General features: G+C 38.6%; 4 protein-coding genes across 7 annotated transcripts; 1 reads left to right on the forward strand and 3 right to left on the reverse strand.

The window, feature by feature from the left end:
• Positions 1-23,529: 23,529 nt before the first annotated feature.
• Positions 23,530-148,004, reverse strand: rngtt (RNA guanylyltransferase and 5'-phosphatase). The gene is made up of 16 exons (XM_047388514.1): positions 147,586-148,004; positions 141,812-141,921; positions 141,636-141,739; positions 141,441-141,529; positions 138,852-138,927; positions 136,315-136,564; positions 134,156-134,265; positions 131,861-131,962; positions 114,407-114,542; positions 109,917-109,988; positions 93,707-93,871; positions 71,119-71,187; positions 55,777-55,877; positions 45,682-45,748; positions 26,507-26,630; positions 23,530-24,103 (listed from the first exon to the last, which is right to left on the reverse strand). Exons 1-16 carry the CDS (start codon positions 147,647-147,649, stop codon positions 23,937-23,939), a joined length of 1,806 nt encoding a protein of 601 aa, XP_047244470.1. The 5' UTR covers positions 147,650-148,004; the 3' UTR covers positions 23,530-23,936.
• Positions 148,005-150,512: 2,508 nt separating this feature from the next.
• LOC124882574 (interleukin-31 receptor subunit alpha-like) lies at positions 150,513-177,492 on the reverse strand. 4 transcript variants are annotated; one of them, XM_047389049.1, is made up of 17 exons: positions 177,252-177,489; positions 173,566-173,661; positions 173,392-173,477; positions 173,184-173,301; positions 172,930-173,102; positions 172,707-172,822; positions 171,788-171,817; positions 163,082-163,229; positions 160,540-160,622; positions 160,226-160,442; positions 159,965-160,132; positions 159,393-159,494; positions 157,484-157,624; positions 157,259-157,399; positions 155,972-156,056; positions 155,758-155,839; positions 150,513-152,558 (listed from the first exon to the last, which is right to left on the reverse strand). In XM_047389049.1, the coding sequence occupies exons 4-17, from the start codon at positions 173,219-173,221 to the stop codon at positions 152,160-152,162; spliced, it is 1,923 nt and encodes a 640-aa protein (XP_047245005.1). In that variant the 5' UTR covers positions 173,222-173,301; positions 173,392-173,477; positions 173,566-173,661; positions 177,252-177,489; the 3' UTR covers positions 150,513-152,159. The 4 variants fall into 4 exon arrangements, with proteins under 4 accessions (XP_047245005.1, XP_047245003.1, XP_047245002.1 ...); XM_047389047.1 differs by having other exon boundaries at positions 159,965-160,129; positions 173,392-173,661; positions 177,252-177,492; XM_047389046.1 differs by having other exon boundaries at positions 173,392-173,661; positions 177,252-177,491.
• Positions 177,493-179,536: 2,044 nt separating this feature from the next.
• On the forward strand, positions 179,537-184,934 carry rdh14b (retinol dehydrogenase 14b). Its single transcript, XM_047387090.1, has 2 exons — positions 179,537-179,964; positions 182,820-184,934. The coding sequence occupies exons 1-2, from the start codon at positions 179,611-179,613 to the stop codon at positions 183,435-183,437; spliced, it is 972 nt and encodes a 323-aa protein (XP_047243046.1). The 5' UTR covers positions 179,537-179,610; the 3' UTR covers positions 183,438-184,934.
• Positions 184,935-186,459: 1,525 nt separating this feature from the next.
• Positions 186,460-231,872, reverse strand: LOC124882466 (brain-enriched guanylate kinase-associated protein-like). Its single transcript, XM_047388878.1, is given in 8 exon segments — positions 186,460-188,718; positions 195,718-195,798; positions 198,176-198,283; positions 202,444-202,510; positions 205,306-205,467; positions 224,223-224,260; positions 230,955-231,478; positions 231,481-231,872. Coding segments are annotated over 8 exon segments (2,742 nt in total). The 5' UTR covers positions 231,842-231,872; the 3' UTR covers positions 186,460-187,317.
• Positions 231,873-246,255: the final 14,383 nt, after the last annotated feature.

A 246,255-nucleotide genomic window follows, 5' to 3' on the forward strand; every position in this document is an offset into this window, starting at 1 on the left:
ATTTTTTTAGACAGCAGTGGTTTTGGCATTGGAAGTCTCCCATGGATGCCATTTTTGTTCAGTCTCTTTCTTATTGTTGAATCCTGGGGCAAGCAATGTCTGTAGTGTTTTAGGTATTTTTAGTGGTTTTGTGACTGCTGAGTAAGTCATTTATGAGTTCTTGGAATGTTGTTGGTAAACCAACCATTCTTAGGTTCCCCACTGTTCCATGTTTTCCTTATTTGTATTAAATGGCTCTCACTGTGGCTCACTGGAGTCCCAAAACATGTCTGCGTATCCCTTTCAAGACTGATAGATGACAGTGACTTTCTTAGTCGTCTGTGCTTAAATTTCATAAGACTGTGGCATGATGTGTTGCTTTTTTGTGGTATTCTAGCCTACTTCCTGTCATCAGGCAGGTTCTACTGAAGTGATCTTTTTATCCTACATGTCTGGCATTAATCAGGCATGGGTATGGTTACTGAAACTGAACCCAGCTTTTTAAAAAAATAAAATAAAACATCAAGAAACATTTTAATCATATGTGTGAAATTTCTTGAACTTATTTTACTTTAGATAGAAGCAGACTTTTCAGTCCCCATATCAAACATGGAGTCTCAAACACCAGCATTCTGGGAGCCAGCAGCAAAAACAAGGAAAAGATGTAATTTAGAAAAAAGATCATCAGTGCAAAGGCAATGAGGGGCACAATGACACTGGCACATGGTGACAGATAATTTAGTCTTGCATGCAGGAGAAATGTTTGCTGCAGGGCATCAATGCTGATCTGGTCATCATTACTGTTCGCAATATCAATCCCTCCAAAGCAGAGGGGTGTTATGTTGCCTTCAGCTGAGGTGGAATCTCCGGAGAGAATTGCATCCGTCAGCAGTCATCTGAAAGTGAAAACTTTAATAAAATGACAGTTCCTTTACTTGCTCCATGAAGCAGAAACATGCCCAACCTGAATGAGACACCCAATTTAAAGCCATTATCAGTCCCATTATCTGCTCATAGGGAGTTTTCTTATATAAGTATCATTTTGGGAGTCTACATTTGAACATTTACAAGCCATTTTCATTTTGACTTTTGATTCAAATTCACAAGATCACATATTTCTTATATATCTTTGTAGCTATTTTGCATGTAAATATGAGCTTTTCGTGTTTTATGTTTTTTTCCGCATTTTGGTCAAATAGAAATTTAAAAACACTGGTTGCAGTCAGCTTTTGATCTGATCTGATACCCTTACATAAAATCCAGGGTAACCAATTGCCTTCAGAACTCACCAATGAATAAATTAGTCCATCAATGTGTAGAACATATGTAGAAGGCGCCCTGATCAAATGGTTTTCCAGGCAAAATGCTATGTGTGAAGGAAAACAAAATCTGCACATCCCCCAGAAAACACCATCCCCATGGTGACACATGATGCTGGCAGCATCATGCTGTGGGGATTTCCTCATCTGGCACATGGAAAGTTATGTGGGAAGTTATGGAAATAGATGGAGCTAAACACAGCCCGATGCTGGAAGAAAACCTGTTAGTGGCCACAAAAGACTTGAGACTGGGGCAGAGATTCACCTTCCAGAGGGAAACCAACCTTAAACATACAGCCATAACTACAATGGGATGATTTTAATCAATGCATATCCATGTCAGAATGGTCCAGTCAAAGTCCAGTCCTAAATCTATTTGAGAATCTGTGGCAAGATGATGTTCACAAACAGTATTGAACCAATCAGACTGAGCTTGATCTATACTGCAAAAAAGAATCGGCAACAATTTCACTTTCTAAATGTCCAAAGTTCATACAGACATACCTCAAAAAGAGTTGCAGCTGTAATTGCATTCAAATGTGGTTCTAGAAAGTAATAACCCAGTAGGATTGGGTGCCTATGCATGACACATCTTTTTAGATTTTTATTTTTAAAAACAAATTGGAATAAAAATGAATCTACTTCACAAGAAGAGAAGTTTGATGTTCAAATGTGAACAAGTTCAAGGACGTGAGCCTCTTCAGTAGTTTGTCCACATCTATGAATCACCATTTTTGAACAGCTTCCAACCACTAAGCATAAATTGTGACAGTGAATTACTGATGAGATGGAGGAGTCCATCAAGATCCTACTTTTGCTGCTGTTAAGCACCATCACAGGTAAAATGTAATCACCTCTTATCCTTGAAACAAAGGTAATGCCTTGTTTAAGCTTGCAGAAACATGGGGGCATAGTTTCACTTTCTGCAAAACTTTCATCTCTGGATATCAGAAGAGCCCTCCACCTCTTTGCCTCTTCATGTTCACAAGCCCACAGGCTAAAAAAGAAAGGTCAGAAAAGGCTGATTTTCCATAACTTTAGTGTAAATTTCTGGGTCAGAAATATTCTGAATGTGGCATTGCACATAATAGTCAAATGTGCCTCTGCTTTTTTAGAAGTCCAATACTTTTACATTGTTTTTGTTTTATGTATTTAAAGTGAGATTTCCAATTAAGTTTATAATCAATAACAACACCTGAAATTTTATTTCATTTACTCATTCCACTAGATACAGGGGTTGGACAATAAAACTGAAACACCTGTCATTTTAGTATGGGAGGTTCCATGGCTAAATTGGACCAGCCTGGTAGCCAGTCTTCATTGATTGCACATTGCACCAGTAAGAGCTGAGTGTGAAGGTTCAATTAGCAGGGTAAGAGCACAGTTTTGCTCAAAATATTGAAATGCACACAACATTATGGGTGACATACCAGATTACAAAAGAGGACAAATTGTTGGTGCACGTCTTGCTGGCGCATCTGTGACCAAAACAGCAAGTCTTTATGATGTATCAAGAGCCACGGTATCCAGGGTAATGTCAGCATACCACCAAGAAGGACGAACCACATCCAACAGGATTAACTGTGGACGCAAGAGGAAGCTGTCTGAAAGGGATGTTCGGGTTCTAACCCGGATTGTATCCAAAAAACATAAAACCACGGCTGCCCAAATCATGGCGGAATTAAATGCGCACCTCAACTCTCCTGTTTCCACCAGAACTGTCCGTCGGGAGCTCAACAGGGTCAATCTACACGGCCGAGCTGCTATAGGCAAACCTTTGGTCACTCATGCCAATGCCAAACGTCGGTTTCAATGGTGCAAGGAGCGCAAATCTTGGGCTGTGGACAATGTGAAGCATGTATTGTTCTCTGATGAGTCCACTTTACTGTTTTCCCCACATCCAGGAGGGTTACGGTGTGGAGAAGCCCCAAAGAAGCGTACCACCCAGACTGTTGCATGCCCAGAGTGAAGCATGGGGGTGGATCAGTGATGGTTTGGGCTGCCATATCATGGCATTCCCTTGGCCCAATACTTGTGCTAGATGGGCGCGTCACTGCCAAGGACTACCGTACCATTCTTGAGGACCATGTGCATCCAATGGTTCAAACATTGTATCCTGAAGGCGATGCCGTGTATCAGGATGACAATGCACCAATACACACAGCAAGACTGGTGAAAGATTGGTTTGATGAACATGAAAGTGAAGTTGAACATCTCCCATGGCCTGCACAGTCACCAGATCTAAATATTATTGAGCCACTATGGGGTGTTTTGGAGGAGCGAGTCAGGAAACATTTCCCTCCACCAGTATCACGTAGTGACCTGGCCACTATCCTGCAAGAAGAATGGCTTAAAATCCCTCTGACCACTGTGCAGGACTTGTATATGACATTCCCAAGACGAATTGACGCTGTATTGGCCGCAAAAGGAGGCCCTACACCATACAAATAAATTATTGTGTTCTAAAACCAGGTGTTTCAGTTTCATTGTCCAACCCCTGTAGTCATCTATGGTCACTGCAATAGATTCATCGATTTTTCTGTTACCAAAAATAAGGAATTTTGTTTTATTCTAGTTTATCAATAATTTATTGTAATTAAACCATTCATTAAGTTTAGACATCTCACAAGCCATTTGTTCTATGATGTTTTTTAAATCATTCCCAGAACAAAATAAATTTGTCATCTGCAAACAGGATGAATTGTAACATTTTAGACACCTCACAAATGTCATTAATATACAAAATAAAAAAGCTTTGATCCTAGCACTGAGCCTTGGGGGACTCCACATTTTATTTTTTGAAGATCTGATTTTTCGTTTCCTAGCTGAACAATTTGTTTCCAGTTAGTCAAATAACTACTCAGCCAGTTATAACCTGTTCCTCTTATCCCATAATCCTGTAATTTGGAAAGTAATAATGTGTGGTCGATGGTATCAAATGCTTTTCTTAAATCGATAAACATCCCCAATGTATATTGCTTCCTTTCTATTGCTGCTGTCATTTCTTCATTCAATTCTAGTAATGCAAGGGATTGATTTATTTGACCTGAACCCATACTGATTCTCACTCAGCAAGTTATTATTTTCAATATAGTTATCTAATTTCTGAACAAACCGTTTTTTAAGCACTTTGGAAAATTGGGGGAGCATTGAGATTGGTCTATAATTGTCAAAGCCATGTTTATCACAGTTTGTAAATATTGGACTTACTTTTGCTAATTTCATTTTCTCCTGAAATTTGCCACTTTGGACAGACAAGTACAAATATAAGTAAATGGTTTAATAATACATTCAATAGTTTTTTTATATATATATATCATCATGTCAATCCCATCACTATCAACAGATGTTTTAGTTTTGCCTTTTCTCACTATAGTTTGAATTTCATTTTCATCTCTATCTCCTAGAAACATTGACTGTAAAATTCTACTGGCACACTGCACATTTCCACCTCTTTAATCATTTGTCTTAATGGAAGAAGCCAGGTCTGGTTCTATATTTACAAAAAAGGAATTAAATTCATTTGCCACTTATTTTTTCAGTCAATGTTGTTTCTCCCTTAAACATTTTTTTTTTCAGGACAATGATTATAGCTAGGTCTTACAATACTATTCCATATTTTCCATGTTTTTTTGTATCACAAGTATTCTCTCTCAACTTTAAGTTGTAGTAATCTTTCTTGGCTTGTCGTATTAACATTGTTAATCTGCTTTTATATATCTTGTATTTCATTTCTTTTGATTTAATTGGAAATCTAACAAAATCTCTATATAACTTATTTTTCTTCCTCCAAGATTTTAGCATTCCCTTGGTCACCTGGTGTTTTACAATGCCATTTTTATTCTTGCGACACACTAATATCGGGCAGTTCTTATCATATAATGATTTATATACTTGTAATAATGTTTCACATCCTTCACATATACCCCACTCCAGTTTCCCTTTAACAGTTCATTACGGAAATTCATTATTGTTTCTTCTGATTTTATTCGAATATGCTTTATTTCCTCAACTTTCTTTGTTTTTTTTATTTTACTGTGATGTATTATGAATAAAGGTAAATGATCACTTATTAAGACCCCACTGTAAACAACCTTTCCAATTTCATTAGTAAAAATATTAACAATTATAGTAGCACTAGTGCTAGTGATTCTGGTTGGTTGAGTAATCACTGGATATAAGCTTCTACTGGACATTGCATCTACAAAATCTGTAGTTATTTTGTGCTGTCCTTGTTTTAACAAATCAATATTGAAATCTCCACATACAAACCAGGTTCTCCTATTATTTAATCCAGCTAAGATATTTTCACATGTTTCTCTAAACTATTCATATTAGAGCCTGGTGTTCTATATATACACAAGGTACAATAATGTGGCTTGTTTTTTCCATCCCAGTTTCAACATTAACACATTCCATCACGTCATCCAAGGTTATTGACATGCTGTCTAGACTTTCTACATCTCAGGGAACTTTTGACATAAATTTCAACACCTCCACCTTTGTTCTTTATTCGATTAGTATAAAACAGACTATACCCTTTGTCAGGTTTAAACAACCTACAATACTTATAACAACACAAAAAGAAAAGAGAGACAAAGTATTAGTTATTTTACTCGCTGCGAGGAGAAACGGTCAAGATGTGCTCAGTTACAGATCTCGCACCGCTCTGAACAGCATCTATCCGCACCTCTCTTTTTATTATCTTTCGGGGGTCCCTATTTACAAAGAACGTTGCTCTCTAAGGATGGGAAAACAACAGCTGCATCGTAAACAAGTCATAAACAACTTTATCCTTTAACAACACATTTCCAACAGTCCTCTTTCAGCTTCCAGGGTCAATCGTGCCTTTTGTTCAGTGTAATTAGCCTTCATCTTTATGACCTCCTCAACTGGACTGCTTCCTTTCCCGCAAGCTCAGCTCCATTTATGACCTTTGCCTGCAGACAAAATTACTCACACACATCTTGAATGATTATAAGATCAAATAGTTAACTTAAAAAATAGGAGAAACTATAAGACAAATCTTTATTCAATTATTCCAACACCCTTCCATATCAAAATGTATAGATTTGTCATTTAACCAAGTTTCAGACAATGCTATTACTTGAAAGTGGCTTCTAAATGTTTTCAGATATTCACTAATCTTGTCAAAATTTGCATGAAGACTTCTACAATTAACATGAATGAGTGAAAAATTATCCAAGTCCACAGAGTAATTCAGTTGTTCATCTGTATAATATTTGCAATTACTAGTTTCATCTAATAAACTACTATCTGGGTCAATATTGTTTTCATGGTCATGCATTTTATATTCTAAGACCACACCTTTTCAAAATTAGATCACTTGCTGATTTTATCATAAACTATTTTCCAGAACAGACTTAGTGAGAAGAAATTGAGAAAAAGGAAAGAAAGGAAAACCAAAAAAAAAAAATCCTCCATTTATGTATTTTTCTTTTTCAAAGGAACTCTATTCAGTTGTGTTTTTCAAGAAGGGATTTAACTCCGTCCATGATTTCACGCCCTGAAGCTCTCCTTCTTTGGGTACGGGCCGACTTCCATCCTGCAATCTGCAGTGTTAACTCCAGATCCATTTATTTCTCTGGAATGTCCATGTTGACTCCAAGCTCATGTAATCCCATTGTAGTGGCTTGGGGGTCATTATCCACCTGCATTCAAGTTGTTCCCTTTCAGTCGATTCACTCAGTACAACACATGAGGATGGGATATCAGGCCCTGCGTGTCCTGGCTGAAGCCACCTCTAATCACGCCTTCTAGGCAAATGATGTGATGACGACAGGTGACAGGCTCCGCCTCCACTAAATACCTGTCCGTCATCGTCGTCATTACTCAGTTCTTACGCTCTTCACCTCGTTAATAACACCTCTTTGAGTCAGGCTAGCTAGCTGCTGCTGGTTAGTTCTGTGTCTCTTTTCGAAAGGCTACTTGGAATTATTTCAACTGCTTTTGTTGGACTTAGTCACTCCTTCCCGCTGGTAAGCGTGTCTGCCCGCGAAGAGCTAATTTCAAGCAGTTCGGTCTGACTTTCGTGGTTCGGGATGAGTACAAAGCTAATGCCAGTGAAGCAGAAGTCATCTATTTGTCCCTGTCCTCAGGGGTGCGGCTTCTCGCTTCATGAGAAGGACCAGCATGAGGCTTGTCCTGTCTGTCTCGGGATCATTCCCGCTCACAGAGCGTTGGCGGAGCCAGAAGGATGTGCGTTCTGTCGCCAGCTTCGTCGCTCGACCCTGGAGAGGTGGGTTAAATTCCTTGAGAAGGTGCTGGGAGGGGCTGCTGTCTCACGGCGAGACCCACTGCTCTCCGAGGTGGGAAACCCAGTTTCGTCCAATTCTGACGAGGACTGCTTTTCGGTCGAAGTCCCCACTTCCAGCTGGGCAGACCATATGGAGTATGTTGATGGGTTAGCCAATAATGAAGGTGCTCGGTCTCAGCTTCTACTAGAACCCCTTCAGGGAGAGCAGGACGTACTGGACATCGGTTTGGATGTTCATGGTCTGTCCGATGATGAGGATGAGTCTCTGCCGAGTCAGGCTGCCGCTGCTGTGCCAGCAGACCCGGGCGACACATCTTTTTTCTCTCTTTGCCGTCGTGCAGCTGATACCCTGGATGTGGAATGGCCCTCCCCACCCTCTGGGGCACCCCCTCAGACGGCACAGCCACAGAACCATGGCCAAGCTCCCCAAAAGACGGCCTGGAACAGGGGTCCTCCTCTGGGGCTCCAGAGGGACTCGACATCCCAGAAGAAGAAGACACAGTCCTCCTAGCTGTGGGACTCGAGATTCAGGGGTTTCAGGAGCAGGGAGAAATGTTTGTCAGTTTTTGGCGGCTGTTGTCCAAAATATGTTTTGCTGGTGTTGTACAATTTCCCCACAAATGTATTTGCACTAAAAGCCCCCAGTTTGGTTGCGTTGAATGTGTTTCTGAGCACTACAGTTGTTCCAAATGTTTGTATGTATGCTCCAAACGTTTCAATAAAGACAGCTTTTTCTATAGAAAAAAGTCAAAATCAAATGGTTACAGGCGACAGCCAAATGAGACTGCACCTCTCTCGCACGTTGGGAGAGGGCAGCATCGTTCCGCCAACAGTGCCGCAGGCCAGTCTCCTAGCTGCACGTCTCCATATGTGGCGCGCATGTGCACTCCAAGCTTGGGTGGAGAGGACCGTTGCTATGGGTTACCATTTACAGTTTTGCCAGAGACCACCCCGCTTTCTTGGTGTGGTAAATATGGCGGTAATGGCCCAAGCAGCAAAGGTTCTGAGAGAGGAAATAAATACACTGTTGGCAAAAGGAGCTATCTGTGCGGTTCCCAAGTTGGAGAAGAACAGAGGTTGGTACAGCCATTATTTTGTTGTCCCGAAAAAAGGGGGCAGGCTTCGTCCAATCCTGGACCTGAGAGTTCTGAACAAATACCTTCGAACATACAAGTTCAAAATGTTAACACTCAAGCAGCTTCTGAGTGCTAACAGCCCGGGCGATTGGTTCGCCACGATCGACCTGACAGGCGCTTACTTTCACGTAGCGATACACCCGGACCACAGACAGTTTCTGAGTTTTGCCTTCGAGGGCAAGGCTTACGAGTACCTCGTACTGCCTTTGGGTCTGTCTCTAGCACCTCGCACCTTTACAAAATGTGTAGAGGCAGCGCTAGCATCTCTCAGAGAAACAGCCGTCCGCATTTTAACTTATCTGGATGACTGGGCTTTAATAGCCAGTTCCAGAGAGCAGGCGACAGTGCAGGTGTCTCGGGTTCTGTCACACATTCAGGCCCTAGGATTTTTGGTAAACTCTCAGAAAAGCTCGCTGATCCCAAGTCAGCAATTTTCATTTCTCGATCTGGAAATATGCTCCCTTACAAGCAGGGCACGTCTTTCCGACGACAGATTGGCCACGTTTCACTGCTGCCTCGATCAGTTTCAGTTGGGACACAAACTGCGTTTCCAGACTATCTTACAACTGATGGGTATGATGGCATCTATGATTGCAGTAGTACCACTCGGTCTACTGAAGATGCACCCGTTCCAGCGGTGGACCCGTTCTCACCGGTTGTGTGCATTGCGTCACCGCACCAGAAAGCTAACGATATAACCACTGCCTGTAAGTCGGCTCTCAGTCCTTGGCGGAAACCAGGACTGTTGTGCCGAGGTTCGCCAATAGGGAGAGTAACCTTTCAGAAGGTGGTATCCACTGATGTCTCCCTGAGGTGGTGGGGGGCGTTGTGCAATGGCGTGGCGATGATGAGGGTTTGGACACCAGTACAATCCAAACTCCACATAAAGTACCTGGAGCTCTTAGCGGTTCTGCTGGCTCTGCAACATTTCTGCCAGGTTCTGTTAAACCAACATGTTCTGGTCAAGACAGACAACACCACTGTGATTTCATACATAAACAGACAGAGAGGGACTCGTTCACTTCCTCTCCTGAAGCTATCACATACCCTCTTGCAGTGGTGCAGCATACACTTTCTGTCTATCAGAGCTACTCACGTCCCGGGACGACTGAATCTGGGTGCAGATTTGCTCTCCAGAGGTGGACCTCGGGTGAGAGAGTGGAGGCTTCACCCCTATGTGTTGGCACAAATATGGTGTCTGTTTAGGACAGCAGCAGTAGATCTTTTTGCCACCAGAGCCAACACCCACTGTCCTCTGTTCTTTTCCATAACAGATCAGGATGCTCCACTGGGAGTGGATGCCCTGGCCCAGCCAAGGCCCAATGTACTCCTGTATGCATTCCCCTCAGTGGAAATGATACTACCTGTACTAGAGAGAGTACGCAAACAGGGTCTGTCCCTAACTTTGGTAGCACCCCATTGGTCTGCAAAGTCATGGTATTCCGAGATAATCAGCCTGCTGGCAGCAGAGCCGTGGCAGCTCCCCGTTCGCTGGGATCTCCTCACTCAGGCAGGGGGGGGGAGATATTTCATCCACACCCAGAGCTGTGGAAGCTGCATGCCTACCTGCTGAGAGGTCCAGCTTATTAGCCAAAGGCCTCCCCCCTGATGTGGTGGCAACAATCCAGAATGCAAGAGCATCCTCCACTAGAGGCTTATACACTTATAAATGGCAGGCTTTTGAGCAGTGGTGTGAGGACAAGCACATTGTTCCATTTCAGTGCTCAATGGTAGAAGTTTTAACGTTTTAGCAGGAACTGCAATTAAGGCCTACTTACCTGCCATTTCTGCCTGCCATATTGGTTTTAATGGAGTCACACCAGGTGCTCATCCTCTGGCTGTACGCTTCTTAAATGGGGTTCGTAGACTCAGACCTGTGATTAAACCCAGTTTTCCTTCCTGGGATCTCACATTGGTACTAGAAGCTCTTTGTGACCCTCCATTTGAACCTTTGGAGTCAGTAGATGTGAAGTTCCTTTCATATAAGGTTGCTCTGCTTCTTGCCCTGACAACTGCAAAGCGAGTTGGAGACCTCCATGCTTTATTGGTAAATCCTACCTGCATACACTTTTCGCCTGATGGTTCCAAGGTCACTTGCGACCTAATGCAGCTTATCTTCCTAATGCTATACCTTCGGACTACAGCTCCATGACAATGGAGCTTTCTAGTTTTTGTCCACCTCCTTTTGCATCTGAAGAACAAAGGAGGTTACACTTCCTGTGCCCTTTATGTGCACTGCGTAGTTACATTGACCGTACTCAGACTGTGAGGTTGTGTGATCAACTGTTTGTGTGTATTGCTAACCCAGCATGGGGGAAAGCTCTGTCCAGACAAAGACTCTCCCACTGGATTGTGGAGGCTATTTCTCTAGCTTACAGCAACAGGGGTCTCCCAATGCCACGTGGTGTGAGGGCTCACTCCACCAGGGGCATAGCGACCTCCTGGGCCCTATTTAGAGGGGTGCCCATGAGTGACATTTGTGCTGCAGCCAGCTGGTCTTCATCGCACGCATTTGTCAAGTTTTACCGTTTGGATGTGACAACCCCTTCTGTGGCTCACTCTGTTCTTTCTGCTGGGTCTGAAGTGCTGCACTAGTATGCAGTGTGTGATCCAAGTTTGATGGCTGTTCTGCGGGGCGTTTATATATGTCCCATACTCATGTGTTGTACTGAGTAAATCATCTGAAAGGGAACGTAAAATTATGCATTTAACTACTGTTCCCTGAAGGACAGTAACGAAGTACAACACATGGCTGCCCCGCTGCTCAGCTGGGCTCGGTGAATAGCGGCTATGGAACTGAGTGATGATGACGATGATGAAGAGGTATATTGTGCAGGTGGAGCCTGTCACCTGTCATCATCGCATCATTTGCCAAGGAGGCGTGATTAGAGGTGGCTTCAGCCAGGACACTTGGGGTGTGATATCCCATACTCATGTGTTGTACTTCGTTACTCTCCTTCAGGGAACAGTAGTTATATGCATAACTTTACGTGTTTGCATTTGAATGGCTGGAGGAGCACTTTAGAGGTTTTCATTTCATAATCTTCACACTGAGCAATTTGCTGTTCAGCTGAGGATTTACCCGATTTAACTCTGTTGTCTCCTCTTGATTGTTTTCCATTTGTTTTAGTGTACATACCTCCGTTTGCTTGGAAGATCCCTTTTGTTTTTGCTTGGACATTTCTCACTGTCCTTCTTCTCCACTGCATTTCTAGTATTTTTCCATCTTCAAAACTGATTAATCCACGGTTACAATCACTTTTCAGTTAATTGTTTGCAGCAACTCTCACAAACACACATGCCCCAGCAGCCCTCTTAGATCTCCTTGAGACCCAAGATGGCAGAAATAGCTACTTTAGCTGTTTCTGGTCATAATGTTGAAAGTGGTAGGCTATGCTTTTGTAACAATAATAACCAAAATTGTAGAAGAAAACAGGTGTTTATTGCTGCTTTTTAGAGGCAACATGGACCCTAAAGTTTGTAATTATATTCAAGTTATAAAATGAAGTCGAAAGCATTTTCTCTAGTATGTGACTTTCTTTGTGTACTTTCAGATACTCAGGTTCTTGTTTGATTTTTGAGTTTAGTTGTACATTTGTACATTTAGAGATTAAAAAGGACAACCTTCTCAGCACTCCCCATGCAAATGAAAAATTTAATAGCTTTTTTATTGCAGTTCCATGTTCTTACATTGAAAAAATAATAAAAATGTAAACGTATATTTAAGAATTGAGGAAAATGGAATCTTACAAAATACTACTTTTTTCTCTCTTTTTTTCTAAAACAAAACTATAGGTGACACCTATGAACCAGCTTTCCTGGTGTACAAACAAAGCTTGCTTTCTTAGATAATTGTTTTTAAATGGGAAAGACAAAAAAACATGTTATCCAAGTAACACTGATGTATGTTGATAAAAATAGCCACTAGCAAATACTTACTTAACGTGTTTTTGGGTGAGATGAGTTTTAGGCTGAGCTTTTTACTAACAGTCTGGGTGTGTTTGAACTGAAAAAAAGAATGAATACCTGGAAAAGCAGCTGGTTTCAAGCGTTTAGTACAGGGTAGGATTTGTGATATTGTGGACCTGTATCCATTTAAAAGGCCCTGCAAACTTTATATCATCATGAACCTTATATTACAATGTTTATGGAATCTGGTGAATTAATAGCTATAATGTTAGCTTCATACCAGATAACACAACAAAACGACTTAAAAAGTTAGCTGCTTTTGAGCTACAGCCTTTTAATCTTCGAGGTCAGTGTAGGCAGTTTGTGACTCAAAAATCCCAGCAACGTATGCGTTCGCCTTCTTTCCTAATAGCGTTGGCCTTCTCACATGAATCTAAATTAATGCTGAATAAAGATAGTAGAAGTTTAACTTTCTGGGTTTTTACTCAGCCATAGATAGTAGGAAGGAAAAGCTATTCGCTTTACATTCTTGGCAGATCAACTGAAAACATACTGCTAGAATGATTTGATGTTGATTACAGTAAGATGTTTGTGTTCTGATTGGGTTTTGCTGTGAAAAAGAAGTTCCAGGAGATTTCATAAGTTGTGCAAAATGGCAAACTCAATCTAGTAAAAACAAAAACAGGCCTGACATTCGTTGATGGTAATGCCGCCATGTGGGCAGTCGAGGCTTTTAAGTTTTTCTGCCACTTTATGTTGTTTCTTTGGTTTCAAAGGGAAGGTTAAAAACCCACAAATTAAACATTTAGTTCTTCTCCACCCTGCAGGGCTACTAAGCCATTTAAATTGTCTTGGTGTGGAATTTTCCAAGCATTAACCAAGGAGAGATTTTCCCTTTCAAAGATGCAATGAAATTTGAAGGTCTGTACGGTAATGCCTGTTGATTTGACAGTCATTTTAATGGCCAGAAAGACCTACAATTATTTTTTCTAATTCAACCTTCTCTAAAGCAGTATTTGATTTAAAAAAATGCAGTTGTAAAATGCAGAAACACATCTCTGCACATTTAGCTTTTATGTGTATTCCTTTGTGAAATGGATCACTGGGTTCATTGAAATGACCCCAGCCGCTGGCTTGTGAATGCTTTTGCCAACAATCCCAGCTGAATGATGGTCCACAAACAGCCCCCTAACTGCTGGCCCCGATGGAGGCGGAGGATGATTCCTCCGAAATGGGAGCCATTCTTTGCCACGTGGCATCATTCCGGAGAGGAGCTTATGAGAGGGAAAATTTGTGGGTAATAGATTTGTGCCACCATGCCACCATGACTCCAGCAGGTGACAAATTTATGCAATTAAATTTCAGCAGGATAATCGGGTCAGGACAGTCTGACTTCATTATGAACGGCAAAGCTTGTTATTAAAATCAGTCAGATGAAGCTTTGACTCACAATCGTGAGTTTGGGGTTCATTGGAGTTCACATTAATTTTTCTAGAGATTAGAGCAGGACCTTGAGATGAATGTGTCTTAATAGCTCCAGAGGGCACGGCCTATGTATAGAGAGGCTTCATTCCTCAACGCAGCTGTCTCCAGGTTCAACTCCTGGCCACAGCGACCTTTGCTGCATGTCTTCCTCACTCTTCAACCCATTTCCTGTCTGCCTACTTTAAAAAAAAAAATGACTAAATAAAGGCCTCCTTCATGTGCACAACTACAGGCAAGTCTGGTATCAATCCTAATAGGCTCCCTCGCTGTTGATTGCTAAGGTCACCAAACCAAATATGTTATCGTACAGAAGTTGGTCTTTTAATATTACACTTGATATGGCTAGACCATACAGAAAGGGGAATCTTTGACAATTCCTCTTTGCAAAAACGCCTTTAAAAGTCTCGTATCTTATTTAGGATTTAGGTCAAGGAAGTAATTAGGTTTGTTCACGTTTTGTATGACTATCCTGGTACAACTCCTGATGACGACTCTTTCTCAGGTTCCTGGTGAATATACCACATTTTTATTTAAAATTTCCAGGCATTTCAAAGTGTTCATGATGCCATACACTCCAGAAAGGTTCCCAAGAACTTTTGAAGGAAAACAAGTTTACAGCATCACAGATATTCCACCATACATGCGATGCAATTCATACAAATGGGCATGAGCTGCGTTTCTACATATTCATAATTTGCTTTATGCCAAATGATGAATATGTGAATATATGTTTGTTGCCAAAAGGCTCAATTTTTGGCACACGGTTCAAGTACTTTTCAGCAAACTCCACGTGTTTACATTTGTGATGGTGGGACAGAGGATATCTTGCCAAGTGGTTGGTAAAGCAAGATGGCACGGTTGTTACAGAAGCATGGTGACCCCAAAATCCTTCTGTTCTCACCATAATAGTGCATTTTTATTTATTTATTTTTTACCAACACTCAAATGTGTTTGCTGCAATTCAATTGTTTAAAACCTTTAATTGCTATCTGACTTTACATTAAGAAATCAGATATTTTCCTGAATCCATTTTCTGTACTTATATCGACATCTGTTCAACCTGATTGACATGTTCTATCTTTCCCATTTTAAAGAGTGGATTAAGTAAATTGGCCTCACCTCATACAGGTTCTTCTCAAAATATTAGCATATTGTGATAAAGTTAATTATTTTCCATAATGTAATGATGAAAATTTAACATTCATATATTTTAGAGTCATTGCACACTAACTGAAATATTTCAGGTCTTTTATTGTCTTAATAAGGGTGATTTTGGCATACAGCTCATAAAAACCCAAAATTCCTATCTCACAAAATTAGCATATTTCATTCGACCATTAAAAGAAAAGTGTTTTTAATACAAAAAACGTCAACCTTCAAATAATCATGTACAGTTATGCACTCAATACTTGGTCGGGAATCCTTTTGCAGAAATGACTGCTTCAATGTGTTGTGGCATGGAGGCAATCAGCCTGTGGCACTGCTGAGGTCTTATGGAGGCCCAGGATGCTTCGATAGCGGCCTTTAGCTCATCCAGAGTGTTGGGTCTTGAGTCTCTCAACGTTCTCTTCACAATATCCCACAGATTCTCTATGGGGTTCAGGTCAGGAGAGTTGGCAGGCCAATTGAGCACAGTGATACCATGGTCAGTAAACCATTTACCAGTGGTTTTGGCACTGTGAGCAGGTGCCAGGTCGTGCTGAAAAATGAAATCTTCATCTCCATAAAGCTTTTCAGCAGATGGAAGCATGAAGTGCTCCAAAATCTCCTGATAGCTAGCTGCATTGACCCTGCCCTTGATAAAACACAGTGGACCAACACCAGCAGCTGACACGGCACCCCAGACCATCACTGACTGTGGGTACTTGACACTGGACTTCTGGCATTTTGGCATTTCCTTCTCCCCAGTCTTCCTCCAGACTCTGGCATCTTGATTTCCGAATGACATGCAGAATTTGCTTTCATCCGAAAAAAGTACTTTGGACCACTGAGCAACAGTCCAGTGCTGCTTCTCTGTAGCCCAGGTCAGGCGCTTCTGCTGTTGTTTCTGGTTCAAAAGTGGCTTGACCTGGGGAATGCGGCACCTGTAGCCCTGTGCACGCCTGTGCACGGTGGCTCTGGATGTTTCTACTCCAGACTCAGTCCACTGCTTTTGCAGGTCCCCCAAGGTCTGGAATCGGCCCTTCTCCACAATCTTCCTCAGGGTCCGGTCACCTCTTCTCGTTGTGCAGCGTTTTCTGCCACACTTTTTCCTTCCCACAGACTTCCCACTGAGGTGCCTTGATACAGCACTCTGGGAACAGCCTATTCGTTCAGAAATTTCTTTCTGTGTCTTACCCTCTTGCTTGAGGGTGTCAATAGTGGCCTTCTGGACAGCAGTCAGGTCAGCAGTCTTACCCATGATTGGGGTTTTGAGTGATGAACCAGGCTGGGAGTTTTAAAGGCCTCAGGAATCTTTTGCAGGTGTTTAAAGTTAACTCGTTGATTCAGATGATTAGGTTCATAGCTCGTTTAGAGACCCTTTTAATGATATGCTAATTTTGTGAGATAGGAATTTTGGGTTTTTATGAGCTGTATGCCAAAATCATCCGTATTAAGACAATAAAAGACCTGAAATATTTCAGTTAGTGTGCAATGAATCTAAAATATATGAATGTTAAATTTTCATCATTACATTATGGAAAATAATGAACTTTATCACAATATGCTAATATTTTGAGAAGGACCTGTATTAACACCCAAAGGAAACAGGAGGTGATGGACTACCAGAATGTATAATTTAAAATAGATGCTTCAGTTACATTAGTTTTATTGGAACTGTTAGGGGACAAATACTTCTAGCTCCATTGAATATAAAACTATAATCTCCCAATTATGGTTAATTACATAAAAGGTTGGATTGTTATACACTTTTAGTATAATACCAAGCTGCTGAAATACATTATTTTCACAATTTGTCCATGGATCTTTACTAGGGGTGCCAAGAATTGGAGGGGTTGATGTGAAAATGCAAATTACGAACCTGTTGGGCAAACAGAACAGATCTATAGACACTTCATTCTTTGGACAGAAAGAATCTGGTGTGTTTAAACCATTTCAACAAACTTCAAATAAATTGTTTTCAACATGAAAATACTGAAGTAGTAAGAAAAGGAAGAAAAATGGCTGGACTGTTTACACAGTTTGTAAAATCGGATCATTTGTCTCAATAGAATCAAAAAGCGGTTTGAGTTTATTACATTTTTCATTATATTGTTTTCAAGACCAAAATAAAAGGCTGATTATGTGTTTGGTCAAGGTCAAGAAAAACAAACAAAAAAATAGGCTCTTCAAACTGAACAGAGTTACAGCACAAGCCCCCATTTGCCCCTCTGATCAAATAGCGAGAGCCACATAACTGCATTACTCAAAACTGCAGGTAATATTAATACCACGATGGGCCCGGAGTCGTCTCGGCTGATTTAATATTAGTTTGAAACATGGCTGCTTCCACCTGAGCCTAGAATATAAGCCTCATAATCTTCCCAGGGCCACCTGTGCTTGGGCGGGGACACAGTCTGTTTTCGTTTCGTTTCCATACAACCTCCTGCTCTCTGGGGTTTAAAGGTTCCCAGTGGAAACATTATTGATGTGCCTGAATCTGCCTTTTTAGACACTTAGCGTGTTTGTTTGAGCTGTCATCTTGGCCGTATTATCCATAGGAAAATGATTCAGGTAGCATTGCACAGAAGCATGTGAATGAAAAAGGGTTTTGGTTCCTCAGGTGCAAAAAAAAATATCCTTATTTGAGCATGAATCTGAGTGAATGTAATGGAAGGGACAAAATAAGCATAAAATGGTCTCTGTTGGTGTGAATCCTGCACCTGCCCTATGAGAGGGGTGATGTTTTACTGGCAGGATACTCACAACAGATAGGTGAGTGTGGCTTTCATGAGAATCACCCAGCTTTCATGTGCCACCAGAGGGGAAAAGAGCCCTGGGAGTGCAGCTCATCCATCTCTGTTATAAGAAGAGCAGTCGCCTCAGGCACCAACATACAGGAAGATAAAACTCTCACACATAGAGACTCATTCAAGCATCTTTTTTTACCTCTCTGGTGTTATACTTCCTCACTTACATTCATCTCTGACTCCTGATCTAAATTTTCCATGCTGCATGACGAAATATTTATCGTCATCTCAATCTTTAAATAACCTCAAATTCTGACTTTCGAGTCCAAAATAAGCCCAAGCTCCTTACTTTGGAGCAGAGATACGTTTCTAAACATAACACTACAACAAACGGTGCCTGGAAAAATATTTCACATTTGCTCACATTACAACTGAGGACTTCAATGTATTTTATAGAGGTTTTATGTCACCGAACAACACGAGGTGGTGCAAATCTGTGAAGCAGAAGGAAGATGATGCATGAACTTCTAAATTATTTACAAATAATTTGAAAAGTTTGTATATTTGTATTCAGCCCCTATTTCTCTGACACTCCTAAATAAACTTCAGTGCAACCAATCACATTTAGATTACATCTAACTGTTAAATACAGGATTTGCCCACTTTTTCTACAGCAAAATTCAAGCACTTTCAAGCATATTCAAGGTAAATTATCAAACTTTTCCAGCACCAAACCAGCATTTTTTTTTTTCTCTGTGTTAGTTTTTTTCATTGAGCTTTATAACCACAGCACACACAGCTTTCCCTATGTGAAGGGAGCCTATCAACAAACTAAAAGTGTGCAACTGATTAAATTTAAAAAGGACCTGTACGAACCCTGTAAATGTCAAATATCTATAATCTAAGTATGAATGCAGCTGTTCTGTCAAGGCCTCAACAGTTTGTTTGGGAACAGCAGTGGAGAAACAGCATCATGAAGGGAAGGATCATACCAGAAAGGGCAGGGATACAGTCATGGAGATGTTTAAGCAGGGTTTGTATTTAAAACAGTGCTGCAGGTGGGGCAATCTGCTGACAGAATATCTATTAGCCGCACACTTCACAAATCTGGCCTTTCTGGACAAGTGGCAAGAAGAAAGCCATTGAAGCCACAGGGAGTCTCATTTGCAGTTGCCACAAGCCATGTAGGTGACAGACATGGCCTGGTGTAAATACGGCCTGTGGTGGAAAACTAACACCGACCTGAACACACCATCACCATGATAAAACAAGATGGTGAACTACAGCAGACTGCTAAATATCAATGTGTACTCATGTTAGAGTACAATAAAGAAATTGGTGGCAAGGCTTAAAAAACCGATGTCCATGCATGCTCTTCCATTAATCAGTTATTTTGCAAGGAAGGATGGGCAAAATGTCAGTCTCTAGATATACAAACCTCAAACATAGACATACCTCAAAGTCTTGCCGCTGTAAATGCAGCAAAAGGTGGTTCTTTCAAAGCAAATGAATACAAATGCATGCCGCAATGTTGGTCTGTCTCACAAAATCACAATATAACACTTTGAAGCTTATGGTTGTAATGTGGCAAGATATAAAAAAGTTCAAAGAGCATGAAAACATTTGCAAGGCACTGTAACTCGTCTCAGACTGTTAGAAGGACAATCCCTTTCGGTATCATCTTTGTTCGGACTGTTCTTATAAAGTCACAATCAAATTAATAATAAAAATAAAAAAACACTGAGCCATTTCAGTTCCCTTTTACCAACTGCCATTTCAATCTCTATAAAAACTGCAGTGGACAAAAATGCTGCCAAAGGGTAACACTGCCAGCAACAATGTGAGCAGAAGGTGAAAATTAGACATCAAAAATGTTTCCTGGCAACAAGGTTTTTTCATTTGGACCAAAAGGAAAGAAGCGATTGTGATCACATTTAATGTCGTAGGGGGAATTACCCTAATCTGCCTGTCCCTCATGAGAGAAGAGGTCAAGCACAAAGCATTAGGGAAGCAGGTGGAAACTGCTGCTGAAGGACCCTTGAGTGGCTGCAGAGGACAATCAATGTACATCTCAATTTTTAATCAGCACCAACTTTAAAACGTGTTCTCCTCATAGTGCTGCGAGTACAGATTTTTCTTGTGTTTACATGGAAGAGCAAGCAAGTATTGCCCAAACACAGACACTATTAGCGACACATTCCACAAACCTGGCCTTTCAGGCAATAAGCCATTTGTGAAAGAAACCAATAAGAAGTCCTGTTTGCTTTTTGCCACAAGCCATGTAGGAAGAACGTTGACAAGGAAAACAGTGTGTATGGCGAAGGAACATGCAAATGTTTCTACTACATTTTTTCCTTCCATTAAACTTGACATCAATATTAGACACAGGATTCTGTGAACATCTTCTTTAACAATGACCTTTTGTGGCCTCCATTCTTAGGTAGGGTTATCAGTGGGACCTTTATATGAATTACTTCTATTAAAGGACTTTTAACTTTCTGAGAAACTGAATTGTGTTTTATGCTGCTGTAAATCATCAAAATAAACATATATCAACTATTAAAATTCATCACACTGTGTGTGCAATCTATATTTCAGTTTCATTTTTGAGTTGAGTTACAGAAATACACAGCTGGCCAGCTTGCATAAATCTGGTCAAATTATGTGGTTTTCCATAAAATATATCATATTGTCAATGTAAAAAAGAAAAAGTAAAACCGAATGTTCTTAGACCGTGCAATATGGCCAGCAGTGGGTTTTAGGCAATGGAAACACAGTAGAGATGGAGCCAGATGGCTGTTTCTGTTCTTTGCTTTGACAGTGAGTGTCATCAGTGACAACCACCCAGGCGTACAAGCATCCTGATGAGTACGAGAGCAAACACTAAACAGGCTCTGCCATTTGTGTTACTAATCGTGGAATGTATGCATGAAACGTTTGATGGGAGGACAATTGTCTGCAAGATTTGGACTTTTCAGTCACAATTCTTCCTGGTCATATCTTAAGAGTTATTCTTTTATCCACTTGAATCTCAACATTATTTACAAAATAAACATTTGTGTTACTGAATAAAAAAAAAAAACCTATTATACACAATCTGACTTGCTATTGTGTAGATATTAACTGGCAACTGAACTAATGAAAATTAAGTAACAGAAGCCAGATCTGAAATGGCTACTCTCTTAATTTCAGACCATTTACTGTACTTGCCTAGATTTACAACAATATATCTTCAGCCATCAACTCCTGAGGTGACACTCTGCCAGCTCCAACTCAATTTGCTCTTTTGCTGATTCATACGCCTGGTTTGTACCCATGCTAATCTGCTCCAACCCTATTTTCATTTAATACCCATAAATAAAGTATTTAAATAAACTTTGTGATAAATAATCACAGAAAATGCTCAAATCTCATGTATAATTGAATTACTGGAAATTTGATAAGAGAAATTAATGGAAATGTGATATAATGATAATAATAATCTTTATTCTACATTCCCATTAATTGTGATACTTAAAACAGGTTCCCTGTTTAAACCAGCCAAGTTTTATAAAATATGACATTATAACCCCGGACCAAACCATAATAACTATGAGCTACCTACCTTCTTGTAAATATTGATTACTGGAGTAGCAATCACAGTTTCTTATAGTAGGAATGACTAGATTACATAAAAAAAAAAAAAAAAACCCAAAAAAACCCCCAACTTTTAATCATTTGTTGAAATAGGTTCCAAATATCACCCAGGAGTTTGTGAAGATCCATTGTAGCGGACTGATCCTTTTTAAAATCAAGTCAGGCACAAAAAGAACTTGCCAAAGAACAACAGTGGAGATAAATGCACCACACACTGACAAAATAATGTTTACTGGTAACAGATGATGAATCTACCACTAGTTTCACTCAAAATCAGTTATAACCCCAACAGATTTAGCTTTAAAGACATCTTTTGATTTGACATCTTTCTAATGACTGGAAATAATTAATATTTCAGAGCAGTAGAGAATCTGTGGAGAAAGCTAAAGATTAGGATGATGCGAAAAAAAGGCCTTCCAATCTAAAGAATCAGAGCTGCAATAGACAAGAGCTGCATGGTGGAACAGTTGGTAGCACTGTTGCTTTGCAGCAAGAAGGTCCTGGGCTCTTTTTGCATGGAGCTTGCATGTTCTCCACCTGCATGTGTGGGTTATCTCCAGGTACTCTGGCTTCCTCCCACAGTCTAACAACATATCAGTTAGGTTAGCTTGTGTTTCTAAATTACCCTTCGGTCTGAGTGTGTGCATGGTTGTTTGTCCAGTATGCCTCTGTGGACCTGTCCAGGGAATACCTCTTGCTCAATCACCGCTGGAGAAAGGCAACAACCCATACAAGTATAAACGGGTGTAGACAATGGGTGGATGCAGTAAAGGCTCAAAACCCATTGGAGATATGAAAAAAGCTTTTCAGCAGTTAGAAGTGTTTGACTGCCATGATGACAATAAGGCTTTGCCACTGATTGAGATGAGTATAAACATTTTCATCATGCCTCTTTCTGTTTTAAAGTAAATAAAACCAGAAATTATTTTTCCCCACAATGAAACCCCTCGAACATCACAGAAAAAAAAACTTTAAACCTAAATCTGGGAAGGACAAACTTGAGCCTAACTAAATGCGTAATTTCTCCTCCTTGCATCAGGATTTTCTACTGTTATTTAGACAACCAATAAAAAGGAGAAATACTTTTTTGACATATGCACAGTAATTTATGGGAATAACGGCAGGGAAGTTGTATCTTAATATATACACAGCTTCATACTTGCAAAAATATTACCAAGGATCAGATGATCATTATGGGGATGCATCTGCAAATGCACTGTATATTAGGCTGAAAGATGTTTTATACACCAGGGTTTAGTTATTTTTTACCATTACAAAGAAGAGAAAGGTAGTGTTGCCTTCAAATGGATACCTCTGATTCAAGCTTTTGGAAAAAAACATTAATACTACTAAAATATATTCACACAGCTCATAAAAAAACATTGTGGCCATCTGTCAGACCTTAGGTGACAGATTTTCTGCAGCAAAAGAAGCTCTAACTAATCACAGCATGAACAAATAATATCTGAGAATTTCCTGGACCTTATTATAAGAACCTTTGGTTCTTGCACATTGTGGGTTTCGGGTCTCTGTGGACCAGGCTAGCACCCCACAGATAGGATTAGAGCCACTCTATGCACTCTGATAACTCTTTGTACACCTGAGGCTCTCTGTTGTGTTATTTGTGCAGTTTGTTCAAGGTACATTGCAATCCTGCTGAGCAGCAAGTTGTTTCTTCAGTGAGTTGTTGAAAATGAAATTGTTCAGTAAAAAAACTGCAAAAATGTGTTTGTTTACTTGTTGCCTCTGAAGCAAAAAACCCCCTTAAAGATAAACGCGATTATGCACCAAAAACATCTAGATATCTCCCCACTGAATGCTTACTCTGTTCATTTTAATTCCTAAATTGAAAAACGCCGAGATCTTTGTTGATAGGAAACTAAATGCATCAACACACATTAAGCTTTTACTATGTTTACTCGTCTTTCAAATGAAAACAAGGAAATGGTCGACACAAAGTAAACAATGTTCATCAGGTGTTAATTGTAGCCATAACACAGTCTATCTTGATTGTTTATCTCAGGATAAAAAATAAATAAATAGAAAAACAGTCCAAAAATAATCTAAGCATTATGTTCAGTGTTTTAATAAGAACACAAGCAATTAAAACTACAAAGAGGTCTACAAGGTGAATTAATGAATCACATTGAGGCAGTCACATCTCTGAGGTCCTTACATGTACAAGCTGGGGGAGCAAATGCTATGCAGCAAAAAGGCTTGAAATGTTTCCTGTAGGGGGTTTCTAGCTGCTGATGTGGATGTTTGCTGTGACTGTAAGTGGGAGTCCTGAGGGCCGAGCCGGGGGCTACGGCGCGGCCCAGTTGGGTCTTTTCGGAGGAGGAGGAGGCATTAGCTCAGAGTCCGGGTCAGACGGGTTTTTCCGGGACTGTGTGTTGACTCCCTGGACGCAGCGGTCCAGATACTCCAAAAGGATTTGCTTAGTGACGGGTTCCTGGATGCTTTTACAGACAGCTGGGGAGAGAAAAACAAACATGCACAGCAGGAGGGAAGTTATCACAGAGACACTGACAAGCTTTTCCACCCATTTATAATGCACCCTTTGAACTTTTTCAATTTTTGTCATGTTGTAAGCAGAAGGCAACGAATAAATGTTAAGTGGCTGGAAAATTATGCATTGTTTTGAAAATATTTCACTCATTAAAAAAAAGAAAAATGCAGCATGCATTTGTTTTAAGCACCCTTATTTTTGCTCATTGCTCTTTGCAAAATAGCTCGAGCTCAGTAAGACTGAATGGAGAGCACGTGTGAAATTCAATTTTCAGGTTTTGCCACAGAATCTCATGCTTCCATCACTTTCCCATGAACTCTGACCAACATCACTATTCCTTCTAAAGCATCCCCACAGCATCATGCTGCCACCACCATTTTTCATTGTGCTCTGTGTTGGTTTTCTGCTAAAAACAGTTTTACAAGTTGGCCTAAAAGTTCAGTCTGGTCAGATCTGACCAGAGCACCTTCCTCTGCAGTGCCCCCTACAGCTTTCTTCTTGCCACTCTTTCATCAGAGCAAAATAATTCTCATGACTGAATCAACAATTTCTTCTCCTTGAGCCGTTTACTGAGCTGTAGCTACGTCTGCATTTTATATGGGAAAATGGTTTTCTGGCACAAAAGGTAACTAATTTAGCCTGTGGTACTTCATACCAAACCTCATCTCGAATAAGAAATCATACTTTAAGTCATCTTTGCATCAAGTTTAGAAAAAATGACTTGGATCATTATCCCTGAGTTTATGCACAGAAATAGCTCAACCCACTTCACAGCTCCCTTGGCACGTTCATGACCAAGTCATGGTACCAAAAACACATTAATGATTATTTGCAGTTGCTAAATGGAACAAAGTGTTATTAGTCTGGAGAGTACATGTTTAGTAAACATGTTAGGTGCCAAATTATTTAATAACCAAGTCATATCAAAACAGAGGAAACAAGCTTCAACAAGCGAGTGTTCATACTTTAATCACTTAATTCACAAAAAGACTGTTTTTAATCTCATCCGAAACATAAATTGAGGTACTTTAAATGACTAACTGGATTTTCAAGCTTTAACAAAAATATTTAAAATTCTGATGTACTATAACACATTTAGCTGCTTTTATTGAGACATATATATTTATTAAATGTGGGAGTTTTTGCTATCTAATCACTAAATGTGATTAGATACTTTTCAGGTGGCAAAAATAGGTACATTCTAAAACCTGCAATTTCCAAAAATGTAAACAGGTAAAATTTACTTTAGACCGCAAAAACCCACGATGATGACACCTACATTTTGAGCTCAAGGCTTAAGGACAACCCTAAATGGTTACCCACAAACCAATGGGTGATAACACCCACACACACCATCAACAACAGCAGCTGATTCTTTACTCCACCTTCCAGAAGCCAAATTTGAGTTTTTGACAAATAAGGTCCGACAGCATGTCTGAAGATATAACTCTGACAGACTGAACCTCGGGCTGGATTAATGATTATCTAAAGCTCTCAACTCGGTTTGTGTCATCACTCATCTTCCTCGTGTCTTCATCTTTCTGTAGCTGCTGCTCCAAGGGGGCTCACTATTCAGCAGGAGGTAGGAGCTGACTGGTCTGCACATCAAAGTTTAACTCACTTGAAACGAGTTTAATGTACTTCACAACATATCATATATAACATAGAACTACAGTAAAAAAATATGAATGTAATGTATGAGGAGTTGCAGAGTAGGTTGAGTTCAGAGATCAGAATAGTTGTTGCACCATTTGTGCAGAGTATTGGATCAAGGATTACCAGTTGACATCTGCAACTTAACTGCAGCATTTACATACTTTGCTTTGCTTTGTGCAAGAACTACAGCCCCACCCTTATGCAGTTAGCATCACAAATAGCAGCACGTCAGAGAGGCAGACATCATTAATAACTTGCCGTTGAGTGCATCCGTGCAGTCATCCGAACCTGCTTTATGGAAACATTTACTTTAATTTCATTTGCTTGTTTTTGAGCCACTAATATATCCTGGATACCTGTTTACAGGAGCAGTATTTCCTTAAAAAGGAGAAAATACTTTTGAAGCAAAATGTCAGCTTCTCTGCTCAAAGAAAGGACACGGATGAAAACAATTTGTCCTGGGCACATAGTCTGAGGCCAGACTGTGCACTCTTACACAACAGAACATGTGCCACAACTACACACATTCACACACTTGCAATCTCATAACAGTGTAATCTAACTGAGAGCAAAGCCTGATGTAAAATAGAGATAAAATAAGGCATTAATCGCAAACTGACTGCTCGTTTTTCACTTTGATACCAGTGCAGATAAAGGAGAAGGTGAGGTATTAATAAATAACTACAGACGAGCGAGGAGCAGAGGCTCACCCATGGCTGTGTCGTAGGAGTTGGGGAAGCTTTTGTCCACCCTCTGCCTCATGAACACCCAGCTGTTGTCAGCAAAGGTGCACTCGATGATCTTGTTGTCGTACTGCTTCAGCTCTTTGGTTGCCTGTGCAGACAGAAAAGGGGAAAACTGGGATTGAAGGAACGTATTGTTTTCTTTCTTCCATATGCTTGCTGCAAAAATAAAAAGTATTCTGTCAGATAATCTGGTTTAATGGTGACCATTATGACAGCTGTCATTAACACAATGAATATGCTTTGAGATGAGAAATTACACAATAACTGGAAGAGTATTAAGTAGCAACAAATGAGAAATTCATGACTTTCAAGATAAAATAAATGTAAAAAAAAAAAACAAAAGTAAATTTGCAGTAAATATTATTTTTGGAAAATATACAAATTCACTTTTTAGTTATACAACTAATGTGATGGTAAATGATACAGATATGTTAAAACTACAACAATAAAGCCATTTGTTTATTGTTGACTTCTTTTACAAGTACAAGTATTAGTCAGCACTGTACCTTGTTTAGCTAATTATTTCAGTAGAAGGTAATTCACTGTTCCGTTCATGTGCCAAAATTAAAATTCAGCATAATAGTTTTTTTTTTAATAAGTTGTTTTTTGGTGAAAATCTGAGAAGTTCACATGAAATTAATCATAGCATCAACCCATGTTTAGGTTCAGAATGAACATCTTTCCTCACTGTATTGACTCTCCTTCTATACATTAAATAACATTTGCAATTATTGATGCGATAAGTTTTCTGCTCTCTGGTGTTTCTACCATAGATGATACAATAAAATGAAAAACTCGGACACCCTATGAAGCCCTGTGTGTTTCTTTAACACAATAAGATTTAATAATAAATAAATAAAAAATGAGAAATTAAAAAAATATAACCTGATGTATTTTATAAAAGTTTTTTTTTAGAAAATATCATAAACAAGCCAATTTCTTGTAAAGAATGAATGAGAAAAAATACTCATCAGGTGTACAAGATGAAAACATACAGGGGTTGGACAATGAAACTCAAATACCTGGTTTTAGACCACAATAATTTATTAGTATCCTTTTGCGGCCAATACAGCGTCAATTTGTCTTGGGAATGACATATACAAGTCCTGCACATTGGTCAGAGGGATTTTAAGCCATTCTTCTTGCAGGATAGTGGCCAGGTCACTACGTGATACTGGTGGAGGAAAACGTTTCCTGACTCGCTCCTCCAAAACACCCCAAAGTGGCTCAATAATATTTAAATCTGGTGACTGTGCAGGCCATGGGAGATGTTCAACTTCACTTTCATGTTCATCAAACCAATCTTTCACCAGTCTTGCTGTGTGTATTGGTGCATTGTCATCCTGATACACGTCACCACCTTCAGGATACAATGTTTGAACCATTGGATGCACATGGTCCTCAAGAATGGTTCGGTAGTCCTTGGCAGTGACACGCCCATCTAGCACAAGTATTGGGCCAAGGGAATGCCATGATATGGCAGCCCAAACCATCACTGATCCACCCCCATGCTTCACTCTGGGCATGCAACAGTCTTTGTGGTACGCTTCTTTGGGGCTTCTCCACACCGTAACTCTCCTGGATGTGGGGAAAACAGTAAAGGTGGATTCATCAGAGAACAATACATGTTTCACATTGTCCACAGCCCAAGATTTGCGCTCCTTGCACCATTGAAACCGACATTTGGCATTGGCATGAGTGACCAAAGGTTTGGCTATAGTAGCCCGGCCGTGTATATTGACCCTGTGGAGCTCCCGACAGACAGTTCTAGTGGAAACAGGAGAGCTGAAGTGCACATTTAATTCTGCCGTGATTTGGGCAGCCGTGGTTTTATGTGTTTTGGGGACAGCTTCTTCTTGTGTCCACAGTTAATCCTGTTGGATGTGGTTCGTCCTTCTTGGTGGTATGCTGACATTACCCTGGATACCGTGGCTCTTGATACATCACAAAGACTTGCTGTCTTGGTCACAGACGCGCACCAACAATTTGTCCTCTTTTGAACTGTGGTATGTCACCCATAATGTTGTGTGCATTTCAATATTTTGAGCAAAACTGTGCTCTTACCCTGCTAATTGAACCTTCACACTCTGCTCTTACTGGTGCAATGTGCAATCAATGAAGACTGGCTACCAGGCATGTCCAATTCAGCCATGAAACCTCCCACACTAAAATGACAGGTGTTTCAGTTTCATTGTCCAACCCCTGTACATTTTTAAGATATCGTATCACCTGAAAACCACTATAGTCAAAACACACATAAATACATGTTTAGACATCTGTTGAGAATAACCACAAAGTCATTAAAATATAAATACTGCAAGGTAAAATATGTTACTTAGCATTTTGAAGGTGGTTTGTTCTGTTTAGACATCAGGCATTTAATTGGGTATGCTCCTGACTATTGAAGAGACAGATAGTGGGTCAGAACAGTTCTAAGGAGTTGCCTCCTCCCCAGGAAGAAATGTTTGATTTTATGTTAAGAAAATATGGGTCAAAAAGCATCAAGTGCATTCATTAATTTTAATCTGTAGTCTAACTTTTCTTCACTTTCCTGTATAATGGCACTGGACTTTTTTTTTAACCCTTTTTATCACAATGTCAAGCACTTTGTCTTGTTGCTGAAATGTGCTATACAGATAAACTTGCTTTGCCTTGCATAAGGTCGAAAGGGTCTGGTGGCGCCAATTGTATGGCAGACTCTCTTCTGTCAGTCTGCCCCAGGGAAGCTGTGTCTATAATGTAGGTTACCACTGTCAATGTGTGAATGTGTGTATGGATGGGTGGATGACTGATTGTAGTGTAAAGAACTTTGGGGTCCTCGGACTTGATAAAGTGCTATACAAGTGCAGGCCATTTACCATTTAATTGATGAAAGGCAGGAGAGGGGCGAAGTTTCTGCAGACCAAAGTAAGAGACTGATAAATGGCTGCAGGAAGAGTCTCACTGAAGTTTTTTTTTTAAGGTGTCCCAACTTTTTCCTCAGCTAGAAAATGCATTTTGATTCATATAGTTTGTTTAATGAGTAAATCATGGTTCATTTTTGGTGTTTTACTGTAATTAATCCACGTTCTTTTTCACAGATAGATACAAATATTAGACATCGATGTGTAAGCATTTCTTTTAAATAAGGTAAATATGAAATCTGTTATGGACTGGCAACCTGTCCAGGGTGAAGCCCGCCTTTTGCCCAATGACCTTTGGAGACAGGCTGTGTCAATGAATGTCCGGAAATGAGACACACCTCAACAGTCCCCCCTGGACAAGTGTTTCTGTTTTTTTTTCTTCCTGTATCTCCTTCTTCGTCCTCTACCAGCAGACCATAGCAAACAGTTGCTCATAATGAACCAGCTTGAAGTTTTTTCCTCGTAAAACGGAGTGCTTACACCCTACTGTCACCACATGCTTGATCAAGATGACTTATTGCGAAATTAATCACTCAGATAACATATGAAAAACAGTCATTGGAACTGAATTTGGACTGAATTGGACCTGTTTGTCTTGTAAAGTGCTTTGAAATCCCATTTGTTCTGAATTAGTGTCGTATGAATGAACTGAATAAAATACATTGTTTAGTCACTTTGTGAAGGTCTCAATTGATTATGTAGAGTAACAGAGAAACCACATAATCCTTTTTAATGATCAAAATATCTGATCATTAGTGCATACAGACACTGACACATTTTTAATTGCTTTGATGCAGCTCTCAACAAAGCCGTGCAACAGTTCCCAGTCCACCTACTGAGCTGCAAAGGATCACTGACTTATTACATCATACCATGCTTTGAAAAACAAAAAAATACAAAAAAACAAACAGTTACGCATACTGTAACAGTATGCGTAACTGAAGTGTGTGAAACTCAAGTGTATGAAAGTGGCACATGATACTGAAGGTCAAGTATGAGTCAAAGAAGACATTTGAGCATCTGTTGTTTATTTGTCGAGGGACTGTGTCTCACTGAGAGGATTCTTAAAACTCAGAAAATGTAAATCCCTGAGCAGCAGGGAACAAGGAGGGCACCCAAAAATGTGCAGCAATAATGAGCTTTTAAGATAAACAATAATGGAGACTCAAGATTTAGTCAAATTCTCCTCGTTGAAGTCAGACCCACGCAGGGTAAAAAATGACAAAGACATTGACCTTCAGGGTTCAAATCCAACCCTTGACCTTCCAGTCAAAGACTGACAGTGGCCGTTGCCAGGAAAGCCCCGACATTTGGCAAGTCACTACAAAGTAAGAGCTTATGTGATCCTAGAGTGCCGGGCATCTGGGCTCGCAGTGGGTGTCAAATTCGCACAGGAAGGAAGAAAAGGGTGTGAGGAAGGAAGGGAGAAACCGAGAGAATGAATCCACAGAGAGAGTGTGTAGATATGTTTAAACCTTCAGAAATCACATTTTACTGTGTAATTATTTTTAAATTTCAATTCGTTTACGTCAGCATTGAGACAGGGACTGTGAGTCAAACATATCTTTCAGTGGCAGATGATCTAAAGCAACGACAGAATCTCTGAGCTCTCCTAAAGCTCGCTGCAGCAAACTGCCAGAAAACTGAAGGGCAGCGCAGGACGAGCATCTACAGGCTGGATCTCTCCCTGCTGCTGAGGGGTGACATGTTGGCTGCTATTTTTCATCGCCACTTGGTGCCTAATCCATCCAAATCTGTCTCATTATGGTGGCACACGTGTGCCACCAGTTATCAGGGACATTCAAACTCCTTACAAGTCTGTGCTACACTAGGTGTAGCGAAGGTTTAAAAAAAGCTGAATTATTACACCAACAAAGTGAATCTGATGCTGTAATCAGGACTGCAACACATTTTACATAAAAAATATCTAAATATTGCCAAAGACAGATGATAGTCAGGTCTTAAATTATTTGTCCTTCAATAACCCACTAATGGAGACGGATGGATAAATGGGTGGATGGACGAAGGGAAAAAAGGACAAAACGGTAGATGAACAGAAGGATCGATGATGGATGGAAAAAAGGCTAGATGGAAGGATGCATGGATGGCTGGGTGTATGAACAGTCAGAAGGATGGACGCATGAATGGATGGACATAAGGATGAATTGGCATATGTACGAATGATAGATAAATAGATGGATGCATAGATGGACATTTAAAAAAAGCACTGACACGGATGAAAAGATGGATAGACAGATGATACACAGATGGATGGATGGATAGTTTTAGGTGGATGGATCAGCAGGATGGACGGGTGAATGGTTTAACTAACCGATGGACAAAGATGCATGGTTAGACAGACAAATGGATGGTTTGGTACTTTAAGACAATAGAAAATGGCATAAACTCTGGAAATAAAAATGTATGACATGCTCTAATTCCTTAATACAGACCTGGATAATTTTTAGCTCCAATTTTGTCTTTTTCCAGACTTCAAAGGAACTTTGTGTATAACTCTTAAAGCTTTTTCTTGATGAAACAACATTTTTTTTCTTGCTGTCAAACAACTGAAGTACAAGTCTTTTAATGCATATTCCCTCAGTACTGCCATTTAGCTGTAGTTTGTCTATTATAGGTTTATTCAGACAGGGACAGGATCGTAGAATCTGTAGCTAGCCTAAAATAAATTGTGCTTGAGAATTGCAGCCCATACTCCAGCTCACAGATATGAAAGCATTAGTCATTCCTGACTAGAAAATGTCTTACTAGTCTCAGTTCTGCCACATTAATAGCACCTCAGTGCCAGTGTGTCATCAAATAGTTTAAATAAAGTTTTCATTTAAATGTAAGATGTTAAACTCCAAGAAACATATCACTCTTACCCAGAGACTGAAAGTATTTCATCATTGCAATAATTTTATCACAACGTTAGATATTACATTTCTAAAAAAGCAGTACATGTCATAGGTTCTATAATATATTCTGTTTTTTGGAGCTGTTCAGTAGCAGCATAATTTCCTTCCTCAGGTTGTGTAAGGCTAATGCCGCAGTGCAGGGAATGTTTTATCCAATCCTGCCATAAATTGTCAAAATGTCTTCTATAATTAGGCCCATTAGCTTTTTTGTGGTTTTAGAAAAACAAAACAAAAATATACATTTTCAATGACTTAAGGACACACTGACATATTTTACCTTGCGGTGTTTATAGTTTAATGACTTTGTGGTTATTCTCAACAGATGTCTAAACATGTATTTATGTGTGTTTTGACTATAGTGGTTTTAAGGTGATACGATATCTTAAAAATGTACAGGGGTTCGACAATGAAACTGAAACACCTGTCATTTTAGTGTGGGAGGTTTCATGGCTAAATTGGACCAGCCTGGTAGCCAGTCTTCATTGATTGCACATTGCACCAGTAAGAGCAGAGTGTTAAGGTTCAATTAGCAGGGTAAGAGCACAGTTTTGCTCAAAATATTGAAATGCACACAACATTATGGGTGACATACCAGAGTTCAAAAAAGGACAAATTGTTGGTGCACGTCTTGCTGGCGCATCTGTGACCATGACAGCAAGTCTTTGTGATATATCAAGAGCCACGGTATCCAGGGTAATGTCAGCATACCACCAAATCATGCCAATGCCAAACGTCGGTTTCAATGGTGCAAGGAGTGCAAATCTTGGGCTGTGGACAATGTGAAACATGTATTGTTCTCTGATGAGTCCACCTTTACTGTTTTCCCCACATCCGGGAGAGTTACGGTGTGGAGAAGCCCCAAAGAAGCGTACCACCCAGACTGTTGCATGCCCAGAGTGAAGCATGGGGGTGGATCAGTGATGGTTTGGGCTGCCATATCATAGCATTCCCTTGGCCCAATACTTGTGCTAGATGGGCGTGTCACTGCCAAGGACTACCGAACCATTCTTGAGGACCATGTGCATCCAGTGAGACAGGGACTGCACAGTCACCAGATCTAAATATTATTGAGCCACTTTGGGGTGTTTTGGAGGAGCGAGTCAGGAAACGTTTTCCTCCACCAGTATCACGTAATGACCTGGCCACTATCCTGCAAGAAGAATGGCTTAAAATCCCTCTAACCACTGTGCAGGACTTGTGTATGTCATTCCCAAGACGAATTGACGCTGTATTGGCTGCAAAAGGAGGCCCTACACCATACTAATAAATTATTGTGGTCTAAAACCAGGTGTTTCAGTTTCATTGTCCAACCCCTGTAATTTCCTGGTATAGCTAGATAAATAAACGTTTGATTGAGAAATGACTGCAAGTTTCTGAGCATTTCTTAATAAAACTGAGTTTTAACAGAATCCATTTACCCTAACAACTCATTGTACAGATACAAATCCTCTTTAATCATTTAATATATTTCTGACAGTAACAAAAATAAACATCTATATTTCGGTGCATTCCACAATTGGTATCTGACCGCAATTTAATCAATCTGTTACTTTATCAGTCCATGACGAAAGCCACTTGAACTCTTGGGTATCCAGTATATTACTCTGAATAGAGAGCAGCACAGAAAAATCAACACTAAGAGTTAGCAGTTTTCTTGAAAATGTCTTGTTTTCTGTAATTGACCCTGGTTTTGTTTCATTCTGAAGTTACATCAGGGTAAACTCGCAGGTCTGCGGCACTCGGGTCCATTTTAATAAAAGAACACTAAATGAGATGATGTATAAGTGTGTAGGGGATATAAGATGCAGAAGCATGAATATGAATAGGCTTCAAGGCAATAACTTTACTGATGAACAGCATGAAAACCAACGTTCAAACTTTAATATATCTTCTCAGACTGAATATGGGGTTAGGGTTAGTCCTCTGAACATTAATATCTTATCCAGTGAAAATATTGAAAATTTAACCCAGACATTCAGCAGACAGAGTGAATTAACTTCAGCACAACTACTTGGACCAAGAAGACCCAGACATGGCATTAATCAGCAGTATCAGAAAACAAATAGGACTCTCAATTAACCAATTAAATGATGTCGAACTTAGAGCCTTTAGAGAGTGTGTGTAATGCTGATCATTATCTCTCACATTCAGGTTGACTGTTGAATCAGAGACAAATAGGAGAAAAACAAGGTAATAATGTGTAAGTGAGAAGGAGTTAAGCTTGTTCTCAAGTCTGTCAGGTAAACAAGGGACTCTGCTCTAGGCAAGACCATCTCTACAAACCCTTGACAATGTGCTTTAAACTTTATAAACTAAATGGGCATGTTGCTTTGAAGTGCAGCTTGATTAGAGTGTTTTCTATGGGCATCACTTTCCCTTTTAAGAGATTTTCCATGGTTTTTAATCCCATAGCTAATATATTTGACAAAACCCGTGGGCCATAAAAATCTCCCTAAAGCACTTTAATGACACTTGAATGAGGATGAAACAGAGGGAGTCACACAGTGATGCCTTCAGGATTCACATAAATTGGAGAGTTCAGTGATGGAAACAACAGTCGTGGGCATTTCTGCACCTGGTTGTGGGGGTGCATGCTGAGAAGTCGTCACAGTTTCATCAAAGCTGCATGGCTTTTTTCAGGGAACTGCTCTTATCCTTGTCACTGGTGGCTACACCTGCCAGGCACCGTTAAGATTATTTGTGATTAATAATGTGTATGCACAGGCCACGTATAGCTCCTGCAGGCCAAATCGACACCAAAAAGCAGTAAGACTTGACTAAAAAGAGGAACTGATACTTGATACAACTGTAGAAGAGCAGAAGAAAAGGAATGAGGATTTTAAATCAAAGTAAACTTAAGCATACTTTCTAAACAGTGTTGATTTTCAAGCCTTGGATACTGTTGATCCAAGGGATTAAATGCATTTTGCAGTTCAAGCGATAAGAAAACAGGTTCACAACAGGTTCACAACTTACATGGAAGCTGTAATTTCATGATGAAATCACTTGGAGAAGTGGTTTCCAATCTTTTCAGCTTTTGACCCTCGTAATAACAATAGCTGTGACTTTAGATCGGACTATTGCTTTAACTGCACACGGAAACACTAAAAGCCCAAACAGGATTATTTAACACCTAGCATTACTCTTGCTCCATTCAGACTTGTTTTAGGAATGTGTGGATTAGGATTTTTTCCTCCTGTTTAAAAAGAGCAAGTCATTTAAGAAAAGGCATTTGCTAACACAGAGTCCCAAGTCAAGACTATTAAAACCAATGTTATGCATATAGTAGCTTTAAAGTGCAGTACTATTGCACACCACTAGGTGTACATTAGTATTTATTGTGTCCCATTTAGCTCCTTCACCGTTGACACAGAGTCTAAGACTAAGGTCACACTCCAGGTTTCAATGCTAAATTTAGCTTTTTTTTTAAGAGATCGTTTAAACTACTAATCAAATGCAACGATTCACAACCCCAAAGCGAGCCGCATGCGCAGAAGGAGAATGTTGAGCTCACACAGCAGCACACTGTTTACGGAAGTAATAATGGATGCCAGTGTCTCTGTGCTATTATTAAGTTGTTGAGCAATCGGAGCCGGCAATATTATGACCACATCATAACAAGATGAACAAATGTAAGAAAAAAAAAAGCTCAACTATTAACAATGACAGTTCTGACTGCGGACGGACGCTTTGAAAACAACTGGATATGTATCCGATTTAGTATCACATATAAAAGTGGCACAATTTGGATTTTTTTGGAAAGGGAAACGATCAGAATATGCTGTTCTGACTGCCATGGAAAACTTGGAAATGGGTCGGGTATGAGAAAAAAGTTGGATTTGGGCCATGTTTGCTTACAATGTGAACGTAGTGTCAATTTGTCATGACAGCGACAAATATTTTATCGCAGAAGGAAGAGGGCAACACTTTTGTTTCTAAACATGTATCCATTTGGACATATCCAGCTATAAATCAGTAAACTCATGCCTTGCTCCTGCTGATCATGTTTTAATCCAGAGCAGATTGCTAAAGTATTAAGCTATGCTAGCATGTTTATTGTTTAGACATGACTGGTTGATAAGTTTGTTTGTAACATATTTCAATGCAAATCCAATATATCGTGTGTAGACAAAACCTAAAAAAGTTGTTCTCCTGCTTTATAAAGTTGGTACTTTGCTTTGAATGTTACAATATTTAAGGATTAGTGTTTCAGCTGCTCTCTGAATAGCACTCTTTGGACCGCCCGGGATATCTAAACACAGGTCATATGCCAGAAGAAGACAGGAAGGACCAGCACATTTTCTCTCAATGCTAACATCATCGTTTGAGGTGAAAAATGCAGATTTATAGAGAATACACAAACTGCAAAATGCAACGGAATGTCTTGCTGGGGACACGGTAGAAAAAAAAAAAATCCCAGACTGAACAAAAACAACTGAAATCAGGAGCAGCGTTTCTGACAATAGGTTTAAACTTGCTATTATTGTCTTTATGGACAGCATAAAGCATGTTTGTATTTACAAGCATATGCAAGGCTGAGAATAAAAACAAAGGAAATATTTACTGCAAAATGTTACATAAACCTTAAAAACATTGAGCTTAAGTGTTAATTTCGGAAAGTGTGTAGTTTTAGTTATGCATGAGAAACACACCTCCTCATGGATTCTTTTTACTATTACTGGTGGCTGAATAGAGGCTTATTTTCTCTGCAGCCACATCTACTCTTTAACATAAAAAATGCAGTGTGTATGAACTTCAAAGGATGTTCTTCGCATCAGAATGCTCTAAAGACATCTGGTTTGTGAAGGTGCACCCAAATACTGATATCATCATCTAAAAGTGCTTTGATTTTCGGGACCCTGAGCAAGTACCTGGGATCAGATCGAGACAACGCAACTTTATAGAGTTTCTGCAGGTCTGAAAATGATACAATAACCTAAACAAGCTGGAAATACCTATAAAAACTACATTGTTGCTTTTTGACTCCAGTGCTTTAAAACTGAGCATATATAATTTTAACATCTTTTTATACAGCTGGCTTCATAATGGTTACTGACAACAAGGTTTTGCCAAGTATTAAAATCTCTATTTTCAAGTTAAACCTCAGTTAATGTATGCTTTAAGCAGGTAGCAATAACAATAACAATTTGATATGTACTGCCTAAACATACAATTAAGCCAGTTTCAGAAGAAGAATTCCCAAGAGGTTTGCGAGGAAGACTAAATGTCCGGAGTAGTTCTGGCAGGGCAGTCTCCTGCCCTGCATCATCTTCTCTTTCTTTTCCATCACTACAATGTCCACTCCTCTCTTCTTCAACTTTAGCATCTTGATCACATAGATCAAGATCAGGTGTGGGCACAAAGGGCAAAGCAATTCCAACTGTATTGTTTTGTATAGTATTGTGTTGTATTGGTTTATTTGTCATATGCAGGTTAACATACAATCAACAGTAGAATGAAATGCTTGGATTAACAAGAACCATTCAAATCACTATAAAAACAAAAGTACTGAAGGTGTGCAATAAAAAAAGTACACATCGTGCAGCAGCAATAAGCTGCTGGTTAAATATATTATTCACAAGTAGAATTTGAGCCTAATTAATAAATTAATTTGAGTTCCCTGCTACTTGTTGTACGAAAGGGGACGTAAGGTCTTGTTTGATGGTGTATAACAAACATTCTGAATTATTGACCTCATTGTACAGTGCTCAAAAAAATAAAGGGAACACTTAAACAACACAATATAACTCCAAGTAAATCAAACTTCTGTGAAATCAAACTGTCCACGTAGGAAGTAACACTGATTGACAATCAATTTCACATGTTGTTGTTCAAATGGAATAGACAACAGGGGGAAATCTTTGGCGATTAGCAAGACACACTCAATAAAGGAGTGGTTCTGCAGGTGGGGACCACAGACCACTTCTCAGTACCTGTGCTTTCTGGCTGACGTTTTGGTCACTTTTGAATGTTGGTGGATCTTTCACACTCGTGGTAGCATGAGACGGACTCTACAACCAACACAAGTGGCTCAGGTAGTGCAGCTCATCCAGGATGGCACATCAATGCAAGCTGTGGCAAGAAGGTTTGCTGTGTCTGTCAGCGTAGTGTCCAGAGCCTGGAGGCGCTACCAGGAGACAGGCCAGTACACCAGGAGACGTGGAGGAGGCCGTAGGAGGGCAACAACCCAGCAGCAGGAACGCTACCTCCGCCTTTGTGCAAGGAGGAACAGGAGGAGCACTGTCAGAGCCCTGCAAAATGACCTCCAGCAGGCCACAAATGTGCATGTGTCTGCACAAACGGTTAGAAACCGACTCCATGAGGATGGTATGAGGGCCCAACGTCCACAAATGGGGGTTCTGCTCACAGCCCAACACCGTGCAGGACGCTTGGCATTTACCAGAGAACACCAGGATTGGCAAATTCGCCACTGGCACCTTGTGCTCTTCACAGATGAAAGCAGGTTCACACTGAGCACATGTGACAGACGTGACAGAGTCTGGAGACACCGTGGAGAGCGATCTGCTGCCTGCAACATCTTTCAGCATGACCGGTTTGGCAGTGGGTCAGTAATGGTGTGGGGTGGCATTTCTTTGGAAGGGCGCATGGCCCTCCATGTGCTCGCCAGAGGTAGCCTGACTGACATTAGGTGCCGAGATGAGATCCTCAGACCCCTTGTGAGACCATATGCTGGTGAGGTTGGCCCTGGGTTCCTCCAAATGCAGGACAATGCTAGACCTCATGTGGCTGGAGTGTGTCAGCAGTTCCTGCAAGATGAAAAGATTGAAGCTATGAACTGGCCCACCTGTTCCCCAGACCTGAATACGATCTCGCTCCATCCACCAACGTCACATTGCACCACAGACTGTCCAGGAGTTGGCGGATGCTTTAGTCCAGGTCTGGGAGGAGATCCCTCAGGAGACCATCCGCCGTCTCATCAGGAGCATGCCCAGGCGTTGTAGGGAGGTCATACAGACACGTAGAGGCCACACACAATACTGAGCCTCATTTTGACTTCTTTTAAGGACATTACATCAAAGTTGGATCGGCCTGTAGTGTGTTTTTCCACTTTAATTTTGTGTGTGACTCCAAATCTAGGCCTCCATTGGTTAATAAATTTGATTTCCATTGATGATTTTTGTGTGATTTTGTTGTCAGCACATTTAACTTTGTACAGAACAAAGTATTCAACAAGAATATTTCATTCATTCAGATCTAGGATGTGTTATTTGAGTGTTCCCTTTATTTTTTTGAGCAGTGTATTTATTCCTAAGAAAACAGTTGAATTCTTTTTAAGTGCAGAGAGGTGCAAACGAGTAAAAATGCTTTCAGTAGTGTATCAGTTTTCAAAGGTTGAGCCAATAAATCCATCTAAAAGCTCCTTTCCAAAACTCATTTCCATTTGGAACCAACAGAAGTTACCACAGTAAAGGAGCCTAATTTGAAAAATTACCTCAATAAAACACGTCTTTGTGAAAATTGCATTATTTTTCAAAAGAGAGAAAAGTTGGGTCTATTTCTTTCACCAGCAGCCAAATGCACTTCAATGATCTGTCAGCCAAATGTTCCCCAAATTGCATCTAATCGGAGCATCGAAAATTACTGCGATGCCCACGAGCAAGGCAATCAATGTCAAAGATACAGCGTGGTAGCTCACAGCAAACTACAAACTCACACACTTACTGTGCAGAGGTGTTGGATTTAGCAGGAACAGGGTTCTGACTGAAAGCACAAGTCATCTTGACTTCTTTTAACACTTTTAACAGATTAGCACTTGGATCAGGTGAAAACGATATTTCACTACGGAGGAGCAACATGAAAACTGATGTAGAATGGAGTCAAGAGCTGCCGCACTTGTTCTATTCCAGGTTACAGACCAGGATGTAAACAGAAAACATGTCCTGTTACAAAGCTCGGCACTGATGAAGTGAAGTCTGCAACCCTTATGAATTATGCTCCTGAACAGTGAGAACCTACACTTACCACAAGTATTTGGGCTAAAATGGTATCATTTCATAAACCTCTCATAACAAATAGAACAAATGTAACATATTACTCTGCAGCTGGATCTCTGCCCTAGACTACCGAATTCCTATTATATATTCCTATTAATTTTAAAGTTCTTTTATTTGTTTTTAAAGCTCTCCGTGGCCTTGCTTCTTCCTACTAATGTGGTAATGACCTACCACTACACATTAAACCGGCTACATCACTGTCTGTTTTTAAATAACTTCTTGAAACTCATCTCTTTGTCTTGCCATTTGACATGTTGATTTAAGTCTGTGAGTTAGGCTAGCTTTTATTGTATGATTGTTTGAGTCTGTGTGTTTTTAAAAGTACTTTGGATGTTTGTATTCTTTGTTTTTGTGTTCGTGTAATAGCACTTGTAATTTTTTTAATTCTATTCTGTACAGCACTTTGATCCTTGTGCTAATGTAAATTGCTTTATAAATAAAGATGTACTGGATTGGATACTCAAATACAGATGAGATGCTGTGGAGCCTAAATGCCATATGACAGAAAAGAGGAATTTAACAAAAAAAAAGAAAACCCCTCCTTGAACGTGACGTCGCCCGGTACGGCGGAGCCGGGGTCCCACCCTGGTGGTGAGTTGGATCCGCTGGAGGAAGAGAAAGCCGGACAGACTTGGCATGCCCAAGCGCATAGTGAGGGTCTGCTGGGAACGCCTGGCGGAGCCCTCGGCCAGGGATGTATTCAACTCCCACCTCCGGGAGAGCTTTGACCAGATTCCGGGGGATGTTGGAGACATAGAGTCCGAGTGGACCATGTTTTCCGCATCTATTGTCGATGCTGCTGCCCGTAGTTGCGGCCGTAAGGTCTGCGGTGCCAGTCACGGCGGCAATCTCAGAACCCGGTGGTGGATACCGGCAGTAAGGGATGCTGTCAAGCTGAAGAAGGAGTCCTATCGGCTGTGGTTGGCTTGTGGGACTCCTGAGGCGGCTGACGGGTACCGTGAGGCCAAGCGTGCTGCGGCCCGGGCTGTGACAGAGGCAAAAACTCGGGCCTGGGTGGAGTTCAGTGAGGACATGGAGAAGGACTACCCGTTGGCCTCGAAGCGATTCTGGCCAACCGTCCGGCGACTCGGGAGGGGGAAGCAGTGCTTCGCCAACACTGTTTATAGTGGGGGTGGGAGGGTCCTGACCTCGACTGAGGACATTATCGGGCGGTGGAAGGAGTACTTCGAGGATCTCTTCAATCCTCCCATCACGCATTCCCTGGTGCAAACAGAGGCTGGGGACTCGGAGTTGGACTCTTTCATCACCCATGCTGAAGTCACCGAGGTGGTTAAAAAGCTCCGCGGTGGCAAGGCTTCGGGGGTGGATGAAATCCGCCCTGAGTACCTCAAATCTCTGGATGTTGTGGCGCTGTCATGGTTGACACGCCTCTTCCACTTTGCGTGGCGGTCAGGGACAGTGCCTCTGGACTGGCAGACTGGGGTGGTGGTCCCGTTGCAACTACAGGGGGATCACACTCCTCAGCCTCCTTGGTAAGGGCTACGCCAGGGTATTGGAAAGGAGTGTCCGGCCGATAGTAGAACCTCGGCTTCAGGAGGAGCAGTGTGGTTTTTGTCCCGGCCGTGGAACACTGGACCAGCTCTATACCCTCTACAGGGTACTCGAGGGTTCATGGGAGTTTGCCCAACCGGTTCACATGTGTTTTGTGGACCTGGAGAAAGCATTCGACTGTGTCCCTCGTGATGCCCTGTGGCGTGTGCTCCAGGAGTATGGAATTGGGGGCCCTTTATTAGGTGCCATCCGGTCCTTGTACGAGCGGAGCAGGAGTTTGGTCCGCATTGCCGGCACTAAGTCAGACCTGTTCCCAGTGCATGTTGGACTCCGGCAGGGCTGCCCTTTGTCACCGGTCCTGTTCATAACATTTACGGACAGGATTTCTAGACGCAGCCAAGGGCCGGAGGGGGTCTGGTTTGGGGACCAGGGGATTTCGTCTCTTCTTTTTGCAGATGACGTGGTCCTGCTGGCCCCCTCTAGCCAAGACCTACAGCATGCGCTGTGGCGGTTCGCAGCCGAATGTGAAGCGGCTGGGATGAAGATCAGCTCCTCCAAGTCAGAGGCCATGGTTCTCGACCGGAAAAGGGTGGCTTGTCCTCTTCAGGTTGGAGGGGAGTTCCTGCCTCAAGTGGAAGAGTTCAAGTATCTCGGGGTCTTGTTCACGAGTGAGGGAAGAATAGAGCGGGAGATCGACAGACGGATCGGTGCGGCTGCCGCAGTAATGGGGGCACTGTGCCGGTCCGTTGTGGTGAAGAGAGAGCTGAGCCGAAAAGCGAAGCTCTCAATTTACCGGTCAGTCTACGTTCCTACCCTCACCTATGGCCATGAACTTTGGGTCATGACCGAAAGAACGAGATCCCGGATACAAGCGGCTGAAATGAGCATCCTCCGTAGGGTGGCCTGGCACTCCCTTAGAGATAGGGTGAGGAGCTCGGACATCCGGGAGGGGCTCGGAGTGTCTGGGGAGAGGGACATCTAGGTGTCTCTGCTGAGTCTGCTGCCCCCGCGACCAGGTCCCGGATAAGCGGAAGACGACAAGTACGAGAAAAAAAGAAAAGCTGTCCAAAGCTGGTTTAAGTGTGAGGTGACATGTTTATTGCTCTGCGTAAAGCTGCTTGTCAGTGAATATCCTGCAGTTGGAGCCAAAGAGAGCCGTTTCTCAGTGTTTTACTAAAAATGGAAAATAAATGTCAGTAATTTATAAGATAAATATATGAAAACATGTAAAAAAAAGTTCATTAAGTTTATTAAGTAAAAATAAAAATTTTTATGAATGGTGCCAACATGTGCTATACTGTGCCAATGGGCAAAACACCTAGGTATGACAATACTGAAAGCTCTGTAACTTTGTTTTAGTTTACCTCAGCTGCATGAAACTTTGCCCAGGTAATGTCCAAAGGTGGATTTAGGGTTTTCAAAAGTTTTTTTAGAATTATTCATGATATTTCTAAAAGGGGAATATACACACGTGAACAAAATTGTTGGTACCCCTTGGTTAATGAAAGAAAAACCCACAATGGTCATAGAAATAACTTGAATCTGACAAAGGTAATAATGAATAAAAATTCTATGAAAATGAACAAATGAAAGTCAGACATTGCTTTTCAAACATGCTTCAACAGAATTATTTAAAAAAATAAACTCATGAAACAGGCCTGGACAAAAATGATGGTACCTTTAACTTAATATTTTGTTGCACAACCTTTTGAGGCAATCACTGCAATCAAACGATTCCTATAACTGTCAATGAGACTTCTGCACCTCTCAGCAAGTATTTTGGCCCACTACTCATGAGCAAACTGCTCCAGTTGTCTCAGGTTTGAAGGGTTCCTTTTCCAGACGGCATAATTCAGCTCCTTCCAAAGATGCTCAATAGGATTTAGGTCAAGGCTCATAGAAGGCCACTTCAGAATAGCCCAATGTTTTCCTCTTAGCCATTCTTGGGTGTTTTCAGCTGTGTGTCATTATCCTGTTGCAAGACCCATGCCCTGCGACTGAGACCAAGCTTTCTGACACTGGGCAGCACATTTCTCTCTAGAATCTTTGATATTCTTGAGATTTCATTATACCCTGCACAGATTCAAGACACCCTGTGCCAGATTCAGCAAAGCAGCCCCAGAACATAACAGAGCCTCCTTCATGTTTCACAATAGGGACAGTGCTCTTTTCATCATATGCTTAATTTTTCCGTCTGCGAACATAGAGCTGATGTGCCTCGCCTAAAAGTTAAATTTGTGTCTCATCTGTCCATAGGACATTCTCCCAGAAGCTTTGTAGCTTGTCAACATGTAGTTTGGAAAATTCCAGTCTGGCTTTTTTATGATTTGTTTTCAACAATGGTGTTCTCCTTGGTTGTCTCCCATAAAGTCCACTTTGCCTCAAACAACGTCGGATGATGCGATCTGACACGGATGTTCCTTGAGCTTGAAGTTCACCTTTAATCTAAGTTTTTCTGGGCTCTTTTGTTATCATTCACATTATCCGTTTCTTTGTTTTGTCATCAGTTTTCCTCCTGCGGCCACGTCCAGGGAGGTTGGCTACAGTCCCATGGATCTTAAATTTCTGAATAATATGTGCAGCTGTAGTCACAGGAACATGAAGCTGCTTGGAGATGGTCTTATAACATGCTTGTCTATAATTTTCTTTCTAATCTCCTGAGACAACTCTTTACTTCGCTTCCTCTGGTCCATGTTGAGTGTGGTACACACCATGTCACCAAACAGTACAGTGACTACCTGTAGCCCTATATATAGGCCCACTGACTGATTACAAGTATGTAGAGACCTGTGATGCTAATTAATGGACACACCTGGATTTAACATGTCCCTTTGGTCACATTATTTTCAGGGGTACCATCATTTTTGTCCAGGCCTGTTTCATGAGATTATTTTTAAAATAATTTTGTTGAAGCATGTTTGTAAAGCAAAGTCTGAATTTCATTTGTTCATTTTCATAGAATTTGTATTTATTATTACCTTTGTCAGATTCAAGTTATTTCTGTGACCATTGAGGGTTTTTCTTTCATTAACCGAGGGGCACCAACAATTTTGTCCACGTGCGTACTGTACAATGCAGAAAAAACCTCTGGCGAAGGAAAAACATCTTCCTTTTTTCTGTGTTCCATCCACATGATATTTACACTTCTGATAAAATCTCCTAAGTGTTCGCTTTAAGTTGATACCAAGATTATTTAAATAGGGTTTGTTATTGCTGAGAAAACTCAGTTAGATTTGGGCATGTCATTTTGAGGACAAACTTTAAACCCCTTGATGTTTAAATATATTGTGCTTCCAATCTGACTGACCTTGGGCTATTTTGCAATAATGAGTGAAAAGGTAGATTTATTTTGAGCAAAGCTGGCAGAAACATGGCTCTTTGCACTAAAGACTTGACTGTCTATGCAGTGTTTGTTGGTTTTAGTATTGACTCGGGGGGCTGAATACAAATGCATGCCATGCAAACTTTCAAAGGTAAAAAGCAAAGCATTATTTCCTTCTGATTAACAATTGTGTGCCATTTTGTGTTGGTGTATCACATAAACTCATATAAATACATTTAAGATTGTACCTGTTTGTTGGTATTACTGACATTAGTTTAGCAATACAAGAATTTTTTCACTTCTAAAAGAAAAATAATTATGGCAAATCAAATGTACCAACTGATTCAATGTACACTTTAAATTAATGCCACAGCTAACGTTAAAAAGGAGAGGATGTTGGAGGAGCACGAGGGGCTTTTTGGCATGTCAGCATATAGATGAATCCAACCAAACAACGCATTTATGTTCTCACCTTCATCTTTGCAAAGGGCCTTTCATAGTTTCCAACGTAGAGCAAGCCGACAGTCTGTGGTAACAGCCTGCAAAGACAGAAAGATCACGATTAACACCAGCAATTCCGCCCAGCACAGGATCTTAACACCGGAGTATGTGAGTGTTAACAGCATTGGAAAGAAACCACTACTCCACTTCCATTTTCCAGCTAGTAACAGAACAAGAAGGATGTGAGATTACACCTCTCTGAGCCCTTCTGTGTCTCTGCACAGTTTGATGTCCCTCTACCCACAAAGTGAACTACAGTATGGACACATTTACAGTACAAAACTGAAATACAAAGAAGAGCCCACCATGGATTTACAGTACTCTATGTGGGGGCTGACCTGTCTCAATATGAAATTAAATTTGATTAAAATGCATAGTAGGTCGAGTATTTGAACATCGAAAAAACAGCAATTCACAAAACCAAAAAAAAAAGGCATGAACTGTATTCTTTAGATGGATGAAACAAACATCAACTTGTTCCAGAATGATTAAAATGTTTTTTTTTTAAATCTTTTTTTACAGTAGCATTGAGCAAGATTTATCCAAGAATACGGAAAGGATTTTAAAGTTTAACTGGTTTTTCATTTCGCTATGGACCAATTACCTTACATGAGAACTAAAGGGATTTTCTTTGTGACTATGCCGCCTTTCTGGACTTTCTGAAATTTGGACCTTTATGGTGTGTTCGTTTAGTATTTGGAAATTTTAGAGTTCCAGGTTGGAAAATCGAATAGAAGGCAAAGTGGGAGGTGCTGTGTGCAATGATCTCTTTTATAGACCATGCGTGAATTTTAGCCCACCAGCTGCTATAACAGGTATGAAACAGAGCATTTAACTAAATTTTCTATAATCTGCTGCAGGAAACTGTGATTATATTACTACAATAACTAATATCTAGTAAGTTAAAGTTATTTTGGTTTGAAAAGGGCTTCCAAATTTATAATTAGAATCAGAGTAATGTTGGCTAAAACATCAACCAGAAACAAAATAGATATAAACATGGTTTAATAAAAATTCAGTGTAAAAACAGTGTAAAAAGTGATGATTTTATATGTGGGATCTGAGCATTGTTATGTCTATTTAACCCTGTAATTCATGAAAATAAAGTAGAAAAAAACCCTCAACTGATAAACATTAACTTTGGCAACCATCAGTACGAAATGGCTTAATTTAGATTTAATTAGTAAACAGTACTGGTTTTCTGACTTGCAACTATAACTTGCTCAACTCCAGTGGGACCTCATTCCCACTTTAACTCCCAAGACTTCCATCTGTTCCTATCATGTAAGTTATATCACCAAAAATGCCACAGAGACAGCTTGGTAGTTACAGTAAATCCTAATATTATTTATACCCCTGGCAGATTTTGATTTAAAATCATTTTCTCTTAACCAAGATGTTTGTTTTGGATAGAAAATTAGACCATTGTTTCTCAAGAAATAGTAAAACTACTTAAAAAGAGTGTTAATTTGTATTTACATTTTAATAAATTTGGCACATAAAAAATGATGTATGCCCTTCTCAACAATCAATGGAAAAACCATTGTTTGCCTTACAGCAATCAAACCCTTTTTCTAATAGTGGAGCAGCTAATTGCATGTTTCCAACCACTGCCTTAATCCTAAAGTTGCCAGGGCTGTATATTATTTTTCTTGTAGTAATAGTATTTTTGTAAAACAAGATGAGCTGTTTAGGCTAAACGCTTACAAAGAAATGATATTGTAGCCTCTCAAAGAGCCTTTGATGGAAAATTATGGCTTGCATATTATGGCTTGGAGCTTTCTTTGCCCTTTAAAAGGAAATTGAGGAATTATGAACAATCACTGGTGAAATGTGTCAAACCCAAAAGGATATTTAAGGAAGACAAATGGTACCTAAAATTAGAACATTAAATAAAAAAAGAAAAATACAACAAAGACCAACCCTAGGACTTCAGAGCTGCATTATCCATAAATTAACCAAATTACTGTATGGCCGGTTTGCAGCTAATAGCTCTTTTTTGTGGGTTCAAAATCTTGTTACCTATAGTATAAAATGGGAACAAATAGTGTTTTTGAGACCAAAGTGCATTAAGATTCAATCTAAAATTGGTACCTTGCCAAAACATCTCTTCTGTGCTGCTTAACACTAGAACTCCCAGGGGTGTCAATTTGACGGTTTTGAAAGTTTGACATGCCATAACTGGTTTATTAAAACTGTTATCTTCCTGGCATCCTGACTTTTTCTAAACTCCTGTCTTGTGAATCCTATTTCTCTATTTTTTAAAAATAAAGTAAATAAAAGATCTAAGTATTTCTACCTATAACTACCATAGCCGCTATTTTGACGGCCCTATTTACATCTATTTACACAGATTTCTTTTTCCCCGCGGCTGAGTATACGCACGAGCGTTGCCTAGCAACTGCCACTCTAGAACGCAGTCTGAGAAGGAGATCGCTGGCATCCTACAAATGGCTTCTATAAGGAGATTTTCTGCTCAAGAGGTATTGGAAATGCTTCAAAAATTAGATGATCGTGATTCTGGGGTTTTGAGAAGGATTCTGACGACTCTTGGTCAGTCAGTTCCAGTGACAGCGGGTCAGAGAGTGAGCCTCCTCCGGCTAAAAAACACGAGTCGTCCAATTAGCAGGAGGTTGTGGCGCATTATTTCAAGGTAGTAAAAGACTAGCCTATGTAACGATTTTATCATTTTAGACTATAGTTAATAGATTAGTAAACTAATAATCTATATACTATTTATATAGCAACAGTGCCACAATCAGTGTAGGTTCAGAGACAGGGAGACGAGCCAGATGCCCATTGCCCAGCTTTAAACCCAGGCAATCCAGCTCACTGGCAGGAGAGAAACTACAAATCAATGTACTGATAATGGACAAAGAAATAAACAATAAGTTAGGCCATAGATAGGTATAGTAGCCCAGTAACAACAATCTATTCTGCGCTTTACAGCGTTTTCATCACAAGACGAGCGCGCACCTGGGAAGGAGGAGGAGATAGAAAAGGATGGGACTGTGTGGACAGTAGTAGGGGAGGAAGAAAGTAGAGGGAGGCATCAGAACCATAACGCGTTGACAGAGCGCCAGATCCAAGATGTCCAGACCACATTCTTCCTGGGACATGAGTGTGGAGGAGCTGAAGGCGTTTTTAAAAGTAGTTTATGTCCGCAGAGTGAAAGGGGGGTGTAACATGGAGCTGTCCAGCTTTTGGTCAGATTAGTAAAGCTTTTTTTTTTTTTTTAAATCTGTGTTATTTTTCAATACTCTTTATAAATAATAACATATTAGGTTTTGATCAAATGCTATTATCAATCCTTGTCAAAACCATAATTTTATAGCGTGCAAGAAAACCTGTAGCATTCTGACCAATGGAATGTGATGGCGTCATCACCGCCCACGCATTCAGAATGCTCGCCGTCAAATTGACAGGCTTGGGAGTTTTAGTAGTGTTAGAATTCTGGGAGTCCTAGTGTTAATGTAGTAACTAGCTATAATTAATCCATTGGGAGCCTTTCTAAATAGAAATAACAGGATGGGGAAAGACAAGGTGTGATTTGTCAGTACCGACGGCAATGGCTAAAACAACAGCAATAAAGCCAATTTCCAGATATTTCTTGAACTAACAGTGTATGCCTCCCAAATTACAACATCTTAATCACATACTGTTTCCTTCCCCCATCCATCATAAAAAACAACCAATTGTGGCTGCAGCTTATTTTTGGAACTCTATGTGCCAATGACTAACTATACAACGCAGGCACATGTTTTATATGAGTTACCCATTTTTAGCATACAAATAGTTGGAGTTACAAGCTAAACTGTCATCTAAACAACCCTGGAACTCTGCAGTCTGGTGCAGTTAATTCTCAGATCTCAAATGGAGCTGAAATTGGAGACCAGCTTCCCAGCCTCTCTAACCCCTTCTCTGCGTAATGATAGCTAGCAGGGGGAGGAAGGAAGCAGCAGTAAACATTAAGGGGGGCAAATGGGCATTCTTTAATGTGCATTGTCCAGTGCCAAGCCAAGTCCATCTGCATCAATTGTTGTACCCCCCCGAGGGCTACAGGAAAATTACCTTCATTTTGACGGCTTCTTTTAAACAAGAGTAAGTCAACGTGATTTTCCCAAAGGCATTGGAACAAAGACTGAAACAGATTAAAGTGTATAAATCAAGAGTGCCTCACAGGAAGAAACTCTTTTTCTTGATGTTTACAAGCACTTTCGACGCAGTAAATGCAATTTACAATCTAAATGCTTAAGGGGCAAAGTGCGACTAAGTCCTTCTATTTTAAATGACATGAAAACCTCCATGTTCCTCAAAGTAAGGTTGAGATACAAAACATTACGTAGTTCAATGACAGCATGGATCTAAGACTGTTTAAGCAAATCCAAATCAAAGAACAAACTAAAAGAACAAGAATAGGTATAAAGACAACATTTTAAATGAAAATATTTTGGGAATGACACCACACCGCATCATCTAACAGCTTCACCATTGAAAAACGGTCATGTTTCAGATTCATGATCATAGAATAGCTCAGACTTTCTAAGTAGTGTTGAGTGAAGCATAAATATTCAGAGTCTTACCTGCAGTACACAGCGATAAGTGCACTTTCAGTTTAGAAAATAATAATAATGGAGAGCTGTTGCTCAAGGTGGAGCCACTTTAAATGATTGGGCTACTAAACTAACAGTAAAGTTTCTCTTGCAATTATCTTGTGGCACCTTTGCTTTTAAAATCTTTCCTCTCTCAACATTTACCAGGCAAATAACCTTTCAGAGGCACAGACATCTTAACCGATGGCTTTCTGCTGGAGATGGGGTTTATTAAACCATTTTTTGAACACTATCTAATTACTTCAAGCACCACAAAAAGTCATTATGTGCCTAATGGTGTGTTGGTGGTCCTTTCTCTACAAAAACAGCACTGACCCATCAAAGCATTTACTCAACTAGATGTTTGCAGAGTACAGTTAAGTCCTATAAATTGCAAGGTGGGGATATCTTGGATTATTTTTCCAGCACTTTCCACAGATGATTCACTCAATTGAGGTCACGCATCAAACTCGTCCTCCTCAAACTATTTCTGAAGTATTTTAACTTTGTGGAAAGGCATATTATCCTGATGAAAAAGGCAACAGGGAAACCACCATTTAAGGGTGTACATGGTCTTCAACAAGGGTTAGGTATTTGATTGCGTGTCAAAGTAATATCCACATTAATGGCAGGACCCAGGGTTTCCCAGCAGAACGTTGTCCAAGATTCACAGTGGGTTGACTTTTTCTCATAATTCCTCTTGGTAAGCAAGGTACAGACACCCAGCCATCCAGCTGATGTATGAGAAAGGGTGAGCAATCAGACCAGGCCAACATTTTCCATTGCTGTGTTAAGGTCTTCTGTGTGAACAAGGGTTAGCATGGACACACTGATTTAAAGCAAAAAAAAAAAAAAAAAAAAACAACAAGAAAAAAAAATGCAGTGAATAAAAAAAAACAACAAAACATTTGAGGATAACAGTTTTGGGTTAGATGGTCTTGAAACAAGTTAGTGAAGTCAGCAAAGGTCTGACTCAGTAAAAACTGATGTGTTTATGAGAACTCTAAAGTGTTCTTTTTAATTCCTATTTCTCTTTTGTAGATCAATGCTTCTGGAAAAAAAATACTTTTAGCTCAAACAGCTGGCAAAAAGTGTTAGTACTTAAAAAAATATATTTCTGATTTTAAGCTGCTGGATCAAACAAGTGATTTTTGCCAGGGAGTCAGAAAACATATCTGCAGAAATTACTGATCTTATATATCTTAATTATCTTCATATAATCCAAATTTTCTGTACATGTTGGTAATAGCAATCAATAATCAGGCTGAATTGCCTGATTATACGTACAAAAAAAAAAAAAAGGTTTTCACCTAAACAAAATATACAAAGACCGTTAACAGCCTCCATCCACATCTATGATCGGGTCAAGGAGGTAACGAGTCTCAGAGGAAAACATAGACCTTCCTCTTCCAAGCAAAACATTCTAGCTCATTCAGGGGATCTCATGCAATCCAAAACAGATGGGATAAAAAGTCCTTCTAGTGGCTTCTGGGTGCCAAGGAAGCATTCTGACCAGATGTCCAAACCACCACATCAGTCTCCCAAACCAGACATATTCCTCTCTTTGATTTGGTTTATGATCTTGCCCATAAACCCCCTTTAAACGGGATCGGTGACCAGAACAAACTCTGGTGGAGTCCAAAATCAACTGAGAACTGGCTTGACTTTCTGACGAAATGTGGACACAGCTCATGCTTTGAATTTACAAGCAGCAGAGAGCACTAAAAGGGTCCCCGGCACACAAGCCCCTCCCAAACAAAATCCTCTAGAATAATAGTCATAAGCAGGTTCCAGATCCACAGAACTCACATGATCCTCTGAGCAATTCAGCGAGACAAAAGATCTGGTCCACTGTCCACAGACTCTGAGGTTCGACAGGCTGCTGCTGCCTCCTTTCCAACACCCTAGAGTAAACCTAATACAGTTTATGTGAACCTAATCTTATTTTTGTGGAGTTTTGTGTTTGTATAAAGATCCATCCCATCTACCACCAGGTATGAAAACCTTAAGTGAGAGAATATCAATGCAGTCTGTAGCATCAATCTATGACTTGTAGTTGTATCTATGAAAAATATTTAAATCCATACAGTGTTGCAATGAGCTTGTATAATCCCTCAATAATACCAAACAAATTTCTGTGGCCACCATGAGGTGGCTTAAACTACAACTCTTTGCAGTGATTGAAGGCAATCTATTCATAATGACAGAGACTGGCTCCACATTTGTTCTGCAGGGTTTTGTTAGATTGCATGAACTTTAGAAACATATCTCTCTCGACATCTTACATTTTTCCAAATCGAATCCTTCTTCGCTGGATCAGAAAAACTGAGCATAAAAACTATTTTTCAATCTTCCAACATCTCGATTTTCAAAATTTATTCACTTTGGAGTGAAAGATTTGAATTCACTCCATGCTCAACCTCACCTTAATGCTTTTTCAGGGCATGTACATGATTGGAATCATTCAGATTAAATATGGATCGTGATGCTGTAATGGAAAAGTATTCCTGGGAACATAAAGGCAGCACGAGAAGGTTTGGGCTTTAGCTTTGGGAGAGATAATTTAAGCAATCCAAGCTCCTAAAATCCCAGTGCATCTAATGAACTATGATATAAGCATTACTCATCCTGCTTTCAGCGAAGAAGCTGGCCAAAATTAGCCACATATCCAGAAATATATACGATACTTTAGGCACCATCCTTAACTGAGATTCTGGAAATGTCTCTGCAACTGCTCAATATTTCCATTTTATCCGTTTCCACCTATTCCCTTTTGCTGCCACACAATAATCACTGTCTGCCTCTTTGCGTGCTTTCAGAGAAGATAATAAAACTTGCAAGGCTGTGTGCCTCAGTGATGCACAAAGATGTGCTCAACAATTGATTGTGTAGGCTGATGAATAAACAGTTGTTGCCTCCAAACAAGTCTGTCCATCTCTCCCTCCCAGACAGCAACTAAGCAGAGATTTGAAAGCCTACACCAAGACTGAGTGAGCCCTGGTGATTGCTACTCTGCCAGCAAAACTTGTCTTTTGGGAAAATATCAGAAAAGATCTGAAATGGCAACACTGATTGTCTGTGATCACCCACACACAGAGGAGGAGTAAAGACACTCACAGGCTGAAAGGCTGGTTGTCTTTACAGTAGAATGAGTGGCTGTGCCCTGGTGTCATCCTCCAAGTCTGTTGGTGGTAAATGGAGGTGGACTCATGGCTAAAGAGCTGGAACAGTCACTAAGGTCAAAAGGCTCTCAGAGGAAAGACGACAGCAGCTCAGACAACAGGGGACCAAACAGAGGACAATATGGTGCTCTGAGTTGACAGAAGAGTAAACTCTGGCTGCACAGCTAGGCTACCGACTACTTGGGATTGTGCTCAGACACACCACAGTTTTAAAATAATGTGTACTAAAAATCCAATTGTATAACAAGTTGACATTTGGATTTTAGTTCTCAAAAAAGTCTGTCCATAAGGCATCAATAAGGCATTTTTTTTCAACTCGATGGAACTGCCAGGCACCGGATACTTTCCGTTTTTTGAAACATACTCGAGAGCATGCTCAGTATGAAAACTCCCAGCAGATCAACATTTTCTGAAATTCTCATACCAGCCCGTTTGGCTCTAACAACCTCCTCACCTTTTGGGTCCTGATTATAGGTCCAATCAAATCACCTTTCTACCCCCCAATCAGTGTTAACTTCAGCCAATTGTTTTCACCCTGTCCAGATCCCTAAAATGTTGCTGAAATATCACTATTTGTGTTACCAAGCAATAAAACAAGTGTACTTAATGAGTCGTTTGGACATTTAGCACCTTCTCAATTAGATTTTGTCTTAGTGTTTAGCCTGAAATTAAACATTTTAGTCACAAATCAGACTTCTGTAGTCATTCTAGTTTGAGTCCTCTAAATCTTGCTACATTTGCTGCAAGTTTAGTTAACTAAAATATGAAGTTAGAGGGAATACATTTTTAGGGCCTCTAACATATAGAGAAATCTTTTTATTTAATATATGGGCAAGCTCTCCTAGAGGGCTGGACAGTAATCATACTAATCAAGAAGATTATGGGCACTTGGACCCTAGAGCTGCTTAATTAACTTAAAAACTGATTTGAGCTGGTTTCCTTGGATAGTCTGCATCGATTGGGCAGGTATGAAAGGTAATCTGAACTCAAACTGAACTCTTGTCGGCCTGAAAATGTAGGTCACTGTATGCAGTGAGCCCTGGTGCTGTTTGCTTGCAGTGAGAATGCAAGCAGATTATACAGGACAACAAAGATAGGAAATTACATCTCTTGTATGATTTAGGGTTAATATGATTGATCTGCAAACATTAGTACCGCCGCATTTGTCTTGTGTAAACAGAGCAAGATACTAAGAGCTAGCTGCCTCACCGGCTGGTCATACGGGCAGCCTTCTATCATAGTGCCCCTAACTGATAGGTGTTGAAGCTGCATGACAATGTCCAAGTAGTTTGGTTCACTTTCAAAAATGCACTGAATGGGAACTGAACTTAATGAAGGTGTGAAAATATTTTGCATTCCCTGCGCTATTGAAAGATGTTTTCACGTCTAAATTCTCTCAAGACATCTGAAAGCATAATTAGTCTCATTGACTATTTTTCCAGCTCATCCTGCCTTTTCACTCAACTAACAACATATTGTTTTTCATAAATTCTTTAATATTTTTTTCTTCCGCTTTTATTTATTAACAAAAATTTTAAATGTGTATGTCATGGTTGTCGTTTCTGCATATAGAGTTTTTAAATCTGGTTTTGCCTCTTTTTCATCTGAAGAAAAAAAGGGTCATTAGCTAAATTGCTACTCTTCCTCTGTGTTGTTCTGAGGATTTTCTTGTCAACATTAACAATGCACCCACGTGAGAGGAATTTATAGCTTTTTAATCCTTAATATACCAAAACACTGCATAATCATCCACTAGATATTTTGAGTTATTCCAATAATACACTTGGCTTGTTATTTTGCACCTAATCTTCATCAAGAACTGACAATAGCTTTGTATTTTTAGTTTCAAAAACAAAGAAATCTATATGGTCTAAATAGCTGCAAGGGGTTGATGGCCTTTTTGAAAATCAAATTGGTTTCCTGCTTGTTATGTTTATTAGGGGGAGGGCTTTAATCTGCAGGACTGGAACTGAATAATTTATGCAACACAAAAATGAAAGACCCAGAAGGACAAAGCTTGTAGAGCAAGTAAAAAGTGCCTGAGAAGACAGCAGAAGGTGCAGACAGGCAAAAATGGAGACTGAAGTTCCCTTTGTCAGAGTGTGGTTTTACTGCAACAGAAGAAACCCAAGGGGGAAGAAAAAAACATGGAGTCAAATAAAAGTTTTAATGTCAAACAAATTTAACATGGTGTTAGGACAGCTTTACACAGAGCCTTGAATGTATGTGTGTGAAATGATAGTTGCTATCGGATTTGCTGGGCTGAGCATTGCCCTGGCAACAGCCACTCACCCCTCTCCTCCGACTTTGGTGATCTTGAGACGAAAGTCCACAGAGTTGAGGTTGGGTGGTTTCCACTTAAGGATGTCATCACATTTCCCAGGCTTGTACCTCTGTAGGAGGAACAAAAAAGGTACAATATAGAAGATTTGTCAGAATTAGATTTACTTTACGGAAAGTACAAGCAACATTTAGTAATTTCTGTCAAAAACAGTGAAGAACCAAATGGCTGAAGAACTTTTTTTCTTTTAGGCAAAAGTTAAAGAAAACCTCATAAAATTGATGCTCTACTAAGAACTCCTGTTAGTGTCAAACCTAACTAAAATAGATGGATAAAAAACTATGTACAACGATTTACAGTGATTACAAGTTTCACATCACAACTGTGTTTCATCGTGCATCCTTCCTTCTGCTGCTTGGATTATTCATGCACGCATGACATTTCCAAGGACATGAATCAAGTGCACTGAAACATGAGGAATGTAAAGGTATGATGACGGGTGGAGGTGGGAACAGATGACCAAATCCAGTCACTGTCAGGTTGCCAGGTAACAGAAGTCTCCTGCGAAGGGAATGTGTGGAAAACACAGGATTCCTCAGGAGAACCTGCACTGTCACAGTACATGAAAAAGTAAAGCGGATCGAGCCTTGGCCCTCGTACACCCCTGTGGCAGGACGGGTGTACGGAAAGCAAGACTATTGAGGCAGAAGAAACACCTGATGTTGTGGACCTGTTGTGCTTTCTGGATTACATAAAACTTAAGACACTTTAATACAGCTTTTACTATACAAAGTTAGGAAATTAAAGAAATTTAAATTACTCTTGCCCAACACTTTCTCTCTAAACTCCACATTTAGAACCACTGGAGTGTGGGAATATTTATCTGCATATTTTTCTGTGCTTGTGTCTTGACTTTCCATTTATTTTCATTGTCCAAATTATCACCGTTTTATAACCACTAGAGATAACATCATATGCATCCATCATATGCAAGCATTTGGAAGAATGTTAGCGTGTAGCTACTAGTAAAAGCATTTCTCGGATTAGAGATACGCGTAGCTTCTAATTCTCAAAGTCTATGGTTGGTATAAAACAATTTACCATCCCAACAATGTTGTAGACCATGCAATGCTGAATAACTGTAGTGGATGTTTTTCAGTACTTTAAAAATGCAGATTATTATCTTTAACTAGTGTCGGAAAGGGACTTTGTATCGGCAAATGAATTAAACGCCTCTGATTAGTAACAGTGATACAAAATTGACGAGACGTTGCTATTTCACATAATTATAAAAGACAAAAATACAAATAATGTCTCAAACTGTTAAGCTGGACATAAGGAATAGAAACCAAAAAACTGATTCATTTGGAACATCACTTTCCAAACACACCACATCGTGAAAATAAGAGGTGGTGCAATTCGGATGTAAATATGCAATAGTCTTTTTTTTTTTTTTTTGAGGTAGTTGATGCCATCAAATCAAACTTTCTGTAAGCCTGAACTTTTTTTTAATGTAAACTTGAATCACAGGGTTATTCTACATGAAGGCTTTGTACCATTTCAAAATAAAACCATAGTCACAATGCTATGCAAATCCAGTGCCCCACAACCTCAAAACTATTTTTCAAACCCAAAAATAAAGTGAAAGGCCTTGAGGATCCATTCAGGTTTGTTCCCAACCCTGTGTGCTAAAACACTTGCGCTACCATTTTAAGCTAAAGTGATATTTTCTCTAAACGAGTCCATGCCAGAGGAACCATGGCAACAGCTGTATGAAAGCCCTATCAGTCTGCAGGTAGTATAAACAGACAGCCTTCAAATTCATTTCCAAATGAGAATGTGTTGCCTGATGCATTTGCTCTTTCATTACTGTTGTTGGTGTAGTCAATAAATGAGGGCATATACAAAAAAAAAAGTGTATTACTGAAGCAAACAATAGACCGTCTGCTCCGACCTTGCCTTCAGGAACATATCTCTCATCTATCATATTCATTTTCGTGTAATGATCTGCCAATGCATAGAAATTACCTGATGTTTCAAATCAGAATTTCAGAGGCTGTGAAATTTAGAGTGTGAGGAGGAAAAAAAACGGAAGCATCCAGATAACGCAAAAGCAGATGTCTTTTAACAACGTCTAAAAGACGTCTAAAACAAGGAAATAGAAAATAAAGTAAATGTAAAATAAGTGTATCTGACATTGGAGTTTAAATACCAGTAAACAATCAAGCTAATGCAATCTGTCAATTTTCCACTAATGTCAGTTATCAGCTAAAACTGAGACCAAACCGTGCTTTTGATTGTACTGCTCTGGGCTCAGGTACTATTACTTATCATGGGATTGTCATGTTGTCTGAACTGAGTTTACGTACAAATACAACAGCAGTCTGTTAATCTTTCTTTATCTTATTTTGTGGTTATTAGAAGCTCCTAGCAATATACAAAAAAAAGTGCATCAAAGAACTGACAACTTATGTCAAATTTCCTGACATTCTACTAAAGACATAATTTAAAACAATCAATATTCTGGTTGTACAAGCTTTCACAAAATCCAGCATGGGGTGACATTAGGTGGCACTGGAGCCCCCACTGTGTAAGCTTAACAAAGTGATAAAAAACTAGGCAAAGGAGGCAAATGTAAATGCAGGGAGAGAAAAGAAGATAAACTATGCTTTCGAAGTTGAGAAAAACCGGGGGGGTAATTGATCTAATAGATCAATGTTTCCACAGGAGGAAATTAACCCCCATGTTGATTTTAAACTGACCTAAAGTAAACAAAAAAGCTAGACAACATTTAGATCCATTCTTGCACTGCTGTAGAGATTAAAATGTCAGGAGGCAATTTATTAGAAACATGCAAGTATGTTTCAAACCAGTTGTAATTTTTATATTTCTTTAAAGGAGACAAACTTGTAACCTTAGAAGTGGTCTCGCTCAATCAATTTTCATTCGTTCTGAAGGTCTTCTAAAGTTCCTCCCTTTTACTTTTTCTCCTGTCCTTAAACCTGATCATGACATAATGTGTAATGCATTTATAAAAAAAAAGTGAACAAGTGTGGACAAAAAAAGAAAAAAACCTAAAAAAAACATCTACACTAGATTGGTTAGGGTTGAAATTGTCAAATAACAATCATAATAATCAAAAAGTTCAGTGCTGCATGGACTGTCTGGACTAAAAATGAGATAAAAAAAATCTTTGCTGGTGTAGATAGTGTGCCTGCGTGGCACAGCATGAGATGAGGTATTGTTATTCCGAGGTCATTGCTACAACATTTGAGTAGCAGTGATGCATATCTGTGGTACACCCTATATGGTGTCTAGGTTTATGCTTATGCCCTTAAAATTTCAAATTTGTAGCAGACTGGCTTAGTAGGTCATCAAAACGCCAACACTACAGCATCAAATGTTCAGAAAGGGCACACTATAGCATTTATTGACTTTAAGCCGAATATCATATAATAGTCTATTGAAACACAAGCTAGATACACAATGATGTAAAGGGGTATTATTGCCCGAATCAATGCTTTCCCAGATAAATATCTTTTGTTAAATAAAATCAGGAACATAATACCATCAACAAATAACAGAGAAGTGCTAAATATTGAGGTTCTTGCTCATTCCTGTTAAAAACAATTTGCATTTTATGAGAAAAGTTGGACAAAAAAGTATATTAAACTAAATGAATGAAGAAACTTGCAGCTATAGAGGGCTTCATTAATTCAGGCAACATATAAGATCATTTCCATAAATATTAGACTGCATGACTGATATGAAAAAGTTAATACATCCAATAAATGTACACTATTACACTATTAGGCAATCTTAATACAGAAAAGATTCATAGAATTGCTAATTAGATTAGAGAAAACAAGTTTGCTAGAAGGCTTACTGCAAGTCCTATGATTCAAATATTTTAAGCCTCATTTCAGTAACAGCTTTTTGCTGCAAGGCAGACTTAATGTTCAAGAGGCCTGTGGATAACACACAATAGGCTGCAAAAGTCCAATAAATCTGCTCCTAGGAGACAAAAAGTCCCTCAGTTTCAGCTCAGGCGTAGTATATGGTTTATTTAAGACCCCTACTGGCACTATGGTTACTTTTGAGACTAGGTTGTGGTGCTCTATGGTGCGGTAGAAAAAAAAAAAATATCCGGATAAATGAGTAATCCAAAAAGGGAAAAGTAAAAACGTAATGCATAAACTATAAGGTAAATTATTTGTAAGAGATACCCAGGCCAAAGCAATGACACATTAACCAAGTAATGTGGTGGAGTTTATCTGTAATAATCTGATTAGAAATCATCAATTTCACCTGAATTAAATATATCACAGCTTAAGTACGTACAGAGATTTTCTATTGTACAGTTTAAATGATCTGCCAAAAAACAAGAAAGCAAACATTCTTCTTTCTAGTCTTTACACTGAGATTACCATCTGGACAGTTTCAGAAGCAGTTTCATCATATGCAGCAATGGTTGCTTTATCAGTTCAGAATTTATTCAATGTTACTGAAACAAAGAAAACTAATTCTCTCTAAGACATAGTGGACATATTTTGTTGTACTCTTGCAGGAGGCACCTTTAGTTTTCTCAGGCAGACAGCCCAGTTGTGGATGCAAGTCATTCTACATGATTGCTTTTGTGTTATTCTGAGTTCTTATGTACAGTACTGTTTGAATACCATGTTTTCTTAAGGTTAAAGTGAGTTCTCCACAAATTCTAGCTCCATTGTTTTTACCCAAGTGAAGTACAGGGGTTGGACAATGAAACTGAAACACCTGTCATTTTAGTGTGGGAGGTTTCATGGCTAAATTGGACCAGCCTGGTAGCCAGTCTTCATTGATTGCACATTGCACCAGTAAGAGCAGAGTGTGAAGGTTCAATTAGCACAGTTTTGCTCAAAATATTGAAATGCACACAACATTATGGTGACATACCAGAGTTCAAAAGAGGACAAATTGTTGGTGCATGTCTTGCTGGCGCATCTGTGACCAAGACAGCAAGTCTTTGTGATGTATCAAGAGCCACGGTATCCAGGGTAATGTCAGCATACAACCAAGAAGGACGAACCACATCCAACAGGATTAACTGTGGACGCAAGAGGAAGCTGTCTGAAAGGGATGTTCAGGTGCTAACCCGGATTGTATCCAAAAAACATAAAACCACGGCTGCCCAAATCATGGCGGAATTAAATGCGCACCTCAACTCTCCTGTTTCCACCAGAACTGTCCGTCGGGAGCTCAACAGGGTCAATCTACACGGCCGAGCTGCTATAGGCAAACCTTTGGTCACTCATGCCAATGCCAAACGTCGGTTTCAATGGTGCAAGGAGCGCAAATCTTGGGCTGTGGACAATGTGAAGCATGTATTGTTCTCTGATGAGTCCACTTTACTGTTTTCCCCACATCCAGGAGGGTTACGGTGTGGAGAAGCCCCAAAGAAGCGTACCACCCAGACTGTTGCATGCCCAGAGTGATGGTTTGGGCTGCCCTATCATGGCATTCCCTTGGCCCAATACTTGTGCTAGATGGGCGTCACTGACAAGGACTACCGAACCATTCTTGAGGACCATGTGCATCCAATGGTTCAAACATTGTATCCTGAAGGTGGTGCCGTGTATCAGGATGACAATGCACCAATACACACAGCAAGACTGGTGAAAGATTGGCTTGATGAACATGAAAGTGAAGTTAAACATCTCCCATGGCCTGCACAGTCACCAGATCTAAATATTATTGAGCCACTTTGGGGTGTTTTGGAGGAGCGAGTCAGGAAACGTTTTCCTCCACCAGTATCACGTAGTGACCTGGCCACTATCCTGCAAGAAGAATGGCTTAAAATCCCTCTGACCACTGTGCAGGACTTGTATATGTCATTCCCAAGACGAATTGATGCTGTATTGGCCGCAAAAGGAGGCCCTACACCATACTAATAAATTATTGTGGTCTAAAACCAGGTATTTCAGTTTCACTGACCAACCTCTGTAAATAGTTTGTCTTGCTTCTTTTCATGTACCAAAAAGTTCAGTTGAATTTTACTTTGGTAGAACCAAATACAGACAAAATAATGTTTTCAGAAAAAAAAACACATTAATAAACTTTCTTTATAGTGAAGGAAGATAACTTGGTAAAAGAAACACCCTCCATTAAAAATAATTAAGATTACAAATCAAGCAAACTAGGAGCCAGTATCTAACAATGTCCAATTATGATGGGCAACTGCTAGGATCATGATCAACTGTGAACATAACCTGATGAAACTGTCTTATAAAATGGGAAAGAGCTGGAACATAAGTGGAGACTGACAATAAAAATAGAAAAAAGTCAAGGATTCAATATGGTATGTAGCATCAGAGTGACAGACTTTCGTGTAAATATTTTACCAGAATCATTACTATCCTTCGTTTTAATGTAATAATGAGGCTGCTCATGCTCAAAGCATCAGCTAGGACAGATAATTATATTCAATGAGGGCCAATTTTGCTTAAAAAATATTTGCTTCTGCAGAAATGATTGAAAATGTGCTATTTTCAGTGCTCACCCCTAGAAATGAACCCTATAATCCTCCTTGGCTTCCTTGCTGCGTTTTGTTTGCAGGTTGACAATCGTTATAAGTACTCGTTTTTCTTTTGTCCTCTACGGCACAAGCGTCTCACTCTATGCGCCATATTGAAAAATGAATTACTTGTATGTATATTTTGTGATGAGTGTACTGTAAGTTAACTACATTTTTGGCAATGAGCCCTAAAAACATAAGTCTGAAGGCAAAACTACGGAACCAGCACTTAGTACAATAATTTTGTGTAAAATCTTTAACCTTTTCACAATTCAAAATCTAATGATTATGAATTTATTGTACAATAGTAAAAGCAGTTATAAGAGTACATGAATTATGTGAAATTGAGACAGTACTAAAACATCAAAGCCAAAGACATTGCTTTAACTAAACAAATACAAACAGCGGTCATAATATCTTACAAAAGAGGCCAACACCGGAGCTCTGGAACGCACCACAGGAGAATGTGCTGCCAAATGCTGAACATCAAATGTTCCCACTAGGGGTTGACATTAAGAGCTCCCTAAAAACCAATGCTAGCTACCACTGCTAAGCGAAATTCAGAAACCACTTATTTACATATGGTGGCATATCAAGACAACAGGGGACATAAAAAATAAGTGGGTTTTGAGAACAATTTCAGAATCACAATCAGCTTTATTGCAAAGTTTGTACATACAAACAAGGAATTTGACTCCAGTACACTTTGCTCTTTGGTTTTGTTTTTGCATTACAGAATATACAATGTATAATGTTTCAATGTACAATATACACATATATGATAAAAAGGTGCATGTGCAACATCTGTATGCTGTTGTTTTGTACTCTATTGAATGTTCAACAGAGAAACAGCCCAGGGGAAAAAAGTGTCTCTGTGACAGCTGGTTTTAGCGAACAGTGCTCTCTAGCGGCGGGCTGAAGGTAAAGCTCTGAACAGTTTATGTGCAGGGTGTGTGGGGTCTGCAGAGATTTTAGCAGCTCTTTTCCTGACCCTAGACCTGTATAAGTCCTGGATGGAGGAAAGGTCGGCCCTGATTATTCTCTCTGCATTCCTGATTATTCGTTGTAGTCTGGACCTGTCCTGTTTTGTGGATGAGCCAAACCACACTGAGATGGATGAAGACAGGACAGCTTGAATGATGGCAGTGTAGAAGATGACCAACAGCTCCTGTGGAAGGTTGTACTTCTTGAGTTGCCTCAGGAAGTACAGTCTCTGCTGGGCCTTTTTTCGAACAGTGTCTATGTGTGAAGACCATCTCAGGTCCTCAGAGATGGTGGTTCCTAAGAACCTGAAGTGGTCCACGGCCGATACAGTGTTGTTGAGGATGGTGAGGGGGGGTGTATGGGGGTGGTGTTCTCCGAAAGTCCACCACCATTTCCACAGTCTTGAGTGGCTTGAGTTCAAGGTAGTTCTGACTGCACCAGTGTACCAGCCGATCCACCTGCTGTCTGTATGCAGACTCATCACCGTCCTGGATCAGTCCAATGACAGTGGTGTCGTCTGCAAACTTAAGGAGTTTCACGGACGAGTCCGATGAGGTGCAGTCATTTGTGTACAGAGAGAAGAGGAGTGGGGATAGAACACACCCCTGGGGGGCACCAGTACTTATTGATCTGGTTCGGGAGAAGATGCTCCCCAGTCTCACCTGCTGCTGTCGGTCCGTCAGGAAGCTGTTGATCCACTGACAGGTTGAGGCTGGGACATTGAGCTGGGTGAGCTTCTGGTGGAGGATGTCTGGTATGATGGTGTTGAAGGCCGAGCTGAAGTCTACAAACAGGATCCTGGGTGGTCGAGGTGTTGCAGGATGAAGTGTAGACCTAAGTTAACAGCATCATCTGCCGACCTGTTTGCTCGGTAAGCAAATTGCAGGGGGTCCAGCAGGGGGCCTGTGATGTCTTTCAGGTGCTTCAACACTAGCCGCTCAAAGGATTTCATGACCACAGACGTCAGGACTACAGGCCTGTAGTCATTTAATCCTAGGATGGTGGGTTTCTTGGGCACCGGGATGATGGTGGATCCTTTGAGGCAGGAGGGGACCTCACATTTCTCCAGTGATTTGTTGAAGATCCTTGTGAAGATCGGAGCGAGTTGATTTGCACAGGCTTTCAGGCATGATGGGGAGACGTTATCAGGTCCTCCAGCTTTCTTTGTTTTCATGCGCTGAAAGAGCCTGTTTACATCTTCCTCGGAGATCTTTAGTGCAGGCAGAGGATCTGAAGGTAGGGGGTTGGTAGCTTTGTGGGAAAAACTTGTTCCTGAATGGGAATTTAACCATTGTATAAAAATAAAAGTGATTTGAGATTAAAGCATGGATGTTTTGTAGATATGATGCATATGTCATTGAGCTTGACTCAATATAAGGATAAAAGAACCAAAAGATGTATTTAAATAAATAAACCTGGATGGTTTATCATTTTTTCTTGCAGGTTAAATGTTTCCTGAATTTGTTTCATGAGTAACCATCTAACTGTAGTTATGTTTCCATATCTAGAAATATCTCATTTAATCAATATTGAAACAGCAGACAAACATCCTGACACTGTCATTATGTACTGTCGGAACTGTGTCTGTCACCTGGGTGATTACTGTTGTAACCCATGTACGTTGCCTCATTGTTTGTTTAGTGGATAAAATACATTACAATACTATGCAACAATAAGCTTAAATGTATTTGTATTGTCTAGAATAATATAGCTTTCAACATCGTAAACCAGCTGTTTAATTTCTCAGTTTAGACAGACAGAAGGCTAGAGTCAAAGAAAAAGGAAAGTATAGCCTCTTTTTAGGGTTTTACATACAGATCTGTTTTTGACCAGGTTCTAAAATTATTTATTTACAACCTCAATTATACAAAAACACACATTCCACACTGTTGTTACTAATCAAACCAACAACAAAAAAAAAAACAGGAAAAGCTTTTGTGAACAACAGAGTATTGCTGCTTCCATGGGAGACTTCTGTAATAATGTCTTTTGTAAAGATGAGACCAATGCAGAAATGGTTAACCATGATATACAGTATCATGATGGGTTAGTAGCTTACATGCCACATATAAACTTTGTAGCAAGGTGGTGGAGGGGTGATGATTTTGTCATTTAATTGATCATACATTCCTATAAATAAAACTGAATTGAACTCCTCTGAACACCGAAGTATTTTGGATCTGAAAGTGAGATAATCTTGGCTGAAACCGTCATTTTTACAATAGAATGGCAACAAAAAAAAATTTTCAATTATTGTTCTCCTACAGAAACGTTGAACACTGGACCTCAACCGGACTGAATTGCTGAAGATGGACAGCTTTTTAAATTTTAGCTTTATCTTCATTTATTACAATAATAACATGGTTAAATATTCTTTGTATACTTTGGAACAGATTTAAAAAAATAAATTCTGAAACTAACCTATTAACAGACCAGATGATTATTATTGTGTCTCAATATCTAAATCTCTCAATTTAAACAAGGGCACAGTTATTTTCACCATAACTGCCATTTGCAGATAACTGCCCATTGGCATCATTATTCTTTTAAGGTTTTTAGGTCCTCATCCAACTAGGTGCTGACCTTCAGTAAATTGTTTTCCCGAAAAGCTTTATAATGATCATAATGTAATCACAAATCACTGATTATGGACATCTTAGCAAGGAATCTAAACAATAACTGTATATCACTAATTTCTCAGATGAAGAGAAACAGCAATGGCCTTGCAGTGTTATAAGAGGACTTCTGTCCAATAAAAAACAAGAATTATATCAGGGGAGTGATAAAATGCACCTGACAACAAAATTGACTTGTCTGGTCAACAGCATGTCTATGCAATCAGATTTCTCATTGACAGGATGTCTGCCTTGTTGCCCTCGCCTGATCCGTTCATGCTTGATGAACAGCAACCATTTCAGGTCGCTGAAATGAAGCTGTCACAGTTAATCCGAAAACACTACCCAACCGGGATGCTGATGATGTTTCCATTTTAACTGCAGGTTCAGTAAATGCTCAGAAATATACACAGTAAAATTTAACAGGCAGGCGAGCTTTAGAGATCTCCGTCTCTGGCCCAGTTAGTTGTAATCTATGAAATTCAAAGAGGTTACAGAGGACAATACCAACACACATCAAATACTGGCAACAAACAACAACACTGTTCTAAGCCCACTGCTAATTTCTTCCCAGGACAGTAAACCATTTGAAAATTCAATACACTGTTGTAAAGTTTTCTCTCACACAGAATGCCAAATAATTTGGAGCTAAATTGGATTTCTTTTAAATTGGATTTCTTCATTTAGGGAAGTTTACACAACAAACCAACCAAAATTCAGAAGTAAAAAGGGGGAAAAATTATATTTTACCAAACAACAGAGCATCAAGAGTTGCAAAACTGAGACATTTATGTTGAGTCTGACTGTGACAGTAAGGCATCAGTTAAAGAGCCTTGGGGAGAGCCAAACGCAGATTGTCTCTGTGTTGTAGTGGACAAAAATGCAGATGGGTAAGCAAGTCTTGGCCGACTTTCACTGCCCAGCTCTCCTGAGAACTGTTGCTATTTCACTGCGAAACCCAAAATGACAGAGATAATTAAAGCTCAGATAACACAAAACAAAAAAACTCAGAAAGCTGAGAAACACTGAATTAAATGACTTCTAGAAGTAAAATGAACTAGCTCAAATTGGAAATTAAAGCACAACCACACAATGTGAGAGAAAAGGCTAAACTAAATCTACAAAAAAACTGATTTTTTTTATCTGAAATAAATCCTTGATAACGTCTTTTAACTATAGAAGTTATTATATGTCGTCCATCCACCCATCCATTGTCTTCTGCGTGTCCAATCTCTGAATATATCGTCCATCCAGCAAATTCTCTGTCTTCCCACGGTCTCCTTCAAGTGGGATGTGCCTGGAAAACCTCCAAACGGTGGCACCCAGTCTGAATCCTGATCACATTCCCAAACCAACACAACAAAATCCTTTTGATGCAGCGAAGCAGTAGCTCTAATTCGAGCTCCCCCCGGATGATGGAGCTACTCAGCCTATCTCTAAGGCTGCGTACAGCCACCCTACGCTAGAAGCTCATTTTAGCTGCTTTGTCCAGAATCTCGTTCTTTTGCTCATGATCCATATTGTTTGACCATAGATGAGGGACGGAAGGTAGATGGTAGGCACATGAACACACAGCTTACTTGTGTAACATAATAGAAAAAAAAGAAGGTACCATGTTCATTTGTTCAGTTATATGCAAGTACAAACTGCATGGGAATGTCCTGCCTTCATACTGTCCATGATGGAGATGGCTTCTGTGTCTCAGAGATTATCGTCTTTTCATGTATAATGTTATAGATGTGTTTTGCTGCAGCTAGTACTGGTGCACTTCACAAAATAGATCACATCATGAGGAAACAATATGTGGAAATATTGAAGGAAGCTCTCTAGACACCGGCCAGAGAGTTCAAGTTTGGGCACAAATGGGTTTTCCAAAGGTACAATGACTGGTAGCAAACTGTAAAATTAGCTACAAAGTCAATTTGAGTGACCATCAGAAAACCCTGATGTTAGCCTCAAAGAAAATTGGTAAACAGAACTGAAACGTTGTGTGTGAGCAGGATGGCCTACAAACCTACCTCAGGTACACCAATTCTTCCAGCAGGGACGGGCCAACATTCCAGCAAACTATTGTGGGAAGCTGTGGAAATATTGAAGGAAGGATACCCAAAATGTTTGACCCAAACCACACAGCTTGAAAGGAATGCTATCAAATATTCAAAATGTAAAACATGTATGAAACATTCTCTCATCCTGGCACTCGCCATATAGAAATAATCTTGGTAATCCTAACTGAACTAAAACAGGAGATTGGATTTATTGTCTGACTGTGACAAAAAAAAAATACTGGGTCTTTTTTTTTTTTTTACAGTGTATGTAAATACCTGGTTTCAGTTGTAGATACGGGGCTTCAAGTTTAAAGCACTCACCTTCATAATAACAGAAATATTGTGGTGTATTTATATCAATAAATCTTGGACCAAAAAAATTCATTACCCCACTAGTAGCAGATCGTACATCACAATGTAGACAAATGCACTGAATTTTATAAGTGTGTCTCATAATTTTATTTTTAAATGACTATACTAGACAGTAACCCCTTTATGGCACAGGTTTATAGAAATGTCTCTTAATCCTTCAAACTGACCTGTTTACAGTAATTGTATGATTTAAGATGCTGCTACTTGTTCTGCATTATACAAATTGTTATCAATAACATTTCAAAAAGCTATGCTAATGAGTAAGCAGTCTCCATATGGTACAGAGAAGCTTTTAATCGCTTGTTTGATTGCTGCTTAATCAATTCCATAGAACGTAACAGTATGAAGTAAAAGGACAGCGCTAATCATCATGCTATGATCTAATGATAATAATCTGATACAAGGAAGAAACCAGGGAGCTGATAAGGGTGGTAATTTTTCAAAATGCTAAAGAGCATGTGTTGATTATCAGAGCTATCAAAATAGCTGATTGAAATTCCCTAAATGTACTAAATGTTCGACAGCCCAACGGTTGAAGAGAAGCAGGAGTCCAGACTCAGAACACATGTTGGCTTGAATTATTCATGTCCATATGGGTTTCTTAATTTGCTGTAATGCAAATCTACTGAATTCAGTGTTTATGAAAACATCTGTTGCCCTGTTTTCATTATTTATAGCCAACAATAATGTGAGCTCGGTTTATAGAATTAAAAGATAGTAAATTATAGAGGCAGATATCTAGCCTCAAACTGAACATGTGCTTTGTCCTTTATAAATGCTTTTTTTTTCTATGATTGTAGGAAAACAAATTTCAAGATTCAGAATTAATATTTATTAGCAAATGAGCTCTGAATGCTTTGAGAAGCATATCTTCTTATCACAAGATAAACAGCTTGTTGTTTATTGCTTTTAACATTTTTTCCACTGCTGTCCTCTAAACTGGTCTATGCCTCTTCTGAATGAGAACATCACTGAAACAATATTGGCAGCTTGGATGTCCTCCTATATTACTACTTTGCTTGCCCATGTGGTTGATCATAATTAGATAATAACATGATCATAATATTTTTATACTTACAAAATACATCTCAGATTTTGTTATTCAAAGTTGTCACTTTATGCGTCATTTAACATAATCTGTAATCATTTTTTGAACATAAAAAACAGCCCTTAGGGGCATTGCGTGATGTAGCGGTAGGGTGGATGCCTCGTATATAGAGGCAATAGTCCTCGATGCAGCCGTCCTGGGTTCGATTTCTGACCTTGAGACATTTGCTGTATATCTTCCCCCTTCTCTCTTTGCACAGTTCCTGTCTGGTAACTATCAATAAAGGTCACTAGTTAAGAATATCTCACAAAAGCTTTGATTGACTATGAGTTGGATGCTCTTTCATTCTTCTAGTGTGAGCAGAAAAAGTGTCACTTCTATTTACAAGCTTCAACTGCCACATTTAACCCATATTGGATGCCAGGACAGAACACATTTTGGACTTTAAACATGGATAGTTTCACGCTTCTGAATCAAACAATTTAAAAGCTTGGCCTTGGAACATCTTGGCATGGAATAGTGTGACAATTATGCAATTGCTGTGGTGGTCTGAAGGTGTAGTTGTGGAAAAGAGGGTGACTGGTTTGGGGACCTCGGGGTCTTATCTATGCTTATTGTAGATGATGTGGCCCTCTTAACATCTTCAAACCAATCACTTCAGCAAAGGTTTTTGTCACTGACTACTGTGAAGCAGCCAGGTTAACTTATGAAAGTCTAAACAGATATGTACATGTTGGTACTGTATGTATGTGTGTGTGTGTGTGTGTGTGTGTGTGTATGTATGTATGTATGTATGTATGTATGTATGTATGTATGTATGTATGTATGTATGATGAATGTATGTATGTGTGTGTGTGTGTGTGTGTGTGTGTATGTATGTATGTGTGTGTGTGTGTGTGTGTGTGTGTGTGTGGGTGTATGTATGTATGTATGTGTGTATGTATGTGTGTATGTATGTATGTATGTTTCCTATAAGTGGCAACATGGAAAGAAGCCATAAAAACTTAAGCAGGCTTTGGTACTTTGGTAAACATGTCAAAGACATTTAATTGAGAGCTCAAAAATTGTGTCAGCTTATGAAAGAGATCTACAATTTGTCACGTTTATAAAGAGTTAAGATTAAACTAGAAGGAAGCAAATGACCAAGTAGAATAAAGCTGTTACTTAATGCAGCATACAAAGTATAGAAGAGACAGCTTACAGGTGCTTAGCATCAAGCTCTAACTCCAAAACTCAGAAGGTGAAGCAGACGATAACATGCAAAAAACTTACTCCAGCACCTTTTTACATTAATGTTATGTAGATTTATTCATATGTTGCCCAAAGAAATATAGGCCCCTGGGTCCATAGCAGTGGGAGAAAAGTGGAATAGCATTACTGTCAAGAGATAAAAGTGATTTTCTGCTGTTCTAAAACCAAGTAAATTAGAATTTCAGCAAGGCCACTTCCATCGTAACACAAACCTATACGTCAATGATTTAATGTCCAGCATCTCACAGAGAGGCCCGTGTGTTTGAAGGCAGTAGTAAGACTGCGGTTTCCTCTACTGGCAGGGGGACAAGACTGGTGCAGAAAGTGACAAACAGCTGCTGGTAATGACAAGCTGTCATTACCAGCTGTCATTTTACCATGTAGAAGCCGAAAGTGAGAAAAATCAGAGGCCGACATTCAACTTGTAGAAATGAAAGTTCGGGTGTTGACAAATGACAGGCTGCCAAACATGGATGATGACTTACCCCACATGGCTGGAAGATCAGTCCATCGACTTCATGGCTAACTTGGGACGTGAATCTGCCTTCCAGGAGCTGAAAAAAAGGGGACATAGTTTTAGTGAAGGTAAACTGATAGACACAGAGGGTTGCGGGACGTTTTAGCTAGACAGATTAAATTAGATTGCTTTATTAACTTAGTTCCAGCCCCAGAGCATGGCAAGATCTTGTTCATAAACCAAAATAAGTATTAAGCTTTAAGAATACTGGAAGGCTTACAGTTCTAAGCACAAGCACAATACCATCTTTTTATCTGTCTAGCTCTGAAACTAAGCCCTTATCTGTGGTACGATGACACATGACAGAGAGATTCAAATCTGTAACCTGACAGACCAGGTGGAGGACAAGAAAAGAGCTGATAAATAAGTTCCTGGTGACTGGAAGGAACACATTTCACCACATCCATTAATGCCAACCTGGACAACAGAGACAGACACAGCAGCATACCTGACAAGGCATGCCCAGGGGATACGGCATAATAAGATGTTTTCTTTATTACGAAAGAGGTCAACTACTGAGGGAACAATAACCAGTGAATCAGACATTTTAAATTCATCATTATCTTCTAACTGTAGTTGCATGAAGTAATGGCTAAGCTATATCCAGTTTAAAATAGAGAAAATGTTCTTGTTTGAATTACAATAGTTATTCTAACATCAATGTGGGAGATATTTAAAAGGATGCAATATTTTGTTGGATATTCAGTATGCCAATAATATATGGGTCTTGTAGGACAGACATTTACTGCCATCAATACCCTTACCTGATGTATATTTTAGTGGCAGAGATGCTTATGCTCAAAAAGAGTGGTGGGGAAAGAGTCCGTAAAATGTGGATTGATCATAGTTGATATTGTCATTGCAGTACCGTCTACAGTGAGCTCTCCCTCACCAATGGAGGAAAAATCTTTATTTTGCTGCACACTAACTGATGGGAAAAAATACAGTTTACCTAAAATATATTAAGAAATCTTGTAAACTCTCTAAGTGGTCTAGATCAAATAGTTAGCTAGGTTTTCTGAAGGCCTTTTGGTGCTTTTCTTTGGACTTTACGTTTTATTCATTTTCAGTCCAATCCTTGTACATGACCATGTAAGCTTTTGTTGAATTCATTAATATTTCCATTCAAAGTGATCTGCGCCAGTTGTAAGGCAGAATCTTGGAAAATTATGCGTTTGTTTTCAACCTGGCTGGTATGCATATGTGTGTGTATGTATGGAAGAAGATATGGAATAAAGGCTTGAAATACAATAATTTTCCATTCTCATTGAGATCTGTACAACACCTATATATAGAGTAATTCCATACTTTACCAGATTGCATAGGAACTCTGCTAAACATATATGTTAAGTCAGGTTTGGTTTGCCTATTTGATAAACCCTAAAAATGTTTAATCCACAATTAGATGTTTTCTTGTGGATGGGATTTCAGCTTTCAATTTTTAGGCACATTTACATTTTAAACAGTTTCTCAGTTCTTCTTACAAACACACTTTGCTGAGGAGGTCATATTCCTTTGTCTTTTTTGAAGTTCATCATCGCATTAAACAAACAAACAAAAAATTATCCTCTAAAGGATTGTGCAGTGTGTTTTAACAAATGAGGAAAATGGAAAAGTGGAGAATAAAACAAGAGGCAGTTGAATCTTATGCAGATGACCAGTATCTTATAGTCATGTCTTTAATAAATAGGAAAGAGCTGGTGGAGAATCTGAGATAAATTTTCTTTCAGTTAGTCTATTTACTCTGTGCCATGTTTCTTTTTAATAGACTGCCTGTGGAAAATCTTTACTTTTCAAATTAATTTGTTATGTTTAGCCAATGCACTGGCTTATCCCTTGCATTGTGGATTCTTTCTTTGCCTAAATGATTAACAGATAAGAGGTAAGTAGTTTAAACAAACAAAAAAAAAAAAAAAAAAAAAAAGAACAGAACTCTGAATAATGTTTTTCATGAATCAATGTAAAAACTAAATAAAACACACATTTAAAAGATTACAAGAAGTCATAGCAAGCAAAAAGTCCAGATATTACAGACTTTTTCCACAAGTCTGCCCTTGTTGATAAATACAGCTTCTTCATTTTCTTCTGATTAAGTCACAGAATAGTTTCTTACGTAAGAAATAATCCCCTAAAGTTTGAGCCTGATAAACAAAATGAGGAAAAAAAAAAAAAGTTAATTCCTCCAGGGTGTTTGTACCTGCAGTGCAAATCAGAATGGCAACAAACATTTTAACCTCATCAGAGACACTTAATATTCATTGGTTGCAGTCCTACAACAACAAAGGATAGTTTTACAGCCATTAAATGTAAAACCTTCTCCTTTGCTGGCTGGTGACCATATCATCTATTCCTACACTGTGACTGACTCAGGCTGGCATTAAAGGGTAAATGGAACACTAACTTTTCAAGTGATGCTATGTTTATGATGCCCTCAGTGGAAAAGTACCAGTGTGATTTTAAACAATTCTACAGTTTATATAAAAGATAAACTTGTTGCAAATTGTTATTATACCTTACCAACAATTCTGCATAATTATGGCATTTTAAACTTACTTTGCTCGACCTAAATTAAAGTAGATTTAATGGTTCATTTTATAATTATCCTCAGTGGGCTCAGTAATTAAAATAATAACATAAATCTTTAATGACAAAAACAGTGTCTTTGTCATACAGATCTGCAAATCCTGAGGATGTGTCAAACATGCTTCATTATAACCATGATCTTTTGCAGTGATGTCAGAAACGTTTGAAAAGTATTAAAAACTTGAGTGAATATATTTAGTCATGCAAAAAATGGCCCTGGTCAATAAAAAAAAGAATGCATTAGTGCACCACTGTGAATATCAGGTATCATATCCATGCCAACAAGATGGAATCTAGCCGAAAGTAGATAGTGTTAGAACTACGGGAAGGTAGCAAAAAATAAAAAAAATAAATAATCATCAGAGCCATGTTGAGCTAAGTCACTTTAATTTTGTAGAAGATGATAGGTTGTCATCACATGTTCTGATGTTGCTTAAAGACACCTGAATCCAAGGTTTGAATCATCTCCTCGACTGTTAAATTTTACAGAGCTCTGCTAATGACTTAATCACTTGATTTAGGTTTGTTGAAGGAGAGACACATCTTACACTGGGCTTCCAGGACGTGGATTTGACAACTGTGCCTTAGACCATTAGAGCGTTCAAACTTTAAGAAAGACGGAAATCTAAAACATGCATTTTTTTATAAGTATATATAAGTTATACAGCTTCAGTCACACCGTTTATCTTTTTATAATTGTGTGCAACCTTGAGTCTTGTCACATCTATGAAGTATGTGCACTTGTTGTGATGCTGGCCTGTACATACATTAGGTGTTCATTGGGATAAATTATGTAAAATGTATAGAATGCTACCGCATCAGGACAGAGTATTTAACTTTTGCTGTGGTGTCACCGGAACCAAAACTTCTTTAACCATACTAAATGATCGCTTGAGCATTTTGGGCTGAATGTTCAATGCTCTATACACGTTACATGTGTGCCCCCAAGTGGTAAATAATTGTCAGCTTTATTAATCACAAAAGATTTGTTAGAACAAGGACGATATGGTTTATAAATCTTATCACGATCTTTTGCGACATTGGTTGTAATAGTGATAAAAGTAACGATAAAAAGTATAAATAAAATGTCTGTCTTTTTGTAAAAAATCTTTCGCTGCAATTGGTCAGAGCCGCACAAACACTAAAACTGCTCTAAAAATAAAACATAGCCACTGTCAAATAGGGTACTTCAGCACACCAGTAGCAGTGCCATAGCTAGCGCAGTTGTACTGATAAACAGCACACAGGTGCATCACTGAAAAATAGGTGCCCCCATTGGAGGAATTTCATCCATTAAACCACTGGATTAACTCACATTTCCACACTTTACTGCTGACAACAATTTTTTAGCTGATATACTCAAGGAAATCAAATGAAGTCAAATGAAGTAGCCCTTTGAGAATGAAGTACTACTAAACTAAAAGCAACAGAAAAATCCTTACTCCCAGCTGCATCTGCAAAGAAAGCAGAGCATCTGTACTCTCAAGAATGATGAATGAGTCACAGTGGATCACACAAAGCTTGAAAACTGTGTTGACATGGAGAAGGAAGATAGCCAGACTAAAAAGAAATGATGCTTTTATGAGAGAACGACATGTAGGCGGTAAGATCTGGGAGTTCCATTTCAGTTTTCTTGCCATCTTAGCACACCCACCCACCATCCTCAGTGAGCACAGTGAACCAAGGATGTAGAGATGAGCAAGAAAGAAGATTTCCACTCACACATCCTCCTACAATAAGGAAGTTCCTTGAGGGGGGAGTACAGAGACCCAGATTTCATGGTAAACCTCTTTTGGAGAGAAAACACAAAGCCAAATCTGCAACGGTGGGGTTACGTAGGAGTAAATGAACAGAAAAGCCTCATTAAGAGATCGAGATTTCATTGTAGACTCGAGGGCAGAGACGGGACAACCAAAGTCCCTGGGGACACATAAATCAACTCCTAATATGCAAGCAGTCCCCTTTTTCTTTGGAAAGTCACTGTTAGAGTGATTGAGGTCAGCACTGTTCCCTTTTCAAGGTTTCATATTTGCAATTATTTCACAGCAGGACACAAACATGCATGATAGCAAGTTTGTTCATTGCCCGTGTGGGTTAGACTTAGCTTTAAGTATTCCATCCACCTTCACTCATTTTTCAATGTACCCTGTTTTCTGCTGAACCTTTCTCTTCCAAAGGAAAAACTGCTTTAGTGTTACTGCTGCAACTAATCTGTATTTTAACTTTGGTTATAGATCTAACTCACATTGGATGAATTGTGCAAAATAAAAAATTTAAATAAAAAAAAACTTTGCTTGTTCTTAGAAATAAATAGACAAATCAATCTCTGCCCACCTCCAGTCAGCAAAAGTTTAAGAGCACATTGCAATTAGATTAGCTCTGTTTCCATTTTGCTCTGCGTCCCAAAGCGTTCTATCATTTTCATGTATTCATTTCTTTTTCCCATTGAATGGAAATCTTAGTTCTACTGTATCATACTGCCCACTTTCTTTCTGCAGCTCTGGTTGAAGCTTTTGGAATACTCATCATTTATCTTGATAATTCAAGCTTTCAAGGAAACTTGGCTTTTTCTGTCCTGAGATTAGTCTTAGTTGAGTTTTGGTCTTTTTCATGGCAGAAGAGTAGTTAGTGATATTCCCCCAAAGCAAGATGGGTAGAAAAGTTGGCCTTTCTGGGGGGATTTGAGTCTCCTGTCAATAGATGCTAGACGTTTTGTCAAAAACGTTTGTAAAAAAATATTTTTTTTAAGCTTAATTGGGGATTTTAAATTGCCCTTCAGTGTGACTGTGTCCCTGAATGATTGTTTATCATGTATTATTGGCAGGGGTGTACTGAATATTAGTGTATCATTATTTTTTCTTTAGTGATTGGCTTTAACCACCAAAACCTTCTCAAAAAAAGCAAAGAGATGAAGCTAAAGTTAAATCTGTTGTCCAGGGACAACATAGCCTTTTGGTAGAGCTGAGCTGGATAATGTTTCTACATGGGCCAACACTTCAGTGGCAGTGATGAGGTGTGTCTGAGTGGTTGCGGGGGCGGGACGTAGGCCTCGAGTGCTTGCCGCTGGCCGGGGACCTCTGGGTGAGTTTGTCCCGTCTTGGTGTGGGGTCGGGGGCTCCGTTGTGAGCTCGGTGCTCGACTGTGTCTGCCCTGTTGTGCCTGTGGGCGGGGGCTGGGACAGCATTGCGTGGGGCCCTTGCCTTGCTGTCGCGGCACGCTGTGTGGTGGGGGTGGGATGCGGCAGGGTGCTTGGAGCGGGGTTGTGTGTGGAGCTTGCGCTGTGTGGGTGTTGCTTCGTCTGCCTTTCGGGGATGAAGATCTCTTGTGGGAGTGTGCCCATGTGTTCGATATCTGTGTCCTGGTTGGGGGTGGCCCAGTGGGGAGATTCATGTCGGGTTCATTGGGGGTGGAGGGCTCATGGGGTTCATATCGGAACTCATTGGGGGTTGGGACTATTTTATTCTGTGGCGGCTCTGGTTGGCGGGCTTGTTTGGACCATGTAGGCCCCTCTGTTGTACATGGCCCCATCCCCGGATAAGGATGGGGGTGGTTGGGGACAGGGGTCGGGGCGGGGGGTCGGGGTCCGGAGTGTGAGTGAGTGTACGACGTCCATTGTTGTTTGTCTTTACGTTGGGTGCGTGGGTGTGAGTGTTTTTGTATGGAATGTGTGATTGTGTGTGCCTGTTTTTTGTGTCAGGTTGGGTCTTGGGTGCTCCCTCTCCTGGATCAGTTTAGGCCCACATCAAATGTAGGGCCTATTCCCTCCCCGCCACACTACGTGCCAGTGGTTGGTATCTCTGCCCGCCGGTGTACTTGTGGTTCTCAGTATCCGGGGCTGGGTGCTTTGGTGTGTGCTGGCTCAATCCTGGTAGCTGCTTGCTAGGGCCTGGACCTCTGGGCTCGGTCGGGCATCTGCTCTGGGAGTGATATGTCCCGGGGTTTCGGGTCTCTGGGTTCATGGCTGGATCTGCTCGGGCGTAGACGGCTGCCGGTGGGGCCTGTGGGCTCATCGCTGCAGCTCCCTTAGGCTTCTGCACTGTGGCTGCTGGGTGGTTCCCCTGGGATTCTCCCCTGCTCCTCTCTGGGGGGGTTACGGTAGTCCCGGCGATGGTTCTCCTGGGGTTCCTGTGCTCTGGGGGCCCTTTGGATGTCTGTGGCTTGGATCTCCTCCGTATCTGTCCCGGGTCAGAGTGTGGCTCCTCACACTCACTATTGCTTATTCTTATGGAGAAATCTTGTATGCACATTCGCGCTCACACTCAGACCCACAGATTCAGGTGTTAACAAATACACAAATGTTCTATATTGAGCCGCATTTACCACTAAATACATGCATTCATAAGTACCGTGCACCTTTCGGTAAAAAGGCTGGTAATACGAACATTTCTGCAGGTGTAGAAGCAAGCAGGGTGTTGTTATCTTGTATACTCTTCATTCTTATTTCTTTCCTCCATTCTATTGTCCTTCTCTCCCCTTTTCCTTTTTGCCCCCCTTTCTCTCTTTTGTGCTTCTTTTTTTTCCCTTTCCATTTCTGTCTCCATGTCCGTAACAATTGAAATAATCCCAAAGCAGTTTATGATAAAGTTTCTTTTTATGAATATCAAGCAGAGCTTTAAAGCGTCAGCTGTAATGCTCCCCTTGTGAAAGTAAATCTGTTGGGCTTTTTCCTGGCACTCACACAACAATTCTGAGTCCTTCTCTGCCGGACAGGACACGGTAAAAACAAATAAATAAATAAAATAGCCTTTTGGATAATTCTGGCACATTTACAGGTTGTTGATTAATTAAATGTAAAAATAAATTCAAAATTCAATTAAAACCATTGTAATCACAATTTGAAAAAAGACAAAAAATGACAAGTTACCTGTACCTGCTTAGTGTTTGAGAAATGTAACCAGTCGATATTTTGTTCTAAATCTCGGCAGATGGGGGCTGCTCGTTTAACCTCTCATTATTCTGTACTTTTGAGTGTTGGTTATTTCATACTGCTTTGATAAAAGATGGTTTTAAGTAATTTTAATTTTGGCTTCATCAAGATTCATAAGACTTTCATAAGGCTCAGCTAGCTAAGACAGAGATCAGAATAGGACTCACCAGAAATGCAGCATTATGTAACATCTTGAGAAAATTATGTATATTTAATGAATTCTTTAGTACCCTTTAAGCATTTTTTTATTTGTATAGGTTGGTTTGTTTACAGGTACAAAATGAACATAGAAATTGGACAAAATTGCAAAGATTAAGTAAAAAATGAGGGAGCAAATTAGTAAAAGGAAGCAACAACCCTAAAACTTTACTTTTGTTCATATTCTGTCGGCATTTAAGGCTAAAATTAGCTCTTGAGATTTAAGTGAGCATTGCTATACAAATGTTTTTAAGGCAATTTGTAATAGTGGGTATTTCTTTTTCTGGTAATAATTTCACATTTTCATATACCACACAAAAAGAGGTTTTTACATTTTATTTCAAAAAGTCTTTAGGGGAACCGAATTCTTTGCAACCCGACCCACACTGAGCAAGAAAGCAGCGTAACACATGTAATAATGTACTGTGGGACAATCATGCAAAGGGAAGGCATGGGGTCTGACAAAACTGTAAAAAATCTGGTTGTATATAATCAGCAGAAAATAAAAGCCTTACTGTAAAATGACAGAAGAGGCACAACTGAAATGAATGGAGATGATCCTCAAATTGGGTTGTTTGCAGACTATAAAAGTTTTGTTTAAATGTACAATAATTGAAATATCCTTAAATGACTGACAGCAGGACTGCTGTAAAGCTATGGTTCTGATCAATTAAATTAAGCAGTGGCTCAATTCCTGGCTTGCCAACTTCACTTGTTTAACCGGCACTCCTCAAAGTATGCTTATTGCCATAAATACATAAAATAGGAGATTTTTTGATAAATATTACCTAAACTGAAAATAACTACTGAAAATAACTAAGGGCTGTCAGAAAAAAAACAAAAACCAAACTACAAGGTTGTTATTCTTCTTTGAGTTATTTGATAGAAATACATGCTGTTAAAGTTTCTCAGTATGTGAAACTAGCTTAGTAAAGCGTTACGTTCCTTTTCTGCTGACGGGCCTTTTACTATCTGGATGAAAGTGTCACATGAAAAAGAAACTAAATAACAACCTTCTACCTTGAACAACCTTTGCATCTGGGTCTTTATTTCCACTTTGGAAACACTCAGCAAAGTGAACAAGCCTCTGATAACAGTTATCCTGAAACCTCAACTTATCTGCACACTTGGTACTATTATACACCAAACACACATCAAGGACCAGCTGTGACACCAAACATACCCTGCTGTGTCTACTCACATCGCTGGTGTCTGAGGAGGAAAATAGCGCTTGAACTTTCCTCAAAGGTAAGATCCCACTATAGGACCCAGACTATAATCCATAGCTTAATCGGTCAATTTAATTATGTACTGAAAAACTGAGAAGAGGTCCAAAACAGCTGTTGGTTATATTTTTTGGTTTCCTATAGGACCGAACAATGTTAATAAAATAATATTTTTGCTATTTCATTGTCAAATAATGTGATTAGCTCATATTTTCCTAAATATTCTCTTTTTTATTTCCTATCATCAAGATATTCCCACCACTCACTATAAACTTTAGCATCTCGGTCACTGAAGCTATATCATGTAGGGACATCAAAGGCAGGAAAACCTGAAACATGAAAGCGGAGCACTTAAAGTACATTAATATACTAAATATCGCAAAGTCCTCTGCAATTGCAATTTTGCACATTCAATATATTGTGCAGCTCTAGTAGCCATTATTGGTACAGGTTAGTTAGACACTATTAAATAAAAAATTACAAGAGCAAGACTGCAATTAAAGAACTTAATGTTTTGGTCATTTGAACTGTAAGCAAATATGTTTCAATTGAAGAGTTCATTCTAGCATAAACCAGACTAATCTGTTAGAACTAAGATAAAAATAGGCATAGGCTGGTTTCCAGTATTTGGGAAAACCACCATTTTAAAAAATGTAAGATTTGACAACTTTTAAATTTTCATTTATACCATTTCCAAAGTCCTTTTAATGTGAGTTGGAGAAAGTGGCGCACTGACTGATATTCTCTTTCTCCATGGAGCATACGCCCCTTTTCTACTGGCTCGTTTTAGCCCGGCTCCCCTCCACTGAGCCTGCTTTGCGAGCGTTTCCATTACCGTTTTTCCCGTATCGGTACCTACTTTAGATTGGGTCTGAGTAGGGACTACATGTAATGTGTACAGGCAGCTGTTTTGGATTGGTTGTCAGCTGGCTGAAAGAACGCTGCAACACTTTCCTCACAAGAGAGATAAATTTAGCTGTTTGAAAAACACGGACAGTCGTGAAAACTAAAGAAGCACCATCAATCACTCTTATTAAAGTCAGTGTTTTAAAACTGCACTTGGCAAACTACTAGCGCCAAGTCTATTAATTAATCAGTTAATATTAGGTTCTTGTAATTATGGTAATCCATTAGAAGTCTTACAGCAAAAAGGTATGATATACTGAACATTAATCATTTTAAAACTTTTACTAACTTTAGAAGCTGTTTATTGTATATTTTTGCATAGGTCACTGCAGTAATCAATAAGTTGTGTTATTTTCACAGCAATACATATAACTGACAGTCTTTTACATAGAAGCAGTTAGATGATTATATATGTTTTGTTTTAAATTTTTGTGTAAATACCATACTAAAGAAAATTAGTCAATGTTATATTGCAAGAACCTAATCCAAGCCCACGCCTTCATACAAACTGCTAGCATATTAAGACTTTAAATAGATTGCTTGAATTTGAATTATTTACCTATTTATTTAGTAGCATAGGCTTTTAAATGGCAAGTTTAATTGACTTTTGATGGTAGATTCTTGTTATATGGCTGTCAAAGTGTTTAGATCTTCTAATACAATGTTGTGTGTTGCCGGCATCAAACATCTCACAGGGATAAGTGTGCATTTGAACTTGACATTGAGTTTAAATTACAGTTTCCTGCTGTGTGTAATAAACATGGATTTTATGGGCCCTAAATGCTCAGCTGGAATACAAATTGTGCAGAAATGGACAGAATGCAAAACCGATTCACAACTTAGGGGTCTACCAAAAAAACAAACGTAATGTGCTCAATGTCAGACAATCAACAAAATAAATAAATTGAAAGTTTATTAATAACAGTATGGAAAGTAGTTTCAGAAAATGCTACTTTATATGCAAAAAAAAGCTATGTGATATGATAATAAAGGAGTGCTCTGTCGCTTTATATATGCTATACCAGAATTTGGTTTCTTAGCACTCCTGCACAGATATTTTGCACTCTCTTTCCTGTCCTGAAGCGTTTGTGTTTTCCTGATGTCTGCTCATCCTCGCTGCTCTTATGAGGCTTAGATGCGAGGGCTGAATCAAGGCTGCAAAGGATGGATTGAAATTCCAGTCAGAGCATGGGGCTGCAGCTCAAGGCTGTTCTCGACCATAATGTGGTTGGCCCTCTGAAGCCAGTGTGCAGTTGCCTATTAAATGAAAATCCACAACAGTGAGTGTGTGGGTCAAACAAAACATTGCAACAGAAGGAGTCATATTGGGGGCTGGAGTCTGGAGAGTTCTAGTAACTGAAAAATTGGAATCTTTTAAAGGATATTTGGGATTTCAAAAAATAAAATATAAAGCAGTCATTTGTTTTACTCCACAAGTCTTCCATTAAAAAGATCTTGAATCTCATAACACAGAGTAAACAAACATTGTTCATGAGGCATCATAGTGTCATAAACAAGATTTACTCCTCCTGATCAACATACATGTTGCCATTTCGAAATAATTTCCTACTTATTTGGGGTTTAGTCCTTCAAAATCCACACAATTCACACATTTCTCAAGCGTCATCCTTCTGTTCAAATATTCCCACTTCTGGCTTAAAAATGATCTAAATGACAATGACTAAATGCCAAGCTCAAAGCTTTATAAGCGTAGTTCAGAAATATGTGGCTGCCATGGCTCATGCATTGGCTTTCTGTCTATTTAAACTTTCTAGGAAAAAAAAGTTTTATTTCTTGTTCTTAAGAGTTCAAAAGGTGTAGCACCAGATTACCAGTCAGGATGTTTGCACCCTCGCACTCCAGTCAAAGCTCTGAGGTCAACAAATCAGTTGCTATTAAGACAATCCCAGATCCGGACTGAAAATCAGAGGTGACAGAGTGGTAGACCCAAATCAGCTGAATAGTCTTCAGTTTGACTTAAGAGATGCAGAAACTATTTAAAAAAACCAATTTCTTTTCACAGGAGGTGAGAAACTTTAAGATATTTATTTCAATTAATGTTTATTGTTTTGATTTAAGCTAATATTCATTGCTGATTTACTGAATATTATTTTTTATTTTGTAGAGCCCTTTGGTCAGCTGAGGTGGTTTTAAATGTACTATAGAAACATAAAGGACTTGACTTTTACAGACATCCTACAAAATATTTAGTTTCATACTTTTTCAGATTTAAATTCTTTGATCATTCTGAAACCTTTTAGAACATTTGAGAACGAAACATTTAGCATGAAATTCATGAAACTTCCAATTCAACAGCGTGGTGAAAGACAAATTTTCTTTTGTAGCATAAGGACTTCGATTGGCTTTACTTCTAAATCTATAACACTTATATTTTTTAATTCATGAGTGGAGTGTCTTTCACCAAATCCACTTTCTTTTTTAAGTTTGCGACCTGTGGTATATTTTATAAAAGTTCAGATATGTAGGAATCTCAATGCTGAGTTTAAAAAGACCACATTTCAGGAACCACAGATGCACTTTCAAACCCAGAAGTAAGAGGGTGCTGAGCCTGAAGGAGAAGAATGCACATTATTTGTAGGTTATCTGTAGATTCAGATTGCGGTTATAAAAAACCAATTTAATACATCTGTAAAATTGTTACTGATATCATTTTTTATACTATTTTTAATATGATATACAGATGTAAGGAAAAAAATTAAATGAGTACTAGTTTTCAAGATTATTGATCACAATATTACACATTTATTTTCATTGTGGGCTTTCTAGAGTGTAATAAGTTGAAATTAATGGTTAATTAGTCTTCTGTGGGAGCTGGCAGTCTGCCACTTAAACATCAAGCTTCTTTAAAATGCTGTTTCAAAACTGGTTTTAAAACAGCATTTCCTTAAAGGGGACATATCATGCAAAATCCACTTTTTTCAGTCCTTAGATACATTTTGTTGTATACTTACTGTAGGAGTGTAGAAAGGTTAAATTTGTCTCTCCAGGTTTTGCAGAGATATCTTTATATTCTGTTTGGGTCATATTTTTCAGTCTGTTCGGCTTTCTCTATCGTCTGTTACGTTTTTCCAACTATTACGTGACAGTATTTGCTGGGGAACAGCTAAATAAGCTCACAGACTTCTGGCTAATCAATTTCGTGCATCCACCATTTTTATTTCTCGCTTTTGTAGTCTAAGCTCAAATATGCCTACATCACAAGAGAATAAGTTCGGTTCGGTAGTTGGGTGAATTAACCAACACAATTCATTTCACCATCATGAATTTATTGTGTGTTGATTTGATGGCCTGGCCATTGTTTGGACAGCAGTAGCATCATGCCTTCTGCTTATGTCAGCGCTGTGTGCTGCTTTTAGCTCCTTGAGGACAAAACTGTAATATCGCTAGATCTCTGTTATCAAACTGCAAAAATGGCAGAACGGGTTAAAGTGGAGCAATTTTGACCTTGAGGTGGGCGGGATGTGAAGGGCCTCAACAGCATTTAAAGAGACGGCATCAAAACGAGTTGCTCTCCGACCTCAGAACAGGGGTAACAGAGTGGCCCCTGGAGCCCCTCTTTTACCAAGGAGTTCAGACCAAATCATTGCAGTTTCTCTTTATATAGACCACAACTGAATGATTTAAGAGTGAAAAAAAAAGGATTTAAAAGCTAGATATGTCCCCTTTAATATGACTGATGGGTGGTGCACCTTTACCATCCACATTATGATAGTCTGTGTTTTTCTTGCTAGGGTAAATACACAGCCAAATTTGTCTTCTTTGGTAAGTGAGGAAAACATGTATTAGCCTTCTTTCAGCCAGCTGACGGTCAGTGCCCAGCAACATATCTAGGATATAGATTTAAGTCATTATCATGCAACAAATGGCCGGTTTTGAAACTGTCTCCTTTTAAAACCTTGGCAGACATTGTAACAGAGCAATGGCTACTACAGACGGTTTTAAAGAAAATACCTTAAAAATATATTGGCAGTTGTGGGAATTTTAAGATGTAGCATCAAGCAAAACACACATAGCACTGGGCACAAGACTTACATCTTCTTACGACAAATTTCTCAATTTCTGGAACTGTGCATAACGAATGTATGCATGGCATCAATGCCATAAGTACATCATTTTAAGGTGTATACGCTTCTCTAGAGTGCATTTAAATTACAGTGCTGGAGAACTGGGACTTTGGTCAGTTCACATCTGCAATCAAGCTACCCTACCGTCAGATAAATATCACTGGCCAGAGCTCAGGAGAGGGAAGATAAACCAGCTACCACAAACACACAGCCCACACACTCACAGACGTTCAGTCACACTCAAACAGCAGACAGATAGTGTGAGGAGGCAACAACCGAGGGGAAGCTAACAACATGCTGCTGTATTTAAACTGTCAGAGGGAAAGGAGGGTATCTGATCTGTGTTGGAGCTCAGGGGGCTGACAGGATGTCTGAAATGAAAAGGTTTGAGTTGGATCTGCACGCAATGAATTTGTCGAAAATCCATCAAAGGCGAGGCAGAACATTACTGCAAATTAAATTAAGCAGTGGTGAAACACAAGAATTTATTACAAACTTGACATACCTACATAACAGAAATATTGATATTTTGGAAAACTAGCAACTTTTCTTGAATTAATTTTTAGTCACATAATCTATGACTAGGCAAGAATCATTTTCAGAGAGGAATTCACACATTTTCCCTCAGGCAATAGAGAATAAAAGCTTAGAGAAATGGGTGAAGTGCATTATACAAGTGTTCTGAATGAGACAATATTCTGCAGTTTGGATCACACGCTTTTGAACTGCAACACTTTTCCTTTTTCAGTTTTTAACCACCATGCATTTTCTTTTTAGACTTTCCACTTTTAATTTAAGCATTCTAACAAAAATACTGTAGTGATTCCACTAGAAAATGTGCCAACACCTGTTGGCATACCCAAACCTTGTCAAAGTCTGCTCTTTAAACAGACTGAGTCAAACCTTTATTCATGTCTTGTTGGAAAGCACTCAGCTCCTGGGATTTTTCTTGTAAGCAGAAGATTGTAGATAACCACAGCTGCGAGCTCTTAGTTGGAAAACAAGTTCAAACTATAGACTGATGCTTTACCAAATCCCTAGCACCTTTACTAAAGGTTTGTCCATTCTGAAAAGGTCCTACAGCATATTTGGGAAATCAAAGGTAGGACAAAATGATGGAAGGACAGAAGAAAGGAAAGACACAGTATGGAAAAGGGGCACAAATTGGAAGACAGAAGGAAGAAAGGACAACAAGGAGGAAGGATGTAAGTAAGGTCAGACATTTAGACGTTACAGGAAATAAGGTCTGGAAACAACATTTTTCGCAATTCTCATTTCATTTTCAAGATCGATAATAAAAAAAATACAAACAACTGAAATCAAACTTACTATTTTCTATATCTTTCCATACCAACTTGAAGCCTACAGTTAAGCCAACAAATATTCATACCTATTGCGGATTTAAATTTTAAATATTTTCCGTTCCACCAAGAAGTTTGTTTCAGATAGGAATTGAGACAGGCATTATAACACACTGTATAACAAGCGTCAATTTTCTTAAAAACAATCTGCTTTTGTAAAAATTTTAACAAAATACGGCATGTTGAAAATGATCTATGCACTTCTCAATAATTACAATAGAAAATATTTATCAATGTAACACTAATCAAACCCCTCTTATAACTGCTGACAAGCTTTTGCATGGTTCCACTGGTTTTTTTAATAGTTTATCAATGGTGTTGAGCTCCAAGTCTTTAAAGCTGGAAGGCTCTCATTACAGATTATTAAATTCAAATCACTCCAAAATGTAGGATTACTTTGAGACACAAGAAGAAAAAGATTGCTTTAAACCTAAATCTGACAGGGGTATGAATAATATCTGTATATTGTTAAGTTCCTCTTAAACCAGTAATTCAGATTTTTTGTGGGAGTTAGCTCCCAATGTAGTTACATTAAAATAAAAGGCTTTGCTTAGGTCAAACACACAAGATGTTTTCTTTTAGTTTGACACACTGCTTTTAGAAAACAGTTGTTCACACAACAGTGATGTGTTAAAACCACCTGAGTGAAAGCAGGTTGTCGAAATGCTTAATTTTAACAAGCTCCAAAGTAATTGGACAAACCAACACATTCACAAAAATGCCTCCAGTTTTGCATTCTGTGGATGAAAGCAGGGTCATTTAGAGGAAGCTTTAGAGATGCTTTCACAGAATTGTATCTGTATTAATCCATCTGCGCTGTCAGACGCATTCCTTTTACATTTTTACTGTCGGAGTGAAGGAACAAAGAGTCCGTCTTTTTCCTAATTTATCAAGTGAAATCGCAGGAAACATTTCTATTTATTCTGTTAAAAATATACATAAAGCCTTTTCATTTACTGCCCTGATGGAAACAAGCAGTCGATAAGTAGTAGTTGTTGAAGTAGTCACTTCTGTGATTGATTGTACGAGTAATGACATGTTTCTTTCATTTTAAATCTACTGCAGTGAAGGCAACATTATTTAATACAGTAATACTTATTAGGAACTTTCCAATGTGGTGTGCGCTTTAATCATTACAGACCAGATACACGGGACTACAAGAATAATAAAAATAAAAAAAAGAATCCAATTAAAGTAAATGAAAAAGTGCTCAAACAGAAAACCAGAAGGCTGAGGCAAATCCGTTTTTCTGGATGATGCGTGTTTCAGTAGAAAACTATTTTAAAAGTTGTGTATATGCATGTGGGCTGCATTTCTTTAGTATGAATAATTAGATTGGAGTGCTGAAACCAAGTGATCCAAAAAAAAAAATTGTTAAAGCAATCATTTAATGAAATCTTTATGTTTTTATAAAACTGCCTCCATAGAAAAAAAAAAATGTACTGTGAAAGTTTAAATGCCTCTTTTATTGTTATGGTTTTAAACAGCTGCAATGACACTGCATAGACTGCATTGATTTTAAGTGCATGACACAAATTTGTATTTTTAAGTATATAATAAGAAAATTATTTCAAACAGCATCACTCAAACTTACGAAATCTCTTGCTGGTATTTCCCCCCTTAGAGTTTAACAATTAATTGTGACAAATTGTTTTTGCTCAAACAAATCAAACAAAGATAATCAGAGTATATACAACCATGAATTAACTGCGATTAACCACATTTTAGTAGTTTATTTTCACAAGCCAAACAACCAGGTTTGATTACTGTCTGACCTGAAAAAAACAAACACCCAAATAGTACCTGTCTGACAACACGAAGTCAGCTAAAAGATCTCAAAAAGCAACACACTATGCCGTGAGAAACAGTTATTTACATTCATCAGTCTGGAAAGGATTACAAATAAATTTCTACGGCTTTGGGGACTCTAGTAAACCACAGTAAGAGCCGCAATCGCCGAACAGGAAAAATACTCAACAGAGGTGAACTTTTCCAGGAGTGGGTAGCCAACCAGAAGGAGGACTCACTTGCCAAAGTTAAGGTCAGTGATTATGGTTCAACAAAAAGAAAGAGGCTGGACAAAAACATCAAAAACTGCTGCTGACCAAAGAACTCAAAATCCAAAAGATTCTTGATGATCTCCAAGACAATTTCAAAAGTACTCTGTGGACTAAGGAGACAATAAAGACACTTTCTGGAAGACGTGTGGCCTTTTACATCTGGTTTTAAAATTTACCCTTAAGTGTCTCTGGGTCATGCAACAGGAGAATCATCTGAATCACACCAGAGTGTCCACCTCTGGAGGTATTAAAATAACACACAAAATGAACGTTTTGGAGTGGCCTAATCAAAGTCTGACAACTTTTGAAACAGCTTTTTGTATTCAATCAGTTATCTTTGTCTAACAGTAAATTTGTTTTGTCTGAAACATTTAAGTGTGACCACAAATAAATAACAGTGGAAATCGGTAAGGGAGCAAATACTTTTTCCTGCCAATGATTTATAGCAAGTCAAGACATCCCCGAAGGTCAAAAGGGGAAAAAAAAGTTACCCCAGAATTAATGCATTAAGATGGAGCACAGATGTTACACAGCTGTCCAAAAACCATTACAAGCAAGGCACCTGGTGACCTGACCCAGAGAATTCACACTGCTTTCCTTGGGTAAATTAACTGTGCCTGGCAGGCAGAATGAAAGCAGGTAAGCGGAGCAAAAGTAGACGAGTCGCTAAAGTCGATACAGCTGCTCTCTGTCCAGTGAGTCTGACCTTTAGTGTATGGATACAGCATGCATCATCAGTTGTTGCATAATTTTGTTGGAGGCTTTGAAGAAAAACAAACAATTCTCAAGGCTGCAGAGGTTAACAAAAATATTAGTCAGAGTCTATGTCTTGTGCTCTTCCAAGCAGCATAAGCCCTTATGCAACAGACAACATGCTTCCCTCCGCGAGTGGGTGCAATAGCAGAAGAGAAAGAAAAGATGCAGTTTATTCTTGAATCTAAACCGAGGAGGCTGCAAGTGTTACAAAGGCCTGATCTTTTTCATTTATTTATTTAAGTAGCACTGATCATTTTTAAATACAGGCAGGAACGGGTTGAGATTTTAAATGCATCGACAACAGTCCAATTATTCTGAAGTTTCTCCTCTTAATTAGAAAGAAAAGACTGACCGTCAGACACTAGATCAGCTATTATTGAGCAATTATTCTAAGACTGTAGCAAGTTCCAGGCATAATTACAGTACACCCAATACAGCATATATATATTCATACATTTATAGAAACATTATCAGTAAGTGGAGTAGATCAGATGTCACATGACTCAATGTAACCAAACAAACAGACATAAATGAGAAACAAATATAGAGACCTGAGCTGCTGCTTTTCTAGTGTTAACATCCGAACCCCAGAAAGTTAATGAGCCTTGAGGTCACTGAGCAGCAAGGAACAACCTCACGGACAGCTTGCAGCAATAAAATACGGGTTTTTTGCTTCACCTCTGACCAATTTGACCCTGACTCAACAGGAACTGGAGGACTCTGACTCAAGAGTCCAAAAATAATAAACCTCTCACATATTAACTCAAACATGAAAGAACTTAAGAAGTCCCTTCGAAAAATCAATTCGTTTAGATTTCTTTTTTGGTACATTTTCTTTGCGTCAGATGATAAGAGTCTGATAGCTTCTTCCCTCTGTTGCTTATCTGCCTTGAATCTGCAGTCTAAGATAAAATGACGCCTTAGAAAAATAAGGCTCCATCATCGCCATTCTAGAAATTTAACACAGTGGCACACACACTTTGATCATCAGATAAGCCAGATTCTGCAACAGATTTTTTAGACATGTTGAAAAATACAGAGCACAAGAAACACAACTCTTACACACCATGTATGCCGGACACATGCGGAAGATGAACAGCTTTTACACAAGTGCTATGCAAACATTAGACAAATTACCCAATCATATTACTATATCTCACGCATCATGCATACATTCTGTTATATATACTTGGTGGCCTAAAAATCCTGAGCATCAATAACATGTTTACTCCAATTTTTAACTGTACTGGAACTAAAACTGTCTCACTGTATTGGTTCCTATGGACATTATTTCTATAAACTGTTTAATATTAAAGACCTTCATTAATTTTTTATCTAAACTGCAGTGATAAGGTGACACCCAGGATATAATTGCAATATTATAATACAGATTTTTTCCACTATTTGACCTCGTGGGAGGGATTGTGTAACACCTTGGGGTCAAACTAAGGTTTGAATTTTTCTTCTTTACCTTAATCTGATTCATTCAATTTAAGCTTAATTTCCTTTAAGACACAATGAATCAAATCAGGGTCATTAAAGGTAGCAAACGAACATCTCACAATCTAATTCTTTGCTTCCAGTCATATAGCACATGAGACTGTTTCCAATGGGTAAACGAAAACCACATTTCTTTTTTTTCCTCTCATTTGAAAAAAGCCATTTAAATCTTTGGATGGAAGCTTTTTTGTAAAAATCATCACTTATTACAGCGTAAAACTCTAATTCTTGTTTCGGTTATCCAAGAGGGAACATTGGTTTCTGCCATGTAAACTAATCCTCTGAGAAAATTGACAATACTATTAAATTCAAAGGGAAAACGAAGGCCTGGCATTCCAGTCCAGAATTTATTTCTAATTCAGAGAGAAGAACAGATAAGTCTCAGACAAATAGAGTCCACAGCCAATTTAACATCCCCCCATTAGCAAAGGACATTTATTATGAATGCTTTTCTTCTACTTCATGGGATGAAGTTAAAAACACAGTAAAGGTATATTACACTATTTTACAAATTATAGACATTGAAAACTTGGTCCAAGTCATTTTTAAATCTGGTATTGCATCTGGATTACATAAGACTAATAAAAAACATGACTTTTATTACAGCAATGTTATGCCATGGCCTTGGTATGATCTCCGCCATCCTGAGTAAGACTTCTGACTTGACAGTTTATCCAGTAGTCAAAAGTTGGGTGGGAAGAAAAAGTACACTAGTACTAGTTCTTTAAGAGACCCCACACACCAGCATATTCAGTACATTGGTTACAACTGTAGAATTCCTTTTGTCATCACCAAAAGCATCACCCAGACTGAGGACCACTGAGATACATTCCAATCATTTTCACCCAAGTCTTCATCTCAGTTAAAAGTATGTGTTAAATTTCATTTAGAAATCAAGTTCCCAGAGTCTGAAGGAAGAGTGGAGATGCACTGAATCCAAGTTGCTTGGGGTACAGCATGATGTTTCAACAGTGATTTGGAGAGCCACTTCGTCCACTTCTGTGGGTCTACCTTGTTTTATCAATTCCAAAGTCAGAGCAGCCGTCTAGCAGGAAACCCAGATAACCTCATGCTTCCTTCTGCTGACAACCATGGTATCACTGTGCATAAAGAGCCAAAAACCATAAACGTAACGAAAGCCCAAAGAGAATCTGTGGAGTAAGTGGCAAGAAGAAGATAACAGACACTAGACCCAACAATGCAAAGGAGCTGACTGCCACTATTAAAGCAATCTGGGCTTCCTTAACACCTCAGCAAAGAAACAGGATGATTGCCTCCCTGCCACTCCGCATTGATGCAGTAATTCAGCAATGCTTACTTTCCAACCAGGTACCAAGTAAAGAAGCGTATATACTGTAAGAAATGCAACATTTCAGAATCATCAAATAAAGAAACTCTTAAAATATAACACTCTGTGTATGGTACCAAATATTAGTCTGTATAGATCCTGTGTATTTTTCCACACATTTCACATTTTCAGCTGGAAATCCACGGTTCGTGTCTGACTCATAACCATAAACCTACTGATGAAGTGAACAATAAAACTTTAGTGCACATTACCCAAAATAGCACATATCAAAAATGGACAGCAGCGCAGAACAGCTCACATAGTATTGCCGCTAAATGTAGATATTTTCCACTTTCCAGTTAAATTAATCCATGATTGAGGGAAAATCCAAAAGACGCTGCCACATTGTCTTGGTGTGCAAGTCTGATTAAAACAAAAAGATTCATTGTAAAATAAGTGGAGGAAGTAAAACCAAAAAAATACCCCAATTGGTGGGTAAATGGCAGCCTAAATGTGTAAGTGAATGAGATGAAAAACAGAAGCTTAGAAACAGACAAAAGCTGTCATACAACTCTAGCACTTGACTGAAATACCCCTAGAAGGAATTGGTGGTCTATATGCCGTGAAGTGGAGGTTTGTGCTGAGATGAATTAATGAGCCAGATTCCAGTTACCCTTAGTTAATGCCCCATACAACAGAGATAAGACTGTACAGAGAGCAGATGGCCGCATAGGGACACAATGGGCCACTCAGAAACCAGACAGTGTACCAGTGAGTTCATTTCCAGAAAATCTTCAACAAAATGAACCCAAAAGCTTGCAGGGGCGATCCTTCATAAAGATTCTTAGAAATGTGGGTAGCACAGGGTAAGACCTGAGGTTACAGCATGCCATCTAACAATTTCACAATGAACAAAAACTCTAAGATATCAGTGCTGGGAGACATTAAAACATGCACAGAAATCACACATATCACTCCCCTCTTTGTAGTTTGATTATCTGTGAGGGGACAGCACCAAGATTTCCAACTGCTCTTTGTTCGAGCCAAACACAAAATTAATTGTGCTCTGAACTCCTGCAGACCTGAGAGAAGGGCAAGAGCACAGACCTTTGAGGAAGGCTTATCAGCCATCGAGGCGATGGAAGTTCTGCTGCTTTCAGCTTACTGTTTTTTAACCCCAGCACGAATCATTTAATTATTTTCTGACAACAAGAAAAATATATCGCCTATTATGGGGAAGATTTCTGGTAAAGCAATGTATTGTAATCCTGGCTTCCAATCACTTGAGGTTGCACCAGATAAGTCCCAGTGGGAAATTGCCACGCCATCAGACACTCATTTGAGAGCTCTCTTCCTCCCTTGAGATTGTCCCTTCCACAGGATAAAGATGCAATAAATGTGTTTTATCTCTTGCACTGGTCCTTCTCTTGGGACCAATTTGGCCTTGAAGAGCTATTTCCCTGGAAATCAAATTCTCGAGGAAATAACTGGGATACTACTGACGGATTACATGCGAGTATGCAATGTCTAAGACAATTAGCTTGCTTGGGTTTGTGCATTTCTGCAAGACCAATAGCAAGAATGAATTTTAACTGGGTCACAGATAGCAAAGTTATAGGGAAGGGAAGGATTTGGAAAGCAAAATCAGCATGTTGGACCATGTTACCTTGCGCGATGCATGAATATCAAAGAAGGGCTTATTTCGGACACTGAAGGGCTCCTTGGTTTTGTCGATCTGTCCAATCTTCATTTTTTCCATGCGTGGAGAAATTATTTCCTTTTCTATGCACAAGAGTCGAATATTGAAATCACACTGGCCAACAGGTTGTCCCTGAAACACACAACAAAAATCCTGTATTAATTTTAATTAACACATGAATTTATTGATTTTTTTATTCATTTATTAACCCTGACCCCAACATATGAAAACTCAAAAACCTCAGCAATTAGACTGGCATAATGTGAATATGATGAGTAGCTAAATATTTGTTACATTTACAAATGTGCAAAAAAAAAAAAAAATACATCAGAAATATAAAAAAATAAAACAAAAAAGTAGTGCTGTACTGTATATTGAATTGCAATCCTCATTGCAATATCAGTGTGTGCAATATAGCAATCACAAAGGACTTTTGGGAACTTTGGGTAGGACGTTATATTTAAAGAGTCAGACAATAATGCATATCAATAATACATTTGGCTTTTGGATGAACTCTTATTGCGCTTATCTGATGTACATCTTTAGCACCTGAGATGTTAAAACTGCAAATGGTGTGAACAGTTTTTATTGTCATAAAGAAAGAAGCAGGAAAATGGGGGTAAATATAATCAATATCGTTATTGCAATTTTTGGCACTAATATCACAATTAAATATTTTACTGACATTGTGCAGCCCTACAAGAAAGTCTCATTCAGGCCATTAAAGGCAGAAATTCATTAGATTTTAAAGCCAGAAATATCAAAAAACCATGAAACGTAAATAAATCATATACATTTTTCAAAGCGGATAATTTTAAAACACACTTTTCTAACACAAAAAGAACCTTTAGAACCTTTGTGCCAGTTGTGTTAACAAGAAAACGGATTGTTTTCTTGACCTTTCTAATAGGAGTATGTCAAATGTATGTGTGGCAACTTACCGATAACAAAGACAAAAGAAAGTGAGCACTCCTACTATCCCTAGCAATCTTACTACTCAGGAAAAGTGGCTGAGATTTGATAAACTGAGCCACACAAATTTCTCTTCATTCCAAAAAACTTCATTGGACACACGTTTTGCTCTAAGTTTGTGATACAATTTGACAAAAGTTGAAAATCAGCCATTTTCTTAAAACTTCAAGAAATTGCGTCAACTTGAAAAAATAGGCCGATGATATTTCTAACTAAACAGTGTATTTATTTATTGAACCTAACCGCTTGTTGTAAGTTTGTCTCAAACCCCACACAGCCAATGTGACGCATATATTCCACTAACACCTGTTGATGCATATGCTACACATTACAAATATCTTATTGGAAGCACTTCGCCACCATCTAGTGGTCGGAGTTGAGCCCAATAATGGCTAATCTACATAATTTGTATACTAAATACAAATATACAACTTTTCACAAATATTTGTTTTTATAATTGTAAACTAATTCAGGAAGTAAGGGGTAACCAAATGAAAGTAATCAGGAATAATACTAACCTTAAAATAAAACACACTATCAGGCAAAAAAAAAAAAATCATATTCAAACATGCCAGATTGAATCACTCCCATGAACAACAGAAGAGCAGTGTCCAGGGAGCATGCAGTAAAGTCTTCATCAGTTTATCACGCTACAATAGCACATGCTACACACACTGCTCAGAGGAAGCTGGCTGTCTTTGTGATGATGATGAGACCTTCCACACATCACTGGAAAGATCTGCTGCAGTCCTGCACAAATAATCCCACTGTCCTGAGACAACACTGCCTCTCAAACAGACAGGTGTAGCAAGGCAGAACAAAGGTAAAATTATACCCCATCTGGTGGAGCCACAGATTGCTGCCACATGGAACGGCACCAAGCCTGAGATCCTGTTGCTGGTTACAAATAACGGCTTGAGCTGAAAATTAAAACGAGTTGCATATAATGACAAATATGGCAAAAATATTTTTTTGTTAATTGGTACAGAAAAGTTTTAGTAAAATCAGCCTGCTGCAGAACACCCAGAGCTGCTGCCACACATCTTTACTCCTAAATTGGCAAAGTGACCCAATAAAAAATGACTCAGAATTCACTTTTATGCTTACATAAAAAAAAGAAAAGTAGAGCTTCCTGAACTAAAACCATGATGACTTTTACATTGAATATTTCTCACAAGTTATTAGAAGGAGGATTCAAACTCCAAATAAACTGGAATTCAATTCTTACCAAGAAATGGTGAAAGAATTATGGAAAGCCAACAATTTCACTTAGCTGTGAGACGCATAAAAATATTTGAAATCTTTAAAACATCTTGGAGTGTATTTCCACATGTTTCAAATCACAGGCAAAATATTCAAAAAAGGAAGACAGGCTTTCTTGAAAAAACAAACAAAGAGGGAAAGAGCACTGTACTTTAGCTGGATAAAAGTGACATTCAGCAATTTCCAACAATACAATTTCTTTCTGAGACTCTTTGTAAAAGAAAAATCTCAAGATTTTGAAGATATAACTGCATCAAAAACATTCAAATTTGACTTGTTTTTGCTGAATATTCGCTAAAAACATTTCCACCAAACCAAGAATAAAACATGTATTTTAAGTACCATATTTTCCGCACTATAAGGCGCACTTAAAAACCATTAATTTTCTCAAAAAATGACAGTGCGCCTTGTAATCCGGAGCGCCTTATATATGGATCAATTGGTCAATTGGTTGATCCATACTGGTTGTACACGGCGCTCTGTCAAAATGTTTCAGTACGACTGGTAAACTACAAAGCCGCACCGCTTGCAGCATTACGGCTACCGTAGTCAGGGGTGTCGCCGAAGTAATAGCGGTAAACACCTGTACTGTGCTTACTCCTAGTCCAACACCACTTGTGTGTGTATAACGACCCCAAAATTGCACCTTTCAAGAGACACGCTTACGATGCTGAGTTCAAACTCAAGGCTGTCAGCTACGCAGTCGAACATGGGAATAGAGCAGCAGCGAGAGAATTCAACAGTTAACGCTACTATATTGTGAATGTACTAACATTTGATTTAGTGCATCAAACTGTTTCTTTTACGTGTTTACTGAATCAGGGAAAAGTTCCCTTTCACGTTTTAACTAACGTTTGATTTCAACTTCAACTTCATAGACTCCAATGCATTCCTAACGTGCGGTTGGCTCTATTCAATAGAATTCTATGTAGAGGAGACCTTACCATGAGAGTGAATGGAGTTATCAGAACGCTGGTTTGTAGTGTATTAATAAAGTTTGACTGACTGACTTATCTGACTGTTTTGTTGACATTCTCTTTAGCACAGCTCCATCTAGTGGATGCATAACGCAACCCCAGTCAAACGTTTGACTGCAGTAGCTTCTATTCTATGCGCCTTATAATCCGGTGCGCCCTATATATGAAACAAGTTCTAAAATAGGCCATTCATTGAAGGTGCGCCTTATAATCCGGTGCGCCTTATAGTGCGGAAAATACGGTAAGCAAATATCTGGAAAAAGAAGTGTTTTGTCTGACGCCAATTAGATTTCTAAAGGTGTCCCGTATTGTCCCAAATTATTAATGTAAAACAATGATGGATGATTACTATTTTATGAAGGTTTTTAGAGGAAATAAAAAGATGACCCTACAGATTATTAATAATTTCTAGAAGGAAAGGAGGTTTAAACCTTATACAATCAAAATGATGTGGAACAATAGCACCAATATGGATGCTAAATGCATCTATTGCTAATCAATACTCTCTTATGTGTATCGACAGGTTCTGTGCTGGAAAGTGTGAATTGCAGGCATTGGTATTCTGCTCTGACTCTGCGGTAAAAGGTCATTTCTTTTCTCAAGGGGATTATATTCGCTTTAGATGAGAAGAAACAAGCAGTTTTCCTCCAGTTGGATTGGAAATTAACAGCTAATGATTAGCTAGAATTAGATGTTATTACAAGACTGTACAGCCTTGAGTTAGACATTACGCAGAAAAAAACAGAAATAATCTCAGAGTAACAGTTTAAATATACTGATCTTAGTAGGCTGGTAATATACAAATCTTCAGAGTGCGTTTTAATATAATAGACTAGGAACAGAGACACTTACTGTTGCCTTAGTGAAAGTGATTATATTTACATGACAGCGTGCACCTTTATCACAAAAAAAATGCTTGATTATTTAACCTTTTGGTCTCTGCTCTTCCAAGACAAATTTAGATACAGAAACTGTCTGCATTGACTGAAGAAAAAAAGATAATAAAGTGTCTTCAAATCTCTGCAGGAATGAATAAAATTTAGGGCATAAAAATCCTACTGTCTGAAGCCCAGATGCTTTTTGTTTTTTTAAGCAAGGTCCTACATCAAGGATTTCTCTCTGCCATGGCTGCAAGACCAAAATTACATTTTTGCAGCCATGGTTTTAGAGTTCTTGCAGCATAATCTTGAGACATATTTGGAGCAGAACTTTCTTCCTGTGTGGTTTCCGACATCTATTATGTAACTGGTCACAACTTTGAAGTTAGTGTGGTTACTACACTGACAAATGCTGTAGTAGGATGGACCTATGGGGACCTTCCAATTCTGCACTTATGTTCTTGGGAGGGATAAAATGACCTAGCCTGAAGCAACTTTGTTCCTACAGGAACAAAGGCCTTCACTCAGAGCAGTTTGGTATGAATAAACACTAAGTTTCTCACTTAAGGTTATTATTGCATGGACTTTCATGGAATTAATTATGCTTAGAACTTTACAAATATATGCAATATTTTATTTAAGTGGGTGTGTTTCATACAAAATATAAAATTTCTGTTCAATAAAAAGCTCATACAGTGCCTTGCAAAAGTATTCACCCACCTTGGCTTTTTACCTATTTTGATACATTTCAACTTGTAATTTAATTTTTTTTAAACTTACTTTATGTGATGATCTGCACAAAATATTCTAAGTTGGTATGGTGAAATGAATAAAGTCCACCTGTGTGCAATCCAAGTGTAACTTTTCAAAAAGGCCCCAGAGGCTGCAACACCACTACACAAGAGCCATCACACCATAAAGACTAGGAGCTCTCCAAACAAGTCAGGGACAAAGTTGCTGAGAAGTACAAGTCAGAGTGGGGTTAAAAAAAATCCAAATCTTTGATGTCAACCCAGAGCACCATTAAATCCATCATCTTCACATGGAAAGCACATGGTACCACAACAAACCTGCCAAGATAGAGCCACCCACAAAACCCACAGACCGGGCATGAAGGGCATTAATCTGAGAGGCAGCACAGAGACCAGCTTTTTAGCAAAGACTTCCAAAGCAAAGACTGGAGTATCAGACCATAGAAGCACGATGAGCCGTATACTCCATAGAACTGGGCTTTATAGAAGAGTGGCAAGAAAAAAGGGTTAGGGTTGGGGTTCTACAGGAGATAATGGAATATATGCTGTAGGGACATTTTTCAGCAGGACTGGGAAATTGGTCCAAGTCGAGGGAAAAAATGTATGACAGTGATATTCTTGAGGGAAACCTGTCAGTGTGCCTGTGATTTGAGACTGGGACAGAGGTTCACCTTCCAGCAGGACAATGACCCGAAGTATACTGCTAAAGCAACACTCGAATGGTGTAAGGGGAAACATTTAAAAGTGTTGAAATGGTCTATTAAAAGCCCAGACTTCAATCCAATTGAGAATCTGTGGTTAGGACTTGAAAATTACTGTTCACAAGCAGCTGGACCAGTTTTGCCTTGAGGAATGGGCAAAATCCCAGTGGTAAACTGTGGCAAGCTCATAGAGACTTATATAAAGCGAGTTGCAGCTGCAAGTGCAACGTACTGACTTTTACACATGCTGAAGTTTTGTTATTGTGCCACATGTTGTTTGCTACACAATAATAAATAAATAAAAACATCTTTGAGGTTGTAAGTATGTTCTTTAAGTGAAATGGAGCAAACTTTCAAACATTCCATTTGAATTTCAGGTTGTGAGGCAACAAAACATGCCGAGAGAAGAGAATACTTTTGCAGGTCACTTTATGTAGAGTGCGGAGCTGAAAAATGCAAAAGCTCTACGATGATTAAGGGGTAAAAGTCACTTTTCAATTAGCAATATTACCAAACCCAATTTTGTGCCTTTATTTTACATGTCTGTACTAAATGTTGAAATATTCTGCTTTTGCAAATCTAAAAGTTAAGGAAACTATTTCAAGATACAATAACACTTGTGTTTTTCCCCCATAAGAAATTTACAAAAATGGCAAAAATGCATTTCAATTTTTCAGCTTTTGGGTAAAATGACCATTTGTGGCATCTGTGTGCTTAACAGTGAGAGTGCATTTTGATATGTAACACACTGATATAAGGAGCTTGGATTATTGCCTGGAAAAATAGATCATGATTTAACAATGCTATCGAAACACTAAGAATAGAAACCTTCATAATTAGGAAAAAAAAAACATGTAAGAACTCAAGGCCAACAATTGGTAATCCTCATGAAATGTTGAATAAATTTGTACTTTGTACATACTGTATTTAATAGGGATTTCCCATGTATCTTTGTGTCTGCTAGGTGAAAAATTAGCCAAATGTTTGCTGAAAGTTCAATCATAGCATTTTGATAAATGTTTAGACAATGTTGCTGATCAATCTTTAAGCCAACTTAAAAACTTTTCATGGACAACCATAACTTGCTTGTTTTCCGTACAAGGTGACAGCAGTAACAGCACTACTTTCTCCTGGAGCAACAGCTGGTATCATGTCCCACACATTTAGCACCATCTGTCAGCTCTGTCATCAGGAAAGGACAAGATGTAAGTGTGGATGATTCAAGGCTTGTGTTATCCACGCCAGCTCGAAAGGAAAACACAGCATAGAAGAATCCTGTTAAGAAAACATCACTGGGGAAAGAAGCTCGGTTTTATTATTGAAATCACAGCGATCTCTTGATTTATCTGTGTGTGTTGTGGTTCTAAGGGCTGTATGTGTCTGTCTGGGAACATATATTTAACGCAGGCATTCAGTGTGATTTAAAAAAAAGCACTGAAGCAGTGTTTGACAAGAACATGATTAACCATATCTGACAGAGTAGCAATAAACTGAGATTGACATAGCAAATAGAAAATTACAAAGACATGCTTTCGTCAACTCTAATATTGATTCCATATCCATTGAGGGGACTCTGCTCTTACATTACACATATGCTGTTTCAATCAGAATTTCTTTATGCAAGACATTCGTTGACATTTCCAATAAGTACGCTCTCTCAAACTTTCATCATTGCTTCATTGGCAGATGTAACAAAACAACTAATAAATAAAGGTGAGGGCAAGTTAAAATCCAGAATTTTCCATCAGATTCGAGTCTCCCCCAATATTGTGATATAATAAAAAATAATATTAATTTAGTTGGTTTATAAAACAATTGCTTGATAAACAGTCTCAATTAGGGCATATTTAAATGTTTATATTGTTGTCCCTGAAAAAACTTCCAAACAGCATCACACAGAGGCATGCAGCTAAATTTTGCAAAGCCAGTTTAAAAAAAAAAATCATACAACATTTTTACTTGCAGAGTATGTGGGTATCTGTGCATAGATCGATTCAGGCTGTTGGGCTAATATTGTTCATGGTGTGGCCCAGTTATTAATAATCCTCGCCTTTAAACTTATTATAAGACTATACCATTCATCATAAAACTATTAAAAAAAAAAAAATTATAGTTATGAGATATGGAGCTCTATCGGGGAGTGAGCGCTGCAGCAGATTTTTAGCTACAGCAGAGACATTTACCTTCACATTTTGAGTATTGCAGAGGTTAGGCTTAGAGTTAAGTACAAAAAATAACGGCACAGATTTGATCTTTTTAATTACGCGAGGGAAGATAATGACAGCAGCTGTGCTAAAATGTTAACAGAGAGTAACATCAGCCTTGTGTGGCTTTAAGGCTGGTCAAAATAAAATACAAAAACCCCCCCAAAAAAAAAAGCCCCCTCACATTTCAAACTAGTTTCACTTTCTGACGCCTAAAACAAGCCAATGTGGATGAGAGGAGCTTTAAAATTTAGCCATAAAACACACTACATGTGAACAAGATCAGGAAAGAGTTACACAAATATAATTGAGCTTTTTATAAACGACACAAAATTGTGATCTGTAAATGTTTCAAGACTATGTTTCATAAAAAATAATAAACAACAAAAACCAAAAAATGAGCAAGAACTTCAGTATCTTCCAAAAGTGTTCACCACCCTTGGCACTTGGAATTAAAATGGATTGTTTGAAAGTGTACACCATTTCATTTACTCAGCATGTCTATAACTTGAAAGATGTATTTTATTTTTTATTTATAAAATATTTTAAAAAATACATTTCTCTCATAATAACTGTTAAAGTAACAGAAAACTTGGTGTGCTTAACTGTATCATGTTCTTTCCATTTGAAGAATGATGGATTTAATGGGGCTCTGGGGAATGACAAAGATTTGGATTTTTTTATAACCCCACCCTGACTTGAACTTCTCAACAACTTTGTCCGCAACTTGTTTGGAGCTCCCGGATCTTCATGGTGTGATGGCTCTTGCTTCATGGTGTTGACGCCTCTGGGGCCTTTCAGAAAAGGTGACTATTTTGTGCAGATCCATCACATAAAATAAGATTACAACACATTTAAATTACAAGTTGAAATGTAACAAAATAGGTAAAATGCCAATGGTGGATACTTTTGTAGGTTCATATCCTTAACATATTTAGGTGCAAACCTTATTTTCCCAAAATGTTTCTTCTGACTGGAAGTAATATAAATGTTTGAAGCAGTCCAGCCGGCGCCCCGACAAAACTGATAGAGAATCTGTGGAGTTAGCAACAGATGAGGGTGATGGCAGGTAGGCCTTCTAAAAGACTTGGAGCTCATCACCAAACATCAAAATACCAGTGGAAATATCTTAAAAGCTAGTCAGCAATTAAAATGAGGGTTTGTTTTATGTAATAATAAGAAAGATGTTTCCATTGATTACTTAAAAGGTATCAATAATTATTCGCCTGCCATTTTTTTAATTAAAAACAAAAAAATTACGTCTTTAAGACTTTGTTATTGTCTAAATTGAGATGCATATCTCAATTTCAATCAGAAACGAACTTCTTGGTTTATTGACAATACTTTTACACCTAAATCTAACAGAGGTGTGAAACATTTGGGGCTTAGCTGCAAAGACCAGGGGTGTCCAAAGTGTGGCCAGAGAGCCATTTGTGGCCCCTGGACTGATTTTGTATGGACACAGACGGCAATCCAAGAAAGACAGAAATTTTGCCTCCAAGCACAGGTGGTTGATGCAGATGGAGACCTTTTATTTTTAAATAGGGCAAAATTATTCCTAGAATATTGAAATCTTCTTACAGGGGAAAATATTAGGTAGAAAACAAAGTATTTGTCTATTAATAACAGCTATCCAGTGACTTTTACTCTTATAGATGGGAATACTGAAATGTTTGCTATTTTGTTTAATCAAGGCCAAAAGAATTTGCATAGTCGATGCTATTATTTTAATAAGGCAAATGTGTAGTGAGATTTTATAGAGATATGTATCTATCTATATATATTTATATAGATAAGATATATAGATATAGAGATATATAGAGACAGACAGACAGACACACTGACAGACATAAATTATTTGGACTGCAAGTACTTTTTTACTGATGATGACACCACTGGTTTGGACCTTTCAAAACCTAGAGGTCTTTCACCGGCGACTAACTGGAAAAATACTATTTATCTTTTACATTGAGTCACAAGTGAAATTACCAGTGAAAACTTCAAAAAAAGCTTGTCAGCAAATGTTGGATTAGTATACCAAAAAAGAAGAGTATACATTTTCATAAAATGTTAATAAAAACTTAAATTATTTAAAAGAAGTATACCTTTTGTCTTATGATGTTTTGAGAGATGGCTGTGTAGTGTCCTTTCAGAAACAAACAGAACCCTAAAACTAAATCTGCCAGGGGTATGAACAATTATGTGCTTAATTGTATTTTTAAAGGCCTTTATTTACATACGTAAACTGAAACCTAAAACAAATTCATTTTCACTATGATCTTAGTATATTATGTTTAGGAGGTGAACTACTGTATTAAGATAAATTATTTAAGTTCTCAATGTGTGAACTGAATGTAGAACTAGTTGTTCTTAGGGGTGATCAAGAATAACACTGTGCCTAATCTTAAATGACTTGAAGTAGACCAAAAAATCCTGTGGAGGACATCCCCAGTTTATATATTTATAACATTTTTTGGAGAAAGCTTGACTAACAGTACACATAAACCAAAAATAAAGGCTGCTTCAGTGTGAGGATGGGGAGGATAAAGGACTGACTGAAGATATGATGGGATTTCAGTACATACGTCTAGATAAACAGCTGCAGACACTGGTGACCAGAATCAACATTGGGACCAATCAACAATGTGCTGCCTCCCATTAGACGTTTCTTACAAAAACATTCCAGGCAAACGTAACTGCAAACAGACAGCATCTCCTAATCTGCTTTCCATTTAAAAGCAATATTTTCTGGTAAAACAGACCTTTTAAAATGTATAGACAATTATTCTTCCAAGGGAGAATTTTACTGTAGAAAACAGCTTCCTTTTTGCTGGGATGATGGCTAAAATAAAAAGCAGGGTAGAAAAAGGCTTTCAGTTTAAGAATTCCTCTTTAGCTTTCCTGTAAAGCACATGGATCAATAAGTGAGCACCTTCCTCCAAGGCAATAAATAACAAAAAGCAGAACCAAAGATGATTAATGTAAGTTTTTTTACTCCAAAAATTAAAATCTGAAGCATACCTTGCTTATAAGTAACAGTTGGAATATCTCTGTCTGGCAAGCCATGACAGATTTGTCTTGAAAATTTCAAACTAACAGGTCAGAGTTAGAGATTTATGAAAGTGGCCTATCTAGTTACACAATCAGAGATCCTGAGGTGTGATTCTGCTTTTCTATGAGTCACTGCAGTACTGGGTAGGGCTGCCTACGTCTTAACAGACTTTTCTTCTTTTTGAAACAAACTCACAAAAAACTCATTCTTGCCTCATCATTATGTCTACATACAGCTACAAGTTTCAGATTTTATAGACTCTGAAACAGAAATTAAGATTTATTAGTTTCCTCCCTTCAAACGTCACATTACCTTTTTAGTAAATTTACCACATAAATACAGGCCTGGAGCACCAATGTCATATTATCATGCCATTTACTCACGTAAAAAGAAGAATGATTAGCTAATATTCACCAAAGTATGATTATTGCAATAAAAAAACATAATTCCTTTCATTAATCTCCAAAACGACACCCTGATGTTAAACATGCAAAAGAAATTGAACACTAATGTCATAATCACCAGCTAAATACAAATAAAAGCTCAAGCAGAATGGCCTAAATGTCTTTTATGAACGATTTATGGAACTTGAGGTGAACGGAGTGGTTTGCTTGAGTCAGTCTCACAGCTGCAGAGGTGGAGGGCTTTATGCTTCAGGTGTAGTAAATATATTCTGTAGATTTTAGATCAGATAATCAAAATTAAACAGTTCTTTAAAAAAAAAAATGGCTAAAACATCAAACTTAACGTCGATTTGGATGCTTCATATCGGATAAGCGTAGGGTTAATAGCAGTGTACAGTCATATTTTCCTACATTACCAACAATGTTTTAATTACAAAAGTTCACTTTGAATTTATGCAAAAAACGTGGACTGACATGGAAGAATGGAAGGACCTAACAAAAAACTCCAGTAAAAGTAAAAAGAAAACCAGTGTCTTGAGAAGGTGACGCTCAACATTTAGGCCACACTTAAATGTCTGGCCTAAATGTGCATTTTAACAATGCACCTAAAAACTATTATACTATGTCATTCTAGAAAACTGTGTGCAGAACCCTAAATAACAGAACAACATCATTAGCTTAAAGTAAAGTGTGTAAAAGTGTCTGAAAACTGTCAGTCAACACTAATAATAGGACACAATCCTTTTGAATGTCAAAGTTCACAACAAATCAGAGTTTCTGATGTGCTACAAAATTTAAAGGAAGGTGGTGAGAAATTAAAACTTAACTGCTCGGGTCTGAGAGCAACAATGCAGCAAACCTCACGCAGACCTTCATAGACAGTTAACAGGAAATGATTTTAATAAAGCTGTCCTTAACAGAAGACACCACAGCCGCTGGTGTCATGTGCGCTCTTATCTGTTCAATTGTTAATCAAGCTGATCCAATTATCTTGTCCAGTTCTGTACCTAAAGCAAAATTATCTCAGCAAGACAAAAACTAATGAGGTCAATCAAAGTTTCAGTGTGTGGGCGACGATAAAGTCCAAAATAACAGCCTTCAACAGCACTGAAAAAAATTAATGGGAAACATATGTAATTTCTGTTGTCTTGTCAGTTCCCCCACAGTGGGGGAGATGACAGTGACTGACAACCCGAAAAAACATTGTAAAAAAACTTTGTCTTTTAATATTCTAGAGATAGAACAGCAGCAGCAGCAAACACACTCCGGGTTATAGTGACAATCAGGGTTAATCCAATTGTTTTGAGTGTAAATACTAGCATGGCTGTTGTAAAAGAAAATGAAGATTGTTGACATCATTTTCCAAACTTAACTTTATACTGTCCAGCAAAACATGTTTTTTTCACATGCATGTAAAGTGCAGTTAAAATGTGTATTTGCCTCCTTACAGAGGTCTTCTGTTTTTACTTTTTTGCCTCATTAAATGTTTCAGATCCTCGAACAAATGTTAATATTAGACATATCTAGTTTTTTAAGGGGAAAAAAAGCTAACTAAAAAAACTATATAGCCCTATGTGAAAAAAGTAGTTGCTGAGTAAACCTGTTGGTAACAATGGTCATCAAACATTTGCAATTACTGGCAAGTGAGTGTTTTACATTGCTGTGAACGAGGGTTGTTTGATTTTAGCCTACATTGGACCCATGTGGAGGATAAACGGCCCGTTTGATTGCCCATTCATGCTTGAATGCCAAAGCATCTAGATCAGATTTAATTCTAGACTTAAACGCAACTCCAAAACCATTATTTTGCTGGGTTTTAGTTTTAGGTGGGACCTGCTGGTGTGCTTTGGCTCATTGCCCAACTGCATAACCCAAGTTTGTTTAGTTCAAGGTCACAAACAAAGGGTGGAATCATAAAGATGTCAAATGTGAAAAGAGCTTTCATATTATGTCGGTTTTGGTCAGCGGTGGTTTTTGCATTAAAACTCTTCCATTGGTGCTATTATTTCTCAGTCTCTTTCTTTTTGTTAAATTTTGAACATTGGCCTCATCAGAGGAGAGTGAGGCCTGCAGCGCTTTAGTTCCTGGAGACGTCATTGAGCCACTCCTAAGTAATTTGGGTGGGCCAGACACTCCTAGGTAGGTTCCCAAATGATCTTTGTTTTCTCTGTGCAGCGCTCACACTATAATATGCTGGAGTCCCGTGTTGTCAGAGAAGTTCTATTAACGTGATTTCTTGATTCTACATATCTGGCATTAGTCATGCCTGTGCGCCGCTGGTGAAATTTAACCAAAAATATTTGGTATATCAAAGTAATTCATTATTTACCAAGGAGTGCAATTATATTTTCACATAGGGCCAGGTGGTTTTTTTCAATTATTAATTAAAATCATTGTTTGCAAAGAGATTTTTTAGATCTTATCTTGATACTAAAATCTAGCTTGATAATCTCAATCACTGATATCATTAAATATCACAAAAATGCAAAAACAAATGAAACATGCAAGGTTGCAAATACTTGAACACAGCACTGTAAAAAGAACTCGGTGGATGGATGTATTTGTATCCCAAAACAATTCCTCACCCAAATTCCCAAACAAATAAGGAGATATATTAGGGCAAGAGTCAAAGAGATGGTGTCCTCTTCCTCCTGCAACATCACTCCCCTCTCCCAGGACAGAGCCTGAGTGCCGAGGCGCAGCCAAACACAGATAATGGTGAAGGCCAATAATGGCAAGCAAGAATCAATATAACAGCGCTTTACTGATGGCTCGGTGTGAGTCCCATGGAGATGCTAACCCCTGCACCATCCTGCAGACATTCCTCTCACCACTGGAGCCTTCATTGAGCCAAATAGCTTATGTGATTCCTCTGATCGATAGAGAGTAAAGGAGAAGACAATAAAACATAATGGCTACCTCCTCCACCCTTTATCCTGTGGTGTTCGCTATTTAAAAAGAACAGCAAAGCCTTTCCAGGGGCAAAATGCAAGCTCAGTAAGCTGACTCTGTGTCCACCTGTTTGCCATTACCAAGAATCAGACTGCTTAACCAGAGGCTTTAATTTACTGCTCAGAAGAGTGCTGTTTGGGCAATTAAAACACTTGGTTTGGTTTGTTGCTGCTAAAAGTCGGAAGTAATTTCACAGTAGAAACAGTAGGTTTAAATAAAAGTGCATAACTCATTAATTCAAGGAATAATGATAATTCAATACAAACATTATGATCCTAATATGGGAAAAACACAAAGTAGCATATAACTGTATAAACAGAAATAAAACAAATTAAACAAAAATGTGAACAAATGTGGCGTGTTTTTGCATTCAGCTTCCGCAGGTAAATACTTTGTAAAACCAACGTTTGCTTTAAATACAGCGTAATACCAGCTTTACACGTCTAGAGCCTAGAAGTTTTGCCCATTCTACTTTAGAAAATAGCCGAAGCTCCCTTTGACAGGGATGGTGAGCATCTGTGAATCCAAGTCTAGCCACAGATTGTTATTTGTATTGAGGTCTGGACTTTGACTTGGCCATTCAACCATGAAACCCTTTTGTTCCAATTATCAATTATGCTCTATGGTATATTGGTCTATCAAAGGGAAAATAATAATCAGTATACAGTATAGTTACTGGAGGAAAACATTATTGCGATAAGAGTGCATATTGCGCATAACATGTCTACCATAAAATTCCAAGTAAAATAAAATGAGAAATGAGGGTATCACATCCAGTACTTTTATAGGTACCGACCGAATTCCCCTGGTACTACAGAGTACCTATGCAAGTAAAATCAGACGGTACCATGTTTCAGTACCTAAACGCACTGTTGTGACACTGAAGGACATGAACACAGCATTGCAGTCACAAGTGCGTAATGACGCCAGTAGCCGCTGCTACAGTCACCAAAGCAAGCATGGCTGACAGAAAGTGCTTGAAAGTACGACTCCGTTTTTTCAAAATGCAATGCAGATCACACTCGTGGACTGGGCTCGGCTCTTGCCCGAGAAAGTTGACATGTTAGGTTTTTAAAAAAAACGCTGCACAAGGAAGATAAACGAAGAAAAACAGTAATTGCAGTTCACAGCAAAGAAGTTTCTTCACTTCCATTTGTAGTTTGTGATACTTGTAAAAACAGTAAAATAGTATACCTTTATTTATTTTTACTCCATCCTCTTTAGCTCATTTGTTTTAAACTTATTTGCCCTCCATGGGCCCCCATCAAACATTTATTCCAGAGGGAAAAGGACAGAAATAGGAATACGTGGAACTGGGTTTTAATTTGTGCATTATTAAGAAAAAACTGTGGGTAGTTAAAGGTTTTCATGTTGAAGAAATCTGTGAAACCACCGTGATGTTACAGTACAAACAGTTGGATGCTGTTTTGATATATTCGTTAAAGTTTATATATTAAGAAATAAATTAGTTAAATAAACTTTTTTTGAGATTTTATTATTAAACGAATCAACTTTTATCACCGCATAAACACACACAAAAGCATTGAAAATCGGTCATCAGTACCCTGTCGGTTCAAATGTGAAAGATACCCATCCCTAATTGTTGTAACATGAGAAAATTAAAGGGATATCAATAATTTTGCAAGGAGCTTTAAGTGTGTTTGTGTGTGCATGCGCACAAGAACAACTATCAACTTCAACCTGCAGACTGAGAAAGCTGTCATCTCTAAACAAACACTGCAGAGTTTGGATGTTCTACTGCCTGCTAGATGGGAATTTAATGCTTAAGGTTAAATTCGTTTCTCCCCATTAGAAACCAATCAAACCGATGATGCAATAATTTAATATTTCATTTGCTGTTAACTGCTGAAGACAAACGCAAAGAGCACGAGCTCCTTTGCTGAATTCCTCTTTGAACACAAATTCAACAATCAAAGCCTCCTCTCCAATTTGGTCTCTAACACTTTAACCTTAAACATTTTCAAGGGTAAGAGGCCACTTTCAAAAGTGCAGGGTACTCACATTGAATTTGATGATGTCATATATCAAATAGCGAGGGACTGGTTGACCATTCACCTTGTCGATGATCATCTCCTGAGAGGATAAAGATAAAGGACAGAATCAAGACGCATGTCCCTTCAAACAATTGTATATGATAGAGGAAATAAGATCTTCAAACTGTGAGTAATTATCATCATGGAACTGTAAATGTGTTGTTGAGTCAAGTTTCTGCAGGATGAGATGGTGGAATCTGAGTGCTCCCCGGAGGATTCAGGAAAGGGTATGCCTGCAGCAATGTCAAGTATAGCATGGAATTGAGGGGTGTGTGTATGTGTGTGTGTGCACGCACATGCATATATGGTTAAGACTGTAAGGTAAGTCTGGTGATGAGGGACATGACGCAGAAATAGCACCGCTTACTAATTATGCAAAGCTGATGTCAGGTGAAGCAGTGCTGCAAGACACTTGGATAAGATGAGTTTTCAGGGAATTGCTACACAACTGACTGACAAAGAAACTACACTGTCATCACTGTTGAGCTGATGTAAGAGAAAGCAGGGCTGCCGCTCTGAATCAAACAGACACTCAATTACTCCATTTAATGAACTACACTCTCCTGAAATAGTTAAGAGAAACAGCATTCTTTAAATGAAGGTAAAGACCATTACTTACCATTAGTTATTTCCAAATCAACCAAATCAACCAACCATAAAGTCGGGGATGTCATTAGGAGAAGTTAGCAGTGATTGGTTAGTGTTAGAAGCTCATTAAAATCTAAGCTCACATGCATAACATGTTAAATCAGAACTGGAAAAATCCCTCAATTAAAAATTATTTGACTGCTAATAATATGACAGAGTACAGGAAGAAATTAATTTATTATGTGGCTTCACTCTTTTGATGGGATTAGAGAGATCAGCATTAAACAGTTCTGGTAAAATAATGTTACATTTACAGTGTTGCATTCAAGTATTCTTTAAACAGACAATTCAGATGCAGATACACAAATGAACAGATGGACGGATGCATTGACAGACAGGTGATGGGTGAGTTGTTTCTGGCTGTAGCATTTAGGAATCCTTGTCTAAACGAGAATAGGCATGTGTGGTTTGACAGATAAAGGCACGAATTAATGGATGGATGGATGGATGGAAGGACAGAAGAACATAAATGGACGGATTGATGAACGGACGGACGGACGGATGGATGGAAGAACATAAATGGATGGACGGACAGACAGACGGACAGAATGATAGATGTACACTGCCTGGCCAAAAAAAACGTTGCCACCTGGATTTAACTAAGCAAATAGGTACAAGCCTCCCATTGGATAATTACTGCATGGGCGATTAATTTTCAGCTGGCAACAAGTTATTTAACCCCAACTGGTGGAATGAGTTGCTTCTCATTTCTTAAACAGCCATGTCGAAAGACACATCCAGATGTCAGTCTGTTTCAGAAGGGTCAAATCATTGCCATGCATCAAGCAGAGAAAACATTTAAGGAGATTACACAAACTACCAAAACTGTTCAACGCATTATTAAAAACTGGACGGATAGTGGGGACCCATCGTCTTCGAGAAAGAAATGTGGCTGGAAAAAAATCCTGAATGATTGTGATTGGCAAACACTTTGTCTGAAGAAATCAAATCGAAGGAAAACAACAGTAGAACTCTGGGCTATGTTTAATATTGAAAGTAAGAGCATTTCCACACGTACAATGCGAAGGGAATTTAAGGTGTTGGAAATGAACAGCTGCGTAGCCTTAAGAAAACCACTAATCAGTGAGGCTAACCGGAAAAAATGCTTCAATTTGCTAGGGAGCATAAAAATTGGACTTTGGAGCAATGGAAGAAGGTCAAATGGTCTGATGAGTCCAGATTCACCTTGTTCCAGAGTGATGGGTGCATCACGGTAAGAAGAGTGGCAGGTGAAGTGATGCACCCATCATGCCTAGTGCCTACTGTATAAGCCTGTGGGGGCAGTGCCATGATCTGGGGTTGCTGCAGGTGGTCAGGTCTGGGTTCAGCAACATCATGTGTTCAAAGAATGAGGTCAGCTGACTACCTGAATATACTGAATGACCAGGTTATTCCATCAATGGATTTTTACTTCTCTGATGGTACAGCCATATTCCAAGATGACAATGCCAGGAATTATCGGGCTCTAAAAGTGAACGAGTGGTTCAGGGAGCATGAGACATCATTCTCACACATGAATTGGCCACCACAGAGTACAGACCTTAACCCCATTGAGAATCTTTGGGATGTGCTGGAGAAGGCTTTGCTCAGCGGTCAGACTCTACCATCATCAATCCAAGATCTTGGTGAAAAATTAATGCAACACTGGGTGGAAATAAATCTTGTGACATTGCAGAAGCTTATCTAAACAATGGCACAGCCAATACGTGCTGTAATCAAAGCTAAAGGCAATCCAACGAAATATTAGTGTGTGACCTTTTTTTTTGGTGTCGACTTTTGTTTTGGCCATAAAGTGTATGCTTGTGCATATTTTAAGTTAAATCAGCAAAAAGAGATCTGCTTTGATCAACTAAAAGGTGTAAAGTAAACAAAGGGAAGGGTATAAATGACTTGAAATGCAAATATTTATCAATACTCCCATCTTTTTCTCTGTCTTCTTTTCTCTGTATTCGTCTTGGAAAAGTATCTAAACTCAATTTCCAGATTTTTCCTGACTTTTTAAGACTGTAGAGAGACTGTGTGCAACTAAAGCACATATATGAGATGGAGATCTTACCCAGACAAACACAAAGCAAACAGACATATTTTACTTATATTCAGTGGTTTGTCTTCAGTAGATTTTCAAATCAACCTCTAATATTATTTTCACACAGACAGAAAAATAGCAGAGCAAGTGAAGAAGAAGAAAACAGTGTAGCACACCAGTGCCTCATCTGCCTGTAGTGCATACCAGCAGGCTGAGAAATTAAAGGGAAACATTGGGCAGTGACAACAGATGGTTAAATTTACTTGCCAAGTATTGTTTGGAAATGCAGGTCCATTTTAAATCCATTTCTCTGCAGCAGCAGCTTTGTCCTCTTTGGAAGAGCACAAAATGTTTCCTTTTTGCATCAGACTAAGCTGCTGCAATAAACATTAGCAATCGTTAATCTAAGGTATGATAACCATAACGCAGCATAATTTACAGTATCTCTCTTTGACTACCGCAACATCGGTTCAAAAAAAAAGAAAAAGCATAATTCTCTTCAAGAGTCTAAACTTTGAAAATAGCTTTCAGCTCATTTAATAAGTGTGAACAAAAATGTTTATACATTTTAGTTGGTGTATGTTTTATGAAGGCAGCTGAATATTTAAAATAGATTGCCAAAGCCAAACTGGTGGAGAGGAGAAATGAAGTAAATGGTGAGCATGCATAACACTGACATAGGGGGCTGAGGAGAAGAAATGATGCAACTGCAGCAGGCTGCCATCACTATACATCTGGTGCATGGAACCATTTCAAAGACAGACAGCAACACATGAACACAAAAAAGCAGCCGAGGAAAGACACCAGGAATTTAATCAACAAGACAGCATTATTCAAAGTCTAAACTACAAATATCAAGATCATTAGAATCTACTACTAAAAGCAAATAGAGAAAAAGATCCTAACGTGCCACGATTGAAATAACAGACAACAGAGAAAGCCTTTTTTTTCACAGTTCCTTATAAACAGCCGAGGACAGCCTCTATAAACCGAGAGCCAGAAGCATCAAAGCATGAATAAACAGTAGTCAAAACAAACCTTGTGGCAACATAAAAATCCCTCCGTGCAGCTCCTTCAAATGAGCAGCAATATACACTGCAATTAGATGTCCTGTCTGTGTGTGGAAGCTAAATTCACCACATTAGTCTGTTTTGCATAAAAAGGTAAAACAAAGGTGAAAAGATTTAAAGCAAAAAAGATATGTATCTCTCATCTTCTCATCCGTTCCACTAAACACAAACGTGTGCAGGTTTTTCTGACGACATGTAACCAAGCAGAATCAATTTCCTTTCAAATGTCTCCTAAGGGGGGAAAAAAAAGTCAAATGACTCATACCTGTGCACCTGCTGCTTTGGGAAGCAGGGACTTGCATGACCTATGCAGCACAAACATGTTAGTGGGAGCTGGGACTTGCTATTACAGCACATGTGGAAGTCATCAAGCCCCCCCGCGCACATCAGAGACACATACACGCTCAGAAACTGTGTAACAATTAATAAGCAATTTCTCCAAAACAAGCGTGATCGTGTTCCTGTCACTCTAAACTGGTACGCGTTGGCTTCCATGTGATACATGCTTCACATGCTTTCACCTAAGATTTGTAAAATGGTGTCAATTTTCTGCAACGCTGAACACTGGGAGCATTAAAGGAATGGGACAAAGTTAAAGATGGAAGGAGCATCTCGTGTCCTGGCAGGAACCTGGAAAGTGAAAGACATCCAACAGAATATGTAACAACTTAAAAGCCAAAAGGAGCACATGTGTATGCAAGAAAAACTCCTCACCCCATCCAGTAGAGTTTTGGATAAATGGACGCGCAGATCCTTCCGGAAGGGGAACTCGAGGTTTGCTATGTGGAAGACGGTGTTGTCCCTGTCGATCATGTACACTTCGTTTTTTCCACTGATCAGCATCATGTACCTGTGAAGAACGGGTTTGCACTGTTATATACTTAATAATAATCATGAGACAATAAAATAAATATATCACATTTTGAAATGGATCCACAGTAAACAGCCTCCCAAGTAAATCTTTTTGTAAATATTTCTACATAACTTTACAATAGGTTGATTGAAACGTATTCAGCCCCGTAATGAACAGGAAACCAGTGGAGTAAAGCCAAAACAGGTGCTGTAAATATGCTGACATCAGCAGCAGGATGAGTGGCAGCATCTTGTATCAGTTGCAGAGGATGAAGAGATGACTAATCTCTATGCAGACACATGAGACACTGCGTTAATCTACCTGATTTGTAATAAAACTATGAATACTTTTTCCAAAAGATTTGAGAAATGGATAATCTTGTCAGCTAGAAGTTGTAATAGAAAAACAATTACCAAGTGAGTTGTTTTCTAAATTATGGCAAAGTCTTTAAAAAGAAGATCTTTAATATGCCATCAAAAGCCCCAGAAGAGCTTTAGGCAATTTTAATTTCCCCTTTTCCTGAATAAATAAAATCATTATTTAAAAACTGGATGTTGTTTTAACTCTGATTATCTTTGTCTAATATTGAAACTTGTCTGTTGATTTTAAATATTTGACTAAAGAGGAAAACTAGAAGTTGTCTGTAGTGGAGAAAATGCATTTCCACAGCACTGTGCATGTACTGAAATGTGAACATTTAATTTATCAGAGGACTATTATACTAATATTTTAGTTGTTGGGTCAAACTTTAATATTGAACTGGCCACAACAGGGAATTTTATTCTAAATTTCCATGGTTTTTGTTTTAAATAAATGAATTAAGAAAAGAGAAAAATCAAGTGAGGAAGAAAGGCTATTGCTGGAAAATTACTTTTACACCTGAGTAAGCCCCTCTGAGAGACTCAGCAACATAAGATCGGTGACTGTTAGACTGTTGAAAATAGCTCCTGAAATAAACCATCTTACCAGCATGGGTCACGATATGAACACTTGAATGGTGTTAATTTGATTCTAGTCTTCCCGGAATCCATGCAGCCAGTTCATGAAGCATTAAGACCCTTAACACTTTGCCATTTGATATTTTTCAGCCGTGTTCTTTCTGCAGAATATGAAGCGGTCATCTTGAGGGGACATTGTAATGTGTTTAATTAACCCGAGTTCAAGTGTGAACTGATTTCCTACTTTGAGTGTTTTCTTCAGCTGTGAAAGTAATCAGGTAAAATCTGTTATTACACAGAGCCGATCTGTTAGTGAGTAAATACCACATCTGGATAATAGTCCCCAAAATTACATATAACTAAAATTTAATTTTAAGGAAATCAAATTAAATCAATCAATATTACAGTACAGTGATTAATTAAGGTTATATCAGTTTTTTATAGCGACTTTATATTGCTTATGCAATTTTCATTGAACTATTTGTCAAAATCCAAACCGCTAAGACTAAAGATAAAACGAATTTATTAGTTCTCCAAAACTCTGACAACCCAGGGTTCAGACCAGGAAGCAGGGTTGTAGTTTAACACTCCTCTCTGCAGCTTCTGTACTGCTACCCAGCCATTACCCTATTAAGACAGTGTCTCGCCCATGGCCAAAATTAAATAGGTTAAAAAATAATCTAAAAGGAGAAAATCAGGAAAATCTCATAAAAATAAACACAACTCAGACCGAAAAGAAAAATAAAACAATTAAATGTGGCTTACTGAACATAAGATCTCTCTCTTCAAAGACATTGCTAGTTAGTGACCTGATTTGTGACAATCAGATTGATTTATTTTGCCTCACAGAAACCTGGCTGCAGCAAGAGGATTATGTTACTATAAATGAGTCAACTCCTACTAATTATTTAAATTTTCACATTCCTCGAATTACTGGGCGAGGAGGAGGAGTGGCAACCATCTTTCAGCCGGATTTATTGATTAGTCCCAGACCAATCAATAGCTACAACTCTTTTGAATATTTAATCCTTAGTTTTCCTCATCCAAATTGCAAAGCACTCAAACCTCTTCTGTTTGTTGTTTTGTACCACCAGATATGATTAATCTATCTTTAGTAAATGGATATTTACCACAGACTTTTAAGTTAGCTGTAATTAAACCTTTACTTAAGAAACCTTCGCTTGATCGAGATGACTTGAAAAATTACAGACCTATATCCTATCTTCCATTCTTATCTAAAATTCTTGAGAAAATAGTTGCTAATCAAATGTGTGAGCATTTACACAGCAATGACCTGTTTGAAGAGTTTCAGTCAGGTTTCAGAGCTCATCATAGCACTGAAATAGCTCTGCTGAAAGTCACTAATGATATTATTATGGCCTCAGATAATGAACTTGTGTCTGTTCTGGTTCTGTTAGATCTCAGTGCTGCATTTGATACAGTCGACCATAATATTCTCTTAAAAAGGCTGGAATATGCTGTAGGGATCAGGGGAACAGCATTAGGCTGGTTTAAATCTTATCTGTCTGACAGATTCCAGTTTGTTCATGTAAATGATAAATCATCGTTAAACTCCAGGGTTAATGGTGGAGTACCACAGGGTTCAGTATTTGGGCCAATTCTCTTTACTATATATATATGCTTCCAATAGGTCAAATTATCAGGCAGCATGGGATAAATTTTCACTGTTACGCTGATGATACTCAGCTTTACTTATCCATAAATGCTGATGAAACCAACCAGTTAGATAGACTACAAGCATGTCTTGAAGATATAAAAACTTGGATGACTTTAAATTTTTTGCTTATAAATTCAGACAAGACAGAAGTTGTCGTCTTTGGACCGGAGTCTTTTAAAAAAAACAATTGCTTAGTCAATCACTTAACCTGGATGGCATTAAATTGACCTCCGATAATAAAGTAAAAAACCTTGGTGTTATTTTTGACCAGGACATGTCATTTAAATCCTATATTAAACAGGTTTCTAGGATTTCCTTCTTTCATCTCCGGAACATTGCCAAAATTAGAAATATTCTATCCAGGAGTGACGCTGAAAAACTAGTCCATGCATTTGTTACTTCAAGGCTGGACTATTGTAATTCTTTACTATCAGGATGTCCACAAAATGCAGTTAAAAGCTTTCAGCTGATTCAAAATGCTGCAGCAAGAGTTCTGATGAAAATTAAAAAGAGAGATCATATTTCTCCTATTTTAGCTTCCCTTCATTGGCTCCCTGTTAAATTTAGAATAGAATTTAAAATTCTCCTCCTCACATATAAAGCCCTTAATGATCTAGCTCCATCATACATCAGAGATCTGATTGTTCCATACGTTCCTAACAAAGCACTTTGTTCTCAGACTGCAGGTTTACTGGTGGTTCCTAGAGTCTCTAGGAGTAGAATGGGAGGCAGATCCTTTAGTTATCAGGCTCCTCTCCTGTGAAGCCAGCTCCCAGCTTTAGTCCGTGAGGCAGACACCCTGTCTACTTTTAAGGCTAGGCTTAAAACTTTCCTTTTTGATAAAGGTTATAGTTAGAGTGGCTTAGTTTATCAGGGAGGGAGCCTTCCTCCCTCCCTATTGGTTGGAGTAAGGGGGAGTCAGGTTTAGCCTAAACCGGCTCAGTTATGGTTGAGGTGCAAACACACCCTCCATTTCTGCTACCTGTATGACCCCTTCTCTTTTCCAATGGTTATAATCAGTCTGACAGAGAGAGGTATCCAAATCCTTGTGGTTTTTAGTATAACAATGACCATCAGTGGGACCCTTTGTGGGGTTCCTTGAGACGACAATGTTGTAAATAAGCGCCGTTTAACTAAATAATCTGAACTGAAACTATCTGTGTAGTTATGCTGCTATAGGCTTAGGCTGCTGGAGGACATAACGACCACTTTCACCCTCTTCGCTACATTCTCACACTACTCTCCAATTTTGCATTATTTGCTGTTATTTCAGCTTTTAACATTGTTCTCTCTATTCTCTTCCTAGAAGCTACACCTGGCCTGGCTCTGTGTCTACCTGTGACACCTTTCTGGAGAGAGGAATCGTCCGAGCTTCTGCTGGCAACAACTTAATGCTCACCCTCTACCAATGATCCACATGGCCCTGTCTTTTAGTGTTTAACTCTTTCTCTCTCCTACACATGGCGATTGACTGAGATTAACTGTAACAAACTCTATGTGCTCTCTTTCAGACTCTAACCTTGAAAACTGGGTCAGAGTTTATCTGTTCTTTCTTTCTAGGTGAAACGACTAAAGGAGCTACATCCATTAACATTTACTTTTCCTTCCCATAGAAAGGACTCCTGGATCAGTGCTTCTGTGTTCTTTTTGTGTCTCTGCTCTGTTCTCTCAAACCCCCAATCGGTCGTGGCAGATGGCCGCTCACACCGAGCCTGGTTCTGCTGGAGGTTTCTTTCTGTTAAAAGGGAGTTTTTCCTCTCCGCTGTTGCTACATGCATGCTCAGTATGAGGGATTGCTGCAAAGTCAACACCAGTGACTGTCCACTGTCTCTACATGCTCATCCAGGAGGAGGGAATGCTGCAAGTCACTGACTGGATGCAATCTGCTGGGTTTCCTTAGATAGAAAAACGTTTTATCCAATTTGAATAAAAAGCTAACTCCGACTGCGCTGTTAATGGTTAGGATTAATTGGAATGTATGAACCTGACTGTTGTGAAGCGCGTTGAGACAACATGTGTTGTGAATTGGCGCTATATAAATAAACTGAATTGAATTATCAGTGGAAAACTGTGATAGGCTTTAGTAAATTCCAGAGACACAGGAGTGTTCGTCCAACTGTTTATTACCTCAACAATTGATTTCCAAGTCAGGAAACACTATACACAATAAAAGTAAGTAAAATCCTCGGTCCTCCCTTCTGTTTGTGCACTAACCACTGAACTGTACACTAAAAACCAACCTCACTGCAATATTGAACAGTATTAATAATATTTGTGAACTTTTGAACATCTCGTAATTTAACTGCTAGCTCACAGGGACAGCTGGTTGGACATGGACTAGAAACAACATTGGACATATTTTTTTTAAATGGCACAGCTGGCTAGCTTATATCGGTGCAGCTGACAAAAAACATAAAAAATAAAATAAAAATCACAGACACACAACAGGGACTGGGAGTTGAGTTTAGTCAGGGACTCCAACACTAATCTTTTAAAAATGCCTTGAACAGAACCCTGATTAGATGCTTGGGGAAAGATGAGTAGATCACTACTCAAAAAGGCTTAAGTATATGTACTTTTCCAAAATCACCCTACTCAGTAGCACATTGTATTTCATCTGAGTTTTTTTATTTTTATTATCTGTACAACTGACAAAAGAGTGGTACGTATACATGATATTTGCAGCATAAATTAAATATTCAGATTATAATTTTTCAGATTACAGTTGAAGGCAGATATAACTCAGACTAATCCATTCCTGTTTTAGTTCAGTTTGGATTACCAAATTAGTTATATTTACTTAAAGCCAGAATAATGAGACTTTTCTTGATAACTTCTTCAAAATCTACAGTCTCGACACACTGTGGTTACTTTGCATTTTAATGTGGGAAATCCAGATTTGTGTGCCTTCAACATTTTGAGCTCATCGGAGGCACTGCAATGGATGTTTCAAAAGGTTATGCTTCCTTATGACAATAAAAACAATTATTTTATGACTTTAAGAAATGAGAGGATTTAGATAATCAGAAAATGTAAACCAAGATTTAATGGTGTGCCAACTTGTAGCTCTGACACACACAAAAACGTACACCCTTCAAGAAAACAAAGGCAGATGACAGAGACTGAGACAGATTAACAAGGTCCCCACAGACACAGCGTCACATTTCTCATACCTGCTGCGACTCTCCACAATTGTAGCAAAGGGATTAGGTGTAATAAATGTGTGATCAGTACCAGCTGGTTGAGAAAAGGAAAACTCGAAAAGATGCCAAATATTAGCACAATGGGTGTGTGATTCTAAAACATAAAGGCTTTAACCTTTGTTTTATTATTAAGAATATTGTCTCCATTACTCTATTGCTTTATTATTATTAAGTATCTTAAAATAAACTGTCAACCAAGACAATATTGAACAGTGCAAGACAAACTTAATATTGAAATTCCCAATATAAATTCTCACATGATATAGCTGTCAATTATATTTTTTGAAATGTTGAAATTGACATGTCAGGCTTTTACAAAAAACACTTTATAATGAATATGCTCTTTATAACAACATTTTGCCAGATAAGGAACACTCTATGAGAGTGAATCATTATTCAAGCCTGCAGTTCATAGTAACAGCAGACAAAACCTTGTTCAAATTTGAATGTGTGTACTCAAATTAAGTATCATAGTAAAGGGCTCAGTCAGAGAAGCTATATACCCATATTGGTCTGTCATGACTGAAGAACATTACGCCTTAAATAAAATAAAAAAAACAAGGCATATGATAAGGTCCCGAGACAGGGGCTCTAGTACCACATGTTAGAGTGGAGGACCTGTGCGAAGACTGCAAGATAGAGGTGAGGTGTGTGGTATTACATGGATTTAGTGCACATGCGGAACTGCATTAGACCTTAGCCTCTTTTTGTCTGAAATGACAATGGACAAATTAGCAGACGGGACTAGGTAGGACTGCTCATGGACTATGATGTTCGCTGATGATATTGTAAACTGTGGTGAGAGTAGGCAGCAGACAAAAAAATTGTCTAGAAATGTGAGTGAGTGCTTTGGAGAGAAGGCAGGTTAGGCAGACAAAATATATGTGTGCGGGTAAGTTGAACATAGCTGGCACTGCACAAGAGATGCACAAGAAGAGAGAGCAGGCAAGCTGCATAGAGTCAGGGATGATGTGTGAGAGAGAGAAGTCTGCAAGAGTGAAAGAAAAGGTTTGCAAGACAGTAGTCACACTGATCCTGATGTGTGACCCTGGAGATAGTGGCACTAACATTAAATACTCAAGGTGGAGCTCGGTGAGCTGAAGATGTTTAGATATGAACTGGGAGCGACCAGGGAGGCAGATGGTCCAACACCCCTATAGTAAGCAGAAAGAAAGAAATGGAGGAATCCTGAAATAAAAGCACATATTCCACACTTCAAGCCCAAATCTAGGCTTTAACTTCAAATTGAATAAGCAATACAATAGTCACAAAAAACACTAATCAGACAAAACGTTTTTGGAACATCTTTATAAAAGCGTGTTGCTCTCACTTTTGCTGGATATACAGTTCTGACCTGTCGAGGCATGAACACCATTAGACCCCAGAAGGTGTGGAGTGGTATTTGTCACTAAGATGTTAGCAGAAAATACGTTAGGTCCAGAGGAGTCATGGCATCCCGCATTGCATAATTGGATTGGGACCTGGGGAATTTGGAGGGCCAAGTCAACATCTCAAACTTGTTTTGGCCCTAAAACCATTCTTGAACCATTTTTGCTTTATGGAGGAGTTTCTTTATTCTGCTGAAAGAGACCACATGCATGGAAAACAGCAAGAAAACTGACTGCTCTGCACCTATGCAGCCTTATACACAACCAACGTTGATTCAGTGGGTTTTCTGACACCTTTCAATCAGATACAATAACTGCCTCTACAATTTCACCTATTTTCCCACCCATTACAGACATGGTCATGCACACAGGGAACAACCAGCAAGAGTTTAAGTTTTCAAATCATCTATCCATCACAATTAAGCCCATGTCAAACTCATTAAAATCCTTGAGCTTGCCCACTTCTCCTGTTCCTAATAAACCAAGTTTGAGGCCAAAAATATAATCAACCAACAGGTGGCATGACCAAGCAATAATCAGTGTAATTTACTTTACATCAGTGGATGTTATGCAAGATCAGAATTAATAAAGAAAACATTTCTGTGGTTTGAAGCTTTTTTCAGAGCAATATTGTGTGCTCTGAAAAAGTGTGCACCTCTATTAAAAAAATGTGCTCCTTTCTTATAGGTTTTAATTATCTTAAGGCTCCTCGTGGTGTAAAATGAACTGAGTAATGCTTTCAGTTTAAGTAAATGGTGCAAAGAGCAGACTACCAAAGGCAATTACTGTTGTAATAAGTAAGTAAACCACATTGATGCTTTTCATCCAGTGCAGGTAGATGTCACTCCCTTTAGAGTTTACAATCATTTTAGCTGAGCTCTAGTTAAAGGAATCCATAAAGGCTATTCCTGTAACCTAATTATTCAAAAGTGCTTCTTAAGGATGCTGGTCAAGCAAAGAGGCAACTCAGTTAAGAGTGAACAAAAGACCTTTCAAAGATGAGTTCAATACCCCCCTCCCCACTTCTTACAGTATCTGCAAGAAGAATCAAAGGTGGGTGAAGGAGAAGAGGAAAAAAAATGAGCAGGCCAGATTTCGCAGCACTCTCCAAGGTAGGAGTGGACAAAATGATTGCAGGAGTGAGCTTACTGAACGACAAAACAGGGAATGTCTGGACATCTCAGTTCAGGCAAATGATGATACCCACTGACGGGAAGATCTTCTTTTCAACATGGATAATGGGTTTTATGTCAAAAAAATGACTAATGGCTCAAAAGATCGAGCAGGCTGAGTGTCACAGCTGAAAATATCTGTCATCCAGTAAGGACACAACAGGTCTGAGCTGAGCAGAAGTGGTTTTCCTGTTGTCTAATTGGCCAGTTAGCCATGGGTAATGTTGTCAAGTGTGTTCAGAAAAGAAGAAAGACCATTAGTTCACTGCTACTCCCAGTGGTCCTCCTCTTCATCACAGTTTTACCTGATTCATCTCTTCCCCACCTCTCTGTAATAATGTTCACAGCAGAAACTGTAATAACTTCCTCTGACAAATCAGGAAACTATTAAATATAATGTCCTCCTTTATGCACACAAGTGTAGGTCCCCCTGGCCTCCTTTTTCCTCTCCCTGCCCTCTGATGGAAGCTACAAGGCTTTTCTTCCTACACCCCCAAGCCATATCCCCCAGGCTCTTTAGTCCCAATGAGGCATGGAAGGCTGGAGTGCCGGCTTTGCTAGACCAGTCCTGCGGCATGACTGACAGCAGCCCAGCTTCGGGTGAGGGCTTAAATCAGATCCAAGGGCTTTGCACATCATTAGTGGGATGTGAAGGGGAAAGGCAGCTTTTTTTGTTAACCCAAAGAGGCTTGGGTTATTTTTCCTTTAAAGAGAACAAAGCTAAAGGTGAAAAGAGAAAGGAAATTGTCACTGCTCTTTGGACAGATTAGAGCTGAGCAACTATAAGTTGCCAGTTTTTGTTAGTGTGTTTTAACATACATAATTAAATATAAATATAGGAATTTGATTTCCTGACTCACATTTCTAGATTCCTTGGTAAAAATTTGGCCTACTTGTAAAACGCAAATTAAAGAGTCTACTTTATGGCAGATATTTATACAGTGGTACGGCGTTCTAGATCCTAGAAATATGGACATGAGGAAAGGGCTAACAGATTGGGGGACGGTGGGACAGATAGATGGATAGCTGGGTAGGAAGGTGAAAGAACGGATGATTAGATCATAATGTGTGTATGGGTTGGTTGATAGGATGGACAAAGACATTGAAAGAAAAAAGACACATACACTACCGGTCAAAAGTTTTAGAACGCCTTTCTCACTTAATGGGTCACTTTATTTTCATGACTATTTAAATTGCAGATTCTCACCAGACACAACAAACCTGTGAATGGACACACATGGAATTATGTAGCAAACAGAAGTGTGAAGTAACTCTAAACATTTTTTTATTTTAGATTATTACAAAATATACACCCTTTGCTTTGATTAGTGCTTTGCTCTCTTGGCGCTCTCTCTATGAGCTTCATGGGTTGGTCACCTGAAATGGTTTTCCAAAGAGTCTTGAAAGAACTTCCCAGATGTTCATTGAGAGACGGCCAGAGGTTAATAGTTCAGCCATTACAGCAAAAGGCGGCTACTTTAAGGATTCTAAAATATAACATATTTAAAGTTATTTTACAATTTTGGTGTGCTGCATAATTGCATGTGTTCATTCACTGTTTTGATGCTTTCACTGAGAATCTACGTACAATGTAAATAGTCATAAACATAAACCATCATCTGCTGGGGAAGCAGCATCAGAGCCAGGGACTTAAAAAAACTCAACAAGCTAATAAAGAAGGCTGGCTCTGTTCAGGGGACTCCTCTGGAGATCATTGTGGAAAGGAGGATTCATCATAAAATGAAGAACATTATGAAGAACCCTGAGCATCCTCTTCATAAGACTGTCCTACAACAACAGAGTGTCTTCAGTCGGAGGCTTCCTCAGATCTGCTGTAAGACGGAGCGCTACAGGAGATCCTTCCTGCCCACAGCCATCAGCATCTACAACAGCTCTATGAAGAAACCTGTAGAAAATGAGCTACAACAGCATTTAATATACCTTTGGGATGATTAAAGTATTGTTGAATTTGAACTGAATTTGAATCTTCGGTAATTATATAATAATAATAATAATAATACTACTAGAGCATCTTACAATATCAACACTGATGCCACAGGTTTCCATTTGTGTCACCATATGGTCACAGTCCCCTACAGTTCCTGAATAAACTATTAATAATAAATAATAATAATTAACTGAATAGTCGTGGGTTTCCTTAAGTTTAATGCATTAAAGACAGAAGTGATTTGCTGTGAAGTTTAGTTCATTTCATTTTTATCATGTCTTATTTTTTTTTATTGGATTTAGTTTGCTTTTAATGTAATGCCTAAATTGGACTATTCATGTAATGTTGTTCTTGTCTTTAATATTGTCTACAACTACTTTTCACTTTTAAGCACTTCATATTTTCTTGTGTATGCCTCTTCCTGTGCAATCAAACTTTTTCCAAATCTTACTTCTTTTCCTTTTCAAACTGTGAAGCAACACTGTAAAAAACAGTGTTCACCAAAACCTCCCTTATTTACACAAAATAATTGAAGTTAAAGTGGTTCTGACATAGTTACTGACCCTACAACAAGCCGGTTTAAAATTCAACTGATTCAAAGTTTCTCCTCTTGGCAGATTCGCAGGTATTCCAAAGCCCATTGAAAGCCATGAACTTGCCAGATAAGTCGCTGATGGTTTATTCTTCGTTGTATGGCTGCTCTGTGCATCGGGGAAAGGCTGCAAATTATTTTTAGCTAAGTAGATTCACTTGAGCAGTTTGTCATCATTTTTTGCTCGTTATTGTGTTTGTGAGCAAGGCAGTTGAGCTGTCAGATTTGTTGATGCACAGCCCTGCAGTCACAAAATGAGACTGCCAGGATCATCAGCTTGGACCAGAAAGCATCTCTGGAAGAACAATAGATTTGGGAGAATATCTTTTTCCAAGCTTACTGTTTTGAGAACATTATTATGAATTTGGATACCACTGCTAAAGATAATGAATTTTAAAACTAAATGTATTAAAGGGAACCAGAACCTGTCTTGCATTCAACAAACAGTCACAAACAAAAACCTGGAGGGATTTAGAAATTGTGACAGAAGAATGCTGGGGAGAATGCAAAGTAGAATGATCTTTCCTCACCACCTCCATGAATCAAATTTCCAGTAAAAACTCAATTCGGATCTTAAAAAGGTTACTGAACATAAAGTACAATACTTAATTAGACATTTTCTGCACTTTCTATGGAGTACAAGATTGGAATAACAAACTATGATTTAATTATGATCACTGCACTTTTGCAAACAGTTAATTTTACTGTGCATTAACAAAACCTTACAAATCATAAATCTTGTGATATTCTTCCACAAGTTGGAGATTTATTTTAAATTCTCAATATTAATTGAATGGTATCTTAAACAAAAATTGACTTCCCCCTGTCTCGTTAGTTTCTAACTAGATGAAACGGTTTTCTCAACAATTTACTTGTCTTTCTTTGAGGAAATTTTATTTTAAAACAAATTAAATTTATATAAAAAGACAAAGTTGAAGAACAGAGAACTTAAAACGTAGTTTGCTTTTAAAGTGATGTACTTTATTTCTTGGCAAAACGGGGAAATAAAGCAACTCTGCAGAAGAGCTGTCCTGAGTGAAAAACGGCCTTTCTTACAACAGCTCTTTAAAAGACTTGGCACAACCTTATTCCATTTACAATTATCCATAAAAAAAAAGCAAATCATTTTTCTGTCCGTTTTTACTTCCCAGGCAATCTGCACATTGTTTGTTTTGATTCTGCTATGAAATGTTTCCTCAAAATACACATTTTAGTTTACTGCCATCTAATTTCCAACAGAAAATGAAAACCTTCCAAAATGGCTCAGGAAAACATAAATGTGAAGTGCAGCTTCAGAAATATACTGCACTTTCATGTTGCTTATTTTACCAATAATATTACATCTACGTGTGATCACGTATACTCTTGACTTACACATTAATTAATACCATGGTTGTGGTATTATTTCTGAATGCTGCAATGACAATACTAGCTGCAATAAATCCCCAACCTTTCTCATCTGTCATTATAATGCTTCTGACTATCTAGGCACATTTTAACAACGGACTTTTTTCAGGAACGAGGCCACTTGTTTGGGGCTGTTATTTAGCTTCATTTACTAGGGTAAAAAAAAAAAAAATAACCAGGGTAGAAACTTACTCCAGAAACAGGTCCTGGTGGAGTGGTAGAGGGTGGGATAAAACCTATTTTCTGATTAATCAAAATGGATGATTCTGACTCAATAGACAACCAAACTTGATTATCTTATTCTTTGTTTATGGCCTAATTTTGAGGAACACCGAAGGCAGAACTTAGAAGTGCAGAAGCACAGCACCTGGACAGTTAATAGTGACCAATTGAAGTCATATTCACTGCACTTAGCTACCACAGCACCACAGAATGACTTAGACAAGAGCCAAACTGTATGCAGTCTGTGTAAAACTAAAGGAAACACTCAAAAACATGCTTCCACCGAGAACAGTGGGATAGCGATGTCAAAGCTTCTCCCTAACTATGAAAAGTCAAAGGTAATTTTAAAGGTCACTGCAACTTTTATCACAAAGGATCTGCAACCATCAAGAGTAATTGAGAACAGAGGCATCACAATCAGGCAAGGTAGGTCCACCATGTGATACATGCACAGCTATTGGCACAGAATCGTATGCCACCACGTACCTGCACATTTTCTGATGCAAGGCAGCTGCTATGTGTGCCAAACAAGAGCAAAAACTAGATATGGGTGTAAATATGAAAGGGTTGTCAAGCTACTTTAGCACTCTAGTTGGATAAGTGGTGCAACTGTACCGCTAAACACCACAATATATGGATTTGATCATATTTTCAAGCACATTGATTTTTATTGATGCTCTCATGCAATCAACAACAAAATAATGTAAAGTATTACTCCACACAATTCTCTTAGTTTCAAGGTTAAAGTGATAATCGCCCTTCCCTTTTTGGACATCGATTGAAGCAGTGGTATAAGTGCCATGCATGTGCCGCTGAAAGAGCAAACTGGTGCTACCAATGAGCCAGGAAAGGAGTTCAGAAAGGACTTGTAAAGACGATGAATGGACTTTAGAGTTTAGAAAGGTTTTCGTGTCGTTATATCTTCCTATGGTTCTCCAATAGTTTTAGCCTGCAAAGGCCCAGCACAAAAGACCCAAATCAATTCCACTTGTCCACATTTTAAAATCACATTTAACTTTGTAACTAGAAAGATCTAAATAGATTGAACTTAACACAAATTCTTAAAAAGAAAATGCATACAGTTAAAAAAAATACTCCTCTTTTTAATGCTACAGAAAGATTTTTTTCTGTGGAGTTGCGAGTTGATGATTTCCACTTCAGTCACATCATATTTGATATTTTGAATAAATAAGCGCTTAATTTTATGGATTTGTTATGTTACAGGTCAAAATTATAGAAAGGATTCCTAGTTTAAAGGGCGAAACCTGATTTCCATTTTATTTGGTGTTATGCAATAATTGAAAAATAATACTGGAAAACAAAAATTTAGAAATGTTTTTTTTTTGTTGGAAAAACACCCCAATAACTGTACATGTTTCATAGTCAACATATTTTTATTTCTTAGATAATAATACATTTGCATACAATACTCAAGATGCTAAGTAAATAATAACTTTAAGATCAGGACAGTGATTTCGTGAAACCATGAAGTTAGCTTTTGTCTCAACACTAAAAGCAATTCAAATATAGACTTGTGAGACCTAACGGAACATACAATTTAATTCCGTATGCCCTGCTGACATTTAAGATGATGCTCTTGTTTTTTCTTTGCAAAATTCAAATGTTTCCTTGCAACTATGAGAAGAGTGTAGAATAGAGTAATATCACTATAGTGCATATCCTGAGCCTGGGTGATGAGTCACTCACAACATGCTGTGCCCGCTTTCTGCATCACGACTGATGAAATCAGATACAGCATCACTACCTTTTAAAACTCCAGTTGCTGGAGGTAAAACAGGCCGCACATCAAGAGTTTAGGTAAGCAGAGGAAGAGTTCACTGATGAAATTTAACAGCAAAACTTTTCGCTGCATCCTCAAGCATATAACAGAAGTTAATTACACCCATTAGCAGCGTCCTGGTCAGGAGCCAAATCTCGTCCCTCATAGTCTTGCGATTACAGGAAATTAAAGTGTCGATATGTAAAAATCTGGAATTGACTGCAGTCATTAAATATTCATCTGCACACAGCGCATTTGCACCAGCCAGAGAGGCACTGCTGCACAGCAGACTAACAGAATACTAAAACGTCTCCCTTCCCTTGCAGCAGTGGCCTCGAGCACTAGAGAGACATGAAACAAAAGAAAACAACAAATTCACAGCAAAACGTGACGGGGAAAGAGCAAGTGCCCCGGTGCATTTCTTATTCTTCACGGATGACAGACTGGACAAAGTCATCCCTCTCAGTCTGGGTTTATCCATCAGAGCTGCTAATTTGCACATCTCTACTGCCATATACTGAGCAGCTGCTTGATTAACTACATGCTGTAATTAAAACCTAATGAGGGAGCACAAGTCATGTTAGGCTTCCTTTCAGAGCTCTCCTCACAAAAAGTTCCTAATGACTAAGCTCAATCATACCTTAAAGACCTTCTAGTGTTGTATTATAACAGAGCAGTACTGTACTCCCATGACAGCAGGCATGTTCTCAAATGTTTGGTTCTGAAGGCAAAACTGTTGCAGTTAGATATATTTTGCTTTTCATAATAACTGCTCAAGTGTCTCTAAAACCCAATGGGTTTTGACGAAAGTTCCTAAAAAAGAATTGGTTGCAGTTCTTTCTTTTTAATCCTACTGCCAAGTCATGTCTCTATTTTTCCCTTTTTTTTTTTGTCACATTTCAACATTTCAGATCAAATACATTTGAATATTATTTGATCTGAAACCTAGACAGAGATAATCTGAGCAAATACAAAAAGGCAGTTACCAATGATGACTTGACTTGTTAGAGGAAAAAAGCCTTAAAAGCAAACCTAACTATGTGAAAAAGGAATTGCCATGCTTGTAAAGTCATGAAACAATGTAGTTAACCACATTATTTCGGAAAGCTGATTTCTATTTCACTTGCCACACCCAGGCTTGATTCCTGCGAGACCTGTAGAACCAAGAAATCGCTTAAATAGGACCTGTGGGGCCACATGAAGCAGGTAAAAAGATCTCAAAAGGCAACACATCATGCCCTGATCTATAAAATGATGAGAATCAAATTGACTGGCATCAATCCGTAGAGGGTTACAAAGGCCTTTCTAAGGTTTGAAGATAATGTAAACCACAGTGAGAGCCATAATTTACAAATAAAGGAAACATGGAACAGTGCTTCAACCTTCCCAGGAGTGGCTGGCCTACTAAAATTACTCAAAGAGTGCTTGACTTAGAAAGTTACAAAAGAACCAAGAACCACATCAAAAACACTGCAGGCCTCACTGAACTCACTTTAGTCAGAGTTCACGATTCCACAATAAGAAACAGACTGGGCAAAAATGATCTCCATGGAAGACCTTCAAAGTCAGAATCACAGCTGACAAAAAGAACAGAAAGGTTAATCTCACATTTCATTAAAAAAAAAAAATTCTGCGGACTGACGAGACAAAAGTGGAACTTTATGGAAGGTGTGTGATCGGTTAAATCTGGTGGGGGTAGCGTGATGATTTTGGTCTGCCTTGAAGCATCAGGACCTCAACAACTTCACACCATTGATTAAACCCTGAATTCTGCTCTCAGCAAGCCCATCTCTGAAAAACTCCAAAATATTGACAGTTTTGGAGTGGCCTAGTCAAAGTCCAGATTTGAATCAAATTGAGAGGCTGTGGCATAACCTTAAATAGGAGATTTATGCTTGAAAACCTTCCAATTTGGCTGACAGTGTTTTCACACCAAACCTTTGGAACGCTTTGTACTATGACAGAGTCCGGTTTCTGGAGCGGATCACGCCGGCATGCACCCATCCCGGACCCTGAAACGGACAAGAACTTCACACTGGTACGGTTACAACTGCTGATCTCAGCATGGTTTATTCGGGTCCTGGAGTTTTCCTGATCCTGAAGCGTTTCGCTAGCAGTGTGAATGCAAGCTGGGCTAGCTCACCAAAAGAAGGAAGAGAGGATGTAACGTAAGAGCAGCGCATTTGAGTAGAACAAGAAGTAGAAGAAAAACAAAGTAAGGGCGCAAATCCGAAGATGAGTTTGAAAATGTCTTGTGGGTCTAGGAGTAGTGAGGTGTAGGCGCACAACTACATTTGAAAACCAAAATAGCAACAGAAAGATAAGTTAAAATGTTTTATTGTAATATTCACTGTTTGAAATGCAGCACAGACACCCCAATGAGACAAACTTTCTTCCTTATGCTTTTTTTTTCTTTTGATCAGTGCAATACTGCCCCCGAAACAATCCCTTGCAACTACATGACTGTTTAGTCCACTCACCAGCAGTGTGAATGCACATAGAATTAGAATAAAGTTATGCAAGTAAAGAGTGATGTAAACCCCTTATTGCTAGTTAGCGCACACTACTGATCGCAGATGTTGCTGCCAAGAATGGTATAAGTAGTTATTAGGGGTATTGGGGTAATTATTTTCACTTACGGCCTGCTTGGATGGGATTGCTTTTTTTCCTCACTGCCATTTCTCATTTTCATCATAGTCAGGTATAAAAATTTGTTTGATGACGTGACACATTTAAATGTGGCAAAAAAGCAAAAAACGAGAAAATCTGCAAGAGGGAAATATGTTTTCAGAGCACTTAATGGTGCTCCTAGGATGATGAATTAAAGCCAACGTTGCACGGCTCTCCCTGAAGACGTTAACTAAATGTGTTCCCACTGACTCAGTGCATCTGAATCAATGAGACACACAAGTTTGTCTAGTCAAAACTCCAAAGGATGTCACCTGCATTGGCATGTACTGTAAAAAAACAAACAAAAAAAACCTTACCGTGTACCATCAGCTTTCCAGCTGACTTTGTAAGGATTCTGCTCAAGGAAACGAAGATTTTGTCGGTCCATGGACACAGGCTGTGCACCTGGAAATCCAGACCTGTAGTCAGAAAAAAAATAAAAATCAGATTTTATATATGTGCTCTCTATAATGCGTATTGTAATTACTCCAATTATTCAATATGATGTTATATAAAGCATAAAAATTATAAATTGATTTCTCAGCAACATAGCAAAAACATTCACTACATATATAGACTCTTATAGAAAACTATGCATATCCTTCTGTTGTCAAGCTCACAAGTTGCTAGAGAAAGCTGTTTTAAGCAATGAAAATGCTTGAAAAATGTAGCATTAAATGGAAACTTGGTGATTAGCTAGAAAATATATTCAGTTACCTCAAGATTTAGTATACAGCAAATAGCTATAGCCGATATTAATTTTAATGTGGAATGGACACAAATGCAGGTATTTCAATATTTAGATGCAAAACCAATGAATTAAAAAAATATATAGAAATAACTAATCTACAATTCAAACAGACTGTTTAAAAATATAGAAAAACAGTCTGTGGACCTGTCCTCAGCACTGACACTGAGCTAAAGTTTTATTTGAAAAAATTAGAACATCCTATGTAACTAAAATTGTTTTCTAACATGGATATTTAAGATCGATTTCACCAACAGTGAAAAGTCATAGAATACAAATAAACAATAAAAACTTTATAGAAAATGGAGTTTCTGGTGAGGAACAAAAAAACAACACCACCACATTTACTCCCACTTCAAATAGTTAAAATCACACACAGATGAGTCTACTCAGCATTTTGAATGACCTTTGCCCTGTTTAAACCTTAGACATGTAGCCTGGTGTGCTCCTAACCGATGAACACAGAAAGACGACTTTTTTTGTGTCTAATAAGAGATTTAAAGAGTTTCAAAAGAGAAATAAACCATTCCACGGTATAGAAGACTGCCTTCAAGTAGAAAACATTCAAAACAACTGCCACCGTGTCCAGGTTTGGCCATCTAAGCAAGTTTATCTCGAGTGGGAGAGAGGTGATAAACCTTTCCTAAAACACTGAAATGTCAGCCCAGGACCTACTTAAAGTACTTGGTACTGTTACGTAAAAGGTTTCCTGCCTTTACAATCAGAAACAGAGTGCACATGTTGAACCTTCCTAGGAGGTATGCAAGGCCTTTGCTCCTGCTTTGCAAAATGAAGACCTTACTGAAGTTTGTCAGAAAGAACTAAGTCAAAGACCAGGACTTCTGGAATAATGGTCTTTAGACATACGAGTAAAACTTAACATTATTTGAACACCAGAACAGAGGACAAATTTGGCTGTCGACCACATACCACATTCCAGGAAAATAACCTGATCTTAGTTTGGTGTTGTAAATGACAACTAGCTCTCAATGGTCTTATCTGGTTAAATAACGATTAATGAAATAAAAACTGTGAAGCACACAGGTGAAAGTATCATGGTATCACAGTTTGTGGAGGCTTCTGTCCATCATGACGTGGCCAGCTCATCATCCCCTATGACTTCTTCCATGTATCAAAGGGTGAGTGAAGAAAATGTGAGACCACAGATAAATAAATAAATCTAATGCAAAACTGGAGCCTGCCACATAACAACGATCCAAAGTATACCAGTGAACCCATTAAGGACTGGGTGAGAGTTAAGAAATGTAAAAGTCTGGGAACAGCCTAGTCAAAGACCAGAGATGCTGTGGGGTGATTTGAAATGGGCTGTACATAAAGATAAACAGTCAGACTGGAGACAGGTGAAAGGCTACAGGAAGCATCTCACTGAATGTATTTCAGAGATAATAAAAACATTTTAATTAGTAGAGAAGTATGAAAAATGACGTCCTCCAACAATAGATACGATAAAGAAAGGGCACCCTATGTAATTTTGCTTCTACACACCGTCTACCTAGATTGCATAGTAAAACCAGAAATTAGCACATAGGGCTTAAAAAAAGTATTAAAAAGAGGGAAGAGAAAATTACTGTGTGGATTGTTCTCTCTGCTGTGATGAGACATCTCAGCAGGGCTGACTCTGGGCAATTTCTGGGGGAAACAAAAAAGCTGCCACAGCATATTTCCCTAAAATATAAAAAATCTATTTCTGTCTTCACCACCTGCCTGAAAGTATGAAGATGTTCCAAAAAGAATAAAGAAAAATAAGGTTGAGACAGATGAGTCACTCCCAGCAATATACACCTACATCCGTATACACGGTTTCCTAAAGGTGAGTTGGGAGTGCAATTAAGGAGCGCCTTACCTGTCCCACTCGGTCATCTCCTGACACATTCTTTGGATCTCGCCTAACTTGGGTTGGCTCGTGACCTGTGTGACCCCTTTCACTGCGATCCCTTCAAGAAACACCGCACCCTAGGAGGAAAAATAGAAAAAGAGCAAAATAAAAGGTTTTTAATTTAAAATAAACATTCACATCCTCCTACGCACAGCGATCCGAAACAGATGTTTCTTTGCTTATGAGTCGCTGGGTGCAAAAAGAACAGGAATAGATATTTAGAGATAAATCCTGCTTTTATTTTTAGCCATCTAAAAACATTCACACATTAATTATTTAAAGCATTAGCTTCACAAAACCTGGTACTCTGCCTCAGTTTAAGTCTTACTCCTGTTTTAGCCCTGTTCTTACGCTGCTGACACATTTTCATCTAAAGTGCTTCCTCTTCTCACTTGCTTCTTTTATGACATACCCTTTTCACACTCAGTCTGAGCAGATATTTCATGCTGCTATGATATGAGAGTCAAAAGAGGTTTAAACAGAAGCAAATGAGGTACAATAGTAAGTCATCTCAAATGCAGTTAATCTGTTTTGCTGACAAGTAGCTGCAGTGGAAATAAAGTCTAGACATGATCTTGTATCTCTCATTCACTACTTTGGAAAATACAAAGGAGTACATACATTAGTTCGCTATGACTCTGCTCGTAGACAGCTTTCATGTCAAAATTCCTAACTTCGCCAGATGCAAATTTCAATTTCCAGAGTTTTTAGTCAATTTTGGGAAAACTCTTTAGCGATTAAAAATAAAAGTTCACAAATAATTTATAACAAAGGTTAGGCTTTAAATATGAAATCTACAAAAAACCCTTTAAAGAGTGAAGAATAGGAAAAACAAAGAAAGGCAGAACACATGGATGAAAGAAAGGAAAGATGTCTAGGCGGATGGATGGATGGATGGATGGATGGACAGACATGAACTTTGATGACATCCTATTCTTTATCTATAAGGTCCAGCTTGTTGAAGGACCCACCATTTCCAGCAATATCAACTTTAACCATTCTGTAAACATCTTCCTCAAGGTTTAGGCACCATTTGTGGTGGGCACCTGAATCTCGCTATTTATATGATATCTGTTATTGAATACGCAATCTATATGTGCATGCAATGACAATAAAGGAATGTTATGTCATATTATGTAGCATCTTTTCCCTTAGCCTTGTTGGCAAAAAGAGATTGCCTATTTTTTTTCTGCATTTACTCATCACGTTTTACCGCTGTAGCTCATTGTTTTGGTCAAGAGAGCCGCTGCAGGGAGGTGAGGCCCTGACTGACTTTCATTGTAGGAAGAAGCGCCACAATATGGGAAAATGTGAATGGGTCAGTTTGCATCGATTCTGGCGCAAAAATTTATCTTTGACTAATTGCTTTTTTATATAGATTTGATTTTTTGACAATCCTAATCATCACATCATGATTCCTTCAAAAGTTGATCATGATAATACTGGGTAATGGCTTGGCCTCAAGCAATTTACCATCAGAGATATGTTCCAGCATCCTCTTAAATGGTTTGTTATAGCAGAGTGCACACGAGTGAGAACAGGGATCTAATTTCTCCCTCATATCTAATGCCTCTGACCTGGCAGGCAGTGAGAAATCATTTCCATGAGAAACTGTGGCTAATCTCCTGAGATCTGGGCTGCAGAGCTCAACAGAGTAACAGAAGTGGGTTTTGGGTGGCCACAAGAAAAATTTTAAATAAAATTTTAAACCTTAGTCTAGGTACCATGCAAACATCGAAGCCAAGTGTTTCCACAGAAACTCTCCAGCACATATTTTTCTCCTAACAGCCAGGCAGCCTCAGAGTGGTCCAACTGATGAGGTGGGCCTCTCAACCGAGAGACACTATTCCTTAACAAAAGTCGAGTGCTGCAGTAATGGCTGTAAGAGCTGCTGCTCTCTTCTCCAGATCTGTCTGGTGTATCATATTCTCTGCTATTCTTGCCTTCATTCAGGAAGCAAGAAAAGTGAAATATACATTATTCTTTATTATTCTCCTTTATTTTGAACAAACGTCTGACTGCAGCAAATATAAGATTGTAGTTAGTATTTGTTTATCACATGTACTTAATTATAGAGGACTATGTTACAATCCAGCATCCGAACATCAGCTAATCTGGAACCTCACCAATTTTAGCTTCTCCTTCTTTCTCTTACAAGGCGCCGATCCTGAGGAGCTCGGACCAGAATCCTGGCCGACTGCGTTGCCGTCGTCGTCCACCTCACTGTCATCATCGTCAAAGCACCACTCTGGCAGTGCAGGGGCAGGGGGTGTGTCCTCTTCATCGCCATAGCGACAGAAAAGCTCTTTGAGGTAGTCTCCCTTATAGATCCCGGGAGCCCGAGCCTGGGCGAAAGCAGCCACAGCTGCCTCAATGCTGATAAGGAAAAGAAGAAAACAGAGGTTAGATGCATTGGTAATTTTACATTTTCAATGTGAAGTTTTGTGTTTTTACAGAGAGATAATCAATTATTCTTATGCTACATTTCATCATGGTACCATTATACAACTATGAAAAAGGTAGAGGTGTATTCACATTTAGTTAAATACAGTTATTTTAAGGTTGCAAAACAAGTGCACTGGAGTGTACAAAAATATTTTTAAAGTTTTTATACATTTTAGTACCTTAACATCGCTCCTATTCTTATAAGTTTATGTTAAACATATGAAACATAAAACATTTGAAAATTCTTGTATTGAGGCTGTAACACATTTGTTTTGGACCAAATTGTTTTTAGTGAAACTGAAGGTCCTACACTGATAGAGGAGGTGCTACTATCGCCTTAATTCATGCTAAAACCACAACCTGCCAACGCATTGTACTGGGAGTTTACATTATACACCAGTACAAAGTAGAGCATACTTGGTATACTTTGTTTTGTTATTTTTTTTTTTTTTTACAAAATATCTGAAAGGCATGGCATGTATTTTTGTTCAACCTTTAGAAGTCAATAGTTAGTAGAAACACCTTTCGTTTTCAATTTCTAAGTGTTGCCACAGATTCTCAATTGAAATTTGGTCTGGACTTTGATTAGGCCATTCTAACATCATTCTGAATATACAAGGACTGCATCATATTTAGCTCCATTTGTTGAAAAAGGTATCGCCATAGTGATGCTGCCACCTCCAAGTTTTACTATGAGGATGATGTTTTTGTTAGTTGTTCTGGCAGCAGATTCTCCCACCTGAGCTGTGGATATCTGCTGCTCCCCCAGACCTACAACGGACCTCCTGGCTGCTTCTGATTACTGCTCACTTTTAAACGTTTTTGGTAGGTTTGCAGTCGTGCCATGCTCTTTTCATTTTTGGATGACGGAATAAACAGTGCTGCTTGAGGTATTGTTTTAAACTTCTCGCCAACTTTATCCCTGACAATTCTGGTCTGTTATCTGATCTTCACTATGCTGTTTGTTCACCAATGTTCTCTAAGAAACCTCTGAAGCCTTCACAGAACAACAGAGAAATAGGGCCTGAATAGAAATGCACACCACACTTTTCAGATTCTCACTAGTAAAAGATTTTATCAGAGGATAACCCACCATCTGGTCTAATTAATAATAGGAGACACAGGGCTTATCCAGTCACCCGTCAAGCCATTTTTTTATTTTTTTTTAGGCGCTTGCTCATTAACAAGCTTTCCTTAAGTGATGACTTCCAACATGGTTTTGTGCAACAGAACATCTGGTGCAACTGGGTCAGATCCAGCAATTACTATGATGGATTCTTGTTAAGGTTAACAACTTAAGGATGCTGTTTTTCTTCCACTTTGAGCTCCTTAAACTAAATGATATGGGTTTATAGCAAAAACTCCCCAAGTTAAAATTTTACTTGGAATAAACTCCTGAGGAATGTACCTCAGAGTAGATTCATAATTTGAAGTTGGATTTCCACTCTCATCTTAAACCATAAATAAATATAAACAAGAAATTAGTCAGTTGCATTCAACTAAAAGCACTGTTTGCATCTATTTCAAAAAATATAAACTGTTATTGTGGGCCTAATCAAATATTAATGAAGATTTTGTTTCTATTTCCAGCAACAATCTAACAATAACAAAAAAAATGTATAACTTTGGACCACTGTTGACAATTTCAGAGCTGAATTATCTTTCAACACAATAATAGTGCATGACAGCTGAAAATGGTTTGAGAATATTCATTTCACAGGAAACAGTGGGAGGTGGGAGGGTTTAAATCAGCCTCCACATCTCCAGAGATTTGGCTTTCTTAGTCGGCTGCTCCACCTCAGAGCAACCACGCATCCCCAGCCGTCCTGCTCAGCTGCTGGAAATCATTTTCGTCTCTGAAAAGGCCTGGTCGCCACTACCTGGCCCGGTCTCTGCGAGGCTTTATGTTGATTGGTTCTGACAGAGTGTACTCATGTGGTATCACACATACTGTAACCTCTCAGGTTTAAAAAAAAAAAAGATAGGACAAAAGAAAAGCTGAAAAAAAAAAAGACTGAAAGGGCTGGGAGGATGAAACTGAAGTAATGATGCAATCCACTGGAGAGACTCTGTGTTGGATAGTCTGAGTTATCAAGCGAGACGGCTGTGAGCAGCCTGCAAGTACCCTTACTGGTCTAGGCGCACACTTGCAGGGTCCTGAAACTTTCTGTAATCTCGCACTCAGATGTATGAGTGATTACTGTGCGTCAGCTCTTACCTCCAGTCCATCTTCTCCACCAGGTATGCACATATCAGAAAGCCTGTCCGATTGAAGCCATGCGTGCAGTGCACCCCTTCAGGACACAAAAAATAAAAATAAGAATCAAAATTAAATGCACTATTTATGCAAAGATTTACACAACAAGAGAAATGAACCTTTTATGCTTAGAGGCATGACATAATTCAATATATAAAAAAATAAAGCATGTTATCCCCATTTGAACAGCAGTGTAGAATGTTCCTGTCAACTTCTCTGAGACGAGTCCGTGTTTTAATAACCGGCATGAATTGCCTCAGGGGGCATTCTGACTTTATATCTACATCAACAATCTGCCTGAAACCAGCTGCTGGACAAACACGGGAAACTCAAAGATGGGTGAAACATTCCAGGGAATAAAGCAGGAACAGTAAAGGCTAAAACATGAAACAAACAAAAGAGCAGACACATTTTTCCACCACATGCACAAAAGTGGAAAGAAAAATGGTTCTAAAACAAGCAAATATTTCACAGGTGCGCAAAAGCTTGGAAATGAAGTAAAACGAAAATGCTCTGGTCTAACAGTTCTAAAAGTTGTCCAGTTTTGGAGGTTTGGCTGGCATTTATTGACGCAGCTGTTTCAATTGGACATGTGTTCTGCAAAGAGATCCAACCCTGATTACCAGCTGGCTAAAGACAGGATGTTGTTGAGATGACGATCAGGCATTCTGCTTAAGTGCTCAGGCTACTCGATTTACAAGGCAAGGCGGCACTTAAGAGGTAAAAAGCGAATGAAGAGAAAGTGAAGTGTAAGAGAGCCCCCCGCTGCCACCAACGTGAAACTGCAACCTTGACCTTCACACACTTAGCAAGAATTATTTCTAAGCAAAATGATTCCATTTTATTATCAATTATTTATTCAGAAACTAACTTTTTAGACTAAAAATAAAAAAGGAAAGGAACAAAAAAACCTGTTAAATGACATTGATTATATACTTTAAGTAAATAGTTAATAAAAATGAAAGGATCTATGAAAGCACTACATTATACAAGTCAGAACAATAATAGCCCACACACACTGACATTTTCAGTTAGCAAAAAAAATAATTTAGACACCAACTGATGCTCCTTCACCCACAATCACCTACACAATGTTCACCAGGAGAGCGGTTTCTGTTTCTAATGAGAACTCCTACACTTTAAATAATGAATATAATACTGACTACCACAGACAGCAAACTGTTCTGGAAGCATGTGCAAATTCACCCACTCTCTTTAACAATAATAATGAAAAACCTCAGCCAGGCAGCTTATTCTGCATGGTTCTTCAAACAGAACAGGCATTATTTTTTGGGCCTGGTTGAAGTGTATAATCAAATATACAAATAAAACATACATTAAGGACCTTTAGGTAAAATAAGCAACCCGACTTTTCTGTAAGAGTATCATATTCTAAAGTAAGCCTGCCCTCTGCTGGGCACAAATGGAAGCGCTACAAAAAAAAACTGCACCTTCTCCATAAAATAAAAGAACCTCTACTTTAATCATTAAGCCTTATTTTTTGTAAATTTCAAATTAATTTACCGAAATTGTCTTCTTAAAATGGGTAATATCTGTGTTTACAAATGTACTGATACAACCTCTAGATTAGGATATTTCGAACTCCATTAAATATATTATAAATGTTAAATATTATAAATAATATATAAATTATATATTATATAAATTGTAATATAATGCAAAAAAGAATCATACTGTTGAAAGAGAAAAAGATGTTTAGAAATTTGTAAAAGACATTGCAAAGCAGTCTACAATGCCAGCCTTCTGTGTCGTTAGAGGAAAAAATATAAAAAAGTTACTTCTAAACCAAAGCTATTAAATTATATTAAATTGTGCAATTAATTGCATTTATCTGAACACTCTTCATGGCAACCTAGACAAAATACAAGCTGCCGCAATAAAAACTAAAGCAGGAAAGTTTGTGTAAAGTAAGATTTCTGTCCGATTTGAATCCTCTTTCCTGAGCTATAAGATATTTCATAGGAAATTATTATTCAAGTATGTACATTTTGACAATTACTGCTGAATAAAAGTATCAAAGGAGAGTTTTTCTCTAGATATCTGACTTCAGTCAAAAAAAATCTAAAATGTTTTTAAATTAGAAAAGACATTCCAAAGCATTTTAAAATGTTACGATTTTGTGGCGTTTTCAGACGATTTCACAAAAAATAAACAAGTTAATCCCAAAGCATAGCTGTTACAGGAGTCAGAGTAAATTCTATATGGTGCAGTGCAAGCCTATCTGCAGTGCCGGTGGCTTTTGCATTCCAAGCCTGATAAATAGCACTTAAAAAAGGTCATTGTCACATGTTTCAGTCCCCTCACTAAACTGTGCCAATTTTATCATTTAAATGTATTATTGAATAAGTATTTCAATCATGTTTATGCAGAAAGGCAGATATTTTAGCCTATTGGATGCTAAAGCAAACCGGTAAAGTGAGCAGGGACCACAACCACCACGCCTCAGTTTATTATTGTCTAAAAATCCTGACCAGTAGAAAAATGAAAGCAAATATAACCATGTGAATTATTAAACCAAAGATTGCTCACCTATCAGTTCTGTGGGATTCTTCTCCATTATGTCCTCGCAGAGCTTGATGAACGACGCAGTCGTCTCCTTGGAAGGGCATTCCCCGTGGCTTTAGACATACAGATTAACCATCTTTAGCACATTACCCACTACCAGAACTCTCAGACTGTACTTCTGGATGAATTGTTTTGATTTACATTCAAATCTGCTCATACCCTTTACACTGGAGCTTCAGATATTTGATTCCTTCTTTTTCAATGTCATTGCGGTCATAAAAGCGAGTAGTGTTTGTCAAATCTACAAGCAAACCCATTTTTACCTGAGGAGAAGACAGAAACACAGTGAAGCAATGGTTTTCCTCTGACCATCAGGGCTATGATGCTTTACTTACTTTGAGACTTTTTAAATAGTTGGACAACATGCTCGGATGGAACCGGTTCTCCTCTGCAACTTGGTCATCATACCTGGGACCCAACATTGTTTTCATAGGCAGGAATTTACCTAGGGAGGAGTCATTAACCAGTCATCAATACATGTTAAATCAGTATAGTTTCAGCTATATGATGCAGTTCCTACAAGGAAGTTCTTAGAATATCAAGGAAGGGGAAAAAAAGACTACATTTGATTTTAAATGTTTTTGTTCAACTTTGTCCTTTTTAATTTCCTTAGAAAGAGAAAAGTTAAATTGTTACAAAAACAATAATCTCTGTGAACTGTGTTGAAACATATAGTTACAATAAAAGATTTAAAATGCTGCAGGTAACTTGAACTACTATACTCAACAGTATTTTAATCTAAGTAGACAATATCAGCACTTTACTGTTCTTTCCACCTCAAAGCCCAGTTGCCTTCAGTGTGTTGTGGTTAGCTTTAGGTCAACCTGTTCAATTAGACCTTGTTAAATACCTGGATATCTGGCCCCGTATTCACACAGAATCCTAAGACTAAAAGTAGCTCCTACTGACGTCATTTTCCCTCGGTAAAATAAAAGTTATGCACAGAGCATCTTAGGCCTTTAAGCGCAAGGATCCACCCCCTGAATTGTCAAGGAAATGAGCACAAATGCAGCCCCCTTGAAAAAGAAGGTAATCATTCATAGGAGGCTAGCCCCCTGGTTTAACTCAGAGCTGCGTACTTTAAAGCACAATGTTAGAAAATTGGAGAGAAAATGGCGCTCTACACGCCTAGAGGATTCCTATATAATCTGGAAAAATAGCCTACTGTTGTATAAAAAGACACTTCGCCAAGCCAGAACAACTTATTTCTCATCATTAATAGAAGAGAACAAGAATAATCCTAGTTTTCTCTTTAGTACAATTGCTAAACTTACACAGAGTCATAGCTCTGTTGAGCCATCCATTCCCTTAGCTCTTAGCAGTCATGACTTTATGGGATTCTTCTTAAATAAAATTGATTCTATTAAAAATAAAATCTTTGACATACTCCCGAAGATGATTACTTCATCCTCAGCAAGTGAGACAACATTGAAAGTAACTGCAGAACCTGATTTGTGTTTGGACTGTTTTGACCCTCTGGAGCTTCCTGAGTTATCAGAAATATTAGCTTCATCTAAACCTTCAACTTGTATGTTAGACCCAATCCCAACCAAATTATTTAAGGAAGTGTTCCCTCTGATTACCTGCCCCATTTTAGATATGATTAATCTATCTTTAGTAAATGGATATGTACCACAGGCTTTTAAGCTAGCTGTAATTAAACCTTTACTTAAGAAACCTTCGCTTGATCGAGATGACTTGAAAAATTACAGACCTATATCCAATCTTCAATTTTTATCTAAAATTTTTGAGAAAATAGTTGCTAATCAAATGTGTGAGCATTTATACAGCAATGACCTGTTTGAAGAGTTTCAGTCAGGTTTCAGAGCTCATCATAGCACTGAAACATATCTGCTGAAAGTCACTAATGATATTCTTATGGCCTCAGATAATGGACTTGTGTCTGTTCTGGTTCTGTTAGATCTCAGTGCTGCATTTGATCCAGTCGACCATAATATTCTCTTAGAAAGGCTGGAATAAGCTGTAGGGATCAGGGGAACAGCATTAGGCTGGTTTAAATCTGATCTGTCTGACAGATTCCAGTTTGTTCATGTAAATGATAAATCATCTTTAAACTCCAGGGTTAATTGTGGAGTACCACAGGGTTCAGTACTTGGGCCAATTCTCTTTACTATATATATGCTTCCAAAAGGTCAAATTATCAGGCAGCATGGGATAAATTTTCACTGTTACGCTGATGATACTCAGCTTTACTTATCCATAAATGCTGATGAGCCCAACCAGTTAGATAGACTACAAGCATGTCTTGAAGATATAAAAACTTGGATGACTTAAATGTTTTGCTTCTAAATTCAGACAAGACAGAAGTTGTCGTCTTTGGACCGGAGTCTTAAAAAAAAAAACTGCTTAGTCAATCACTTAACCTGGATGGCATTAAATTGACCTCCGGTAATAAAGTAAAAAACCTTGGTGTTATTTTTGACCAGGACATGTCATTTAAATCCCATAATAAACAGGTTTCTAGGATTTCCTTCTTTCACCTCTGGAACATTGCCAAAATTAGAAACATCCTGTCCAGGAGTGACGCTGAAAAACTAGTCCATGCATTTGTTACTTCAAGGCTGGACTATTGTAATTCTTTACTATCAGGATGTCCACAAAATGCAGTTAAAAGCCTTCAGCTGTTTCAAAATGCTGCAGCAAGAGTTCTGATGAAAATTAAAAAGAGAGATCATATTTCTCCTATTTTAGCTTCCCTTCATTGGCTCCCTGTTAAATCCAGAATAGAATTTAAAATTCTCCTCCTCACATATAAAGCCCTTAATGATCTAGCTCCATTATACATCAGAGATCTGATTGTTCCATACGTTCCTAACAAAGCACTTTGTTCTCAGACTGCAGGTTTACTGGTGGTTCCTAGAGTCTCTAGAAGTAGAATGGGAGGCAGATCCTTTAGTTATCAGGCTCCTCTCCTGTGGAACCAGCTCCCAGTTTTAGTCCGTGAGGCAGACACCCTGTCTACTTTTAAGGCTAGGCTTAAAATTTTCCTTTTTGATAAAGCTTATAGTTACAGTGGCTTAGTTTATCAGGGAGGGAGCCTTCCTCCCTCCATGTTGGTTGGAGTAAGGGGGAGTCAGGTTTAGCCTAAACCGGCTCAGTTATGGTTGAGGTGCAACACACCCTCCATTTCTGCTACCTGCATGACCCCTTCTCTTTTCCAATGGTTATAAACAGTCTGACAGAGGGAGGTATCCAAATCCTTGTGGTTTTTAGTATAACAATGACCATCAGTGGGACCCTTTGTGGGGTTCCTTGAGACGACATTGTTGTAAATAAGCGCCGTTTAACTAAATAATCTGAACTGAAACTATCTGTGTAGTTATGCTGCTATAGGCTTAGGCTGCTGAAGGACATAATGACCATTTTCACCCTCTTTGCTACATTCTCACACTACTCTCCAATTTTGCATTATTTGCTGTTATTTCAGCTTTTAACCTTGTTCTCTCTATTCTCTTCCTAGAAGCTACACCTGGCCTGGCTCTGTGTCTACCTGTGACACCTTTCTGGAGAGAGGAATCGTCCGAGCTTCTACTGGCAACAACTTAATGCTCACCCTCTACCAATGATCCACATGGCCCTGTCTTTTAGTGTTTAACCCTTTCTCTCTCCTAGACATGGCGATTGACTGAGCTTTTACTGTAACTAACTGTATGTGCTCTCTTTCAGACTCTAACCTTGAAAACTGGCTCAGAGTTGATCTGTTCTTTCTTTCTAGGTGAAACGACTAAAGGAGCTACATCCATTACCATTTACTTTTCCTTCCCATAGAAAGTACTCCTGGATCAGTGCTTCTGTGTTCTTTTTGTGTCTCTGCTCTGTTCTCTCAAACCCCCAGTCGGTCGTGGCAGATGGCCGCTCACACTGAGCCTGGTTCTGCTGGAGGTTTCTTCCTGTTAAAAGATAGTTTTTCCTCTCCACTGTCGCTACATGCATGCTCAGTATGAGGGATTGCTGCAAAGTCAACACCAGTGACTGTCCACTTTCTCTACATGCTCATCCAGGAGGAGTGAATGCTACAAGTCTCTGACTCGTGGCAATCTGCTGGATTTCCTTAGACAGAAAAATGTTTTATCCAATTTGAATAAATAACTAACTCTGACTGCAATAAATAAGCTATGTTCAAACATGTTGATGCTGTGTGAAAATTTATTTAATCTTGCTAAGTTTTATCATCATGATTTACACATTTCCTGAATCCATTCTAAAATATATCATCGGTTAATTTATCTCCATTAATTACTAGGAGCACAACCGATCCTCACTAAGATAGGAATCTCTGTCGTTTCCTTGCTCAGAATTGCTCTCAGCAAGCGAACAGAATCATTCTTAAGCTGGAAATCCTTGGCAGGAATTTTTAGGCCAAGATAAGAGCTCTCTGAGAGGACTCTGAGAATACTTACTTACTTACATACTTAGTCATTTACTTACTTACCTAGTAAGTAACTAACTAAGTAACCAATACATAAGTAATTAAGCAACTAAGTAACTAAGGAAGGAAGGAAGGAAGGAAGGAAGGAGCTATGGATGAAGGAAGGATAGAACATTTAGATAACAGTTTAAGTGATGGAGCCTGAAAATAAAATATTTTTCCACTAAATTTTCTTCTTCTTTTTCCGTTTTCGTACAGAGCGAAACTTGGCTTCTTATTCTCCAAGGCTGCAAGCCTTAATATATGACAATTCGCATACTTAAAATCTGCAATTTTGAATCAAATATATCTCAGTCAGACAGTCTACTGCTTATTCCATAGTAAATGTTTATTAATATATTAGCCATACATGATCAAAAATCAAAAATCTTAATGGATTTTTAGGCATTATACAATTGTTCTTCCTTAACAAGATAGACTAAAAATGTATGTACGTTAATGTCTCCTGTAAGTAAAGTCTATGTTATTATCCCACTTCTTAGCCGGATACCTTAAAAACTACTCGACCTGAGTCTCAAGGGATAAGGGGAGGGGCAGAGAAAACCCTACCCAAGTATAAGTCTTGGCTGTGGCCTTTCTGTGCAAGTTGTGCATGTCCTCCCTGTGCATTCATGGGTTTTCCTGGGGGGGGGGGGGTTTCCCCACAGTCCAAAAACATGTATGTTAGGTTGATTAGTCACTCTAATTTCCCCTATAGGATGGTTTAGGAAGATGTCAATCATGTTCATATCATATTGCCAATTGCTCATTGATGCTTTATTTGGATTTATTGCAACCAATTACTTCTCACCACAAAAGCCAGGTTACTCTGCCTATAGGGAGAACTGGAGACTTTGAAAGAAGTTATATCAAAAACCTTCTGGAGTAATATTACTTATTGCAAAATCCCCAGGGAACCCCACCTAAGATGAACAGTGGAAACTGAAACCTCAAAAGTGTGTATTGAAACGTTTGAGAGAAATGCATTTATCTGCACCTGTGCATTGAAAGTGGACGGAATGTGTTTGGTAATTGTTGCAATCCTATGCAGAGAAGGGTCTGGGATTTCCTGCAGGAACAGCTCTATCCAACGTGCACCATGTATTGCCTCGGTTTGTTTTGACACGTGATTCTGGGAAGCTTGAAAACACACACTAACGTTGAATGCAACTTGTTCTAAATTGGAAAATGCAGCTCCTGAATGCCGCTTTGGTTTTAAAGCACCGCTGATTGCGTGTTTAACCTGTACATCTGTAAGGGTGCGCTGAGGGAAGCGTCACGCCAGACTTCATTGAACAAATCTGGCAAATTAGGTCGACATACGAAAAGCAACAAAAGGCCAATGTGCATTTAAAACACGTCAGGTTTAAGCAACTTTGTGAGTAATTTATTTAACTCGGTGGTATAAGTCACATCAATCTCTGCTTTATTTACTTAATAAAGCCCTTTCACTTGAATAGCACTGCTCAGTTACATTCATGTAAGCCTTTTAACGTAAACGACAAACGGAGACAACTAGGTTTTGTTGATAAGATCAATTTTAAATTTTAGAAAACGCAGCAAATCGTGTACTGTCCACGTGTTGTGAAGCAAATAATTTATTTCATTTTACATAGCCTGTCGATGATAACATTTGAAAAAAACTGAGCCCATATATGTGATATTTAAGTTATGACTTACCTGCCACAGGCTGCCCTCTCCTTGGACAGTTACGCCATCGAGGAGGGGGTCCAGTGTGCGACATGTCAGGAAATGTACGTAAAAATAAGTAAAACCTTGTATCAGTATCAGTCGGTCACACACCTAAGATCCCGGATTAACGCTCCACTAGAGCACCGCGGCTTCAAGGCCCTTTCGCTGCTTATTCAGAAGGATCACCCAACAAGTTTTAGCCCGGGCAGCATTCTGACAGGCGGGAACGAATTTAAACAAAACATGGGCTATGAAGGTTGAATACTCTTCACCACCCGAAAATTAGTCCTCTCTTTCTAAATAGTTTTTTTTCTTTTTAAATCCACATGATTGGAAAGAAGCAAGCATTACTTTACTGGGTTAGCATGTGCTAAATCACAGAGCCAACCTCCTTCTTCTTTCTAATATCTGTAGTTCAAGACGGATAACCTGTTATGCTGCCACCTACGGATACATTTCAAAATTACATGAAGCCAAAGGATTTGTTTAGGCATGTACAATCATGTTAATGCTCATGACTTTATGTGCAATGTTTTGTTATATTAAATAATTAATGTTATTACTTTTATTTCATGCATATTGGGGCTGTCGTAGAAACTATTTTGGTGTGATACACAAGTGCAAGAAAGTTAATCTTGAATCTAAATATTCAAATCTAAATGTAGATAAATAAATGACAATGCAAATAAATGTAATCTATTGTAAATAATAAGAAGCACCAGATTTAGGATGAAAACAAAAGGAGTTGGAGAAAAAGAAGAAGAAAAAGGTACGTTACAGCAAATATTATGCAAATAATCCATAAGAAAGTTGCAACAAACAAACATACAGAGGTTGGACAATGAAACTGAAACACCTGTCATTTTAGTGGGAGATTTCATGGCTGAATTGGACCAGCCTGGTAGCCAGTCTTCATTGATTACACATTGCACCAGTAAGAGCAGAGTGTGAAGGTTCCATTAGCAGGGTAAGAGCACAGTTTTGCTCAAAATATTGAAATGCACACAACATTATGGGTGACATACCAGAGTTCAAAAGAGGACAAATTGTTGGTGCACGTCTTGCTGGCGCATCTGTGACCAAGACAGCAAGTCTTTGTGATGTATCAAGAGCCACGGTATCCAGGGTAATGTCAACATACCACCAAGAAGGACGAACCACATCCAACAGGATTAACTGAGAACGCAAGAGGAAGCTGTCTGAAAGGGATGTTTGGGTGCTAACCCGGATTGTATCCAAAAGACATAAAACCACGGCTGCCCAAATCACGGCAGAATTAAATGTGCACCTCAACTCTCCTGTTTCCACCAGAACTGTCCGTCGGGAGCTCCACAGGGTCAATATACACGGCCGGGCTTCTATAGCCAAACCTTTGGTCACTCATGCCAATGCCAAACGTTGGTTTCAATGGTGCAAGGAGCGCAAATCTTGGGCTGTGGACAATGTGAAACATGTATTGTTCTCTGATGAGTCCACCTTTACTGTTTTCCCCACATCCGGGAGAGTTACGGTGTGGAGAAGCCCCAAAGAAGCGTACCACCCAGACTGTTGCATGCCCATAGTGAAGCATGGGGGTGGATCAGTGATGGTTTGGGCTGCCATATCATGGCATTCCCTTGGCCCAATACTTGTGCTAGATGGGCGCGTCACTGACAAGGACTACTGAACCATTCTTGAGGACCATGTGCATCCAATGGTTCAAACATTGTATCCTGAAGGCGGTTGCGTGTATCAGGATGACAATGCACCAATACACACAGCAAGACTGGTGAAAGATTGGTTTGATGAACATGAAAGTGAAGTTGAACATCTCCCATGGCCTGCACAGTCACCAGATCTAAATATTATTGAAGCACTTTGGGGTGTTTTGGAGGAGGAACGTTTTCCTCCACCAGTATCACGTAGTGACCTGGCCACTATCCTGCAAGAAGAATGGCTTAAAATCCCTCTGACCACTGTGCAGGACTTGTATATGACATTCCCAAGACGAATTGATGCTGTATTGGCCGCAAAAGGAGGCCCTACACCATACTAATAAATTATTGTGGTCTAAAACCAGGTGTTTCAGTTTCATTGTCCAACCCCTGTATTTGGATTAAAAAGATAAGATGATTTTTGCCTGCATCTTGAAAGGAAACTTGTTCTGGTGGAGAATGGCCTAAACACTAAAGGCAAGTACATGTGACATGTGAAATAAGTACATAATTTACATTTATGGAAGAATTAGATTATATGTATTACAGGCTGCAGCACATCATAAACTTATCCATCAGCCTCACCATAGAAGTGTCTGCACGGGTGCTACACTTCTTCAGCTAAAATGACTGGGCTGAAGTGGACCTCCTCTGCTGCTTACCCAATCAGATGCCAGTGATATTTTAAATTATTTTATAGTGCATTGCGTCATAGGAACGGTAAAAATAAAAGAGGCTTTTTGCATGAATAATTCAAATTTATAGGAAATAGTTTAATTATGTATTTATGAAGTTCGAGACATTAATTTGTTGTGGATGTTTATTTATTTATTGAAATTTTATTTTTATTTGACATTTAAAACTATTTTTTAATGATTTATTTTTTTACTTTGGCTATGTAGGCCCTCAATAGTATGCTCATGATTTTAGAAATGTTATGGAAGTGGGAAAATGCTGCTTTGGATGTACATAGAAGGGCCAATCGTGAACCAAAGTAAGGTTCTTAGCAGTTGGACTTAAAAAGAAGGCTACGGCTATTTGATTGGATAGTGTCTGTCTGGGTTTTTGAGATGCTAAAACAAGAAGCAAGATGTTTTTATATAATTTTTTTTTTTTTTTATAGAAAATATTTTCTTATTTTTCTAAATAAGTTATTTATAATTATTTCACTCCCTTTAGAGTTTTATGTTATCGTATGCTTTGGAAAGAATATGACCATTATTTCTTAGACATGCCATTTTAATAACAAAAGTAAAAACTCAAGCATTTTTTCATGCATTCAAGTTGTAATAAGACAACTTTAGAAACATGCAATCGTCCAGAAGGACTAATAAAAAATTGTTTACATAAAAACTTGAAAAACATTATTAAAACATTGAAAATAACAATAAATATATATAAACACAGTGGGAAGAGTTGATTCCAGATTCACTGTTTGTGTTTGTTTTCAAGTTCATGAAGGTAGACACCTAGCAACACATACCACAGTGGAAAACAAACAAATACTTTCATCCCGCTTATTACCAGTATTGCCTGCTGGGTATTTTGGAACAGACTTCAGGAAATCATTACTGGAATTCTTCTCCATTTATCACTCATAGGATTTTACAGGAACATGACAACAGAAATATTCCCATAGGAACATCTGCACATGTAAATCTGCTTTTTTGATATGTCATCGAGCTCCAAAAAAAACCAAAAAAACATATACAATTGCAGCAAAAACACTTCTAGGACGCTGTTTTTTAGGTCCCAATTCATGTTTATCATTGTTTTTACACCTTATTTATTGTTTATGCTTTCTATACTGATCAAAACCACTTTGACATTCACATGCTCTTTTACGCGTTGTGATAAAAGACATATAACTGTACAAGCTTATTTCTGTGCAAACAATTCTGAAACAACACTGTGAACGAAACCCCTGTTAAAATCTCAGATTTCTGTTAAAAATATCACTTAAATTAATTCTTTCAAAAAATTTTCACATGTGATAATCTGTTTAATTTCATTCTAGTTTAAGAAACTAGTCAAAAAAGTATATTTAAAAAGCTGCAATTACCTGGTTACATACATGTGTTCACTCCTAAACCAATGTGCTGTTAAACCACATGGATCATCAAAAGTAGGATTTGATGAAAATCTGTGGGAGAAAATCTGTGAAGTCACCTCAAGAGGGCTGTGGATGAGAGATGTTCTCACAAGCTTGGATCTTTGCCAGGTACAATAGTCAAATTATTATCAAGTAAAGATGTAGGATGGTGATGGACTCTTTTTAAAGGGAAATAATGATAAAGTAAAATCAAAAGGTGTACTAAGAAAGTTTTAGTCTAAGGGTGTGCACACTTATGCAACCAAGTTATAGCATTTTTTTTTTACCTTCTAACAATTTTTCAGTTGAACTGTACAGGATAAAGATTTTTGAAATGTTTTTTTATGACAAAATCTGGTATTTTAAACGAGGTGTGTGCATTTTTGAGAAACACTATGCTAGGAATATCATGCTATCAACATACATACTATCAACATACTGTGGGTTCTTTAATAATACCATTGTTTGATGTTACTTTACACACTTTTGCCTCATGATCTGAACACCCATGCAGCCAAGAAACGAGTCCTGAAAACTTAATTTTGCAAACACAATCTTGTTAGTATGTTTGCTTCAAGACCTAAAAACAGTTGCTAGATGGATGTAAAGAAGAGGTCTTGCCATGCTATAAATATGCTTGAACAGCAGGGAAAACAGTTTCAACTAAATGCTGATTGCCTTACAGTAAGCTAACAATCTTTCTACGTGTTGTCAAAGAAGGAATCTGTGTTGAATGGCTCATCTTAACTCTGATTTGTGTTTGGTTTCCACAACACTCACCTAACATCACTTTGTTCAAACATGTTCAAGCTGACATATACACTCTTTTGTGTTGTCTTTTCTTGTTTTTTGCTCTCCAAGTCACTCTTGGATGTTTCTTCCACTCTTGGCAATAGAGGCTCCACAGAGTCCTGACTACGATATGGGCTGCTCTGTGAGGAAGAAAACACCATCGATCCTTCAGGAGAAGATAGGACCTGTGACTCTGAGAACCTCTCATCTGGTTCACTTTCTGGTGAAGGACTAATTGATGGGTCACAGACCATCAGTTTTTTATTGCGGGCTTTGTCACCATTGCAGACTGGATTGAGTGGCGCCCCTTGCTCTCTCTGAGTTTCATCTGTGATGACTTGGTTTTCAGTTTGATCTGTGATTGGCTGGAAGAACCCCTCCATCTGAAATAGACATAAAAAGCATGGGTTAAAACAACATCAGGCGTTGTCCAGGAGATTAGACTGTCAAAAGAAAGTATGCGTAGGTATCTAAATTTGTAAATGTATAAGTAAATAAACATGAATAAATTTAAGATTTGTATTTGTGCCTTGTTATCAACTTATACATACATGTGACATCAGATGTTTCATCTGTGAGAATACAAGTTTAGAAGTTACAAATTACAAATTTACAAGTACGAATCTAAAATCCCTGATGAAGCTGTTACACATTCCTTACCAGTTGGTGGCGGTAATGCACCTATAAGTTGTTCGCCAACCCCGTTAAACAAGAACTAAAAACGGATGCAGGTCTTGTCATAAAGACATAAAGATCTTTATATATGTCAATGGGTCTTGTGCTGCTCCCCTGCAAAGATCTGTTCCTGTGTCAGTTTTTTTATTATTATTATTACTCTACACAGTTTATTGTTTTGTTTTGTTTTTATCACCGTGAGAATCAAAGTCTTTTCCAATTTGTGTCATGTTCACTTTAACCTGACGGATATCAGTCACCAAACACTGTTTTCCAACACATTGGGTTTAATTATAATCTTTTATTACAGAAATGCAAGGATGGAAGCTCACTCTGTTGGACAGAAAAAATTAGGCTTCCGGATGAGGGTGTAATTCTGGTAGCTGGCGGTCAGTGTAAAATATAACACATTACTGGATTAGTCAGTCAGTCATTTTCTACCGCTTCTTCCATAGTGGGTCGCGGGGAAGCTGGTGTCTATCTCCAGCAGTCTATGGGCGGGAGGTGGGGTACACCCTGGACAGGTCGCCAATCTATCGCAGGGCAACACGCAAACAACCATGCACACACTCATTCACACACCTAAGACCACTTAACCTAACAGGCACTGTGGGAGGAAGCCGGAGTACCCAGTGAGAACATGCAAACTCAAACGCATGCAGAAAGTGGGAGATACTCACACCCTGTAATGTTTTGTTACCCTATGGGACAGGGATTACCCAATCATTGGTTGTTCATCCCTCACATCACACAACTATCCTTTTGAATTTGCAGACATTTGCTCTTTATTTGCCAAAATTATAGGGGGTACCTTATATTTCAGCCATCTGAAATATTCTGTTCCCCCCATATAGCTTAAAGAGCAAATGTCTCCATATTCACAGGACTTATTATCCATGAGGAGAGGAATAAACACAGTAAAACCCACAAGACCAGGTTTATTCATTATTATTTTATCCCCCTGCGTTGGGAGCGACACAAGACCCGCTTCCTCTTCTTCTTCACGTTTATCGGGGATTGGCTGACAAGTTTCAGGTGCATTACTGTTACCAACTGGTAAGGAGTGTAACAGCTTTATCAGGGGGTTAAAATTCATACTTGTAAATTTTTGATTGGTACTTGTAAATTTGTGATTTATACTTGTTGCAAAGTTGTAACTTTGTAACTTGTATTCGTAACTTCTAAACTTCTATTGTCACAGATGAAACATTTGATGTCACATGTATGTATAAGTTGAAAACAAGGCACAAATACAAATCTTAAATGTATTCATGTTTATTTATTTACATGTTCAAATTTAGACACCTACGCATACGGTTTTTTGACAGTTATCTTACAGTAAACCCTAATCAACTAATTACAAAGTATTGTGAGAACAACACAGTCAATGTTTTGGAGTGGCCATAACAAAGCCTTGATCTCAGTACCATAAAAGCATTGTGGCAAGAGCTGAGATGGTGTGTGTGAGCAAGGTGGCCCACAAACCTGATTGAGTTCCACCAGTTCTGTGAAGAGGAATGGACCAAAGGTCCAGCAGATTATGAGCAGCTTGTGGAAGGCTATCTAAAACATCTGAGCCAAGTCAATAAGTCTGAAAAGCAATTTTCTTAAATACTAAGGATATGTATGGAAACATCTGACTTGAAGTAAAACGAATATCTTTCTCACATATTATTCTGGCATTTAGTTTATAGAAATAATCTCTGATGTAAAAGCAAAAAAAGTTTAGTCTGATTTAATCTCAGGCAGTGACAAAAAAAATTGTTATGCGATTTTACACAATATATGTAAATATCTAGTTTCAGCTTTAAGTAACACATTTCCTTCATTCAGGTCCAGATATTTTAAGTAATTAAATTATGAATACTGTCATGGTATGCATCATTATGTCAGTGCTCTTACAACCCATTTTAGCATACTTATTTATCCTCCTCATGACAGCATCAGAAATTCTGGACTATGTTTATTCATAAATATTTTTATCATTTTATTAAGGCTACTGTGTAAGCCTTGTGGTTTGTTCACATACAGCAACGCAAACCTAGGTCCGCCTAATCTAAATATTGCGGCCATGTTCTTTTTAATGGGAACAAACCTTTTCCTAGAAATGTTTCCAGACATATGGCATTATTCAGTCTTATCCCACTTCACATATTGTAAAGTTTATTATGCCAACTACTCAGTTGGCATAATAAACATGGATGAGCTTAGATTTCAGCCCGTATATGCTCAAATTTGACAATTTTCTAAAGTAATTAGATGTAACTGTAAAAACTGTATAAAAATACACCAAATTTTATAAAGGTACTGTAACACTACTTTAACCAAATTATAAAATTCAATCTATGTATTTTTAGTTTCCTTTTAGGTCCTGCAGCTTCTGAGTTGTCAACATCCTGTCAGTCTGAGGTTTAAAGACACGTTTAAGATTTATACCTATTAAATTAGGTTGAGTGAGGAAGCGATAAGTTTTACAAGCATCTATTTGTTTTTGTAAGCAATTTTTTCTGCACAGACGCAAACAGGATTGTTTTCAGGCAGATTTTCTTGGCTGAATTTACAACCACAAACTCTTTGATCAGTTGTGACATTTACAGGCTTGAACTTTGTGTGACTGTAATTTGAGGTCTGGTGTTTGTTGCAACCTTGGAAATAACATTCCAAATAACAGTTTGAAATGTTTTCCAATTAACAGTAAGCTTATAAGTAGGATGACAGACAATATCTTATTTGCAAACAGCCTTACATATCCTTACAGCTTGATTATGTGGTTACTCGTATTGGGTAGAATGAAATGTGTCATTGCACCATATATATATTAAAGTAACTGAAAACATTCACTAATACTTCATCCACATTATTTTCTTGGTGTGCCATGCCACGTTATCATTTTTATGCTGAAATTACCTTTTGATGACTCTGTGAAAGCCACTTTGCCACAGAACTGAGGCGAGGATTCGGCACAGGCTTCTCGTTAAATTTCTTCCACCTAAAAATCAAGTTAACAGTTATAAAATGTTTGTATTTGTTTGGTTCTGATTCTTTCTTGATGATACATAACGGATTCTTGTAAAGCTACATAAAATGATCAGATCAGAAACAATTAAAGAGTGACACTTACTGAATGGCACAGGTTAACCCAAGAGACAGTACAAGAATAACAAGAAATCCTCCGCAGACACTTAAAGTTTGAATAAGCTTGGAATCTGTAGGTTACAACAGACATGTATTATGTTGATGTTTGTCTCAGTTGTCCGGAAATTATTGTCACAGGAAATTATTGCCATATTTGGTAGATGAGTGACTGTACACCACATCCAATGAAAAGCTAAGTTTGAGTCCCTTTAAACAGAATTATCTTACAGCATGTCATGTCACTGAAAACAACTCTTCTGCCAAGCATTCAAATATAATAAATATTTAAAAATAAAAAAATCATAACATAACAATAACAATTCAGATAGAGTAATAGCATAAAGTAATAATAGTCAGTTTTCATTTAAAAGTTTTCATTTCTATCCATTATGGAGGCAGTCCTTCTAAAATAAAAATAGGCTATTGTAATGTTTGAAGATATGTATGTTTTTAGTTTAATAACTAAAAACAACAAGTCATTGTTAGTTGTTTCTATTTATTTTGCTATTTAGTTCAAAACTGTTAAATATTCCTCCCAAAAACAAGATTCCTGTGAAACATGACCCTAGTAACATAACCTTAGGCATAAGGCAACTAATAATAATTACCTTGACAAGCAAAGACAAGCAAAACTTGATATGGCTGAAGTTATCATTGATGCATCAGTGTGATTTATGTCTTTTCACTTTCTGTCAAAATGCTGGTATGCCAATTTTCCTTCCAGGCTTTTTGGAATGAATTTAGCGGGTGAAGCCAAAAAAAGCACTCCAAGGTGCCAAACTGCTCCCAGTGTCATTTTAAGGGGAACATAACAAACATTCAGGTGATTAATCTTGGTCTGATAATGCCCTTTCCAGGTTTTTCAAGTACAGACTTAGAGCCCCTATTTTGTGATCATATTTTGGGTCACCAAGCTGATGGTGTTGATGTTACAGCTGTTCTATTGTTGGTCCAGATTCTGTACATGTGAGGGGCTAAAAATTAATTCTGCTCTTCTTTGAATTAGTGCTTTGATTAAAATGGTCCTCATAAACATACTTAGCTTTCAAACTTCCACTTGTTATCCATTCTGAAGATGTGTTGCATCAGTTCAAAGCAACAAAGCACTTACAGGGTAACACTTGTGGGAAACCGAATAATTACACTTTTCATTCCAACATATATGAGCCCAGAACCTGTTTCATTGTCATTCTGTTGCAAAAAACTAAAAATTAATACTTCCAAATTAATAATTGTTTTCTTTCTTTTGAAGAGCGACTCAATTAATACTCACCAAATTTATTTGTTGTGAAAAACGTTTTTTTGCTCATTGAAGTCCCATTATAGCCTCTGGCCTCAACAATGACACTATATTGGATGTTCGGTTTCAGGTCCTTCAACCAGACTCCATCTTCGTTACCATTCACAGTAACATCTAAGAAAAAGCCATTCAGTGATTGTTATAAATGCCATCTTAAAGAAAACGTGCAAACCTTAAGCAAGGATAGGGTGAACTTACTGAACTGAGGTCGTCCCTGTGTTTCATAATAGATGACATAGGTAATGACACCACTGCATGTGTCCTGTGACTTTGTCTCCCACTTCATGAAGGCACTTCTATCGTTGACCTCCACATCTCTAACAGAGACGGACTCTGGAACTGTAGGAATCACATTTGTTAAAACTGCATTGGTCATATACAGTTGAGGCGAAAAGTTTACATACACTCATCACGGGCATAATAAGTGCATCTAAATAATTTTGGGCTTTTGATGTTACCCAAAACCCTCCATTGCTTAAACTAGGAAGATGCTAGAACACCATGTCTCTGTCCACCATAAACTAGTTTTTCTATCAATATGGACTGAGAGGGTGCCAAACATAAAAGATGACAGTGCTCAAAACCCAACAACTTCAAGCACAATTTTTATTTTCCTTTCATAGTTCCCTTTTTCAATTTAAGAAAAAAAGAAGGTCTGGTCCGTTTACATTTAAAGCTGCACACAAGGACAAGCCAAATGCCTTCTGTAGGTTTTCGGTCACTCAGGACAAAGATAGGGCTTTTTAGCTACAATGACAGATCAAGGTTTGGAGAAGTCAAGGTGAGGCTTTCGAACATCCTACAAACTATCTAACAAGGTGGTGGGTGCATCATGCTTCCTGTTTCATTGGCAGTGGTGCAGTATATTGTGCAAATTGGTTATAAAAATAGAGAATGATCACCCATTTCTTTACCTTTACCTCAAGTCAACCTATAGATGGTTGAAGCCTGGACATAATTGGGTTATCCAACAGGAAAAGGATTGCAAACACACATCTATATATGTATATTCTGTAATACAAAAACAAAACCAAAGAGCAAAGTGTACCAGAGTCAAATTCCTTGTTTGTATGTACGAACTTGGCAATAAAGCTGATTCTGATTCTGATCTAAACTGGTTTTGGGAAGGATAAACTCGATTGTATCAAGTTAGCACCTTGATGCAAACAGCTGTCTAGTGTCGCTTCATTTCCATTTAGGAAAAGGAATCACTGCAAAGTGAGTGACTAGATGCAATCAGCTGGGTTTCCTTAGATAGAAAACTCTTACCATAATACCATAATCATCTTGACAACATTGTTTTCTAAATGGATGAATTGGAATTGGGATGTATGTTATCCAATATTAAATCCGTTACATGATTCAATTGAATTGACTTTAAATGTCTAAAGAATAGAATAGAATAGAATAGAATTGAAAACTTTACTGCTTGTCACAGATGGTGATAGAAATCTTTCTTTCACAGAGCCCCAACAACAGCATTTCTTCGCTTAACATACAAAAAAATAAAAGCAATTGGTAAACCTGTTTAAAAGTACAGTTCTTGTTTTTAAAGTGTTCAAACTGAATCTGATTTTTTGTAGAGTGGTTTCAGACGACATTTGTTGTGAATTTACACTATATAATTAAACTTAACTGAAAAAAAAAAAACTGTATAAAGCACACAGACATTAAACTTCAGGAATGGCCCTGAGCTTAACCTTTTTAAAAATGTGTCAGATTTGGGCCAGGAAGCAAACCAATCTGAATTAAGTCTAGCTTTTCTTTTAAAATAGTGGTTAAATCTGAAGCCAGAATTTTGCCAGAATTTTGCCATAAAAATGTAGATAAAAATGTGGCTTCTCCATAACTTACAAAGAGACACTCTGGTTGGGGTCCATGTAAATATTTGAGCTTGGATGTATAATTTAGACCATTTAAGGAAATCCACAATAAATATTTTTTTTAAGTCATCAAAGTTTCTTGTTGTGTGATCATAGCATCTTGAATCTCCCACTGAAGTCACAACCTAATGACATTCATTCTGATAATGAGGGTATGTAAACTTCTCAAGGGAACAGATTACAAGTATTTTTCAGTGTCATCAAAAAAATGAATCAATGTTTACCTGCTATACTGGAGCAGATCTGATTGGCTTGAGAGCCATGGCCTGTGCTGTCATTGAAGAGAGGCGTTACAGTGATATTGTATGGCTTTCTATGCAACAGGCCTACAAAAATAGGAAAAAACAAATATGAACACTGAAATGACAAGTAATTGTCGAAAAAACTTAGATAGATGTTTTATGTGACCATGTAAATCCCATAGACTCAACAGAGAAGCAGCAAAAGACTAAAACTAAGTGAGTTAAAACCAAATGTTAAACATAAAGCAGAGCCGAAAAAAATTTCAACAAAAAAAAAAACGTGTGGCCTGTCAATGCAATGAAAACAAATGGCTTATAAAATGAGCCATATAGAGACTAGATTATCTTGTAGCAACATTGTTACGTGTCATACATAAACTGATACAATCTTCCACGGAAATGCATTATGTAATAGCTTTTAATGTGAAGTTCCATTAATGTGTCCATTACTTTCTTCACTCAGTCGATAAAGGATAAGGTATTAATTGATGTGATCATAAATGAGAGGATGGATTACTCACCAATCTCCCTATGACATGCACTCTCTAACTTACCAAACAGAGTTGCATTAGTGGATGTGGTCTCCTTCCAATAGTACTGATTTCCATCATGGGTCCAGTCAATTATATAACTGCTGATGGTTTTTTCAGATGCATTCCAGCTGACCTGAATAACCCCTTCATGTGTTGTTGTTTGGATGCTGAAAACTTGAGGAAGACCTGCTGATGAGGTGAAGAGAAAATCAAATGAGTCAGGAGACAGGACAAAAATGTTGTCACTCATTTAAAATGTCTATATGTAGCTGTAAAACTCACTCTGTGCCACAGCTGGAACATAAACCGAGTCCTCTGCAAGCAATGCATCATTAATGGAAACTATCAAATATAATTTCTGTGTATTTTGGCCTACATCGACATCACAAGATGAGCTGCCACATGAAGTATAGGTGTAATTTCCAGTGGTTGTGTTGTCTCCATAGGGAATCTGTTTGATTGTGTAGTTCAACACCTCTTCACATGTTGAAGGAATCCCCTGGGTAAGCAGGAAGTACAGCAATCCAGCAATTATGTGTTTAGACATAAAGAACAGAAATCTCAAAACAGAAAATGGCACTTTCACTTTTCTTTACCTTCCACATAAGATGAATGTTTCTTTTTCCGTTTTTTCCCTGTTTAGCCACATTTCTCCAAAGTCGCAGCCTGATGTGGCGCTCTAAAAAGAGTTAAAATAAGTTTATAATTAATCACACTGCAGCAGACAGGCAAACACGCAATTTATACTTGATTTAGTCTCATCTAAAGCCAAGAAAAGAGAAAGCAGAATCACCTTCACACCTTGAACTAAAGCCAAATTCACCCTGGTGTCATAGCAACAGCTGTAAAGAAACTCTAACTGTGCCGTAAATCACTGCAAGTTGTTTCCATAAAGCTGTTGTCGAATGCCATCATGGAATTTAAATCCCTCCTTAAAAATGTTTAATTCCTATACTTGTGGGAAGTCTATGTGGGTAGGACCACATCTGTTTACTGTCAACAGGTTTATGGACTTTTTAACGCTCTGTGGCACCTATACAATTAAGTTTAAACTTTGTAGAATTTGTATCACTAGTGACGGATTACTGCAGTCAAGTCTCAACCTGTGACTTGACTCTGAAATATTACATAGTGCATGATGAAGAGGGTTTGGAAAACAAAAACATGACAATTTTTTATACAGTGCCTTGCAGAAGCATGCATACCCCTTTTATTTTTATTTATTTTATGAGATATACCAACATAATTGATCAATTATATATAAAAATCTGAATAATTATGACGTGAAAGGAAAACGTCTTTGTACAATTTCTTTTACAGCCAATTACAGCTGCAAGTCTTTTGGGATATGTCTCTCCAACTTTGCACTTCTAGAGAATGAGGGGTGAATTCACAAAGCAGTGCAATCTTTTCCATTATTGCACATTGTTTGCTTCTGTTATTTGCTTTTTCTTCTTCCCTGGATTCACAAAGCAGAATGTCCTGAATACACGCAGGAGCAATCGGCATGTATTTATATCAGGCACACCTAACTTGGTGGATGATTTCTACCTCTTGGGACATCCCAGACCTGTTTGTTGTAACAAGCAGAGGTGGGTAGTAACAAGTTACATTTACTTGAGCAACTTTTTGAAAAAAAAAACAACACAATTCTAGGAGTAGTTTTACTACACCATACGTTTTACTTCTACTGGAGCAATATTTTCTTGAAGAGTTGTTACTCTTACTTAAGTACAATTGTTGGCTACTCCACCTACTTCTGGTAACAGGCCACGGTTTTGTTGAACTGCATTTTATTTAGGGGTTTTAGAGTAAAGCAGCTAAATACTAATGCATGCTACACTTTTCAGATTTAAACTGTCAGATAAAAAGGAAAATCATGTATCATTTATTTTCAATTAACAATTATGGTTTAGAATCTATGCCTATCACATTACATACACTGAGATTTGTGGTTGTAATGTGAGAAAAAATTAAAAAGTACAGGGGGTATGATTAATTTTATAAGGCAATGTAATGCGTTGTATTTGTTGTGACCAACATTTATTCTGGAGTGATTGTTAAGGCTCTAGAGACTGTTGATTGCTGTTATCTGACAAAATAATAATCTGATTGTCTCAATCCAAAACCTACCTTTACTTTAGAATTGTCCTTATTTGTGTGTACAAAGCAGTATAAGTTCCTTAAGTTCCTAAAACTAACCTTTACAAACAACGCATGCCCATGTCTAATAACTTATTTTGAATACTCAAAAACATGAAAATAGTTATTTCAAAGAGCAAATGACTGCATTCCATAAATCATCAATGATTTTCTTTGATACTTCCACATCTACAGAACCTTCCACAATCATTTACTCACCTGCTTAAGAAAACAATTAAAAACAGTTGCTATTAAGACTTGGTCACCATCTTTGCTGCAGTTCTCTACCCATAGATTTTGGCAATGTTCACATCCCTTACCGTTCAGCTCACTATGAGTGGTGCCAAGATAAACTTTAGTCCTTATCCAGCCACAGTTCCAAAGTGTTTCAATTGTTTTAATTATTGCTCTAACAGTAGAATATGGAAAGATGAGCAAGAAGCTATTTTCTAATATTGATTTCATGTCTTCTGGCGATCAGCAGCTTTTTGCTTTACTTAAATGACATGTTCTCATCTTTTCCAGTTTGAAAACTGGCTAAAAGAAATTGACCTCTGTGTCATTGATCAGTAATTAAATATACCTAGACATTAATCATCTTAAATAGTCAAGTGTAAATCAGAAAAATGGTTCAGTTACATTTTAGTTTAGGATTGTTAGGGCTCCAAATAGGTGTGACTCCAGAGATTTTGTTAATGAAAATTGTTTCTTGATGTATGATTCATTTTCCCACTTTTAAAAAATTTGCTTAATTTTTTCTACTTTTTAAACTGTCTGTTTATGCAACTGCGGTAAAAGATGAATTTATTTAAAAGCTTTTTACACATCTTTATGACGGTCCCCAATATGTATGGAAGGTGCTGTACCTAGATGTAATTCAAAGTTTGATCTAACTATTTTATCTGCTTACCATTGCCATATTAGCCAATGATAATCACTTTGATAATCTGATGTTCTTAAAGAAGTTAACTTGCTTAATTTAAATATTGCTCTTACTGTTGAGTTTAGTGAGAACAGTTATCTCTTGGCTCCAGTTGCTCCAAAGGGCTTCGTTAAAGGCACATCGGACTGAAATGTTGTATTTAATGCAGGATTCCAAATCCTCAGTGGTGGCGCTGAAATGTGATGGACGTCTGCTCAAATACTACAACAGAAAACATTTATATAATTTGCTGAGAGAAATTGGTTAAGATATTTGTTAAAACTTAGGATCCCAAATCTGTAAAAAAAATGTTAGGCATTTATTCATCCAAAAACCTTTCATTGCTTATCGGTACCTTTTTAGCAAATGGAGGCCAGCGAGTTGCTAAGAAAGCATTTATCATGGTAAAAGTTAGATTAATTGTCACTTTGCAACCTAGACATATTATCATACAGTGCTGTGATGGAGTATTTGCACCCTGTAAGGATATTTTTGCTTTTTGTCACACATAAACGTTTTAGATCATCAACTCTATTTTAATGTGGGACAAAGACAGCCTGAATAAGTACAAAATGCAGTTTTCAAATGATTCAAATTATTTGATTTATCAAGGTTAAACGCTATCCAAACCTACATCACTTTTTTGGAAAAAGGTAATTGCTCCCTAAACCTAATAACTGCTTTTGCCATCCTTGGCACCAACAACTGCTATCAAGTGTTTGTGATTAGTGACAATGAGTCTTTTACACTGGAGGAATTGTGGTCTACTCTTCGTTGCAGAATTGTTTTAATTTAGCCACACTGGTGGCTCCTTGTGTTAACAAAACAAACTGATGGCCAGGCAGTTTCCTTCAGGATTTTCTAGTAGAGAGCAGTTTTCATCATTCCAGCAAAAAAAGGACATAATGTTGCTCCTGAAGCAGCACAATGTCCCCTAACCATTACATTATCACCATGATGTTCTTTTTCTGAAATGCTAGTTTTATGTCATATGTAACAGGACACACATGTTCTAAGAAAATGTACTTTATTAGTCCACAGAATATAAACTCTTGAGGATTATCAGGATGTTATTGGAAAATGTGGGATGGGTCTTTGTGTTCTGGTTTTCACCTGGAACGTCTCCCATTTATACCATTATGACAAGTCTCTTCCTCATTGTCAGTGAACACTGATCATAACTGAGACAAGTGAGACCTACAAAGTTTTAGATGTGTTTCTGGGAGCTCTTGTGACCTCCTGTATGAGTTGTCAGTGTTCTCTTGGAGTAATTTTGGTAATCTGGCCACCTCTGGGAAGATTTACCAATGTGCTTCTGTTGGATGGGTGCAAAAACTTGTTATCACTCATGTAAAAACTTTGTGTTGCAAGGCACCTGCACTATGCCTTCCTCCCTGTGTGTGTGAGATCATTGTTATCTTTGTGAGAACCAGCCTCCTTTCCGTCTCACACACACACACCCTGTCTGAACTGTCTGTTGAACTGTGCATATAAATAAAGAGTAGTTGTAGTTTCACTGCAAAGTGGGCTACCCTTGCTGCAAGTAACTATGACTGTATCGTTCTTACCTCTGAGTTGACTAAATAATACCTAACATTTATTGGTCCTTCAAAGCCGGATTAATTCAATAACCTTATTTCTCTTTGCTTTAACAGTGACTCTGGGATCCGTGGGGGAAGCCTGACGTCGAGCGAAGCACCGCTGCACAGCCTCCATTAGCCGGAGTGGCTGAAAGTCCCGGTGTGTGTGAATTCACACCTGGCCAGTGGGTTATTGCCTTCCTCGGCGCGGGGTGACTCTCACAGGGTCCAGAGAGTCACCAAGAAGTCAACTCCGAGGTGAGACAGTTTTAAAATACAGTTCATAGGAAAAGTACTTAACAGTCGTTGGTAGTGCGTCGCCGGTAAGGACGCTGCATTCGGATGGTTTTATTCCACCGTGAAAGGAATAGTGACAAATTTGGTACAATCCCGCCGTGAAGGGGATTAAAGAAAACGACTGAGGATTATTCCCCTGCGAGGGAATAGAGTAAGCGCTATATAAATAAAAGAAGAAAAGTACTTGAAAGTTGTTGGTAGTGCGTCGCCGGTAAGGACGCTGCATTGGTATGGTTTTATTCCACCGTGAAAGGAATAGTGACAAATTAAGGTAGGGCCCCGCCAAGAAGGGGGCCAAATAAAACGACTAAGGGTTATTCCCCTGCGAGGGAATAGAATAAGCGCTATAAAAGTAAAAAGAACGGAGTAAATTGAGCTCATAAAATAACACCAAGTTAACTTAGAAAAATTACAAGGTACCTGAAACTAACTGTGTGACTGTGTTGTGTGTGTATGGAGGACTAAGCATTTTAATAGAATCATAGCAGGATTCTGCTAGTCCTGTGTTTTCTTTTGCCCAGATTAAAACTACGTACTGGTGACTTTCAGGTCGGATTTCATTCCTGAAAATTAACACCGCTGCGAATTAGTCGCAGTTGAAGGGCGTGTTGATGTCCTCTCCTTAAAGTCTCATGCCAGTGACCTTTTATCTGGGACATTTATACTACAATTAAACTAACATAAAACATAATGGGGAAGAAACAAAGTAAACTAATTGACTTAGAAGGGGAGGTAAAGTTTATGGAGAACTATGTAAAAGGAGCAGGTATGATCTGTCATAGATAGAATAAAAAATAAAAAACATGGGTTTTTGGGCAAATTAGATACAAAGGATGTCTTAAAATTACAAGGGGATCTAAAATTAGAAATAATGAAAACTAAAAAGAGAAAAATAACAAAGAACAATGGGGAAAGAACAGAGAAAAATCTCTGATTTAACAGAAATATGTACACGATGGCATAAAAATACGGATTTTCAGGTAACATAATTATCACTGAAATCCTAAAACTACACGGGGATCTTAAACTGGAGATTATGCATTCAAAAGATTCAAGAGACAATAAAAAACCTTGCCAGATTATAATTTCAAAGGGGACTTTTCAGTCCCTGAGTGCACACAGTTGATAAACAGATTAAAACAAAAAGTTTAATTAAAAAAACAACAATAAGAGCAGCTTTTAACTGACATAGCCATAATACTGAGGCCTTAAGAAAAGCACAGGAAAAAACTTTCAGCTTAACTGAAAACAAATAAAGGGGGGCGGACCACCACCCATCCCAGGTTAGAATACCAAGGTAGCCCCAAATTATAAAGACTAAGAGATGGTTTTAGAGGACGTGGTAAAATAAGTTAAAATAGGAGGTGACAATGTGGAAACTGTCCAACTGGACAACCCAGTGAACAATGACTAGAGAAGAGAGAACAGAATGTTGTTAAAAAGAAGTAATCTGAGAGTAAAAGATTTTGTAGGCAAGCATTAGTGAGAAACAGGTGCTTTAAAAATCATTCTATGGTGTTATACTACCAACAATATCATGATAAAATGCAAAAGATTCATTTTACAGGGAAATAATTCCATATTTGGCTCAGATTGTGTGCATTCTTGATTTTTCCTCTTTGAGAGAAGTTAAATTTCAGCTCTGTGAAACGACCTTAACAAAGAGATGCAGCTGCCTGAAAACAAAGATAAAACTTCTGCAAACAGCAGAAGCCTGTCTCTGCTGAAAGGTCTGAAAAAAAAAAAAAAAAAATTGTAACTCTACCCTGCATGTGTCAAACTCAAGGTCCGCGGGCAAAAACCGGACCTCAGAAGTTTAGTGATTCTCTAGAAGTAGAGCCTTTTAATATGGTGATTGTGTGCTTGAATGTTATTTTGTCAATCAATAAGCAGTTTTGTCTACATTCTGCCACAATCTGCCTTTTGAAAATGTTTTGAATCTTGCTCTTTATGTATAAAAAAAAAAAAAAAGAAAAGGAAAATTGGCTAAAGTCTGCAGACACAAAATGAACCTGGATTGACGCTCTAACTAAGTTTATTTAATCTGAGATCCTCTCCAAATGCAACAGTATATGTCAGTCTACATGAGATACTAACAACTTCACCTACTGGTATAATATAAAGATGTGAGTGAATATGTGAAACAAACAATGATGAAAGTTTTTCAACAGGTGATGCTCATCCAGGAGGAAGACAGTGTTCCTAGGAAATGCAGCTCATTCATTAACAATCAATTTTTCTCCTATAGGTGGAAGTTTTGCTGACTAATCATAGGCTGGATCTATGAAACATTATGTGCACAGACCAAATGACCAAGGTTCTGACTGACTTATGAACCTCACTGACCTGACAATGATAACATGACACCCAACAGATAACACCTTTAAGGTGGACCCACTAAGACCACCTTATTGATTCTTGGTGAATAAAAAAAAAGAATTGAAGCGTTCAAAACAGACCTCGTGGAAACAAAAGGGGTTATGAGGAAACAATGTGCATTTTAAGAATAATAGAAGTCAAATTATGCTCAAAGTTTTGCAAATAAAAATTACTCTGACAGAGAAATAAGTAAGTAGTGTGTGAATGTGTGTGAATGGGAATGACTGATTTCATTGTAATGCATCTTTGAGGGACCTTAAAAGCGCTAATAAAGGTCTGATGTTCTGATGATCTTTGCCAAATTTATATCTTAATAAGGTTTCCAGAATCTTTTTCGAAAAATCATATAAAGATGGCAAAGGTTCTACCTGTATTGAAAATACTGATAACCATAGGAAAGTTCATAGATCCGTCTTCAATTTTTCATAATTCTTTTACAAACAGGTTATTTAAACTTTCATGTGGCCAAATGTCTGTATTTGACTTTCTGTTTTTGTGAAATAAATGTCTTTCATGTTATGTAAAAATTAGAGTCCTCAACATTACCATAATAATATTAGGTCAGTTCTCTATGGTAAAACAAAAAGATTTTAACAGATGTTTAGACTTTTTCCAGTCAGGTTCAAAATGATTGAATTAGATTCAAACTTAACATAAGATTAAATGAACCTTAACAGAATTACTGGACTGGACTGAAATAGAGAAAACTTGAGTTAATTGAAACAAACTTTAGTTACTTGAACTAAATACAAAGCTGACTGAAACTGTATGTTGTATCTATAAAACTGGGTAAGACAAACTAAGATTATAAGATATAATATGCCCTTCATTTTTTGTGTTCATCAGTGAGTGAGTTTTTATTTTTTATTTTTAATAAGAACTAAACCAAGCATTATTTATCATAATAGCAACTACCAAAAATATTGATCTCATTTTTAAATGTAATAAGGACTTACTTTATAAAATATGATAAAAAAGAATAATAAGAATTTGGAAAAACAGAGGCTTTAAACCTCTGCAGGAACAGCACTGACACTGTCAAAGGTAGATCCTAATACAGGAATCTGGAAGCTCATTCTGGCATGGATAGTCAAAGTCCATCCAAGGACACATTTAGATGAGGCAGAGGGACAAATACAGGGCTTAGCTGAGAGCAAAGAGAGCAACATGCATCCTGCCCTAGCTGCTGTCCCACCTGAACTGTGGTCCCAATCATCAACTGATGTAGGGCTTATAAAGGGGTTCCCACCATACAAGGTTAAACTAATATCTGAAAAAAGGCTATCAGTCCGCCAATACCCCTTAAAGCCAGAAGCTGAAGAAGGTACTAAGCCAGTAATACAAGATATGTTGAAGTCAGAAATATTAAGAGAAGCACCTGACGCTACATGCAAGGCATATCACACTGACATCGCTATTATTATCACAGCCAAACATAACTCTAAAAAGATGTGCCCTTTAAATCCAAGTACTCTAATACCTACTGCAGAAGATGGAAAACCACATTCTTATAAAGCAAAAGTTGAAGAAGACACAAAACCCAGACAAGACATTTCTCAAACCCTTATACCAGATTCATGTGTTGTGTTTGTAGATGGCTCAGCATCTAAAGATGAATATGGAAAGAATAGAGTTGGTTATGCAGTAACAACCATCGATAGGATAATAGAAGCTAAATCTCTACCCAATACATGCTCAGCCCAAACAGCAGAATTATATGCTGTAGTAAGAGCATGTGAATTACATGAGGGACAAATACTTACTATATACACAGACAGCCAATACGTGTTCGGATCAGTACATCACCATGCTAAGATTTGGCAAAATAGAGGTTTTTAAACATCATCAGGGACAGAACTAACTCATTTCAACCTTTTAAAGAGAAAATGTCAGATCTGCTATTTATAGACACAGACGTGCTGAAAGACGCCCAACAGTCAGCAACCAAGACAGAAATAAAGGCCTGGCTAAAGAGAGGAGCACAGAAAAAAGATGACATCTATCAGATAGAAGATAAACCAATCCTCCCAAAACATTTATACAACACAGCGGCTACAGTGACACATTGGGAAGACCCACGTGTCAAGGGGGGAATATGTCACATCTGGTAAAGCATTAATGCTACAATATAAATGTTTCTGACTATGCAAAGAATTTTTGCAGATCATGCATAATTTGTTGCAAACACGGGGGAAGAAATATTGCGTAGTTGTAATAGATGAACCTAGTGACACATTTTTCCCCACATATGGTATCCCACAGATTATAAGGTCAGATAATGGAACTCATTTTGTAAATAAATTAATAGAACTAAGTTCTAAAGCATTAGGGTTTCAGTTAAAGATTAAGGAAAACAATGGAAGAAACAGGGAGGCCATGGCCCGAATGCCTATCCCTGGTTAAATTATGGATGAGAATAACTCCAAATCAAACTGGTCTTACTCCATTTGCCACCTACTGTACATCATTGTATAACTCCACCCACTATATTCTGAGTCTGAGATCACGTGACACCAAGTTGCTGATGTGAATTTGTATTCTCAAAGAAATAGTACATGGCAGACCGTTTTCTCTGCCCTCTGACATGAATGAAATAGAGAAAGCACAACAGGAAACTTCATTAGCTGAGTGGATGAATAAAATGTTGCAGACAAAAGAAGAACAAATGTCCAGTGGTCTGCCGATAATCTCTGCTCCTATCCCACAGAATGACCTGAGGCCTGGAGACCTGGTCCTGATTAAGACACTCCACCGGAAAAATTGGAGCACTCCTCGGTGGAAAGGGCCGTTTCAAATACTCCTGACAACGCCCACAGCTCTGAAAATAGCAGAGAGGCCTTCCTGGATCCATAAAAGCCACTGTAAGCCAGTTTTGCCGTTACAGGAGCCAAACCAACCGACGGGGTAGCAGAGGAAGTCCGGGTTCAAAGGAGTTGGAGGACCCATATGGCCCAGCGTCTCAAACCGGTGAAGAAAACAGCTGATCTGCGCCCAATTATAAAATGGCTCTCTGTAACATGTGGACAGGACTGATTAGCCTGAGCTTAATTCTGGTAGCAGGACTCTTTCTCTATCTAAAGCAGGATCCACAGGAGGTGATACCGAACCAGAAGAGATGGACATCAGACGGGACCCATCTCAGACCACTGACGGAAGAACATGACGCACATCCATTCCTACAGAATTTCTGGTATTGTTCATGGTGGCATATGCAACACTGAACTAGGTAGAAATGCACGAAAATGAAGGGGACAATTATGATGACATGTTGTAAATAAATCACATCAAAAGCCTGAGTGTACTCATACATTATATTTCATAAAATGACCTTACAGCAGAAAATCGGAAGAAGTTGTTGCTTAAGTGAAATGAGAAAAAGTACAATGATGACATAAACAGGGCAGATTTTTTAATTCTTTTATTTTTATGATTTCAAGTATTATTCTTTTATTTTTATGATTTCAAGTATTATTCTTTTATTTTTATGATTTCAAGTATTATTCTTTTATTTTTATGATTTCAAGTATTAATCAACATTTAACTTTTAATGGTCGCCGAGGGCGGCGGGGCCGTATGAGTATTTCCCACAAAATATAATCTGTTTACCGTCCGTGGGTTTTCGCTCATACAAAGTATTTTTCTTACTCGTTTTTATATTAAATGTTTTTACTTGTGATAAAAGGAGGGACTGTTGGATGGGTGCAAAAACTTGTTATCACTCATGTAAAAACTTTGTGTTGCAAGGCACCTGCACTATGCCTTCCTCCCTGTGTGTGTGAGATCATTGTTATCTTTGTGAGAACCAGCCTCCTTTCCGTCTCACACACATACACCCTGTCTGAACTGTCTGTTGAACTGTGCATATAAATAAAGAGATAGGGTGTCAAAAACTTTGTAGTTTCACTGCAAAGTGGGCTACCCTTGCTGCAAGTAACTATGACTGTATCGTTCTTACCTCTGAGTTGACTAAATAATACCTAACAGGTTCGTTTTACCCAAAGTCATGAACATGTCTTGTTAACACTTTCCAAAATTACAGAAATCAATGACTTTTATAGTGACCTCTTCTTTAAATGATGTGAACATGATTATATGTTGCTTTTTGAAATATTTTGGCTTATTTCATGTTGTGATACAGGTTCTTTTTAAGTGATTTCTTCATTTTGTGGATCTGGTTGTAATCAGACCTTCGTGTAACTAGTGAAACTGAACTCAGCTTTTAAAAAAATGTGGTTTATCACAGTTAATTTCTGATTTAACAAGGGGAGCAATTACATTGGATATCATTTTCCCTTAAAAATTATTTGAAAATGCTTCTTGTGTTTCCTCAGGTAATATTTGTTTGATGATATCAAACATTTAAGGTGACAAAACACCAACGTACAGAGAAAATCTGTGGGGTATATACTATATAAGGGGTACATACTTTTTCACTGCACTGCATATACATCTAATAGAAACACTTTTGTAAATGATTAATGATGAATTTTTGTAGATCTCTTAAAAAGACAGAGTGTTTCTTACCTTTGTGGCTTTGTCATTAGACGATGAAGTCTGAAACAAACAAGACAGAAATTTTCAAAATTAGCAAAAAGTTGTACTTTTTTTTCAAAATCTAAAACAGCTATGATTTCCTAAACTTAATTTTATATAATGAATGATAAATAACAACCAACAACCCTGTTCTACATGCAGTAGATGGCGTCTGCTTGTTGCTAGCGAGCAGCAGAAGCTGACGTATTTTCTAGCCTTTAATAAGGGAAAGGTAACCAAATTACCCTGCAGTTCAACAAAGTTTCATGAATCTTTTGCGATGGTTCAAATGTAATGATCCAAACTGTGTACTACCAACACACTCGCACACACCAAATGCATTGTGTCAATACATCCTAAACTTCTTTTGTTACATGTGTCAACACTTTGTCCCCATATTGAGGAAACCACCCCATATTACAAATACCAGCTGTGCTAAGTGTTCTAACCTCATTTTAACCACAATGTGGTCAGATTTGTAAAGTAGAAATTTAGAAATATCATTCATTTACCTAGAACGCTCTGTGCAGGTAACAATTGAATCACTAAATTTATAACTTTAATTCATTTTAAAGATTCTTGCGTTCAGGTTTTGTTTGCTAGGTGTGGCATTCAAGAAATTGCATGTTCAGATTACAATTTGAAGACAATTTTTATTATTTGACCTCAGATTTCAAAACTGAGACAATGGGCATTAATAAATTCAGGCTTTCAATTAACAAATCAACAACAGACAAAAATTGTCACTTTATAATGCTAAACAGGTTACTCTTTTTCGTGACATAAATCCTTTCTTCATCACTCTTTCTGACAAAACAGTGTTGTAACATCTTCTAACTATACTTTTCCCATCACCATTTTGTAACATTCCTCTTGTCACTGTACACGGACAATGTTATAATCTTTCTACCTTGTAGTATTTGACTTGACAATGGCAGTTGTTCTGGATACAATGTGGATTCCACTCAACATACAGATGATCTGAGGAAGGAGTTATCACTGTCCATGTCGGAGGACTAATTTTCACTGAGGAAACACATAATAATCATTGCAACATCAATAAATGCAAAAACACAAAAAAGCACAAAAAATACAGACATAGATTTGTGAAGCTTTTAATTTATGTTACTTACCTATGTGGAGGGAATTAAACGTATAGGGGTCAGAGTACACCTCCCAAACAGCGGTTTTTGCTCTGACAATAATTGTGCTGTTTGATATATGTGAGAATATGCTATTAACTGTATTCCAATCTTTGGATGCGCATTTCGGTACTTGTGATTTGCAGATTTCATTCAAGGAATCACTAATAAAAGAGAAGTATGCATTAAAAATAAGAATTTAACAGCATTCAATTTGGTAACAATAAAGAAAATACAAAACATACTGAAGTATGGTGTAGTTTATTGTTTGTGAAGAATTCATATGATGGTTCCATGTACATGTGAAGTCGTGTGGCCAACCATCATTTACATGCAAGACACATGCTATATTTTCAGGCTTTGCTGTAAAAAAAGAAAAAGGTAAAGAGGGTAATCTCACTGCAGGAATGACCAGCCATAGTAATCAATGAAATATTGAAGATTTTATCTTACAAAATGTCTTTATGATGATGCCGCCTAAGATCTGGTCCGTATAAGAACTACGACACTCCACAGTTGCACTTGATTGAGTGAAGTTTCTCAGTGACAAAGCAATATGTGTTGAGTTTATAGTTTTTGACAGGCTTTCACTGATGTTTTTATTGTTCAGTGTCCAGAAGAATTTACCATTTGAACATGACGTTTGACACACTAACTCAACACTGGAACCCACTTCTATGTGCAGATCTTTAGGGAAAACATTGCAGTTTTTCTCATGATGGCCTGCAAGAAATGAAAATGTCTGAAAAGGTTTACTTATTGTGATGGTGTCCATGAACTCTAACTGCTTGCACTATGCATCACCACTAGAATCCCAGCCTTGTGTCCCTGTCTGTTTTTCAAAGAAGGTTTTGAATAATTTCTTCACTTTCCTCTGTTTACTTTTTATTTGTGATAGCCACTGAATATCTGACCCTGGTTTTATTTCTGGTTATAGTATCTGCAGTGCAAATAAACTCAGCTGCTTAATTTTACCCTCAGTCTCCTTTACTTTATAAGTTGTTTTCCTAAATCTCAATAAAAAACTTTTATGTTTAGCTGTAATGTGAAAAAATATGAAAAGGTCCAACTGATGTGAAGACTTTTGCAAAGCACTGTGTGTTACATCTGCAGCATATAACATTTTAGGAACACATTGATGGCTTGATCTGTATTCAGCATTTATCATGGTTTGTAGTTACACCAATTCCTAATTCTGGATCAACATCAACTCCAAAACTGAGCTTGTCAAATGAATTATCTGCAATAACTGCAGAAACAGTAAACACTAAATAATATTTATCCTAACAGTTAGTGTAATTAAGTTTATTATTTCCTCTACACAACTCAGATCTGTGTGAAGCAAAAGCAAATTACTATAAATATGATTCTGTCTTTCACTTTCATTTGAGTTCTTAAGACTGGCTTCTGGGAAACATGACAGACTTAACCCTGAGGGGATTTACACTGTAATATTCTGATAGTCTTTTTCTCTTAAATTCTAGTACAGGAAATAAACATATGCACCCAGGGTAGCAGCAAATGAACTCCAGTCCATGATCTCCTTGTGTTGTGTTTCTTTTTTTCTATTTTCTGACTTTTTTGAAGTACTGCTCGACTGCCAATAGCGATGCAAAAAAGAAACAAACAATAACTTAATTATTTTCTTTCAATCAGAGGGCATGTTTGGCTGGGTTCCATTCCAAGTAACTCAATTCTTTTTGTTGCAGCTCTATCAACAAACTTCCTGCAACAACTATTCAAGCTCCTTGAACTTTTCAATATTTTGTCACGTTATAACTGCAATCTTCATTGTATCTTATTGGGATTTAATGTGATAAAAAAACACAAAGCGGCAAATACTTGTCCAATGGAAAGAAAAAGAAACAAAGAAACAAACAAAAATTTGAAAAGCATCTGAATAAAGTGCAGTGGAAATAATTGTCTTTAGAGGCCACCTCTTAAGTAAATAAGAGTCATTTAAGGACTCAGATGTTTTCATTACGAAGACCAAAGAACATACCAGACAGATCAGGGATAAAGTTGTCAAAAGTTTAAAGCAGGGTTAGGTTTTAAACTTTAAAAATCTCACGAAGAATTGTTCAACACATCATCTGAAAATCTACTAGGACATGGCTATCCACCTAAACTGACTGGTCAGGCAAAAACAAAATTAATGTAAGAAGCTGCCAAGAGGCTCATGGTGACTATGGAGAAGCTGCAGAGATCTGCAGCTCATTCGGGAGAATCTCTTGTCAGGACAACTACAGACCTATATAATAAATTAGAATATTAATGTAAGGGTTATTTATTTAAGTAAGTCAATTCAATACGTAAAACACAATGTACAGATTAATTACACACAGAGTGATGTTTCCAAGCCTTTATTTCTGTTAAGTTTGATGACTGCTACAGCTAATGAAAACAAGGCTTTTAAGAGTTTAGTAGAATATTATAGACCAATAAAAAACATTGTAATACAGAAATGTGGGTTTAATTAAAAGTACTTTAGAACCTGCCTAAAGTTTGTTGTTTAATATCTTTTTAAAATACTTTTAATATGACAAATCTATTGGAACACAAATTCTCATTTATTTAATATGACTAAGAGTTCTTAATAGAAGAATTGCAAGAAGAAAGATAGTGTTGAAAGAAAGCTCTAAGAAGATGCATTTAAAGGGTAGCGCAAGCCATGTAGGGGACATAGACAATGTGTAGAAGAAATGTTCTGGTCCAGTGAGACCAAAATATAACTTTCTGCATTAAAGCAAAATAAACACTCCACATCAATCCGAAAAAGTCTAGATCAGGGGTCTGCAACCTTTACAATCCAAAAAGACCATTTTTGTCCTCAGTCCAGCTAAATAATAAAGACAACTTAAAATTTTTGATAAATATCTATTATAGGAAATATGTTGTCGTTTTTAAAGAACCACCTTTTTATGAAAGAAAAACATAAAACATTTCCAAAAAGAGGATGGATACATTATCTTCTATGGGACGTTGATACTTCTGGCAAATTATGTAAAAAAGCTGATATTTTTTAACCTAATGACAAGAAAAATATATCTAAAATATTTTGCTGGTACTTTTAGTGTCATTCTGTTATAGGAATTTAATGCTTTTATTCCACAAAAAAAAAAAAAAACAGAAAAACTGCTGAGACCTACATTTGTTATTAAATCTATATTTATAAACATTAGTTGGTTCTTTATCATTCTTAGCCAAAGCTATTAGGAGCCATTGTGGATGGTTCAAAGAGCCACTTGTGGCTCCAGAGTTGCAAGTTGCAGACCCCTGATCTAGATCAAATCTTATGCATGCCGAGAAACTTGCCCAGTCAAAGTCCAGTCCTAAATCTTACTCAAATTTTTTGGCTTAAGACCCAAAAATAGTTTTCCACATTTGTTTTCCACCCATTCAGACCGAGTTTATGAAAAAAATTGCATTGGAGTGAGCAAAGCTTGCAATTGCAGCAAAAGGAAGTTCTGCCAAGAATAGAGTCAGTGGGGCTGAATATATACAGTCAGTCAGTCATTTTCTACCACTTATTCCATAGTGGGTTGCAGGAGAGCTGGTGCCTATCTCCAGCAGTCTATGGGCAAGAGGCAGGGTACACCCTGGACAGGTCACCAGTCCATCGCAGGGCAACACACAAACAACCATGCACACACACTCATTCATACACCTAAGGGCAATTAAGAGTGACCAATTAACCTAACAGGCATGTCTTTGGACTGTGGGAGGAAGCCAGAGTACCCGGTGAGAACCCACACATGCACAGGGAGAACATGCAAACTCCATGCAGAAAGACCCCTGGCTGGGAATCAAACCCAGGACCTTCTTGCTGCAAGGCAACAGTGCTACCAACTGCAACACCGTGCAGCCCTGAATATACACATCACTACATTATTTTATTTGTGAAACTATTCCTAGACCACACATCCTTTTCCTTCCACTTCACATTTATGCACTGCTTTGTGTTGATCTATAACATGAAATTAATAAAATCATAACATTAGAATGAGAAGCAGCTTAGAGACTGTTTTGCAGAAACACTTTCAGCACAAGATACTTTCCTACAGTTTTGACAGCAAAAAGGGCAGAGTAGAAAACTGATATCTAAACATAGATAGATAGATAGATACTGAAGAAGAGATGAAAAAATCATTTTATTGATCAGAAACATGGAGTGAACATGAAACCAAAACACTTTTATTTTCCCCAAGTCTTTCAAAAGACTCGTCAGCATATTCTTTAATTTCTTTTTTCACGTTAATTATTTAAGAATAACAAATAAAATAAAACAAAAAGAAAAGAAAAGTTTTGCCTACCTTTGCAAACAGAGAGAGTAGCAATCATCATAACTGAAACCAGAGAGATATACATAATCTATCCTTATGTCCAGTTCTCACGGAAATCCTCCTTATTTAAACTAACGGATTATAAAACATAAAAACAGCTCAGTCACATGAAATGAGGCTGTTACAACATATTGCAACCATCCACCGCAGCGCATTTACTCCACCGGCTCTGAATTTCAACCTACAACTAACAGGAACTGAAGCCAACCCTGAAATAAACGGGAGGCATTACCCAACTGGAAACGCTGCCTGAAGAAAAAGGGAAGTGAAGCAACTTCCAAAGACAAGACCTCCCTCACTCCACGACATGAATCACATTTGACTTTCTCTGATAAATACAGAAAACAAATCTTAATTGCCTCATGCAGTTAGATTTGGATGCAAATATATGTGGAGGAAATATTGCAACATTGGAACACAGAATTGATTTCAGACTATTTTGATGTTCATTATTGGTTGAAAAGGAAACAAATGGGTCATTTTAAGCACTTCAGCAAAAATGTAACCACTGTTTATTCACTCTATGGACATTCGACATGACTTCCTGCAGAAACAGTCATGTCACACTGGGCTGTTTTACATTAAACACACGTTTGGCGTTTAAGCTCTGAAACGAACTTTGAACTGAATTATTTTTCTTTCTATTAAGGTTTTGTTCGAACAAAACCTGTTAGGGATGTTAATGAAGCCTTAAGAAAACGCCGTCTTTTGTTAATATCAATGTTCTTCTCCTGTTACTTTGCGGTTCTTTTAATTAAACTTTATAGAGCCATCATTGTGGTCTAATGTCGGGGAGGCCAGTTCCATTACACTGCCAAGACTGGGGCTCTAAAGGTTAAACGGGTTCTAGGAAATAAAACAAACAACCAAAAACATCTGGCTGTAATAATTATCATGAAATGCAATAATCTGGATTATGAGTCAGTGATTCCTACAACAGCACACTGACTCATTACTCAGAAGAACACGCAACATTTAGTTAAATAATAAAGTTTTCGTTAGTTTTCATCCCCATCTGGTGGTTATTTTTGTAATTACTCAAAAAAAAAGTACAGATCATTTCGAAAAGAAAAAGCGAATATCATTTTTTTATTATTTCATTCAGGTGTCGACGTTGCGCGCTACGACCAATACAGACAATACTGTGTGTTTATTTAGTCTTTTAAAACGAGAAACTGTTATGAACTGAAGCTCCGCACCATCCATAAATCAGCGAGGCAAATTGCGCGCCGTGTGGGCGGACTTGGCACTCTTTAAACTCACAACAGAGATCCAGTGAAGAGAGCGGAGCTGTGGTGTCGTGTTATACAGTTCAAACAACTTCACCCGGTCTACTTTTCCTCATCTTCGCATTCAGGATTGTTAACAATGGACAGCTCTTTACAGCCCAGAGCGGATTGTCAATATAAAAATAATATATATAAATGAACAAACATACAAACAAAAATCGTGTGGATAGGAAAAATATTATATACAGAGAAGTTACAAGATTATAACCCACCAGTTAATACCATATTGGTGCCTTTATTTTGCTGATAGAAAGGACATAGTTAGTCTGAACATGTTGTTAGACTTGGTTTGAGTGGTATTGTTACATTAGGAAAAACATTGGACCATATCAATTTTCAAATTTATAATCAAAGTTTGGTTCCTGGTTGAACTGCTTAGTCTTACTCTTTGAGTTAGTCTGAAGCACAAAATGCTTGACCCACTGTTCAAAGTTTTTAGACTTGCCTATCAACCAGTGCATGCTAAAGATCATAGCTTGAAGAACCCAAAAGAACATCATCTGCGAAAAGCACCCGAGGTTCCTCAGCCAGACACTCTCCACCCCATGGCTCCACTGTCCTGAGTTTCTGTCCTTGCGTAGACAAACTAACACCGGGAAGAAGTTTGACTTTTCGCCATAAATGTGGCCAGGCTCCTGCTTTTCTTACATAGGGGCTAACAAAGCTCTCTGTTCAAAGGAAAGCCCCTCCCTCGCTCCTCGTTATCACTTCTATCCGGGTTTTGCGCCGGCTGATTGTTAAGGAACGAATCCAGTGCAGTAATGGTTGTGACCCGGAAGACAAACATAGAAGTACTCTGATTTTTATTTTATGTTATAATTTGCAGATATATATTCATATGTAGTTGTGGAAAATATTAATTGTTAATGAGGGCATTTGTTTTCAATATCACAACTACTTCCTATAAACATATAAAAATGCAGTTTGCACCATAGTCAGCGAAACGTCAGCCACAATAATATCCGGGGTCAATTTGTAATTTTATACAAACCCGTGCCACACAATCGTGACGTCCTTGTCAACCTGCAGCCGACCCATATATGTCCACGGCCGTGTTAATAGCCGCTGTTGTCGGCGGCGGAGTTCTGCTCCTCATGCGCCGTCTTTTCCCACGGCGGAAAGCAGTAAAGCTGCTCCAGTATCCGACTGACACCATGCGTGGAAAGACTGTGATTGTGACCGGGGCTAACAGCGGGATAGGAAAGGCTTTGACCGGGGAGCTGCTGAAGCTGCGCGCCCGGGTCATCATGGCCTGCCGGGACCTGCGGAGCGCCGAGGACGCAGCCCAGGACCTCAAGAGCCAAGCGGGGCCAGAGCAAGGGGAGGTGGTCATCAAACACCTGGACCTTGCTTCCCTCCGATCAGTCCGGGAATTTTGTGAGGAAATCAACAAGGTGACAAGATAGAGTACAGTCCACCTATTGTTGCGTTCTGTTTGTTATTTGCGGTCCAGAAGGGCCACTGTCCGTGGTGCTGAACAAAAGATTGGCAGAGGTCAGCATATAAGAACAGTTTTATTCACATAGGCCAGTAACAAAATCTTGGTAACAATGTAAAAAAACGTAAACTTTAAAAATTTGTTGAGAACATTCAACTGCTTTAGTGATTGTTAAATAAGGCATCTAACGTAAAATCATTTTAAACTTTGATAGAGTTTGAATGGTTATCAAAAATCTATTTTTTCTCCCCTATAAATGCAGTTAGATAAATGCTCTGGGAGCATATACCTGTGACTATATCATGGATGTTTCCTAATCCAGTTTAAAGCTAAGATTTTGCATATTACTTTTTTTTTTTTTTTTGCTAAAACAACAATAGAATTAACATTATTTACTGTGGATCTCCTCCAATCCACATAGGATCAAAATGATAAAGGTCTAAATGTAGATGTATACCCCTACTAAAGTACAGTTAGATGTCTTTTAGATGGCTACATCTTGTGTAGGGACGTTTATACAATTATTTAGAATGTATGTATCCATCTGACCCTGTTTGTATAATTGTGATCCTGTGTGGATTAGAGGAAATTTACTGTTAATTCAAACTTGTACTCTTTTATTATCAGACCACCCTGTATAAAAAGTAGTTTAAATAATAATGTCTGTGAAGAGCATATGCAACACGATTAAACACCTAATTCTGAACGAGTTCCTCTTTAGCCACCATGCCTGTTTTAACAGTCAGACCAATGACTTGTCAGAACATTTGGTTAGATGGGGCTGTCTGGTACTCTAAGATTACAAACATTGGACCCTGCAAGTTCTGGGGTTCCAATAGATCCAGTTATACTGTACCATGGTGGCGGCCCCCGTTTTAGGCTGTGTTTCTATGAGAGCAACTGCTTGACAGAATCAGTGATAGGACTTTAATAGGATTATATTTCTGTCTTGTTGCTGCCCTGTTGAGTAGCAGCAGCTACTTTAGGGGAGTACTGTTGCCATGTGGTGGTTCTGATGTGTCTCACTTCATCTACTATTTTTCACAAGGTTAGAGCTGAGTGTTGCACCATATTTATTTAGTTTCACTTTATTTCCTAATATGAAATTAAGGATTAATCAAGTGTTTAAATTTAACAATATTATAATCCTGTTTGCAAAGTAGGATGCCATATAAAATGCAAGCTTCTTTCCTAAGGCGTTATTGGACTTAGACTTTTATTAGAAATAGACTGCCCTGTGGTATATTGGTTCAAACTGTCAAATGATTTTTTTTTTTCTGCTTTATTGTGAAATTTTATGCAACACTGTTAAAATTGTCCTTACAAAATTGATTTATTACTTTCAGCATTTGATATTAAACATCTTATCTTTCTTGTACAGTGCTGTGAAAAGGTTTTTGCATCCTCACAGATTTCTACTGTCTGTGATTGTTTTGGTGACATTAAAGTGGTAAATGTCACCAAAAGCATAAAATACATTTTAATGTCGAACGTAGTTAAGCTGCATCATCATAAAAGTCAGTTTTCAAATCGCAGTTTCGTTTAATGAGGGGAAAAAAGCTCTCCAAACCAACATGGCATTATGTGAAAAGTTAACCTTATCACTAGTTTTCCACCTTCCGCTGCAACAACTGTAGCCGAGCTTTTAAGACAACTGGCAAAGAGACCCTATGGAGGATTTGTAGACCAATCAGAATTTATTGAGCCGCATTATTTGTTTTTCAGACACTAACAGTCTGTTTAAGATTTTGACATAGCATCTCAAGCGGATTCAAGTCAAAACTTTGACTAGGCCAATCCAAGGATTCTTTCCTTTTTTTTTCTTTTGGACAATTCAGGGGCTAACTTGATGGAGTTCTTTCTGTTGTAGTCCCAATGCATAAACCCAATAAGCTTGAGCCTAAGGTCACAAACTGTTGGCTGGACATTCTGCTTCTGGACTTTCTAATAGATAGCAGAATTCATGGCTGCCTCAATTATGACAAGTCGTCCAGGTCCTGAAGGAGCAAAGCAGACCTAGATCATTAGGCTACCAACACCATAGCTGACAGCGCGTATGTTTTTCGTAGTTACACCAGATGTGTACTATTTTTATAATATTTACTTAACCAAATGGGGGAACCATCAATATGTTTTTATGGCAAATGTGAGACGGTCTTTGTTTTCTTCTTGGCCAACTGTGGTTTTCACCTTGGCACCTTAAGTGGAAGCAATTTTTGCCCAGTCTCCTCCTTATTGTTGGATCATGAACACTGACCTTGAATGAGCCCCCTGTAAACAATCCAAACATCCAAAACTACTTTTTGTATTTATTTTGTTTATTTGACGCTGAAATTAAAAGTTTTGTTGATTTGAAAAATGTTATTGTGACAAAAAAGATAAAACAGAAGAAAGCTGTAAAGTGGGCCAATGCTTTTCCTTTTCGCCGCTGTATTCAAAAATATTATTTTAATACACAAACCCCTTTTCGTTCACTTGACAGTTACCTCTTAGAACCACTAGATGTCTTCAAATCATCATCAAACATCAAAGTTACCACTATACACTATAAGACGTAATATTCCTTCACAGTATTTATAATTTGGGCAATTTTGTACTTAAAGCTTGCGAAACTCACCTTAATAGTGACTAAAATGAAAAGGAATAAAAATATGTGATACAATAAAGAAGTAGCCTTAACCATGCATTCCTACTACTTTATATCTACAGCCTAACCAAGAATATATATATGTATTTCTTACATACTTGGTGTTAAGATCTTATTAAATTAAAATAAAACCTAAAATGTTTTAAATGTATTTTTGTTGTCAGGAGGAACCAAAGATTGATGTGCTGGTCAACAATGCTGGAATCTATCAGTGTCCCTACACAAAGACAGAAGATGGTTTTGAGATGCAGCTCGGAGTGAATCACTTGGGCCATTTCCTCCTCACCCACCTGCTACTGGATCTCCTGAAGGCTTCATCTCCCAGTCGCATCGTTGTCGTTTCCTCCAAACTCTACAAATACGGCCACATCAACTTTGATGACTTGAACAGCGAAACAAACTACAACAAAGCCTTCTGCTACAGTCAGAGCAAGTTGGCCAACCTGCTCTTCACACTGGAGTTGGCTCATCAGGTCGAGGGCACAGAAGTCACGGTCAACGCCCTCACCCCAGGCATGGTGAGGACAAGACTGGGCCGGCACGTCCAAATCCCTCTCCTGGCTAAGCCGCTGTTCCACCTCGCCTCATTGGTTTTCTTGAGGAGTCCGTTGGAGGGATCCCAGACGCCGCTCTACCTGGCCTGCTCCCCAGAGGTGGAGGGCGTATCAGGGAAGTGTTTCGCTAATTGTGAGGAGGAGGAGCTGATGGCCAAAGCTACAGACAAACAGGCAGCCAAAAAACTGTGGAACATAAGCAGGAGGATGGTTGGACTCGCAGAGTGACCATGGGGCCAGTTCTGTGGACAGGATTGTTGGGGAATTAAGTGTTCTTGGACTACTTTGTTAATCAATTTCTGCTTGCAGACATCATTGTGCAAGAGATGGGTTGTGAATAAATCCACTTTCCTCCCTGGGGATGAAAATGTAATGAAATGACATGTTGTGCCTCAGAAGTGTGATAATTAGGATTCTGGGGACTACATTACAGAACTGATTAGAGCTTATATTAGGATTTAAATTTTAACATGCGCCTATTAAAGTGAAGTTTTGAAAGAAGAAGCATTGTAATGATTTTTCATCCAGGTAATTATTTTTACTTTAACCCTGTTATTCAAAAACGCATTTACCATTTGGGAAACATTTAGAGACATAGTTTGCTTAAAAGATACTAACCTGATAATGTGAGTGTTTATGCATTATACATTTTGACTTTACACATGCAGTAGAAAATCCTATACACCTTTCATACAGTGCCTTGCAAAGTATACAAACCCCTTTTTCTTTTTTTCGATTACAGATGAGAACATTGATGGGTGTTATGTGATGGCCCAACAAAATCATAATCTAGTTGAAAAAAAGAACACATGTTTTTCAAACATTTTAATAAATAGATATCGAAGAGCTGTGACTTGAATATGTATTTAGCCTCCTTTACCCTTATCAGGAATGAATTTATGGAGAATTAAAAGCAGGGTTCTAAAATAATATCCCAAGCTTTGGACATATCACCAAGCAGTGATCAGTCCATTAAGACTATTATCATACAGTACATTTAGATTTTAATTTCAATCATTTTAACTATACGTTGCTGAGGCTGTTTTATTTTATTTCATTATAACATGACCTTATCAAAGCTCAGATGCAGACATCAGGATCAAAGGGACTGGACTCAGTGCATTCATGAAAGGCAAGCTGAGCTGTCACATTTACTTCCACTGTGAGGTCTCATTACTGCTTGTGCTCTTGAGATCCTCAGTTGAACCATTGTCTGCGCTGAATTTGTGCATAGCTCAACATCAGCTTTGCACTGCAAAGCAAGAACAAGTGGAAAGTAGCTGTTTGAACTGGTTACCTTTGATGCATTTTTAAGCTTAAATGGTTTCTGCTGCGTCTGTAGATCTGCGATGCAGATTTGTAAACTGCCGCTGCACCGTGACTCCCTCTTGTGGATGGATATCAAACTTTACAAGTAAATAACTTTTTACCTCTACAGGAAGTCCACCTGAAAGGACATCCATCAACAAGAACAATGAAACCGCAGAACCACAGAAGCGATTATTTTGCAAGATTCTCACTTTAATGAGTTCTACTTACCTAAACCAAATCAGCCCATTGTTTGCTATCACACAATTCGTTTTAATACTGTTTCTTTCTTCATGCATATCATGTAAAATTCAGATCAATGACAACAAATTCCAAGACATTTCTGTATGTCTGATACAACAGAATAACTGTTTCCTTTAAGTTCTGAATAAAGACCAGTGACTCCAACTAAAAAGATTTGCACTGTCTGTTTTTCATTTATGTATTTAATGTTTAGATCATAATTTAAGGACAAATTTGTTTTTGATTCAAAGAGCCATTCAAAATTTCAGATATATTTAGTTTAAAATGATGTACTACACAAGACACACTGATGGGAGCTAAGGTGTTGTGCACACTTGTCTTTTTACTCCACATTTAACTGTTTACATTATAATTTATTTATTCTGTCTATATCTCACTGCAATATACTAGGCTGGCTCGAACCCAGGAACTGTTTAAAGAGAAATAGCCTCATTAGCGTTTCATTTTTATATCACAGATGCATGTTTAGTACACAGCAAATCAAATCAAAGCTTTTAATGGATCAGAAAACAAACTATGGACTGCTACTCCTTTTTAGCCAAAAAAGTGACAAACAAAATGTTTACATCTTATTTTCACTTCTTTCATAATGTAATCCAAATTGTGTTAAGGCCTGTTTCAAAGGGCTTCTGTGTTATAATTTTAAGGCCAATGTTGATAACAGCCCAAAATTTTGATATTTCTATTTGTCTTTATTTTCTTATGTATGCACATGTGTCATTTTATTGTGGCTTTATGTGATTTTTCTTTTTTGTTTACAAATAAAAGATCACCTCTTTTACTCTGATATACTGATGGCAGTGATGATGGTAGTGGCAGCATCATGCTGTGGGGAGGCTTTTTTTCAGCAGGGACAGAAAAGCTGGTCAGAGTTGATGAGAAGATAGATGGAGGTAAATGCAGGATAAAAACAGGAGAAAAACCTGTTTTTGCTGCAAAAGATTGCAGACTATGTTGGCAGTTTAATTTCCATAAGGACGGCACTAAACATACAACTAGAGCTACAGGGGGAGCTATTTTACAAGAAACAAATTGGCAAAATGTTCAGTTTCTGGTAGTGCAATGTTGATAGAGGTATATACTCCAAATGACTTGCAGCTGTAAGGAAAAGCTGTACTGATTATGCTTCAGGAGGGATTATAAATATACAGCACGCTTTTTGTTTTTAATTCATAAAAATATCGATCCTTTTGTAATCCCTAACAATTCTGCATGAGTTTTTGTTGGTCCATTACTTAAAACCCCCCCAAAATTGTATTGCGTTTTGTGGCAGTAATATGTTAAAATGTGAAAACGTTAAAGGTGTATTAATACATTTGCAAGGCACTGTACGCACCTGACACAAATATAAATTGCTTCTGCTTTCTTTATTTCCTGGATGTGTCCATGAATAACACCAAAATAACTTTACTCCTTGTGTCGCGTTTGCTGATCTTGACAAAAATCAATCCCTGCAACCCTATTTTTAAATTTACTACGATGATGAAGGTGAGCTTTATGGTGACGCAGCATGGACGCTCAACACTCCTGCAGGAATCCGATTCTGAACAACAGAAGGTCTCTCTATGGGTTCAGCAGACAAACAATTAATTATTGAGAAATAAAAATGGACCTGCTGTTAAAATGCCTCTGAAAGTAGAGTAACATTAATCTCTCTTTCATGCATCCACACTTTGAGTTATACATATTATTTGTGCTTTATTAAGATAACAAAACAACAAAATATATGACCATGCATCATTGTCATAGAAACAAACTTACAGAGATTTAGGTGGGTGTGGGCATTCAAATTTGAGGTAGAATGGGGGCAGGGGAACCTCTCAAGGAGACAACAGAGGTGCAAAAAAGTTTAATAAATAAATACTGATTGCTAAGACAGATGTTTACATCTCAAAACATTTCATCAATAACAAGAAATCACACCCATCAATACTACTAAAATCAATTAACAGAAGAAAAATGTCTGTTTGTCATTTAAGGATTAATTCGCAAGTTATTTCTTCATTACACACCTCTCACAAGGCTAAGATTGTTTCAGTTAATTAAAAATAATGACTGAAACCAATCTATGTGCAGCTAGCAGAGACTCGTCTCGATTCAAATCTGAACTTCCAAACACGGCACTGGCAGTTTATAATTTATATACAACTTGCAGGAATATCAAGAACTGCACTTTTTGAATAAATTTGTTGCTTACAACTTCTTATAAAATATATCACAGAATTTTTAGTAAGCATGTTTTTTTCATACATTTGTAACGTAAATACATAGACATTCCTATACATTTTAAAAGTGTCATGAACTTCTTTCTGGCTGATTCCAACTTAATCTTGGCCAACTTCCTTTTACTTTGCCGTCCTCTAGCATGTAATCATCTCTCCTAAATGATCTTCTGTTGCTTCATCTTTATGAACCATTTTGATCCTGGCTGCTTTTCGAACCATTTTCAACTAAATGGTAGCAGCAACACAACTTGAGCGCACCAATGCCTTGTGGGTTCTGTCATAACAAAGGCTTAACCTCGTTTGAAAGTCCTTCAGTTCAGAAGCGTTCCATAAAGCTGGGCCTTTGTAAGACTGTCCTTCCTTGAAAGTCCCAAAGAGCCAAATTTTTGGTTGTATGGAGGAGGAGGTGGAGGAGTTGGTGGTGGCGGCTGGCTCACCTGCGCGGGCATGCTGTGCATCTCCACCTGATAGTGCTGCAGCTCTGCAGCCATCTCCAGGGACCTCTGGTTGAGAGACTCAGTGGAGCTATTGGGACTGGGGTCAGCGTACTCTGTGCTCTGACCTCCAGCTGCAACATTGCCCTTCATGTCTTTGGAGCTTCCTGAGTGGTAGAGGCTGTGCTCTGACTCCTGGCTGTCTTCACTTCTGTACAGGTGGGCTTGGCTGTGTGCTTGCCGCAGTCCAGGGCTGCATTCGGGGCTGGCAGCCACCCACACCGGGTCAGTTGCATCTGCACCTTGATGGTAGTAGTCAGCCCCCTCCTGGAAGCTGCTGTAGAGTGGCCCAAGGCGAATTTTGGCAGGGCGAACGGAAAAGTGTTGCTCCGAGAAACTGTAAGGTGAGGCTCTGCCTGGGCTGCGGTACGAGTGGGCACTTAGGTCCTCAACACTAAGCTGTCGCCATCGACCAATCAGTTCTTCCTCCTCAGGGGCTAAAGTGCTGCCTCGACGACTGTCTCCGTAAGCGACACTTGGGGAGGAAGATGGAGGCAGCGGCTCGTAGGGCTCACTGAAACAGGAGGACATGGTGCGGCTGTAGACCGGCGAGCTCCCATTCTGCTGGTGGCTCAACTCGGTCTGTTGGAAAGGATGAGCATTCCCAAAGCTCCTTGGACTGTCCCTCTCCCAGGATGAGTCACTCTTTCTCTCATAGTCCCCTGCATCTCTCCATTCCATGTAGAGGGAATGATGGCGCGGTGAGGAAGCTGCACTACTTGGCGGCTCATTGCCTTTGTCCTCAGAACCACCTCCACTAAAGCTGGAGTAAGAGCTGGAGCCTCCAGCCATCGCAACGGGGAACTTGGAAAAATGTTCCTGGGAGAAGCCAGCTCTCAATCCCACAGAGCCCTCCTCTGGAGTGCTGTCAGTGGAGTTCTGTGGCCCATACAGGAATGTCCTGTGACCGTGCACATCCATGCTGGGCCTCCTCTCACGGTGACGGTCATCGGGGCAGTACAGAGCAGTGTCGCTGCTGTACAGGTCAGTTTTGTAGGCTGCTCTAAGCCCCAGGCGCTCCCCGGGCCCGAGTCTCTCCAGAATAAAAGTATGGTTCTGGGTTTGGGGGCTGGGGGAGCGGGAGGCCTGGCTGCTGCTGCAGGCCTCATCTGGCTTTTCAAGCACGCTAGCAATGAGGGACGTAGAGTCAGGGTAGTCATGGCAGAGCGGAGACTCTTCCAGATGCATGGTCAGGCGCTCCTGAAAATCTGCAGGAAGCTAGAAAAATTCAAAGAAAAAGAGATATTGAGAGGAAAATGTGGGATGAACGTGTTTAGAACTCTAATAACAATAAACCAGGTAAATTGGTTTTTTGGAACATAAATGGTATTTGGACTCTATACACCCACTAGAAGTTAATAATGCCGAGCACATTAACAGCTGCTTCAGGCTTACTGGAGGTCACACTAAGTAATTAGCGTGGAGCTATTGCTATCATGCTTTCAGGATCACCTTGTCGAGTCAGTAATGTTCTGCATCATTTTGGTGTGCATATTTTTCCAAGGTGAGCTAAACCCAATAATTTATTAGATAAATGTTGCTAATAAATTATATTTCTACCAGGTTTTCACACCCTATGATACTTGAAAGTGCTTTCCTCTATAGAGCACCATTCTGAAAGAGCTGTGTGTAAATATTGACAGAAAACTCTTTGGACCAAGCAAAATCAATGTTTATATTTTTCCTTTTGTAATGAATTTCCTACCATGCAGGTTTCAGATCTTTAAAACATCACCGTGTATAAATGGGTCTCTTATTAAAGTGGCAGCAGCTTAAAAGTAAACTTTTAACAGCTTTAGCCATCCCTGCTGCATTAAAGATACTAAACACGTTAGTTTAGTATCTTTCATAGATCTTATCCAAATTACATCTTGGAAAGATTTTATAGATCCTTTCAAAAACGAAATGCTTTTAGAAGAAGCGTGAAAGAATTAGGCATTTAATTTTTCAATTCAGGCAGTATTCTGCTGTGTGCTGTCTTTTGTCACCAATGATTTAAATCAACAGTGAGATGGTAGAATATGAGCCAGCCCCTGTGGCCTGATGACCAAATATTCCACTACATTTCTCTCACAGATTATTTAAATTTAAATAAACTGTTATTTTAAATTTGGATTTACCCTTCTAACTGGGTTTGTCTTAAAAACTACCTATTCATGTCCTTTTACAGTCTCCATCTACATAACTAAGCATATTTTACATTATCATGGCCTTGGAGAGTGCTGACCAAGAAAAAAGGCCCTTGCTTCAAAATTGACACCTTCAAGATTGAAATTTGTAGCTGCCCACATGGAAAAACCAAATCCCTTTTGGAGAAATTTAGACAGGAAAAAACGGTTTTCTACTAAACAGCTTCCTCTCATCTGAAAAGATGAGACCCCCTCTAATCTGCCTCTCAATCATACATAGCTAAGCCCTTAATTATTTATTACACAGGCAGATTTATTTTATAGGAGTCTTTTAATTTGACCAAAACCTTTCTTTTGACTGTAAATAATAATGTTTTCAGTCCCGACTTGAATCTGTAAAGGGAGCTAAAATTGGGGTGATGGAAAGTAGCCCTTCCAACCTCAAAGACTAAATTCTCAAAATACCAGTGCAAACATGCAATCATAAGAAGGGTTTGATTGCTGGAATGCCAAACAAGATTTTTCATTGATTATTATGAAGGGTATACATAACTTTCTATTTTTTCATTAACAAGTAAAATGAAAAAACAAAACAAAAACAAAACTGATAGTGTGACTGTCTCATTTCCTGTCAGAAACAAACCTCTGGGTTGAATGAATATAGTTTCTTACCTAAATCTGCCAGGGGTATGAATAATTGTGGACTTATCTGCGTGTCTTCAAAAATCAAGAGGACATCACAGAATCGAAGGAGTCATGAAGTGGAACTCAGTGGGGTCCATACCAGTGTTACACATAAAATGAGTGTTGAAGAGCTCCCATTCTACATCAGTGGTGATGCCTTTTGATTTTTTTCTATTCTCTAGCATACTGCAGAAATTTCTCTTAGTTGAAGTGAACTGCTTTATCTCATCGCACTTCAGTGCATTCTTTCCAATGATGTGTATAAAGCACAGTTCCTCACCAATCCCTGTGTGTTTTGGCTGTAAATTTGCTTGGCCTGCTGATTGCAGATACCTTGTAAAATCATTACATCACACATTTGATCTGGGAAGCTCGTTCACCCTTACATAAGTCAGTTAATATAGGGCTATGACTACCTTGCCTGGTAGCTCGGAGGCATGACAAAGGCTGGTTGACTTCAACCCCCCATGCCCTCTTGGTCCTCTCTGAGAACACATGGAGAAGCCAAAAAGTCTTTATATCTCACATTGAAGTGTTTTGTGAATGAGGCAAATGATATAATTATTTCTCCTCGGTTCAAGAAGTATTCCCTGGGGAGACAAAGTAAGGTGATCCAACCAATGAACACTTTACCAATTGCCAAGCATGGTGGTGGTAGAATCATGCTGGGGGGCTTTTTCAACCCACACAAATGAAGCAGGACTTCAGGGTTTTCAGCTTCACCTCAAATCAGCAGTGAGACAGTTAAAGCTTGGGCACAATTGATGTTCCAACAGGACAATGATCCCAAACGAGCACCAAAACGGTTTTAGAATGGATAAAACAAGTTTAATTAAAGCTTCTAGTATGGCCTCTACTCTAAAGACAGGTCTGTACCAGGAAATCAACCATTTTCAATTAACTCTATCAATACTCCCCAGAAGAGTGGCCAAAGATCCAGCCAGAATGACACCAGAACTGTGTTGATGGCTAAAAAGTATGTGGTTGAGGTTGTATGTGCATATTTATAAGCATGTAGGTATAACTTTCACCCTGTGTAGTTTAGAAAACAAAATCACAACAAATTCATACTTTAGAGAATATCCTATTCAGACTTTGTACAATATCCTGTTTATAATCATAGATCTTACTTTTTATTCTGTCCTAATCCTGGATCAGTTCTCTCTGTTCATGCAGGAAGTGTGTCAGTATCTTCCTTTTTTTACCCTAAGCATTAACACAGCTATTGTTTGCAACAGTTGTGCTTATGAATAGAAACTATCTTCTTCTTTAACCACCAAAGAAGGTGAGAGGATACTGTACAGGTGAAAGACAAATACAGTCACATTTCTCAGAAGAGAAAGCCATTGTTCTAATTTGAGCATTTCTCAGAACAAAAGCTTCCATCGTCTATCTGTAGATCACCATAGCAACAAGTAATAAGTTAACTGCAGCATATCATCACCAGCAATCTAGTCAGTTGTTCCCAAATGGCTAAAAGACAGAAGCTAATTATAACTTTGTATTTAGAAAAAAAAGACATGAGAGAGTTTATCATTACAATTTGATTGCAACAAAGCAAAATGCTGATTAATTACTGTCTACACATTTTTTCCTGCTACCTTATTTTAAACAAGATGACTTAAAACCTTTTTATGTAGCCCTTTCACGCCCTTTCTGTGCTTGTTTTTGCAGCCAAACAAGCCGCTAAAGAACTTCAGTGGGCGCCGAAGAGCCGCAGCAATTCTCCAAAATCCAGATTCAGCTTTTATCAATACTTTTTCAATTAGCTTCCACCCACAGGACTAGCAGAGCAGTGGACGTCCAGAGAAAGCATGGACGGCCTCTGACCCCCTCATTGTTTTGCTGAGAGCTGCTGTAGCTTAACTGTTTCTCACTTTATGACAAGCCTTTGCCTGAGTGCATGCTTGCAGTTTACTGAAAATGTACGTTTGATATTTTCTGAGTGTTGCGCAACCAAAATGGATTTTGCATTGATATTTTTATGCAGCCGCATCACTGCATACTTTAACCTTGTGGACATCTGCCAGCTTTTCCCGTGACATATAGGGAAAGGCACAAGGCCAGAGGCTGATGCAGCAGAAAGTTGAGCCAAGCTGGTCGAGTGTTTAAAGCGCTCATCAATACTCACATGCACTCTTTTCACAAGCAACAGCAGGATTGTATGATGAGGCTGCAGTGTGCTCCCCAGCCGCATTTTGGAGCACACTATAGTTTTTACCTTAACTGTCCTTCACATTGCCTTCAAGTGTGCATTGAAGTAAAGTCCCTGCTGAAAAGCACCTAACAAACCATGCACACTTTGATTAATATCTAGCTCAAATGCATATTACATAATAGTGGGGATGATTAAATCATTTGGACTTAAATTTTTAAGCATAATTGTGATTTCTTTAATGAATATACTCCAGCAACAGAAGTAAAAATGTAGAAATATAACCCTTGACAGTCAATGCCACTTCTGCCAATACAAGTTCATCTCTTGTTGTAGTATGAGAATCCACCAAGAAAACAAACAAAAACCCCTATTCTTTAAACCCCCCAATAATAGATAGTTGTCTTCAACATAATCATCAGAGCCAAAATTACTGGCATCCTGAACAATTTCAGCAAGAACAAATGAAAATATGGCTTTTCTTAACCTATTTATTTAATTTTTCAAAGTTGATCAGAGTGTCTGGGCTCTTTTAGTTAGTAATCCATAACTTTCTGTTTTCCTGAATGAGCATTAACACAATAAAAGGCTCCATTTCTCTTACCTGCTGGCCACTGTACTGGATGATGACCCTAGGGTATCTTGCCTCCACAACAAATGAGGTGTGGAGGAAATAAAAGAAGAAAAACAATCTCCAAAGCTCGCTGATCACTGTGGCAAAGAGTGGCATCTTAAGCTCAGGTGTGACATTAAGGCATTGTTTTTTACTATATGGAAAATGTATTCCGAAGAGCCAGAAATGAATGTTTTTTTTCTTATGAACTCTATGCAGAAATACACAGTTTGTTATATTCAATGTAAGGTTTTTGTATTAATTAATGGAAGTCAAGATCAGGAAAGGATGCTATTTAGATGATAACGGACTGTTTGGGAAGCATTCCAGTAAAGGTCTTCTGTGTCCTACTATCACAAATGTAAACATGTGAAGATTGCTAAACTCTACTTGGACTTTAACTGGAGCCATGTGCTTTGGTCAGATTAGACAAAATCTTCCACAAAAAATTCTGTTGTAAACCTGCAAAGACGAGCGACCTCTGAGCTGCTTCTGGCAATGCATACATTAAAATGTGAAGATGGCGAAATCCTGCACAGCTGTGAGCTTTTGAAAGTGAAGCCAGCAGTGATGACAGGAGGTGTTGCAGTACTCAGGTCTGCACTATGCATAAAATCAGTGTTGAAATGCCTTTATCATTATTTTCAAAACAATAATGGCGGACAAACTTAGTGTAGCGATCCTGTTGTTGGTTGAGCAAATGCTTCAAATTTTAATTACATATATCACCTTCTTACTCTTCTTGTTGGCAATGGTTTCTAAGTATTTTATATGATTTAAAATATCACATAACCTTACATAAAGCCTTACATAATCTTTACATTATTCCCTTTACCCATGCAGTTGGTAATTGAAGGATGAATGTGTGCAAATTTAATTCAGTTCAATTCAGTTTTATTTATATAGCCCCAATTCACAACACGTCATCTCAAGGCACTTCAGAAAGTCAATTCAATCGAATCATACAACTTTTCAGTCATGTACATACATTCCAATTAATCCTAATGATCAAACAGTGCAGACAGATTCCGTTTACTATTTAAATTGGTTAAAAAACTTTTTCTATCTAAGGAAACCCAGCAGATTGTATCGAGTCAGTGACTTGTAGCAGTCACTCCCCCTGGATGAGCATGTAGAGACAGTGGACAGACACTGTCGTTGACTTTGCAGCAATCCCTCATACTGAGCATGCATGTAGCAACAGTGGAGAGGATCCTCATGCCTACTGTTAAGTATGGTGGAGGTTCTGTGATAGAGTGAGTCATATGATAAAAGGCAACATGATCCTCATTTGAGTGCATGGCATCATGAAATCTCCCAAACACCAGGAGATTTTAATAGAAATCAGTTGGCTTTTGTAAATAGGTTGTCACAAAGTCTTTCAACAACACAATAATCTTGACATGTGGCCAAATCTACAAAGAAATAGTACACCAGGCACAAAATCGACCTTCTTTCAGAGTCAGTCACTAGACCTTATTCTTTTAGAAGATAGATCCCTGCAACGTTGTGACATGTTATAAGTGAAGACTAAGTTCTGTCCTATTGGTAAAGAGGGTTGTAAAAAGTATTTCCTTTGTAAAAAGACTAAATACATGTTCTTGCATTAAACATTTTACTTTTCTAAACTGTCCAGTGCAGAAATAAGCTGCTGCAGACAAATACTACTATCTATTTGCACATTCACTGTTGCTTCATAATTTGATACTGTGAATCATCCAATGAGCATAGTATAAATCTTCTTTACAGTTAGGTAAATGGATTGCATTTTCTCCAAATCGTTCCCCTAACTACAAGGAGTGATTATATTCAATCATCTCAGGAGAGAATCCGCACCAATTAAGTGATGATGGAGATATAAAGTACATAGGAAATCTAGTTTGTGTTGGGTATTAGAGCATTTATTGCAAATGAGATTTAAAATGTTGCATACAAACACTACACTTACATTATGCTTCCCTTCTTACTTAAAACATTATTTACTCTCAATTTCAGGGTCTGTATTTTGTGGGATTTCAAACAGCAATGATAACTTAATGGACTTTAGTATGTTAGATGATCTAATGTTGAACAATGCTACTTACTGCTGAATAAACCTTATTTAAAGTATAAGAGAGCGTGAGCTAATCTCAGTAACTTTTATATGCCTCAGAGCTGTTACATATTTTTAAAACTTGCTTATTTTATCTCTTAGAGGTGAAGGTTATTCCGCCAAATAACCTTCAGCTGTTCTAATACAGTACCTCAGTCACTGCTGCAGCAACTTCCTGTTCATGTCCTTCTGCCAATTCTCTTATCTCTTCTGGCTCTCTCGGGGCAAGACGACCTTTTCATTACAGACAAGACATTTCTTTTTTGCCTAAATTTCAGCCCAGCGGTGCTCTTAAAACCACTCATTCATTCAATGCAGCTTAAGTGGAAAATGTTTTCTCTCCTTCTATATGCACTCCTTTGCTTGATGTCACATGTCACCATAAAAAGCTTTTGTAGTTTTTTGTGTGCATTAAAGGGATAAAGGTGTTAAACTACATCAAAAACTGTGGAGCTGTTAAAATAGATTTTAGGAGAGGGTAAAAGGCAGGTGGTTGAAGGAAACCTTCAGGATTGAAGCCTGTAAGAGTGGGAGGAGGTCTCACCTCAGAGAGCTGGGCTCTGTACAGAGACTTGTTGCACTGCAGCAGCTGAACAGCCAAGTTACAGTCTTTTCTGTACAGCTCCTGTGGAGGCAGAACATGGACAAAACCAAAATAGATAACAGGTGTGAATATGGTAGAGACCTTACGTCTGTCCCTCTAAACCTTGCAATCTGTGCAGCTTACAGTAAAACCCAATGTCTTGATTAACGATGCTACAACCAACTATGAAAATCCTGCCAAGTAATGAAAACCACATCCACCTCCTAAGATCTGAAATGAAATCCCTGTGCCATTTAAGATTACAATCTATGTCTGCAAAAGAAAACAAAACTCTGCAGCAAATAATAGGTTCATGTAATGAACCATACAGTCTAAAAAAAATAAATAAAACAATATTTGCTTCAAAATTAGTCTTGGTTTTGCACATGCATTCACGATTATCAGCACCCCTGGTAAAAATGTGTAAAAAGCCCTAAAATAAATTCAACTTCTATTTCAGCAACATAATTTCATACTGAAAACAAATGCTGCAGTTTCCGTCCTTCTCACTGCATGCTGGCAAGATAACTGAGGTCCTCGTCCTGCCTTGTATGTGAGTTACAGTTTTAAACTTATTTGATAAATAAGAGCAAGTTTAGGTGAGGAGTTATTTCCTTGTCCCTGTTTCCCAGTTTATGAAGATCAACACACATCTGCCTGACTTGAATGACATGTTCTGTTGTCTTTTCCATTTAGTTTAGTTCCTTTTTTTCACGTCCTGTCTTGGCATTTCAGGAAAACCAGATAGAGAAGCTAGTTGCATATGTGCCAGGGCAGGTTTTGCTCTACAAAAAGGATATCTCAAGACAAAATCCTAAGTGTGTGAATAACTTAATTAAATCAAGAATGGATCCAGCACCAAGGCTACATTGATGTAATAATAACCTGTGTGTGTATGACTTACAACCCTTTGGATTATATGTGTATCAGTGTGTGGTTGTGTTTGTGGGTTATGTAAATGTTTCGATGAATGCAGATGCGTATGTCTAAAGTGTATTTAAATTGAGATTTTCCTCCTTGAAAAGTGGCTATAAGAGGTATGTACCTGTGTCTGGTCATATTTATATCCAGAGTTTCTGCAAGTCTTTAATGTAAAAATTACATACTTTTCCAGACTAAACTTTTAAGACTTCCCAGTCGTTTATATTTATTTTAAAATATAAAATATTATATTTCACTAGAATATGATGACAAATATTTCTGCAGTGTGAAGGTTTTAAATATGGAGCCTGACAAAAACAGGAGCGGGATGGAAGCAAGGAAGTAAAAAGAAAGCACATAAGAAATGAATGAAGGGATGGAGGGAGGACACAATTAGGGAAGGAGAATATAAGGAAGAAAGGAAGGAAGACAAGAAAGGAAGAACACAAAGGAAAGGAAAAAGGACACAAGGAAGAAAGAAAGAAAAAAATGACAAACACAAGGAAGGAAAGAAGGACTTACAAGGAAGGGAGGGATGGAGGTAGGGCAAGAAAATAATAAAATAAGGACAATAGTACAGAAGGAATGTCATGAGGAAACATACACATGATAAAGGAAGGAAGGGGGCCAGATCCTAGATGAAAAAGAAAAGACTGAAAAAGGAAGTATATGAAGAGAACATCAGGATAGAACACCAGACGGCAGGACAGGAAACTAAGTCTGGAAATACAAATATTTTTCCATACTCTTATTTTCTTTTACTACAGTTTACCAGACTGACAAAACCCTGTAGTAACTCTTTATATTCCAGATATCTATGAAGGCAATGATTCAATTTCATCAACACTCTGTTAAATAGTAACATATCCAGTAAAAATACTTCATTTAAATTTCCAAAACAATTGTTTATTTATTCTCCATGCTGAAAAAGTGTACTCGAATGAAATCTTAGATTGCATGAAAAAAAATTTGTGTGTGATTATGCAGTTGCATTAACATATGAATTTATTTAAAGCCTTTTTACACATCCTTACCAGAGGTGCAAATACAGAAAATGAGAAGTAGGTTTTGTCTATCTTAAATTAAGTTTAAGTACACTTAAACATGATTTTATGCCTATGAAATTTCAATCTACCCTCATCATTTGACACTTACACTTATAAATGCTTTCATTGGGCACTTATAGTTAATTCTGATTACTTTATCTTTTAACTGATTTTGTGCGCTGCCAACAGATCACACCACACCTAATATAATTTAAAATCTTATTGTTTTAGTGCATAGAAAATGTCAATATCTGCTTCAAATTGTAGGAAAAATCATCCAAAGTATCCAAAAGAATATCTTTTAAAAACACAGTTTTTAGTTCTGAAAATGCTAGCACCTTGTTGTAAAAACTATATAAGAATGCTGCGTTTTGTTCTCACAGAAGGTAAACGAGAACCAGCTAAAATAGGGTTGGTTCTGCAAATGAAAACTTAAAAACAGTATAACGTACATTGTCCTCTTGTAGCTTCTCAATGGTGAGCTTCGTCTCTATCAGGTGGTTGTTGAGTACGATGATTTCTCTGCTCAGGGCTCGTTTTTCGTCTTCGTGGTGCTGCGACTGACAACACAGATGTTGAAATTATTTGAAACAAACTTTACATTTTTTTTAAGATCAAATCCAGTTAGAATGAGTAACTTCCAAGATGCCCACATGCTTGATGTTAAGTTTTTTTGGCTCAGCACACTTTATCATATACAGGGGTTGGACAATGAAACTGAAACACCAGTCATTTTAGTGTGGGAGGTTTCATGGCTAAATTGGACCAGCCTGGTAGCCAGTCTTCATTGATTACACATTGCACCAGTAAGAGCAGAGTGTGAAGGTTCAATTAGCAGGGTAAGAGCACAGTTTTGCTCAAAATATTGAAATGCACCCAACATTATGGGTGACATACCAGAGTTCAAAAGAGGACAAATTGTTGGTGCACGTCTTGCTGGTGCATCTGTGACCAAGACAGCAAGTCTTTGTGATGTATCAAGAGCCACGGTATCCAGGGTAATGTCAACATACCACCAAGAAGGACGAACCACATCCAACAGGATTAACTGTGGACGCAAGAGGAAGCTGTCTGAAAGGGATGTTCAGGTGCTAACCCAGATTGTATCCAGAAAACATAAAACCACGGCTGCCCAAATCACGGCAGAATTAAATGTGCACCTCAACTCTCCTGTTTCCACCAGAACTGTCCGTCGGGAGCTCCACAGGGTCAATATACACGGCCGGGCTGCTATAGCCAAACCTTTGGTCACTCATGCCAATGCCAAACGTCGGTTTCAATGGTGCAAGGAGCACAAATCTTGGGCTGTGGACAATGTGAAACATGTATTGTTCTCTGATGAGTCCACCTTTATTGTCTTCCCCACATCCGGGAGAGTTACGGTGTGGAGAAGCCCCAAAGAAGCGTACCACCCAGACTGTTGCATGCCCAGAGTGAAGCATGGGGGTGGATCAGTGATTGTTTGGGCTGCCATATCATGGCATTCCCTTGGCCCAATGCATGTGCTAGATGGGCGCGTCACTGCCAAGGACTACTGAACCATTCTTGAGGACCATGTGCATCCAATGGTTCAAACATTGTATCCTGAAGGCGGTGCCGTGTATCAGGATGACAATGCACCAATACACACAGTAAGACTGGTGAAAGATTGGTTTGATGAACATGAAAGTGAAGTTGAACATCTCCCATGGCCTGCACAGTCACCAGATCTAAATATTATTGAGCCACTTTGGGGTGTTTTGGAGGAGCGAGTCAGGAAACGTTTTCCTTCACCAGTATCACGTAGTGACCTGGCCACTATCCTGCAAGAAGAATGGCTTAAAACCCTCTGACCACTGTGCAGGACTTGTATATGTCATTCCCAAGACGAATTGACGCTGCATTGGCCGCAAAAGGAGGCCCTACACCATACTAATAAATTATTGTGGTCTAAAACCAGGTGTTTCAGTTTCATTGTCCAACCCCTGTACATTTAGAGAAGAAAAATAACTAGCACACTAAATTTAGAGCTTCTTTACTTCTGCCTTTAATGCAGCACCAGTGACAGAAAGGGTGGATTTTGTTTTCTAATGAGGACATATGCGACTACATGCAGGTGCCTCGGGCAAAGGTTCTGCAGCAAGCAAGCCACAAATATGCTGACAGGGTAACACTTTTTAAGGCACCCATTATTTAGACAGACAGCCTGGAAGAACGGTTTTTTCAGCCAAGGTTCTACATCCGTAGTTAAGGGTCAAACAAGAAATTATCGCAACAATACTTAATTCCAGCGAAAAAAAAAAAACACTTCATGGACACACACAGATAATAGCTTTTCAAATAGGTTTTCCTGCTTCAGTTTTGAATCACGACTTGTTTATCTATATAAAATAATCTACAAGTGCTATAAATAAAGACATAGAGTGGATTTAAAAAAGGAAAGCGCTTTGCAGCTAAATTGGCAGCAGAAATTGTTACAGCTGAGCACTTTGGCCATTAGGGTGCAGTTTATTCATGGACCAAGATGTCAGTGAACTTACTTCTCTCTAAGGAAATTATCTTTCAAATTTTGCATATCGTAACCCTCTCAGGTCATTAACTGAAAGAAACACCCCTGATTCCATCCTTGCCACTAACACAAATGGTTGCAAAGTTGCAAAGCCTCTTGAAATTTTCCACATTTAGTCACATTACAACCACAAATTTCAATGTTCTTTATTGGGACTTAATCTGACAGACAAACAAAACGTGGTACACACTCAGATTCAGAATCAGATCTTTATCCATGTCCCAGTGGGTAACTCATTTTACAGAAAGTCACAATAAAAAATATATATATGAACAGTTATGCTTGATTCTGAGAAGGGACAAAGATGATTTATGGTTTAACAAATGCTTTAAGTTACAAATGTAAAAACTGTGGGGTGGATTTGTATTCATCCCACTTTATTCTGTAACCTAAATAAAATTTGGTACAAGTAATTGTCTTCAGAAATCCCTCCAATTGATAAATATACAATATACCACCTTGGTGTAAATGATTTTAAGCTCACTATAAATATAGCTTTTCTGTGGAGGCCCCAGAAGTTTGTTTAAAAACATTGCACAGCAGAATGGTCAGAGATAAAGTTACTCTGGCAGAGCTGCAGAGATCCACAACTTGGGTGGAATATTCTGTTGACAGGACAACTATAAATTTTGCACTCCACAACCAACCAAAAAAAGTCATAAGAAGTACCAATAGCAGGTTGCAGAAGGCATGGGAACACAGTAAGCATGTGTTAGAAGGTGCTCTGAACAGATGAGTTTAACTGTTTGGACTGGAATCATTTGTACGGATGTTGTTGTTATACATGTATTGATTCTAAGTTACTTATTTAAATTGTTTTTAGGTGGAGGCTTTACATAAGTTCTTTGAGCTTTCTACCTCTCTTGCTGCTGTGTGCTAATTGTTTATGTCTTTGTGTATTTTATTATGCTAAATAATAAAACTAAACTATATGTAAAATGACACAAGTGTTGAAAAACTAACAGTATCCTAAAAACCCAATTTCCACAATGAAATGCAGTGATTATAAAACCATGATGTGGGGATGTTTTTTTGTTGTTTTTTTCAGAGAAGGTCTGAATAGGTCTAAATACAGAATAATCCTGGAAGAAAATCTGTTAGAGGCTCAAGAACCACAGGTCGCCCCTTAGGTTAATCTAGTCAAATGCCAGCCCTACTTCTAACTAAGAATCTGTGGCAAGACTTAAAAATTGAAGCTCACAGATCTCCATTACATTAAACTGATCTGGAGCTATTTTGCAAAGAAGAATTGACAGAAAATGTATAAACATGTAGCATAGCATTTACTCAGGCAGGCAGAATACAAATGCATGCCACACTTTTTTTTTGTAAAAAATGTCAAAAACCAAATATAATTTTATTTTTACTTCACCGTTATGTACTGCTTTGTGTTTACACATAAACTTAGGCTTTTCTTTGAGTTTAGCTGTGCAGTTTTTACCTTTTTGGAAAACTGAGCGAGGAAAAGAACCTAGACACTTATGCTTATCTGTTTTGTAATTACATTCTCTGTAGTTGTGCAGGGAACCTCTGGCGTAAACAAGTTTTACTATTGCAGAGAGACTTACCCAGCACCTCTCTCTAAGCATTAAGGAGGATGTACGTGGGATGAATCTGGAACAGCCAATGGGAAAACTTTCCTCGGTAAAAAAACCCAAAAACAAAGGCAGTTTGCCTTTGTTTTTTAAAATGGCAATTTTAGGGCAACGTTCAGCTGTGTGTGTGTGTGTGTGTGTGTGTGTGTACCAGAAGATCTCACATTGTCAATTGTAATGACTGTTATCTTGTGGCATAACAAACCAATTCGATGAGCATTTTCAACTGTCCATTCACCAGCTCAAACACCTGATGGTTACAGTCTTTTGGGGCACACTTGTTAATTCTATCTTTCAACAGGCAAAAGAAGCATCTGACAAATGAAGTGAGGTGCTCTCCTCTCAGGAACAATGGGTTTGCTAGCCCTCTGCCAGTGGAAGGAGGACAGCCAATTGTAATAAGCCATAATTAATGTCAGCGGCACAAACAGCAGGGGGATACATTTTCAATCTGAGCCCCAAAGTGTTCTTCATGCCGTGTGACTTGCTTCTGTGTTAGTCCTTCCTCTTTGACAAGTACGAGAATTTGCATAAAAGCTTCAAACCAACACACAAACATGCAACTTCAGACACTTACATCTCTGTGGATCTTTTCCTCTAGATCTTGGTTGATTCTCTGCAGAGCTGAATAGCTGCTTTGTATTCTAAACAACAAAATAAAAAATAATAAAAACATTGCTCGCTGGTAGTTAATAGCTTGTGCACATGCATGCTGAATCTACAGTATAGAAGCCAGTGAGCTTCCCAAAAATGCTCATATCCAGGCTAAACACTATGCAAGTCAGATTTAAATTGCTTGAGTCTATCTTTACCTAACCTACTTGCAACCTCTCTAAGTACCTCTTAAAAATACTTGTCACATCATATTTTTAAAAACAACTGCAGTCTTATTCTGAATAGTTTAACAACTTCAGTGTGCATTTATCTCACAAATTTCTTACAGAGTCCTTCACCTATAGTTCAATATATGAACTGCTGTAGGCAATAATAAAAGAGGGAGAGGCATTTTTAAAATGTTCAACATGGCAGAAATCCCACACATACTGACTAGTGCTACACAGTACCAGTCATAAGTGTGCATGCGCTTATTGGTATGAAAGACCTATTAATTTGGAAGTTTTAATGGTTTGCATGAACCTTTCATTTGTGTGGGTGGCAGAATACAAAATAAATATAAACAACATACAACTTTTATGATGATAAAATTCTGTTTGGATATTTGAGTCCTTTTTTGGCAGAATTATGAGCTTCATAGCATGGATCTGACGTTTAAGAAGAGTGCATAAATTATAAATACAGGTTTTGGGAAAACCAAGCCCTATGCTTGACAATTGCTACAGCGTTCTTAGGTTTGAAAGCCTAAACTGACTCCTCCAAACATACTTTTTAATGTGACATACAGGTCAGTCTTTGTCTGGTTTTCCTATAAAACCCACAGAGGAAATTTTCATTTAAAATGTGGGCAGCTGCATAATTCAGTCAGGCTTTCTTGGTTGACACCCTTTTAGTCAATTTTGATGGAAAGCTTCACTGTGGACAGTGACACTGGTGTTCCAGCAGGTTCCTGTTTATGATTGGCTAAGCCCTAATGGTTCCCCAGTTTAAGTATGTTTTGATTAAGAAATTAAATTTGCAAAGTGTCATCTATAAAGTCCAAAACAAGTTTTGACATTCAGGCATGTTCATATCAGTATTTGCCCAGCAGTTATTTTACATTTCTTTTAATATTTCATTCCTATTTCCCATAGCCAGCCTGTATGGACAACATTGACTGCACTTAATTTACTAAAATAGGTGTTTATTTTTTATCTAATTTGAATACATTCATTTTGCAATATGGACTGCCATTCAACATGTTGTGCATCCCTAGTTCATACATATCCATATTTACTAGGGATGTAACAGTACATGTAGTTGCACCAAACCAACACTTTTGCAACATCAAAGGCGTGCTCAAGCAGTCAGGTGAAGAACATACACAGTCTCATTCAGAATATCATGTGCTAGAGTTTTGTTTACTGCACTTTTACTAAGGCCCTGACAGAAAGTAAGTATTGTTAAAGCTACTCTCAAAAGAACTTCACACCAAATTAATGCAATGGTTCATAATAATGAGATGAATGAGGCTTAATAGTGTGCAGTGTGTGGTGCACAAAAATATTTATAGGAAGCCCAGTTGATATATAACAAAATGTGTATGGCAAGCTCTCTGGATATTTGTTGTATATCTGCAACCTGCTAGTTTTCTGCTTTCCATACACATTTGTATTGCCACTTATGTTTGCGTTAAATTATCGAAAATGTATTGAAACTCTGACTTCTAGTTTTGTTCTATTTTCTGTCACGGTTCTGTCACAGTTTACTTGGAATTGGACCCTAGAATGCAGACGAGCAGGCAGCGTGATGGTAAGTGAAAAAAAAGGTTTAATAACAAAAACTGACTCACAGCAGGAGGCAGGAACAAAACAAACGGGCAGGCAAGACAGGCATGGCATGATCAAAAAGACAAGACTTGGTTTTAGAACAAGACATGAGCATGAGAGTGAAAGATGTTTCCGCGAAGACTAAACAGAACAGGCGTGAATATATGGCGTGAAAACCAGGTGGAGTAAGGAGACAGATTAACTTGAACAGGTGAGCCGAATAAACTTAATTGACAGACAGAACAAAACGTGGCTGTGGCAAAAACAGAGACTCTAATAAACAAACTAGAAAAACATGAAGCTAAAGCATAACCAGATCCGAAAACCTGACAAAACATGAACAAGACGACAAAACTAAAGCATGACCAGGAAAATAACAGAAGCATGATTCAAAATCTAAGAAGAATAATAACAAAAGAACGAGTCAAAACCTTAACTGTGAAAAACATAAGAAGAAACCCGAAACCAAAAACCAAACAACCCTACATCATGACAATTTTCATAGCAATGCAGATACATGTCCATTTTGGACTTGATAAAACTGTTTTGTTTGACATATAATCTACAGGAGACATATTGAAGACATATTTGGTAGGATGTTTTTCTTCTACGTACATATGTGGTCCTGTGAGATTAGTAACCATGACCAAGAACTTTCAGGAGAAAAAACGTGATTCAAACTTGATTCAAACTGTAAAATACATTTTGAAATGCATACAAATCTTTGCTCACTGTATATTGGCTGTTCTTGTACCTGTTTCGGTGAGAATTAATTTCTCTTTAAAAGAACTTGAAAAGAATTTTAATATTTAATATTTGCATTTGTTTCTATTTGTTGTTGTGTCGTACACATACCAAAATGTGATTCCTACTTTAAGTGAAGCGTCACACCACCAATGATGATCAGAAAATGAAATTTTGACAGATAATATTGACCCAAGTGTTCTCATTTCCTCTCCACTACCCAGAGTAACATTAGTTTGAAGCATGTGGTAACTAATGGTGTGCGAGGCCACCTGCGAAGCTTATCTGTGAACTTATCCAGCTCCTCTTGTGCTCGGCGCAGCTCCGTCTCCAGGTACTGCCTTGTGGAGTCGAACTCGCTCTGCAGCAGCTCCAGCTTGTGTGTTGTGTAGGAAAGTCTCTTCCGCAAGTCCTCTTTCTGCTCCAGCAATGAGCTACATGCACAAACATACACACAGCAGACGAGTTTAGAGCATATGGTGATGGAAGCAAACTTGCAAACTAGGTATTTGCTTCACTAAATTGATCTATAAAGTTCTACATGTCCTTTTAATGGCCATGCAACGTTGATGGGGACATTAGGGGGATGTGACAAAAGCAGGAAAATATGATCCCAAAATTCAGTCTGTAAGTATGAATGCAGAGCTTTGTAATTCATTAGGCGACAGAGCATAAGGTGACACATCACAGAGGAGCAATCACTGGTGAGAATGTTCACATAGAAATAGCAGAGGCGTAATGTTTAATGAAAAATGAGTCAATGAGTTCTAATAAATTATCTGAATAGACCCTAAAGTCTCAGATTTGCAAAACAGCAATATCCTCAACATGTAATTTAGCAAGACAGCACAATGATGACTATTTTTGGAGCATGTGCATTACCTGAGTTTCAATCTAATAAAAGGGCAAGTGTGAGTGGCAAAAGAGGAAATGTCTGTTGCCATGATGGATCTGAGTGCTCACTGCTCAGCTTAATGGACCTTGTATTGATGGACAGATGGAGGAAAAAAGGTAATGACTCTATCTGCAGCCAGATAACATAGCTGGAAATGAATGGAGATGTGGTCTGCTCTTTTCACTTTCTCTGTTTTCCTCCATTTCTCCCTTTTAACAAGATTGTAGGTACAAAGGGTGGGCGAAGAGCTAGACAGTAGCAAAAAAGGAAAAAAAAAACTGGGATGGGTTCATTCATTTATTATTTTCAGGTCAGAGGAGACATCACCCTGTTTCCATCTCATTGGCAAGCAGGATAATGTTTCTGCAATCAATTGGACGAAAAGTAGACAGGGTCAATCTAGACTTCATGAAAAACTTCATTTGCTTAATTTGAACATATCAGTTTCTCTATAACTGCATATATTCCAGTTTTAATCCAAGGCTTGCTAGCCACTTAATCAGGGTGTACACACTCATAGAAAATGTTGCAGGACTGAATTGCAGAAAAAAATTAAACCAAGATCGTATTTTCACATGATGATTACTGTACAGTTAGTTAATGGCCGGTACTGTGAATAAACGCAGGTTAGTTGGTCCCATCGGTCAAGCAAACAACAAAATAGCTAAATACTTATTTCCCTAAAGCAAACAAAAAGCCAGATTCAGGAGCAGCATTTTTTCAGGGGTTCAGAGAATGAAAGTCCGGGTAAAGTAGTTTTGACACAGGATATTTTTAAGGCCTATAATTAAGACTCTGAAATTAATAACTTTAAATGACATGTTAATCCAGCAGAAACCTTGCAAACCACTTTGCTTTTATAGAAGCTGATTACTCTGACTGACAATGGAAATGTTTTACACAGAAAGATCATTGTCAGCACATGGCCTCCTTCCTCCATTTCCCTTTATAAATAATCATCAAGTTTTGTCCAATGCAAACATGAAGGCGAAATAAAGGTTCATAAAATAGCATCGTTCTAAACATCTATGACATTTTATGACGAGATTAGAGCTATTTTAAGACAGAAGGACCCTAATATGGACTTGGCACATGTCGGGCTACTTGTTAGCTTTAGCGTCTGGGACCATTTAATCCCCATTTATACTAAATGAACACACCAGGGCGTGGCGCTGATGGTGTAGGGAAGCTACAGTCCTCGAAGCGGCCGTCCAGGGTTCGAGTCCCGGACCCGGCGATATTGCCGAATGTCTCCCCCTCTCTCTACCCTTCTTTCCTGTCTGCCTACTGTCAAAAAATACAAATAAAGGCCACTAGTGCCGAAAAAATATCTAAATGAACACACCAAAGGCCTGATCTTCAAAACGTTTGCGTGTATAAACACTTTTGCAAACTGGATTGCGTGCGCAAGTTTGATCTACAAACCAGGTCCAAAACGAATTGCCTGTGTAAAATGAGCAGAACAGTGGGTGCAAACCTTTTAGCCTGTTTGCCTTCGTGACTATGCAAAACATACGTTGATGACTAGAAAGCGTGAATTTATAGGAGAAGGTTATGCAAATGTAATTCCTTACCACCCACAACATGATTTATCAAACTTAGAGGCAGATTTCAGGTTCAGTTTCAGCGTCTGTATTTAGCACATCTGAAAGGCAGATGCAAACTGGCATGCAGCAATGCATGCGGTCATTGTGGCGAGAAGGAGGCATAGATACTACTCTTGTACTTGCTTCATTGACAGATACAGAAGTTACAAGTCACTTAACATTTCATCATAAGACACTGTAGATAACAATGTAATAATGTAAACATTTTGCGCAAGCTTGAGTTCAACCATTAGCCTGTGGTATCAGAAGTAAGTCAGGATTTTATTGTTATTTATTTCAACTCACAGATATACCCCACTATAGTTTCAGTTTCATATCAGTTCTGCATAAATAAATAGCTGACAATAGTATATTTATATGTATGAGGAGTAAAATTATAACTGTTTTTTTAGCTTTAATATGAAATAGTGTGTGTTTAATGGAAAGCTGCTGCCTTTGCAGCTTTGGCAGTGATTGAGAAATGACCTGCATGCTGAATGATTCAGATAAAGTCTCAGCTGACTGCATGACATTTCAGAGCTGCATTAGCCAGCAGTGCCCACTACCTCACCTCCTGCTCAGATTTGATCAGTAGGCTTTAGCTGGGGAATACGGGTGTTTGGTGTTAGGTACAGGGTGACTTTACGTGAAGTAGCTCCAGGGCCTAAAAAAATCCCTCCATTAGTGACCTCCTCTGAATCACACATAATAAGTGTTTTCATTCTGGTGAGATGAGATGACGAGGCAGCATGACTTCTGGGCCTGGAAAGGCAGGATGAGGCTGCTTTAACACCACTGAACAACCAGAGGAGACACCTTGTGGGCGGATGAGCGGACAAACACATAAAAACAAGTATGGATGGGGAGATGGCGTAACACATTTATTCTTACCTCTTTTTTGGGTGTTTGCCGCCATTTCGGGGGACTTTTAAGGCTGTTTTGCCAATGTATATCTTTTTCATGGTTTGTCTCTGTTCCTTCCCTCTCATGTGTTTATAGGGTCTGGCCACAGGAAGTTGGCATGTATGTGAGTTATCCAAGAGAGCTCAGCTAAGTGTGGGCTGCAGAATTAGTGTTTGTTATACCTGTGTTGATCCTGCCAACAAAAGCAAACAGACAGGTTCACAGCTGTTAGTAACTACCAATAAGCTGGAATCCAAATTGAAAAGACAAACTGTTGCATTGATGCTGCCAAACTCTTGCGCTCATAGCCATCTTCACAGTCTTCCAATCATAAGAAACTGTCAAAGGAGAGGAAAAGGTATGTGCAAAATTTGACATGAAATTTGCTACTCAAAAAAAGTTTAAATTATTTGGCTTTTGTGTGAAATGCAGGATGAACCTAGAATGAATTTAACCTTTAGAACTCAACCTTATGTGATCTTCTCTAAACCTTTGAATGCATATGTCCAACTGTTCAATGTTTCAGTACTTTTTACATAACTTGCTGTTCTCTAAAAGGAACTAAACGGCAAAATTCACAACACTTGTTTGATCCTTGAATTGACCAATACATTTCCTGATTCAATTAAAATTGATATTTAAACAGTCCTCCTTTGCATGCTTCTCACATTTTGACATCATGAGATCAAAACAACACCTAACAATTGATCAACGGTACTTTGCCATTGTGAGGCTTCAAAGAGGTTGTTCTCAGGTGGAAATGGCCACTGGGCTTAGAGGGTCACAGAGAGTCATCAGCAGGTTGCAACAGAGATACAGAGAGACTGGAAGAGTCAAAAGAAAGGCATAGAATTTGACTTCCTTTGGTCACATCCTACACTGATGTTCGCTTCATTGTGAACAGTGCCCAGCAAAATGATGATGAATGAAACTCAACTCCAGGCACATTTAAGGGAGGTAAGAGGCACCTGTGTCACGTCAGACTATTCAAAACCGTTTACATCAGTATGGTCTGCGAGCTAGATGATCTGCCAGGGCACCTGACCACTTGACTAGACACAGGCCCCATCGTCTTGCATGATCCAGCGAGCATTTACGCTGGACGAGGAACCAGTGGACCTCATCGCTGTTCTCTGATGAAAGTCGACTCGCATTGAGCAGAAGTAATGGCCGCCAACGATGTTGGAGACATAAAGGAGAGTGCTATGCATCAGCCACTGTTGTCACCAGACGGGCCTTTGGTGGTGGTGGCATTACAGATTTGGCAGGTGTTTCTAGTCAATACAGAACAGCCCTACACATTTGGGAATGGTACAGTGACAAGCCCCCGAATAACATCATTAATCCAGTCATTGTCCCCCTGTATGAACAACAAAGGCTAAGTCCATCTTCACAGACAACAATACTCAAGCTCATGGAGGTCACATCGTTATTGAATGGCTGCTGGAGACGTGTAGCTCCAGTGGAGTGGACTGCATTTTCCCACACCTGAATCCCACTGAAAACCTATGGGATCAGCTAAGTCGCCATCTAGAGGCTCATAACTCTGTACCCCAGGACCTCAACAACCTGAGGGCTGGCCGTCAAGAGAAGTGGGATGCCATGCCTGAGCAAGCAATAAGTCGACTTGCGAACAAAATGCTAAGTTTCCACCATACCTAGCATTTTGAGTGTTCAGCCAAAAAGTTCAGTTTTGGTCTCATTTGAGCACAGCACCATTCTGCTCCCAAATTTTTGTTGTGTCCCCTACATGGCTTACGGGTTCATGACACATTATTGAGACACTGACATTCTTTGTTGTGGTACACCCACCACTGCTGTTGGCTTTTGTTTAAATAAGTAGTTTGAAATGAGGAAATCATCATTGTATGCTTCTACTTCAATATCCTGCTTTAATGTTATAATATCACTGTAGCATGAACTTTTAATGTTTTTCATACATTTCACCCGAAAACAAAATATTTTTAATTTTGTGAATAATGTATCTACAGGGTAATGTTGCTGCTGTGTATTTGACAGCCCTCTACAGTTAAAGAAAACATATGTAAAACTGTTGCCACAAAGTAAATTAAATGTTGTTGATATCAAAATATTTCTAGACAACCTTGATAAAGATGTGTAAAAGCCCTACATGCATATTTTATTTCATTAGATTAAACTCACACTGAATTTCTTTTTTTACTTTCAACCTTTAATTTGATGCATATCTGTATGATTGTTAATAAAGCATCAAAGGTCCTCCACCTTACTCAATAGTTGGCATATTTATTCTTTGTTTTACACAAGACCCACCTGGATTATACATATTTATACTATACACACCTTTCTCACTTAATGGGTCTCTTTATTTTCATGACTATTTAAATTGTAGATTCTCACCAGAGACAACAAAACTGTGAATGAACAAACATGGAATGACTCAAAACAATTTCATATTTTTGATTTTTACAAAATAGCCACCCTTTGCTTTAATGACTGCTTTGATCTCTTGGCATTGTCTTCAAAAGTTTCAAGAGCTGGTCACCTAAAATGGTTTTCCAAAGAGTCTCTAAAGAACCGCCAAGACGTTCACTGAGAGACGGCTAAAGGTTAATATTTCAGTTATTACAGCAAAGGGTGGCTACTTTAAGGATTCTAAAATATAACATATTTAAAGTTATTTTACAATTTTCTGTTTGCTACATGATTGCATATGTGTTCATTCACTGTTTTGATGCCTTCATTGAGAATCTACGTACAATGTAAATAGTCACAAACAGAAAGAAAACCACAAAATGAGAAAGGCGTTCTAAGACTTTTGACCGGTAGTATATATATATTGTCCATAGCAGTTCTTTAGCAGAAAATATTGCTTTAATACAATAAAAAATATGTTTTCCTTATATGTAAAGATAAAATAACTGAAGCATGTATTTCAATTTTAAAAGTCACAAGTAACTCAGAAATGACTCAAAATTGCACTCAGACTTGTTGAATGCATCAGTTTCTAAGATGATCACAAAAATGTGCCAGTCATGTTTTGAGTACCATCAGCATAACAGTGGAAGTTTATCCCATGTTGTCTAATAATTTTACCAATTGGAAAGATTATATATATAGTGAGGAGAATTGGCCCAAGCACTGAACCATGTGTTACTCCACATGTAACCGTGGAGTGTGAAGAAGATTTATTATTAACACAAAGAGACTGGAATGTGTAAGACAAATAAGACTTAAACCAGCCTAATGCTGTTCCCTTAATCCCTACAGCATGTTCAAGCCTAACTCAGTTTAGGTGGAGGGCCATATATTGGTGGGTTTGCAATTGTGCTCCACCTTATCTATTTTCAGATGATGGAAAATAACCTAACCCTGCTTTAAATGGGAAGGTTCAAGGGGAACGAGTACTTTTTTAAGGCACTGTACGTGAAACTAATAGAACACAACTTGAGAGATTTCAGAGGCTAAAAGATATGAAATTCCTGTATAAATATTTCCTCTGGCCTTTGGACCATCTGCGTCCACAGCAAAGATACAGCTGTTTATTGAACAGACATATGGAATAGGTTATTGGACGAGACAGCTGTCAAAGCCTGATCAAAGCTCCTCTGATCTGAGCACTGGACTGACCACTTAGGAGGGAAACAATGACAGACCATGTGGGACTTGACTGCACCCGGTTACAGTTTGCAAATGCATCTTGTTTGCAGGCTTTTTCGTGCCCTCACGGAAACCAGGTGACGTACAGATACTTGTTGATTCATCGACACCCAGTTGTTGAGAGACGATTTATGGTGCAGACTGTGGAGGGAGCAGAGACATGTACATTTCCAGATGGTGACAGCTCACCACTGCTGCTGCTGGAGCCTTCAATCCAGCTGCTCCCCTCTGAGTCATAGCACAGTGGCTCTCATTATGTGTGGAAGAAAGATTTGGCAGGTGTGAGATGTCTGAGAAAAGTAAAAATGCATACTTATTTATCTCTGAGAATACATTTGTAGATGCAGATGTGTGTAGTTACTGTGTGTATTGGGCATTTGTGCATGCATGTACTTAAAAAAAACCAACAGTAAATGCCCAGAATCAAAAAAAGGCATCTGTTAGTAACACATCTCTGACCAGGCCAGGTGTCCGCTTACAAATCCCAACACAACCCTCTTTCACTCGCTTTTCATCTCTTTCATTTTAGCTGATCCCTCACAGCAGAAAAAACCTTAGAAGGGGCTTGTTGCCACCCACTCGTGCCATGCTGACATTTGAGAGGAACTCAGAGCACTGAAGAGGAGGAAGAGGGAGGTGGGAGTGGAGGAGGAGGAAGACATAAAGTTATGGAATGAGGCAGAAGGGAAAGCAGGAAGCTTCTAGGGGGAATGAAAGCCGGAGCATTTACCGTTTAGTCAAAGATAGTAGGAAGGAAGCAAACGCTGCCAAATTAGAAAGTAAAATCAAGGGAGTGGGTGTGCACTCATCACTTAAATTGTACATTTTTTCCTCCTTCCTCAGATTTCAATCTGTTTCGGGCTTCCTGATCGCATCAACGTTGCAGATAGATTGACTATTAGGAAAAGCCCCTTAAAAAAAACAACAAAAAAAACAGCCAAACTTCAGCACTAGAGAGGGAGAACCCAATTGGCTGAGTCATCCAGCAGCAGGGGATGGAGGTGAAAGAAGATGTTCTTTTTCCTTGTATGCCATCAAATTTACAAGGTACCAAAGCCATGCATAGTATGACATAACTACCTCATAGAAGAAACTCTCAAATTAGAGTGGGAGGGTGTGGGTTTATGTATTTGTCGTTTCCCATTTCTGAGCTTGATTAACTCAGAAGCAGGTACCTAAGAAGTTATACACCAGCTAGCAACACCATTAGCAACATCAGGGTGTAATGACCTGCTGAACAGATTTAATGTGCCACTGATGGCAGTGAGCGAGGAGGAATGATCAATCACAACATTTCAAGAGGAATTTAAGGATTTAAGGGTGAGCTTAAGACAAGATCCTGTACTAAACATGAGCATAAATATAAGATAAAATAAGACCTGCAACTTTCCACATTTTGTAATGTTTAAACTTGAAGCTTGACTGAAGTTTAAACACTGATTTTATTGGAATTTTATGTGATAGATGAACACAAAGTGGTGGTGAAGTGGGGCGTGAACTTGCATTTAGCCCACCCGAATCAATACTTTGCAGAACCACCTTTACCTGTGATTACAGCTGCATGTCTGTTGCGCTAAGCCTCTATCAGCTTTGCACATCTAGAGAATGAAATAATTTTTGACCATTTTTATGCAAAATATGTAAAACTCAGTAAGATTGAACAGAGAGCATTTGTAAATGGCCATTTTCAAGTCTTACCACAGATTCTCAGTTTTTGGTTTCCTGGATTTAGGTCTTGACTTTGATTGGGCTGTTTCATCATTGAAACATTTGATCTAAAGGATTCCACTGTAGCTCTGGCTATATTATGCTAAATGTGAACACCCCAGTCTCAGATTTTTAGCTTCATCCATCTTATCTCATTAACTCTGACTCTAAACTCTCAACTCTGTTTACCCCAAACTCCTGAAGAAAAGCATCCCCACAGTATGATCCTGCCAGCACCATGTTCCATTGTGTAGATGGTATGCTCAGGTACACTCAGGATGATGTTCAGGTTTCCATCATCCCCAGCATTTTGAGTGAAGTTCAGCCAAAAAGTTCAGTTTAGGTCTCATTTGATCACAGCACTTGCTCCCACACTTTTGTTGTGTCCCCTATGTAGTTAGATGTAGTTAGTAAATATTATTCCACCTGAGCTGTAGATTTCTCCAGCTCCTCCAGAGTTACCATGGACCTCTTGATTGCTTCTGTGATTGATGCTCTCCTTGCTCAGCTTGTTAGTTTAGACAGACAGCAATGTTTTTGACAGGTTTGCAGTTGAGCCATTTTCAGATGATGCAACAGAGCTCTGTGAGATGTTTAAAGCTTAGGTTATTGTTTTTTAAACTAACCCAGCTTTATACTTCTCCACAATCTGATCCCTGTCCTGCGTGCTGTGTTCCTTTGTCTTTATGATGCTATTTGTTCTTTAATATTTTCCAACAAACCTTCTCACAACATCCTTATTTGTACTGAAATTAAATTATGTCCTTATTAGGTAGTTTCTGAAGGCAGTTAGTTGCACTAAATTTTATTTAGGGATAATAAAATAAGGGAAATTGGTTGCCCATGCATGCCACAGTTCTCATGTTATTTCTAAAAAAAGAAACAATTATGGGCTTTCTTCCACTACACAAATATGCACCACACTGTGTTGTTCCGTCAAATGAAAGTATAATAAAATACTTCAAAGTTCAAGGTGTATCAACATGTTTACACATGTTTTTTTAAATTTTAAAACAAGAAAACTTCTACTCTGAATATGTTTTTAACTTCTTAGGCACACAAGCTGTGGAGGCAAGTGAAGCCTCAAGCCATTATGCACAAACATCCATCAAAAACACACACAAGCACATGCTGTTCCACAAAAAGCTATTTCAGCCTGAAGACAAGAAATTTATGCTATGGTGCCAATGAATCCTACAGGGAGCTGTCCTGGTAAGCCATTGAGATCTGTTGTTCCACAAACCCAGAATCCAAAAACACAATGTCAAAACATGAAAACAATTTAGCATACTTTGGAATCAAAGCTGAAATCGTTGGCATTGATATTTTCAATTAACTCTAACACACTCACTCACTCACTCACTCAAACACTGATTTCCAAAATCTCTTAATATTAATATCTGTTAATATATTACGTTTCTTTGTATAAACCATATTGTACTCAGTACAACAGGTTTGGAAAAAATGTTGTACCATGGTTGCAGCCCCCAAAAATATGAACAGTGTTTGCCATCTTTTCAGCCACCACCTAAAGGACATTGGGATGGAGAGGCAAAAGCAGCTTTCAAAAATGTTCAGCTCATTAAAAATAGAAAAGACTCAAACACATGAGTGCATTCACTAAGAAACATATACGCAGTATGCTGCCTGGTTCCAAACACGCAGCATATTGTTTATGAGTAGAGCTCAATGGACAGGTAGGGATTGGACACAACAAAGAAACAACCTCTTCAAATTTGCAAGTCTGCAGTCCACTGCTCTATTCCCCTGTATGTGTGTGTGTGTGTGTGTGTGTGTGTGTGTGTATGTGTGTGTGTGTGTGTGTGTGAGAGTGTCTCTCTTTATAAAACCCTACAGTGCAGGCATTACCGATGTACTTAGTGGTCTGTCCATTGATCCCAAGAGGCTCCCTAAAAAGCCTAAACTCTGTGGGATGAGTGAATACAACTTTTAAAAAGAAAACAGATCCCAGGTACCCATAGCAGTTTTTCTCCCACGTTTTATTACTGGAGTGTTTACAGAATATATATTAATATGGTTTTACAAGATTATACTGTACTTGTCCATCATACTGTACTTTGCTGTATGCTGTATGGTCAGGTAAAAATTCAAAATCAGACACTTTGAAAGTCTGTGCGTTTTCTAACATATTTGGATTTGTGAATATTTAATATCATCCTAAATAATACAGAGAAATACAGGTTATACTAATAAACAATAAAGCAGAAAAAGCCTTTTAAAATGTCTAAGCTTACAAACAGGAATACCACATGAGATGGGTTTTGACTGTTGATGCGAGAGTGAACATTTTCTAGATCAACACAGCTGGTTAAGACCTTCAGAAAGAACACTGTTGCAGCTTATGAGTCTGGTAAGGGATTTAAGTTGATCTCAAACAAATTTGAAATCAGCCATTAAACTGTATGGAAAATAATCTACAAGTTGAGGACATCCAAAACAGCTGCCAATATGCCCAGGTCTGGCCATTCAAGCATGTTTACAAGCAACATGCTTAAAGAAGTTCCCGAAAACCCTAAAATATTATCACTGGACCTACAGCAGACTCTTGCAGTTGTTGATATGAAAATGCATGCCTCTACAATCAGAAAGAGAGGTGTTCGGGGAGGAAATCTTAACTCTCTGAGAAAAACCTGAAGAGAATGAAGACAAAGACAAGGAGATATCTGGAATATTGTTTTAGACAGATGTCTCTTAAATCTAACTATCTAGACACAGGAACAGAGGACATGTTTTGTATAAACCAAAATCAGAACAAATCTTATATCAGCTGTGATGCATAGACCAGGAAGTGTCATGGTTAGGTGATCCTTTGCTGCAGCTGGATCTGGTTAGCTCAGCATAATAAATTCCACCATGAATTTTACTGCGTATCATGCTTAAGGAAAATATGAGACCATCTGTAAATCGCTGAAAGATGAAACAGAACTGGACCCCGCAACATGATAATGACCCAAAACGTACAAGTAAATCTAGCAGGGCTGGCCGAGAGTTAAGAAATTCTAGTTAGAGTCAAAGCCCAGATCTTGATCTTATTGTGATGCTGTGGAGTGACTTGTGTATGAAAGGTTGCCCAAATAAATCTCACAGCTGAAAGTGAGGAGTGGGGTAAACTTTCCCTTCACCGAGGTGAGAGACTGGTAGATGGCTACAAGAAGCAAACCATTAACGTTATTTCCACCAAAGGAGATAAGAATAGCTATTATGGGATAGAGTGTCCTACATGTGTTTTTGGCTAGGAAATGCATTTTTGTTAACATCTTTTCTTTATTGGGTAAAGCATGGTCAATTTCTATTGTTTAAGGCTGTCAAATGCCTTCCTTTATTATAAAGAAAATGAGATAAAAATATGTACAAGTAAACATTTTCTTGTAAAGAACTCAACATTTAATAAGTTGCCCTAATTTCTTCTCGAACTCTGAACTAACTTATTATTATTATTATTATTATTATTATTATTATTATTATCATATTTAACACCCAGACACGTGATTAGAGTAGCCAACTCTCACTTATCTCAAGTGAGACTTGAGCTGGTTTTAGTTTTGTGGTTGTCTCACTCCACTTATAAATCTCTAATCAAATAAAGAATGTACCCCTGCACCTAAACACTGTTTTCTACAGAAACCTTACAGGTCTCAAGCAGGGCAAACAGAACATGTAGCACAGACAGGGCAGAGCAACGCAGAGAGTAACGGGTGGTCTAATGGAAGAATCCAGCAATGAACGGTCAAACACAAGGAGCTTAAATAGTGAAGCAGGGGTGGAAAATGGCAAAAGAAGCAGAAGAGTTAATCAGTGGAGATGTGGAACAGCTGTGGCAGGAAAACTGATGGAAACTAATTAACACAGGCGGAGCACAACTAAGACACATGAAAAACTACTAATCAAGGGCAAAAGACTAATACTGACCTAAGAAAATAAACTAGAATACACAGAGAATGGAACACAATAAATAAACTAAAACAGATAAGCACAAAGGAATGAACCAATATGGCAACATCTTTCCAACAATAATGAAACAGAAAATGAATTCAATATGGCAAGACCTATAGAGCATAAATAAACAACAAGGAAAAGATCAAAGCACAAACACAAATGAAAACCAAAACCAGAACGCAAACATCAGTGGAGTGGGACAGATTCTAGTGGGAATTATTATTTCTTATTTGATAAGCAGATAGTGTACCACTTTCAAAATACCAAAGTGAAAGGTTTGCATTATCTATTACTTTTAATAGAATTAATGTTAAAGTTATTCATATCCCTGGCTTGGGATTCCAAAAATTATTTGCATTCAACCAAGATGTTTGTTTCTGATAGGAAATTAGACAGGCATCACTCTAAAGATAACAATATAGAAAGAAAATAATGTTTCTTTCTTTCTTTCTTTCTTTCTTTCTTTCTTATATATACATATGCAACAAATACAAAACAAACAACATAAAATATCCATCAATCTATTATGTAGACAAACCTCAAGCTGTTCGAAGAGGGAGCAGGAAGAAGCAATTGCTTATCCAGTCCTGTCCCTATGTCATTACAAGTTCCTAATTAAACTAGTTATATTATAACCCATACATGCATATGTATATGTATAAACAGACATATGCATGTATGGCTGGATATAAAGTACCTACACGTATCTATTTTTAATTGATCAGAAAATAGCTTTCTTTAGATTTTCTATGCCATTCCCAACAATCGATCTAAAAACCCTCACTGGCATTACACCATTCAAATGCTTTGCATGTTTTCACTGGTATGTAGACATTTTGTCTTGTCTTTCAAGCTAGAAGGCCTCTTTGCCATCACCTTAATTTTCAGCTCTTTCCACAGACACTATTATATAATGCTAATATTGCGTCCACTCAGAAGGAGCATTATGGTAAAATAAAAGGCAATGTTGAACATGTATTTGCCAGACTTATAAATAATTTGGGGCACAACTATGTTAAGTAATGTTTTTTGATTTTCTACAACTTTTTAAAATCAAGAAGCTCCACTTTGTTCTCCTGCATCAAACACAAGATGCCCATTTTGTTTACTATTAACATAAACCAGAGTGAAAATCCTAGCTTTGTAGAACATGGGTTCTTTTGAACTCTTTAGATTTCCACCTCCCTTGCTTTTAAAAATGATATATTCAGGTCAACCACTCTTGGGTAGCATGACAACAGTGTTACATATCCTCAGTCTCTAAAGAGTTTCTCTAAGTTTAAATTAATATTGCTTAAACATAATAGCCTCTTCTTTCCATCACTTCAATCAACAACAACTATTTTTTGCCGACTCTATATATTTAATATTAGATGTTTTCCAAAGTGCCACTGTGAAAAATGTTCAGATTTAGATAAATTCTAGCAATGAGATAAAGCAGCTGTCATATGTAGTAAAACTATTTAGGCAGCGTTATCGCCATGAGACATAGGACTGACCTGGACCATCTTATTTCTGGTGTTGGAGAAGACAAAGGAGAAGGGGGTTAATGGGGTTGGGATGATGGTTAATGACCCCCAGAAGAGCTGTCAGTGCTTCAGGAGGGAGAGAGCCACAGGGAGAGTGGGAGGGAGAAGCCGAGTGTTCAGACCACATAGGGCAGAAAAGAGCATAAATCTAAGACAGAAACAATGACCACAAGAGCAGGACTCAACTATGTTTTACTTTTGTCAGTCTACAATTCTAATAAAAATAAATGACATCAAGATGTAGGAGATCATGAGTGGTCCTAGATATGGGTTAATTCTCTGTATTTAGTGGCACTTTTGTGATCTGTCTATTCATTTCCTAACGTTGCTGGCCTTCAGCTTTACAAAGTCCAGGTAGAACATATTAATTGACTTTTTTTTCTAACTTTGCTTTAACATGATGTCAGATTAATTTGTGTACAGTGCCTTGCAAAAATAGTTATAAATCCTGTACTTTGTTACATTTTGTCATGTTACAAACACAATCTTCAATGCATTTCATTGGTATTTTATGTCATAAACAAATACAAAGTAGTGCATACAAAGAACAAAGGGACAAAACCAACTCTAAACCCTGCACACCATCAGGGATAATGTTGTATTGTAGTTTAGACCCACAGATGTATTTAGAACAAAAGTTGCCTTGGCAAAGTTTTGTATTATGTAGCAGGAAAAATGTGTTGAAGAGGTAAAAATTCTAACTGTATAAATTCAGGATCATTTGTAGGCATTGTAAAATGTTCTATACACGAGCAAAAATAGGGTACAATTCTAATTTACTAATTTCAGCATAAAATTATCTTTAAGTCATGGCACTCACTCTGTGAGCCTAAAAACGCAAGGCTTGAACTGCTAGTAAATTTGGTAGGGACCAAGTTTCAGGGTTGTGTTTGCAAGTATCCAGTGGGGACTGCGGCTTTGCTTGATTTTAACCCTAAGACATACACATTAAGGAAGATATGGTACGTCAAGCATCCCGACATCACAAAACCTGTTTGCCAACCTGTGGTGATAATGCGTTATAGTTTGTAACTTTGAATTGTTGCAACTACTCTAATTTACGACATTAACCATTGCGAGTGTCATCATTTCAGGGATCAAACATGCATTAAAAAGGAAACAAAACATCACTAAAAATATCATTCATTTGTTATTTACAGATGCAAGCTGTTTGATCAGCTCCAGTGATTTAATTTAAGTTTTTACATCGGTAAAATTAATAAAAAGACGTCAATTGGGAGATGTCTGCGAACACAGTTGCAGTGGCCCTATGCTTTCCCAGTCAGTGCTTTAAATGTTTGTTTATATGCGGGTTGCTTCTTGTTTGATCAGTGTGAATGTGTGCATGTGTTTTTATTTTATCTTTATAACAAACTGCTTCTATAGTTCTATTTTACATAATCTTATTAATCGTTTTATTTGTCACTGCAAATGTACATTCCAATGAAATCCGTCCTCTGCTTTTACCCATCCCATAGGAAGCAGTGGGCAGCAGTGCAGACCTGGGGGCTAAGGTTTTGCTCACCCAAAGTGGCAGTCTACTTGCAGCCCTCTCAGAATGCAAGCGCACTGCTCTAAGCACTAGACTACCACTTCCATACATTATTTATCGCTCTATGCACAGACCAGATAGCTTTTTTTTTTATTTTGTTGTACTTGTGACAAATATAATAAGGGATATTCTATTCTTAATTATCTGGTTTTAGAGGCAAACTGTGAATTTTATTTCCTGTATACCAGTTCAAAAATCCAAAATGTCTTTTATCTTTTACCTAGCTATCCTTTCATAATGTACTTTGAGAGATGACAGAGGAATATGTTGTATCTCTCTCACCAAAGCTGTCGTCAGTGTTGACCCTTAAGATACGACTTAAGAAGCTGGCATGTTAGACTCCAAACATTTGGTCCGACTGATTTGAACCTTTCCTCTTTATCTTGTCAGCTCCCTTGTACAAATCGTGTGTGATGTTCGATTGATCCTTGCTTTATGTTGTGAGTTCAGATGTCTGATTCAATTGGGCTGAAAACAACCAATTCACACCATTAGCTCAAGTGTGCAAAATGGATGTGATGCTGGACTGAATACTTAAGTGATATCCAATATTGTTGAACTTTAACATGTGAAGAGTCTCTTACATGGAACAACAGAAATAATAATCAGGAAAGACAAGCAGGAGACTACAGCAGACTTCTTGTACCCTATCATGCCTTCTTCACACTCCACCCAGCCCCCTGCATCACCAACAACGAGCCGAGAATTCCCTGTAGTGGAAATGCATCTGACAAGAACAATTTCCTATTGTGTGCCAAAAGTGTGAAAGGGTACTGCCTTATATTTTCCACACCTGATTCTTCAGACGTTGTGCAAAATGGAAAGTGAAGTTAAAGAAAGTGAAAGCACCTTTACCGGAATATTTTTAAGGGAAAACAATGTAAACGTAATAAAATGTATGATACAGAGGACTCACCAAAAGGCTTAATGAGTGAGAAAATGATGTGAACCCCTCACTGGTACCTTTTAGTCACTAGATCTCAAGCTGAGTGAACACCTGGAAGACGGATGTTTGACAGTGATCCTTAACACTCAATACACCTGTTTGTAGCATCTTTGCAAGAAAACAAATACACTGCTTCTGTCTCTTGTGTTATTAATCCATTAGAATGGTCTAAAAACCTGTACAGTGATTTACAAAAGTGTAACCTTAAACTTGTTTACAATTTGTTGTGTCACAACCACACACTTCAACAAACACATCAACAAAAAGTAGTAATTGAGAGGTGGAAGAAAAAATGTGTGGTTTTCATCTCTTTTTTTACAAATAAAGTTACAATTCTGAAAAGTGTGGCTGGCATATGTATTCAGCACCCTTACTCTGATACCCCTAAATAAGGTTCTGTGCAACCAACTGCATTGAGAAGTCACCTAATTAGTAAATAGATGTGTGTGATTTATTCTGAGCAGAAATTCAGCTGCTCTGTGAGGCCCACAAGGATTTTGTGAGATAACATTAGTGGATCAACAGCATTATGAAGACCAAGCAACACACCAGAGAGGTCAGGGATTAGTTGTGGAGAAGTTTAAAGCAGGGTTAGGTTATTAAACAATATATCAAGCCTTGTATTTCTCATTGAGCACTGTGCGAACCATCATTTGAAATCTGAAAATATACATATTTGGTAGGAGAAATAGAAAAGGAATTTTATCAGAGAAAACTCTTCGAATAAATAAGTCTTATATTTCTGCCCATACGCCACACTTTTCTCTGTCTGCTAACTGCTCTCAAGCTGACACTTTTTCAAAGTAAATTTTTCTTTGAACATACTTCATGCTCTTTGTCATCCTGTCAGAACTTTCTCAATTCTTTCAAACTTTAAATCTGTTTAAACGGCCGAGAAGTCTCCTGTGCACTAAGGCTCCAAAGCTCAAGTGCATTGCTATTTAAAATTTACATTTCTATCTCTGCCACAGGCCTCCGAACACAGGAGCCAGACCAAGGGAGGGACAGGAATTACGAAAGAGGCAGAGAGCAAGGCAGTGGAAAAAGATTTCAGGAAATTTCATCATTTGAGCTGGAAGGTGTCTTGGAGATTAGTTAATCTGAGGAGGAGCATGGGGGGGATCGAGGTTGGATAAAAAGGTGGGGTCAGACTCTGAGGTAGGTCCATCTTCCACATTAACCTTAACTCTGCTTCTTCCTTGGCTACAGGTGAAAAGATGCAGGACTGTTATATCTGTGGAGCTGCTATAATTTAATTAAAGCTGTGACACAGAGGTGAGGACAATTGATGCCACACATTAGGGAACCCGCCCCCCTTCTCCCCCTCTCCCCTTCCCGTCAAGATTAATTACCCCTCATTGGCTGCTTAAACGGCTTTTAAATTATAATCTGCCTGAAATCGCAATAACACCACCAGTAATCGAACAAGAACGGAAAAGCTTGGGATCTATTTCCATCTGTGGGAGATTAATAATGGTTCATTAGTAATTGCATTAATAAAACTTGTCTACAGCAGAGAGGTGAGTGAAAAAATGAAAGGAAGAAGATTAAAAGCTCCTGGATGTAATTTTTCTTCTGTTAAATATCAAAGAAAAATGACATGTTCATAAACAGTTGATTAAAATCTATTTAAATTGTCATATCAGCTCTCACTCAGGTTCAAGGTAAGATTCAAACTGATTTGTATTTAAATGTATATTTAAATACAAATCAGACATTGATCAGTGTATTCCGACAGGTGAGTTTGCAAAAGCATGCAGAAACACACTTAGGAGTGATATTTTTACAAACCTTATAAATGCAAGACTAATTTAAAACCCTTGGGATAGATCAATAGGAGATATTATAGTAGTATCATGTTACAAATGGTGAATTCTCAACAGAATCTATTAAAAAAAAACCTTTTATCTTCAACAAACTATCAGAAAAGATATATCATTTAAATCAGCAATGCATCAAGTACAACCACGCAACACAAAATTGGACATATAAACAAAAACATCTGAAAACCAAGCGAGCTTTGTAACCCAAATCAAAGATGCGAAAGGCAAAGCGATACCTTCTGCTCACGCACAGCCTCATCCTGGTGACAGGGAGATAAAAATCCTGCTGGCTCCAAGTCTCGCCGGGGATGGAGAAAGCCCCCCCACTTCTATGTGCTTTTTGGACTGGCTTACCCAGCTCTTCCTTAAAGCTCAGAGAAAACCCCAACACATGCACAGCTGCCGCCAACACCACGCCACGCCACTCCAGCACCAGCACCAGCAGCAGCAGCTATACACCAAAAGGGAAAGGCAGAGGAGGGAGAGACACTGTGCAGGAGAGGAAAGACAGAGAGGAAGAGTGGGAGGGAAGGAGCTTAAAGGAAGAAGACAGGGAGAATGCGGGGGCGTGATGATGGAGAGCTGAAAAGATATGAGAAGAACCGAGGGAGGGAGAAAGCGAGAGAGAGCGATGGAGGGAGAAGAACCTTACCTGATAGGGTCTATGTTGTTCATCTCCTCGTCAGGCAGCTAAAGGAAATGACAGCATGTTATTGGAGGAGACCCATCAGAACTGGTCCAGAAGCTGCCAAGTAGGGCACCTCTGCAGCTCATCCACTCATCCATAAGACAAACCAAACATACTTATTCAGCAGGCATGTTCCCTTAGTTTTCCCATTTGTTTTTGTTCAGGGACACCCCCCTTTTCCCTTCAATCCCAAGCTGTTCTATCACTATCTTAAATGAGTCCTCCTCACTTTCCCCTCCACTCCTGCTTGTGACAGAACTCATCAGACTGCACCCGGATGTCTACATTTGCACTCACTTGAGGTGAGAAGCGAACAATCATATCATAATCAAGAGTGTGAAAGCAAGAGGAAGGAAAAGAAGGATGGGGAGGGAGAGTGGGACCCTCCATTGCAGCCAGACTGCAGATACATGGCAACCCCCACCACCTCACCCCCCGCAACACTTGCCACCACCCCCTCAGTGTGCTTCTGGCAGTAACTCAGTATCCCTGTCAGAGTAGGAGCAGGGACAGACAGAAAGAGAGGAGAGGAGAAGAGGATGTGGAAAGAGACAAAAAAAAAAAAGAGAAAGGAGATGGGGGGGAACAGGTGGTTCAGTCTGTTGAATTTTACATATCCAGCTCCAGGCTGTTTGGAAAAGGCATTTTAATATAACTTCTATAGGTGATTCTTACACAGAGGATATGTTACACCCAAATTTGAATATTCCCCCCAACCTTTGATGGAGTTTTAAAGCAATTTAATGCATTTGTCATTATTAAAGAAGTCAGCGTAACAGTTTTTAACGCTACTACCCAGTTCTGTGGCTTTTCTAGACACAAAACTGTACTGGGGCCAAAGGTCTGAATAAAAAAAAAGCCCAAATTTTAAATTGTATTTATTTTTTTAATGTAAACATTTTGTCTGGTAATCTGGTTTTGTTATGCTGCTCCATTCACCTAAAAACCTACATGAAAACAGTGACACCTGCTTTTAAACAAAATTTGTGATCTAAATCATAGGCTTCAAGTCTTCTTCAGTGCAACATGATCTTTTTGTTAAACCATATTCACAGTTTGAGTTAAAGTAGACATTTGACAAACTTGCAGCTTTCCAGTTTTGACATGTGCATGGAACATTTCACAAACAGTACTCTAATTAATTCTTTCTTCTCCCCTTATTCCTTTATGTTTTCCTATCAAGCCGCATGAAGGTCTTGCAATCTTTTACAGTGGATCTTCGGGCACTTTCTATATCAAAGGTTGCAAGTTTCATGGCAGAATAGATATATCCTGGCGCATGTGCCCTAGTCAAATGGATCCGACAATGCCTGTGAGCCAGACTTTTATGTAAAATCAATCAAATTTGTTTTAGATATTGTTGGTCACCTATAGAACAACATGTCATGGTCAGTTTTGTATTCGTTTTGCTGTTTTGCTGTGAATCTTTATTTAAGGATAAGATCAAGTCTCCAAAAAAAAATACTCGCTTCCGAGCACACGTGTCTGATGACATAATAAAAGGCAGGGGAAGAGTAGGGAACCACGGGAAAAAATTCATTATTACAGTTCTGCAGTGATCATTTCTAGCAAAGTTGTTTTAAAACAATGTGGTCCTGTTCAGTGGTGGTTCTTACACAAAATGGATGAGCCCCGCTTTCAAACCCCCAAAAACTAGAAAATAGAATACAAATTTTATAAACCCCAAATTTTCTTTAAAGGGTTTCTGCTCCATGTGGAAGTGCAGCTCGGGTTTGACCAGTAGATTAGATCTGAACAAATTAGAAATAACAAAATGCAGTTTAGCACTGAAAGCTACAATCATATACTAATTTCAGCCTAAATAACCTTTTCTAAACCATCCTAACTTTTTTGCGTGCCCATTGACTGGAAATTTCGTTTGAGTGAGGCTGATAGGTGACTTTCTTTCTCCCTTCTTAATGCCTTCCATTAAGATGATTTTCAAGTCCCAACAATGTTTTCAGCAGTTATTTAGCTGGTCTATCACCAGCTATTTACATCAAGCATAGACTGTTAATGAACCCAGTTCTACCAGTTGGCCACCTGCAGTACAGCCCCATTATTCCAGTTAACACTGGAATTAAGAAGTTTCAAAAAATTACAATTGCTGGGCAGTCAACGAAAGGCGTTGTTCAGAGAGCTGATCAGCCTGATTCTTGTGCCTCTTGATAGTAGTACAGTTTCTTTCTATAATGTGCTTCAAAAATTTTACTTTTTGTTTTGTGGAATTGTGCTGCAGAAATTAATACTTCATTACTCCTTTGTGTTTATACTCAGTGTACATTTGTATGTGGAAAAAAATACAGCACTAAATAGTATCTTTAAAATGGAGAGGGTCTCACATTCACAGAAATAAGGTGCAAATAGATTATTTGTTCTTCTGCAAGAAATTAATTGGAAACACAGAATGAGTGCAGAACAGACAGACAGATGCCTGTGGAAAATGTTTTGTTAACACGTTTGCACAAGTACAAAGACTTCTGCGAGGAAATGAAAGTTTGCAGCGACACAGATACTCACACACTAGACTAAGATGAGCTCCAACAGGCTCGCGAGCCTGCCTCACAGCCCCCACACCACCCACCTTTTTTCCAAAGCAGTTGCTAAGGTGACGGCAAAGGCTGAATTTTAATCAGACAATAAATTAAGGCAATGCGATCTTCTCCCTTTATTATTAAATGGGAGCAGAGCCGATTTGGACGATCCTGTCAGGTGTGTTTAGGGTTAATGCGGAAACACTGGCAAGGCTGCAAATCAGGTAAGGAGATGCTTTACCTTGTCCAGGGAGTGATATCTGAGCAGAAAAGCACACTTCTGTGCTTACTAGTGAGTGAAGCAATTTACATTCTGAGGCAAGGAAGCTGAAGCCAAATGGATTATCATTTACCACTGTGGTGAATGTCACACTGAGACTGCAAATACACTCACTTTTATTGCAGTAACTGCTGACTGAGTCTTCAGGCCCGTCCGTGTATAAACAGCTCTAAGACTGTAGAAACACCAGTTGCTTTGGAAGGAAACTTCCCTGCTGGCATGGCCCTTTAACAAGGTTACATCTTCAGCTGAGTAGATGATGGATGTCACAAAAAAACAGGAGTGAGTGGGCTGAGTTTGTAGATGAGTGCATTGTTCAGTTCGGATTGTTTTGTGTGGAGGAGTTGTAAATGGGGGGAGAATTCTAATGAGCTTTCCCATAAAGACCGTTCGATGGTCACCACTAAGCAGTTCTTCTGTATAGACTCACATGCATATCATTTACCTCACCTGAGTAGCTCAGCTGAAGGGGAGCTTTATTTTTTTAACATCAGCTATAGCTTTTTATTATTATTTTAGCAAAATCTGTGTCTGACTGTTTTGCTGAAAAAAGGTGCAAACGCAACACTGACATACAATTAATTGCAGTCACTTTTAAAATGACACCATATTTTTGTACTCATGCAGGAATCTTTGAGTTATTTAGACAAGGTATTAAATATGGTATTCTGGTCTTGCATAATTTTTCTTTAAGCCTTTTGGAGATATTTCCAAACGGTTGTTAGTAGAAATCCTGAAAACTGATGAATTAGGCATTTAATGGGTCTTTCATCAGCTTTTTGCTGGATTTTTTTGTTGCCTTTTGTTGATTTTTCTAAAATACATTATGCAGACATGGTTAAATACACAGGAAAGACAAAAAAAAATAGTAAAAAATCAGCAAAAATGCAAAGAAAAAATGTATAACTGTAGGTCAAGACCATGTTGTAAGATTAGAACCAATTCTGGCTCAATAGAAGAAAATTGTAAAGAAATTATCACTGATTCAACAGTTTTCCTCGTAACTGCATTCATTTCAAGTTTGGTTTTCTGATTCTGTGTATCGGATGGTAAAAACTAAAATGTTTGCAACAGTTGTTGGAAAAAGTTGGGAACAGGTTAGGCCCTATGATGCTAAGAATGTCTCTCGTCTCGTCGTCTTCCGCTTATCCGGGACCGGGTCGCGGGGGCAGCAGACTCAACAGAGACGCCCAGATGTCCCTCTCTCCAGACACCTCCTCCAGTTCCTCCAGGGGGAGCCCAAGGCATTCCCAGGCCAGCCGAGAGACATAGTCCCTCCAGCGTGTCCTGGGCCGTCCCCTGGGCCTCCTCCCAGTGGGACGTGCCTGGAACACCTCCCGAGGAAGGCGTCCAGGAGGCATCCGGTATAGATGCCCGAGCCACCTCAACTGGCTCCTCTCGATGTGGAGGAGCAGCGGCTCTACTCCGAGCCCCTCCCGGATGGCCGAGCTCCTCACCCTATCTCTAAGGGAGTGCAAGGCCACCCTACGGAGGAAGCTCATTTCAGCCGCTTGTATCCGGGATCTCGTTCTTTCGGTCATGACCCAAAGTTCATGGCTAAGAATGTGACAACATGAATTATTTTTAACAGTCTACCACAGGTTAGGTACTACCGGCCACAACAATGGAGCATGGACAGAGAAGAACATAACAGTATGTAAGCCTTTCACACATTGGTTTGGATTGTTTTACCTTTCAACTTTCTAAGTTAACCATTTTCTTCTCCCACCAAATACAAAGTGAACATAATAGTGAATATATAAACTGTTAATCCAATTCGAAGCCTACAACTCCTGATTATTGAAGTCTGGCATACATCTGCCTTACTTGGACAGGTTGTTCACTTGTCATTCCGATTTTGAATAGTGGGAATTAGAAATAGGCTAATTCATTAATTAGATCAACAGATGCTAGTTCATTAATAACTTCTCAGCACTTGCCAATGAAAATCCGATGTCAGACATATTTATAAAAAAGAAAATAGGCTTTAAATAGGCTTTATTAAATTATAATTCACAAAATGTTCTAAGTGTACATCTTTTCCTTTTCTTGCCCATCACTAATGGCCATTGACAGCTCCTCTGATTGTATATGTTGCCACCTTCATCATATTGTTTGACTCCATAACAACTCTGATGTACTGAGGCAAAGACCTTCTTATATTTTGTTAGGTTTCCTGAGGCAATGTTTAGATTCGACAGAGTAATCATTAGTTGCACATACATTAAAGCTAATGTCTTATATTTCTAAAGAGATTATTGCAACATAATGCAGTAATTAAATGCATTTGTCATTTCAGGTATTTATTTTACTATTTTTTAATCAATCGAAACCTAATGTATATAAAATCTGGCAGGACCAGTTGAACGTCCTATTTCTTTTCCTATATTTCTTATATTTCTTTTCTTTACTCTCACACTTACTAGAGCTGTTTTCATTTTCTACAGGACTCTGCTATTGGCAAGAAAAAGTGATAATAAAAGCTTAAAAAACAACTGTATAATGTGCCAAACAGGAGAACATAGAGGCACTATTAGCAGCTGCACAGAAATATTAATTAAAAGATGTGTTGAAGGTTGAAAAGAGAGCTCAAAGCAAAACAAATCAAAGAGTAATGGTTATTTGTGGGGCAGAAAATGAAAAATGTAAAAGGTGCTAATGACAGTGTATTTGTGCATCCTTCATGTGCTGTATTTAGGTTCCTGTTTTTTGATTCCTTGTCGCTGGACTCTTTCATCTGACTGTGTGTTTCTCTGCCCAAACTCCGTGACCTGTTGTCTCCTGAGTTCTTTGAGTTTGTGGTTTCATTAATTATTAAAATCTTTACTATGCTGCATCATCACTCCAGTCTGCACATTGGTCTCAACTCATGATATAAAAAAATATGTAGACACACATACAGTGCCTTGAAAAACTTTTGATTCCTTCTGAGATTGTTCACTTTTTTCAAATTGCATTCCAGCTTCAACGTAGTTTATCAAGATTTTTATGACTGACCTGACTGTAAAGTAAAAAGCTTTTTTTTTCAAACTTTTTCCACAAATATAAGTCTAAAAAGTATGGCATGCATTTATATTCAGACTCCTTTACTCTAAACCCCTAAATAAATTCCAGTGCAGAAACTTGCATCACACAGCTGAGGAATAGTTGACCATGGAGTGCATGGCAGCTATTAGTCATCCACTCTACAAACTCAGCCTTTATGCAAGTGCGGCGAGAAGAAAGACATAGGTAAAAGACTCATGTTTACACTTTGCCACAAACATAAACCACAAATGCAGGGACATCCTAGAACTAAACCTGCAAAAAACTTCAGACCTTTGAATTGAGAATCTACGACAAGACTTCAAAAATTGTTGTTCATAGACGCACTGACTGAGCTGAAAGTATATTCCTCATCTTCTTCACAATTGTACTGAACCTTTTGTTGGTTTGTGACACAAAATCACATAAACTGCACATATGTTTGAAGTTAAAAATTGACTACATGGGACTAGCTTTAAGGTGTGTGAGTACTTCTGGAGTGCACGGTGGTGCAAAAGAGACAATGCGCACAATATGCAAATTACCATAGTGACATAAAGCATTTTCTCCATTATATTTTTACATCTGTCTTGTTTTCCTCATTTATCATTTTACTTATTTGCCCCTGCACTGTTGCAGGCTATGTTATATGCTCTATGCATTTGTTTCTGTACAGTTTACAAGCTAAATATTAAACCAGAGAAGCCCCATGAAAATGAAGGACAGCTACTTCAGATCATTTAAAGTGTTGATTAATTCAGACATCACTTTAAACTTCATGAGAAGCAATTTCCTTTGCTAATAACATGTTCAGAGGCCCTCCCTTGATTTAAGACTAGGGTAAATTTCATCACTCACTATGTTGATGCCCCTGGGCAGAGAGACAGATCTGTAGGGGTATCTCGGGAAGTCATGACAAAGCTCCAGAACAGGAATCCTCAATTTAAATCCTTGGCAAAACTCTGGAGGAGGTGGAATCAAAGTTTTATTGTCTATCTCCAGCTGAGGTGACAATTCTGCTTTCAACTCCGGGTTCTGCGGGTCGTCATCCCTCCTGACAGAGTCAATGTCCGTTTCCAGATACATTTTCTGTGATGAGACGAGAGAAATCTCATCTTCTAGAGTTTTCTGCCCAGTTAAAAGGATTTGCTCCTGGGCCATTGATTGGGACAGGCTGGAGCTCACCACTTGCTTCAGGTCTTCTGGCAGATTTGGGATTGTGGAGATGAGTCCAGATGGAGGCACCGGTTTTCCAAATGCCTGCAGGCTGCCTCGGTTCAGCACGTTGGAAGTTACCTCATCCAGGAAATGTGAAAATTTCTGCTTGGCTTTGATCCTCTCCTCCAGCACCGTCTGTAGTTTTGCGCCCTTATTCGAATCAGTTTGTGTACACCCCCTCCCTCCTCAGCCTGTGGATGATCTGTTCCACTGGATGGAGCTACAGTAAACTCCCTCCACCCTCTCTCCCCTCGGAGTCGAATTTGAAAAACTTCCTGACTCTGCTTCTTGATAGAGCTGTGCAGCAGGCAGGTAAATCCTGAGCTCCAGTTGTGTAGACTGCATGTGTCCCCGCTGCTGCTGCTACCTGCTGGACTGCTGCTGGGGGCATTGGGGCTTGACGACTGGCTGGCAGAGTACAGGTTAGACGACTGGCCTTTCACCCTCTCCACGAAAACCTGATCACCACTGAATATTGTGCTAGAAGAGGCCCATGATTTCAGGGAATCCTGGTCCAGCTGTGCCATGACTTTAAACGAGAGAGTAGTCTGTGTGACTGGTTCCATGCATTTGCTCAACTGTGGCCTTAATGGATGCATCCTCTCTTTAAATGTTAACAAGCAGATAACACACGGTTCAGTGGATGGCTCAGATTTTAAAGAGTTCTACCCTAATCTGGCTTTACTATTGTGCAAACCTGATCTAAGAGGGGGCCAATACATTTCACTCTAGGCTGAACAGATGGCATCCTTCAGTGCCAAGTCAACCCCATGCTATCTCAGGCAAGGACATTCTATTTTAGGCCCCAACTAAAGAAAATGAAAACAACAGAAGTTCTCCTGAAGTTTTAGGTTTCAGTTTCTTAAGCATCCATACAGTTTTTCCAAGTGAGCAGTGCTATTTTTAATTAGGCTGTGTATTGATAGCTGAACAAAGCCTTTTCACCTTTTTCCAGGTCAGTGAACCTAGACAAGCATTGATCCTACAGAGCACATGGCATCGAACACGCATATATGCACACAGACTAATGGAAAGGTTCATTGAGTCATGGAGAACGATGCCCTCATCGATATCTCCATTAATCAAAACACTTTCCTGGGAATTATTTTTATTTGGGATTGTGGAGATGAGTCCAGATGGAGGCACCGGTTTTTTTTTATTTGATGTTTCAAATAGAGTTTAACAGCTGTGGTTTGGATGCAAATGCTATTCGTTTAAAAGTTTATTCTTGCACTATTTCAGCTTACCACTTACAGCTTTGTGCGTTGGGAATATGTGTTAAGCAATGGAGCAGAGGACTTATAGGTGTTGTCCCAACAATTGTTTTTCTGAACACAAATCTCAACGAACAGGAAAAAAATTAAATAAACATATATCAAAAATGATCACAGGTTTGGACAAAGACAGGCTCTTCAAAAATATATTCTTATTGCATTTGAAACAAATGAAAACACTCAACCCTACCATATAAGGACAGTGCAAGGTAAGCAAACATTGTTTTCCAGTTCAGGGCATTGGATGTATTTTCTGTATATATCAAAACTGTGTTTTGAGTTTGTTTACTTGTTTGTTAAAAATGTTGATTCGCATGCTCTATGTGCCATTCTCAAAGCACTTAAATATGACTACAACAGCAGCATGTTGGAAATATTTTGAATTCAAAGCATACAAACAGACAATGAAGCAGGACATTGTGCCAACAGTCCACCAACTCCAAAAAGTCAAACATAGGACCTTGGTATGGGGCTCTGTTCACAGTTTGCTACAAAAGGACATCAGTACCTGTCAGGAAACAATTTATTTCAGGTGAACCTGTTTGTAATTTCTGTTTGGATTTTATTATTCTCATTGTTAAGGTGTTCTTGTTGTTGAAGGCGATAGTACGGTGGCCGGGGGGTGCAAACCCACATTACAAAATCTAAAACACTTTTACAAACCTAAAGACAAATTAACATTTCAAAAAACAATTTAACAAGATGCGAAACAATTTTACAAGTACTGAAAGAAATTTACATTTCAGAAAACAAATTTACATTTCAGAAAAAAAAATTAACAAGATGTGAAACAAATGTACATTTCTGAAAACAAATTTACATTTCAGAAAACAATTTAACAAAATGCAAAACACTTTTACAAGTACTGAAACAAATTTACATTTGACAAAATCAACCGGAAAGGGAATGTACCAACACCGAGGCTGACTCCGGAAGTCAGCCTCAGGGGCTGCATCCTTTGAAGGCAGTATTTGTAGGCCGATTACGTTACAGCGCGGCGACAAAGGCTGTCCCAATTCATGAATCATGACTCCCTAAAATGTGTCCAACAAAGATGTCCTTCTTTTGCCCGATTTGAATGATGGGTCGTGAGTATCCTTCGCGGCCCATCATTTCCCATGATTCATTGCGGGTCGAAGCGGATTGGTCAAGCAGGGGAAGCCATGGCGGACCATAGCGGCAAAAGCTGTGAGTAAATTGTGGAAAATTACACTTTCTGTGACACAAATTAACTTCTACAATGTTTTTAGTGCGGGAATATAACTATGTAGACGTGAAATATCTGCTTGATTTATCTAGACATCGCTTAATTTCAAATGTGCTTTTCCGTTCCCGGCGTAGGAACTGGCTCGCCTCGCCAGCCCTACCGGCGGTGAGACGAGCTAAACTTGGAGATATCTGACCGGACTCCCGGCACTAAGCTTCCGCTGGCATCACAGTGAACGTTTAACACAAGTGATTTCTAACAGTTTATGTTATTTTAATTGTTACTGAAAATCGATTTAATATTTCAGGTGATATTAAGGTTAACCAGAATAAATGGACAGTTTTATGTAATCCAACTGTATCGCTGGAGAGTGTGATTGAGAATAAATAAGCTTTACAATATGAATTTTAATGAAGAAATGTGCTATATGTTTTAAAAGTTTATTTATAATTCAGCTAGCATTATAATTTCTGATTCCAGGTAAACCCGACAAGGAGTACACCTCCAAATGTAAGTGAATCTCAGTAAAGAAGTTAAAAGTTTGAAAGAGCTTGTTTTAGACATTTGCATAGAAATACAGGGGTTGGACAATGAAACTGAAACACCTGTCATTTTAGTGTGGGAAGTTTCATGGCTAAATTGGACCAGCCTGGTAGCCAGTCTTCATTGATTGCACATTGCACCAGTAAGAGCAGAGTGTGAAGGTTCAATTAGCAGGGTAAGAGCACAGTTTTGCTCAAAATATTGAAATGCACACAACATTATGGGTGACATACCAGAGTTCAAAAGAGGACAAATTGTTGGTGCACGTCTTGCTGGCGCATCTGTGACCAAGACAGCAAGTCTTTGTGATGTATCAAGAGCCACGGTATCCAGGGTAATGTCAACATACCACCAAGAAGGACGAACCACATCCAAGAGTAGAGCCGCTGCTCCTCCACATCGAGAGGAGCCGGTTAAGGTGGCTCGGGCATCTATACCGGATGCCTCCTGGACGCCTTCCTCGGGAGGTGTTCCAGGCACGTCCCACCAGGAGGAGGCCCAGGGGACGGCCCAGGACACGCTGGAGGGACTATGTCTCTCAGCTGGCCTGGGAACGCATTGGGTTGGGCTCCACCCGGAGGAGCTGGAGGTGTCTGGGGAGAAGGACGTCTGGGCGTCTCTGCTGAGTCTGCTGCCCCCGCGACCCGGTCCCGGATAGGCGGAAGACGACAAGTACGAGTATTTTAATGTTTTCTTCAAATTAAGACAAATGTAAATTTAAAAAAGGCTTTATTTTTGCTCTGATATTAAGATGTTTTTTTTTGTTGGTATTTTCATATTTTTTTTAGGTACAAAGGAGCAGACGGGCCAGTTTATTAAGCTCAGGGGTGAGAACCACCACCTTTTTACTGGAGCTAAAAACTCAGCCACCGTGGCTTGGAGGTACAATAACAACATTCTTTGCAGTCGGTTTCTGTCCAGTTTCAATAACTCCTATCTTTCTAACTTTCATAAATATCCATCCAGTGATTAACATACTTCTTTTGGTTTAGGACAATTCTGGAGAAGATGGACCAACATGGGAAGGTCACCCCCTTTGCAGGCTCAAAACAATGTGGGACAATTTGAAAAAAAAAAAAAAAAGAATATAAAGTATGTTCAGAAGTTCTCATGTCACACACAAATAAAAAAATATTTCTAAAAGTCTTGTTGGTTTCTCTGTTTAATCAAATCTTTTTTTTTTATTCCATCTAACTAGGATTGTAAGTATCCAGGGTAAGGAGAGGGAGTCAGTGAAAAGCCCACTGCTGCTATTGGCCCTGGTTTGTCCTTATGGATGAGGTGTTGGGACAGAGGTCTTCCACAACACCTCCTGTCCTAATTGCCTCCATCCCTGAGGACACTCCAGGGCCAAGCTGAGCGGTGGGCAACCAGACGGAGAAGGAAGACAGTGAGCCAGCAGGAAGGGGTCAGAAAAGAAAGAGGGACAGAGATGAGGAGATGATGGAGTTGATCAGGGAGGACATGAGGGCACAGAGAGAAGCAGAGGAGAAGAGGGCACAGAGAATGGACAGACTGTTTTCCAAAGAATGGCACCAAAATAAGACGCTACATAAGAAATATTAAGTTTTGTTCAGATTGTTTCTTAAAGTTTTAAGGTGTTCTAATACATTTCAAAATTGTTTTTGTCACTAATGTTATTTACATTTGATCTAACAATACATCAACTTCATTTAAATTTATAAACAGAATCTATTATGAAAAATACAAACAGCACTTTAAACAAAATGGGGGAAGAAAACATTCAAACAGATCAAGATTACAAGACAAAAGGCATAAAATAAAACTATGTACAAGTATTTACAATGGTGACAGCAGGATCAACCTGAGTGACCGGTTCCTGGAAAAACCTCTTGAACAGAACAAAGAGGCAGATGTCTTTCTGAACAGAAAGTCTCTGGCGGTGTGGCTAAATCTCTCACAAGGTCAGAAATATGGATGTGATGCTGCAACTGAGACCTGTGGTTAGTCTTTCTGGATGGTGAGCGAAGCATCACACAGGTGGTCTGCAGATGTTTATGATGCCTCTCTACGCTGTCCACGTCATCGTCCATCAAGTGGGTTTAAAGGGCTGGCTGAATTGACGGCTGTCACATCACTAAGAGGTAATCGGAAAAATGCAGAATTAGAAGATGGTGCTCACAAAATATTACAATTAGTAATACCCCTCAAACATTAATCACATCTATAAAATTATACTTGGCTGGACACAGTAGTCATGTTCTGGTGGTACCTCCTCCAGGGCAGACACCTCAGCTGAAAGCTGGTCCTGCCAGAGAGCAACGCTGACTGCCTCAGTCCCGACCTCACCCTCATCCTCTTCTACAGCCTCCTCTGGGTCATCCTCTGGAGCCATGACATCCCCAGCACCAAGGCAGATGTTGTGGAGGATGGTGCATGCTGTTATGACCTGAAAACAATTTAAAAGAGGGTGCATATGTGTGTATGTGTATATATTATGTATAATGTATATAAAAAATGGATCTAGGTCAAAACTTACGTGAGGGACAAAGGTGTCGTGCACCTCCAGCGCTTGCAGGAAGATGGCCCTGAATCTGGTTTTCATCATTCAAAAAACAGGCTCTATTATAGAGAATGATGGCTGTTAAAGCGCTGGGCTCCCACACCTTGTCTTGTCCTCTTGTAGGGAGTGATGAGGGGGAGTGGATATTGGAGGCATGGGTACCCTCCATCAGCAAAGATAAAATGCCCTGGAGGAGGATAAACTGTACAGTGGGCTGTGGCAGAGCACCCTAGAGTCATGCACTGACCCAGGCCAGCCCACATACGTGTCAATAAAATGGCTCTCAGAAACTGCTTGCAGGATTATGGAAGGGAAGAGTTTCCTGTTCCTGTAGCACTGACCATCAGGGCTGCTTGGACACCTGAAGCGGATATGGCAGCCGTCAATTGCACCCACAGCTTTAAGAAAAACTTAAACTCTTTGGCGTCCAGCCCTGCAAACTCACGGGACACTGCCTTAAGTCCTCAGGGGTCTTTAGAAGGTAGATGACCTGGTGACGAATAGCCACGATCTCCTCTGTAACTCTGTGGACGATGCGATGGACAGTAGAGCGAGGCATCCCAAACACTCTGCAGACCACTCTGTGGGATATGCCACTTGCCAGCCAGAAAAGAAAAACCAAGGTCTCAGTAGTAGCACCCATCCATGTCGCCTATCCTGGTGCAAAAGATTAAGCAGCACTGCCAGAGACTCCCTGCTCAGCTGAAAATCAGGCCTGGTGTCCTCCTGGTTGAAGAAGCGTTTCAGGACCGGGACACTCAGGTTGATCCTGCAGTAAAGGGGTCTGGTCTAGAAAAGGGAAGAATGGAGATGGAAAAACACATTATTTTTAAGGCATGCTTCTGGATATTTTAAGTGATCAAAGCAAGTAGATACTAATACACCAAAAAGACTGCATTATTTAATTATCTAAGAACAGCCAGAGGGGATCAAATACTTTATAATTCCCATCTATCTTAAAATTGAAAGTTGTTGTTTATATATATATATATATATATATATATATATATATATATATATATATATATATATATATAATATGTCGATATACATTAGCCATAAAGTTGCTATCTCTGTGTTTATTGGCTAGTTAAATCAAACATCTTTTTTACCTGAACATGTTTGTCTCTCAGCCGGAGATAAAACAAAGGAGATGTCTGCGACGACGATAAAACTGCTGAAGTTCCTCAAAAATAAAAAATAAAACTACCAGAAGTTTGGCTCCATTCTGCTTTAACTGCTTTTTTCTCCTCGCAGCTGATTTAGTACTCAGACATATAACATCAGTTAGTTTGGATGATCAGTGGTCCTAATCTGTCAGCATTGTCTTGGCATCAGAACCAGAATAAATGAAAATAAGGTGTAATATAGTTTCCATGAAATACTATTCAATTAAATTACTCAACATTTAGATTTCTATGACTCTTTACAGTGCCTTGCAAAAGCATTAAAACCCCCATGAACTTTTTCAGATTTTGTCACATTAAAACTTTAGGTTAAGGATTTAACCCCGGTTCTCTGAAACATGAGTGAGGTATCTCACTATGGGACACGCCTCCAGCGCCTGTCCCCCAGAAACTCTATTACATTACGCCAGTCTTGACTGGCAGGCGGAAGTGACGTCCGCTCCCATGGGAGGACTTCCTCCTTCCTCCCAGTATAAAAGTCGACGTCACGTAGGTGATCTTCAGTTTAATAAGCACACCTCTTCCTCGCTCCCTGCAAGGAGGGTGATCTGGTGAGATAACTCACTCATGTTTCAGAGAACCGGGGTTAAATCCTTAACCTAAAGTTCTCTTTCAACATTCGTTTCGGTATCTCACTATGGGATATTTCTGCTCCCGTATTGCCAGATAAGCTCACTCGAAGACCAACAGATTGCATCTTGCATTCATGGCAATGTGGAACCCACACCCAGAACCGTGTGAGCCACTGTGGGCCTGGTGACATCCAGTTTATAGAACCTAGTGAAGGTGTGAGGGGTCGCCCAGTTGGCAGCCTCACATATTTCCTCCACAGGTATACCCTGGAACAATGCCCAGGATGATGCCACACCACGAGTGGAATGAGCCCGCAGACCTGCAGGGGGTACAAGGCCTCTGCTCTCATAAGCCATAATAATAGCCCCCACCACCCAATGCGAAAGACGTTGCTTTGTGACAGCTGTTACGCTGAGGTGAGGGCGGGAACAGCTGGTAAAGGCTAGACCGTCCCAATCCGCAGCTGCTCACTTCCGGCCTCCGTGGTTTTAGCCAGCGCCATAGAAGGACCCTTTCTCTTTCTATGGCGCTGGTATTAGTGGTCGACGAAGGACCCAGGCCACGTAGACCGGGGCCCTGTCCCAATACCCGCACTTCCACCCTTGTGTCCCTGAATTGCGCGTTCCCGTTGATGGGTTCGAGTGCGTAGTGTGTCCCAATTCTCCAGAGTCGTCCTTAGCCCCGCCCCATTTGTGCCACACATCCGCCCTTCGGCGAAGCCCGCATCGAAGCGGACTTCGCCGAAGTATATTACCCACAATTCACTGCTGCAGATGACGTTCTGAGCAAAAACCAATCACAACTGTTAACGTAACCAGCCATCAAATCAGAATAATAAGAACTGCGTAAACTTTAGACAGCAAGCCAACAAATATATTTTTTTACTGGTTTTCCAGGCTCAACATTGTAAGATACCACTGGGTTCAGAGTGAGTCTGGGCAGTCAGTAGGTCATAACACTGAAGTTACCTTTCAAACAAACACTGACGCGGCGAGAGTCTGGTGTATAAACCTCCGTCGCTTCCTGCACTTTCTTCTCCTCAAAACAATTGCTTGTTGCAGTTTTAAATAGTTTTTTAGCAGCAAGACTGTGAAAACAGCGCTGGTTCCCGCCCTTTTTGATGTTGCAGTTACGGTGCAGAGGTGCAAGTTGATGATGTAACCCTTACTGTCCCAAATTCTCCAATTTTGCACGCTTGTAACATGCGCACTTCCACCCCTACATGCACTTGTACAAAGTAAACACTTCATAGAGGGGCGTAGGGTGTAGTGTGGGAATTGGGACAGGGCCCGGGTCCTTCGAAGGATGCAGCCCCTGAGGCTGACTTCCGGGACAGCCTCGGTGTTGGTACATTCCCTTTCCGGTTGATTTTGTCAAATGTAAATTTGTTTCAGTACTTGTAAAAGTGTTTTGCATCTTGTTAAATTGTTTTCTGAAATGTAAATTTGTTTTCTGAAGTGTAAATTTGTTTTCTGAAATGTAAATTTGTTTTCTGAAATGTAAATTTGTTTCAGTACTTGTAAAATTGTTTCGCATCTTGTTAAATTGTTTTTTGAAATGTTAATTTGTCTTTAGGTTTGTAAAAGGGTTTTAGATTTTGTAATGTTGGTTTGCACCCCAGGGCCACCGTATTATAGAGAGCTAAAAGTCTTATGCATCATTGGGTATAAGCAGGTTAGTAGTATCAATGTTTGGCAAGATTTGAAAACACTATACTTTAAAAAAGCAAAACTTTGCTGTCATACCGTCCCCACAATTTAAAGTTTTTTTTATGAAACGCAGGAAAATTACTGGAGTAACCAGAGTTCTCGACAGCTATATAAAGTGTAGTAAACAACCGCTCTCCCTTTCCCCCATGTGATGCTGCACAACTGGCTGAAATCCATCTGCACAGAAACATTTCTGATAGTTAAAACATGGATGATCATGGTATGGGAACAAAAGCAGAGCCACCCGTCACTTATTGAGGTAATGCTGTGAGTTAAAACAACAGATGCCAAGCTATAAACATGCTGTGAAACAGGTGTCTGGAGGCTTGCTACTTGAGCAGATAGCCCAATTAACTAACCAGCTAATATGAGATGTGATACTGTTGTCACTTTATTTTACTTTAAAATACTGAAGAGGTTTTTAATTCTACACTTTTGCTTAAGTGTCATCATAATCATAAATACCAAGAAATCTAAAACTATACCTGTTATAATAGAAATGTAGTGGAGATAACTTTTTGTTACCAGTTTTAAAGAAAAGCAATTAAATCAAGTAATGCATCTTTGCTTTAAATTTTGTGTAAATCCTGTCATAAGTATTATCATACCCTGTGACTCTCATATTGGTCCATGCCTAACTACCAACTAATTTGTATAAAACATAAAGTGCTGCATGGCAGTAAAAAAAGCATCCATAATTACACATAATAATCTAAACAGGATTAGAAGTAACTTGCTGATCTTCTAGATTGAAGTAAAAGAAAAGCTGAGCAGTATATACTGATGGATTGCCTTTGTGTCCTCCCCCTGTCATAATTGTATTTGTGGAAGATCTAATTGCAGAAAAGAGGCAGAAGACAACCAGCTGAAGTCTATACTGGAGCCAAGGAAAATCAACCCTTCAAATCTGATCTGATGAAAAGAAACCCCAGAACATGATGCTGCCACCTCCATCTATAATGGTGTTCTTTCGGTGGTGTGCCAAAAATACCTAATGGAACTATGGCTAAAGGTTCAAGTTAAGTCTTATCAAACTGTAACACATTCTGCCTCCAGCAGTCTACTGACGAGAGGCAGGGTGCACCTTGGACAGGTCACCAATCCATCGCAGGGCAACACAGAGACATACAGGACAAACAACCATGCACACACTCGTTCACACCTAAGGGCTATTTAGAGAGATCAATTAACCTAACAGTCATGTTTTCGACTGTGGGAGGAAGCCGGATATATAGGAGATTGTTGTCACATAATAGCTACTTCAGAGTTACTGTCAGCCTCTCAAGAGCCTCTCTAACCACTTTCATTCTGATCTTTTAATCAGTTTTCTAGAACTGTCTTGTATTATTTACATCACTATGGTCCTGTATTTGCTCCAAATATTGGTGACTGCCTTTACTATGCCATGACATATACTGTAGATAATGCTGTGGATTTCTTTTGTCTTCTTCTTCTTCTGACGGATACCAATGAACAATGAGATAATTTCTGTATACTTTGTAAACTCTCTGCAAACAATGGCCTTAGGTAAAGGATGCAAATGAGCAAATTATTGAGCAATGTAAGAAAAATCCAAAAAGGCACAGCAGAATTTTAATTCATTTTATCCAGATTCACTAAAATTGATAAGTGGAGTGAACTCAGGTAGACTGAATGCAGAAACTGTGTCAAAAGGTGTGTCAAAAAAGTATTAGTTTAGGCATCATTGGAGATTTTTATTTTTTAAATTGGTTTCTCTAATAAATGTGTTTATTTTAACTGTACAGGTAATATTTCAGATCATAAATGGGAAATTATTTATCAAAATATTTTTTTGACATCTCAAGAATAATTTTAATAGGGGTGTGTTCACCTATGAAAGCATACAGTTGGTTTTTTAGCTAAACTAGATAAGACTTAACAAGCCATGTGTTTAACTTTACAGGTATCAGTTTAACCACTTTTATCTAATTAGTAGTGAAAATGTTAGTTCCAAATAAGATGGTTTTAATATAGCTCTACATGGTTATATTTTATCCTACTGATACTGTACACTGTAAATTCATGTACTGACACACAGTGATTGCAAAATGTGTATTGACTGAGCGTGGAAAGCATGACTGCTGTTACATTTGCTCTACAACATTACATCACATTCTTCCACCCAACTCCAAATTCAATCATTTTCTGATTCGCATGCATCATCCTGTGCCACGAAGACGGCTTTCCTGTGGTGAAGCCTGTATTCATATGGGTATAGTATCGCTTTAATGTTAATCAATATTCAGGTGGTTGCATAACTGCATCAATGACACCTCTCTTAGTCTGCGTGCCTGGGAGGAAAGGAGTGAGAGATCGGGATTGGCAAATAAGCCGTGGCGGTATGACAGAAATAAAATATCACACACTGAGAGGGGTCTGGGGAGTCTCTCAAAGTGAGTCCACAACTCAAAGCTTACGTTCAATATGTAGAGAAGTGGGGTGGAAATTTAATAAGCTGAACACAAGGGAAAGCAACTCAGTTCAGCTATTTCAATTTTTTGGTCTTCCTTAATATGTTGATATTCCAGATTATCATTATAAAATGTGATGTCTGAGTATTAAACAGTGGAGCATGCCTTCAGATTGTACTGCTTGCATGGAGACCTTTCCCGAGAGAGCGACTTGGATCAGACAAGGACAATGTACTGTACAGCACATCTTGCCATGTAGGAGTCAGACTCTTTCGGTCTCCCGGGGTATCATTAGCACTGCATCCAGTATGTGGGGGTTTAAGCCACGTCTGAGAGACTTCTGCGCATGCGCTCCCTCGGGTTGGGCCCAACAATTGGGCCCACCACCCTGCCTACTGCACCAGTCTATCCAACTCCCCCTTGGGACCTCCCTGTCTGGCACCATGGAGAAGCACACCCTTCCGCTTACTCATATGTCTATATCATTTCCCCTCGTTTTCATCCCTGCTTTCCTCTTTATGTCGGTATGCTGCATTGTGCTCCCATTTTTCACCATTTTTCCACTTTCCGGACAGGCTTGGGCTTCGTTTATGATGAATGTCTTTAATAATCTCTTTTCAATCTCAGGAGGAGGGGAAGGGTGGGAGCCAATTTAGAGGTATCACCCTGATGGGAGAGACTGTCAACCCGTGGCTGCCTAGAGTTAATGGTGCTGAAATAGATTCCTGCTACAAGGAAAGAGGTGGAGATAATTGGTGATGCTCGCTTGCTTGGTGGTTTTACTTTGCTTTTCCCTCAGTGGCTAGTGGTGTGGCTCCATGGGCTGGTCTGAACCTAAGCGTGGGCCTCGTTCTGCATTCCCAGCTAAAGTTGCACAGCACACTAAGTGCCAAATCTGATCAGCTTGAGCTATAAAGTAGTATGACTGTGTGCTGGTCAGCTGTCAGTTGTTACTATGGCAGGATGTTTTGTCTCTGCTCCCCAGTCTGTCCTCATAGCCTCCTGCTGCATGCTGAATGGACAGGAAGGTATGCATGATTCTTTTTAGAAACGAGAACTGGTTCGTACATCAGTTTCAGGCCCTTGAAAACATATTCTCACCACTTAACCCTTTTTACAAATAGATGTTACAACCACAAGCATCGATGTATTTTATTGGGATTTTACATAATAGACCAACACAAAGTAATGCATACATGTGAAGTGCAAGGAAAATGCTGCGGTTTTCAAATTTTTTGCAAACAAAACTCTGTGTGCATTTCTTTTCAGCCCCTCTGAGTCAATACACTGAGAACCAAATATGCTGCAATTGCTAGTATTTTGGGGTCTCAACCAGCTTTGCGCATCTTGCCCTGAAATGTCTGCCCATTCTTCTTGCACAAAAGATCAATCCTTGCATGTGTGGATGCGAAACATCTGTGAACAGCAGTCTTACCTCACATTCTTAGTTCTTTTTTTGTCTGGGTGTTGACTGGGTCATCTAACACATAAATGCTCTTTCATCTAAACCATTTTCTTGCAGTAGGCCCAGCTGTATGTTTAGGGTTGTTTTCCTGCTGGAAGGTAAACCTCTGCCCCAGTCTCAAGTCTATTGCAGCTGCTAACAGGTTTTTGTCCAGGATTTCCATGTATTTAGCTCCGTCCATTTTCCCATCCACTGTGAACTCCGCTGAAGAAACACATTATCCACAGTATGATGCGGCCACTGCTATGTTTCATGTTGCAGATGGTGTACAAGGGGGGTGTGCCATATTAGTTTTCTGTTACAGCTGACCAGAGCACCTTATTCCACATGTTTGCAAGTCTCCAAGATGACTTGCGGCAAATTGTAAACAAGACTTATTGTGGCTTTTTTTCAAACCGTGGCTATCTTCTTGCCACTGCTCCATAAAGCCCACATTTGTGGTGTGTACAACTAATAGTCCTGCCAATAGCTTCTCCCACCTGAGCTGTGGATCTCTGCAGCTCCTCCACAGTAACCATGGGATCTTTTCACTGATTAATATTCTTTTCACCAGGTCTGTCGGGTCAGGTGAGCAGCCATGTCTTGATAGGTTTGCACTTGTGCCTTACTATTTCATTTTCAAGTGATGGGTGATCTCTGAAAGATCATCAAAGTTGAGGATATTGCTTTAGAACCTCACCCTGCTTTAAACTCTGCAACTTTATCTTTGACCTATTTGGTGTGTTTTTTGGTCTTTATGATGCTATTTCTTCATTTATGTTCTCTAACAAACCTCTGAGGCCTCTACAGAACAGCTGTACTTGTACTGAGATGAAATCCCACACATATGGATGTGACAATTGTTTGCAGTGGATTTTCTTACGGGTATAAGAGTAAAGGGAACTAAATGCAAATACACACCGCATTGTTTTTAAATTTCATTTGTAAAACAAATTAAGCAAGTGTACATATTACCCTCCACTTTTCCTCCTACTTTTTGTGTTGGTCTGTCACATAACATTCCCATAGAAAACACTGAGGTTGAAGATTGTGACGTGACAAATGTTAAAAAGTTCAAGTGTTCTGAACACTTTTGTAAGGCACTGTCTGACAGAGACAAAAGGCAGGCCAAGACAAGTCAAATAATTTGGAACTGGAAGACAAAGGAATCATTTATTTCCTTTCAGCACCGTTTAATATTTTTTTCAATGCAAGCTGACATATTGTGTCAGTGAATTAATAGCTCAGTGGAGAACATCGGGAAGCCCAATCAGCCCTCTGTGGGAACACGAACAGCATGATTGATTTCAGATTGCTAGAAGCCTGTTCTGAGAGTCACTTAACCTGTTCTCATTTTCACGTCTGCATGCTGGATGTTCAAGTTTTGGGTACTTGTGCACCAACTGGGTCTTGTTTCTGAGACGAGTCTGTCAATAACAGCTAACAGGTGTGCTGGTTAAAAACCGAGATAAAAACAGAGATTGTCTCTAATCTTGTGCAGAGACCACTCATCGATGCCTCCGGACCTGTCAGGTGGCTTTCAGCAAGTCTTGCTGTGCAGATACATTGAGAATTGGCAATGTTGAATAAGAGCCCGCTCTTTCTGAGAGTGTGAGGATGAGTTTCCATCTGTTAGATGTGCAATAATATTATTGATACACCAATTGCAGAAGTACACAATGCATTTTACAGAAGTGAGGAGCATCTGCGATTATGGACAGTGTCATCAAAGACAGAAATCAGTTTAATCTTGACAAGCTCTGTATCTGACAAGAGATGAAAGGAATGTAAACCTGTTCTTATTTGCAGTATCTCAATCAGCTTTGAAGCAGATGAGTTTGAAGTGTATGCACAGATGATGTGTCTATAGGATACTGAGGAGGGGAACAGCTGACCTCAATACATGTCATTATCATAGCACAGTGTTCAGTCAACAGAGCCTGTCACATCACTGCGAGCACTCCAACAACTCAGTCGCACAACAAATGGTGGGTACAGCATCGTGCAGCAGATTAACCGAGATGTGACAATGACTGTTAACCGTCTTC

The sequence above is a fragment of the Girardinichthys multiradiatus genome, chromosome 15 (assembly GCF_021462225.1).
Source record: "Girardinichthys multiradiatus isolate DD_20200921_A chromosome 15, DD_fGirMul_XY1, whole genome shotgun sequence".
Lineage (NCBI taxonomy): Eukaryota > Metazoa > Chordata > Actinopteri > Cyprinodontiformes > Goodeidae > Girardinichthys > Girardinichthys multiradiatus.

Excerpts from the sequence above, each read along its gene's own strand:
- rdh14b (XM_047387090.1), top strand. The coding sequence starts at position 179,611 with ATGTCCACGGCCGTGTTAATAGCCGCTGTTGTCGGCGGCGGAGTTCTG. Across the intron at positions 179,965-182,819 it reads TTTGTGAGGAAATCAACAAG|GAGGAACCAAAGATTGATGT; the intron begins GTGACAAGATAG and ends TTTTGTTGTCAG.
- LOC124882574 (XM_047389046.1), bottom strand. The coding sequence starts at position 177,306 with ATGTATATCTCTCTGGTTTCAGTTATGATGATTGCTACTCTCTCTGTT. Across the intron at positions 160,443-160,539 it reads ACATTCATCTTATGTGGAAG|GGGATTCCTTCAACATGTGA; the intron begins GTAAAGAAAAGT and ends CTGCTTACCCAG. Across the intron at positions 152,559-155,757 it reads TTTCACAGAGTCATCAAAAG|ATGGAGGGGTTCTTCCAGCC; the intron begins GTAATTTCAGCA and ends TGTCTATTTCAG.
- rngtt (XM_047388514.1), bottom strand. The coding sequence starts at position 147,649 with ATGTCGCACACTGGACCCCCTCCTCGATGGCGTAACTGTCCAAGGAGA. Across the intron at positions 138,928-141,440 it reads GAATCCCACAGAACTGATAG|GGGTGCACTGCACGCATGGC; the intron begins GTGAGCAATCTT and ends TGTGTCCTGAAG. Across the intron at positions 114,543-131,860 it reads TGGAAAGCTGATGGTACACG|GTACATGATGCTGATCAGTG; the intron begins GTAAGGTTTTTT and ends CGTTCTTCACAG.